A 288,358-nucleotide genomic window follows, 5' to 3' on the forward strand; every position below is an offset into this window, starting at 1 on the left:
ATACTCATATTATTTGATCTCCAAAACCACAAGGACTTCATGGCTGTTTAGGGCTTACTTGAGGAAATTTACATTTCATGATTTAATGAAGCACTATTTTTGTAAGCATAATTTTTATTAAGTGAAGCAAACATACAGAAAAGTGCATAAATCATAAGTGTACAGTTCAATGAATCTTCACAAACTGAATATATCTATGTAACCCCCATCCAGATAAAGAAGTAGAATATTTCCAGTACCCCAGAAAACATCATCCTCTAAAAACTTTGATGCTAGACTCTGCCTAAAGAGCCAGTGTCTAAAGAGATAATTCCAAAATCAGGTCTCAAGGTGAAAATGAAAAATTATAGTCAAATCTGTGGATAAGGCCAGGGTCATTAATCTTTGTTAGGCAAGTTAAGAATAAATGAAACAAGTACTAAATATTTCCTTGCCTTCATTGCTTTAAAACCTTCTCTAAACCTTAAATAATGTTTATATCCTTCGACCCAGTGATTTTGTTTTTTGGAGTCTAGCGGAGATTCAGAGATTTCGGTGGGAGACAGAAATTGGATTCAACCTAAGTACCCAGCAATGAGGGCTTGGTTAAATCTGTTTTTCACTGACTGATAGATAAATGGAATATTACACAATTGTTAAAAAATCAGAACCCATGCTTAAATGTTCATGACACAGTGAAAAGTGAAATGGAAAGATATGAGAATTGTACACATATTAGGCAATATGAATTTTATTTTTGTTAAAAATGTCTGGATCGGGCATGGTGGCGCATGCCTGTAATCCCAGCACTTTGGGAGGCCGAGGTGGGCAGAGCACAAGGTCAAGAGATGGAGACCATCCTGGCCAACATGGTGAAACCCCATCTCTACTGAAAGTACAGAAATTAGCCGGGTGTGATGGTGTGTGCCTGTAGTCCCAACTACTCAGGAGGCTGAGACAGGAGAATCACTTGAACCTGGGAGGTGGAGGTTGCAGTGAGCCGAGATGATGCCACTGCACTCCACCCTGGTGACAGAGCGAGACTCTGCCTCAAAAAAAAAAAAAGTCTGAAAATATTAGATAGCAATACATGAAACAAATAATGGTGGTCTCTAAGTGTGAAATTAAAGGCAATTATAATTTTATTTTCATGCTATTTGTTTTACTTACTGTTTATAACTTTAGAATTTTTAAATTAGTTAAATGAGTTTGTTACTTTAATAATAAAATATTCAGAACTTCTTTATAAAACCATATTTACCTTTGATGTATGTTCACTTATTAAAAAACTCTGTTTTGTCAAAAACAAATAAAAGGCAAACAATCATCCTTATTTTCTTATCAGGAAGAGGCACAGCAATAATCTATTTTCCCAAATTCCACACCCTTGGCTGATGCTTTCAGCCTCACTTAAATTATTGCCTAGTTCTTTTGATTGCTACACAAACCTTTGAAAATAAACCGGAACAGCAAATGACATGGAGATAAACCAATGCCAGGTATTCTTGTTATCTTTGCCATTCTAAAATGCCTTAGGCACCATGAAGAAAGTATTCACTTACCTGCAGGATGGGTTTCAAAGGATGTGGGCTTCTGTTTTCTAATTTCTAATTGTTTCCACTTCTTCAAAAATTGATCATCTATACATCATATGCTTGGTAATTTTCAATCAGAACATTCCATTTCTTAATTATTTTTGTTAAATAGGAGAAAGAGTTAAATTTTTTCTTTTTCCTTTGCACTTGAAATCCATACCCAGTATATAGCCAGTGCATGCTGAGGTGTATTTGTCCACCTGTTCAAGTGTGGTGGGTGGGAAGGTCATGGACTTGGAGCTGGGTTTTGCAACTTTGCAATCTTGAGAAAGAGAGCCAACTTCTTCATACCTTTGTCTCTAGGAAATGAAAGCCCAGAGACGAGATGATTTTTAAGAGTTGAACTGAGCTGCAAGCATGTGGATCATGTAAGTGTTAACAGAGGCAGACAGAGAAGAGAGACCTGCCATGAAGTGCTATGGTGGGAGGTGTGTCAGTTCGGGGGTGGAGGAGTCCCAGGTGGCCCCAGGAGAAGAGGCCTCTGAACAAAGAAGACAATGCTTGGGTTATGGTGGAGGGGACATGGAAGGTGAGTGTTTTCTTCTTATAATTCTAGAATGGTAGGCCTCCAAGAGTCCTCAGCGATCTTCCAACCCAACAAACTCATTTGAAATATGGGAAAATGGAGTATACAACAAGTTAGAGACTTGACCAGGAAAAAGGATCCAGTTAGCAACAGAGGTGGGATTTGAACAGGTTTTCCATTTCCAACCTTGCCATTCTTTCTCCTGTCTCTATTCCAAATTGAATGACTCTCCAAGGGTACCAGTGGGAAGTAAGCTTCTTTTCCCCAAACCAGACACTTTTTCAGGTGGTACAGCCTTTCCTTAAGAGCTGTAGCTCACGAGCCAGTTTCAGATGCCAGTGTTAACTGCTTACTCCTTGGGGTCTCCTAGGCCAGTCCCGTAGTTTATTACACAGCCAGGCCAAGAGTTGGAGAGACTAGTCGCTGAGAAATATAAGATTTGAGGGATATTTTGTGGTTTAGATTTCCCTCGAAGCAGAATCTGAAATGAGGAATTGAGGGAAAGTCGTTTATTTGGTAGGTGATCCTAGGAAACACCACCTGGGAAGTGAGACAGGGAAGAGGAGGGAGGAAACCAATAAATGATGTGTTATCAAACCAGTCACCACCATGGGCAACTGGACCTCGGTTCTGCTAGGGAATTTAAGGAGACCATGTAGAACAGATACCTTAGAGCAGGGTTTCACAAACTTGGCACTGTTGATATCTGGGGCTGGATAATTGGTTTAGGGGATTGTCCTTTGTGCTGTCAGATGGTTAGTAGCATCTGGAACTGTACTCATTAGATGCAAGTCGCATCTCCTCCCCACCCCTCCTCCCACCTGTTGTGACAACCTAAAAGGTCTCTGAACATTGTCAAATGTCCCCTGGGGGAATCATTTGTGAAGGACTGAGAAACCACTGCCTTAGAGTTATCCCATTTAAGGGACAAGGATGCTGGGGCATATTTATCCTCTGACTCCCTGTCTGCCACTGGTAGCACGCTATTTCTTGGGGGCACTGACCCTCTGGAATTCATTGACCAGGCATGCTATCTTCATCAGAAGAAAAGTATTCAGGTCAAGATTTTCAGGAAAACAGCTCTTGGCATTTAGAGGAGAGTTCTGAATGTATATGAGTGGGGCAGAGAAAACACCTAAGATTGTAGTCATTTGGGGATCTGCTTTATCATTCATTGATTTAGCCATCATTTCTTCACCATTCTACAAATGTTTATTAAGGACCTACTGTGTGCTAGGTGCCAGGCACAACATAGGAGATTCAATGTCCAATGATGAGCAAAAAGTGGATACAGCTCCTGCCTTTATGCCTTTTGAAGTAATAGTCTAGAGGAGCAATGAACATTAATCAAGTAACAGAAATGAATTTTTAAATCATATAGTGATAATGCTATGATAAGCTACAAAGTACTGAAATAAGTCACAATACATTGGCTATTCTTCCAACACCCTGTCTTCAGGGCATTGGGAATTGTCATTCCCTCTATCAGGAAAATTTTTCTTACAGGTAGCAGAGCTTGGTTTTTCTCTGTATTTAGGGTGTAGTTACATGGTCCCCTCTTCAGAGGAGCTTCAGAAACCACTTAACTTTGACCACTTTATCTAAAATAGTGCTTGGCCCTTTCACCCTTTACTTTGTTCATTTCTTGTTCATAGCACCTGTCATACCTGACAAAGGTATTTTTATTGTTTATTTTTTGTCCCTCCCTGGCATGTCAATTGTCTCATTGCCTTTATGTTCCTACCAACTAGGTCAATGCCTGGAACTTAGTAGGTATTCAATAAATACTTGATGTATGAGTAATCGAGAGAGATTGCGTTGGTGAGGTCAGGGAAAACTTTCTTAAGGCAATAGCAATAAGCCAAGATCTAAAGACAGAAGGAATTACCTGGATGAAGGGGTTAAGGAAAAGCATTCTAGATAGCAGGAATAGCATGTGGAATGGCTCTGTGGATAGGAAGAAGCATAGAGATCCTAAATAACTAAAAGCAGGTCTGTGTACATGGAACAGAGAGAGCCTGGAGCCATTAGTTAGGATTTTAAGCTTCAGAGTGAAAACAACAGAAAGCCATTGATATGTTTTAAGCAATGGAAAGTTGTACCTGGGAAGGTAGAAGAAGAGTGGAAAACACAACCAGATTTTTGTTTTAAAAAGATCATCTGGTTTCAGGGTCTGGAATGCTGGAAGGAGCCAAGAACAGACGCTATCTTGGTGATGTGTTTCATCTTCAGGACCTGAGACCCATCTGGTCAAATATTTGTGTATATATGGAAAATTTTAGGTCATTTGTTAAAAGGAGCTCATGAATATATGTCCTTGACTTCCCAGGGATGGAAAAAACTATTTTCTCCCCCAAAGAACTTCCAAATAGTGCTTCTAGCCTATGCTCCTCATCAGTGTCCATGTCTCTTGGATGTCTCTAGTTTTGGTTGAGGAATGAGGAACTGTGGTTGTCTCCTTTTATTGGCTGATTCGTCTGCTGAGCTCCTAACTTCTTAGCTAATATAGGGAAACCAACCCTTGTCCTAGACCCTGGGCTTTTGTGGAGGACTGTCTTACTGTTCACAAATACTTTGCCTCTTCTATGGGAAGATAATCTATCCCTGCCTGTTGAAATTGGGCATGGACAATGACTTGCTTGGTTGTCTAATAAAATGTGAGCAGAAAGGATATGTGTCACTTCTGAGCCAAAAGTTTTCAAAGCCTTGCATGGTTGGCCATGTTTTCTCTTGCCTTTGTAGGCATGCAATAAATGTTTGTTGAAAAAAGATGAATAAAAGGAAAGAGCCCCAGTTAGGAGCTGGGTTAGCTAAGGCCTATTCCCAGAGTTTCCACTAACTAGCTGTGGCATAATCATTTTGCTACTCTACTGGCCATAAATGGTTCTTTGTTATTTTGAAATGGAGTCTCCCTCTGTCACCCAGGCTGGAGTGCAGTGGCACAGTCTCTGCTCACTGCAACCTCCACCTCCCGGGTTCAAGCGATTCTCCTGCCTCAGCCTCCCAAGTAGCTGGGATAACGGGCACACACCACCATACCTGGCTAATTTTTATATTTTTAGTAGAGACCCTGTTTCACCAAATTGGCCAGGCTGGTCTGGAATTCCTGACCTCAAGTGATCTGCCAGCCTTGGGCTCCCAAAGTGCATAAATGGTTCTTAAGATTTCTTTGCTTTTTTGAAATGGGGGAGGGTCTTGCTATGTTGCCCAGGCTAGTCTTGAACTGTCGGGTTCAGGCGATACTCCTGCCTCAGCTTTGGAGTAGTTGGGATTACAGACGTGAGCCACCATGCCCAGCTCAGGATTCTTTCATTTCTAAAACCCTGTGCAGATATTGCAAAAGTAAAGTGATGATTTTTGGATGCTTATTGGAAGTCTTGTTCATGCTGGTGAATAGGGAAAAGACTTGGGTGGGAGTAGGGAGCACTGACTGGCAAGTTATTTTGTGTTTTTAAAACAAAAATCGCTCTTCTGGGTGGTGTACTATTCCCAGATTTTCTCTGGAACATGTGTTCCATCACCTTTCTCAGACTCCCCCCACACTCCCCCTCAGGACATCAGAGGAAGGGCCCCCGAATTCATTCTTGCAACAAAGAGCCTCAAGACTCTCCTCAGACCAGGAAATGAGGGACCTGTTCCTACAAATTGCTGTCAAAATGTATTCTTAATATGTGTTTTGGTGACCTCAGTCCCTGGAGGCTCCTCCTGGGGGCGATAGAATGCCTTCAGAGGGGGAACTGACAGCCCTGTGTTGTGTCTGGGCTCGTGGGAGGCCATCGCTGTCTCCATTGGAGCCAGATGTTTTCCCAGTCCTTAACCTGCTGTGGTTTCTTAGCTCAACGTCTCCAGTGCGACTCTTCCACACACCCAGCGCCATCTTGTAGACGCGCTGATGTTTCCGGACCGCGGGCGCCCAGCCTGGAAGAGCGCTCCACACTGAAGTGGAAGGAAACTTCACACTTAATTCATCAAGTTCAAACTGAGCTGTGGTGAAAGGAATGGGGCGGAGTGAAAGGAACACCCACATGCCCCAGAAGACCCCAGGGCATCGCTGCCTTTCAGCTTCTTTTGCGCTTTGTGCAGCTCGTGTCACATTCCGAGGACACTCAGCTCTGCGCACATGCACAGAGGGCCGCGTCTGTCCCGGGGCGTGTTACCTAAAACCACGCGCTGACCTCCAGGTCAGGAACTCTTGAGTATTTAATCTCTCTGCAGTTCATGGCTACCTGGGTGGCCTCTGAAATATTACTTAATGTCTCTGGGTTCTGATTTCCTCAGTTGTGTGGTACCCGGTGACCTCATGATGACATTACACTACCTACGAAAAATGGCGCCACCTGAATGTTTAGTCTTTACCTAGAAGTATGAGGGGGGGTTTCTTGCCTGGGAATGATCCTGTGAAGCTGGGGTCACATTTTATCTTCTCAATTAGGGCACGGATTAGTACCACAGAAGGTCATTCGTCAAGAAAAAGGAAAGCTTCTCCCTTTCCAAAAATGAAAGTAGTGAAACTTACATTTCTCACTTTTCCCTGATTGCTCAGAACTAAATATAAAATTTAATTGGCAAGTATGTTAACACTTCTTTTTAACATATTTTCTTTTGGTCACAATTTTTAATTTTATTAACCTTACTGATTTGACAGTCAGGGTCAAATCTGAATAAATAATAAATATTATTTATGATACAATAAATAAATTTCTGCATAGCTTGAAGGAACCTTGTGGATTGTGAAATCCAACTATGTAGTTTACAGATTAAGCAGTTAAGGTCTGCAGAGAAGGGACTGGACTGTCATCAGCTTGTTAGTTCCAAAGCTGGGTGGGAAAAGCAGTTCTTCCTTCTGATTCTTAGACAAATAATTCATTCCTCCATTCCGTAATGACCATTCTTAGAACGTGATCTTACCTGTAACAATGGGGACAAAGCAAAACAATTGTCTTTGAGTTTCAGGAACAGACTTTTTAGAATTAAATAGTTTCAGATACATGTCATAGGGAATTCAGTTGATTTGTCCTGGTTAGAAAACACTTAGGTCACACCTATGCTTGTGACTCTAGGTTATGGGTTCTTCTGGAGTCTTCTGAACCTGCCGGGCATTTCTGACTGGATGAAAATTAACAAAAGTCCATGTTCAACCTGATGAAAATTAGCAGCAGTTCATCTTAATTTAATTGCCACAGCATGCAGCTATGAGAGTACGTATATTTTCATTCATGTATTTGAAATATTTATGGATTGTCTATTATATGACTAGTACTAGGGGTTCAATAAATTTACCCATATAATGTGTTTGTGTTAAATATTTATTATTAATATGGGTAAATGTAATATGTTTATATAGGTAAATGTAATCTATTTGGTATGTAGATACACAAATTTAGAATATATAACAGATTTGTTTCTGTATAGACATATATTTTGGAGGCATTCTGTTGTCTGGTTTCTTTATATTCCCATATGTGCTCAATTTCCATATTCCCTTTCCTGATTCATTGTTTTCTTCTAGTATTAAAGTAGAATAAAGGCAACCATGTATTGTGGAGCAGGGTGTACACAGCGCAATTTTCAAGGACTCATTTCTACCTCTGCAGCCATGCACAGCAGCCTTGCAGTTCAAATCACGAAGCTACCACTCATCTGATGACATCTTGCTGTCCTAATCTGAAAGGGTAGCTTTAGGCAAAATGAACCATCTTTTGAGGGCTGAACTTGCAAATATGTGTGTGTGTGTGTGTGTGTGTGTGTGTGTGTGTGTATACACATATATGTGTGTGTATATATATACCAATTGGATCAAAAATATGAATCAAACTAATTGGTAATTTTTTCTTCTAGAATTAGGCAAAATGACAAGACTGAATCCTCAGGAAAGATACTTAATTCTCCTTATTGGTGTTGCCTCTGAGGACATGCTGTGATGTGATGGTGTAAGAATAGCGATGTTATGTTGAAATTCTTTCAGTTCTCACTGATATGAAAATAGTTCTAAATGTATAACAAGTTTTGAACTCTAGTAGATTGAAATATATCAAGACCACAGGGTAATTAACTTCTCTATAGTTTGGAAAATTAATTGGAGAAGACACTAAGAATTTTGCAGATAATCTCTCTTAAAGTAATATTGTAAATATTTAAGTATGGTTAGCATTCTTAAGTATGGTTAGCCATACTTAAGTGTGGTTAACATAACAGTAATACATATATTTATATATCATCCTATCTCCAAGGAGCTCTTAGTAATTTACAAATTGCTTTTAAATATGGTTATAGCTCGCAGATTCTCTAGAAAGCAAGCAGGAACAAGTTCTATGAATACTACTTAATTCAAGGAGTTTGAGATTCTTTGAGTGGCAAATCCAGACTCATCCAGTGTGTCAGCATCTGAGTTAGACACTCTTGGCACCCATGTCCTTCCTGTTTTGTGGTTTTCAGTGGGAGCCTAGACTCCTATTTGATCAATCTCTTCTTTCTAGCTTGCTTCCTAAACACCACCACACCACACTCCACTACACGAAGTTCCAGGCAATGTGGAATCTGTGCTGTTTTAGTGAGAGATTGAGACCTCTTTCTGTGCTCCCAGGAAATTTTGCCAAAATTGCAAATACACAGTTCCAGGTGAATCTTTTTACAATATTTGGTGGTTAGCAAAGAATAATGTTTCACTGGATTTTTGAATTTTACCAATGAAGGGAGGTGATGGGGTGCAGTGGATTAGACACTTGCCTGTAATTCAGGAACCTGGGTTCTAGTCTTCAGCCCTGAGGCACTTATGTAAGTTTTGCCTGGGAGCTGAGCTGGGAACATGAGGACCTTCCTCAGGAGATGGGGCCTCAGGAAATGACCCTGGCTTATAAGGGAAGGTGTAACTGAGTCCTTTATTGCCAGATCCTTTCTATAAAAACACAGTTTTTCTCTCTTCTCCTGTTACTATCACAGACTTTTAGAAATTTAAAATACAAGGACAGACCTAGTAATAATTGCTGCCATTCTTGAGGTCTTTACTTGTGTGCAGTCATTACTCCCTTTCATCTTACAATCTAGGTTTTAACCGTGTGACCTTGGGCAAGTTATATAACCACTCTGGTTCTCAGTTTTATCAAATATCAAAAAGGAGGGATTTGACTAGATATAGTGGTTTTCAAATTGGGCCCTGTGAATCTCTAAGGATCAGGGGAGAACCCTTAGGAATTACTGAGTGCGTCAAAGAAACAGCTACATAGGCAGGTCTCCTCAAGCTAGCAATCCCTTCCCTTACTCTCAATCACAGAAGCTTTGCTTTTTATCTGTGTCAAATAGTGGAGTTATTTGAAAAAAAAGCTTCTCATGCTAAAAAAGTTTAGCTTTACTTCTGTCAAGATAGTATAAAAAGAGACTAGATTTATCCTTCTACCTAAAACAAACACATAATATATAAAATACAGTCGTGAACCACATAATGACATTTCAGTCAATGATGGACCACATATATGATGGTGGTCTCATAGAATATAATAGAGCTGAAAAATTCCGATGACCTGGTGACATCATTCATAACGTCATAGTACAATGTATTACTCACAGGTTTGTGTTGATGCTGATGTAAACAAACTTACTGCACTACCAGTTGCATAAAAGTCTAGCACATAAAGTTATGTAGAATACATAATACTTGATAATAAACTATGTTACTGGTTTATTGTATTATACTCATTAACTGTAAAACAGCTGATCCTTTAGAAGGTGTTCCAGAAGAAGGCATTGTTATCATAGGAGATGACAGTTCCATGCATGTTAATTGTCCTTGAAGACTTTCTAGTGGGACAAGATGTGGAGTTTGAAGACTGTTATATTGATAATCCTGACCCTGTGTAGGCCTAGGCTAATGTGTGTTTGTGTCTTAGTTTTTAATAAAAAATTTAAAAAGTAAAAACAATACCAAAATTTTAAAGTAAATAAAGCTTATAAAATAAGAATATAAAGAAAGAAAATATTTTGGTATAGCCATACAACATTTGTGGTCTTTTTTTTTTTTTTGAGATGGAATTTCACTCTTATCACCCAGGCTGGAGTACAATGGCACGATCTCGGCTCACTGCAACCTCTGCCTCGCAGGTTTAAGTGATTCTCCTGCCTCAGCCTCCCGAGTAGCTGGGATTGCAGGCATGTGCCACCATGCCTGGCTAATTTTGTATTTTTAGTGGAGACAGGATTTCTCCATGTTGGTCAGGCTGGTCTTAAACTCCTGAACTCAGCTGATCCACCCACCTCAACCTCCCAAAGTGCTGGGATTACAGGCATGAGCCACCATGCCTGGCACAATGTTTGTGTTTTAAGCTACATGTTAATACAAAAGAAGTTAAAAAAATTTAAAAGTTTATGAAATAAAGTTACAACAAGCCAAGGTTTATTTATTATTAAAAATGAAAACTATTTAAAAAATAAACTTAGTGTAGCCTTGGTGCACAGTGTTTCTAAAGTCGATGGTAGTATACAGTAGTGTCTGAGGCCTTCACGTTTACTCACCACTCACTGACTAAACCAGAGAAACTTCTTGTCATGCAATTTCCATTCATGGTAAGTGTCCTAACAGGTTTGCCCTTTTTTATCTTTATAAAGTGTTTTTATAGTACCTTTTCTATGTTAGATATGTTTAGATACATAAATACTTACCATTGTGTTACAATTGCCTGGAGTCTTTAGTACGGTGACATACTGTACAGGTTTGTAGCCTAGAAGCAATAGGTTATACCACATAGACTAGGTATGTAGTAGGCTATATTGTCTAGGTTTGTGTAAGTACACTATGATGTTTACACAATGATGAAGTCACCTGATGGCTCATTTCTCAGAAGGTATTTCCATTATCATTAAGCACTCATGACTGTAACAGTTTTCAAGACAGTGGACATTAGCCCATGCATATGAGGAAATGAACAGAGGCTAGGGAAATAACCACCCAAAAGAGTTAGAAAGAATGACAGCTGGTACTCACACTGGGCCTGGAATAGTGCCTCTTCCCACCAGTCAGACTGGAAAACCTTACAATTCATGAAGCATTGGGTAGATTACTTAGAAAAGTCTTGTCTCAGTGGAGGGAAATAGCCCTAGGCTAAACACTGCTCTAGTCCTGCCTAACAAGACTTGAAAGCAAGAACAAAAAGGACCAAACTGTTTCTTTGTAGTTTAACTGTATCTCAGAATAAAGCTTAAAATATTTATAGGAATACAGAAATGTCCAGTAACAAACATGGTGCAGTTTATAATGACTACAATCCAATAAAAAATTACCAGGCTTGCAAAAATCAGGAAAATATAACCCACAATGAGGAAAAAAATTGAAGTCAACCTATAATTTATACAGATGTTAGAATTGGTAAACAAGGATATTAATTATAACTATATTCCACATGTTTAAAAAATAAAGTAGAGACATGGAAGATATTAAAAAGAGAAAAAAAAGTTCACATCAAACTGCTAGAGGTGAAAGCTATAATGTCAAAGGTGAAAAATATGTTACATGAGATTAATGGCAATTAGACATTGCAGAAGAAAAGATTAGTGAATTTGAAGACATAGCAATAGAAACTACCAAAAGTGAAACACACAGAGAAAAAAGAATTTTAAAAAATAAGCAGAGGATCAGTGAGCTATGGGACAACTTGGAGGCCTCATATGTATGAAATTGGAGTATTATTAGAAGAGAAAAGAGAGAAGAATAGAAAGTATTTGAAGAAATAATGGCTGAAAAATTTCCATATTTGATACAGACTATAAACCCACATGTATTAGTTTCCTGTTGTTGCTATACCAAAAATGTAGTGACTTAAAACAACACAAATTCATTATCGTATAGTTCTGAAGTTCAGAAGGCTGATATGGTTCTTACAAGCTAGTCAGCATGTAAGTTCAGCATAGCTACATTCCTTTTATAGGCTCTAGAGGAGAATCTGTCCTTTGCCTATCCTAGCCTTTCAAGGCTGCGTGCCATCCTTGGCTTGTGTCTGCATCACTCTAATTTCTTTTTCTACTGTCACATCTCCTTTTCAGACTCTGACCTCTTGCCTCCCTCTTAGAAGGACCCTTGTGATTACACTGGTTTCACTAGATAAGGCTGGATACTCTTCCCATCTCAAGATCCTTAACCTAATCACACCCACAAAACTCCCTTTTGTGATGTATGGTAATGTATTCTTAGATATTATGGGTTGAAATGTGCCTCACAAAAGGATATGTTGAAGCCCTAACCTGTGGCCCTTGTGAATGTGACCTTATTTAGAAATAGGGTCTTTGCCGATATAACTAACGTAAATTAAGATGAGGCCAACCTGGAGTAAAATGAATCCTTAATACAATATGACTGGTGTCCTTATGAGAGAGAAGGGAAACACAAAGAGAATACCATGTGAAAACACAGATACAGACGGGAAGATGGCAGTGTGGCAGAGGTTGGAGTTATGCTGCCAAAGTCAAGGAATACCAAGTGCCACCAGAAGCTGGACGAGGCAAGGAAGGATCATACCCTAGAGGTTTCAGCGGGAGCCTAGCCCCACCAGCACCCTTGATGTTGGTAGTTCTAGCCTCCAGAACTACGAGACTATAAATTTGAAAAAAAATTACACAAAGGCACATCAGAATTACATTGTCAAAAATCATCAATAAAGAGAAAAATCATAAGAGCAGCCAGAGAAAAGAGGCTTAAATACAGAGGAACAAAGAAGAATAACAGCTGATTTCTCATCAGTAACAATGCAAATGATAAGACAGTGGAACATCTTTAAAGTACTGAAAAAAAAGCTGTCAACCTTGAATTCTATACCTAGTAAAAATGCCCTTTGAAAATTGTTGGGAATTGTCCTCCAAAATCTGGCCATAAACTGTTCCCAAAACTGGCCATAAACAAAATCTCTGCAACACTGTGACATGTTCATGATGGCCATGACGCCCATGCTGGAAGGTTGTGGGTTTACCAGAATGAGGGCAAGGAACACCTGGCCCACCTAGGGCAGAAAATCGCTTAAAGGTGTTCTTAAACCACAAACAATGGCATGAGCGATCTGTGCCTTAAGGACATGCTCCTGCTGCAGATAACTAGCCAAACCCATCCCTTTATTTTGGCCCATCCCTTTGTTTCCTATAAGGAATACTTTTAGTTAATCTATAATCTATAGAAACAATGCTTATCACTGGCTTGCTGTCAGTAAATATGTGGGTAAATCTCTGTTCGAGGCTCTCAACTCTGAAGGCTGTGAGACCCCTGATTTTCCACTCCACACCTCTATATTTCTGTGTGTGTGTCTTTAATTCCTCTAGCACTGCTGGGTTAGGGTCTCCCCGACTGAGTTGGTCTCAGCAGAAAATAAAAACAAATAGACATCTTCAGATGGAAGCTGAAAGCATTCATTACCAGCAGAACTTCACAACAAGAACTGTTAAAGTCCTTCAGATGGAAAGTGATACCAGATGGATCTACACCTGGGAGTGAAGAGCACCAGTGGTAATTACATGAATAAATATGGAAGAATTTCTCCTTTATTGTTAATCTTTTCTAAAGAAAATTGTGAAAAATAATAATGCCATTACACATAAAATATGTAAAGGTAATGTGACAGCAGTAGCTCAAAGGCCAAAAGTGAAACATGGAAGTATGTCATTGTTAAGGTTCTTATGCAGTACTTGAGATGGTATAATATCACTTGAAGGTAGATTATGATAAAGAAGTACACTATATCCTAAAGCAACCACTAAAATAATAAACCAAAGATTTATAGCTAAAAATCCAATGAAGAAGGTCAAATGGAATCATAAAAAATAATTAATCCAAGATGATGGCTGTATAATAGTTGTATAGGAGAATGATCTTATACTCACAAGATATTGCTGGAGTGTTTGAGAGTGAAACTTAAGGGTACATGAAACTTACTCTCAAAGAGTTAAGGAAAATACATATGTAAAGAGAGCACACAAATTACAAAACAAATCAAGCAAAATGTGGATAGTAGGTCAATCTGGGTAAAGGTTATATGGGTGTTTTTTGTTCATTCTGGCAAATTTTCTGTAAGTTTGAAATTCTTAAAAAGAAATTACCCATTCTGGGCAAAGAACTTGGAGAGAGATTTCTCGGAAGATGATACTTGTAAGTAGCCAATGAGCATATGAAAAGATGCTCAACATCACTAATCATCAGAGAAATAAGCCATAGTGAGATATTGTCTCACACTCAATATGACTACTATCAAAAAAAAAAAATAGAAACTAACAAGTGTTGGTGAGGATATGGAGAAACTGGAACACTTGTGCCTTGTTTGTGTGATTGTAACATGGTGCAACTACTATGGAAAACAGTATAGAGGTTCCTCAAAAAATTAAAAATATAATTACCATATGATCCATCAATTCCACTTCTGGGAATATATTCAAAGGAAATGACAGTAGAGTCTTGAAGAGATATTTGCACAGCCATGTTTATAGCTACATTATTCACAATAGCCAAGAGATGAAGAAACCTAAATAGCCATTGATAAATGAATGGATAAACAGAATGTGGCACACACATACATTAGAATATTATTCAGTCTTAAAAAGGAAGGAAATCCTGTCACATGCTGTAACATGGATGAACCTTGAGGACACTGTGCTAAGTGAAATAAACCAGTCATAAAAGGGCAAATATTGTATGATTCTACTTATATGAGGCACTAGAATAGTCAGATTATAAAAACAGAAGGTAAAATGATGGTCACCAGGATCTGGGAACAAAAGAGAGATTGTTTTTTAATGGGTTTAGAATTTCACATTTGCAAGATGAAGTTCTGGAGATCTATTTCACAACAATGTAAATATACTTAACAATACTGAGCTATACACTTAAAAATGTTTAAGATGGTAAATTTTATATTATGTGTTTTTTACCACAATACAAATTTTTAAATAAAAAAGAAATGAACCCAAGTCAGAGAAAGAAGAGTTAGTAGATAAATTGTGGTATATCCTTACAGTAAAATACTACTCATCAATAAGCAGGAATAACAATTGATACATGGAACAACATGGATAAATTTCAAAACAATTGTGCTGAGTGAAAGACCAGAAAAATAGTGTATATACTATAGTATTTAATTTATACAAAATTCTAGAAAGTACAAATTATTCAACAGTGACATAAATTAAATCAATGGTCACCTAGAAATTGACAGAGTGAGGCAGGCAGGAGTGGGAAGGAGGAACTGTAAAAGGATATAAGGAAACTTGTAGGATTATTGAATATGTTAACTCTCTTGGTTGTGCTGAGGATTTCACAGGTGTAAACATATGTCAAAACTTATCAAGTCATATACTTTAAATAGGTACAGTTTGTTGTACATCAATTATACCTTTATAAAACTGTTCAAAAAAACCTTTTACCATTAGACTACTTGAAATATAACTTCTCTTTCTGTTCTAAACAATGAGCAAAATTTCTAATGAGAGAACTGCTGATAGTGGTGTAAATTATTATAATCCTGTAGAAAGGAATATGGCAATATGTCAAGGTCTCTAAAAATGTTTATATGCTTTGCCCCAGAATCTCATTTTTGGCAATCTGGCCTAAAGAAATAATAGAAAAGACAAAACAAGTATTATAGGTAGCCTTACAACCTCTCCCTCTCACCCCAAATCCCTAGAAATTAGAAAAATACTGCCTTTAAAATCATGTTGGAAAACAATAAAGGAGTCTCAGTTGGCCAAAAATTTGATGAATTTCAGAAAGCTGGAAAATAGTTGGGATCAGATTGAAGAAGGAAATCACAACCCAATACTCACACAGGAGAGAACATCTACAAGTGTGCAGGGCTCCAGGGATGCTTCTAGTTCAGAAATTTGTGGCTCCCAGAGGTCTGGCAAGAAGTCCCCTGGAGCAACTGACTGGGTGATTACTTGGTGTTCTGCAGTAGAAGAATCTAGGTTCACTGACCATCTGCACCCTCCCTCTCCTCTATTTCTTTCAGGCCCAGCAATCTGCAACCAATGTGTCTGCTTTTAGGTAGGAACAGTCAGTGAGCAGAGGCTAGATGGGGCCTTTGGTGACAGTGACACCAGGTGAACCAATGAGCCCAACATCAGGAGACTGACTGAATGCCTGCTCTGAGGAATAGCACATTCTGTTCCTTACCCAAATCACAGTAGACAGGCTAGGGGTCACACTGCCCTGAACAGCATGTCCTGCTGTCTCCAAGTAGGCTGAAGCCATACAGAGGTTGAAATGAAAGGAATGGAAAAACATATAAAAAGGAAAATGCTAACCAAAATAGAACAAATTTGGCAATACTATTATCAGACAAAAGGAAATTCAAGGCAGATATTATTAAGAAGGCCAAAGAAAAATGTTTCAGAGTGATAGAAGGTTATGCCAATCAAATGAGCCTTCATTACTCTGACAACATAGCTTCTAAATATAGAGAGCAAAACCACAAAGAAAATATGAGGATAAATGGATAGCTCCACTATCACAATGAACTTTAGCATACATGTTTTAAAAATTAATAAATCAAGTACACAAAAGATAAATACAGATGTGTGAGATTTGAATACACAATGGATAAATTTGGCATACGTATGTAGTCAACAAACAGCATCCATTTTTTTTCAAAAGCACATTAAACATTCAGAAAATGATCATATATTATAATATGTTAACAAATTTTAAAAAAGAAATCACATGGGCAACATGTCAACAAAAGTCAACTATACTCTTAGAAATTAAAAAAAAATCACTTCTTTGTAACACTTGGGTTAAAGAGGAAATAAGAAACAATTTAGCAGGTACACCATGTTAGAACCAATGATATGGCCAGGACAGTACTTGGAGAAATATTTATTATCATAATTATATTTCTCAGGAAAAACAAGGAAGACAAAAAATAAATGAACTAATCTTTGAAATCAAGACACTGGAATACATCTGAGAAAAATAAACTAAAAGAATGTGGGGTGATGGAATTAATAAAGATAAAAGTAAGAATTAATAATGCAGAAATTTAAAAATAAGTAACAGTGGAATTACTCTGTAAAACCAAAAGCCTTTTTTTTTTTTTTTTTTTTTTTTGCGAAGGCCTTTGCATTCTGGTTTTGTCTTCCAGCCTTTCCCTCTGTGTCCATCCTTCCTCCTTCCAACCCCACCCCATCAACCTCGGTTACTAATGCTGAAGCGCAGTGGATATCCTTCACATCTCTGCTCAGAGGCCCTGCCTCCTGTACTTAACATATTTCATATGCTTGTAGCAGGTGGCATTTGTTGGTTTATTCTATTAAATGCTACACATGCCACGTTAGGAAATGTGAATACAGCCTGCGGAACTGTACACACTAGAGATTGTGTACAAATCTCAGCAATCTGGACCCTTTCTGAACCTATTATCAAAAATCCAGTACTTATAAACAGAAGAATTCCATGGACTTTCTCATTTCTTTCTTTTTTTTTTTTTTTTTTTTTTGAGATGGAGTCTCACTCTGTCGCCCAGGCTGGAGTGCAGTGGCACAGTCTCGGCTCACTAAAACCTCCACTTCTCAGGTTCAAGCGATTCTGCTGCCTCAGCCTCCCGAGTAGCTGGGACTACAGGTGCATGCCACCACACCTGGCTAATTTTTTGTATTTTTAGTAGAGTTGGGGGTTTCACTGTGTTAGCCAAGATGGTCTCGATCTCCTGACCTCATGATCTGCCAGCCTCAGCCTCCCAAAGCTCCCCATTTCTTTTGTGGGGGAGGCCCAAGGGAGGAATGTGCATTGCTTCAGTCTGTGAAGCCCTGCCAGTGTGGCCACACGCGCTGAGGTGAGGTGGGCACTCTTGCTTTATTTTTTTCCTAGGCATGTTGCGTCTCACCTCCACTTCTTGCTCTATAAAACAATAGGCCCTAGGAACATTCGTGAAGGTCACTGTTGCATGTGGTCACATTCCCAACCCTTTTAGTACGAGTGAAGTACCTAACACTTCCCACTTTGATCCCACTGATGTAGGATGGGAACTTAAATTCTTACCACTTCCGCCCCCATCTGAATTAATAGTCTCATGACCTTATATCTCCAAGGTGCTGATAACTAATTAGCTAAAATGATCTGAATGTAGAATTCCTGGGTTTTAAAGGAGCGTGAGAAATAATCAAATTCACTGTCTTCAACTACTTTAAATCTGTACACTAAATTTAAACAGAGACCTTTCTCACCTCCATCTTTGGAACAGTCCTACTAGTCAGGAGGCTTTTATAGAATTTTATTTTTTGTAGTGTTTGTGAATAAAACAATGAGGATGTAGGAGTGCCCCTACCCTGATTCCAACGTGCTTTTCTCAGCAGGTCTGTTCTCTTGGGGGGAAATCACTGATACATAGTGCGGTATGGGGGATTGTATTTTAGTATGTAATAGAAGCACAAATGCAGTGGCTTAACCAAATAAGGCTTCACTAAAAGGCTAGGTAATAAGTAGTCTGGAGGCAGAGAAGTTGGGGGAACAACTAACCTTCCCCTTCTAACTACGGCCTGCTACTGAGAACTACCAAAAAGGACATAATAGTTGTGCATGCAAAATTATTTAGGCCAACTTACAATGCCTTTGATAAATATTTGTTTAATGAATACATGTTTCCAATCTTTGGAAATCAGCCCTGTGGTTAGAGAGGATCTCTGAGACCTCAGTAGGCCACTAGACTGCTGATACTCCAGGAACATTTTACCATGTGGTTGGGCGTGATCTGGATACCGGATTCTCATCCTGAGTAACTTTATGTAACAGGGAATTGCTTAGAGCAGGTGTTTTACTTTAGATTCCCCTGTGAAGCAACTCTGAGATGAGGATTTCAGTGTCATTAGTTTATTTGGGAGGTCATCCCAAGAGGATAGGGAGTGGGAAGAGACAAAGAAGGGAGAAATACAAATAAAAGGAACATTAATGGTGCGTTGCCACTTACGCAGTTAGTCTTCTTGCAGGCCTTCTGAGGGTCTGGGTGGAACACACCAAGGATTGAGGTTTTCCATCAAGGAATAAGAACACCAAGGTATTCATTCACCAGCCTCCATGCCTCACTGGTTGTGAAAACCAAGTGTGCTCCTGAGTCCGGAGAAAAACCTTACACACAGAGAAATGCAGGGGCTTGAGGAAGGAAGCTTGGGCCTGTCTGGGAACTGTCCACTGAAGCTTCAAATGACCTTCAAATGGGCTGAAGGAACATGGGCAGGGCCTGACCCACAGTGAAAAAGGCTGGCTTGCTTGCAGTAGCAGAGCCTTTCCAAGATCACAGCAAGCCCATCGGCTCCCCTCCTGGCAGGGTTGTACTGGAGGGAATGAGGAGGAGGTTGGCACCCCACTCCACCCTGCTTCAGTCTTGTACTGAGACGGGTGGGAACTGGACCCCAAGGTGGGGGAGACTGAAGGGAAATAGTAGTGAAGCTCTTGGCTAGTTCGCTCTGTTTCCTTTCTGACTATGCTCCCAGTGGATTTGGGAGAGAATGTCTGCCTGTTGGGTCCTTACTACCACCACTTGTGCTTTGTGGGAAAGAGCAATTCAAGTGTGGTCTCAGAAATCTCCTGACTTTCACATGTTCTTTGAAACAGGGACGCCTGTGGCTTCACTAAATCCCAAGTGCTGCCACTGTAACTCCTTCCTCACACGTTGTGTCAGCCACAGTGAAGAGCGTCAAACTTTATGGACAGCAGTGATGCAGTCCATGTGTTCAGCCTTTCCTCTCTTCAAGGAATAGCTGCTAACTTTTTATCTTAGCCTGCTATGGCCCCAGGCTATGGAAGGGCAAGAAGCCATCTTTAAAAAATACAAAATAGAAGAAATACCTCGGCAAACCAAGAAAGCTGTAGCAGTTGGCAGAGGTCAAATTATTTAAACGAATATCAGCTTCTCCATCATGAGGAAGAACTGAAAATTAAATCAGCCTAATAATAACCATTTGTTTCTCCCTCTGCACATACTGGTTGGCAAAACTTCCGTCTGCTTCCAACCAGGACATTTTATTCATTTCTGGTTGCATTCTTGTCATCCCAGTTCAATATGGATTTATTTTTTTTTTTTGGCCTGGAGCTAATTAGTTGCAGCTGATATTTACTCAGCATCAAACTTTTTGGAGATAAATACAAGTTGACTAGCCAGTTGGTGTGATGGAGTCTTTTTTTTTTCTGTGTAAGTTTGTGCCATCTTTACTATCTTCTCTTACTACATTTTTCTGCAGAGGCTGATAAAGAAAAGAAAACTCAAATCTTATAAAAATCTATCAGCATAAAAGGACAAGAGCTTTACAAGATAGATAAGAGAAAAAAAATCATTTGCCAAACCTTGGAGCAGGTTCTGAGGGAGAATGTACAGCTTTATTTCTATGGCAGGAATATATTTGCTGGATGAAAAAAAAGTCCTGCCTTGGCATCCTGGGTACTGTTTGTAGCCTACAACTTGAGGTTTTTGCACTGGGGACCGAAAAAGTTGTCAGTGTTAATAAAAATAAGTTTTCCTGAGAATGGCTTTGGTGCACTGTGTGCAAGCATGTACTAGTCCTAGTGTTTGGTTAAAAAGAGAGTATAATATGGAATGCATTATACAGAAGAGCCAAAAATAACATCTGTCTCACAAAGAAGGGGAACGATCTCATTTCATATCTCTTATTTGACAGCCTCTTTTTTTTCTTCACTGGAAAATTATAGTTTTGTATCGTTTACAGAAATAACATTTAAACATTGCATGTGATTTTAGACTCAAATGGGATCTACTTAATACAACACACAAGCAATTAGAGAACTTCGTTGTAATCACTTCTGAAACCCCAGAAGGTTCACATCTACCGGCTGAGATGCTGCCTTCCCAGCCTCTCCCACTTCGGAAGCTTAGTGAAGGAAATCGTCGCTGCCCACATTATGTATACAGACCATCTTTACCTAGCAGTGCAGATGTTTTTGAACTTTATACTGCTACTGGTTGGGTGGATTTCTTGTTTCTCAAATAAAAATTATATTCACCAGGGATTCAAGTTTGGTGGACACAGAGGTTAAGCACATTTGGCAGCTTATCCCACAGATCTTTTTAGAGAAGAAAGAATGATTAGAAGGAAATTCCAGCTTTCTGTTTCTAATTTTAGGTAACAGAGGAGTTACCTGTTTCAGCTGTAAGCTAAGCCCACCTAGTTATATTTTTTTTTTTAACGCTTCCAAGCGTATGAAGTCATCTTCAGGTCCAAATGTGCATATGTAAAGGCAGCTATTTTGGCAAATGTCTCTTGGTAGCCTGGGTATTTTCATTAGGATTTGTCTTGCTCTTGGATCCTATTCTGTGCTTCAGCTGTTTTGATCAAATGGGCCTCCATATTTCAGAAGGAGCTGGTGCTCCCTAGTATTATGACTGCTTGATGAACTGCCAATCTTCAGTTATTATAATCGTTAGTGTTTGATTGGAGATCAAAGTCTTTGATTTCAGTGCTCACATCCGTTGGTTGAATCATCTCTTGAACGCCAAGAAAGTCTATTTGAAAAAGTAACAAATCTATTGCTTAAGTAATTCTGATGGTCTACAGTGAACAATTTTGAGTTTAGAGGTGGTAGTGGTCTGGTGGTGCTGATGATGGTGTTAAAGGTGGTGGTAGAGGTGTTGATGATGGTGTAGATATAGGTGGTGATGAGAGTGGTAGTCATGGGGATGGTAGTGATAGTTGAAAGGATGGTGGTAGAAAAGGTGGTGATGGGGTGGTGAGACTAGTTTTCCAGGCTCAGTCTTTAGAGGGAGTTACATGTAAGAGGCACTGAAGGCCTGTTGTTAGTGATGATGGTCAAAATCTTACTGTTTAAAGTGTGGCCCACAGACCAGTGGCATTGGCCACCACCCAAGATTTAGTTAGAAATATAAAAGCTCAGGCTGCATCTCTGACCAAGTGAAGAAGAATATGTATTTTAACAACATTCTCAGGTGATTCGTATGCACATTAAAGTTACCAAAGCACTGGTCTAAAGGAGAAATAGCCACAAACTTACCTGTCGCCTTTGCGGCCCCATATTCCTGCCCCTACTCCTCCCATGAGGGAATCTCAACCCTTAGCTGTATATAAGATAAGAAGGGTCAGTTTTTAGTTGACAAGTGATGGTTATGTGGCCTAAACTCCAGGGTCTCGAGTCAGCTTTAAGTATGGATTCAAAAGAAAACTGTTCATGTCCTGAAATTTAAGATTTCTCAACTAAAAGAAACATATCTTCTCTAAAGATTGCCATCATGCCTGAAGTTCTCATTGGCTTCACTTTTTAAAAGAAGCATAGGTTTTTAACAGGAGTAAGACATTTAGGTGTCACACTGAGGCACTGATTGTTATCTGATTAATAAATTAGCATAGAGTGAATCTTGGGACTGTGACATATGGGCTCCTTAGGGAAGTCTGCAAAAGGCTTGCCGATCTTACCTGATATACAGTGGCAACCTATGGCACCATGCTCACACAGACACACAGATGCACACACGCACGCACGCATGCATGCATGCACATTCATCCAGAATAAGCACATTGGCAGAAATTTCAGGGTAGTTAGTGGTTTGTGTATAAATTGTGTGAAGGTAGACAAAGTTGATTTTCACACATATATTATGGTTATGTGTTGCTATATATCAAACTACCACGAGACTTGGTGACTTAAAACAACAATCACTAATTTTTACTCATAAGTCTATTGCTTGGGCTGAGCTTGGTGAGGAAAGCTTGTCTCTGCTCATCACATAGTGTCAGCTATGTTGGCCCAAATGAGGCTGGAGAATATGCTTCCAAAATTGGTCTCACATGGCTGGCAGGTTTGTGCTCTGCTGGGGCTGTTCACTGTCCTTGGTTCCTCTCCAAATGGGCCCTTTGACTTAGGCTTCCTCAGAGCATGGTGGGTGAGTTCCCAGAGCAGATGTTCTAAGAGGCCTCGGTAGAATGGTAAAGTTTCTGAGGATCTACCTTCTGAAACCCCAGATGTCACTTCTTTGTGATTAACATTCTTATGATAGGTTAGCTGTCCTTTTATCCCAGTGGCTGGTGCAGTTTTTGGACAGCACTAGTATGTCAATAGCTAAGGAATCTTCTCATAGCTATATGAGAATTTTTAACCTGGACTTCATCTACTTGCCCAGGTACTGTAAAATGAGAAAAAAAAAAAAACCCGCACAAATAATGAATAAGTAGGCTAAGCTGTGGAGTGCTCTAAAAGTTACACTGGACTGTGTGGAACAGGTTAGTCTGGAGGTCAAGAGGAGAGAAAGGTCAATAAGGTCTCTGGCTCAGGTTGAGCTTACAAAGATCAGGACCCTGACAGATCAAACTATACTTGCTCTCACAAGAAAACTGCTTATGAAAATAGTGAGCAATATTAGAGGTGAAGTCACAGTTCCTTATGTCTGGGAATATTCCCCAAATAACACTTTCATTAGGACCTTCCAGAACATGAAAATCTATAATGGCTTCCTATTCCCATGCCTGTCTTTCAAAGCTCCCCGTAAATAGACCTCATGATAACTGTTCCACAATATTTCCCAAAATTTTTCAACATTTTTGGCCTAAGCCAACTCCATTCTCTTCAAGATCTCGATTTATCAAAACTCCAGCATTCTTCCTTGTCTTGCTTGGCTATGCTGTTCCAACAACAACAACAACAACAACAACAACAACAACAACAACAGCAAAGTGTCTTTGACTTTTCCACCTAATCAGATCACATTTCCTCGAGGTTTAGCTTCCCTTTTCCTCCTCCCACAAAGCCTTTTCTGGCCACTCTAGCCGTTAAGGACCAATTTGTTCTTTGAACTCTCATAGTCCTACAATCAGTGCAAAGAACACTCCCAACCTTCTTCAACTTTCCATTTCCCCCACTTGGGGAAGGGTTCCCTTTTTCTCCACCACCTCTTCTCAGTATTGAACTTACTTCTGGGTCTTCTCTCTGTTAGTCCTAATCCAAACATCCTAACAAGAAACACCATTCACATGCAGGTATTCAGTGATGCGAAAGGTATATAGTGTTTTCTTTCTTAGGAATGTTTGCCTTGTAACTAGTGACTATGTCCTTGTTTCACCTAAGTCAAACCAACATATATTTATTGAGTACCTATTATGTGCAAGGCAGTGAGGAGGGCTATAGAAATGTGAAATCAGCAGTAGACATGACTTGTCCCCAAGGAACTTACATTTTAGCTGAATAGAAGAACCTAATATTTGAATGCCCTGTGTTCAAAATCGACAGTTTAGTTTTAAACTGTATTGTTTTGCTCCATGGAGATTCACCAGATCTCATATCTTTTCTTCTTGAGGGCACACAGCTAGACTAACTTTCCCTACCTCTTTTGCTCCGTGGAGCAACAAAATACAAGTTTAAAACTAAACTGTTGATTTTGAACACAAGGCGTCTCATGAAGCAAGGTAGATTCACCACCAGGAAAAAACATAAGGGAAAGCTGGAAGGTTATTCTTCTGCCACCAGCCTTGTCCCTTCAAGATGCTTAGTTCTGCTTGTATAGTAGGAATGGTTGCAAGATCTCAGGGAAGCTGTGACTGAGAGATGTTTAGGGTGAAAGTGGCAGTGGTGGTGAATGGGGAAAACTGGTAAAACTTCTAACTCATTATGCTTTTGCAGATGCCATCAGATGACTGAGGAAATTATAAAGGAGATGTAAGGACATGGCAGATGTCATTGAACTTCATTTTATTTAAATAGCCAGGTTTCTTTACCATGATCATATACTTTCTCTTGATATGGTACTGCTGGTGTTTGGAGGAAACAACAATTCTGATTCTCAGAGAATGGCAATCTGGATTGAGCCATGCTCGGAAACTGCTAGCAGGCATTTCTTCCCTTCTGTTCAGCAGAGGGCAACAGAATATATGGTGGTAGGTCAGGAACTGAGGCAAGAAAAATAGTAGCACAGAGAATGGAAATAAGGGAAAACAGATTTACAGAAAATAGAAGAGGATTAATAAGCAGGGAGGCATGTGGCATACATTTAAATGAGACAGTTTTCTAGCTTTTAAGACAAATTCTACCAACTTTTTATATATACAAGGAGACCACACAGTGTTTGTTATAAAATTCAACTAGAATGTATTTCTGGAGATCCCCACTTCCTCCTGTTCCCACCCTCTCAAAGAAACAAAAAGGAAGCCAAATTTGGGGGCTGGTAGGCAACATGACTACAGAAGAATACCACTAACTGAACGGGGAACTGGAACTGTGACATTTAATTCTAGGCCAGGCTGGCTGCCAAGTCCCACAGAAAGCAAATGCACACCCAATGTTTTAGCCACAAGTTAACACTGAAACAGCCCATTAGTGATTTGTAAATCAGTATTTCTACTGGTACGGTTAGTATCTCATCTGGAGCTAGGTAGAGGCAATTTTAAGGGGGCTTGAATCAGTAGTTAACTGCTGATTCATTAATTCATTCATTCCTCCAGTCACAGTCTTTTCTTTGTGCTAGAGCTGCATTCTGTATATATTTTTCTTACAGTGTTTATCACATTATATTGTTAGCTTCACCAGATCTCATTGCTTTTCTTCTTGAGGGCACACAACTAGACTAACTACCTCTTTTGCTAGAGTTCTGTCAAAAGGAATACGAGTGGATGTAGTGTATTCCACATACAGCCTGACCCATAAGAAAACCTCTCATGTAAAATTATATGTGCACTTTTCTTCCAGCTGGCTGGAATGAATATAATGCCTGATGAAATTTTTTAATTTTCTTTTTTTATAATGTCTTTATTTAGTTTTGATACTAAGGTTAGGCTGGTCTCATAAAATGAGTTGAGAAGTATTCCCTTTCCCTCTATTTTCTAAAAGAGTTTGTCTAAGACTGGAATTATTTATTCCATAAATATTTGATAGAATTCACCAGTGAAACCCTCTGGGCCTGGAGTTTTGTTTGTGAGAAGGGTTTAAATAATATATTTAATTTACTTAATAGCTACAAGGCTATTCAAAATTTTTACTTCATTTTGTGTTTTTTGATGTTTGTAGAATCTGTGGTAATAACCCTTCTTCCATTCCTGAGATTGGTTGTGTTCTTAATATAACTTTGGAAACCAAGTGCGGAAGATGTTGAAGCCACAAGATGCAATGAACCTAGGTCCTTGGATTACCTTTTGGCAAAAACCTACCAACTGATCAGAAACGCCTGCATCATTTTGTTACGTACACTAGAAATCAACATTAACTACATTAAGTCACTGAGATCTGGTGGGGGGTGGTTTGTTACAGCAGCCAGCGTGACCTGACGTATTGCGGATTGTCATTACTGCTTTATGTGTTTATATTCCCCACTAGCGAGGGCTCTTGGAGGACAAGGGGCCTGATAATCCTGCTCTTGGTTTTGTTTCAGTGCTTAGCACAATACTTGGTGAATATTAGGTTCTCAATAAATGTTACTTAAATGTAAATTATTGACTAAAATGTTTCCTATATATTTGGAATTAGAAGTTTTATTTTCCTGGAATGGATGACTCAACTCCATCCATTGGATGGAAAGCTCTGAACACTCAGTATTGGATTACTTAATCTTTTTCTTTCTCCATTCCCTTTCCCTGCTTTTCTCCTCCCTTCTCACTACTTTCTTTGTTTTTCCTTTATTCAGAACTACATCTGTGTATTATCATCAGGTACCTTTTACTAAGCTAAAATCTCTTCAATTCAGATCCCACTGAAAAGGAATTCAGGATAATAGACATGAGCTGGGCTTATGTTTACTTTTGCTTTCTTATCAGACCATACAGACACAAATGTCAAACAACCAAACTATAACCATGACACTCAGAACTCTATGCAAATGCTATATAAAAATGGAACTCAGGGAGAGACATTGAGATTATTTGAAAGAACAAACTTTTAAAGGATTCTTCCAGTGACATCAGTTTAATCCTGTTGCATATAAACAATAGACTAATTACAAATTATATTTAAAGTAGTTATCAGGACCATATTTTGCTACACCTTAGTATATATTCCTATAAAATTATTCCTTCAATAATATTTTCTAATTCAGACATTCACTGAATTGGATCAGTCCTCTTAAACAAGATAGCATTGGTGAGGGGCCCCCTGCACTAAGTGGGATGTTAACAAAAGTGGTGCAAATCACGCACTCTGGACTCAGCCTCTTGCCACCATTGCTTCTTTGCCATAACCTAAAAAACATGACCAGCCTAGCTGCTAAAAGACTGTGAAAGACCCATGGAAAAGATTCAGGTTCTTTGAGGCCATCCAAGAAGAGTCAGCCTCCAGCCACCCTGCCAGGTGACCCCAGACACAAAAGTGAGCAAAGACATGATGGAGCTGAGCAAGGCCCACATCAGAAGAACTACCCAGCTGACTCATAGACTAATGAGAAATAGTAAATTGTTGTTGTTTTAAGCCACTATGCTTTGGGATGTTTTGTTACATAGCAATAGCTAACTGATACAACTTCAATTGCAATAATAACTTTCACTACTTGTGATTCCCCATTTGAGTGCACATTCAGGCTTTTCAGCATAGTGGTTTAGGTTCTAGGCTCTGGAGCCAAACTACCTGAGATTCAAACCCCAATTTTGAGCTCTCTTAACTTAATAATAGTGCCTGGCAACTAGGAAGCACTGTAAGCACGTTAAATAAAACGCTCTGTTGCCAGTTCTGTGGCAAGTGTATACACAAGTGATCTCTCTCTAGCCCTTCAGTAACTCAGTGAAGGGTTACTGAAGCCCTTCAGTAACTCAGTCATAGATCATATGACCCCTATTTAGTAGATATGAATACCAAGGCTCAGAGAAGCTAAGTAACTTGCATAATATCACAGTTAATAAGTGACAGAGCCAAGTTTATGAACCCAGAGCTGACCATGTTTATAATCACTCTATTAAACGGCCATAGCATCTTTGCCATTTTTTCCTTCTTTTGGAGATTTTGTCCCAAGTTGAAATTTTGCCTCAAGTAAATTTAAAAAAATAAATTCAGAAATATAAATAATATTAGCAGGGCAGGAAAGGATGTAGTGGAGAAAAAAATGTGGCCTGCGTCAAGTCCTGGGTATCTCCTGTTACCTGCTAAAGGTACTTTCACATTAAAATCCTGTGTATATGCATCAGTTTGGTCATGAGAAATGAAGATAAAGGGAAACTGTAATGGCTAAATCTCATTTATTTAATATAGTAAACATGTTATTAAACCAGACTTATTATTGGGTATGAGGATAAAGTTGGGGAAAAAAACCTAACTGAACTTACAGCATTTGCTATGGATTTATTTTTCAAAGAAATGTAGTTTTATTAGGTAAAGAATATTTCCATGGCAAAAATTGTTGTTTATAAATCCTACTGAGCAAATATAAGATAATAAGTTATATTTAGCCTTTACCTCTTCCCTATTCCCTGCTAAAGTATATGGAATTATAATGTAATAAATTGCTTAAACCCAGCCTCTAGTTTTTTTCATTATTAAGTTCCTTGGAAAGACAACAATGATAGAATGAATCCTAAATTCTGAATTCTAGGATCCGTTTTACTGAGATTTTACAATTCCTTCATTCATCCGGATTTTCCCATCCAACTGGTTGATAATTGTCACCAACAAGCAACAAAACGAACATGTTAAGCTTGCCCCTTTCTGATACACATGGTAACAAGTCATTAAAAAGCCCAAAAACCCACTGGAGTCAATTCTTTGGGAGCAGACTTTGAAAAAAGTGGCCTGCATAACACGTAGCCTGGGTAATATGCCTCTACACTTCGGATTCTGTTCTGAATGTACTTTTCAAAGTGTTCAGTTTCTGTTTTCTTTTACTCTATCCAGTAAAGGAGAACCAAACTGCCATTTAACAGTTCATGCCTGGAACCAATCTTAAATGACCCAGGTTTTTCTGTCTTTTATCATGTACATCAGAATCATACCATGCCTCCACCAAACGTCTGAGAGCTATAATCCACCGCAGGAGCACAAGACCAGTAACTTCACGTGTGCAGTGACAAACGTCTCTGCTAAGATTGACGGACAGCCTTCTATGTTGGGAGCTTCCTTGCTGAGAATCAGCTGTTGTTGCATGTACCCAAAGCCCCATGCCTGGGGATAGGCTAGTGGCCAAGTCCAGACTCATGGACAGACAATTATTATCCCAGTAAAGTAACTTCAAAGATAGAGTGGAATTCTGTGGCTGTGAGATCACCGTAGATCTGAGTGCAACTTTTGCAGCATTTCATTAGTTTTCCCCTGGAATAGTCCAGGAAGTGGCATGCATGAGGCTTTCTGGCTCACAGATTTGCTATGCTTCTGGCTGAAAAAAAATATGAAATCTTAAGAAATATGTTTATTGTGCCCATATCTTAAGAAGTTTTTACTTGATCTTGGCAGGGCGAACACTGTTTGAACAATTGAAAACATCTTTTTTAACTGTTTCCAGAAAGCATTTGCAAACACCCTGAAGTAAGGTTACATACTTACAATTCAGCTCTAAGCCTCAATTAAGGCAGTTGTTGTATAGCGTTTGTTGCCTCTAACAGCCTGACCCCATAATAATATTATACAGTATCCTGAGATAATGAGAAGAATGCCTAACATCTGCTTATACTCAGAGAACAAAGCAGAAATGGAAGGATGCATCCGGCAACACTTACAAAACATTGCCTTTACTTGCTGGAGACATAGGGTGGATTTTCCCAAGGATTATTTTTCTGCCATCCAGGGACAATGGCATAATGTTCAGAAAAAGCTTAACATAGGCCACTTGGGCCGGGGGCTCAGCAAGATTGACGTCATGAAGGGAACCATTTCTGAACTCCTCCAGAATAGTTAAAGATTATATTTTTAAGTTAGTTTATTAAAATAAGAGGAGCTGGTTTCAAGAGAGTGGAGAATACTCACTTGGATCTTTGTTCCAGTCTTCCCTAACCTCTAATGCTGTCCTCTGCAACCAAGTGATGGGGAATGATGGTGTTATGCCCTTCTGATACTTTTAGCAACAGACTCACTTGGAAAGAAGTTTAAGGTGGACTTGCTTTATGCTGTGCTCTGCTCTCCTGGGGTCATACATTTTAGGAACAAGAGTCATCATTCTCATTATTCCTTAAGTAGGAACCTGAGATATATTGAAGAGAAATAACCTGCAAATGGAAACACAGCAGGTAGGAGAAGGAACAGCAGAAATGAAACTCAATGTGTATGTTTCCTGGCTTGTTAGGCAATTCTGTAGGAAAAAAACATGGTTGGCTTATCCAACTGAGAAAGAGGGAACAGTAATTGACTATAGTGGACACTCATTGGTTGATTTTACAGTACTTTCTAGTTTTACCCTTTCTCTTTCCTAACAGAACTCTGAGTTTCCTTCCTTGCAACTTACTTGGTCTTGTCCTGATCTGGATGCTTCTGGAAGCAAATCTGACACATGGATTCAAGTAAAAGTAGTTTATTTGGCAGAAATACTGGTGGGGATTAGGAAAGTGAGACAGGGAGAGGAGAAAGTCAATAAAGAGTGTGTGCTATGGTCTGAATATTTGTGTACTTCCAAAATTCATATGTGAAAATCCTAACTCCCAAGGGGTTGGTGTTAGGAGGTAGGCCTTTGGGAGGTGATTAGGTCATGATGGTGGAGTCCTCATAAATGGGGTTAGTGCCCTTATAAAAGAGGCCCCAGAATGTGAGGACACAGCAAGAGGACGGCTGTCTATGAGGAAGCAGGTCCTCGCGAGACACTGGATCCACCCATGCCTTGGTCTTCTCAAACTCTAGAACTTTGAAAAATAAAATTCTATTGTTTAGAATCCACCCAGTCTTTGATATTTTGATCTAGCAGTCTGAACGGACTTAGTGTGTTAACCAACCTCTATGAGCAACTGGAACTCAGAGCCCCTGGGGAAACTCTGGAATACTCTGTAGAACATACCTCAGAGTTATCCCAGCTGAAGAGTGAGATTGCTGAAATATTTATGTCTGTTTAGCATTAGCTGAGGACTGCCTCAGAGGGCATTGGTTCTGAAACTTCTAGCTTGTCCTGTTCATGGGCCAAACATGTTGCTTGGGTGAGCAAATTGAGTGCAGCGAGGATGTGTGTGGGCACCAGCAGCTACTGCTGCAGTGCTCGACTCCTCCCCCATCCCAAGGGGCTGACTTTGATTGGCTTAAAGCAATCAGCTCAGTCCATCCCCTTGAACACTGCCACTGATTTGTTATTTGGGCATGTGACTCAAATCAGTCTCTATCAGGAAGGACACTCAAATCCCAGACTTTAAGTGGTCTTCCAAAAGTCATCTCTGTCTTCCCCATTAGATATGAAGATGCATGGAGGCTTGGAAATCGCTAGTGGCCATCTTGGAAACACATTAGAAGCACCACATGAGCCTGCTGACTCGTAGCCAAAACTGGAGATACAGAAATGGTCCCAATCATAGAATTTGAGCTTTGTTTCCCAGGGCTGTTGTAACACAGTACCCAAAACTAGGTGGCTTAAAACAATAGGCATTTATTGTCTCACAGTTGTGGAGGCAGGGGGTTGTCAGAACCATGCTCTCTCTGACGGCCTAGGAGAGACCTTCTTGCCTCTTCCAACTTCTGGTGCTTGCTGGTGATCCTTGGAGTTTCTTGGCTTGTAGATGTATCGTTCTAATCATATGGCTGTCTTCTGCTGGTGCATCTTCAAGTTGTCTTCCTTCTGTGTCTGTCTGTCTCTGTGTCCATGTTTCCACTTTTTTTTTTTTTTTTTTTTTTAGAGACAGAGTCTTGCTCTGTCACCCAGGCTGGAGTGCTGTGGCGCGATCTTGGCTCACTGCAACCTCTGACTCCTGGGTTCAAGCAATTCTCATGCCTCAGCCTCCTGAGTTGCTGGGATTACAGGCGCGTGCCACCACACCCAGCTGATTTATTTTGTATTTTACTAGAGACGGGGTTTCACTGTGTTGCCCAGGCTGGTCTCAAACTCCTCAGCTCAGGCAATCCACCTGCCTCGGCCTCTCAAAGTGCTAGGATTATAGGCGTGAGCCACCGCACCTGGCCTCATGTTTCCACTTTTTATAAGGACACCAATCAGATTGAATTAGGGTCCACCCTAATGACTTCATTTTACCTTGATCACCTCCATCAAGACCTCACTTCCAGAAAAGGTCACCTTATGAAGTATTAAAAGGTAGGACTTCAACAAATGTGTTTTGGGGACAAAATTCAACCCATCACAGAAGCCAAAACTATTTAACCATGGTAGGAGAGCAAATCTATTTTTGGTTTAAAGGCATTTTGGTGGAGACTTCCCATTGCCTGCAGTGACATCTTGCATACCAATTCCTTGACCTTTGCTTATGAATGAAGCAAAACAAAAAAACCCGAAGCAAGTGAGGCACTTTTTTGCTGAGAGTTCCCGTGGCTGGCATCATCAGAATGTGGGAGCAAGCACTAGAGTCAGCATATGTATTGCTAAGGTACTCAGTAAAGGTTTTAAAAAGAGCCTCCTTTCATTCATTGACTCAACAGGTATTTCCTGAAATCCTCTCCTCCCCATGTGTCAGGAACTGTTCTAGGCACTGGGAATACAACACTAATCAAAAAAGACACACTGCCCTTCCCTCAGGAAACTTAAATTCTGGTAGGGGAGACAGATAATAGACAAGAGAAATCAGTGAAATGTAGAGTATATTAGATAATGCTACAGGAATAGGAAATATCAGGGAGACCTGGAATTTTAAATAGTGTGGGTAAAGTAGGCCTCACTGGGAAGATGAAATTGCTTTCAAATGTCATCCCAAAGGAAGTGATGTAGTTATTCATGTAGGTGAGTCTTAATGGGAACATGGTATCCATTCTGGGTCTAACTGGATGCATAAAATGGGTGAAAAGCGAGAAAAGCTTATTCATAGAGGAGAGGCTCTCTGTCTCCTCTACGGGCTTATAAGTAGCAGCTTTTATGTTTGGAAGGGAATTTGGTTTATTTTCACTTGGTCCATCTGGGCCAGCTAGAAAACTCTACAAATCACTGCATCTATAGAAAACTAGTCATGGTAAAGGTTGAATCCAATTCATAGCCAATGACAGGCTAAATGTGGCTTTAAAAGCTGAGACAATCCTTGCCAGCTCTTACGAGTATTCTGTCTGACTTCGGGGTTTCAGTACTGTGAAAATGGATGAGAGGGACCAAGTCTGTAATGTCCCCTGAGGTTAATTATTTTTAACAGCAAAATATTGACTTTCTAAAACACCCAAATATACAAGATGTGACTTGTATGAAGTGTGTGAAGGCCCAAGACTGATCCCGTAAGTACCCCATGAAAATAAATTGTACAGCTTCTAGTTGTAGTCTCGCAAGTTCTTAGGGGTGGACAACTGATATTGTACAATGTTTAGACCTAGTTGAAGATGCTATTTACAATAAGGACTCTTCATGCTCCAAAATGATGTCAAGAATGACAATTTGTCACTTTGCCAGTTTGTACTATGTAGTACAAATTTTTTATGCAATTCCAAATTAAAACAGCAGCCATTAGTTAAGTAAAACAAACCATTTACTGCAGTGCAGTTGGTAAACATGGTTATATTCTACTACATTATTGCTGCTGGATAGTAGCTACATGAATTGTAAGTGTAAGTTTCACATTGTGGTTGTAATGATAAATGCTTGGACACTTGAATAGGAAACTTAAAAATGTCCCCTCTGTAGGCAAAGTTAAGTTAGAGGAATTTGCAATTGATGTAAGTTGTTAGGTAGGGTTTAAGTTCATACCTTAAAAAAAAAGATGAGAGAGGACCCCAAACTCAGAAGCATAAACAAAAGACAAATGTATGTTTTTTCTTTTTTCTTTTCTTTTTTTTTTTTTTTTTTGAGGCAGGGTCTCATTCTGTCACCAATGCTGGAGTGCAGTGTTGCCATCTTGGCTCACTGCAACCTCCACTTCCTGGGCTAAAGCCATCCTCCCACCTCAGTCTCCTGAGTAGCTGGGACTACAGACACATACAATAAACCCAGCAAATTTTTGTATTTTTTTGTAGAGACAGAGTTTTGTCATGTTTGTCAGGCTCTTCTCCAACTCTTGGGCTCAAGTGTTCTGCCAGCCTTGGCTTCCCAAAGTGCTGGGATTATAGGTGTGAGCCACTGTGGCTGGTGACAAAGGTTTTTCTGATGTAACAGTCTATAGACAGATGAGCAGTCCAGAGTGGAGAGGTGGCCCTGCTCCCTAAGTTTACCCAGGAACTAGATTTCTTTTGTTTTGTGGTTCTGCCATGCCTTAGGTTGCTGTCCTCATCTCCCTTGTTGAAGCTGGCTCACCACCGTTTTGTTTACTTTGCAGCCTTTAGGAAGGGGGAAATAGCAAATGGAAAAGAAGCTTCCTTTTTAATGACACGACCTGGAAGCTGCAAATATGTCTTCAACTCACATCCAATTGGCCAGAGCCTAGCCACAAGAGAAGCTGGAAACATCTCTAGCTGTGTGGCCATGTTCTGGGGCTTCTGCACTCTCTCTCGTGAGAAGGAATGAGATTGGAACTACAAGGCCTGATAAAATTTGGAAGTCATCATTTACTCAACAATCACCAGGTACCCAGGGCCTGCTGTTTCCTCATAGTCTTATAGTCCAGTTGGAAAGATAGACAATTGAATAGAAATTAAAAATAAAGTGTGAAGATGTTGTATTGGGGAAACAAAGTACTGTAAGAACACAGGGCAGGAGAACCTAACCTTATCTAGTGATGAAAGGACCTGCAAGGCCTTCCTGGGGGCATTGACGCTGTGCTGAGACTTCTGTGAAAGGTATTGTTTGGGTAAAAAGTGGAAATTTTCAAAGGGTGAGGATCAGAGACGCTGTGTTTTCTAAGAAATCTTCCAAAGACAGAAGTCATTTTACATGGCTGCTGCAAGAAATGTTACCCCAAGGCAGGAGCAAAGGGAAAGCTATGTAGAATTTATCCAGAAAGGAAGAACGATTACTGAGCTGGAAAGAAATTTTCTTGGCACCAGTCTTATAGCAAAGTATAGAGTCATGATGAGCCCCAGATTCTGGTCATCTACAGTGATTTGAAACATGGACTTGGTTATTGTTTGGCTGCAAGCACCAATACATCAATCAAGCTTTTCAACAAGAATGAGAATATTCCTATAATTCTCCATGAATCGCGTCTTTTGGAGAGGTAGGAAGTGGTAGGGACCACATCTGTTTGGTCGTTTGGCAACAGAGTATTAGCTCTCCTAGTGTTTATCTGGTGTCTTTTTACTAAACTATGTTGTAAGTTTGAGTCATGATGAAATCTATTTTATTTGGAGAGTGGCTTTTGAGAATGAATAGCAAATTGTCTCAGGCAAAATACATGATGAGGAAAAAAATATTGTAAGATAATGATTGGGTAGGAGTAGAGGAACTTACTTGAATGTTTCTTGCTAGTTTGGAACAAAACATCTAATCTTTTCCTACTTTGAAACAGGGTATCTCCCTTTTGGTGTAAATATTTTATTAGGCTTTGGTTAAAGGATGGATTCTGAGCTACTGCATAATTTTAATTTGAGCTTTCTTAAGATTATTCATGTACAAGCACTTATTGAGTGCCTGCCTTGGTTAAGTGCTGCTAGGTATTGCTGGGAGTGGCAGGCCCTGGGTGTTGTTAGACACTAGGTGTTAAGGCTCTGAAGTTGAAAAAGGCAAGCCCGGTTCAGACAAAATAGAGACAGTGCTGGAAATTGAAGCACATTACACTTCAGCTTTACTTCTGAAATGCTGTATGTCTTTGGCTAGTTATTCATCCTTTCTCCTGTAAAATTCTTTCTGTGTAATAAGAATGATCATAGTATTATCCTTTCCCTTTTCCCGCTTCATTTCTACTCTGTGGCCAAATTCCACCATTTCCACTTCTATCACTGTGGCTAGGGTATCATTCATATTTGACAAAACCAAGTATAAAACACCAAGAGTTTCCATTCTAAGACCGTTTTGAGAAGAATGACTCAAATTATTTAATGGAAGGAGAGGTAACTTCTCCATCACAGACGTTTTATAGTTTTTTTGTTCATTTGTTTTGTTTTGTTGTGTTTTTGAGATGGAGCCTTACTCTGTCATCCAGGCTGGAGTGCAGTGGTGTGATCTTTGTTCACTGCAAACTTCACCTCCTGGGTTCAAGCAATTCTCCTGGCTCAGCCTCCCGAGTAGCTGGGACTACAGGTGCCTGCATCACACCTGGCTAATTTTTGTATTTTTAGTAAAGACAAGGTTTCACTATGTTGGCCAGGCTGGTCTTGAACTCCTGACCTCAAATGATCCACCTGCCTTGGTCTCCCAAAGTGCTGGGTTTACAGGCATGAGCCACCACACCCTGCTAGTTACTGTGTTTTTGTTGTTGTTGTTGTTTGTTTGTTTGTTCTTTTGAGATGGAGTTTCACTCTTGTTGCCCAAGCTGGAGTGCAGTGGCATGATCTCGGCTCACTGCAGCCTCTGCCCCCTGGGTTCAAGCAATTCTCTGCCTCAGTCTCCCAAGTAGGTGGACTTACAGGTGCCCGCCACCACACCCAGCTAGACCCTTCACGTTTTTACTCAAAAGATACCAACTTAGGTATTTCTTGGAGTTCAGTGTCAAACTGAGGCCATTTCCATTGTCACACATATCAGACACATGCTAAGTAGAAGAATGGAATGTAGGAAGGTAATTTCTTCCAGCATCTGACAGGAGTAGTGACAAGGAGTGGGTCTCAATGTTCATGATGATTATATGCTAGGCACTGTGTTGCATCTATTACCCCATTTTGTATAATGAACCACCCAACAGTCAAGCATTATTATTCCCATTATATGGATGAGGAGGTTGAGGGCCAGAGAGTCTATGTACCAGCTGATCAAGTGCAGAGCAGGATCCAAACCCACATTTCCACATCTCCGAACTCCAATGTCCATGCTGCCTCTCCTCAAAGTGTTTTTCCTTGAACCACTGAAATCCAGACACCTCATTAGCTTGGTCCGGTTAGCCCTGTTCCTTTTAGGAATTCAGAGTGGGTAAATTTAGGAATTTGGATGAGTAAACTTCTCCAAGGCTGGGGCAAAAAGAGACAGGTTGAGCTGAGAAAGGAAGTTGGCTGGAATACTATTGCTTAAGCTGCTGTCTTACTGGCAAGAACAGACCACTTTTGTTTAGCAAAATGATTGGAGTTCATCACCCTGTCTTTTCTTTAGGTGGGACTTAAAGACACTAATAAAACATTTTCTTTTTAAAAAATTTCTGGGGTTTTCAAAACTTGTTCCAAATTTATGTCCTGACTAGGTGTCCAGAGAACGTGCGTGATCACCTTACACAGAACAGAAGTTGTTCTTGCCCTGTACACTGTGTTATAGGAGTCTTTCTCATTAACTGTGGGCTTCCAGAAGGCAGGGAGTGGAACTTATTCCCTGAGAAATTCCCAGAATTCAGTGCAGTACTTGGCACATGGCTCAGTGAATGTCCACGGAAATTAACTAGTATCCTAATGTTTTTTGTTCATAATGAAAGGAATCCATTTTAAATTCAAACAGAGAAATGCCAATCAAGTCATTTCCAACTGTTTCTGTTCCTGGGGTAGTGTGAGTTTAGTTAAGTTTTAGTTTCACCCGTAGGGCTGTTACTGTCTTTGTGCCATATCCCACCTTCTTTAGGGGAAAGCCCTTCAGCTGTGAACACTGATTCCACAGGTACAACCCCTGGTGGTCCACCAAAGAATCTGACAAATGGGTAGTAACATTTGTAACATGTCCATTTTATCTGTGAATATAACTGTCAACCTTTTCAAGTGAGAAAGGAAATTTGGAGAGAAATTAGGGGAAGCCTGTAATAATCTTGAAATAGATTAAGTTTGGAGAACTGTTTGGAAAATGGTTAAGTTTTCACTAGCACAGGAAGAGCAGAAAGCAGCACATGAATGAGGACAGCTGTTCTGTGGGTCTGAGAGGGGCTATTTGCATTTTTGCTGTTAGGGTAGCCATGGCCTTTTTACTAATGTTGGTAATGCTCTGGTGGTTAGCTTCAATGATTTTCTTTATTGTGACTTGCAGATCAATCTCCTGCATGGTTGTTCCATTTAACCTGTATTCCCTAGGTTATTTCTTAAAGCAATTTATTGAACATTATCCTAAATTGAACTGCATTTACTATCCCTTGGCCCAATTACCTAAATGGTCCACATCCATTTGATTTTGATTGTCTGCTCTCTTGCCATTTGCTTTCCCTCTAATTTTACTATCAGTTGCAAAAGAGACTGTTTAGTTCCGCAGTCCCTTCTTTCCCAAACCACTCTCTGTTTGAGCAGTGTAATTCATAAAGAAAGCTCTTCTAATTTGCAAAGTCCTAGTTCTTCCATATGAATATGGTTTATTTCAACAATTCAATTCTACAAAGATTTATGGAGTGCCTACTTTGTGATAGAACTTAGTTAAGAGCTATCCGCTTGCTCCGTGTCCTCTTTGGAGTGAGTTTGTGAGGCAAAGGTCTCTGATCTCTGATCAGGGTGTCTCAGCTCTGGATCCTGTCAGATGGTTTTTCAGCAGCAGTTTTGACTCCTCTGGGTACCTTTCAACACTCCTCTCACAGTGCACAGCAAATGTCCCCCAGGTTAGTTGACTGTAATCTTTGTGTGTTCATATATGTGTTAACTTCCAATTCATGAGCAAGCCTACTCCTCCAGGTGTTTCCCCTGTCCTTAGAATGGTTTCTACTCTTTGTCTAATGATATTTGTATAATATGCATGGTCCTGGTTCATGTCCTGAATTATTTTTAAAAATTAGTATCAGTACGATTTGTCATTTCCCATTCTTAGGATTTTCTCTTTAAACTTTTGAACTCAAGCAAGATCCACCATCTTCCTACATTTCTCCTAACCTTTGTAAACCAGCACTGTGTTTTTATTGGCCTTCAAACTTGTTTAAGTAGAACTAGTGGTGAGAATGGAAATGATTTTCTCTGGGAAACCTGATTATTTATACTGCATGAGTAAAGACATCTTTGAACAGGGTTCCCTTTTGGTCTTTTACGATTTCCACCCTGGTGTGAAAGTGACACTGTGTTAAGCTTTCCCATTATTTGCTAATTCCCTTCTCCATCTTCTGAGGTCTGTGCTGCTGTCCCCATTTTCCAAGGAGCCCATGGAGAGCCCAGTTGCAGGTAGAGTTCTCTCTTGAGGTGTTCGGCTCTACCGAGTCCCAGTCAGCACAGACAGGATTTGACCTGTTCTCATGAGGTGGAGGAAAGATGTAGTCTGAAGCCACTTAGTCGCTCAGTGGCTGAAAACCCAGAAATTCCAGATTTGGGGATATTTTCCCTGATTACTCAACCATACCCTAGTTCAAGCCAAGGGTTATATTTTGAGTGACAGCGATTTGATTCAACCATGACATCGAACAGGAGATTGAATTACCAGGGTGTTGAGTTTACTGAAGGGAGAGACAAAACAAGGTAGAAAAATAGTGGCAATGGAAAGAGGTAGAATTTGGTGGCAAATGGAAGGAAATGGAATTAGTCTGCTATCTGAAAGAGCTGAGAGGGTGAGGATTATTCTCATGAGCCCATGAAGTGTTTTTGTAAAAACCATGCGCAATTTGGGTTCTCTGTGAAATGCTTTCTGTGTCATGGCAAAAATAAGGCCCTGTTTCTTAGTCAAAAAGAAAGACAATGACACGTTAAAAAAGAAACAAACCTGTATGTTTGAAAATATGACCTTTGGTCTTAGAAATGCTTTTCCTTTTCTTTCTTTTTGGATTTGTTCTATAGTAAATGAAAGAGCAGGGTTTGATTACCTTCCTTCTATCCCTGCTCCCTTTTCTGGTAGTGTCTGGATTCCGCTAGACTCTCTTACTGGAGTGAGGACACAGCCATTTGGCACATAACTGGAGGAAATATGACTTTTTTTTTTTGTTTGCAACTGTATTGTATTCCAAAAGGAAATGTGGTTCTATTAAAAGTTTGCTATAATCTTAAGTGTCTGGGCTCTGATACAACTGTGCACTCATAAAGAATGGGTCAAACAGTCTTTTGAACATTAGGTGCTAAATGTTCTCTTTATAGAATATGCTGATTTTCTCCATTTGAGATTCAAAACTTTGTGTAAAAATGTGCTTCTCCACCGAAGGATGGCTTTTTTCTCTCTTGAGAATTAAAGAGGAATATCTAATGTAAACACTTAGTCCAGTGTGAATAATTTTATCCTTGGCTGTAACACACTTTTGAAATAGGTTCATGTGAAGGTTTAAAGTTAATTTCGTGTGTAAAATACGTTTCAGAACTTCCTAACCCTCATGTCAGGTACAGTATATTTGACAATAAGAGATCAATTTTCTATATTCACTCTGTCAACTAAATACATTTCCCCTTCAATCTATTTGTTTCAATGGAATGAGACTGGCTACTTTTGGCACTTGGCATTCGTTATAGTAGCTTGTATTTTTTCCAGATGACTTTAGTGTATATGTCAGCAGAACGTTCATAGAGCTATTTTTTTTTAAAGCAGAATTTAGTTTAACTCTTTTATACAGAAGAAAATAAAGCCATATGGAAAGATTTCATTTTTCAAATATACTTTTAGAGGACAGAAATTTTAAATTCTGCTTTTGTAGAAAGCAGGTTGAGTTTGTTTCATGTCATTTTCACTGTTGATTCTGAGTTTGCATTCAGAGCATTGCACTGACTCTTGGCTTCACATCTTGCTCAACATGTCTCTTGCCCTTATGTTTAGGCAGACGTGAAGAGGAAGGGGGACTTGGGCAGATATTTCAGACAGCCAGGCAAAGTCAGACATTCTTGGAAACTGATGCAATCTAGGTTTCAGAAGCGATCGTAAAGCCCCAAAGACCTTTATCTGTTCCACAGTGGTGCACCGGGGAGGACTCCAGCCAAACAATGGCATCTGTGGTGGATTGACACTTAAAGGCCAGCTAAAGTGGGAAACACTTTCCCAAGATAGCTGGACTGCCTTCCCTTGGAGATCTGACCACTTTGTAGAATTTGAAGAAAACTCTCATGGAATCACGGAATAAAGATGTCAGCCAAAAGCCCTATATATGTGTGCAACAATCTGCTGTTTGAAAAACAAAAATCCTATGCAATGTGGCTTGCAAACTACACTTTGCTTGAGAAAGATAATGATTATAACTAGAAATACATTTGGGTCCCTTTAAAATACCAAGCACAGTACTCATTTATCAATGTGTGAATGTTGATTGCAATTAACCATGATTAGGTCATATGTCTTCTCACCTCCAGCATGGGCTGGAGCAGGTTGGAGATTTTGAGAACACCTGTGATAGATGGAAGCCCCAAGGGGAAAAACAGATTCTAAAGGGAAAGGCCAGTTTTAAAAACACAGCTTAAAAAGGGGAACTTTAGGTGGTATTTTCTTTACCAGTAAGCTGCTCCTGGCTATTCCAATGAGAAGAGAGCAGTGGCTTGGATACTATGGAAAAAGCTGGGTAAGCATATTCAAAATTGTGCATTTCTTAACAAAGTGATTGGCAACAAGTGTAGATTAAAATGAAAGATTCAATAAAAATTGAATTGAAAGCAGCTGTAAAGTTACTAAAAATCAAACAAGAAGGGACAGTATATACTTGTTTTTAGCTGTTTCATTTTTTTTGTTCTGGATTCTTTTAATGTTGGTAATATCTAGTGGCTCCTAAATTACGACCTTGAGCTTTCCATCTTATTGTTGTAAATAAAATTAAAATATTTTGATATGTCAGAGTGTGTTTTCCTTTGGTATTTTTAGTACCTAATGTAGTATATTTTAAATTGCAGGTTGTAAGTGATTAGTAAGTAGGAGAATCTAACTTAGTGGCTTGTGACCAATATTTTTTCTTAACATTTTATTGAAGTATAACATACATACAGAAAAGTGCACATGCAATTTGATGCATTTTCATGAACTGAACACATCCCTGTAACCAGCATCCACATCAAGAAACACCACTTCCCTAGAAGCCCCCTCATGGCTCCTTTAAATCACTATCCCTCCAAAAATAACTCACTGGCCTGACTTCTAACAGGATAGATTAGTTTTGGCTACTTTTGAACTTTATATAAATAGAATCATACGCTATGAACTCCTTTGTGTCTGACATGATGCATGGGATTCATCCATATTATTGCAAACAATTGTAGCACTCCACTGTGTGAACATACCAACATTTATTTATCTGTTCTCCTGTTGATGAGCCTTTGGATAGTTTCCAGTATTTGGCCTCATGAACATTGCTTCTGTTCATATTGCTTCTGTAAACATTCTAAAGCCCAGTGGTGGACACATGCACTTATTTCTCTTGAGTATGTACCTAAGAGTGAAATTGCTGGGTCATAGGATGTAGTGTATTCAGCTTTAGTAGATGCTGGAAAATAATTTCCCAAAGTGCTTGTATCAATTCAGAGTAAAATATGATAGAATAAATAGAAATAGAATAGAACTGAATGAAATGGAAAATAAAATGGAATGTCACATGCTATAGTGGTAACTGTTGTTTCTTCAAATCCTTTTTTCATTTATAGATATTTATGTTTGTTGATCGTAGTATGAAATATACTCCTTTTAGAAGTTTTCTTTGTGTCCAATGTATTACACTTTTCTTCCTCTTACTACTTCATTTCAGTTTCCCCTGGAAAATGTCCTGGAAATGCATGGAATGAAAAATGGATGACTGGGTAATGGTTACCCAACAATGTTAAAAAAAAAAAAAAGAAATATACCCCTTTTTCTGAGTTGCCATAAAAAAAGCTTAAAAAATACTTGTCTAATTTTAAGACTCAAGTCCAGACAATTATATTGACTATATTGCTTTAATGAGCAAATTGTCCTGGTGTCAGTGAGTAATAGAAAAGGCATAGTTAAGAGTTGGGAAATTATAAGCTCTTTTAGGATCTGGACCAACTTTCAACATTAATAATGTTTTAAAACATACTGTGATAAGAGCTACACAAAGAAATGAAAGCATAAGGTCAAATAGTCATTTGATATTTTGAGACAGTCAAAACAGCAACCTGGATAATCTCATGCTGATATTTCCCATCCTGGGTATGGAGAATGCTTGTGGAGGGTCCCTTAAAAACCTTTCCTCACACTTAGCACACTTAGCTCTCCTAGTTCCCCAACCAGGGAAATCAACCCCTCTTCAAGTCCAAGGCAAAGGGATGATTCCATCATAATAAGGAAAATGGATACGTCACATACAAAACATATATGTCCGAGTTTCCTGATTGACCATCTAAAATGGTTGGGACTCAATAAAGAATGTAACAGACATCATAAGAGAGGCTATAGTAGAGCTGACTGTCTGAGGTCATATCCTGGCCCCACTACTTACTACCAGTGTTTCCTGATTTCCCCTCCCTTCCCTTCTCCTTCCCTCCTTCTGCTGTCTTCCTTCCTTCCTTCCTTCCTTCCTTCCTTCCTTCCTTCCTTCCTTCCTTCCTTCTTCCCTCCCCTTTCTTTTCTTTTCTTTTCTTTATTTTTCTTTCTGTTCTGAGTATAAGGGTGGCACCTATTGCATAGTATAGTTCTATCTTTTAGGCTTGTAGTTCTATTAAAAGTGTAAATCGGATCATGTCATTCCCTTCCTTAATAACCTTCAATGTTCCCATTGCCTTTATGAAGACATCTTCCTGTGGCTTAGAAGGCCATGTGCCTTCTGGCCTCTCCTAACCTCTCCAGGCCTGTTTACTGCCATTGCCCTTACTTTGAGCCATATTGAACTCTCTTTGGTTCTCTGAATGTGCCAGTATCACTTTACTTTTATGGACTTACCATGGGCTGTTTCCTTTCTGTATTTCGTGCCTGGCCAATTTCTGCTCATTTTTCAGGATGACATGTTCTCCAGAAAGCTTTTGCAAAGTGTGACTCATTTGCCCTCGCTCCCATGGATTCCTGTTCTTTTCTAAATATGCTGTCTTGTATTTGCTTGTTTAATTTTCTTCCCCACTGGATGTAGGCCCTGAAGGAGCAAGGACAATGTCTTTTTCATTCATCTTTGAATCTTTAAAACAGTGTTCATCAAGACAATCATGAAACACAGGAGTAGTCTCTGAAGGGCAAAATTGTAGAAGGCTTTTTATTTTTGTCTTTCTACCTATCTATTGATATCAATTTTTCTGCAGTGAGCATGCATTACCACTATTATAAAATTATGAAAGTTTAAAATGAGTTAAATATCAAAATGTAAAATAAAAAAACTCAGATAACTGTAGGAAATTCACATTAGTGAATCTGTTATCTGTGACTGGTGTTTAAAGAGTGGTAGAATTCAGGGCCCCTGACTGCCCCCAGGTCCAATCCTATATTTGTTAATAGGACTTAGGGTGTGGTATTATAGGGTTCAGCCTTCTAAGGGCAGGTGGAATCAGAGAGGAAATAAATGTAGTTCAAGAGGAACAGGATCATTTAGGAGAGACAGATGGGACCAGCTGTGAAAGTTCTTTGGAAAACTGGGAGAAAAATAAAAGGGTTCCAAGTAGAATAAATGTAAGAGCTGCAGAACCAGGAAATATGAGAAAAGGCAGGAGGAATAAGAAGCACAAAGCATATTAGAGAAAAAAGGGCTAAAGGAAAGAGAAAGAAAGTAAGAAAGGAATTGGGCTTAGTAAGGGAAAATATATATCAGAAAGATATTTTAGGGGGCAAGTCAGGAAGGAACAGAAAGCAGGAATGTCCACATGCCCTACTCAGAGAAGCCTATCTGGCCTCCTGCTGGTAGATCTGCCTCATCCAGCCCTCCAGGTGCAGCCATCATAGCCACAGGGTCCTGCAGGGATCTCTGAAAAGTCCCCTTGGGTCCCTCTTTTCTTCGGGAGGTTTTGTCTTCCTAACTTAAGTGCACTGGGCCTCTGGTGTGAGCCATTTATTTACGTTTGAAATGTGAGTGTTCAATGTGAACTTTCCCTCCCCTGCTGTATCTGTGTGCCTGGGACAAAAGACATGACTGAGCTGTCAGTGCTCTGAAGTATGCAGCCTGCCTGGAGGTCAGGTCACAAAGCAAAGCTGCTTAAAACGTACGGGGTTCCTCTCCGGAGACAGCTCAGAGTCCATGCAGCATTTGTCAGCTGGGCTCAAGATGGAATTGAGGACGGAAAGAAACATCCAGACGAACACTCTGTGAATGGAAGGGCTCCATAAAGTGTTTTAAACTGGTGTGAAGTCAGATTTGAAGTGTGGAGGTCGCAGGGTAAGCTCTCTTTTCCCTGGAGCCTAAGTCATTCTCTGGCAGATTTTCAGAAAACAAGTTGTGGTAGGTACAAAATGGCTGCAATGAGACTCACTGGCCGTGAATCAGCCTGCTAGTTTACCCAGGTGAAGACTATAGATCAGGGTTTGAAGGTTGGTTTTTAACTCAAGCACTGACTCCGACTGATTGACAGAGGCTCTCTGGGCCTCTGTTTTGAGAATGATTCTAGGCCAAAGTCCAGTAGTGATCATGTTTCCTTGGGCTTAAGAGGGGCTAGTGGGCATACTGTATCACTTATTTTCTAATCCTGCCATAGATTATACTTTTAACCATGAATAATTGGTCTTAGAAATGTATAATCTTGGCCATTGTCTAGTGAGTCCATCTAATAAAACTGATCTTGAAGTCGAAAGGGCTAAGGCAGGAGGTGGTTAAATAGCCTCAGTGATGCCTGGGGAAGAACTTAGTCTTCATGAGATCATGAAATTCAATATATGGAACAACATGGGCTGAAGGATGGGAACTTGCTTTACGTTGTGGACTTGAATTTATTTATGAGGCCATAGAGATTGTTATTGAATTTGGTTGTTAAATTTGTAAACAGTTACAGAAAGTAAGGTTAGGCAGAGCTTGGTTGGCCCCTTAGCTTCAAGAACTCATCCTTTTTTGCCTCTGGCATAGATTTCAGAGAACTTTTCACTTTTTGGTGGTGTTCTGTCATTGGACTAATTCATATATAGTGTTACATTCTCCAGTTCAGAGTTCGAGTGTAATGTTTGATGACCCGTTGTGGAAACTATTCATTTTGCAGATCCACATGCTCAGATGATAAATATGGAGGGTCATTCACTCTGTCTTTGGGAAACTGTTACAGTCTTGTAGAAATTGCATTGGTTTGGGAGTGAGATAGTTCTAGCCTCAAGTCTGGACTCTGCCACACTAGAACATCTTTGACAAGTTATTTAACCTCATAGTTAAATATATAGATTTATTTTAAACCTATAAAATGAAGATAATAATGCCTTCTCATGCAATTGTGAATGTTATCTGTTAGGGTTCTTAACTGCAGATAACAGACTTTGCTTTAGCTAATTTAAGCAGAGAGAGATACATGCTCATAGATCATTGGAAATGCAGAAGGAATGGTCTCTAGGCTTGGCTTCCAAAATTTACACTGCAGAACTGGCCTGCTAGGCAAGTTGCTGCCACAGCGAGCCCCATAGCAGGTTGCCTCTGCCCTGATCAGAAACTGAGAAATCAAAAGCTGTCCTTGCTGTTGCCAGTCCTGGAAGAGCCAAATGCCTCCACCTTCATGCTTACCAAAACATTTGGACCCACCTGAGTGGCCTCCACTCAGGAGTGGCCTCCACTTCTCATTGTGCACTTCCTTTCTTCTCCCACCCTCAGTCCTGTTATGCTTTTCTTCAAAAAGTTATGGTCATTTCTACGAAGATGACCTCTAGATGCCTTGCACTTGGTCCTTGTTTCTTTTGCTGCTACTTTGCTTTTCTCCTGCTCCTACTCATTACAATTGTTTAACCTTAAAGACACAACTCAAGTTTTACTGTTCCAAGCTTTATGGAATTAAGTTATCTCTCTCTCCTTTACATTTTAAAATGATAAATTGTCTGATTACCTTTATTTCTTCTGGTATTGTCTTTGCCTGTTATCTTAAAATTTTATTCTGTAGTTTTAAAATGCATTTTGAGCTGCTCTCCTCAACTAAACCGTAAATTTCTTGATAGTAAGGCTATATATAAAATTTGGTGGTCTCTATGGTACTTAGCACACGGTATGTACTTAACAAATATTGGTTGCTAACAAGCCAACTGGAAGGTTAGCTGTTAGCATACTTGGAGCTGGCTCCATTTGGAACTGTGGTGGATGCTGTGATGAGCCATCCAGGTTTCCCTTTGGGATTTATTCCTCCAGCTATTTTACCTCAAGTTGGGACAACTCTGAAACGATCAACCCAGATTCAGAGGCCCCTCTGGGGTTGGCTAAGGTGTTTGCTGAGACTGCATCAGCTCAACTTCTTCTTCTCAATCCTGCTTCTGTTTCTTTCCTTCATCAGGTGCTAATCTCAACAGCACTTGCTAGTAAACTTTCTTCATGCTAATCTCAGGGTGCTTTCTTGGGAATTCAACCTGCAACAGGAACTTTGTGATAAGATAAAAATAATGAATAGTTTTAAGGTTATGAGGTTGGTTAGATGTGTTTGGGAAAATAAAAAGAAGTAGTTCAAGTTCTAGCAAGGTTTTTTACACCTCATATTTGAAATCGGAGCCATGTAATTATTATTATCGTTTGCAAATGAAGATCCTAAACCAAATTAATGACTAAAGTGTGTCTTTGCATGCAGGTAGGATTTATCACCTTATTCAAAGTGATGTGTGAATCCACAAATAGATCTGTGTTCATATGTATATCTTATTTATTATATGTTTGTCTTGCATGATGAAAAACTGAATAAATCATAATGTTAATAAAAGACTGTTACTTGAGTTTTCCAAATGAGCATAGAAACAAATGAGGTGAACTAAAAATAAAAATAGAACAAATTTGTTTAAAAGTTGAATTTTTGAAGACTTAGTACCAATTTAATATATAAATTGTTTTATTAATTTATTGTTTTACTGTGAGGATTATGCATTTTGGAAGATATTAACTGTTATTTTGTAACAATTCTATTTACAAAATGAGACCATATTTATTATGGAATTTGTAATTATGCTACATGTATAACATGGCTGTCTTTCTGCCTCCCCTCCCCTAAATCAGTCATATAGTTAAAAGCAATTCTAGATTTCATCCAGTGAGTCTATGTCTCTTAGTTTACATATAAGGATAAAAGAGATGAAAAATCATGTCTAGAGTCAAGATCCATCTATCAGCCAAGGCAGGCACCTAATGCAGGATCCTCTAATTCCTCTCATTGTGTGTGGTAGTCCCTTCCCTACAGGGGATTATCTATGTAAATCATCTCTCACTCAGTGTTGAAGGATGGTTTCTCTTACTCACATTTTTTCTTATACCATGCTAAACGATTTGGCGCATTCACAGATCAGAGCATCTGAATTCCAGAAAAATTACAAAAACCCAAGCAAGTTTAATTCGGTCAAGAGATTGATTTTTTTTGGTTTCCCTGGTGCCCAGCAGGTGAGTAGACAGAAAGATTTACTTCTCAAATTAGATTCTACCTAGTATGATGGCACATGGCTGCTTGATAGGAACACATATGTAGAAGATGAGGGCGGGGTCATATCCTTCTCTACCTTAGGGATAATTAAGTCCAACTCAAAGGCTCAAGAATGAAAGGAAGTCTACTCCCCATAAATCAGCTTTATACATCATCCTTGCTTGCCTACAGAAATCCCTGAACCTTAGGCTTATTCTTCTCACCTGAGGTTGGGAAAATGTTGATTGGCCTTGGGCTTGTGGGGCTGTGTTTCTATATTTATTTACAAACTTGGAATCATTCTTAGACTTCCAGCAGGACAGAAGTAAAGTATGTCTATCAAATTAGCCTGGAACCAAGGACTGAGCCAGTGTTAAGTACTGTAAGTGTTGATTTAGCTTTTATTTGGCTAATTTGCTTCTCTTAGATAAAAAAAAGATCATACAAAGCAGAGTAAATGTTTTGGCTATATTTGGTTGCCTTTATGAATCAAATCTACCAGGACAGAAGGAACTTGTTCTGCTACTTCTAGAAAGGTGAGGGCTTGCCAGAGCTGTTTTCCTACAATCTGTGTACCAAAAAGAAAAAAAAAAAAAAGGATAAACCTGATCTATAACCACGAAAAGAAAAGGAAAAGATGGAAGTAATGTATGTGAAATCCATTGTAAGAATAAACCTGATATTCGACTTCAATGGAGTTTCAGGTATCAGTACCTAAATTTCTTTGTCGGGGTTATAACACAATTTGGAAAAGTAGTTTTGGGGCTCTCTGTGACTTCCTCAACCCCAAACAGATCTTGCTTAAAATTGTTATGCATTAGATGATAGAAGTTTGGTTTCCAGATCTTGATCGTCTAGCAATAACTACCTTATTAAGTACAATTATTTCTTTTAGGTGAAATAAAATGTCAGCTTGAAATTGTGCAGTTGCAACCTGTCTTGGGAAGAGCTCATTCCCTAGTTCTCACGCAATGATGTTTATAGTTCTTCTCATTTCCCAACAGTTATTGATTACTGGCAGATAGATTCTTCTTGACATGCCAGCCAGAGTATATACATGTCTACATATTCTTTCTGCCAGATGCAGTCTTCAAAGTTCTAATTTTTACCAGTAATACTCCATTATATTCAAAAATTATCATTATACATGGTGGGGTTTTGTGCTTATACTTGTAAACCTCGATGTTGTACAAATTCCTTTTTTCTGAGGCCGCTTCTATATTAGTACCACTACTATTACTACAATGGCCATTCATTGAATGTTAGCCATTGGCTAGACTCTGTGATAGAGGCTTTGCATATACTACATTTAATCCTTTCTGTACCATTGCAAGTTAGGTATATTATACCCATTTTATATATGAACAAATTGAGGCTAGGAGGAGTGAAATAACTTACCTGGGGTCCTGCAGCTGGTTTCTAACAGACTTGGTATGCAAAGTCAGTTCTTTCTGGGTTCAAAGCTCTTGATCTTTCATTTTTTTTTTCACTAGGAAAATATACTCATGTGATGCAAATAATTTGGAGATGAATTAACCTGCCCATTTTCCATATAATAGCTTCATACAGAAACATCCTACTCTTTTTTCTTTATTATAAATGCTGAGTCACCCCCTTTGCCCATAGAACCTAACATGGTAGTTGTAATGCTTAAATTGCAAGCTGTCTATGGTAGCGATAAACAGCGCCTGGGTTTGAATCCTCTCTCAGCCACTTAGGGGCCATGTGACCCAGGTAAGTCATTCATCTTGGTCCCACAGGAAGCTCTGCAGCAGAAATTCCACGTTAGATTTGTCCTGCTGAGAAGCAAGGGGGTTGGGCGTTCATGCTGTCTCCTGACTCAGTCACTGGTTAACAGTCAGGAGATGGGGTGAAGAAGAGAAGATGCAAATGCCTGGCACTTTAAGCTCTCTGCACATGTGGCAGAGTGATGTGCTTGTGTTAGCCACAAAAGCACCAAGACACTGAGGAAGGCGGGTCACACTGAACTGGCAAATCGGGTCTGAGGGTTCTGGCCAGAGTGTAGGCAGAGTTCTTGCAGTGCGGGAACCGTTTCGCTCTTCATCTACTGCACTGCACACATGTCCTGTGCTGTTGGGATGGCTGCTCTGTGCCCAGAGCCGTGATTCCTGCCATGTTTGAGGGCACGTGGGATCCCTTTCTCCCTGCCTCCTTTTTCTCCTCTTGAAGCCTGGTGCTGGGACACTGAGTATTGAAAGGGGTATGGTAAAATCCCTGCCATTTGTAGCACTCACCATCTCATGAAGATACAATTGTACACAATTGGCTAAAATAATTCCTAAAGACAAGGAAACTGGGGCCATAAAGAAGTAAAAACACTGTGCTATGGGAGCACGAGAGAAGTAGAGGATTCAGCTGAGGGCTATGAGGGAAGGCTTCCTGGAAGTGGTGGCATGTCTGCTAAGCCTTGAAGGATAAATATCACCGAGATTTTGCGATGAGGAAGAAAAGGGGAGGGCACTGCAGATTGAAGGAACAGCATGAGCAAATACTGTAAGGAGTAAAGCGTGCAGTTTGCTCAGGGGCTAATGGATGTTCCACTGGTTAGCTGGGATACCTTGGAGGGACACAGGAGAAGCAGGGCCTTGGCACTATGGTGGCTTTTCCATCGGGACAGTTGTGTCCATAGTGGCCAGGTTCAGCAGCATGGTGCTGTTAATGCTGTGTCTTTGTCTTCTCACCCCAAATGTGTCCTTTGGTAAAGTGTCCTCCTGAATGACTGTATGTAACAAGAGGTTCAAATGGAAGTTTTTATTGAGGCCCAACGACAATAGAAATAACATTCTAAACTGAAGCATAACACCATGATTTACAAAACAGGTAGTAAAAAAACTTAGACCCTTAAGTCCTTCACCTATATTGAGTGTATAAAAGGGTTGAGGAGAGGAAAACCTAAGAGGATTTGTGGGGAACGTTTTGGGGAGAGTGGATTCCAACCCAAATGTGCTCCCCCTAGAGGAGTTCTTCCTCATTGACTTCAAGCGAAGAGAGAGGGGCTTCCAGGATACTACTCTGGAGCTGTGTGTCTCTTTGAGCTTAGGGGATGCTGTCAATACTCATGTCTGACTTCACTTGGAAAGCCCAAAAGGTGAAAGATGGACTGGCTAGTTGCTCTGAGCCGAGGCGTGAAGGGGAGATGGCCGTGGTGGCGGGCTTGTCGGGCACTTTCAGGGCTGTCAGGCAGATGACTGGTGTTGCACCAAGAGATAGCTGGCACTGGGTCTCCTTATCTGGCAGGGCCTCATAGAAAGACCCCTGCAGAGGGAAGCTGGAGGTACAGTGGGAGTTCTCAGGGCTGAGGAGGGAATAGGCTGCCAACTGGAAGAGAAATGCATTCTTCTGGTAGCAGATATGTAGCTACAGAGCATCTCCAAAGAACCCAGAAGAATGTCCATGAGAGAGGCGTCCTTCTTAGACATCTACTCGGCCCATAGAGTGACAACGCTGAAGTATCACAATAATATCCATCAAGTAAGAATGTACCTGCTCTACTTCCTTTACTTCTGCAGGAGTTCTAATTCGGAGGGCTCGGGATGCACATTTAGCCAGCTAAGAAAGGAAGAAGAAAAGTACTGAGCTATGGAAGAGGGAAGAAATTCTTTAGTCCATGTACTATCCTTAGGTTTCTTGCCTATAGCAGGTCCTAGCTTGGTAAGGTAGGGGTAAACGGTGGAGGGAAGAAGTCTTAACTTTGTAGCAAGACAGAAGTTCACATGGGTTTGGACATTGAAAATAATGGAGCGAAGTCAGGCATGGTGGCTCACACCTGTAATCCCAACACTTTGGGAGGCTGAGATGGGAGGATTACTTGAGGTCAGGAGTTCGAGACCAGCCTGGCCAATATGGTGAAATCCCATCTTTAATAAAAATACAAAAATTAGCCAGGCATGGTGGTACACGCCTGTAATTCCAGCTACTTGGGAGGCTGAAGCATGAGAATTGCTTGAACGTGGAAGAGAAGGTTGCAGTGAGCCAAGATTGAGCCACTGCACTCCAGCCTGGGTGACAGAATGAGGCTCTGTCTCACACACAAAAAAAGAAAGAAAAAAAAAAGGAAAAAAAAAGAAGATAATGAATTGAGTGCATTCATATTTTCTAAAGGTTATTATAAGGTCACGAGACTGCCCAAATTTTCGTCCAGTAGTGTCTACCAATTAAATCTCACTGAGCAAGTTGTTTTATGGCTAAATACCATGAGTTATGCTTGTTTAATGTAATGGTCACATTGCTAATTAGTGTTAAAATTGTTTCCGTGGGAAAAACTCATCCAGCTTCCCAAAGATGGAATACAGCACATGGACACTCCCTCATGTTAGGTAATACCATGATGGTTACATGTATGCCAGACAATGAGTTAATAATTTTGATTTAAGAACCAAATAAGTGACTTCCAGACTCCTAGGATCTCCCCTAATGTAGAGCAAAATGAGATACTGTCTTCAGTGGTCTGCTTAAAGTGACACCAGCATCAGATCTGTGGAATCTTGCCCCCAAGGCCCAGACCCTCACCTTTTTGTCTTCATGGCAAGCCACAGACCCTCAGTTGGGTTCCTTAACAGAGACATGATTTTTTCCCCCCAGTGGGGTTTTTCTGGGCCTCTAAGACTTGAATAAAAGGCAACCCAGATGCTAATGCTCAGAGAGTGACTGCATTGGCTGAGATCTTCAAAGAACTACGTGCTAAGCATTTCTCAAAGAACCTGCATATTCTATTCAATTCCGCATAAGTTTTGTGGAACAAGCTTTCTTTTAAACTGGGATTGACAAACTTCGGTCCATGGGCCAAATCCAACCATCTGTGTTTTTCTGTGGCCTGTGAGCTAGTAATGGTTTATTAAAATTTTAAATGTTTAGGGGAAAAACCAAAAAAAGAATAATACTTTGTGACATGTGAAAACTATGAAATTCACATTTCGGAGTACATGAATAAAGTTTTATTGGAACACAGCCACACTCATTCGTTTATATCTTGTCTGTGGATACAATGAGAGTTAAATACTGGCAACCGAGACCAAATGGCCTGCAAAGCATAAACTGTTTACTCTCTGGCCGTTTATGGAAAAAAGTTTGCCAATTCCTGATCTAAACTATTATACTACCTTCTATTTATGACTTTATTTTGATCCAAGAAGGTTCTCTTTTCCATATATTAACCATTTTACTATGAACTCATACATTGTATAGTGATGGGGTTGCTGGTTTAGACAATGAATCTTCCCCTTCTAGTTGATTTCAGTGTAATGTAATGGGCAAAGCATTCGACAGCGTTAGGACACCTGGGGTTTAGGCTTGGTTCGTTCTGTCATTAGCTAAGAGATGCTAGGCAAGTCATTTCACCTTTTTGGGCTTTGAGAAATGAACTATTTCACAGGTTTTCAACCTGTGCTTGGAGGAGTCCTAGTTTACCTTTGAGTCTTTTCAGGATCAAATGGACAGAGGGCTCCCACTACCCCACTACTGATCTTCAACCAGAGTCCCCACAGTTGTGTGGATTTTACATATTGGACATTTGCATAAGATTTTAATGGTTACAAAGATTTGACAGCTAAGAATTTTTTGAAAAGCCACAAAAACAGATCATCCCCAAGGTCCCTCATAGTCCCATGAGACGAAGAGGAAGGAAGAGCTTTTGGGATATGATACTACTCAGAGGTTTAAGCCATGGGCAGGAGATGCTGACCTTCAAATTCTAAATTCAGCTTGTTGGCATATTATGTAATAGTCCACCTGTTTTGCTTTTCCCATCTGGATAGCAGAAGTGGTACATAACTGGGTTCTCTAAGACATATGGTAGTTATGGCAGTATACACTATTTGAAAAAGAAATGGTGGTCTAGCCAGCTTATTTCAGTTTTCTCCTTACTAAAAACTCACAGACGTAGATTCCACCAAGAAAGCTGAAAGGTAAGGAGCATCTTATTTATTTTATGTTAACCCTGGGGATTGACAGGGCTAAAAACAATTTGAACTCTGTATTGATTTTATATGCTCGAGGGTTGACCATTATGGTTTTGACTGGTGAAGTTCATTAGAAAGCCTAAAAAGGGTAAATATAATAAGCCATCATTTTCCTTACTCCCTAATGTTGACATGACTGGATATTTTTAGATGCATTATCTTTGGGTTGATAAACATTTTCAGTTATTATCTTAAGAAGGCAAGCTTAACAGAATTTTCAGCCCACATTCCCTGTGTTTTATGCCCATTTGCAAATGACCGTTCATCCGCCCACTTGAAATGATTAATGATAGAAGGCAAGCAAATTGCTTAAGATACAGATTTGATTTATTTTTTACTAAATATTGCCTAATGGCTGGTACATTGGGGAGATAATGTTGAAAGTTTTTCTTCAGTCAAATTTTGGAAGTACGAGTGAGCGAAAAGAGGTAGAAGAGATGTTGAAAAGAACAATAGAAGAGTCCATTAAATTTTATTTAGATAGCCACGCTCAATTTATTCAATAAAAGTTTATTGACCACCACCATCTCTCACGCAAAGTGGAGGGTATGACAATGAATTAGGCAAAGATCTGCTTTCGGGGGACCTACTATCTGGAGAGGAGGTCAGAGGCAAAGAGGAGATCCTCTCTACTTAACTCAGACGATCCACCAACTATTAGTGATTTGAAGCCCAGTTGGTAGAACTGGACTTAACTAAATGGAACTTAACTTAATGGAAGCATTGCATGAAATGGTAATTCTCTCCCATCTTTTCTAATTTTCTTCCCCAGATTCTATTTTGGACAGTTTGATTTATGTTTCAAATCTTCAGATAGTAGATTTGAAGAGGCTCTATGGGCTTACAATCCCATCCGTTCAGCATGAGGTTTGGAACAGTGTCTGCAATGTAACATTTGGGAATAGAACTGTGGAAGCTCTGAATCCAAATCTTCTAACTCTGAGATTTTGCTGTGAGAGTTCCCAGGGAAAGCCTGGAGTCCTACCCTTCGTCTGCAGTTGAGGCTGAACTGCTGGCTCTGCCCCCAATCACTCTGTCACTCTTGGCCAATCACTTAAGTTCCTTCTCAGGTTTGTGGAGGGGGTTGGGAGTAGTGCTTTTTCTATACACTCTTCCTCACAGCCTTGTTTTGGTAATTCCCTGGCAGATAGCTCTTAACCACTTGACTTTCACTGGACACTTCCATGAAGCAGGTGATCAAGATCGAAAAGGCATGGTGGAACGAAGTATCCCAAGATTTACAGTCACAGTGGGGTGGCTGGAGGGATGTAGGGTGTATTTCAAAGCCTGTTCAATCTCCTGAGTTGGGAACTTTGAAAGGAACTTGGACTTTGGAGGGTTCAAATTTGTTAGTTCTTGGCCAAGCACAACTTTCCATTCCTAAGAAAGATGTCTATAAAAAGGCCATTTGGACTTCAAAGAGATGATATTTTGATGCATTAAGTGTACATATGAATCAGAAACATGTGGATTAAATTTCCCACTCAAACACGTGGCCTTGAAAATTTCAGGGGAAAAAGTTTGGCAAAGTGTGCCTGGGATTTGGCTAAAGATGGAGCTTTTTATGTTTGGGAAGTTTTATCTTCTTCCACATGCCCCCCTGTGATGTGACTGACATAGTCCTAATGTAAACCCAGAGGGTGGCAGGGAAAAAATTGCCTCTGACAAATACATATTGAGTTTACCAAAGGGGAGGAGGATATAGACCTTCATTAAAAGGGTCACTGAAGTTTACAAAAACCCCAAACCCAATCAAATAATGTTTTCCTGGAATAAGGGCATGGGAAAACAAGACACCAATTACACTGGCGGCAAGTGCTGTGGGACAGCTGACTCTGTTTTAATGACTAGTGTCCTGCCCTTTCAGTCTAAGGCCACCATCAATATTAGTGGGTCCTTTGCTAGACATCCCTTAAAGAGCTCAAGAGGAAAACCAGCCTTTCTGAGCTTGGCTACCTTCTCAGCTTGGCACTGGTCTCTGCACAAACTTTGGTTGTAGTGTTTATCTACAGTTCACTATAGGATTCACTATCTAAAGTTCACTATCTAGAGGATGCCTCCTTGGGTTCCTCTAGAAGAGACTGTCTGCGTGCAAGAGAGGCTAGAACACTGCACCAATCAGTGTCAGGGGAGCTCTCCAAAGTGAATGAATGATCACCTTCCATTCAAATACAAAAGGGTACCCCATCTGTCCTTGAGATGAGTATGGAGCCCAAATCATTGTTTGGTTCAAGGTTAGGCACAGCATTTTTTCTTTTTTTTGTTCTACAATAATGTATTTTTTTCTCTGAGTATAAATAATTCTTGCTAATTGTAGCAAACTTGAAAAAACACAGGACTGTATAAAAATCATGATACTCCAATAACTCAGGCACTATTAACATGGACATTTTTTCATGCCATTAAGTATTTTTCGAAACATGACTTTTAACAGCCCTTTCCAATTCCACCATACAGCTGTCTCAGAATCTATTCAACCAATCTCCTATTGTCAATGTTTAGTTTGTTTCCTTTATTTTTTTATTATGATAATGTGGCGATAAACATTCCTGAATATAAATCAGTGTTCCCATCTCTGATTATTTCCTTAAGGTAGATTCCTAGCAGGAAGATTTCTGATTTAGCATGTGTGAACATTTTTATACATTATGCCAAATAGGGTTCCAGGAAGGTTGCATTAATTTATGCTCCCACCTGCAGAGTACTTCAGGGTCTCATCCATTCTTTGAAGCCATTACAGTGTTAGGGGACACCCTCTTTATTCATGAACAGCCTCACAGATGGGGATATTTGTGAATCTTTGCCCTGCTGAGCCCTCCAGTAAGCATGGCAGTGACCATGGATGCTAACCACTGAGTCATGGAGGAGGTGAGAGCCTTGAAGAGCATTTAGAAGGACCTTGGTGGCTTTAGGACATATTGGCTAAATTTTTCTTCTCCCCTAGCCCAGCAGGGCTCAAATTATCCCCTCTCTGAGTTGTCTAAGAACCTGCGTGGCTGCTTCCCTGGGGGCTTGGTTGGAGGCTCTTTTCTAAGCGTATCTCTTATCCCAAAGATAAGAGAATCACGCCTTTAACTTCCCAATCCAAAGGGGCCAAATGGGAGCTAAGATCTGGGACAGTTAGGCAGGATATAGCCCAAAGCCAAGAAGTTGTTCTCTGCATTGGCCAGGGAGGATTACCCACTCACTGATTACCAGTTTAGACCTGACCAAACTGTGTTATCTCACCAATTTTTCCTGGCTTCAAAAACCAGTGGGTCTTAGCATCAGGGGATTGGCACTCCATAGGTGTTATCCTGTCTCCCCAATTAAGTGGGGGCTGCCTTCGGGGATCTGTGATCCCAGCCCAACGGCTCTCTCCCTATACCATTTAGGCTCCTGTGTCATCTTCTCTCTTCTCTCATGGCTACTTTATGTTAGGAATGCAAATTAGCACTAATATTAGGTTAAGTAACCCGTACTTTGGGAGAGCAAATTTTCTGTTAAGCAAACCAACAATTAACAAGTTTCAAAGTCAAACACACAGATTTCACAGTCATTTTGTTGAATTATCCATGACCAAAATAATAATAATAATAATAAATCCACTCTCTTTGTTAATTTAGTACTTATAGTGTAATAGTAGAGTCTGTGGAAACATAAAAACAATACTTTTAAAACATTTTAAAACCTAAAAACAAAACAAAAGAAAAAAGAAACCCTAAGTAAGACATTTTCATTTACTTTAGGCCACATAGCATCCTGACAGGCATAATTAATGATATAATTTCCTGAGTGTCCATAGGACCTGTTTTTTTAAAAAAGCATATAACACATATAACAAAAAACCAAACAGGTAATTAAAGTGCTTCCCATTTTTAACGAGTAGACCCTTCAGAAACCTGGCAGGCAGCATCCGGGCCCCACCTCCCACTCTTTATTAACTGACATGTCAAAGAAAAAAGCCATATCATTTTTATGTTCCCATGGCGCAGAAACTAATTTGGGGTATTTTAGGCCAGGGAGATTTATAGATCAGCATCAGAAACTTCTCTCGGGTTCCTGGGAGAGTAGTAACATTCCAGAGTTGGATGGATTTAGTAGCCGCCCCGTTTAAAATACGGGGTCCTGTCAAGCCTATGGGTATCCCTGAGTAACCTTCTATTATGGCCCAGCTGTTCCTTAAAAGAAGTCATGGAAAATGTCAGGGCACTGTGGCGGGTCTGCCCTCCTTTGCGGGGTCACCTTGGGGAGTGAAGGTTGAGCAGCATTTCTACAGGAGGGTTTCTGAGGCTCACAGGAACATTGCCTGCCAAATGCTATTGATGATAGCCCTCAAGGTTGAACATTTAGTAGAAAGGAAGAGAAAGAGGACCTGGAAATCAGCATTGTGGGGTAAACAGCAGTGCTTTAGAGCAGTCTTTTCAGGGAGACTTGGGAAGGAGGAAATTGATGTTTCAGAGCACAAGTGAAAAAATGATATAAGGTTAAATCAAGAATTTATTTGTTTAAATTTTTGGTGTTAAGAACAAATATTTGTTGTTCATTTATTGGCCAAGGAGAAATAAAGGTATAATTGTCATTTGACTGGGTTAACTACTTTTTGAGAGCCACAAAAGGAAGCTTCTTTATTTTATTTTTCCATTAGTTATTGGGGTACAGGTGGCATTTGGTTACATGAGTAAGTTCTTTAGTGGTGATTTGTGAGACCATGGTGTACCCATCACCTGAGCAGTATACACTGCACCGTATGTGTAGCTTTTTATCCCTTACCCCATTGTATCATTCTTATGCCTTTGTATCCTTATAGCTTAGCTCCCATGTATCAGTGAGAACATATGGTGTTTAGTTTTCCATTCCTGAGTTACTTCACTTAGAATAATAGTCTCTAATCTCATCCAGGTCACTGGAAGTGCTGTTAATTCATTCCTTTTTATGGCTGAGTAGTATTCCATTTTATATATACATATCTATCGATCGATCGATCGATCTATGTGTATATATATGTCACAGTTTCTTTATCCTCTTATTGATTGATGGGCATTTGGGTTGGTTCCATGATTGTGCAATTGCGAATTGTTCTGCTATAAACAGCATGTGCAAGTATCTTTTTCGAATAATGACCTCTTTTCCTCTGGGTAGACACCCAGTAGTGGGATTGCTGGATTAAATGGTAGTTCTATTTTTAGTTCTTTAAGGAATCTCCACACTGTTTTCGATAGTGGCTGTACTAGTTTACATTCCCACCAGCAGTGTAGAAGTGTGCCCTGATCGCTGCATCCACGGCAACATCTACGGTCATTTGATTCTTTGATTGTGGCCATTCTTGCAGGAGTAAGGTGGTATTGCATTGTGGTTAAAAGGAAGCTTTTAAAACCTTATATCCACCTGCACCATTTCCTCTTTATTCTGAGGAAGGTGATAACAACATATGTGTTCCACAAAGTCTTTAAGCTGTACAACTAGATCTTTAAGGAATACCTCATAGAGTAGGTTGCTTTAGAATCTGAGAGGCTTGCATCTGAATTCTTCTAAGCTGTGTGACTTGGGCCAAATGTAAACCTCTCTGGGTCTGAACCCTAAGCTGAAAGTGAGGATAAGCACATTGACTATATAACATTGGTTCAGACCAGGCATAGTGGCTCATGCCTGTAATCCCAGCACTTTGGGAGACCGAGGTGGGCAGATCATGAGGTCAAGAGATGGAGAGCATCCTGACCAATATGGTGAAACCTCATCTCTACTAAAAATACAAAAATTAGCTGGGCATGATGGCACGTGCCCGTAGTCCCATCTACTTGGGAGGCTGAGGCAAGAGAATCACTTGAACCTGGGAGGCGGAGGTTGCAGTGAGCCGAGATTGCGCCACTGCACTCCAACCTGGTGACAGAGCGAGACTCTGTCTCAAAAAAACAAAAAACGACAACAACAACAACAACAAAATTGGTTCAAAGCCATCAATAAATGGGAGCCCTTAGGAAGATTCTTGGAGAAGCACCGGAAACAATGGAAATAGATGACTAACTGGATGGACTACATGAAGGGTGAAAGCAAGGATGTGGAAACTGTCACCATTGGCTCTACAAAGAAATGTGATGAAAGTCTGGTCGTCTTTTAGAAAGCACCATGAGAACAGGTTCTGCACCTTGTTTTGCTTACCACATTTCCAGTGCCTGGAACATTGGGGTGCGTAGGGTGTGACTATTTGGTGAATGAGTGAATGAATGAATGAACACTAAGTCCAAGTTCACGTCCCCATTTGTATTAGTTCGTTCTCACACTGCTAATAAGGACATACCCAAGACTGAGTAGTTTATAAAAGAAAGAGGTTTGACTGACTCACAGTTTAGCATGGCTGGGGAGGCCTCAGGAAACTTACAATCATGGTGAAAGGGCGAAGCCATCACGTCCTTCTTCTCATGGCTGCAGCAAGAAGTGCAGAGCGAAGTTGGGGAAAAGCCCTTTATAAAACCATCAGATCTTTTGAGAACTCACGATCACAAGAAAAGCATGGAGGTAACTGCCCTCATGATTCAGTTACCTCCCACTAGGTCTCTCCCATGACACGTGGGGATTATGGGAACTACAATTCACATGAGATTTGGGTGGGGACACAGCCAAACCATATCACCATTCTCCATGGAGATTTCTCTAATCCATTCTGATTCCTCTCTTTGTGTGTGTATGTGAAGTGTGTGTGTGTTGGGGGTGTGTGGGTGTGGGTGTGTGCAGTTTCCTATCTGTAGATAGTGAACTCTGGGAGGCAGGAGTTATGGCTTACACCTCTCTGGAGTCTTTCCCTGGCCTCCCCTCACCACTTCTGACACTTCAAACAAACACCATCCGTAGACACACATTAGTGACTAAACACATACACATTGAATTGGAATTGAAAACACTGCAGTGCCTTCATGGAGCGGAGTAAGCAAATGGAGTTATAGATTTGTGGAAATTCACCCTGTCCACAGTTCGGCTGAATTTTCTATGCTCCCCTAATCATTTCAGGAGTCTCAGGGCTTGGCAGAGCCTGGCTTGTCCTGTTCTGTAGAATGTCTGCACCAACCTAAGCAGGGTTGTCACGTGGTTAAATTTCCCTTATTGCCTTCCATGAGACATATATTCTCAGAAAGTCCCCAGTTTAACTTTGGTTGAACGAGTTTACAAATCTGTGCCAAGAGAGAAAATCCTTGGGCTTTCTCCATTTTTTGAACGGGCAACCTGAGGATAAATTCAGTTGTTTCTCCAGACTTTGTTTTCAAAGTTGAACAGGTATCAGAAATATGACTCCAGCCTGATCATATTTCATGGCCACCACAAGTGGCTGCTAAGAGATTTTGCTTAAGGCTGCAGCTGGGGCTAGTTGGGTGCTTGCCAAGAGCAAGGGCATGATATATATGTGTGGCGTATATGAAAGTCTGTTTTTATAGGTATAATATTCATATATATTGCTTTGGGATTAAGGGAAGGGTGTAAATACCTTGTGGATTTATTCTCCTTTCTGTCTGCTTGGCCTCCAGCTGGGTCCTAGAGATGACATATCCTCAGAAAAAGCCAGAACTTGATAGCGATGCCTTCAAGGAGGGAAATTCTGATGCCATTCATAAGGCTAGATTAGGTATTAGGCATAGTGATATTAAGATTTGTCGATGCACAGTTAAGTCACTAATAACCATCAATGTTCCTACATCTTTGTTGGGAGCTTCAGGTACTATTTTCACTCCTGTCCTCACTCATCATATGGCCTAATGTCTTAGTCTGGGTATCTCCCCTAAGGGAATGGCTCATGGAAGATTTCCAGCAGCACTCCCTCCCCTTCTTATTTAGCAAAATTTCTCTAAAGAAGATAGAATTTCAGGAACTGTTTGAAAAAGAAAAAGAGAGGCCTTTGTGACTTAAGTTTTCTATCTACCTCCATTTCCCAATTCTTTGACACAATTTTGCAGCCACCTTTAAAGCGCCTGACATGGTGTCTAGCTCAGCACGTTGCATATAGAGAGCACTCATTAAATATTTTTGAGCCTTCCTAGGTTTTAGGAATAAAAAATATCTTATATTGCTAGAATTTGTACTTTGTGTGTGTGTGTGTGTGTGTGTGTGTGCACGCGCGCACGCGATGGAGTCTCACTCTGTTGCCCAGGCTGGAGTGCAGTGGCGTGAACTTAGCTCACTGCAACCTCCGCCTCCTGGGTTTAAGCAATTCTTCTGGCTCAGCATTTGGAGTAGCTGGGACTACAGACAGCTGCCACCATTCCTGGCTAACTTTTGTATTTTTGTAGAGACTGATTTTTCCCTGTTGGTCAGGTTGGTCTCAAACTCCTGACCTTAGGTGATCCACCTGCTTCGGCCTCCCAAAGTGCTGGGACTACCCATGTAAGCCACCATGCTTGGCCAGAATTTCTACTTTTCAGAGAACTAGAGGTTAGAGGACAGTGGAAGGAGACTGAGTATGTGTATGTGTGTGTGTTTCTGTGTGCGACTTAGATGCTGAGAAAACTGTGTGGCTGAAGGGGACAATAATAACCATGGTGCCCTGAGCTCTTACTCTGTGACAGGCACTGTCCCATGCATGGGCTTTGCCAGCATTATCTAATCTATTGCTCAAAAGTTTACAATGACCACAAGGTAGGCACTATTTTGCAGATGAGGAATTGATGTTTTAAAAGGTGAGGTAACTTGTTCAAGGTCAAACAGCTAGTAAGTTGGGATCAGAACTCAGGTTTTTCCTGCCTCTGGAGCTGGAGTTCTTTGTAACATTACTCTTCTTGGAGTCTCTGAGAGGTTAAACACACAAACAACAACACCTCTGAGGACTCGGGACTTTTCTCAGCTGTGGAAATGTTCAGTGAACACCAGCTCCTTGAAAGCCTGAGTGAAACATGACTGTGGGCTGGACTCAGAGGTTCAGGCTTTGTCAGTGGAGTGAACTTGTGAACCTCATCAGAGCTGGCCAGCGTGCTGCTCCTCAGGAGGCTGGGAATGACTTACGAAGAGGTCTGTGAGCCCAAAAGATGTGGTTTTTCTGGTGCTGCTCTCCTGACCCATCTGCAGGAACCAGTCCCATATCAGATTCTTGGACCCGGCCTGGGGGGCTCCCCGCTGTGAGCTTGGGCTTTCAGGACATCCCCTTGTCTATGGATCTGCCTCCTCCTGAAGCTGCTCTAATTCCTTGTTGATGGAGTGGCTGTTAGATATTGAACACCCTGTTGGCAGGATGTCGCCTGAGTGTTTTGGAAAGAGGTATCTCATCTATTGTGGATGAAGGGCTATTTGTCATTTGCCCAACAATGTCTGTTCTCTTTCTCATCCTCTTTCACTTTCCCCTCCCAGTGTCTACAGAGCATCTTGATCTGTTTTTGAGGATTAGGTCTGTAGCCCTTGGACTACTAACTCAACTACCCCTGGCCCTAATCATCTTAGAAACGAACCTGGGATCTGGATATTCAGCCCAGGGGCAGGAAGCCAGTTTAAATACCTCAAAGAACAGCCAATCAAGTGATTAAAGAAACATTTTGCAAACTGGGATCGATATCCTAAGCTCAGCCCTCACTTAAAGTCGCAACACCAATATAATCAATTTCAGGAGGCATTCGCTTGCTCCATCAAGGAGAATCAAGCCATGTTATCTTCATGTGGGCTGCATACATGATGCGTAATAGGAATTTAAGTGAGTGAAATCTCAAAGAGGAGAGGAATTCCATGAATAGCTCATCAGTCAAAGATGACAATAAAATATCTACCGGCTTAATGGAAAGGGTCACCTGCTGCTTCCAGGAAGCCGGTTAATTCAATTTGTCAGGCCAGGCAGACGCTAGGGACCCAGGCTCCTTTCTAGAACTCATAAGGAACTATATTGAATTCTGATGCCTTTAGATTCTCACTTCCTTTCAGCAGCATATACAACAGGATCCATTGGCCCCAAAAGCGGTATTAAGAGGAGGCTGCTCTGAACTGGCAAAGAATAAACGTAGTGCTGAAGAAATTTGGCTAAACTATGACCTCACATGTAATCACCCTCCTACCATCCTGGAACACCTTGCTTGCTTCTAGGAGACCTTTGAGATATCCCCGTATGATGAAGCCACCAAGGAGCGATATCTGACTCTGACTCTGATGGTTACTTTCTTTTTTTTCTTCTTTTTGTCTTTTTTTTTCTTTTTTCTTTTTCTTTTTGAAATGGAGTCTCGCTCTGTCACCAGGCTGGAGTGCAGTGGCGTGATCTCGGCTCACTGCAAGATGATTACTTTCTTATATAGAATTAAGATTCATTTTGCCTCAAATTGAAACACATTTTCTTCTGTGTGCACATAAATTCCTTACTAAGTCTTCCTTGATTGTGGAAGAAAAGGTAGTAAATTTCCCGTAAACCTACCCATTCTCAACAAAAAAAGACTCCGCTCGCTCTTCATGAATACATTATCCCACGATAATATTTACTTAGATATTTGCCTCTGCAGGATGTTGAGGTTGAGTGGATATTGCTCAGAGACATTTAGAAGATGCAGAAATAAAAAATCAGGCAATATCACTTGGTTTGGCATGTAGACATAAGAAATGTAGTATAATCATGGTGCTTTTTAGGGGGCAGACATATGCAGGCATAGCCTGAGTTTCTGACCAAAAAAAGTAAAAGTTCAGGACAGCAGGATGACTTTTGGGAATGCTCAGATCATTTGAGAGCATCTGTGTTTTGTGAATGACCTAGTTAGTATTCTTGGGGCTGCACAGCTACAGGCAATGGTCTCCAAAAGGTAGCTTTGAGTGCTTACAACAAGCAGGGTTATTTAAGAACTTTCCTGGGGCCCTGGGGCACTATTGAATATCAATAGCCGGTTCCAGGTTGGGAGTGAGAGCAGTGTACAGTTACCGGAGTGAGTGCCGACATTTTTCATGCCTGGCCTGCCATCCTAGCAAGCTGCTTGGGTAAACAACATCTAAATTTTACAGGCTTTGAACATATGGCACTCCACTTATATGGCAGGACATTTGAATTGACTGGTAATTTTGAATAAGCAAGATTTCTTGTTGAGTTCACTAGAATTTCTTTGTCATATGTTTTAGATTTTCAAAGCACTGAACCAGGAGGTTTAGAGCTTCCAGTATTAGGGGAACCAAATCTGAACAATGCCAAAGACCAATATATTAGAAAATTAAATAATCTTTGTAACATGGGTAATGCTTATCACTTCAGAAGACGGAAGTCTTGCTGGGGGACTTTTGTGCAAAGTTAATTGAATCCAGCTGCTGACCTCCTCTGTCTGGATTGGACATGATCTTGCTAGTGGTTTCATTTCTTACCATTTTGCTGCAAGTTTTTTTTTTTTTTTGTAATTTTTAAAATTTTTTTATTATTTTAGAAAATCCTGTGTTGCTGTTGTCTTGTTCCTATCCTCATGCTCTTCATTTGCAAGTGGAAGGAAGGAAGGAAGGAAGGAAGGAAGGAAGGAAGGAAGGAAGGAAGATAGGAAAGAAAGAATCTCCAGTCCCTTCTAGATTAGCGATAATGGGACCCCTGTAGGTTTGACTTTATTTAGAGTTGGCGTTACTCCAAACTAGAAGGCAAATCCCAAGGTCTGGAGATGAGGTCAATGGAAATGTGGAGAATTTAGAATTTTCCCATAGTAAATGAAATGAACAATCAGCTTAGACAACTCCCAAAGGCACTATAGAATATGTGCTGTACCAGTGAATCTACACATCTTTGTACACAAAACACATCCTAGGATGCCCTGTTGAGTGCTGTTCACAACCTCCCCTTTCCTTACACAAACTTAATTTACCCAGCGATTCCAGTCCCCTCCTCTGGATTCAAGTCATGCTTCTGTAATCCATGCAGTTTAGAACTCATGCCATCCCTGCATTGTCTTACGCATGTCTCTCTTCTTCATCACCATCAGAAGCTCATCTCTGGGGCTAATTGTCTAGAATGAGACAGGCACCATATTTTAGCCTACTTTTCTAAACCCCATGAATCAAACACTGCTGGGCACATAATCGTGTACGATAAATACTTATGATTAATTTAATTTCTATAGTACATAGTGGAAAGGGACTAGAACCAAAAGAGCCAAGAGTTCTGGTCCTCATGCTTCAGTTTTCTCACCAATAGGCTGAGGGAGATGGATAAGATTCAGTGGTTTTCAAACTTTTTTTTTAACCATGGAATTTTTTTTCAAGTGAAGTCTTATTTTATCTAAAGCACCAGTAGGCAAGAATTTATTTTAAATGTTCTCTTTTGAAAGTTTACATTTATCCTGGTTACCGATTAGTCAATCAGTGTGTGTAAAGAGGTTTTCTTTATAAACAAAACATTGGAAATCAGGGGTTATGGTGGCAGCTGGTGTCTTACATCAGCCTCAGCACCTGATGTGTTTGGTTTAGGTTATACAATCCTAAGAAAACCCTGATTCACACAGAGGCTATTTGCAAATAAAGCTTTTCTTTTTTAAACAGGTCATCCTGTTATTTCAAGAAACCCACCAGTTAATCCTTTCAAGACATTACAAGAAGGAGGGGAGGACATTTTCAATTAATGTTTTAATTGCTATTGACTTCTAACACCAGACAATATTTATTATCTCATGAACATTAGATGAAAAAGTACCTGTTTTATTATGTGAAAATGATAAGATGTTTTTAACACATTGCGCTGTGCTATCTGCTTATTTCTTGTTACACAGCTGACAAAAACACTGCGGCAAGACACACACTTAGGACATGCCAAATCATTAATGTGAGTTTTATTAAAATATAAATATAAGCCTAAGGTGATTGGAAACTCATAGAATGGTACATTTAAGATTTGCACATTTTATTCAGTGTAAATTTAACCTAAAAAAGGAACAATATTGAACTCTAGTTTAAAATGTTCATTTCAATGTGTTTAGGGGTGAAGTATACTGATGTTTGCAACTTTGAATATATCAAAGAAATTAAATGGACTGAAGGGTGGATAGAGCTGGGTAGTTGGACAGATATATGGTAAAGCAATATAGCAAAATGTTCTTGTTCACTGTACAATTCTTTCAACTTTTCTGTATTTGACAATTTTTATAATAAACTATTGAGGAAAATGTAACTCAAAAGGCAAATCTTTATCTGAAGTGTATTTCAAACATATGTCATCTTGCATGATTTTAATTTTGCATCCAACATGGAAGTCTTCCTAGTAAATGGAATTTCTCAAAACCGGGATGATTTTAAGCCATTCTTTGAGAGTGACAACCAACCAGCTGGTTCTAATGATGGCAGTGGGAGAGATTTCATATCACTGATGTGATATCAGCCAAGAGAAAAAGCTGTAAGTTATGTTTTGTGATGCCTGGCACTTCAGGCTGTGTGACCGCCAGCACAAAAACCACAACCTGTGAGCAGGCAGAGAATTCTGCACTATTGCAGTTATTTCTGGTCCAGCTTGGGAAACAGCACTCACAGCAGGCAGGATCTCCCCGACCATGAACCTGATTCCTCCTCTCTTTATTTCCTAGAGAATGACTTACCTCATCCTCATCACCATAAGGGAATCGGTGGGGCTTTGCATTGCTGGAAACTAACACTCCAGTGAAGAGACACTGGGTGGAAGCTCAGGCACCTGGGAGAGTGGAGGTTGAAGCAGCTTTTCTGAGTCCCACTTCTAAGCAGGATTAGGCCCAGTGTCTACTTGATGAAGCTTCCTATTCCTCAGCATCACAGAGAATATTTCAGATGCTGAGGAAGGACACCAGAATGTATGTGCAGTCTCCAAATTGGTCTCCCTGCACCTTCCTTCTCCTTTCCCCTCAATCTACCCAATTTACACATCCAGTTTAATCATCTAAAATATCATCTAAAATATCACTTTTGCTCTTTTCCCCCTTAAAACTGTTCTCTTTCAAATGCTTTAGTGGCTTGCCATTACTTACAGGATAATGCATTATTAATATATTTAACCTCTCACTTAAGGTCCTAATGAATATAGCTCTAATTTGTGTTTTTAGATGTGGTTTTCTGAACTATTTAGAAACTTCTTCTGCTGCCACTAGATTGGCATCCCACTGCCCCCCTCCATCCCTCCCACTTCCTACATATACTGTAAAAATTCTATTCTATATGAGAGGTTTGCATGCTTTGCTCCCTTCCACCTCATCCATCCAAATCCTGTCAGCTGAGGTCATTCTTTTTCCCTCCGGGTTTCTGCATCAGTTAGGATGCTTTGGACTGCAAGGAACAGAAAACAAGGAGCCAAGTATTTTCAATCAGTGGTTTTTAAGCTGTAGCATGCATTAAAATACCAGGAGGACTTGTGAAACCACAAATTGCTGCTCCCAACCCCCAAATTTTCTGATTAGGCAGGGCAGGGGAAAAGCCCAAAAATTTGCATTTCAAACGAGTTCCCAGGTAAGGCTAATGCTGTTGGTCAGGGGGAACACACTTTGTGAACCACTGGCTTACAAATGGGAAATTGTCTCACTCAACAAGACATCTAGAGCGGTGGTTCTCAAACTTGGCTGCACAACATAACCACCTGGGGGTATTTTTAAAATCCTGATGATAACACTTCACCACTTACCAATGAAATGAGATCCTCTAGGGGTGAGGCCCATGCATCCATATTTTAAAAAACACATCAGGTGTTTACAGAATGCAACCAAGTTTTAGGTCCACTGGTCTAGAGGCAGGGAGGTTGCAGTTCTAGTTACTTCATTGGTCCAGCAGTGTCATCATGGACCCATTTCCTTCCATCTTTCTCTTCTGCCTTCCTCTGGATATTAGCCCTTGTTGACTTTTCCTTTCACCATCACAATTGCTTGCACCTGTTCAAACCTTCCTTCTTTAGAAACGCTGTCCAAAGCTTGGAAAACGGGAAAGCACGTACAGCTTCCTTTTGTCTTTTTAAACCATAGAAAATATTCCTGGAATCCTCCCGACACGTCCACATATCTTTGACCTGAACTGAATCACATGACTGACCCTAAGCCAATCACTGAGAAGGGAATGAAATGTTGATTTAGACCATTGATCCCCAGCATTGGCAGTACATTACAATCACCCAGAGAAGTTTGAAAACGATTGGATTTTGGATTTTATGTCCAACCCATTAAATCAGAGTCTAGAGGTGGGGCCCAGTTATGGAAGTTTTAAACTACTCTCCTGGTGACTATAATGTGCAGGCAGAATTTAGAACCGGAGGCAGAGCTTGCAGTGAGCCGAGATCGCTCCACTGCACTCCAGCCTGGGCGACAAAGAGAGACTCCATCTCAAATAAAAAAAGAACCATTGGTTTTGACCAATCAAGATTCATCCCTGACTGGGCGTGGTGGCTCATGCCTGGTAATCCCAGCACTTTGGGAGGCCCAGGCAGGCAGATCACTTGAGGTCACAGTTTGAGACCAGCCTGGCCAACATGGCAAAACCCCCTCTTTACTAAAAATACAAAAATTAGCTAGATGTGGTGGCTCATGCCTATAATCGCAGCTACTTAGGAGGCTGAGGCACAATAATTGCTTGAACCCGGGAGATGAAGATTGCAGTGAGCTGAGAGGGCACCACTGCACTCCAGTCTAAGTGACAGAGCGAGACTCTGTCTTAAAAAAATAATAATTTAAAAAAATAAATTCATCCCCTAGACCCGTGAAGCAGCTCAGCCCCTTAGGAAAACACATAGCCACTTGGTGCTTGAACAAAATCAAAGTTCTCTTAGCCAGGGAGAAGGGGTAATGACTATTGGAGAGACACCTGTCACTCATGGGACATCCATATGCTGTCATGTATGGCTAATCAGCAGTGTCTGGGCTTTCACCCCCATTGAGAGCAGAACTCTGCTCCATTTCTCTATGCTCCTAACAAGTTCTTATCTTAGTACCTTGCACAGAATATGTATTCAGTGCATATTTGTTTATTATTTATCACTTTGTGGATCTGCTGGCAGATTCACTGGCGGACTGAAGTTACTTTGCTTGGACATTTCATTCCATCGAAACCTGCCAGAAGGACTGCTTCGTCTCCCCCATCTTTGAAGCTAGAGAGGAGACACTGAAAGTTCCTGCTCTGCTCCTTGATTCGTGTATCTGCCTCTTGACCCTGCTGTGGTTTTATGTGACAGGGAAATTCCACACTCTCGGCATGAATATGTGGCCTGACCGGGGCCATGCCAGGAGCTGTCGCGGCATTTATGTGTGCCTGCTTTTGTCCTCAGGGTGGCGAGGGCCAAAGTTTGTCCCTCAAAGCAGTTTGGCAAATCAGCACTGGGGCTCTTTTGTGCAACAAGTACATTTAGATGCATAATTGAAGCACTTCTTCCTCTGCAGCGAACTTGATATTTCCCTATCATGGTTAGAGGAAAAGGAAAAGTATTTGAAACTTGACAAGGTGAAGAGACAAGCCGCCAACTTTAAATTAAAGGGGTTGATGGGGAGAGGGGAAGGCTGGTTGTGACTTTAGAAGCACAAACTCTCTTTTATTCAGCAAAATCCCATGCACAGCTCCTTATTTACAACCCCTACAGCAGGGACTGCTAAGGAGGGCCGGGCCGGTGGAGGTTTAACGGGCGCATTAACCTGCAAAACTGTTTTATGTTGGGCTGAACAGAAAGGAGGCTCTAGGAGCAAGACCTGTGAGATAGACATTTGGAAATTTTTATTTCAAGATCGGGGAGATGTTGTTTGATTATTAGTCATTCCCTTCCCTGTCATAAAGTCTGCAATAAAGACTTTATATTCTGTTACACAAAACCCTACTCGCAAGGAATGTTGCTCCTACTCATTTCTTTCCTTTCCAATCTCATAATTAGTCTGGCCACCCCCTATTAATGACTTGGTTCTAGGTAACCCAAGCCATACGTGAAGAGCTTCCTTGTGTATGCTTACTTGTGTGGCTGTCTTTGCCCAATAGGCATTGGTATCACATTCACCTTCTGACACACAGAAAATGACCATTTCTTTCCTATCATTTTGCCCTGATTTGAAAATCCTCATGTCACTACCATCTTGTAGGTAAGAGATTTTACAAGCCTTTTATTTCAGGGGCAAAACTCTTTTCTTTTGGGAAGCAAGTGAACCCCGGTTGATAAAACTTTAGAGGTCCCTGGCTAGCAGTGGACTGAATGGTGTTGATTTCTCTTTTGTTTTGAATCTCATTTTTTAGAGAGCTTTACAAAGCCAATAGCATAGCTTTATGGGGCCGGAGCAGGAGCTAACGTTTTCTCTGCCAATGCCGTCTCCTATAAATCTTGCAAAGCCCCTTGCCACACTGTTTACAAAGATGCAGCATCAGAGCGCCAGAGCAAGGCTCAGATTTCTTTCCTGAAACTTCATTAAGTTGTAAGAAAAGCTCAGTGCAATTTTCGTCCTTCTCCCATGAAGAGTTGTTGTAAAAAGTGAAAACTACCACATGTGGCTAAGGAAAGGAGTGGTGGAGAGTGTGTGTGTTCCTGAGCCCGACACAAATGCCTTTAGTTTGCCAAGTGACAGTCATCCAAGCTCCCAAATAATATTTCAGCCCCCAATTATCATCATTTATTCCCTAAAAAATTCTATTCAAGTGTAAAATGAGTATAAATCTGTCTCGACTATTAAAAAACAACAACAAACAGCTTCAGTTGCTCTTCCCCCAGCAAATGTTCCACTGGCACCTGGGGAGAGGTGGGGACAGTCTCCAGAATGGAGAATTTTCTGGTTCTTGGCCATACCTGCCTGCTGGCTGGGGTGGCAAAGAGGAGAGAGTTGTGTTACTACTCCGTTACTTCTTGGGAGGCAAGAGGAAGAGGAAGCGACCAAGTGACTCTTCCATCCCTGCGCCAAACAGCTTCCCTGCCTACCTGTCCAATTCTTCAGGCTTTAAGGGATGGAGGAGGTGGTTAAAATAGTACCTTGAAAATTTAAGGAACTCTTGGAGGATTTGCAAGCGCTTCAATCCTTGCCATTCTCTTAGAGATGGGAGTAGAAGAGACCTTCCTGGTGAGTCTCCTAGTGTGGGGCAGGAGGAAGCAGGGACAGATGGTGGAGGTGAGTCTACGTCGAGTGAAGCCGGAGTAGTTTCTGGAATCTTGAGCGAGTGTCTAGGAGCCTTGACAGGGAGCAGGCTGGTGGGAGTGGTTGTGGGAGACAACGCTGAGGCCCGATTCCGGCACTCCCTGATACTGCAGGTGATGGTTGGATACCTTCCTTAGTCAACTTCTATCCTCACCTCTTGTTCTGGAAAATAGGGATGACACCATCAAACTACTCAGGATTTCCACCACTAACGACTACCTAGGAACTTGCAATAGGAAACTTTGACTGTTTTGACCATTCATAAGCCTGACTTCCCAGATCTGGGGGCTCGCCCAAATGTCTCCATTTACTAAGCTTTCTGCAGGCCCTTTCAGGGCCTGACAATGTTCTGACAAGACTTTCTGCAGGCTCGGCTAGTTCTTGTGGGACTATGAACATGCAAAGTGAAGGCCAATTGTACATTTGCAGTTTTGCTCCTTATAGAGAAGCCTGAGGTATTAACTAGGAGAGAAATGGAAGAAATGTCTTAATTTTTAGAAACTTGGCTTTCTCCCTGGTTGTTTCTTCCCTTTGGGTGTCAGTTGCCTTTTGGCTTTGTCAGCCAAAAGAAAAGATTCAATGTGTCAATTTGAAAAAAATCTTTGATAAGAAAAAAAGACAATTTTTATACGTCGTTATTTGCCTGTGAGTCAGATATCGTCTCTTGGCTGACTGCAATATTTACTGTTTCTACAGCAAATGTTCTGCCGCCTTGTGTGATTTAGCTAGCAACCGCCTTCCAATCTATTTGAGCATATTCTTTGCTGTTCTTTAACCATTGTCCTAAGAACCAAGCCCTTTGTTTGTCATTTGCGTTTTTTTTTCTTTTTTGGAGATGGAGTTTCGCTCTTGTTGCCCAGGCTGGAGTGCAATGGGGCTATTTCGGCTCACTGCAACCTCCAGTTCCTGAGTTCAAGTGATTCTCCTGCCTCAGCCTCCCTAGTAGCTGGGATTACAGGCACCCACCACTACGTCTGGCTAATTTTTGTATTTTCAGTAGAGACAGGGTTTCACCATGTTAGCCTGGCTGGTCACGAACTCCTGACCTCAAGTGATCTGCCCGCCTTGGTCTCCCGAAGTGCTTGGATTACAGGCGTGAGCCATGGTGCCTGGCCAGTCATTTGCATTTTGGAGTACATTCTCTGTGAATATGGGCTCCACTCCTCTTTTGCTCTCATAATTTCTGCTGGTCCTGCCTTACTTGACCTGTTGGGCAGAAACCAACCTCATAAAGGAAATCAACAGCAGACATTTAATGCAACCTTTTTATGATGCTTAGAGCAGGATTCACATCTCGCATAGATGGCTGAAGAGTGATTTTGCAAAACTGTGCTTTGTGTAGCTGCTGTTTGAATGTGCATGCCTTCCCATGCAGTGAGGGACACATGCACCAAGATGGGCTCCTGCTGCATTTGTGGATGTGTCCTCTCTTTCTAATGCTCAGTCCACTCCTAGCAGTGTGACCTTTGCTGCCTCTGCCATTCCACCCCCAACTCTGTTGGGGGAGCTAGATGAGGGTTCAGAATAAGAAAATGTCTTATTGTGGCACCTTCCTATCTTGTGTCCCTCCAAATAACAGGGTGCTAAAAATGTGGCAGTTCCCAGAAGTCAGAGTGTGGGAATGATGCTAACGGTGGAAATGCTCGAGACTCCTTTATTTCTCTCATTCTATCCAACCCTGCCTCCCTACTCCCATCCATCCCCGCATCCTGGTATAGCAAGGCTGAATTACAACATGGCAAGACAGGTCCTTCTGGGACTGTTTATAAGGCTGCACTACCAGGAGGATACTCAACATAGATCTAACCCAAGTGAGTACTCATTTTAATGAGTAATTTTACAGAGGAGGGAATGGGCTCTGAAGGGGTTAAATGGCTTGTCCAGGGTAGACACTGTCAGTTGTAGGCAGAACTGGGCCCATTTGACTCCCGGGCTTGTGTTCCTTTTTCACAAAAAGTGTTCTTTTATTCTACCTCCTAACAAGTTAGGCTCTGTGCAACAGTTACCATGAGGCAAATTCAATTCCACTTGAGGGAAGTTCATTTTGTTTGGGTATCAGCAAAACTTGCAATATTAAGAGAAGCCTAGAAATGTAAGTCTGCATTAATTTAAAATGTTAAGCACTTTGGAAGGCCGAGGCGGGCAGATCACTTGAGGTCAGGAGTTGGAGACCAGCCTGGCCAACATGGCGATACCCTGTCTCTACTAAAAATTCAAAAATTAGCTGGGCATGGTGGTGCACACCTGTAATCCCAGCTCTCAGGAGGCTGAGGCAGGAGAATCGCTTGAGCCTGGGAGGCAGAGGTTGCAGTGAGCCTAGATGGTGCTACTGCACTCCAGCCTGGGTGGCAGAGTGAGACTGTCTCGAAAATAAATAAATAAATAATAAATAAAATGTTAAGCAACACTAACACTTCTAAGGAGCTCTGTGGTGCTCTTTGTGTTCATTACCATTTCTGCAAGCCTTGTATTTGAGTGGGATGGTTGTTTCATGCCTGAAGGCTGGTGTAACTTTGTGCATCTATACCTCTAAAAAGAATGTACTGAGAGTTTGAAGCCTTTCTGGAATAAAAATTGAAGCCTTTCTACCCCATACATTATTTTCCTTCAGATACTATGGCCAATGATGCCCATTCACCCTTTGTTTCTCCCTCCCTCCCTCCCTCCTCCCTTCCCTTCCTTCTCTCCTCCCTTCCTTCCATCTTCCTTCCTTCTTTCCTACCTTTTTCCTTTCCCTTCTTCCTTTCTATTCTCCTTCCCCCTCCTTCTCCTCTATCTCTTCTACTTCTTATCTTTCCTTTCTTTGATAAAGGAATGGTTGAGAGTGAATTGTCAAGACAAAGCCATAGAGTATGGTTCAATCAATGCTAACCACCCTCAAATAAAACACTATCTACTAATCTCCTAGATTAAACGAATGAACAAACAAACAAACAAACAAAAAAACCCAACCTTGGAAAAGGAAGGTATGTAGCAAAGATATAAATAGGCATCTACCTAAGATTATAATGTTCTGAGTTCTTAAAGGCATTCTTGTGAAGAAAACATGAGCTTGGATGACATGATGATGAAGTAGACAAGATTTATATCTACCGTATTCCCATATCCCCTCAATTTTGAGTCCAGATCTGAGACTCCCACAGGTATAAAAATGTGCAGGGGAGTGATCTAGCTTCCCAAAATTCAAAAAACACAATAGCCAATCTAGGATGACATCTTTCCTAACTTTCCCTAAAAGTCTAGACATGGTCTCATAGGAGTGACACCAGTTGTTGTAGGCCCGAGGGCAAAACCACATTTGGATTTTATTGCTAAGATGCTTCAGGACAGAATTTGTTCTGGTCAGGCTGAAATAAGAAAAGGAATTAATACTAAGGAGTTGGAAGAGTGTAACTGAGCTTGCGTCTAAGGAAAACAAATACATTCCGGAGAGACTAAAAGATGCTAATTTTCTTGATGAAATGAGGCATGGGACCTAATCCCCTTTTCAGCCAGGTTTATCACATAGAGGTAGGTGTGTGTGTGTTGGGGGGGTGGTGTATGTATTGTCTTTTCTAGAAACCTCTTTCTTTTATTTTTTGAGGTTAATTAAAACCACATTTGATAATATGAAAATAGCTCTAACTATGATGGTTTTCATCAATGTAGGGCCTTTCAAGTATTCTCCTGGCACTCTGAGACTAAAGGTGTCATGATCGCCCTAAGCCATTTGGAAATTGTCGTGGCAAATTGTGCGGTAAGTAATACCTTGTGAATTTATGAATCTCATCAGATTTTGGAACACGCTGATCTGAGAGGTGAGGGCAGGGCTCCGAGCCTGACTGCTTCACTGCTCATCCGTGGCTTCCTTTTATCTTCCTTACCAGTGCAGAGCTCTAAATAGTTTTTCAAACCCCATTAGACTTCCCAATGGCATTCTTAAGAGAAGAAGGAAGAGTATTTGTTTAGTTGAATTAGGGGAAGTCTCCTGTGGCCAGTGAAGTTTTATTGGGCCATTTCTAGAAGAACTAAAAAAATCAAGTGGACTTCTTTGTTTTGTGCTTTATTGTTTATTTACATTTGCTTGAAAAGGTAATCTGCACAGGTTTGATGTCAGCTGGGAAGTGGGACACCATTCATAAGACAGAGAGAAGGACTCTGGGGGAGAAAATATTTGGATAGACAGACCACTTGGTTGAAATGAAAAGAGGGAGTCAGAGAATTTCATTATGTGAGTTATGGGCTTTGGTGGCATTTTCTGAGTGTATAACGTGTCAGGTAGTGAAGGCTTGCTGGGGGGTCGAAGAAGGGATTGCCGGCAAAAGGAAGATGTGCCAGATGGAAAAAAAACACTGGGAGAAGATTAGTTAGCTTTATCAATAAGAAAAAGTTGGGATAGAACAAAAGCATAATAGTACTGTATCACATAGCCAAAATTATCATAGAGGTATAGATGTGTGTGTGCACGTGAGTGTGCGTGCATGAGTGCATGTATGCATGTGTGCAAATGCGTATTCACTATATATATGTGTGTGTGTGTGTGTGTGTGTGTGTGTGTTGAACCTAATTTCCTGAATACTTGCCATGCACTGGGCACTGTTCTGGAGTGGTTCAAATCTCATGACTCTTTGTCCTCCGAGTGGCACTTTGCTTTAGGTAAGCACGTTTGAGCCTCAGGTGCAGGATTTCCCTTGCTTGCCTACAAGGGAATTCAAAGAAACAATAAAGCAGAAAGTCTACAACTCCACCTGGTATGGGATTTAAGGAAACTACTCTTATCAATCTCATTTTATAGAAACACAAATAAGTTAAGTTTGTCCAAAGTCACACGGTTAGTAAGTGGAATCGGCAGGATCTGCCCCAGAAAGTGCAGCGCCAGACAGAACAGGGCTGTTTCGCCGCCGTAGTAGCACTTGCCCTCTCAACAGGCACTCCTTAGTTTTCTCTGTTTGTCAATATGCCAAAAGTGCACATAAAATGATGGTTGTGGGAGTATAATTTATATAGCACATTATTGGAAAATACCTGAATGTTCCACTACAGGGAATTGGTTAAATAAACTTTGGTATGTTCGTGTAAGAGGGCACTATACAGATGTTAAAAATAATATTCTCCAAGAATATATGTGACTACTAGGCTTAGGTTTTGTTACATGAAAAAAGCAGGCAGCAAATCTGTATGTATAATTTGAGGCTAATTTTGTTTTTTAAAACTACCGTGAAGGGAAAAATGGAGACAAGCTAACTATATATGAGAAGAATGAGTAATAAACCATGGCTTAGTCATTCAATGGAATACTACATCTAGTTCAACTGAATGAAAATAATCTCCATGGATCAACATGGGTAAGTCTTAAAACATAATGCTGACTAAAAAAAGCAAGGTACAAAAGGATATACATGGCATTGTATCACTTATGCAAAAATCTAAAATGTACAAAAGTAATATACATTTTATGAATCTAATTGTATAGTAAAGGCCAGGTGCAGTGGCTCATGCCTGTAATCCCAGCACTTTGGGAGGCCGAGGTGGGCAGATCACTTGAGGCCAGGAGTTTGAGACCAGCCTGGCCAACATGGCAAAACCCCGTCTCTACTAAAAATACAAAAAAAGTAGCCAGGCAGGGTGGCCCACGCCTGTAAGCCCAGCTACTCAGGTGACTGAGACAGGAGAATCTCTGCAACCCAGGAGGTGGGGGTTGCAGTGAGCCAAGATTACGCCACTGCACTCCAGCCTGAGCAACAGAGTGAGACTGTCTCTCTCTGTCTCTCTCTCTCTCTGTCTCTCTCTCTCCTTCTCTCTCTCTCTCTCTCTCCTCTCTCTCTCTCTATATATATAGTAAAAGTACAAAAACATTTCTTTCTCTCTCTATATATCATATTATATAAATAATATGATAAACCCATCTAATTCTTCTCATTCCTAAAGGAAATGAAGAAGTGCTATCCTAAAGCTGGTGTGTATAGATCCTGTGAATGTTTCTGTACTTTTACTATATGTATATATATTTCTTCATTTCCTTTAGGAATGAGAAAGAACTAGATGGGTTTCAGCTGGATCCATTTTATTTCTATAGGAGAGAACTAAGCAAATGTGGTAAAATGTTAAGATTTGTTAAATCTGAGTGGTGCATCCCTAGGTTTCTTTTATACTGCTTTCTGTATGTTTGCAACATTTTATAATTAAAATTTGTCTGTGTGATATATAATAAGGATACACACGTGGAAGAGGCTAGCGGGCACCAAAATATAAACAGCAACTATATTGGAAAAGTATAGCACAAACTTATTTTCTTTAAGCTTTTCTGTATTTTTAAAATTTATATAGTAAGTATCATATAAGAAATAAAAACAGGACATGCCTTTTTAGGAAGCAACAATGTTGTAGGCAAAGAGTGCTGCAGTGGAGTATGGAATCTGCTCCTATGTGACACTGGTTGATTCACGTAGGCACTTTGTGGCAGTTTCCTCACCTGCACGGTGGTTTTATGGGCCACAGGCTCACTAAACCGACTTATTCTTCCTGGTAACCTGCATACAGACCTCCCAGGCCCTGGTGTGAAGGTGGCTCTGTGACTAACTCTTGCTGATGGAATGGGAGGAGACAGTTAGAAGTAAGTGAGCCTGCTCTGAAGTTTCTCTCTGCCTTCTGTCTGCTGTATGGATGCAGTCTGGGGCATCCTGAAACCCTTTGTTGAGATGGTGGAGCCACAGCAGGGGAGGAGCCTGGATCCCCATGTGTCACCACTGGCGTGAGAGAGGCCCAGCCAGAAACATACCCCTTGAATTTTGTGAGAGCAAGAAGTAAACTTTTGGGCTTGTTTGTTACAGCAGTTAGACTACTCTGACTGATACAGGCTCCATCTGTCAGATCCCTTCAAGTTCTGATATTCTATGAATGCCAGAGGCCCTTGGTTTAAAGCTGTCGCTCCATTCATTTATCTCTTGATGAAGTTCACTAGTCTCAGGGACAAACTTATCTAAACCAGCAATTTGGACATGTCCGAAAGAAAGAAACTGGTGTAATAACAAGTGAGTTGAAAAGATAAAGGACAGTGGCCAGAAGACCAGGGGAAAATCCAGAACTTAGTAAGTCTGGGCTGTGCATGGCTTGAGGCTAAGGACAAGAACTTGAACATTTTTGATCTCTTTATAACCCTTCAGTTTTACAGATTGTAATCTCTTAATCAATACCTGTTGGATAAATGAAAACATGTGTAGGAAGCTGCGATCAGTGATAGCCACATACCTTGAAAAGCCACTGCTGCTTAATTTCTAGAGTTATTGACCTTTTAGTTTCATGAAGTGAGTAAGAGCACATGATCTGGAGTCGGAGGGGTCAGGCAGGCTCGGTGAGAATCCCGGCTCTGCCTCTTCCTTAGCCTTTCCAAGCCTGTTTTCTTAGACATAAAATAGGGATAAAAATGCTATAAAACCCATAGTCATTTTGAGGATTAAAGGAGTTAGGTAATGCAGGTGAAGCACAGGCCTGCTCCACAGTTGAGTAACTTGGATTTATGACATGGATTCAAGGTGACCCTAAGTTAAATCAAGATAAGACTCCCGCTGGGCTCAGTGGCTCATACCTGTAAACCCAGCACTTTGGGAGACTGAGACAGGAGAATTGCCTGAAGCCAGGAGTTTGAGACCATTCTGGGCAACATAGCAAGACCCTGTCTGTACAAAAAAAAATGTAAAAATTAATCAGGCATTGTGGTGTGCACTGTAGTCCCAGCTACTTGGGAGGCTGAGGTGGGAGGATCACTTGAGCTCAGGAGTTTGAGGCTGCAGTGAGCTATGATCGTGCCACTGCACTCCAGCCTGGGTAACAAAGCAAGACCTCTGTCTCTAAAACAAAACAAAACAAAAACAAAAACAAAAAATATGACAACTGTCTACCTCTCCTTACCTAGTTCTCCCACAGGCACTAGCTAAGTCAGCACAGGTGTTGGCCTTGACAAGACTAGCATTGCATTGGTAGAATGCTCCAAAATGGCCTTCTTAAAGTACCATTACATCATCCTTGCTGAAGTAATCAATGATTCTCATGGAACAAGAGCACAGGAGGTGAGACAGCACTGTTTCCTAATGCAGATGCCCTTCAGGGTCACTCCCTGGCTGAATGACCTAGAGAAGGGGACTCAAATGCATTTTCTCATCTCTGAAGTCGGGGGAGAACACCTGCCTGCCATGCCGTTTACTGTGAGGGTGAAACCAGTGTTCCTGAAGCTCATGGCCTGGCACAGAAGGGAGCTCCTGGGTGTCAGTTCTCCCTCTTCGTGTCACCTCTTTGAAACCCAGCCCTAGTTGAAGTTCAGATGATATTTCTCTAGTTTTTATGCAGAACACCGTCATTTTTGGTAAAATTCACCTACATTTTGGGAAGCATTCCCACCACCTCCCCATCCCCAACCTCCATTTACTTGAAGGGAAATGGAATCTATCTGGTTTTGATTCCACTCGTTAGCATTAGTTTGTAAGCATCAACTAACATCCAAGTAACCCTTGGAACCTTGTTCTAAAGGCTGCATTTTCAAGTTTAGAAAGTTTATTTTTCTTTCTTTCTTTCTTCTTTTTAAAAAAAATGCTAAAAGGAAGCTGGACTTCAGTACTAGTTTGAGTTTGGGTTTATTTTCTGTGTATGACTGGCTTCCAACAAATTTGGCTAAAAAAAAATACACTTTGCCATTCCAGGTTTTACAATTTCAGCTCAATTGAATTTACTCTCGAAAAAAGTTTTCATATTCTAACCCAAGGGAAAATTTTTGTGTTCTGTTGCTATTTTGCTGGATCATGGAATTGTTACCTTTTCAAGATCTTTGGTTTGCCACTCAAATGAAAAAAAAAATGAAGACCTTTACTGCATATTTGCATGATATTGGCTTTCTGTTGACCTTATCTTTATTTGATTTGGTAGAGGGTTTTGGTAGAAATTGGTAAGAAGTTTCATTCATGAAGACAGACTTGGGAAATTACATACAATTATCCAAGCCTATACTCAACAAGAGGAAAAACAGAAAGAAGCTGGATGCTTCCCTTGGAGTGGAGGGTTTCTCAGAGGTTTCTATTGAGCAGGACACTCACTCTCTACCGTATCATTTTACCCACCAGGCCTGTATAATAAACACAACCTTAAGACAGTGCAGTCTACTTTCCGTTGTGTAGTAATAGGCTTCATCTGCTATTTCTAGCTAACAATTGTTCATTGTTCATGCTGCCTCAAGGTTTAGAAACCAGAATTTCTCCCCGGTTCCCAGGAAACTGAAAACAAAGAAGGAGTTAATTTCCACGTGTGTAGCAGGCACTCCATTTGTTAAAGGTCTCAAGTCGTGTATCCGTGTTTTTTAGATGAGTCTGTAACAGATTTGATTTTTTGTGTAAATCTCAGACAGGAGATAAAGTCTTCTCCTGGATTTCCATTTAGGTTGTTTGAGGCTCAAACGAGCTTTCTGGACAGACTTGGTAAGTATTGTTAAGTTTGACTAAAGTACTCATTTCTGGATGAAGAAGATGCATTTGTGATTTCGTAAGGGGATCAGTACATCTTAATCTTCTAGTCCTCTACCTTGCTACTGTCCAGAGCCAGTGCATAAAATGTCACAGTGATAATTTTTATCTCCATCTTAATTATGAACATTTTAAGCTAAGGGAGACGACTCATAAGTATCAAATTGGTTTTCTTTGTTCATATACCTAGATTTTCATATGGTCAAAATACCCACGGAATATATGAGTGGCAGCAGTAAACAGTCCTTGAAGTTCTTGGTTGTTTAACTTGACTGTTGGTGACGCCCAGTGAGGCCCTGTCTGCTCCAAGCAAATTACATAAAAAAGATGTGAATAAAAACTCATCAAATACTAACAGAGGTGAGATCTGGGAGGAGTGGAATTACATTTATGATCTGTTTGTTTTCTTTTTCTTACTTTTCTGAATTTTTATGCAGTGAGTGTATGTGTGTATATGTGTGTGTATTTTAAGTTTTTGTTTACAAAAAAGATGAGTACATATTTGTTTTTTTTAAAAATCAAACTATATAGAAGTATATAGAGTAAAATGCATAAGTTCTTTTTATTCATCCTCTAACCACATTCTGCTTTCTAGAGACCATAATTGGTTTGCGTGTAAATTTCCAGACCTTTTCTCTGTTTTATCTGTATAATTGTTAACATTATATTGAAAGAGTGAGACTCCATACGGTACAGGTAGAAAACAGTTTCCCTTGCTGTCTCTATAAATATAATATGCAGATTCGTTCTCACTCTCTTGGACAATCATGTAGAATAACAACTCCTCCAGTCCCTTCAAGTCCCACCCATCACCCCAGGCACTCTTACTCTTGGTGCACCTAGTGGGTTCCGGCAGTTCGTGGGCAGCGGCTGACAGATGCAGGTGCTGGCTGGGGAGAGGAAAAGCTGGCCCTCCACCCAGTAGGTGTGTGTGTGTGAATGTGATCAAGAGATAGGAAGGTTGTGGGTGGAGTGTTGTCAACCTCTCTACAGGGGGGGCCCTTTTAAATTAGACCATCCTGGCTGGCTCCCTTGCATATGGCCTAAGGGCAAGACTGATGCACTCTGGCTACTGCTGCTGGGAGGTGTGCAGTCTCCTGCACTGCAGCTCTCTCAGTGCCTGGGCCTCCACACGCAATTTGCAGCCTTTTGCTAGTAGACGATCTTTGGTATTGAATTAAGTGCCAGTCTATACTCGGCAGACTCCAGCATTCAGGGAGATCTCCTTGAAACTTCTTTTACTTAGAAAGAGGTAAATGTGGAAACACCACCACACCCCGAAAAATCATTCCAAAGAAATTCTCTCAGCATTTCCAGTTTCAGTCCTTTTACAGCCTTGAGGCGAGTGATAGGCTAATGGTTGCAGCTGTCTCCTTTTCAAGTCCTGTCTAGGTGGTCTAGAAACTCATTTTAGAATGCGAGACCACTAATTGCCTCTTGCTTTGTTCTGGGTCTTCTGGGGTCTTAGACAAAGCTGAAAAAGAGTCTCCTTTTCACATTTTGTTATAGATCTAGGTAAGTCATTGTTTTTCCATAAGTTGGAACATATTAATATTCTGTAAGTTGTTATCTTAATTGTCAATATATCAGTCTTTTCATATCGGAAGATGTTGAATTGTCTCATTCTTTTTAATGGCAGTGTAATAGTCCATTGGGTAGATAAACCAGAGTTTATGTAACCATTTCTCTTTTGATAGGCTAATTCTAATTTTTTGCTTTTACAAGTAATGCTGCTATAAATAATTTTTAAATTCACGTGCGTGTGTGTGTGTGTGTGTGTGTACATGAAGTGTAGCCAAAGGTAGGTACTAGAAAAATTTTGCAAGATACTACCAAAGTGACTCCAGGAGAGTTGTATGAATTTCTGCTTTCTCCAGCAGTGCTTAAGAGTGAACATTTCCCCACACCTTCACTACATATTTTCATTGTTTTTAGTCTTTGCCATTTTAGAGGCTAACAGTGATCTCATTATTTTATTCCATTATTTTCTTGATTATTAATGAGGCGAGACTTTTTTCTCTCCTTTGTCCATTTGTATCTGTGCTCTGTGAATTGCCTATCACATATCCTTAATCCAGTTTGGGGTTCTGGGTCTTTCTCAGCCCCTTGTAGTTTAAATAAGGAGAAGATGGCAAAATAATGAAACAGAGACAAATTGTAGTGACTTGCTGAGAACCCTGGTCCCACTCCACGGGGACAAGAAATGGTGGAAGTTCTACAGCTCAGACTATATCACTTGTTCCCCTCAAAACTATTTGCAAGTCTGAATCTGAAACATAGGCTAAATCTTCTCTTCCTTCAAACTGACACATATACTTTTATTAATAACATTTTAGCCAATTCCTTGTATTTGACTGAGAGTGTGTGTGCAAACTTATTTTGAATCTGAAGCCTAATAGGTTGCATTTATGCCTCTTTGTCTCTTCTTAATTCTACACATATTAAAAATTACTAAAGGCATATCGTATTTCAAGAAAAAAAACAAAGGAGATTTTTCAGAGCACCTAGCAGCCATGGCAACATGCCTTTACAAGGGGCATGTACTCTGCTAAAAAATATTCCATTTACAGGTAATGACAGACATTTGCCAAACAGCCCCAAGCTAACCCAAGAAAGAATGGGCAGATGGTTTGAGGTGTGTCAGGAATAGGATTTACAAAATAAGATTATGGTTATGCTGGAAAGTAACAGCAATGGTTATAAACAAATGGAACAGACTTACTTTTTGCCACGGGGCAGAGGAAGAAAGGGGTTCTGCATTGCTGCTTGTGAACTAGAGTTGGCTTGCTTAGATACACAGCTCTCTGGGATTTTATGTATGTTGTTAGGCACTTGTATAAGCCACATGACTGGGCCTCCAATTGAGTTTCTTCTAATCTGAAGCAGGGAAACTTCATTCTCGTTCTAGAAGCCCCTGCTGGTGTTGGCCCTGTCTTGGTTGTGTCTGGCAAATGAATCTGCATCCTTCTCCACGTGGATTTAACTATCATACCAGTTACAGACTATCAGTTGAGAAGACACTGGAGAGAACCAGCCTGTTTATTCCTGAATGTATATTTTTGGCTGCGGGAATTAGTCATAACAGAGGAAGGTACAGAACACCTCCCAATATGATAGATCTATTTGCTCATCAGCCCAAATCCTGGACCTTGAAGTGGTAATGAATGAGTCTGCCTCTGCCCTGAATTTAAAAATCTCAGCTCTCTCTTTTCCAATTAAATTAAGATTTAGAAAGATAATGCTTCCTCTCTTGGGAGCATTTGGGCATTTTCCAAGGAAATAGAGAGAGGGTTGTCAAAGGGGATTTGCTGACAATGACATGAGAAGAAGGCGATGACAAAGAAAGACTGAAGGTCTCAGACTTCGGGATGGGGTCGAAGCTGTCTCACCTGGTTAGGAACTGTCACCATGCAAGTGAAGGTTGGAATTTGGCTTTTAGAATACATTTCCATTAGCCCTGGAGTTTGACAGCTAGCTCCTGATGGCAGCAAAGCATGTGAGGCCTCCCAGTCGGCAAGGCTGATCTCTGACTAATGGGGAAAAATTACCCAATAAGAATTAGCAATCTTACATCACTGATCAGAATCCTTACATTGCCCTTCATGTGGGGAAAAGAATGAGACTTTCAAAAGGAGTTGGACTGGTTTTAACATGGCCTGTTGGTCACTGAGACAGGAAACATTTAACATGAATTAGATGCATTTGGAATTTGTTTGACTTATCTTGAGCCTAAGGTTTCCAGGTATTAGTGGTATTGAGCACTCATTTAGTACTTTTACGTATTTTTTAGAAAGTGCCCTCTCATTATTTCTAGGTAGATACAATTGGCCGTTTGATCTTGTTCTTTATTTGTACCAGATTTTTTCAACTTAACACTTTTGGAGAAGTGGAAGCTCTTGAGTGTTAAACTAAGAAAACCAGTGTTGGATGAGTGTCCCAAAAGAGAACAGTGTTGTTATCATAGGCTGAATTGATCCCAGATGGATTCTGGAATGAAAGGATTAACAATGATGTAAAAATGGCCTGAGCACGTGATAGTATACAATACTGAGTCTTTGAAAGTAAGCTTGGCCACAGCCACATGTGTCTTCAGAGTTGGAGGTTAGATACCATTTACTTTGGACTTTGGATAGCATATAGTGGTCAGAATGATTTAAAAATGTTAAGTTAGGCTCGTGTTGAAAGATGGCATAATTTGAGAACAGATACAGCAAAACAAGGCAATGAACTTGCCTTCCTCATAAATGATGTCAGCAGTGAGAAGCTGAGGGCCATGGGCCAGGACAGAGGAGACTTAGCTTCTTTTTCTTGTCTTCTTAGATTGTGTTGAGAAATCCTGCTCTTGAGCATGTGCTACTGTGTCTTTTGGAAGACAATAATAGCTGGGCAGAGGAAAATGTTGTTGTGGCTTTTTGACCCCTCTCTGACCAGGACAACAAATATAATGACGATAATAAAAATACCCAGAGCACATCCTTATTTATCTCTTCATGGGAAGTCATAAGACTGAAAGGGGCTTTTATTTAGTGGGTTCTACCAGTGGGAAGATATTCAGACAACACTGAACCCACACGTTTGACTCTGGACCAGAGGCTGCATGTCTGACCCCAGGTAGGTATCCTGAGCAGACTGCATGGTTAGATGGAATGATCTCTTCTCTATTGTCTTTTAAGGGGTATGTGATCTGTATACTTACAATGAACTTTTCAAGACACAGGCTACAAAATGCACTGGCTAAGAAATGACTAGGAACCAAGGGCAGAATGGGGATAAAGTGAATTCCAGCAAAATGCTGTCCCTTCAATAAGTCTTACTGGAAGGCCCAAGTGGCCAACTGGAACACCTCCATGGGATACAGCAAGTATGGGGCTTTGGGAAAACACACACACACGCACACACACACACACACACACACGGCCTACTTTAGCACAGACCCAGCCATTTGTGAATCAAGATTTCTTGGGGGAGATTTCTGAGTCTGAGACTAGTGGTTCATTATGCTAACCAGGTTGCACACTAGAATAATCTGGGAATATTTTGGCAAAAAAAAAAAAAAAAAAAACCCAAAAAACAAAAAACCATTTTCCCAGACCCTATCCCAGACCAATTCAATCATAATCTCAGGATTTCAGGGCACTGATAATTTTTTTTTTTTTTTTTTTTAATACAGAGTCTCACTCTGTCACCCAGGCTGGAGAGCAGTGGCATGATCTCAACTCACTGCAACCTCCACCACCTGGGCTCAAGTGATTCTCTTGCCTCAGTGTCCCGAGTAGCTGGGATTACAGGTGCATGACACCATGTGTGGCTGATTTTTTTGTATTTTCAGTAGAGATGGGGTTTCACCATGTTAGCCAGCCTCAAGTGATCCCCCTGCCCAGGCCTCCCAAAGTGATGAGATTACAGGCGTGAGCCACTGTTCCAGGCACTGATAATTATTTTTAAAGCTCCCAAAGTGATTTTAATGTGTGACCAGGAGAGAGAACCATTTTCTTGGTTAGCAGTTTGCTAAGATGGTTACAGACAGTCTCTCTTCTCTTCCAGATTCACTAGAAATTGCCATTAGACTCTAGGCTTCCTGAGGGAAGGGTTCACCTTATATAGCATTTGGTTTTCCACAGCATCTACTTTTCAAGGGATAATTGTGAATGCATTTGCATCAGAAAGGGGAATCTATTCATTGCTAGTAGTTTTCCAGGCTGTTGGTCAGGGCATCGGGTTCTGTCATCAGCTTTCCCATTCATTAGGTGGAGGACCTAGGGGTAGGTCCAGATAAAATACAGAATGCCTAGCTAAATTTGAATTTTAGATAAACAATCAATAATTGTTTTGTATGCATATGTCTCATACATGATTTGAATATGTATTTTTATTTGCTCAATCTGGCAACCCTATCCCGGGATATCTTCTTAGTCTCAGATTATTCACTTGTAAACTAAGGAATGAAGTTGTCAGAGATTAAACAATTTCATTTGAAAAGAAAAAAAATTAAAGAAATTAGAATCACTTTTATAAACTTAAATTGAAGTTTGACAAATTCCTTGTTTGCACGCCATTTAGGATTTCCAAAAGCAGGTTTTTCAATGGAGTGTCTAGGTATTCATAATGGTGACCAGACAGGCATACACTAGAGTTATTATAAAAACAGTTATTATTTTTCTCCATTGAATGCTGTTTGTTTAGATTTCAAGGGAGTCTTTCAGGTTATTTGTTTAACACTGAAATGTGGTCTTTTCAGTTTCTTTAGCAGTTGGAGACATTTGATTTTGAAAAACCCCTCTCTCATCAATTAGTATCTTCATTTCTAAGCATACAAGAGGGTCTCTAGTTAGCTAAAGGTATCTTTTTTTCAGAAGCAAATGGAAATTTTTTGTCTTTCAGACCAAACTTAATGTGTATGTGTGTCTGCACTTGTGTGTGCGAAATTTGTCCCACTTTATTGAATGCCCCCATATGCAGCAGTTCTAGAGTTCTAATATCTTATCACAAAGTATATGTGTGTCCAGAATTCGTGGGTTCTTGGTCTTGCTGACTCCAAAAATGAAGCCACAGACTGTGGAGGTGAGTGTTACAGCTCTTAAAGGTGGCGCATCTGGAGTTGTTCCTTCTGATGTTTGGATGTGTTCAGAGTTTATTCCTTCTGGTGGGTTCGTGGTCTTGCTGGCTTCAGGAGTGAAGCTGCAGACCTTTGCGGTGAGTGTTACAGCTCATGAAGATGACGTGGACCCAAAGAGTAAGCAGCAGAAAGATTTATTGTAAGGAGCAAAAGAACAAAGCTTCCACAGTGTGGAAGGGGACTTGAGCAAGTTGCCACTGCGGGGTTGGGCAGCCTGCTTTTGTTCCCTTATCTGACCCCACCCACATCCTGCTGATTGGTCCATTTTACAGAGAGCTGATTGGTCCGTTTTGACAGAGTGCTGATTGGTGCGTTTATAATCCCTGAGCTAGACACTGAATTATGATTGGTGTGTTTACAATCCTTTAGCTAGACACAGAGTGCTAGACAGAAAAGTTCTCCAAGTCCCCACTAGATTAGCTAGATACAGAGTACTGATTGGTGTATTTACAAACCTTGAGCTAGACACAGGGTGCTGTTTGGTGTATTTACAATCCCTAGGCTAGACATAAAGGTCTCCAAGTCCCCACTAGACTCAGAAGCCGGGCTGGCTTCACCTAATGGATCCCGCACCAGGGCCGTGGGCAGAGTTGCCTGCCAGTCCGGACACCTGCACTCCTCAGCCCTTGGGCGGTCAATGGGACCGGGCACCACGGAGCAGAGGGCGGCGCCTGTCGGGGAGGCTCGGGTGGGCACGGGAGCTCACAGCCGGGATAAGGGGGCTCGGGCATGGCGGGCTGCAGGTCCTGCCCCGCCAGGAGGTGGCTGAGGCCCAGCGAGAATTCGAGGGCGGTGCGGGCGGGCCAGCAGTCCTGGGGAACCCGGCGCACCCTCCGCAGCTGCTGGTCCGGGTGCTAAGCCCCTCACTGCCCGGGGCCGGCAGCGCCCGCCGGCCCCTCAGAGTGCGGGGCCCGCCGAGCCAGGGCCTACCCGGAACTCGCGCTAGCGCGCGAGCGTCATGCGCAGCCCTGGTTGCTGCCTGCGCCTCTCCCTACACACCTCCCCGCAAGCAGAGGGAGCCGGCTCAGGCCACAGCCAGCCGGGAGAGGTGCTCCCACAGTGCAGCGGCGGGCTGAAGGGGTCCTCAAGCGTGGCCAGAGCGGACGCGGAGGTGGAGGAGGCGCTGAGAGCGAGCGACGGCTGCCAGTACGTTGTCACCTCTCATATGCATATATACAATTGTCCAGTGCTAAGATGAAGGGAATAAGGTCTCTGCAAATTAGAGAATCATTAAAATTGGAATTTCCAAGTGAGCTTTACCGTGTCTTAAATTTTGGGGAACGGAATGAGACAGATGTCCAAGGAAGGTAATTAGCAGTTTACCTATTCTTTTAAAAACAATCTCACAACTTTTGTAAGACAAAGACATTCCTAGTTTCACTAAACATTTAATAACCTGGAGTTGGGAAAGCTTTCAAGGACTGATGAGGATATGTTTTATATGGCGACCAGAGGGAAATCTGGGGAGTTTTTAGATCAAAAAACGCAGTTGCTATGGTTTGAATATGATTTGCTTCTACCAAAAACTGTATTGAGGCTTGGTTCCCAATGTGGCAGTGTTGGGAGGTGGTGCCTTAAAGAGGTGATTAGGTCTTTAAGATACATTAATGTCTTTCTCTGGAGATGGGGGGTTAGTTGTCCTGGGAATGGATTACTTCCCTCAAGAGCACGTTGTTATAAATTGAGGTTGCCACATGTGTCTTGCTCTTTTTTCCATGCACCTGGTTCCCCTTCCATTTCTCTGCCATGTTTGAGGCAGCATGAGGCCCTCATCAGAAGCCACCAGATGTGGCTGCTAAATCTTGAACTTCTCAGCTTCTAGAACTGTGGGCTAAATAAACCTATTTTTTTAAAAAAATTACCCTATCTCAGATCTTCTTTTAGAACAACACAAAATGAACTAAAACAATGTCAACGTTACAAATGAGAGAAATGTTAAAATATGTTTTAAAAATGACTTCTATAATACCTATGAGAATCTGCCATTTTCTGTTATTTTAAGAGCCAGGCCAAAGGAAGAATAAAGGTCACTGAATCCACTGGATTGGAATGCCTTTACTGTCCTCCAGTCTCTCTTCCCTCCCATATGGAGAAACATTTAGGGATTGTGCACTTTCTGATTACTCTCTTCTTCCCAATTAGGGCGCTCAATGGACAATGTTATCTATCCCAACCTCTTCCTTGCCGTTTCCCCTCCCTGATGTTTCTTGGGACCAGATACCACAATCTGGCATAGCCTACTTTTGTGGCTGGTTAACAAGTCTCTCAAAATATTCTACTCCTTGCTGTTTGTTTCTACTTTAATACCTCCACTTCTAGCAAATTCTACTTCAAAAACGTTATACAATACTATGTGCTAAACCTTATGCCAAACATTTTATATGCATGATCTCATTTAATCTGCACAATAATCCTATGAAGTAGATATAACTCTCTTCAATTAATGGATGGGAATTATGTGGCCTATAGAAGTTAAATACTTTTCTCAAGACCACAGAGGTCCTAAAAGGCACCAGTAGAATTTGAACCCAGGGCTCTGAAGCTTTTGATCACTATGTTATACTAAGATAAGCTAGGGGCAGTGGCTCGTGCCTGTAGTATCAGTAATTTGGGAGACTGAGGCAGGGGGATTACTTGAGGCCAGGAGTTCGAGACCAGCCTGGACAACATAGTAAGACCTTGGTCTCTACAACAGTAACAACAAAATGAGCCAGATATGGTGATGTGTGCCTGTAATACCAGCTACTTGGTAGGCTGAGGTAGGAGGATCGCTCGAGCCCAGGAGTTTGAGGCTGCAGTGAGCTGTAATTGTGCCACTGCACTCCAGCCTGGGCAACAGGTGAAACCCTGTCTACAAAAAATCCAAAACAAAACAAAACAAAACCCAAACTAAGATACTAGTTCTTTAATGAAAGTAACATCAATTTTTAATGACTCGTGATTATTATTTTTATGCAACATTTTTTGAGTACTTACTATGTGTCAGTCATTGTGATGGGTGCTTTATTGATTATCTCATTTGTACCAGGGTTAAGCAGAATTATAATATACTCTAAAGATAAGGGATGAGACTCAACATGTAACTTTTTCAAAGTCATACAGTTGAAAAAAAGCAGACCTAGGAGCCCAGACCGTAAGTATTTATCTCAGACTCTCGTGCTGTTCTCTTTCTAACCCTCTTCTTTGAGAGTCTTCCAGTTACTTCCAGTTACAGTGCAGAAGAATTTGAATCCAAGAGGCTGTTCTTCCACCAATGGCTTTCTGTCTGCCTTTCTTCTCTTTCAGGGCTGGAGTAGAATCATTGCAGAGGTATCTGCTCATGCTGTTGAGTGTGGCACTAATGCTGCCTGTCCTGAAATAAACTTGGATTAGCTATCCAAGATGGCATTAACTACCCTTGAAATGAAATGACCTTTCCCTTGGGCTCATTGAGTGAGGCCGTTGTTATCAATGAAGACATGCTTGAGGCTGTGCTAAGGGAAGAATGCTCCACCTTCTTGGAGCCTGATGTGACCAACATGGTTCTACAAAAATATCAAGTCAAATATTTGATCTTGAAGAGAAGGAATCTGATCTTAGCAAAACGAAAATGGTTCAGTAGGTGACATCTAAAGATACTGTGAAACTTGTGAACTTGGTTGTTAAACGGGACATTTAGAAGGTGATATGGTGTATGGTGATCATATGTCCTGTTTGATGCCTGTTTTATTTCAATATAATTAACAGTGGTTATTCACTTTCATCCTCAATAGTGTCCTGGTTTGGATGATAAGCTATATGTTTCCCTGTCTAACAGAAGCAAAAAACTAAATGCTATAGTTTTTTCATCCATTCATTTATTCATTCAACAAATATTTATTGCGTTTCTACCTACTCTGTACTAGACACTGCTATGAAAGTTAAACAGATGAGGTGCCTGTCTTCACTGGAGATTAAAATTCAGTAGTGGAGATTGAAAAGTAACATGTAAACGAAGGAATAAATCGATTATTAGAAGCCGTGATAGGAATTATGATGGAAATATCTGTGAAGGAGAAAAGAGTGGCAGAGGTGGCCCCTCTCGACCTGGGGAACTTGGAGGATGAGGAGGAGCCAGCCATGGGATATGTGGGTGGGGTTAGACTGAACAGCCTGCTTGACAGTCTGGAGTGAGATAGAGCTAGGCATATTCCCAGGATGGAAAGGATTGAGAATCTAGATCCATTTCAGGGAGTAAGGGAAGGCTTCAAGGAGAAGGCAGAAGGAAGCTTATCCACACACTCTTGAAAGATGACCTCAGGGCAGGCATTTCACTGAGCAGGGGCAGCATGAGAGAGGTGCAGGGTGGGTGGTTGAGCAGCAGATGTTCTAGCCAGACTGCTCTGTGTGATCCCGTGGAAAGCAGTGGGAGAACATGCTAGAAGCTAAATTGAGCTGGCTTGGGTAGTTGCAATGTATAGTTTCCAGTTAGATGCTTCTAAGAAGATGGCCTGGATTCAAAGTTATACCTATGCTAAATCTTAAATTCTGCTGCTTGGTTTCTATGTCAATGTTCTAGTTGGTTAGTTAACAAAGTAAACAATCTGCTAGTTTTGTGATAGATGAGTCTTCCAGATGGAAGAAATGTCTTTGTTTCATTTTAGACTTAAGGTCAGACTTGGGCATTATGGAGGGACTTAAAAGGCACAGTCTATTTTAATGACCATAATTCTAGTTTGGGCATACTTTAAGATATGCGAAAAATATTACTTGAATTGCAGGTGCTCAATTCTGACACTCCTTCTCCCTCCATCTCCTCCCTTATCCCCCAGCTCTCATACTCAAATTTCATAGGGAATCTCTGAACCAATTCAATAGGCTCTAACAGGGCTTTAGAACTGCATTTCAGATATATCATGACTTCATGTAAAGTTAGGTTAAGGCTCAGAGATCTGCATTAAAATACCAATTTATTCCATGGTTGATATTTAGGAATAATTCACAGTGATTTGCAATTTATCTGAACCGTTATAGAGCTATTGACTATTTCATTCCCTCTCTTGCCATTCAAAGTGGCCCTTGTTCACTAACCCATATGATGCCTTGGTTCAATCTTCAAAAGGCATCTCTGCTTCCAACCCCACATACACTGCACATTGGGCAAGAGGAATGTGGACTGGATCTCAGCCTCCAGTCATCTTCCTGGCTGGGTGCCCTTGTGCAGTGAATAACCTGTACAGCAATATATAGCAGCCCTGACCATCTACTGTTGTAATTCCAAACATTTGGAAGATCTCAGCTTCTAGCAGAGGGTGGCAGTGGGCCTGAATATATTTCCCCAAGGCAATATTTTAAAAAACACACGCTAACTTGAAAAAATATCGAGTAAACTTTGTTCTGCTTATAACAACTCGATTTGTGTTTTATTAGTGTGTATAGAGCCACTGGAGAAAGTTCACTTCTAAGAAACTCTTTAGAAAACCCCAAGTTTTCCATTACTATGTGTAGGGTCCAGCCCTGCGGGTCTTAGTGGGTGTTCTCCCTGTGTGCGGAGTTGAGAGATTGTAATAAATAAAGACACGAGATAAAGAGAAAACAGCTGGGCCTGGCGGACCACTACCATCAAGACGTGGAGACTGAGAGTGGCCCCGAAAGGCTGGGTGCACTGATGTTTATTGTATACAAGACAAGGGGGCACAGTAAAGAGGATGAATCTTCTAAGTGATTGACAAGGTGAAGCAAGTCACGTGATCACAGGACAGGGGGCCCTTCCCTCTTAGGTAGCCGAAGCAGAGAGAGAGAAGGCAGCGTACGTCAGCGTTTTCTTCTATGCACTTACAAGAAAGATCAAAGACTTCAAGATTTTCACTATTCCTTCTACCGCTATCTACTACGAACTTCAAAGAGGAACCAGGAGTACAGGAGGAACATGAAAGTGGACAAGGAGCATGACCACTGAAGCACAGCACCACAGGGAGGGGTTTAGGCCTCTGGATGACTGTGGGCAGGCCTGGATAATATCCAGCCTTCCACAAGAAGCTGGTGGAGCAAAGTGTTCCCTGACTCCTCCAAGGAAAGGAGACTCCCTTTCATGGTCTGCTGAGTAACGGGTGTCTTCCTAGACACTGGCATTACCACTTTACCAAGGAGCCCTCAAGTGGCCCTTATGCGGGCGTGACAGAAGGCTCATCTCTTGCCTTCTAGGTCACTTCTCCCAAAGTCCCTTCAGCACCTGACTCTATACCCACCGGTTATTCCTAGGTTGTGTTAGTAATGCAACAAAGAGTAATATTAAAAGCTAATGATTAATAATGTTTTCGCTAATGATTGATAATGTCCATGATCATCTCTATATCTAATTTGTATTATAACTATGCTTATTCTAACTATTTTCTTTATTATACTGAAACAGTTTGTGCCTTCAGTCTCTTGCCTCGACACCTAGGTAATCCTCTGCCCACAACAATGTTTTGGTGGGTAATTCTTGACCAGTCCTCATTCTACGGAACTCACAAAATCAAAGAGCTCTTCAATATGTTCAGTGACAAAATGTTTAACTTGTTCGTAATTCCAGTAGAAACTTTTTCAGTGATCTGTATGATTCAATTCATATCTCCCTTGAAAGCCACTTCGTGCATAGCAAAGTACTCAAGCAATGTGCAACTAAAGAGCCACACATCTTATTCCTCCCTGGGCTCTCAGGTGAATGACAGATTCAACTCTAAAAGATGAGGAAAACTGTCCCACCAACGTAGCATTCTGATTGGCTATGCTGTTTGGATCTGTAGAGACTTGCAAAACAAAAGTCAGGGTATTTTCCCTCTTAAACCAGGTTTATAAATAGTTGCCTAACGCCCTGGGCAGGGTTATTGCAGGGAAGGATTATTGCACTTTTTGTAGAGGCTTTTGGTCACTCTAATTTTGGATACATACCTTACTACATACAGGAGGCATGCAGGAATCAGCTCTCAGAAATGCCCCGGTAGACATGTCTCATAGCTTAATTATAGCAAAGTGCATCTACAGCACTAATGGCTTAAATATCAGCAATATCTATAATACATGCTGATGAGCCTTAGGTTTCTAGGCAATTCAGCCCAGAGATATGTACTGATATACTGCACAGTAATTACCACTTGGGTTCAGTTGTCCTACTAGTAGAGTTAGTCAAACTCTTTGGGTTCTCAGTAAAATTATCTAGAAGTCTTATACCTTATCTGTTAACCCAGTGTTTTTCAGAGTATGGGTTGCAACCCACTAGTAGATTATGCAGTCAATTTAACAGGTCATGGCCAGTGTTTGGGGGAGCTATGACATTAAATAGAAGAGAGGCAATAGAATAATGTAGAGTACCAAATATCAAAATGGATTATTCATAATAAAGGTTAGTATTGATGCTTGAAATTTTATTCCATATTTTATCCACTCTAAGGTGTACATTTTTTTAACTACAAATCTCTTATAATTGTATAAGATGTCTTATAATTGTAATAGGTAGTTTTTTTTCTTTCTCAGTCAGTGATAAAATAATGGTATCTCTTGCGATCAATGTCTACTTAGATTTGGTATATGAACGCATTGGGTTTTGATGTAAAATATATCTCTTTTTGTGGTCACGGCCAAAAGAGCTTGAAGAAGACAGATTTGATTCAGTCTTTCCAGGCTTCCCTCTCCACTGGAAGTTGGATGGTTGGTCTCTTGCTGCCTGGAATCTTTGTGCAGAGTTTCTGATCCTCAATGTCACCCCATCTCCCGATGAGGAATGGCTGGGCTCCCTCAACAGGGAATTACACATTCAAAAACTGTCATCTCTCTGCGGTCTCTCTTGGATGTTGAAGATGATTCAACCAGGATGGCAATAATGTTAGGGGTCTCAGGTAATGGGTTTTTCTTGTGTGACCCTCCAGTTTGTTGTTCATACCAGTGCCTCCTGGAAGAGATTTCTTGGTGATACAGAGCTTGGGAGGTGGCAGAGAGGGCTGCTTTTAGATTTTGGTTTTATGGGCACTATCTCATAAGCCTTCTTGTGGTTTTTCCCATTAGCCAGGGCTTCCTGTGGCTACTATCAACAGTGAGGTTCACCAAAACAGTGGTCTTTTAAGGATCTTGATATTTGTAATGTCTCAGTTGGCTCCTGCTTCTTTTTTAAGGCTGACCACTCAGTGGGACTCCCAGCACCCTCCACCCGCAGAAGGTAAGTCATGGTTCTCTGCTGAACCCTTGCACTTGTATGCCTTTATATAAATATATAAGGGAAACAGGTCTGTATTACGCCAGGGTGTCATACTCCTGCTTTTCTTCTGCTCTGTTCAGAAAAGGAAAGTTATTAACCCAAAGGAATGAGCCACTTATTGGAAATTTTAGATTCTGTGGCAATTGAGAAGAGGAGATATATTTCCCTGCCATTCATTGGGCCCTGTTCCTACCTTAAATCTTCTTTAAACACTCATCTTATTAATTCCCCAAATACTACAAGCTAGCAACTTAAATGCTGCATAAAACCTTAAAAACATCTTGTATCAGACTCAGAATTTAAATGTATTTTGTCTGTAAATCCTGCCTGCTTTCCTTGAGTTAAATGGTTACCCTTCCTAAGAGTAAATTCTATCCTGACTTCCAAGAACATAGATTAATTTTGCATGGTTTTGTACTTTATATAAGTGGAATTGTACAAAATGTACTCTTTTGTGTCTGGCTTCTTCTACACATCATCACGTTTATGAGATTCAGCTACATTTTTCTTGCTTTTATAAATTATTTATTCTCTTTGCTTATGAGTATATCACAATTTATTCCTCATCCCAACTATTGAGAGTACTTGGGTAGTTTCTAGTGTTTGGCTATTACAAATAGTGTTATTATGAACATTGTAGTACCTCCTGGGATGTATACCTAGGAGCAGAATTCGTGAGTCAGAGGGAATGTATATTCAGTTTTAGTACACTGTGCAAATGAACTTTTTTATTTCAGCCATTCTGGTAGGTGTGTAGTAGTATTTCACATGGTGTTATCTTGTGTTTCCCTGATGAGTAATAAAGTTGAGAGCCTTTTCATATGCTCATTGGTTATTTGGAAAGCTTATTTTGTGAATTGTCTGTACATCTTTTTGTTGGGTTGTCTGTAATTTTCTTATTGATTTATGAGTTTTTCTGGATATGAGTCCTTTATTAGATGCATGCATTGCAAGTATCATCGTTGTATAGAATGCCTTAATGACGTCTGTTGATGAAAAGTTGTTTTTAATTTTAGTATTGTTTAATTTATCAACATTATATAATTAATGTTTTTGTATACTCTTGATAAAATCTTTGTCTGTTCCAAAATCATGAAAATATTCTCCTATATTTTAGCAGTTTTTTAAAAGGATCCATCCTTCTCTTCCTTCTCTTCTTTCTTTACTTGTCTTGCTTTTCATTGACTCCCCTTTTTCTGTTTCTCCCTTCCTTACTTTGTTTTTCCTTTTGGTTCTGTTGAAATAAGCAGCATAAGAAAATCTTTCATTTTTTCATTATGAAAATCACATTACTCCTCTGTTTGAAATACGTCTGTGGACTTCCAAAGTTTTCTGAATAAAACTCGAATTTCTTGACTTGGGAAGCAAGGTCTCTAATGATCCCTCCCCGCCCACCTATCTCTCTAGGCTTCCCTATTTTCAGTTTCCCTTACAAACATGCTATTTATTCCAATCATACGGCAGTACTGAACTTTCTAAAGGTGTCTGCTTTTATATGAATCCATGCCTCCGCACATGCTGTTCTGTCTGCCTGGAATTCCCTTCCTCCTTTTCCATTTAACTAATTCCCATTCATCTTTCAAAACTCAGCTCAATCAACTTTTCTCTGGCAATCTTTCAGCTCCACATATCTGAGTGAGCTGTGTTTTCATTGCTCCCAGGGCACTTTGGGTACATCTAGATTATGGCACTCCTCACACTCAACTGTAATTGTTGATTTACTTGTTTTTCTTCCCCACTAGAGTTGCAAGATGCTTGAGAGCTAGGCATGTGTCTTATTTGACTTTATGTGTCCAGTGTCTACCAGGCGTATAGAAGGTGTTCAACACATTGAATAAGTACATTAAGGAGCAATGCTTCCCCCTTTTTATGGATGAGGAAAAAGAGGCTATGAAGTAATAAGCTCACCAAAATATACGAAGACATGCCACTTACTGAGGATACAATGCACTAGCATTTTCTGTTATTAGGACCCCTTAATTGTGAGTTCTGTGTAAAGCTTTCCCATAGCATATTTTTTTTTGCTAGTAAGCTTTGCACTAGTCCTTTTTTTAATCTCTTCTTCCTGGAAGTTTGTGGCTTCTTTTAAAGACAGCTGACAAATGTTTGAATGCCTTGGAAACATTGTTGTGTTGGTTCGCTTTCTGTACTCAATATTTGGAGAGTCTCCTAGCCATTCATCTATATTCAGGAAAGATAAATGAAATAACTCATGCCAGCTTGTGATTTTCATTCTGGTTACACTTTCATATAATATTTTTATGTATTTGATTATGAATATGCAATATATATATATACAATTTAAAATCAAAAGATACAGCAGGATACATAGTGAAAAGATTCTTGCTAAAAGTCTTCCTTTGACAATACCAAATGTTTGCAAAGATGTTGGGCAACTAACTGGAGCTCTCATACACACATGAGGGGAGTGTAAATTGGTACAAACACTTGGAAAAACTGCTCGGAAATATCTACTAAAACTAAACATACCTTTACCTTATGATCTAGTAATTTCTCAGAAGTGACTACTTGTAGTTCTATCAAGACTTCTTCTGGGAAACCACCAGAGTACTCCTTGCGCTTTTATTCATGACATCCCCAACCCGAAAACAACTCAATGTCCTTCAACAGTAGGTATGTACACAAACTGTGGTACATTCATACAATGTAATAACACATGGTAATAGAAAAGAACTGCCATTGCAATAACATGGATGAATCTCATAGGGAAAGAAGCCAGATGTGCAAAATTAAACACTGTATGAATCCGTTTATATAAAGTACAGAACAGAAAAAAAAAATCGATTGCAATCTAGGTTAAAAGGAAGGTTATCTTTGGGATTTGGGTACTTGACTGAGTGAGAGTAGTGGGGAATCTTCCGGGGTTCTGGCAATGTTCTGCATTTTGATCAGAGTGGTGGTTACGTGGGTGAATGTGTACGTAAAAATTCATTGAGCTGCTCACTTAAGACTTGAGTACTTTACCTCAATAGTATACTAAATAATAAGAAAAAAAAACCTACACAAAATAATTTCTTTTTTTTTTTTGAGACGGAGTCTCGCTCTGTCCCCCAGGCTGGAGTGCAGTGGCACAATTTCGGCTCACGGCAAGATCGGCCTCCTGGGTTTACGCCATTCTCCTGCCTCAGCCTCCCGAGTAGCTGGGACTACAGGTGCCTGCCACCGTGCCCGGCTAATTTTTTGTATTTTTAGTGCAGACGGGGTTTCACCATGTTAGCCCGGGTGGTCTCGATCTCCTGACCTCGTGATCCGCCTGCCTCGGCCTCCCAACGTGCTGGGATTACAGGCGTGAGCCACCACGCCCGGCCAGAACATTTTTTAAAGTTTCTCTCCTCTTCTTCTCCTCAGTCTGTAAGTTATTCTTCCTAGAGAAAATCAATGTTACCAGGTTTTTTGGTGAATCCTTCAAGGATATTTTATGCTTATACAGGCAAATACATACATTTATACCTGTGTAAATACAAACACATATGTGTAGCTTTTTCCATTTATTAATACATTACATGGTAACTTTTCATACACATTATTTTGTACCTTTCCTTCCCGCTCCGCCGCACCCCGCCCCCCCACCGCCAATCTTGGAGATTGTTGTCTTAGGTACATAAACATTGTGTATTATCACATAAATCACAGCCCGACTTATTATTTACCCTGACCAAAGGAGAATGTGATAAAAATAAATTGAATGATTATAGAAGTTATAAACCAGTGAAGTCTGCTTTTTGTTCATTTTCTCAGTGTTAATGGCAGTATCACCCTGGAACTAAAATTAGAGAAAGTTTAGACTTAAAATCAATTGACAATTTAAAAAATAACCGTTTCAGAAAGTTGTAATTTTTCAGTGCTAGTTAAATGATTTATACTGTCATTCTTCAAATTGAAGTATGGAGTGATGTCTTTCTTAAGTAACAGGAGTAACAGGAGATTAAAAACAATTTCCACACTTCCTAAGCCCAGAGACCAGAGGTTCGAGTTCACTCTGTAGGTCCAAATGAAAGTCATGAACCCATCAGACAAACAAATTTCTTGAGCACGTGCTATGCTAGGTGCTGCCTCATTATGAAGAGCTTGTTTCAAGTTTCCCTATTGGAACTGCTGGAGTTTTAGTGTGGGGAGGCTGTGTGGCTCTACACAGTGGTCTCCCGACCTTTGAAAAATATGCAAATTTCCAGACCCCGTCCACAGAGATTTTGATTTTGAGAGCGTCTGAGGTGTGGTCTGGGAGTCTGTATTTTTAAGGAGCACTTCCAGGTAATTATGATAGAAGCGATTTGATACAAGGACCGGCTTAGGAAGCAGGAATAACAGAAATAACAGAACCAGTAGAGGTTCCAGTTGGATCTACCTCTATCTGCCCTACAGTGTGATTTGGAGTTCATTTCTGTCTTTGTCATCTAGGGCTGCCATAACAAAGTATCGTAGACTGGGTGGCTTAAACAACAGACATTTATTTCTCACAGTTCTGGAGAAGTCCCAGACCAAGGTGCCAGCCAGTTTGGTTTCTGGTGAGGCCTCTTTTCTTGGTTTGTAGATGGTCGCCTTCTCACTATATCCTCACATGGCCTTCCTTCTGTGCACATGTGGGGAAAGAGAGAGAGAGAGAGCACGAGCTCACTTCCTCTTCTTGTAAGGTTACTATTCCTACTGGATTAGGGCCTCACCCTTATAGCCTTATTTAACCTTAATTACCTCCTAAAGATCTTATGTCTAAAAAGTCACATTAGGGCTTAGGGAGTCAATATATGCATTACAGGGGAAGACGGTTCAGTTCATAGCAGTTACTAAACCTCTCTGAAACCTTGTTTCCTCACCTGTAAAATGAGGATAATAACACTTGGGTTAGTGGGAGAAGGACTGAATGATTATACTGGCATCTGAAAGGTATCTGATGTTTGTTTTGTCTTTTAAACTTCTTTTGGAGAGAAATAATGAAAGTGAGGGATGTCATGACCCCGTGGCAATGTGTTGGTCCTATTGATAGAATCCTAAAGCCAGAAGGTGTCACAGAATTAAAATGACTTGTCCAAGATTGCCTAGTAAGTGAGAAAGTTAATAGGTTTACCCGTTAAGTAAGAAACTGGACTGAACACTCAGCCTCAGGGCTGTGAGGCCTGTGTTATTCTACACTGTACGACTTATTTTACTTGGAGTTGACAAGAGTGGGTGTACTGCTCAGCAGGCTTAGATTTGTCTTGGGTATTTAAGAGCAATGCCGCCCCCAGACACATGCAGGCATTATGGGCTGAGTGGAACACTATGTGCCCTGTGTAAAGCTATCCTTTCTTTGGATTAGTGAGCTGGGGCGACCTCCTTTGCTATGCACTAGTCTGGCCTCACAGTATCTAGTTTCAGAAGAGCATGATTGGCCAGCACGCAGGTCAGGGAGAAAAGGTTCTGTGGGGGTCACTGATGTCCTTGGGGAGAGGGGATCGTGCCTCTCACTGGGCAGGAGGCTCTGCACCAACTGCACTGTAAAGTGCACCAGCTCAAGCAGCTGAAATAATTTGCCCTCTCAGGGATTTGAGTTTTGAGGGGCAATATCTTCAATTGAATGACTGTCTCCAGCTGAACTCTGAGAGGATCCAGTTACCCCAATCATTCCAGCCTGCATAAACATTCTCTCTCTAGCTGTGGGTGACTGGGTTCATAATGCCAGGCTGGCTGGTGAGAGGGTGGAGAATGTGCTGTTTCCCAATTGATAGGATTTCAGGGGCAATGGCTGGGGCCCATCTTCCTTAAAGATCTCTCCGGCGGAATAGCTCTATACCTGAACTCCCATTAGCAATGAATTCCTTTGTTTGCTGAACGCTTTGGAGTCATTATAGTTCCTCTTTAAGACTTCAGAACCCATACTTGGGATGAAAGAAAGCCCCTCTGTAGTCTTGGTTGTTAGGAAGCTGACAAGGAGGCCGGTGGAGGAGTGACATAGAATAGCTAACAAATGTTATAATTGAAAGTCAACCCACCAGGAGCTCATCGGACCCCTTGATTTACAGTCAAGGATATCAAAGGAACAAAGCTTGTCTGAGGTCACACAGCTGGTTATGGCAGAACCAAGTCAGACGCCAGACTATTGGCTTCTACTTCTTTCCTATTTGTTTAGTATAAGCAATGAAGAAAGCAGATCGGCTACAGAAGGGCGAGCCTTGGAGCACAGGGAACAGGAAGGAGACCAAAGACAAACTCTGCCTCCCAGCTGTGCCTAAGACAGGCGCTGGTGTCAGCACTTGTGCAGGAAATCCCCTCTTATAAACAGAGGCATATTCCAAAGTTCTTTCATATGTTTATTTCTTGAATCATGGAACTTGTTTTCTCATAGAAATAATATTTTAAATCTCTTAAATGGTGAGTTAAGTTTCCTGAGATCCATCCACAAAAAACCTATGTAACTGATGGAAGCCAGAAGGAGTAGTACCCATAGGTGTATTTCAATGAATCTTACCCAATGCTCATCACATTTATGATTTCTATGGGAGTGTAATATACAGTGAGTTTTAAATCAGGTTGGAAGAAAGACTTCTCCTGCACAGGGCAGAGCAACTCTGCTAGTTCGGAGTCCAGAGGATGGGACAGGGTAGGGATTGGAGGGCTGGGGGGGAGGGCAGGCACCCTCTCTGAACCTCAGCTCTAAAATGAGAATGGGGGGAATAATTCTGCCCTGCCCACTTCATAGAGTTGTGAGGACTGAGTGAGGTACTAGGTGGGAAAATGCTTTGAAAAGAAATAAAAGTAAGAAAGCCCTTTATACATTAATCACTCCCTAGATGCTTTGATGGGGTGGCTACGACAGACGCATGTATTGTGGCAGTGCTATGGTACTGTGTCAAGGCCTCAGTTAGTACTAGTGGTGATGATAACAATAGTGACAATAAACCAATATTTACGGAGAGCTTTGTAGGTGTCAGGCATGGACCTCGATGCTTTATAATACCAATTTATCATACCCATTGTGACGATTATTGTGTCAGCTTGGCTAGGCCACAGTTCTCAGATAATTGGTAAAAACACTAGTCTAGATGTTCTGTGAAGGTATTTTTTAGATGAGGTTAGCATTAAAATCAGTAGACTTCGAGTAAAGCAGATTACCCTCCATGGTGTGCATGGGCCTCATTCAATCAGCTGAAAGTCTTAAGAGAAAAAACTGAAGTCCCTTGAGGAGGAAGAAAGTCTGCCTTTAAAGCCAAGCTGCAACATCACCTCTTCCCTGAGTCTCCAGTTTTCTGGTCTGCAGTGCAGGTTTCAAACTTGCCAACCTCAATAATTATGTGAACCAATTCCTTAAGAGCTCTTCTCTCTCTCTCTCTCTCTCTCTCTCTCTCTCTCTCTCTCCCCCCACACACACACAGACACACACACACAGAGAAAGAGAGAGAGAGAGAGAGAGAGAGAGATACTATTTGTTCTGTTTCTTTGGAGAACTCTGAAAAGTATACAGGGGAAGAAGCTAAAATACAGGTTGGGTAAGTAACTTTTTCAAGTAAGCAGCTATGGCAGAAAGAGACTGGTTAGTTTTTCACCAAACTGTTTGCCTTTACCCTGTGTGCTTTGGGCATACAGCTGGACTACATTTCCCAGTCTCCCTTGCAGATAGGTGTGACTGTGTAACTGAGGGCTCGTCCCTAGGATAGTGGGTAAAAGTGATACACGTACCTCCAAATCATGCTTACTCTCCCCTGTCCTGCTGACTCCAGGTCTTTGGGGATTGACAGGACCATGAGATGGGAGGAGCTTGAGCTCCTGAATGACCTTGTGGAGCAGAGCCTCTCAGCCTCAAGCACACTGTATAATGACATGAGTGAGCAGAAAACCTGTATTATATTCAGTCTCTGAGATTTGGAGGTTTGTGCTTTTAATTATAGCACTTTCCCTGACAAATACAGTGACGCAGCTAGATTCAAATCCAGGCCACCAGCCTCCAGAGTCTGAATGCTTCATCTCTATACTGCTCGTATGTCCCTTGCATTCACTAGTTAAGAGCTCAAACTAGGAAATATCTCCTTCACCTTTCCCTGCCTGCTCCTGAAAACCAAGGATACAAAGCACCCCATCTTAGAGCAGCATCGTAAACATCATATTCTAGGATGCCCAAAGCTATGCAGAGGGGCATGAGCCTTGGGTATGCAGGGGAGTGGGAGAGGAGTGAGTAGAAGAGGATGAAGATAGGTCCAAGTAGGTACTCAGTCTGTTTCCCCATTTCCCTGGATGTGGCCTTTGTCTTCCCCAAGCAGAGGAGTTCCTGGCTCTTTACTAAATAGCAAGTGTGGTCTGTTTATGCTGGAGCAGACTGTGGAAATACACAGCCCGTTCTGCCCAGTGCCAACCATTCCTCACTCAGCAGTGCTTTCCCCAAGCTAAGTTCAACAAAGGAGGAAAGTGTGGCTGCAGCTCTGCTGGAGGAGGCTGGCGCAAAGGCAGCTTGCCACATAAAGGTTGCTATCTATAAACAAAATCAAGGTTCAGGGGAGAGGGGGCTGCTTCGTTTTCTTTTTCTGTGCATTTTGGATTGCTCAGCCACCTTAACCTATGCCAAATACTCTGTCCAGTCCAGGGCAGTGATACGCCCGGATTTGCCTATGGTCGGAAAAGCCTAGTTGGAAGGTGACAGATGGGCTGTTGTGACCAGATTCAAAGGAGATGACCAAGTCTCTCTACCCTGCAGAACAAAGGAATTCGTAGGAGGAAGTTTTGGATGAGAAAGGGATATGTTGATGTGTGTATGTGTCTATCACGGCCAGTGCAGAAACTCTGCCCATGTTAGCTTTTGTATTGAAAGGTGACCGTGTATGCAAAGTCAGATACAAAATTTGAAACTTGAGGCATGTGTAGTCTAGCTGAGTGTGCAGGAAAAATTGGTTTGGTTTAGGAAAACATGAAGTTAAATACAGTATTACAACTATATGAAGTCAAAAGACTGTTTTGATAGTTTTTTTTTTTTTTCTTTTAAACTAGTGTTTAACTTGAGCTTCTGTCTAGTCCATTAGTTTGAAATAAAAAAATTAACATGCATTTTTATTTAGATTGGTTAATTTTTATCATATAGAACACTGACTACCTTTGTTAAAATAAAGCAATGGTTGATTTTTCATGAGAAAAAACAAAGGTAAAGATCAGAAGCGCTTGGGAAGCTCTGTCAAGCCATATACCCCCATCCCAAAAATTCTAACATGCTGGCTCGAAACACTTCAGTTCATGTCATATCCTCAGTTTTGCCTTTGGGCCCACAATGCCTCACATATTTGCTCTCCGACTCTTTAATAAAACGTTGGTCAACCCTCATCTACATCAGTGGCTCTGAAACTTTAGGGCGCATCTGTCACTTAGAGAGCCTGCCTTCCAGGATTGGAAGAATTTGCGTCACGCTAAAGCTGTGATCTAGATAGTGGTTCCCAAATTCCGGTCCTTGGGTGTAGGACATGCCCAAGGGAGCTTGTTAATGGTACCGATGTCTGGTTCCCTGGACTTGCTCAGAATCTCCAGGGATAAGGCCACTATTTCCGACATGCAGTCAGATGTAGGAAATATTGGTCTAGTTTAATTATTTCAGTCAGGAATATCAAATGATTAGATGACTCCTCAGGACTGGATTGATTTCTTGGGCCTCACCTGTCTGTGGGCGAAATCAAGGTAATTGGGGAATCCTGTTTTTCTTGTCACGACTTGCACTGGAGGAAAACACCCTCAAAAAATGTATGGTCTGAATTCATCCAAGGCCAGAGATCTTTGTTTAGGCTGTTCCATAATATTATGATCATTAAGTGGCTTGTCAGCAGCTCACAGGAAGAAAAGACATATTGACTACAAACTCAATTGAAGCCAACAACGAGAAACATCTGCCGAGAGACCTCAGGCCCTGTGGGCTGCCTGGAGAGCCGTTTAATATCCAGACCCCAGAAGGTCACAGTCCCTGGTAGTCTGGGCCCCATGTTCTGTGACTGCTGGCCAATTAAGCAGACTTTAAGAGAGACATTGAGAAACTGGAATGTTTCCAGGGTAGAGGGATGAGGACCTGGAAATGATGTTCAAGGAAGAAGGATTGAGGGAGGGCTTATAAAATGGTGGACTGCAGGCCCTACCCAGCCACACGTGTTATGTTCAACAATTCTAATGGTCAAAACCATGCTGAATTTAAGTGCCGTTGGGCAAAGCTTTTACTCTCTCCAGTACTACAACCTTTCCACTTCCTATCTATTGCTTCTTGGTATCCATAAGGGATTAGTTCCAGGACCCCTGAGGACACCAAAATCCAAGGACACTCAACTCCCTTATATAAAATGTGTAGCATTTGTATATAACCTATGCACATCCTCCTTTATGCTTTACAACATCTCTAGGTTACTTATAATACCTAATACAATGTAAATGCTATTAGATAGTTATTATACTGTGTTCTTTTAATTTGCATTTTTAAACTGTTGCATTGTTACTTTCCATTTTTATTTTTTGAATATTTTCGATCATGGTTGGTTGAATCTGAGGTTGCAGAACCTGCGGATACAGAGGGCTGACTGTCTTTGTACCAGCCCAGTTCAAAGAGATTTGTTATCTGCTTGTTCTCTGGGACTTTACAATCTGAAACTCTCAGAAGGAATAAAGTTATATAATCAGGTCACAGAAGGCTAAGAAGAGAATACTGGTTATTTTTAAATATCTAAAGGCATGCATTCCTGTATTAACTGGTTACATTTTTAACCACTAGGGTTGTTGAGTGTGAAATAATTAGAAATATATCGATTGGTCTCTGCATTCAATTCCGGACACAGAGCTCCTAAAACCCTTGTAGACAGGCATGCCAGAAGAATCTTTTGTTCTAATATTTGGTTTTTGATGCTGGTTCTTGACACAGAGCTCCTAAGACCTTTGTAACTTCCCATGTGGTGGGAGCACCTGACACAGAGTGGCTATATTCCTTGGGATTTTCTGGGTGATGGAGGCATCTTTTTTTCTAATGAGGTGACTCTTGGTGGGCTCCTGGATGGCTTCAGGATGGGCAGTGGATACCACCAGATAGACCAAGCCATGATTTGAAGCTTGGAACCCTCAACTCCACCCCCCATCCTCTGGGGAGGGGAGAAATGGAATTAGTAAATTGTACCTATGGGATGAAGCCTCCATAAAAATCCCAGTACTATGGAGTTCGGAGAACTTCCATTTGGTGAACACATTCATGGGCCCAGAGGGTGGTGCACCCCAGCTCCATGGGGCAGAAGCTCCTGCACTTGGGATCCTTCCAGACCTCACTCTAGGTGTCCTTTCATCCGGCTGTTGATTTATACCCTTTAAAACATCCTTTGGAAGAAATCAGCAATAGTAAGTAAACTGTTTTCCTAGGTTCTATGAGCTACTCTAGCAAATTATCAAACCTGAAAAAGGGCTCATGGGAACTTTTGATTTGTAGCCAAACAGGAAAAAAGTTGTGGATCACCTAGAGACTTCCTGCTTGTGATTGGTGTCTGAAGTAGAGGGCAGTCTTATAGGACTGAGCCTTTAACCTATAGGATCTGTGGTAACTCCAGATGGTATCAGAATTGAATTGAATTGAAGCTGGTGTCTGTCAGAGAATTGGTCAGTGTGGGAAAAAATCCCATGCATCTGGTGTCAGAAGTGAAGTATTGAGAGTGGTGGGAATATAGAGGACAATGTTTGCTTTTGCTTTTCCTACCTCACACTTGTAGAACACTTCTGTGGCTGGATTGGGCCTGCAGTGGCTACTGCGTACCCAGAATGTGCCAGGGGCTGAGGCCACAGGCATAAATAAGACCACTCGACGTGACCCTTCTTACAACTAACATTCTTTTATGAAAAAGACATACATAAAACAATTCCAAATTGTGGTAAGCACTTTGAAGGAAACAGCAATGGCTTCAGCAGAGGACAATGAGGAGCATCTCTGTTTGGATGGTGTCGTCAGGGAAGTTGCTGGCAATGCTCAAGGTTGGGGAAGACCTGTCACATGAGGGGGAGATGTGTTAATTCTGGCTTTCTTCAAAAGGTAGATAAGGAATCTTTAATGGATATTTGAAAAGAAGATTTTAGTTCAGTATAAGAAAGAGCTTTTCAGTTTATATTCACCAGCTATGTGTTAAGGGGGCTTGGTGAGATTCAAGACAGTGAAAGTGACAGAGCTAAGCAGAGATTTTCAGTCGATAGAGTTGTGAAGGTGGCGTGAGAGAATTCTGTCATCTCCAGAGAGATCACTTGCAATTCTGAGATTCTCTGAAGTGATATGTTGATAGCAGTGTAAAACCAGAAAAATCTTATTTGGGGCCCAGATTAAAGGTAATCTCTAATGGGATTATCTTCAAACTTCACAAGCAAACCAAATGCAAACAAAAGGAAAGAAATACATCTGTTGGACACAGAACAGAGTATGCAGAGGATACAAATAGGACCTTGATGTGGAAAACCCCTGAGGTACTAAACCAGTCTTTAGAAAAGTGATCAGCAGTTCCATATATCCATTGTTACAGTCATTGTGGTTCTTCTGAAGGAATGGAAAAGGAAGGGATCGGGTGGTACAGTTTCTCTCACCCTTAAAAAAAGCCACATAGGCTTTTTTAAACCATGTCCAGATTATGGAAAATCCAGGTAGTCATTCCTAGTTGTTGTTTGCTTGTTTGTTTGTGTTGTGGATGTGAAGGGGCATCTTAGAATGAGACCTCTGAGGCCATCCCGTAAAAAAGGATATGGTGGTTTCGTTAATAGAAAAAAATCCCCTGAGGCTAAAACTTTTAGCAAAGGTGACCCTGGGACTGGTTGTCGGCCTCCTAATCACCTCAGCTCATGCCTCCTTCCACTGCTTCCCCTCAGGTGGTCGCCTCTCCATTAAGAAAAACTACAACAACTAATTTTTGAGAGTTGCTTATGTGCCAGACACTGCTTCCCACATGTTATCTTCTTTGATGTTTTATAACAAACCTTTCTCAGTTTTACTGATAAGAAAATTGAGGCCAATAGAGGTAGGGATTACAGCCCAAGTTAAGGAGCAACTCACAGGCACAGATAGGCCTTTTTAAAACTGCTTTTTTTTTTGGAATAGAGACAGGGTCTCACAACATTGCTCAGCTGGGTCTCACTACATTGCCCAGGCTGGTCTCAAATTCCTGGGCTCAAGCCATCCTCCTGCCTTGGTCTCCCAAAGTGCTAGGATTACAGATAGCTTAGAATGTAAGCTTGTTCGACTCTTTCCATCAAGCTGCCCCTAATTATCTTTGGGGAAGATCACTGAAAACAGTTTTCACTAGGATGAAAATGTTAAGAAATTTCACTTAGGTTGGTTCTACCAGTCAACAAACATACTCCATTGCTAGAGAGGGAATCTCTTAGGTCGTGTAAAGATTTATGTCTGGAGGAATCCTGTTCTGTGTCTGTTTTTAAAGTAAAACTTTGATAGTTTGCTTAATTTCAGGTTACTTTTTGTACTCTTCCCTTGTATTGTGAAGTCGTGTTTTTATAATAAATTCCATATTCTGCACAGAAAATAGAATCTACAGTTGACTGTGTATGTTTATTCATGTGGTTAAGTATATTTGCTTTTTTGATTTTTTTCCTGTTTCCTTTATTGAGGTATAATTTACATACAGCAAAATACATAGATCTAAGTATACAGTTGAATGGGTTTTGACAAATGTGTAGGTACTTCTGTGTTGCCATTAATTTCCATTAACCAGAAAGATCCTTGGTGCCACTTTCTAGTACATTCTCTTGTTCCCCCAGGAGCAACCCCATTCTCATTTCTATCACCATGTATTAGTTTTGCTTATCCTTGACCTTAATGTAAATGGAATCATATAGTATGTACTCTTTCGTGTCTAGGTTTTGTCTCTCAGCATTGTTGTACATATCTCTGATTCTTTTTTATTGCTGACTAGAATTCCATTATATGAATATATCACAATTGATGTATTCATTCTCCTTTTGGTGGACATGTGGTTTTATAATTTTTGGCTGTTATGAATAAAACTGCTATGAACATTTGTACACAAGCCTTTTTGTAGGCATATGCTTTCGTTCCTCTTAAGTATATTCCCAGGAGGGAATCGCTGTGTTGTAAGGGAAGGTATTCTAACTTTATAAAAATCTGTTAGACTGTTTTCCGAAGTGATATACCTTTCTACATTCTCATGAGTGATGTCTGGCAGTTCCAGTTGCTCCATATCCTCCTTAACACTTGATATGGTCAGTCTTTAATTTCAACCAGATCTCATTATGGTTTTAATTTATATCTATCTTCCTGATAACCTATAATGTTAACCACCTTTTCATGGGCTTATTGGATAATCCTTTAGTCTTGAGAAAAATCTGTTCAAATCTTTTCTCCCTTTTTAATTGAGATATTTTCTAAATGTATTTATTAATTATAAAACTTTATATATTCTGGAAATGAAGCTATCTATCTATCTATCTGGTCAATATTTTCTCATGGTCTGTAGCTTGTTTTTTTCACCTTCTTAGTGGTATGTTTAATGAGTAGAAGCTTTTAATTTTGATGAAAGTAAACATTATTTTTCTCTCAGTTAGTGCTTTTGGTATTCTGACTAAAAAATATCTGACTATCCCAGTCATGATGATATTCTTTTGTTTTTTTTCTAGAAGTTTTAGACTTATTTTTGGCATTTAGATCTATAATCATCCCAAAATAATTTCTTGCATGCTATAATGTAGGATAGTAACATCAGTTTTTTCTATACAGATGTACATTTGTTCCAGCACCATTTGCTGTTATAGCACTATTGCTATTTTTGCAATGAATTACATTGAATTTTGTTGAAAATCAATTGATTATATGCAGATGAGTCTATTCACGGATGCTATTTTTTTTTTCATTGATCTATTCGCTTTTCCTTGTGCCAACACATTATCTTAATTGATGCAACTTTACAAGTTTTAAAATCTGCAAAGAAACCTGCTAGGAGTTTGATTGATATTACATATAATCTATAGAGTAATTCAGAAATACAAATATCTTACCAATAATGAATTCTCCAATCTTTGCATGTGGTATAGTTCTCCACTTATTTAGGTCTTTTAAAATTTCTCTCAGCAATGATTTTGTAGTTTACAAGCATAGAGGACTTGCATATATTTTTAAAATTTTATTCTTAGATGTCTGAAGCATTTTGAGCTATTATAAATGACTTAAAAACTTTTTCATTTTCCAATTTATTTTTGTTGCTAGGGTACAGAAGAAGCACAATGGGGCAGGTTCATACCTGTGATTCCCATGCTTTGGGAGACTGAGGAGGGAGGATCATTTGAGGCAGGAGTTTGAGATCAGACTGGGCAACACGGCTAGACCCCATCTCTACAGAAAAATGTCCAGTTGATTTTCATATATTCCCATCGTATCCCATGACCTGGCTAAATTCACTCAGTAATCCTGGTAGTCCTAGTAGTTTGTCGTTTCCTTTAGATTTTTGCCATATATAGTTATACTGTTTGCAAAAAGCTACTTTTATTTCTCCCTTATCAATCTTGATACCTTTTATTCTTGGTTTTACATAATTCTTCTTTCCTGGTATATGCATTTAAAGCTATCACTTTTCCTCTAAGTACTGCTTCAGCTATATCCCACAAATTCTGATATGCTCTGGTTTCATTATTACTCAGTACAAATTATTTTATAAATTCTATTGTCATTGCTTCTTTGACCCAAGGCTTATTTAGAAGTATATGGCTTAATTTCTAAATAATTGAGGATTTTCTACTCATCATTTTATTATTAATTTCTAATTGAATTCCGTGTTGAAAAGAAAATATATGCTGAGAGTTTCAGTTACATATTTATGTTAGTTCTTTTGCTATTAACTCATGTGTCGTTGACACTATGTTCAATATTTTAATTCTTTTTTCCTTTTGTACTTAACTTTGAGTATTTTTTATTGAGTTCCTGATCCTTCATATTTCTAATCCTTCTTTTGCTTCCAGTCTGTTCTCAAGTTTATTCATTGCATTCTTTGTTCCAGAAAAATTTTTCTATTCTCTAATTTCTCTTTGGGTCTTCTTTAGAGCTTCAGTTTCTCTAATAAAATTCTTCTCTGTTCACCTGTTATGTCCAACTTTACTTCTAAATTCTTTAACATATTTAAGATATTTATTTTAGAGACCTACTGACTGCAATATCCAGTCATCAGTGGGTCTGCCTCTATTGACTGTTTTCTTTTTTTGATTATGGGTCATATTTTCATTCTTCTTTACATGTCTCATCGTGTGTGTGTGTGTGTGTGTGTCAGACATTTTAAATGAGAGACCAATAGGGACTAGATTCTATATTTTTGTTTTATTTTTCCTAGAGAGAACCTTCCCTTTCCTCAGTCCAAAAGCTTGGGAAAGAGATTTTTATCCATATCATATCATGGAGTTTAGCATAGCTGAGACTGGGACAAAATATTAATTAATTTCAGTTTACTTCTTGCCAGTGAGATTAGGAAGATTTCTCTTGGCCTTTCAGCCTAACCCCCAACTTCTTGTTTCCCATCTGTCTAGAGGGCTAATCTATTTGGTCCTTTCAAGATTAGAACTAGAAGGGTATTTGGTATAGCGCTAGTGAGTTTAATTTCACCTCTGGATTCAACTTCAGAAACACTCTGGAATGTAAACAGCACAAGGGTTGGGGCAGCTCTTTCAACTTTCCAGCTCTGCCTCAACTGCCACTGATTCCGCAAAATTCCCATGGGGGAGAATTGTTATTCTAAGAGATTTATTTTTGTGTTTGGGAGTCTTTCAGATTCCAGTATTTCACATTAGCCCACACTATTGTTGAAAGTTTAGCTGATTTCTCCTCATTCTAGCAAACTTTATCCCATGTCAGGGCTGCTCTTCCTCCTGTCCATACTCAAGCAAGGCAACTTGCCCCGAGTATGAAAAGAGTGACCACTTTTTGCTCTTCTTTGAAGGGTTTTACTCATTGCTGGAATTCGTTTATTTAAACTTTGTGTGTGTGTGTGTCTATTGCTGTTTGATTACTTTAAAGACATACATAAATTTTAGCTTATTGTTTTCTTTTTTTTATGATGAAAGTGACAATGTTTATGTCTTTCTCTATCTTAACCAGAAAGAGGACTTCCATAGTTTCTTAGAATTTTGTCTTAGATTAGCTCTGGGAGGCAAGTGTGAGGCCTCAGAGCAACATAAAATATTCACAATTCTGTCTTTAGACTTATTTACACTTAGAATGCCAGTTGCCTGAGTCATGAGCAGTATTTGGCCTTGTGGAGTATTGCGGTTGTTTTAACCCCCCAACCCCAACAAGCAGTTACTTTTATTGCATAAGCCTATTCCATATACCCTTTTCTTTCTTCAAATCCAGTTCAAGTCATCATCATTTTTCCTTTGATCCATCTCCACTGGCACCATCCTGATCTAAACTCCCATCATTGCCAAGTAAAAGCAGTAGCTTATTCCTGACATACTGTGAGTTTCTCCATAACCCCTCTTGGCTCTATCTAATCCAGTCCCCACACTACATCCAGAATGATGGTTACAAAACTATAATTCTGATCATTTCACCCTCCTGCTTACAAACTCAGTGACTTCCCATTGCTTGTAAGGTGCAGACAAAACTCAACAAGCGTATGCTCTCCAGCCCTGTCTTGCATCTAACTCCTGTTAACAATGGGCTGTTAGTTTTCTTTTAATCTCTACGCTCTTTGCTTTCTCTTGCCATATAGTCTTTGTACATGCAGTTCCCTCTACCTGGAATATCATTTCTCCTCTTTACCTAGTTAATGCCTGTCCTATTCCCCTTTCAAACCTAACCTATGCATCACTTCTTAGAGAAGACTTTCCTGATCTCCGTAGCTATTTCAGATACTCCTATCTGGTTTTATATCATTTGTAGCCACTGGACCCAGTGATGAATTTTGTATTGTTTATAAGATTATCTAATTATTGGCAATCTCTTCCGTGAGACTAGAAGCTCCAATGACAGCACAGAAAAAGCTACGTTTTCTGGATCATCACTTCATTCCAAATGCCTACAACAGTGACTGGCATTTAATAAAATGTATGGGATGACTTAATAAACAAATTAATCAATTTGGAAAAAGACAAATGTATTTCATTTCTTTGACCTGGGATCTAGTCTTTAGATAGTTGCTTCATGCATGCATTTATTCTAACTATCTGTGTATCTATCTTTATCATCATTTATTTATTTGGTTTTCTAAAATCTTTAGAAGAAGGCTCTTCAACCTTAAATCTTATCTAAGGAGTTTGTCTTAAATCAGATTTAACACATAAGGCTACATACTAAGTAGGAAATTTGACTGCTTTTAAACTCTGGGAGTTGACTGTGATAAGTATGCTATTTAGTTCACCATAGCACAGGAATATGTTTCATAGAGCAATAAAAGACTTCTCTAATTCTTTCTCTGATGGTTGCATTGACATGTTTATTTCTCGTGACCTAGATAACTGGATTGGATGGGAACTGAACATTTGCCAATTAATTAGCAACTTAAATCACTTGTGAAAATGGCTGTAAAAAAATCAATTCAAGCTGACATAGTTGACTTTTCAGATGTCATGTAAACATAAGTGGTGTTTTCCTTTTTAGTGGTGGTGTCCAAGGACTTAAGATTATTAAAGACCTTTCCCACAGAGTTCTTCTTCAAAGACTGGGTCTAGTTACCTAAGCTATTCTTAAATTATCTCCAGGTTTCCAATTCCATTTCTTATCGGTCTTTTGATCTAGTGTGCAATTACTGGCATTGAAAATGGTGGAATTGTAAAAGAAGCATCTCTCCTTCAAAAGTCAAGAAGATTGAATTTCACACTCACATGGAATTGATTTTAATATTTTGGTTCCTAATAATTCTTTGGCACAACATCTCAAATGCTACTGGCATCCCCTAGATGATTCAGGGTTGAGAGACTCACAAGTGTCTCGATCAGTGGCCTTGTCCTAGCACTTTAAATCTCAGGGATAGCACACATGGCCACACCTTCTCACCACAGGTTTGAGATCCTATGCTGACCCTTATTCTTACTCATGGTAAAGGTATTGCTTGAGCAAAAGCAAGAAGACATAATTACACTGTCTGCTGACAGGAAGGAAGAGTCAGCTACACCCTGCCATATCTTCCTCTTCTTTTTTTTTTTTTTTTTTTAAGAACAAGTAAGTAAGTTCAAGAAAGACCGGATTGTATCTTTAATACTTAATTTTCTTGGCATCTTAATATGATTAACTGGAATTGAGCCAATCTGGAATGGTTTAAAATGTCAAGAAATGTCATTTGTGGTTTGTATAAGTGTGTGTGTGCACACGTGAATCCATGTTACATATGTTGTAAAAGAGAATAATTACTCTGTGCTAGAACATGTTTCCAGAGAACACAGGTCTTAAGAAAATGGAATTATTTTTCTGATGGTCTACTAATTCCTAAGCATTTCCCCGCTTTTTAACATCTCTCTCTTCTACATTTGTGTAAACATGTGTGTTCTAGAATATGTTTCTTGCTCAAGAAACCACGAACAAAAATTTTAACACTATTTTGTTAATTATATTCTTAAGGAATATGGTTAGTGAGGTTTTTATTCACTGCCTATGAAATCCTCAGCCCTGTATGGACAGAAAGACAATATAATTTCTCAATATTCACTAGTTCAACAATTTCTTGAGCACCTAATATGTTCAAGGTATTATATTAGGTGCTATTAATTTTTCATTAACATGGAGAAAAAATTATAATTTTCGTTGAAAAATACCACTGGCCTCCTTTTCTCTGGGTCCCTCATATCTTGATTTCTTACGTTAGGCCCCTCAATGAAGGAGAGATTTTTGTGCCTTACGATATTACAAAGGTAATAATAAAAATAAAGTGTTAACAGTTATTTGGGATTATGTTCACTGTACTAAGTGCTATATATATATATAAAATTTAATCCTCACAGCAGCTTTATGAGGATATAGCTATTATTATTCCCACTTTACAAATGAAGCAACTGAGGCAGAGAGATCAGGTAACTTGCCCAAGGTTCTATACCTAGTAAATGGCTGAGCTGAGACTGGACAGGCTGAAGAACCACCAGGTGATATCTCTAGAGCTTGGTGATAAGACCTAATGTGTGCAACATTGACATGAGATACATAGGAAAGAAATGACTCCTAGTACCTTTAAGGGCAAGGAACCAAGGGATTTTATGAAGTCACAATTTCATTCTGCTTATTCCAGAAATATTTATATGAACCCTTAAAAAGCAGAGAAGTTAAAGCAAACAGACTGATCAACAGAAGAAATAAAAAGTTCTGGGAACAGACCCACATATAGATCTTTATTTAGTACTTCACAAAGGTAATATCTGAAGAAGAGAAATGATAGGTCAATCAGTAAATAGTAGTAACACCATGCCTAACATCTACTATACTCTGGACAATATTTTATTAAAAAATTTTTTTTTAACTTTTAAGTTCAGGGGTACATGTGCAGGTTTGTTATATAAGTAAACTTGTGTCACAGGGGTTTGTTGTACAGATTATTTTGTCACCCAGGTATTAAGCATAGTACCCATTTGTTATTTTTCCTGATTCTCTCCCTCCTCCTACCCTCCACCCTCAAGTAGGCCCCAGTGTGTGTTGTTCCCTTCTATGTGTCCGTATGTTCTCATCATTTAGTTCCCACTTGTATGTGACAACATGCAGTATTTGAGTTTCTGTTACTGTGTTAGTTTGCCAAGGATAATGGCTTCTGGGTTTCTGTTACTGTGTTAGTTTGCCAAGGATAATGGCTTCTAGCTCTATCAGTGTTCCTGCAAGGGATATGATCGCATTCTTTTTTGTGGCTGCATAGTATTTCATGGTGTATATGTACCACAGTCCAGTCTATCATTGATGGGTATTTAGATTGATTTCATGTCTTTGCTATTGTGAATAATACTGCAATGGACATATGTGTGGATGTGTCTTTATAATAGAACCGTTTATATTCCTTTGGGTATATACCCAGTAATGAGATTGCTGGGTCAAATGGTATTTCTGTTTTTAGGTCTTTGAGAAATCACCACACTGCCTCCCACAATGGTTGAACTAATTTACTCTCCCACCAACAGTGTAAAAGCATTCCTTTTTCTCCATAAACTCACCAGCATCTGTTATTTTTGACTTTTAGTAATAGCCATTCTGACTGGTGTGAGGTGGTATCTCATTGTGGTTTGATTTGTATTTCTCTAATGATCAGTGATGTTGAGCTTTTTTTCATATGATTGTTGGCCACATATATGTTTTCTTTTGAAAAGTGTCTGTCCATGTCCTTTGCCCACTTTTTGATGTTTTTCTTTTCCTGTAAATTTGTTTCATTCCTTATAGTGCTGAATATTAGACCTTTGTCAGATGTATAGTTTGCAAAAATTTTATCTCATTCTGTAGGTTGTCTATTCACTCTGTTGATAGTTTCTTTTGCTGTACAGAACTGCTTTAGTTTATTTATGTCTCATTTGTCAATTTTCACTTTTGTTGTGATTGCTTTTGGCATCTTTGTCATGAAATCTTTGCCTGTTTCTATGTCCAGGATGGTATTGCCTAGGTTGTCTTCCAGGGTTTTTAGTTTTAGTTTTTACATTCAAGTCTTTAATTCATCTTGAGTTAATTTTTGTATATGGTATAAGGAAGGGGTCCAATTTCAGTCTTCTACATATGACTAGCCAGTTATCCCAGCACCATTTATTGGATAGGAAATACTTGCCTCATTCCTTGTTTTTGTCAGGTTTGTTGAAGATCAGATAGTTGTAGCTGTGTGGCCTTATTTCTGGGTTCTCTATTCTATTCCATTGTTCTATGTGTCTGTTCTTATACCAGTACCATGCTGTTTTGGTTACAGTAGCCAGGTAGTATACTTTGAAGTCAGGTAATTTTTTTTTTTTTTTTTTTTTTTTTGTGAGAAGGAGTCTCGCTCTGTCACCCAGGCTGGAGTGCAGTGGCACAATCTTGGCTAACTGCAATGTCTGCCCCCTGGTTTCAAGCGATTCTCCTGCCTCAGCCCCCTGAGTAGCTGGGATTACAGGCACCTGCCACCCTGCCCAGCTAATTTTTGTATTTTTAGTAGAGATGGGGTTTCACCATTTTGGCCAGGCTGGTCTTGAACTCCTGACCTCGTGATCCACCTGCCTTGGCCTCCCAAAGTACTGGGATTACAGGCGTGAGCCACTGTGCCCAGCCGAAGTCAGGTAACTTTTGTATGTGTATATTAACAAAGCTGTGATGCCTCCAGCTTTGTTCTTTTTGCCTAGGATTGTCTTGCCTATTTGGGCTTTTTGTTGTTGTTGTTCCAGATGAACTTTAAAATAGTTTTTTCTAGTTCTGTGAAGAATGTTAGTGGTAGTTTAATAGGAATAGCACTGAATCTCTAAATTGCTTTAGGCTGTATGGCCATTTTAATGATAATGATTCTTCCTATCCACGAGCATGGAATGTTTTTCCATTTGCTTGTGTCATCTCCGATTTCTTTGAGCAGTGTTTTGTAATTCACCTTGTAGAGATCTTTCACCTTCCTGGTTAGCTGTATTCCTAGATATTTTATTCTTTTTGTGGCAATTGTGAATGGGATTGCATTCCTGATTTGACTCTTGGCTTGACTGCTGTTGGTATATAGGAATGTTAGTGATTTTTGCACATGGACTTTGTATCCTGAGACTTTGCTGAAGTTGTTTATCAGCTTAAGAAGCTTTTGGTTTGAGAGTATGGGGTGTTCTAGATACAGGACAATGTCATCTGCAAACAGGGATAGTTTGACCTCTTCTCTTCCTATGTGGATGTCCTTTATTTCTTTCTCCTGCATCCTTATCTTGTGCCAGTTTTCAAGGAGAATGCTTTATTCTTTATGTGTTTTAACACATTTCACCTTCAAAGTCACCCTACAGGGTAAGTACCCCTTATTTTCATCCCTAGTTTTTCAGATGAGACTTGAAAAAGAGGCCTAACTTTCAAAGGTACAAACCAACGAGTTCTGGCTCCAGAGCAAGGGATCTTAACCACCAGGATATATGAAATCTATATTAGACATCTTACTTAGCCATTTAGTAAAAGTTATAGCCTAACCTCATATCTTATTTTAAAATTCTAGATAACTCGAGGGTTTAAAACTAAAATATGAAACAATAAATATACTAAAAGAAAACTATTGAAATTGAAATAATTGAGATGGGAAGGTTATTACTAAAAAGAACATTTAAGATAGCAATCCAAAAGAAATACTTTATAATTTTGATAAAATTTAGAATGTCTGTATAGAAAAACAACAACTAAAGGACAAATGAAATCAAAGGGAAAATGACAAATGAGAAAAAAATGATGACACATGACAAACAAAATTTTACTATCTTTAATATGTAAAAATGTACAATTAAGAAATGAGCCAGGGATAGAAACAGATGACTAAATAGTAAAAGATTTAAAAGTTAAATATCAGCTGGGTGTGGTGGCTTAGACTTGTAATTCCAGCAGTTTGGGAGACTGAGGTGCATGGATTGTTTGAGCTCAAGAGTTCAAGACCAGCCTGGGCATATGGCTAAACTCTGTCTCTACTAAAAAATACAAAAATTAGCTGAATATGGTGATGTGTATGTGTAGTTGCAGCTACTCCAGAGGCTGAGGTGGGAGGATTGCATGAGCCCAGGAGGTGGAGGTTGCAGTGAGTCGAGATCATGCCATTGCACTCCAGCCTGGGTGATAGACTGAGACCCTGTCTCAAAAAAGTAAAAAAATTTAAATATCAGTGGATAACTGATGTGAAAATAATTTTACCTTTACTAGTGCTCAAAAAGATATATATTTAAACAATGAGAAATTATTTTTGCCTGTTGAACTGGTGAATTATGTTATTTGTTGGTGAGATAGGTTATGAGACACTGACATTACTATATACTGCTGCTGAAAGTATAACTTCTTACGAGGGCAATTTGGCAAGATGTGTAAAAACCTTAAATTGTGTATATTTTTCAGCTCAACAATTCAATTTTTAGGAATTTATTCTGAGATCATCTTACATACAAGAATCTATGTACAATTGTGCCAGTTGAAGTATTGTTTCTAATAGTGGAATTGTGCAAACAACCAAAAAAAAAAAAAAAAAAACCAGTAAAAAGGAGATAGTTAAATAAATGAAGTCAAAAGATATTTGCACTGAAATCTATGCATCAAAATTTGGATATGCTCATTTCATAGTCATATTTTCTTTAACAATGATAAACATGGTTCCATGTTATGGTGAACATCTATTTTTGGGCAACCACATCTTAGCAATGACATCTTACAGCTCCTTTGGGAAATCACCACTTCTTTGTATGGTTTAGGTGGAATTGACATTTACCCACCTCCAGTGACAGAAGCTGTTTGATTTAGGCAAATATCCTATAATATCCTCCCAGCCACAGTGATAGGTGCAGAGGCGGACACATCATGTGAGAATCCTCCTATCAGGGTGTCCTTCATGGCTTGCTGGGAACTGCTGGGACAAAGACTATCTTGCTTGTTTTATGAATGTTAATGTAGGAGCAATTGGTTTCAAAACCATTGGCAGACATATTCATAAGAAGAGAGCCTGAGAATGGAGCTAATGGTGCTAAGCGGTAGAGCTGGAAAACAGAGAAATCTCTTTACACCATTGAGCCCTCATAAAGCCTTGTCTGAAGCAAATATTATGCACCATCTCAGACTCTTCAGTATATGAACCAATAAATGCTCTTCTCATTCCCACTTTTCAAAGGCCAGTTTCGATAGGATGTCTGTTTCATGCAATTGAAAGCATCCTCACATATACACATTTCTCTGTCTTGACATATAATACGTATACATTGGGAACACACCGATTCAATTCTGACTAAAAAGCAAATGGCTTAGGATTAAAATATGCATTCTGCTGAAGCAGAGGCTATAGCCAGAGATCACAATCATTTAAAGAACTGCTGGAGTATATGAATAAATCTGAAATTCTATGCAAGTGTTTATTATTATGGTTTCATTGTTAATATTTAATAGTCAAATTTTAAAATGTTGTCATTACAACATAGGAACAAAACAGTAGTTTCTCAGAGCTGTCAACTGCTAGACAGCTTTTGCAGCCACTCTTCCGCACATCTCAGTACTAAAGAGAGGGTCATTTTCAACTGGCACATTTAATAATGTCACCAACCATTTGTGTACAAGAAACTATAATTCAGAAAAAGGTTTCAACAGTGTGTTTTCTAAAAGGAACTTCATACTTAAGATTCATAGTTCTACCAAATCTCAAAATTCCTTCATCTTTGACTGCCAAAAATGAGTGGTAGCTATAGCAATAATTTCAATGAGCTTTTCATTTAAAATGATAGCTTCTATAAAGAATTGTCTTTGTAGAGAGTTCTTACAAAGTCTGTAATTTTGAAATTATATTAGTAAAAACAAATTGTGTCACATGTGCCCATTTTTATCTAACAATTCAATCTATGATTTATACTCTTTATATTTCTTATTACTTCTGGATAAAAGATGGTTTATTGTGAATGTAATGGTCCATAATTTGGTAAATTTTTTCTCTTGTGAGATTTTAAGGTAGCAAAGTTTACATGATAATTTAAATTTACCCTCAAAAAGTGTAAAAAATTCCCAAAAAAGCATTTTTTCTTAAAAACCTCATGGCTAAAGAAAATTAAATAACTAAATATGAGTTTTATATTATTATTTAACTTTTTTATAAGTCCATTTTGGTTCAAAAAGACATGATCTTCTAAAGTTATCTAGCTAATTCATTCTCTATTAATATTTGCATTAGTTCATTATTAATATAGTATTAATAATTTAATTTTGGTAAATGATTCCCTTTTTATTTAACCTTTTGAAAACTTAAAGCATTATAGTACATGAAATGAATAACTTTGGTAATCGTTTAAAATTATTGTAGCATTTTACTCTCAAATATATATACTTGGAATATTTCTACTAAAACTGTTAGAATTTAAATATAAAAAGCACATAAAGAGATTTTCACTTCAGGTTACATCTAAATGCTTATGTATATTTTTAGATGAGTATTCAGATTATGTCTTGTTCATATTACTGACATTATTGCTGGTTGGATGTGATGGGGATCTGTTCCACCAGCACAATCACTGGACAAGTTCAAGGTTGCCAGATGGTGAGGAAGTTGGCATTCAGCTATTCAGCTCTTATGCTTGCCAAGACCAAGGCCAGAGATGAAACCTAAGAGCAGATTTTGGACAAACACAGAGGCCAAGGCCCAAAGTCTGTGTGTCACATATGTATCATTCTTAGCAGCTAAATCTTATGACTGGAGCAGCAGTTACTTAACCGATCTCCCAGAGAAAAATGTCTGAAAACACATGCCTGGCATGACTCACCTCCAGGTGGTGAAATTACAGATAATTTTCCTCATTGCTTATCAGTATTTTCCATGTTTTTCTATAATAAACATGCACTACTTGGGCAATGAAGAAAAAACAGGAAAGTTTAAATCATCTATAATTTACGATAAATAACAGCAACAACAAAAAGCAAATTTACAAAAACATCACATTAAAAAATAAAAATCCTCAGAGAGGTACACTGGGCAATCCCCTTTGGTGAGACGTTGCCAGGCCTTATGCGAGTCAGGAAGTTTTCCCCAAGATGTATCCTCAATTCCTCTTGCTGTTAGTTAAGCCCTTTCATCAAAGGAGATGGGACAGCTGCTAATCCTCATCTAAATGTAACTTCAGGTCAGTATTGACTTCCTTCCCTCCGTCTTCTCATTTTTAGGCCAAACTTTTCTTGTAGTGTCCGTTCACCACACCCTCATTCTGAACAATTATAGAATTAAGAGGAAAGGAGCAAATTTCTCCTTCAAGAATGTGCCCCTATGCTGTTTGATTGCTTCAAGTCTCATTGGCAGAATAATTTTTTTAAAAAAAGCTTATTAGTTGGAGATAGGCCCTGAAACCCCAATTTATAGGGAAATCCTAGAACCTAGCAAATAAAGAGCACCGGAATGGTTAGTACTACTCAATCCTACTCTATACTGGAAAGCTCAGAGGTAGAAAAATTACAGGAGGAAAAAAGACTACTACATGCACACACACATCCACACACACATGCACGCGTGCGCACACACACACACACACACATGCACACACACCCACACACATGCACACACACACACATACACACACATACATGCACACACACCCACACACGCACACACACACACATGCACACATACATGCACACACACAACCACACACATGCACACACACACACATGCACACATACATGCACACACACCCACACACACATGCACACACACACACACGCACACACACCCACACACATGCACACATACACACACACATACACACACATACATGCACACACACACCCACACACATGCACACAAACCGCACACATGCACACATACATGCACACAAACCGCACACATGCACACACACACACATGCACACATACATGCACACACACACCCACACACACATGCACACACGCATACACACACGCACACACACACACATGCACACACACCCACACACATGCACACATACACACATACACACACATACATGCACACACACCCACACACATGCGCACACACACATGCACACATACATGCACACACAACCACACACATGCACACACACACACACATGCACACATACATGCACACACACCCACACACACATGCACACACACACGCACACACACACCCACACATGCACACATAGACACACACACACACATGCACACACACACATGCACACACACACACATGCACACAAACCACACACATGCACACACACACACATGCACACACACATGCACACACACACATGCACACACACCCACACACATGCACACATACACACATACACACACATACATGCACACACCCACACACATGCACACACACACGCACACATACATGCAGACACACACCCACACACATGCACACACACACACACATGCACACACACACCCACACACATGCACACACATACACACATGCGCGCACACACACACGCACATATACACACACACGCACACACCCGCACACACACACACACATACACACACGCACACCCACCCACACACATGTACACACACACCCACACACACGCACACATACACACACACATACACATGCACACACACCCACACACACATGCACACATACACACACACACACATGCACACACACACACGCACACATACACACACACGCACACACCCGCACACACACACACGCACACATACACACACACATGCACACCCACCCACACACATGTACACACAAGCCACACACATGCACACATACACACACACATACACATGCACACACACCCACACACACATATGCACACATACACACACACACATACACATGCACACATACATTATTTTCCATATATGTTCTTTTCCATATACTCTGCCAAAAAATGCAGGAAAAGTCATTGCCAAATTGTGTCAGACTGTTCATTGGAAGGAAGCACAGCCTTTCTTGGTGTGGAAGCAGACAGAGGATGAGGCTCTTGGGGTCTGGCGAATCTTTCCAGTTAAGGCAGTTAGTTATTCATGGTCTAATCCAGGCAGTGCAAGTTCAAATTCTGGCCATGTCTGTAGAGTTTAAAAAACAAAGCAAAGCAAAAATGGTGATCAACTCCTTGTTTTCCAAAATTGTTCCCAGTGAGTGTGGACCTGAGCTTTGAGTATGCAGTTGGGCTTCAGGAAATCATTGTTGAGATGTTGCTGGATCAGTTCTGCAAGCCAGTTGCCAGCAGAGGAGTCTTTGTGATGACCTCTCAGTACATACAGCTTGGAAGAAACTTAATAAATATCGTCTGTGTTTACTTGAAATTTACCCCTTAGTTTAGTCCCTAACAGTATGGAGACAGGTGAAAGTTTGGGCAGGACATAGAGGGCTGAACACAGACATGGTGTTGCTATGTTCCTGGCTTAACTCATAAATGGATATTTATGTAATATAAATTACATGTATAATCATGTAATTAATGAAGTGAACAACTAGTTGAATCAGTTACTCCGTAACTGTGAAAGTGCATTGAATTATGACAATATACAATATTATGCTTCTGCTGATGGGGTTATGGAATGTTTGTGGATTGAAATCAAAGTTATAACTTTATTTGAAGCATTAAGGGTAAATAATTTTAATTGGAAAAATTCAGAGCACAAATACTATTCAGTGAATTTGTTTGGCATACACACTCCGTAACTTTAGACTGAGATCCTTTCCTTCTTTGAAATCAGAATTAGAAACCTTTCGGCACAATTTAAAAGAACTCAGAAACCTTCTTTCCAGTTCTTTGGTACATTGTTAGTTTTCTTAATTTATGTGGGGAGTATAGAGTATATTAATTTAAAGCTGTAATTGACTAGATCTAAGCCAGCTGTCAGATCTTGGGAAAAGATCACATCCAAAGCATTCTCCTTTGCTTTAAGCTTTAGACTCAATGCAGAAGCATGCAGGAGTGGGAAGGAAGATGAATCCATTCAAATCATCGAAGTTTGAGTAGCATTTTGATCAGAATGTTTTAGCCAAATGAATGCATCAGGTTGTCAATGGCCAGTGGGTTTGGTCCCAAGATAGGCTATACCCAAAGATGAGGCTGTGCCACCGATGGCTGTTATACCAAAACACGGTGGGATTGTGTCCAGGAACTGAGCTCCTGGTGCCCCTCAAGCCAGCTTTGAAATGGCTGTGTGGTAACTGCTGTTGTCTACGGCCCTTAGCTTATTAATGTTACCAGGGTGGAGCACAACAAAGTCTCTATGCCTTTGCCAAGAGCAGGACGGTTGCTATGGGAGAGGCAGTCTGAGGAGAGCTCCCAGCTCCTGCAGAATCTTCCAAGGGAAGGCTGATTAGAGTTGACATACCATTGTCCTCTAGAAACCTAACAAGATGCACATTTTTTTCCAGTAAGTGAGACAACTGTAGAATCCACATTTCATAGTTGTTCAAAAGGAGATCTCACACACACAAGAGAGTAAATTCATAACTAATAGCCCTTTGGGAGGAAAACTGTATTTTCAATTACCATACTCACATAATCTTTCATTTAATCTTGGACACTGTTGTTGGAACTGGGCTAGATGCCAGTTCTCAAAATAGCATAAATGGGAAATATTTAGGCAAGCCTTGTGATACACACTAGGTGTGTTTGGTTATTGTAACACATTTTCCTTTAGTGCTTTCAAAGTATGGATGATGGATTACAGGGGTTTGAGATTATTATAGTAGGTGTCACTTCCCTTATATGACATAGCTGGACTAGAGGTCACAGGAATCACAACTCACTACTAGCAAAATCAGGTTATATATGACTAATTTGGGGATTGTGCTCAAAAATAACAAAACCTTTAAGTGGCCTAGAATGCATAAACATTTACTTCATCTGTAAAATAGGGAGGGTTGATCTTTAAAGTTATTTGCAGCTCTAATATTGTATGACAGATAATTTTCAGCCTGTTAATTTCAGATTGTCCGTGAAACAGGGAAACTAATGATCACTACCTTGGGTATCAACCTCAGCATTGACATGAGGATTAAATGAATTAACATATAAAAATTACCTACACTGGTGCCTGGCTCAGGAAGTATTAGAGGCTGTGATTACTGTTTTTATTGGTATGTATTTTGAGACCTCCTTGAAACCGACACTACAGATCCTGCACTATGTATTCTATCTACAGTGCTTTACATACAGCCTGATAGAAAGCATGCATTTCTTCCAACAATGTTGCCATTGCTCAGTTATCTCTGATTTGTCTCTAAAATGAAGACAATTGCAGATAGAACTAAATCAATTGAGAAGGGGTGTATGAGATTCTTTGTAAATAAAACAGGACAATTCAAATACAACAAAAAGTTTTGGGTTGGCTTTTGCTAGCACAGGTGCCCCCACATTGAAATCTCCCCAATATTCACTTGTTTTAAAATGTAGGTTTTATTATTATTCAGGTATGGTGAGGCCAACAGATCAGGAGACAAATTGCCATTGAAAATATAGTTTGTGGCCAGGTGCGGTGGCTCACGCCTGTAATCCCAGCACTTTGGGAGGCCGAGGTGGGCAGATCACCTGAGATCAGGAGTTCGAGACCAGCCTGGCCAACATAGTGAAACCCCATCTCGACTAAAAATACAAAAATCAGCTGGGTGTGGTGGTGGACACCTGTAATTCCAGCTACTCAGGAGGCTGAGGCAAGAGAATTGCTTGAACCCAGGAGGCAGAGGTTTCAGTGAGCCGAGATCACGCTATCGCCCTCCAGCCTAGGCAACATGGGTCAGAGCCTCTTCTGTGATTTTTCTGGAAGGAATGGGCAAGGCAGGTTAAGCAGGCTAGGTGGGTTTAGGATTTGCTAGTTTGAATGATTTCTGTATGCTCTGAGGTATAGGGCCTGCCCCTGGCTGCCCAGTATCTGGCCTGGGGTGATTAGGGCAGAGGATAGGCTTAACATGCCAGAGCTCAGTAAACGAGGCAGTTGGTGGGTGTGGGCTCTGGATTGGTTGGTTTGTGTGTGAGAGATGCACTCACAGTGGAGTCATCTGCTTTCTCCAGGAATTAGGTACACCTGGGAGGAGCAGTCTCTCCAGGATTAGCAAGGCCCCAGATGCCGGGCACCAAGAATGCAAATAATAAGAAAAGAATACAGAAAATTAGAAAACACAGTTAATACGCTATTTCATATTCACAGCTTGTATAAATATAGAAATTTAATATATAATTTTTAATATAGAAATAGAATTTTGCCATGTTGCCCAGGCTCGACTCGAACTCTGAGGCTCAAGTGATCCTCTCACCTTGGCCTCCCAAAGTGCTGAGATTACGGGCATGAGCCACCATGCCCAGCCAGCTTCTTTGAATTTTTTTTTTTTTTTGGTTTGTTACCTAGAGAAGGCCAAAGGAGTTTGAGTAAGGTTGGAAACTGAGACATTTAGCTGGAGTAAAAGGCACCTGTCCTTACCAGTCCCCTGGGCTGATTTTAAGGTCCTTGTGCATAAAAGGGATAAGTAGCAGAATCAGACAAAACCTTCTTATCTAGTCACAAGAGATGCTTCCAGTTAGGTCGCAGTGAAAACTGTGGCATGGAGTTGGAGAGGAAACCACCCTCCTCCATCATGTCCCCTGGCCATGTGGCTTGGCCCCATTCAGCTTCAAGAAGAATTAGAAAATCCGGAGCATCTTCAAGTGGCCCCTGTGGCGCACTTGGGTTTTGGTGTTCCCAGGACGGGCAGTGGGAGCCATAAGACTTCTTCAGTGGCCTTCCAGGCAGGTGTGAAGAAGTGGGAGCCAGGGTGAAGTGCAAACAAGACAGCCACATGTGAGGAATCTCTTTGCAGACTCCCAGGGACACTTAGAGGTGTACCTGAAGCCTCTGACCATGCCTCTGAACCAGTAGACGCTTAGGCCACACTGTAGGAGATGGCATTGTTTTATTTCAGGACCATTTTCACTCATTTGATAGTTACCTGATATTTGTCTATGGCCATACCACTTTGAAGGTGCCTGATTTCATCTGATAGTTAACCAATATTCACTGAGCTCTTTTTATCAGTTACACAAGAAAATTCATCGTACTCATTTTACAGCCAATTGTAGCTTTTTCCTTGAACATGTATTAGATTGACCAGTCCCCTCTTTCACCAGATCTGGTGCTGTTGTCTAGATCCGCTGAGACAGACACCAAGATGGGATTAGATGTGCCAGGAAAAGCAGGAAGGAAGAAAGGCGAGAAAAGACTGTATCACAGGTCTGGCATCTGTGGAAGGAGAGAGGGAAGGAAGGAAGGGTGAGTGGGATGACTCTCAGACTGCAACGCAGTTCCAAGAAATGTTCAGCCAAGGAGCCCTTGCATCCTATGTCTTGCTGGAAGGGGGCTGTCTTCAGACCCCTCCGTGCTCAGTCATTGCTTGGAAGTCACACTGTGGAAGTGTGGTGGATCCCAGTGGGCAGCAGCTGTGGCCATCAGTTAATTATGCTCTAGCAGCAGGACATCTGTGTGGTACATTTTCATTTGGTAACATCTGGGATCAAAATAATTTTGGCTGTTTTGGACATCAAATTTAGGTTGAATATTTGAACGTTTGCTACAATTGAGAATAGTGAATAAATGCCTGGAAGAGGTCTTATGAAGGGAGTTAACTTTGAATTAAAATAAATCCAGTGGGGCCACTGAGGATGGTTGAGCAGGTTGTGCATTACACAAGGGCATCTGCTAGATGGGGCTAAGGTCTATCCCCAGTTTGCTCATTAGTCTGTGTGACCTGGGCAGGGCTGCCTGTGCCCAAAGAGGTTGTTTTTTCTTATTTGCACAAGTGTCAGCCCCAGGACCTGGTTGCATTGTGTTTATTCAATCACATGTACTATAGAGCGACTTGTAGAAAAAAGGGCATCTATGTCCACTTCATGGAAATCTATTAAAAAAAAACCAACAAAATAAATTCTTCATTTACCCATAAGACCAAAGACCTAGGCACATCTATGAAATAACCACCAGCCTCCACCCACTTCTTACTTCAGAGCTTTCTCCAGCCTGATGGAACTTCTCCCCCACCCCACAACCCCCACTCCTACCTTAGAGTCCCTCTTCTATTGGTTCCACTTAGGGCTGCCCTGGTGTGCTACCCCTTCTGCACCAAGATTTACTTATGTGTGTCTCATCCTGCACCATCCTGCCAGCTAGCTCTCCAGTAGAAAAATTGTACCAAATAGCTCCACTTGGGGTGAAAGATTGACATCTCCCAAAGGAAGAGTAATAGATGATATTTATCCAACTTACTTTGTGCTACTGACTTCATCTGCAGAACAGTGGGGAAGGGGTATTTTCATCCTCATTTTTCAGGAGGAAACCAAGGCTCTAGGGGTTAAACAACTCTGCTGGGGTCACACAGTTACTGAGTGGCTTGAGCCAGATTTCGAATCCAGGCCTTTTTACTACAGACTCCTTGCGCTTTACCACTGTCCAAGATTACCTCAGCTACAGTCTTCTCACACGGCCCCCTCTGTAAATCTGGAAGTAGGGAAAGCTTCTGGAAAAGGGAAGGGATTTTGCTTGATGCTTCTTACATTATGCCACGTAAGTCAGTGTTTTTCAAGACAGTTGTTCAAACAATATTTTTAAACCAACTTTATTGGTCATGAGCAGCATTTCAAACAATGAAAATATAATACAATGAAAAATGAAGGTTCTAAAATAAGAGGTAAAAAATACAATGCAATTGAAGAAGAAATACCAGAGGGCATTGAACATAGAAAATGTATTGTTTCATGAAATTTTTGCTTCAGTTTAACATATGTACATATTTATGCATATACTTATTAATGTACACACATATGTGTATTCATTTGTATGTGAGTACTGAGTTCTCTAAAACTGCACAAGCAATGTACTTTCTTTTAAGATTCTGCTACTTGCTTTTTATTAAATCAGGACTTATTTTCACATGTTTTGTGTTTTATCATCTCATGCTTCTTTTAAAAATCCTTTTTTTTCTCCTTCCTGGCCTTCTTTTGGATTAATAGAGCATTAACTATTCTGCCTACACCACTACCTTTTCTCCAATTGGCTTCTGGTTTAGAAACTATATTGTGTTTCTTATATTGTAATGGTTACTGAAAATTTTTTAGATATACATACATATACCATCATGTATCACTTAACAACAGGGAAATGTTTTGAGAAATGTTTCATTAGGTAATTTTGTCATTGCACAAACATCATAGAGTGTATTCACATAGCCCTAGATGGTATAGCCTACAACATACCCAGGCTATAGCCTGCTGTGCTCCTATGCTACAAACCTAGCAATGTACTTTTAACTATGGGTCAAAGTCCAGTGAGTTTGTCTCACATTCACATGGGTGCTGGATTAATTTGCTTCCTCACTTATCTGGCCCTAGTGAAACAGAGAGCTAAGTAGAGAGCTACATTGGCCTGAGCTCACCCCAGCTGTCTGCTCCTGGCTCTTGCCCTGACTTTTAGGGAAGGAGAGACCCTGCAGTCAAAGCTGGACTCCCAGCGAATGTTCTCTTCCTTCTCTTTCATATCTGTCCTTTAAGCACACCCTGAAGGCAGTGTAGCCGCTAGGCCAGCCTAACCAGGTCTTACCCCTGGGGAGTGGGTAGCCCATAAATTTACAGGGTATAAAAAATGTGAAATAATTTCTTTTAGAAAGACTGTGTAATTTAAATATTAGTAGCCTTAACATGAGCAGCAGATAGGAGCAGCTGAAATGCCAGTTAACAAGAAGAATTTGTTAAATTAGAACACAAGATAACATTGTCATTTAGACCAATCTGTGAGCAGTATTGTGAATTGCAAAGTGAATTTAAGAAAATAAGAGGGTAAGAGCACACTCTTTGTCCTAACCATCAACATTCCTTAGTTATGACTCAGTCCATAAGATTTTTTTTTTTTTTTTTTTTTGGAGACAGAGTCTCACTCTGTTGCCCAGACTGGAGTGCAGTGGCATGATCTCAGCTTACTGCAACCTCTGCCTCCCAAGATCAAGGGATTCTCCTGCCTCAGCCTCCCCAGTAGCTGAGATTACAGGCACACACCACCACGTCCAGCTAATTTTTTAATGTTTTTAGTAGAGATGGGGCTTTGCCATGTTGGCCAGGCTGGTCTCGATCTCCTGACCTCAGGCGATCTGCCCACCTCGGCCTCCCAAAGTGCTGAGATTACAGGTGTGAGCCACTGCGCCTGGCCCATAAGATATTCAGGACTATTGCTGCTGTGTTTGGTCCTTGGTCAATAATCATGAAAGGTAACGTTGGTTAGTACATAGTAACTTACCAAATGAAGACATTCTGGTAAACTCTTTGACATAGGTCAATACATAGATAATCCTAACAACCTTATAAGTTAGATTTTACTATTATCTCCATTTTTTTCAGATGGGGAAATTGAGGCTCAGAGGTTAAGTAACTTGTTCATGGTCATACACTTAAGAACCTAGAGCAATTCTATTGGTTGGTGTGATAGATTGACTGTGAAAATGGCCTCAGTTCTTTCTCAGCTGGATCCACACCCCCTGACTTTGTCACTCCTTCTGTAGAGGAGTGGAGTCTATTTCCCCTCCCCTTGTGTCAGGGCTGGCCTTGTGACTTCCTATGGCTAATAGATGTGGTGGGAAGTGACTGTGTGTGGTGCCTAGGCTTCAGGAGACCGTGCTGTCTTCGGCTTTCCAGCCCCTGCCTCCTTCATAGAAACAAACCTGGGCTGCTCTGCTGGAGGATGAGAAGTCACAAGGAACCACGCAAGATAAGCCATCCCAGCTGAGGTCATCCGAGACCAGCCAGCCCCCAGCCAACCCACCAACCAACTGACTGCAGATGCGTGACCAAGCCCAGCCACGACTGGCTGAGCCTGGCCCAGATCAGCAGAACTGTCCAGCCAATTCACAGATTAATGAAAAAATAATCAATTGGTTTTTTGGCCACTGAGTTTTGGGGTGATATTCTGCTCTGTTACAGTGGCAATAGATAACAGAGAAAGTTGCCTACCCACAGTCATTTCTTCTCTTTGAGGCCAAGTAGTCTTCCCATAATGGAGGTTTAACTGGCATACATTCACTTTTCCATCTTTCTTTGCAGTTAGGGTGATGTAGTTCTGGCAGATGTACAGGGGAGTCAGCTTTATGTGGTGGAGGGTGGTGGGTGATGGGCCAGAGGGTCATGGTTCTGAGAAACATTTTCCTTTCTGAAAGGAAAGAGTCTAGCCATGAGACAGAGGCCTTCCCCTTTCCTCCCTATCTGCTTTGGATGCTATCATTAAAAATGGACCCTTGAGCAACAGCAGCTATCTTGTGACCATGAGGCAACAAGCCTATAAACAGCAATTTAACACATCAGGCATGGCAGAATGAAAAGCTAAAAAGAGCCTAGCTTCCTGACCACATCATTCAGCTGTGGGAACAATTCTAGAACTGCTTTACCTTCTGACTTCTTCACTATTTAAGCTACTGTGTGTTGATTATTCTGAGTGACACAGTGCAGGAACCTAGTCCAACCCTAAGCAACCTCGTTTGTAATCATGATGCTGTACTCAGAAGCATTGAGCACCATTAAGATTAAGAGAACTCTGGGCTTTAGAGGCCCAAGTGAGTATGAATGTGGGCATTGACAAGGCTTAGCATTGGTAAATACTGGAGTAGAGTCTGGCTCCAAACCAGGGGTGGGCTGGCACAGTCCCTGGCAAGGTTCCTCAGCCTCTTGGATGACAGCACCACTGAGGCCAGAGCACAAGCTTTCATGGGAGAAGTCAAGAGGATCCCAAAGTCTTTCTAAAGAATCAGAAGCAGCCAAGTGACAGGAGAAACCACAAACTCAGCTTTAACACTCTGCTCTGCCTTTGTCCCTGAGTCTGATCTCCAGTGTCAATGACAACCTTTCTAAATTTAAAATTTCCTTCATATTGTTTTGATTCATTAAATTGCCATATTTTGTAATGTTTGTTTTATCTCAAAATTGTTTTGTTATGAATCAAATATCTTGAATCGTATAGATCCAATGAATTAAGACAGACTTTCTACACACAGAGGAGCCCGTATCAGACTTGGCCCTGGGTCCCACGTTTACTGGTTCTACCATCTCTCCAAAGCTAAGCCCAGGGACATTTCTGCCCCTGGCATTCTGTCTGACTTTCTCACGATTTTATACAGGCATACCTTGTTTATTGCACTTCATTTTATTGCACATTGCAGATACTATGTTTCAGACAAATTGAAGGCTTGTGGCAACCTTGCATTAAGCAACTCTATTGACACCATTTTTCCAACAGCATGTGCTCACTTTTTGTGTGTCATATTTTGGTCATTCTCACAACATTTCAAACTTTTTCTTTATTATCATATTTGTTATAGCGATATATGATCAGTGATCTTCAATGTTACTATTGTAATCGTCTTGGAGTGCCATGAACCATGCCTGTATAAGATGGTGCACTTAATTGAAACATGTTATGTGTGTTTTGACTGCTCCACCCATCAGCTGTTTTCCCATCTTTCTCCCTCTCCTTGGGCCTCCCTATTCCCTGAGACACAAAAATATTGAAATTTGGTCATTTAATAACCCTGGAATGGCCTCTAAGTATTCAAGTTAAAGGCAAAGTCGCATGCCTCTCTCTTTCAATCAAAAGCTAGAAATGATTAAGCTTATGAGAAAGGCACATCAAAAACTGAACTGGACTGAAAGGAGGGCCTCTTGCACCAAAGAGTTAGCCAAGTGGTGAATGCAAAGGAAAATTTATTGATGGAAGTTAAAAGTGCTATTCTAGAACACATAAGTAAGAAACTGAAACAGTTTTATTGCTGTTACGGAGAAAGTTTTAGTAATCTGAGTAAAGAATCAAACCAGCCACAATATTCCTTTAAGCCAAAGCCAAATCCAAAGCAAGCCCTCAACTCTCTTCAATTATCTGAAGGCTGAGAGACGTGAGGAAGCTGCAGAAGAAAAGTTGGAAGCTAGCAAAGGTAGTTCATGACATTTAAAGAAAGAAGTCATCTCCATAAGATAAAAGCACATGATAAAACAGCAGGTTCTGATGTAGAAGCTGCAGCAAGTTATCCAGAAGACCTAGCTAGGATAATTGATGAATTATCAATTCATCAATCACTCAACAACAGATTTTCAACATAGATGGGAAGAGCCTTACATTGGAAGGAGTTGCCATCTAGGACTTTCATAGCTAGAGAGGAGAAGTCAATGCCTGGCTTCAAAGCTTCAAAGGACAGGCTCTTGTTAGAGGCTAATGAAGCTGATGAGTTAAAGCTGAAGCCAGTACTCAGTGATCATTCAAATATGCTAGGGCCCTTAAGAAGTATGTGACATCTACACTGCCTGTGCTTTATAAATTGGAACAACAAAGCCTGAATGATGGCACATCTGTTAATAACATGGTTTTATTGAATATTTAAAGCCCACCGTTAAGACTCACTGCTCAGAAAAAAAAAAGATTATTTTAAAAATTTTACTGCTCATTGACAATGCACCCAGTAATCCATGAGCTCTAATGGAGATGTACAAGGAGATTCATGTTTCCATGCCCGCTAACACAGCATCCATTATGTAGCCCATGGATCCAGGAGTCATTTTGACTCTCAAGTCTTATTGTTTAAGAAATACATTTCATAAGGCTATAGTGGTCATAGATAGTGATTCCTCTGATGAATCTGGGTAAAGTAAATTGAGAATCCTCTGGAAAAGATTCACCATTTATGATTAAATTCACCATTAAAACATTTATGATTTAGGTGAGGAGGTCAAAATATTAACATTATTAATAATTTGAAGAAGTTGATTCCAACCCTCATGGATGACTTTGAGGAGTTCAAGACCAGTGGCAAAAGTCACTGCAGATGTGGTGGAAATAACATAAGAACCAAACTTGGAAGTGGAGCCCGAAGATGTCACTGAATTGCTGCAATCTCATGATGAAAATTTAATGGATAAGGAGTTGCTACTTATGGATGAGTAAAGAAACAGGTTTGTGAAATGGAAACTACTCCTGGTAAAGATGCTGTGAACATGGTTGAAATAACAACAAAGGATTTAGAATATTACATAAACTCAGTTGATAAAACAGAGGCAGGGTTTAAGAGGACTGACTCTAATTTTGAAAGAAGTTCTACTGTGGGTAAAATGCTGTCAAACAACATTGCATTCTACAGAGAAATCTTTTGTGAAAAGGAGAGTCCATTGATGTGGCAAACTTCATTTTTGTCTTACTTTTAGAAATTGCCAAAGCCACCCAGCCGTCAGCAACCACCACCCTGATCAGTCAGCAGCCATGAACACTGAGGCAAGACCCTCTACCAGCAAAAACCCTCCACCTCAGTGGCAAAAAAACCCTGCCACTGAGGCAAGACCCTCTACTACTTGCCAAAGGCTCAGATGATTATTAGAGTGTTTACAAAATAAAGTATTATAAGTCAAAGTATACTTTTTTATCATGATAGCCTACTATTATGTACATTAGTTTTGTTAGACATAATGCTATTGCATACTTAATAGATTAAAGTGTAGTGTAAACATAACTTTTATATGCACTAGGAAATCAAAAATTTTGTGTGACTTGCTTTATCTCAATATTTGCTCAATATTTGCAATGGTCTGGAATGGGATCTGCAATATCTCGGAGGTCTACCTGTCTCTTCCCAGGTGTGGTCAGGTCTTTTGATCCAGCCTCCGTTCTTATTTCCTTGGAATGTAATTTTTATTGACTTTCTCCTGGGAGCAATGAGTCTCTCAGCCTCCAGCTTTTCCTGTGTTATAGACCCTGATCTGCCTCACACACACCTGTGTAATCCCGACTCCTGGTATGGCTCCCTCTGGCCAACCCTGTCTTTTTCCACCCAAAACTGAAGTATTTCCATTGATGTACTCATTTATCCCTTTTCTTCTTATATAGCTGGAGAAAATCTTGGGTAGATCAAGCATTGTTTTTGTGTTTTAAAAAATATAGTCCTTCCATCCCCCTTCCTTCTCACATCTGACTCCACAACTTACATAAGAACTCCAGCATGAAAGTTGGAGATGGAAAAAATTGAGAGGATGTCCAGATGGATGTAAATTTTTGGAAAACACTGAACACTGTGTTTATCTTCTTGCAGGACGAAGGACTCAGAGAGAGCTGTCATGCATATTGTTATCAGCACTCAGGATTAAAATCTGAACCCCTTCCTCCAAGACGTTCCACCTGCCTGACAAACTGTTGTTATTTTTAAGTAGGAAAGTCTTCCTTGATCCTGAAGATAAATTCATAGCTTGTGGTTGGAAGTACTTGTAGGAACACAGTTTGTTTGGACATTTTGAGGAAATGGCTTCCCTTTTATGTATTACCTGTGAAATGCTAACTGGGCTCTTTCAGAGATAAAAATGCTCAGTTATCAGCTGGAGTTTTACCAAAAAAGAGAAACAAAAAGGTGAGAGGAACATTAAACTGCAGACTACTGGCTTCTCAAAGGCTGGACACAATGATATTGTCCTGATTTGGGCATCGTAATTGCCCTGCCAAAGTGTATTTTCCTTTGCAATAAGAGACTCTACCTTCCTGGGCCATCTGGAGGGCATGCAAAGGACATCCATATGGCAAGTGAGGTGAAACACACCAGACTCTTCCAATCTGCTACATACCATTTTTTTGTTGTTGTTGTTTCAGAATGGAAAAAGCCATGTAGATGTAGATGCTCACTAGGAGAAGGCCAGCTTGATGTCTCCCGTGGGCCTGCATTGGTGAATTTCATGTATGGTGTTCTCGGCCTTGCAGGTTCAGATACCCAAGGTCAGTTCCCCCGAGAGATGTGGCTTTCAGACGTGGGCTCAGATCAGCCAAGTTCATATGACTGACATGTGAAACCGGTCACTAGTTAACACATTTACAATGAAAAATAATTGTCATGGTGACCAGAATACTCGTATCAGCAGGTCTTCCACACTATCTCCCAATAGGAAGACCTACTATACAAGGAAGCCAAGTTATGATTAGCATATCTCTATGTCAGCCCAAACCAACTGATTGAATGCTTGAATAGCAGGAGGCAAAGGTGGCCCGTCACACCTAACTCCATTTCAGGGATAATCTTGCCAATGGGACCAGAAATCTTAAAATCCATAGACAAAGGTGCCTTTCTCCTTGGATAGTGCTCTCTTTTGTTCTGTTTCTTAGGCTGGTTGACACTTTCCTTAGTTATGTTCATATCCATAGTCAGGTCACACTATTTTGTCAGGTAGACCTGAGAGCTACTCTGATCATGCAGGTGGCAATGCAGGTTTCTGTTCTGATCTATTGAATAATGATTTCAAAATGTAAAATGTTAGAGACACTTTGATTTCTCTCCTTTTCAAGTTCTTAGGAGATACCTTGTCATACCATCAAGTACTTTCAACAGTTCATCCCCCTGCCTGGAGTTAGATGTATGGTCCTCACTGTCCCCTGGTTCTATGGTTTTGATTATCTGTGTTTTTGTTGTATTCTTGGGCCTTTTCACAATTCTGTAGCTTCACAGAAAGACCAGTGTCCCTAATATTTCGATGGCTGTTAGAGATTCTGAACACCCAGATGTAGCTAGAGAAGTTCTAAGAATTCTGCTCATTGGATCCACTGGCATTTCAATTGTATCCTTACTACTGCTCAATAATTATTTTATTCAACTCTTGATGCTTCTGCATAGCTTTCTCCTCTGAAGAGTTTCCAAGCATGTTTCATTTTCCTCTAGTCCTCAAACTAGCATCTCTGCCTTTGTGTCTCAATAGAATATTAAAGGTACCTGAACATGAGTTTTCATACCCTAAAATTTTCATCATCTGCTCCCTCTTGTTTTTCTTAGATGAAGAAGTGTCCCTCCTCCTTTCAAACACCAGTCCCACACTATGTGCCTTTGATCCCACATTTTCTTAGTTTTTCCAAGGTTTTTCCCCTTTTCTTATTCCCTGTTTCTTACAAACAAAGGAAGTCCTCTCCATTAAAATTTTTTTTTCTAACCCATTGTCCTCTTGAGTTAGCATCCATTCTCCAGGTCCTGTCGTTGAATCCTAGCATTTTGAAGTGGAGTCGACATCACCTGATTCCATGTCGTCATTGCTATTTTCTTCCTAATCCTTTCTGGTCTGTCATCCCCATTGCTCTACTAAAACTGCCCTCTTGAGGGGAGCAAGATCAAGAAAACAAATAAATGAGCTGCGTAATGTGTTGAGAAGTAAATCTGTTAGATCACAAATTTATTTTTAAAAATAGGTTTTTGAAGAGAAAAGTAAGACAAAAGTTCTGCCCCATAGATAGTAGTGAGTTAGAATACATAATTCATATGTTCACAGTCACCTTCAACAAAGAACTGGTGTATACATTGTAATGTAGAAGAGTAAATTCCTCATTTACTACAACAAACATATTCTAGCAAAAATTATTTTTATAATAAACATAAAGTGTCCAAATACAATTTTTACAACAATCATGTAAAGGAAGATATGCAGTGATCATAGCTTTGTAGTCGAGGTTTACATTCCATGGGAGATAACTATAAAACATTTGTGGTTAAGAGCACAAAAATAATCACAGGAGAGCTTCTTGCCTTTTTCAATAAACAATTCAATTTTATGAAGACAAGAGACAGAGTATGTACAGATTTAACTTAAACAGGAACTTTCCCGCACCTGCCTAACACTTATTTGTTAAGCCTGATGGTTACTGGTATGTTAAATTCTCTGACTGGCTTTCTTATTTTTACAACCAAAGGTAGTTCTAATCCAGAACGTTGATATCTTTAAAGTGCTTTTGTCAACATTCTTTTTCTGTTCAAATTGGTCTGTCTTTATTAGTTCCTACCTGTTATCTTACACACAAACTCAGGTCTCTAACTCCTAAAAAGACAGAAAATCTTATCTCAACGGTCTTGGATTAACATCTTACGCCTGCCTTTCCTGCTAGAAATCTTGAAGGTCAAGCTACACTGTTTACCTCTACCCAGAGGTTTCTTAGTAATCATTGTGATCCATGACATATGGATTCCACAATGGTTTTAAATGAGTTTGAATTAAATTTTTAGGGGCTTATAATATTTTTATTTTCCTAGAACTAACTTTCTTCAGCACCAGCCGCACATCAATCAGGTACTTTGCATATGCTGTCATACTTAATAATCACAACTGTACTGAGGTGGGTACTATTGCTTTCATTTAAGTCAAGGAAAAAAATGTTGAAGAACATTGTACAACCTGGTCACAGTCACCCACTGAGTGTGGAGCTTGCATTCAACAGTCAGGGCTCCTGTTGCAAACAGCAGAGATTTAGGCTGGCTGATTTCAGCAGAGAATGAATTGATTGTATTGTTAGTTCACAGAACCCCAGGCCAGTCTAGAGAAATAGATTAAGGCTGTATTGCTAGGTGTGATCTTCAACCAAGTGAATGGGTGAGGACACTTCTGGAAGCTCTGGACATTGTAGCTTTTATTGCTGACACACCAGATGGACACTGGATACCCTCACCAGCACTATTCTCATCACTGCCCCCAAAGACTTAACATTTCAGCAACTCTTCCTACCATCAGAGAGTTCTTGTGGTCCCGTGATATGAGGTCGGTGTGTCTGACTGGCAGAATGAGGGTCATGAACCTGTACCCAAGCTGCAAGGTTTCTTGGGAGAATGAGTTTCTGGAAGTTTCCATGTCTCTAGTCAGAGACAGGTTTTGTCTCCCTTCAAGAATCATAATGTGTGTGTTTGTGTATGTGTTAGGAATTGGGGGCAGTGAGAATTCTCAAATAAGGGAAATTGGTTTCATATATTGGATGGTCAAAAAGAATAGCAGATTCCATTACCATAACTCAATGTGTCTGACCTCAAATCTTTATACCAGGAAGCCTCTTGAAAGTCACCAGTGACCTCTGATTTGCAAATTTTAATGACTTTACCTTCATCCTTTTTGTTAATAGGTATGAAGATTTGACACGATTAAACATCTCTCTTGCCTTCCTTTCCTCATGCGTTTGTTCATTCTTTCCTAAAAAGAAATGAACGTACAGTTTTTGCAAAATCAAAAAAGTAGAAGGAAGGAAAAAACAAAGAGAAGAGCAAAATTCAATGGAATAAAAATAAGCAAACAAATAGAGAATGTCAACTGGTTCTTTAGAAAGTATTAATAAAATTAATAAACCTGCAGGAAGACTGATGAAAAAAACAGAAACACAAATGAGGTGACATCTATATACATCCTGTGACATTAAGAGGATGATAAGAGGGATATTATAATCAATTTTATGTTAATACATTTGACAACTTAGAACAATGGACAATTTTCTTGAAAAAGACAACTTTCTGAAGTCATCACAAGAAAAACATAGAAAATGTAAATGTTCCTGTATTTGTTAAATAAGTCAATTCCATAATTAGAAATCTTCCCACAAAGGAAAGCCCAGACCCAAGTGATTTCATTTGTTAATATTACCAAACACTGAAGTAAGAAATAATACAAATATTAAAATATTTTCAGAGAATAAAAGAAGAGGAAATGCTTTCTTATGCATTTTATGAGGTCAGTAAAACCCTGCTACCAAAACTCAACAAGGAAAATACACAAAAGAGAAAAATAGACCCATATCCCTCATGAACATTGATTTAAAAAATTTAACAACTATGAGCAAAAGTAGTATCTAAATAAGATAAAACATCGTGACCAAGTAGGGTCATGCAAGTTTGGTACAGCCTCCAAAAATCAATCAATATAATTTAACACATTAAAAATAAAGGGTAGAAATTATGTTATATTGATAGATGCAGAAAAAGAATTTGATAAAACTCAACACCTGTTCATGGTAAAAACTCTCAGCAAAGCAGGAATAGAAGAGGACTTCCCCAACTTGATGAAAGTGTTTACAAAAAAAAGCTAGAGCTAACCTAGGATCTGGTGGAGAACTACTAAGTATTTCCATTTAAAGCAAAAATGTGTCATCTCGTCACTTCAATTTAACATTGTACTGGAGGTTATAGCCAGCACAATGAGGCAAGAATAAGAAATATAAGGTATAATCACAAGAAGGAAGGAGTAGAACAATCTTAATTCACAGATGACACACTGGTGTACACAGAAAATCCAATGTGGGCTGGGCACAGTGGTTCACGCCTGTAATCCCAGCACTTTGGGAGGCCGAGGCGGGCAGATCAAGAGGTCAGGGGTTCGAGACCATCCTGGTCAACATGGTGAAACCCCGTCTCTACTAAAAATACCCCCCAAAAATTAGCTGGGCATGGTGGTGGGCGCCTGTAGTCCCAGCTGCTCTGGGAGGCTGAAGCAGGAGAATCATTTGAACCCGGGAGGTGGAGTTCACAGTGAGCCGAGATTGCGCCACTGCACTCCAGCCTGGGTGACAGAGTGAGACTCTGTCTCCAAAAGAAAAAAAAAAAAAAAGAAAATCCAATGTAATCTACAAAAAATTTAAAACCACTGCAACTAAAAAGCAAATTTATGAAGTTCAAGAAATACAAAGTCTATATATGAAAACCACTTACACCTCTGCATACTTGTAACAAATAATTAGAAAATTTTTTAAATACCATTTATAAATACCTAGGAATACATTTAGTGAAATTTGTGCATGTCCTGTATATTGGAAATGACAATACATTGCTGGTAGAAATTTTAAAATATAATTGGAAAGATAAATGATTGGAGTCCTAATATCAGATTGAAAAACTCAATATTGTTAAGTTGTTAATTCTCCTTAAACTGATCTATTGACTGAATACAATTTCAATCAGAATCCCAGCAGGCATTCTGGAGAAATTGACAAGCTGATTCTAAAGTTTATGTGAAAATGCAAGGACTTATAATAGTCCTTGTAAAGGAAGAACAAAATGGAAGGATTCACACTATCAATGTTCAAGACTTACTGAAAGCTATAGTAATTAAGACAGTATAGTTGGTGTAAGGGTAGACAAATTAATGAAATAGAAAAGAGAATCTGAAATAGCTCTACACATATAAAGTTTATTAGTTTTTTAAATAGGGCAAATTAAATCCAGTGGAGGAAACAAAAGTAGTTTCAATAAATGATAATGGAACAACTGGATATCTATAAGTAAAAAATGAACTTTGACTCTTACCTTATGTAATGCATGACAATTCAACTGTGAAAGCTAAATTTATAAAGCTTGATAAAGAAAATGTAGGAAAAGAATATTTTTACAATCTTGTGGCAGAGAAAGATTTCACAAGACACATAAAGCACCAATCACAGAAAAATAATAATAAATAAAACTTCATCAACATTAAAACTTAGTTCATCAAAAGTTACTGTTAAGAAAATGAAAAGTCAAGCCATAGTCTGGAAGAAATATTCATAAACATATAGCTGATAAAGGACTGATATCCTAGATGTAGATGAATTCCTATGAATCACATTCTAAAGACAACTGACATAAAAAACAAGCAGATACTTGAACAGGTGCCTCACAAAAGAAGATATATGAATGCCTGATAACATAGGAAAAGGTGCTCAACATCATTAGTCATCAGGGAAATGCAAACTACAACTATAATGAGATACTAGAATGATTAAAACTAAACAGACTGCTGTTGTGCGTGTGGAGAAATTGAAATTCTCATACATTGCTTGTGGGAGTATAAAATAATAAAACCACTTTGGAAAACTGTTTCTCACTCTTCAGTAAAGTTAAACATAGATCTATCCTGTGACCAAATATTTCCATTCCTAACTGTATTGCCAAAGGAAAGGAATGTATCTATCTTACAAAAAAACTCATATGAATGTTCATAACAGTTTTATTTGTAAGAGTCCTAAACTAGAAACAACCCAAATGTCCATCAACATGAAAATGGACAAGGTGTAGTATACTACTGAGCAATAAAAAAGAACTACTGACACATATCACAACATGGATAAAACACAAAAACATTATTTTGAACTAATGAAGCTAGATAAAATAGTAATATCATATGATTTCATTTACATGAATTTTTAGAACAGGTGAAATTAATCTATGGCGATAGAGGTCAGAAAAGGGTATGGGAATATTTACTGGAAAGGGATGCCAGGACACTTTTTTAAGTGATTGAAATATTCTTAATCTTGATCAGGGTGATGGTTAACACAGGTCACAATTCATTAAGCCATACACTAAAATTTATGAATACTCGTATATCTTATTAATACCTCAAATTGAGAGAGAACCTTACTGAGACGTTAACTCTACAAATAGGAAGTCATAGAAACTGTTGGAACAGAGTTGAAATGATCAATGGGTTATATATTTTCTAGTGGCATTGAAGGCTCGAAGACTAAATGTGAAATTGAGGAATAAATTAAAAGTTTGAAGGTATTCTCCTATAGGACTAGAATGCAAATCTATTCTGTATAGATTATATCAGAATCATGTATTCTGAGCATGTATTCTTCACATTCAAAAATCAAAATAGGAAAAACGCATAAGAGTCCCATTGTAATGTTTTTTTAAACATCTGTATTAAGATATAATTCACAAGTAAAAATGTACATATTTACAGTATACAACTTAATATTTGTAAATTTGTTTTACATTTGAAAATGTCTGGCTATTACTCAAGGTTTTGCCTAGTTCTGATCTTACTGAGACACACTATTGTTTTTCTCAGAATCTTGCAGACATTTTTAAATTATCTTCTGGCATCAATGTTGCTGTGGAGAAGACTGCAGTGAATTTCATATTTCCTGTCTCCACCCTTGAGGTGATTGGTTTTCATCCTGTCTAGATATCTGAGAATTACATTCTTTATCCTTGAAATTCATTATCTTCACAGTATAAGTGGTTTCCATTAATTTTTTAAACATAGAGTAGTATGACTTGTAGACTGAATTATTTTTTCATTCCAGTAAAATTTGCTCATATTATAGCATTTGTTGCTTTTTGTTATTCCATTTGTTGACTACTTTTGGGAACAGTAATTAGTGATTTTGACTTTCAGGAACACTAATTATTTATTTTGTTCTATAGATTAATTAGCTCTCTTTAACTGCATTTTTCTCTTTGTGTTTTTTTATTATTTTTTGAATTTGTACTCCCTTTCCTATATATTGGTAAGTTTAAAGGTGAGTCTAATCTATTTCTTAAAGTCTCAAATTTAATCATAGTCATATATGGATGTTTTCTCCCTCCATCTGTTTTCCAAGTTTGTAATTTTCCTATTTATTTTCTGTTGTTTAATCATCTTGACTATGGGTCCTTATGTTATTAAATTTATCTTATTAATTTATTTTTTTTACCATAGCTCAAGGCACTTGTGAAGAACTTCCTTCTGATTTTCAGTTGTTTTGCACCTCAGTTGGTTTATCTTTTGCATTCTAGGGCATGTGTGTGTGTGTGTGTGTGTGTTGCCAGGGTGGTCATTTTTATCTTTCTCAACTGTCCTCTTGATACAGACCTATTATTTGCCCTAATGTTATATAGGTATCTTCTCATCTCTCTTCCAATTTAAGACCCATTTGTTTTCCTGACAAACCACGATTTTAGAGTTTGTTTTTTTGTGTTCTTTCCACTTACCCTATAGTCTGAAAGAATAGCAGGGAAGGACAAAAGTTGAGGTATTGTGCAGACTTTGGTAGAGTATCAGGTCTTGGCAGTCATTTCTGAAGTGTTTGTTAATTGCTTATTCAATGCATGAGGGCTTTCTTTGCTGAGTTGAAGGATTGTATTCTAGTCCTATGGGAGAATACTCTCAAACTTTGAATCTGTTCTTCAGTTATCAATGCCATGAGAGATGATATAACTCACTGTTCGTTTCCACTGTCTTCCGACAGTTTCTCTGACTTCCTGTTTGTAGGGTTAGCATCTCAGTAAAGTTCTCTCTCAATTTAGAGATATGAAAAATATATTCCTGGATTTGGTTGATGCCACCTGTGCGGCTTCTGGGGATGGGGGTAGAGCTAGGAGCCTTGCCATGGTGACCTATGCTACTCCACTGTGGAATTCGCTTTTTCATCAGCCAACACTTTTTTGGAAGTTTATGGCATGGGGCAGTGCCCTTCTCTGGTTTGGTGGCTGCTGTGGGATTTGGGGGTCATGCTTTTTCAACGTCTCACTGTTGTGATTTCATGATGTATTGGGAGAAGGAAATTGTTCCCAGGTGGCTGCCTTCTGCTTGGGCGACCTTGTTCCTCTCAGCTTCCTTTAAAAGCTGTTGTCCTGCTCCTCACTTCCCTTTCTCACTGCCCTCGAGTCTCCTTTCTGGCTTCTTTGTCGTTATCCACTTAATAAGGTATTTTCAAAGATGATTTCACACCCTTCTTCTCTTTCTCATTCTTTTAATTTAATTTAAGTTAACTTAAATTAAATTAAAAGAATTTAAACTTCCATCCCATCTACTCTTTCAATATACTCTTTTACAACCTCCTAATTCACACCCATGCTCATTAGTAACTGCTAGGCAGATATCTTCCAAATTGCTATTTTATGCCCTGACCCATCTTCCATGAGCTGGTCTCATTTTTGCTGAATGTTTTACTGTATGACACTTTGCTGGATGTTATGGTGTATGACAATCCTATGACAACCTTAAACTTAAAATATCCAAAAACAAGCTTATGGTGTTCTGTTTCAACCCAAAACTTCTCCCTGTCTTCTGTATCCTCTCAGTCTTTGAGACACAGAAGACTGGAGTCTTTTTAATTCTTTCCTTTTTTGGCCCCCTCTATCCAATGAATTAATAAATTATTTCAAGTAGACTTTTCCTTCTCTTTGTTTCCACTGCCATTACCCTAAAATAAATTTGTATTTTTCTCATTTGAGCTTTGTAAGAGTCCCTTACCTGGTCTCTCTCCTCTAATATCTTCTTCCTCTAATCAGGGCTCCACATAGCTCCTGCGACATCTTGCTCTAAAATCTGCCGTGGGGTCCTAATACCTTTTCCTGGTATTCAAGGACCTCCACAACCTGAGCTCAATTTACAACTTGAGGCTTATATTCCACTGTGCTCCACTGCATGCCCTAAATTTCAACTGCAGCCACTTGTTAAGCATGCCCTGTTCATTCCTATGTAGAAAACCTGTTGTTGAATTCCCCTTATCCCATCTTTATCTCTCCAAGTTTTATCGGTTTTTCAAAATCCTGACCAAATTTTACCTCCTCCACGAACTCTTCCTAACCAACTGCTTTAGAAGTGACTGGTCCCACCCGACTCGGAACTCCTGGTTTTCCTTATTACTCATCACATCACCTTTCAATCATTGCACACACGTGTTAGCTTGCCCCAAGGTTGTCAATTCCTTGTGGAGACGGGGGAGCAGGTTATGGGAAGCTGTGATGCTTAAGGAAAGTTGTAATATAGTAAACTTGGACTTAGTACCACAGAGCTGAATTCAAGCTCGGTTTTAACCACTGTGGGTGGTTGGGCAAGTCACTTACCCTCTCCGAGATTTATTTTTGTCATGTTTAAAGAGGTTGTTGTAAATGTTAAATGGAATAACATGTGTGAAAGTGCTTTATAAGTGTAGATTTATGTATACACATACGCAGGCATATATATCTATGCATGCATACATAGATAGGTAAATGAAATGTAGATTAAGATATTGCTGGTTTCTTCAAAATCTCCATGGTACCATGCCTAATGTAATAGTTTACACATAAAATGTTCATAAATGTGTATTTCTAGCTGCAATTATACCTACCTGCAGAACACCAAGGAGAGGCTAATGGGTAAGGGCAAATGTACAGAAAGTGGGTAGTTTGTGTGGCTATGCCAGCAATTTGCCAAACTGGAGAACTACTTAACTGCATCATCTAAGATTTCATGCGTAGTGCAGAGGACCTGCCTAAATGGAGGCAAATGATTAGGTGGTTTGTTTCAGTCCTTCTAGCCCTTGATGAATAGTTTTTCACAGAACAACGCATAATAGATATCATGTAAAAGAGAAATGTTTGCTTATCGGTAGCTATTCCATATACACATTTCAGATGTGAGTTTATGTTAAATGCATTTCATGTAAACATAGATATTTATCTCCATAAATGTTTCCTTATATAGTTTTTGTTGCCATTCATTTAATCACCACTGTTACTCTTTTCCAAACTCCCAATTTTCCAGTGGTGTTGCATCTATAATCACAGGCACCAAACTGGTATATCTACATCAAAGTCGGATAGAGGGTGACAACAAGGACATGAGAATGACCATTAAGTAATTCTCTTAATAGTTGAAATCATCTGGATCGGATCTTGTGCATGTTCAGATTTTCCATGACAGCTTTTTCTGTTTTTCGTCCAGAGTCACATATCCCATGTTTAAAACATACTGTAATTTTATGGGGTTTTAAAAAATCATTTTGCTGAAAACTATCCTTTTAGAAGGGGTCATAATAGAAGCCAAATATGTATTCTGAGACTCTGCTTGTGACATGATAGATTTAAGACTGTGTTTGCAATACGTGACTGAATGTTCACATTCATTTTGCACCTGAATTGGGCAAAAATGTGAGTAAAGTTTCTTGTCCCAGGCTGAGCCTAAGGTAGATTCCTGAATTAAATACTTTGAACAGTGCCGCTAGCAGCACATTTTCAGGAGCCCACATGCAAGGGATGGGGATACTTTCTAAGAAATAATTTAGTCTAAGGGGAGAGTAGCACAACAGTGGCCATGGAGAAGCCTGGTTCTTTAACCAGCGGCAGCTGTCTGCCAGTCGCTCCATGAAATCATGTGTGAGTCCTGGGAGAAGATACTGGGTGTCAAAACTCCGGGAGACACACGGGCAAAGCCATGTTGTGTGGGAAGGCAATGTTTCCACCTCACCACAGCAGAAACCCTGCCACCTCCTAAACCTCTGCACACGAGCATCAGTTGAAATGGGAGCACCCGGAGAGAGTGGTAGCAGTACCTGTGTTGGGAGCAGCTCCAGCAGAGGCCATGGTGCATAGGGAGGTGGTAGAGGTAGCCTAACTCAGCAGACACCAGTGTGCACGATGGTGGGGATTTGTCTTTGGGCCCCGGAGACAGGGACAAGTTACCTTCATACAGCTTAGCAGCCTTGGCAGGGATGTCAATCACAGAGCCAGAGTGGTAGAAGAGAAAACGTTGTTTAAATATATATTCATTTGAAAAGTGTCCATGATGTATAACGTGTTCATGAAAGTTTACTCAGGGACAGAGAGAGAAAAGACCATGACAAATCTTTGAAGACGTTTATCAAGTGTTTAACAATTTCTGCTTTATTCATTCCTTTTCAAAAAGTACTTATTGAAAGTATTGTCTCAAATGAGATACAACCTGAATCTATTTAGGTAGTTTAGGTAATTAAATGCATCATAAATACTTTATTGACGGTTTTCTTTTTTATTTTATTTTATTTTATTTTTTATTTTTTTTTTATTTTTTTAAATTTTTTATTATTATTATACTTTAAGTTCTAGGGTACATGTGCATAACGTGCAGGTTTGTTACATATGTATACTTGTGCCATGTTGCTGTGCTGCACCCATCAACTCGTCAGCACCCATCAGCTCGTCATTTACATCAGGTATAACTCCCAATGCAATCCCTCCCCCTCCCCCCTCCCCATGATAGGCCCCGGTGTGTGATGTTCCCCTTCCCGAATCCAAGTGATCTCCTTGTTCAGTTCCCACCTATGAATGAGAACATGCGGTGTTTGGTTTTCTGTTCTTGTGATAGTTTGCTAAGAATGATGGTTTCCAGCTGCATCCATGTCCCTACAAAGGACACAAACTCATCCTTTTTGATGGCTGCATAGTATTCCATGGTGTATATGTGCCACATTTTCTTAATCCAGTCTGTCACTGATGGACATTTGGGTTGATTCCAAGTCTTTGCTATTGTGAATAGTGCCGCAATAAACATACGTGTGCATGTGTCTTTATAGCAGCATGATTTATAATCCTTTGGGTATATACCCAGTAATGGGATGGCTGGGTCATATGGTACTTCTAGTTCTAGATCCTTGAGGAATCGCCATACTGTTTTCCATAATGGTTGAACTAGTTTACAATCCCACCAACAGTGTAAAAGTGTTCCTATTTCTCCACATCCTCTCCAGCACCTGTTGTTTCCTGACTTTTTAATGATCGCCATTCTAACTGGTGTGAGATGGTATCTCATTGTGGTTTTGATTTGCATTTCTCTGATGGCCAGTGATGATGAGCATTTTTTCATGTGTCTGTTGGCTGTATGAATGTCTTCTTTTGAGAAATGTCTGTTCATATACTTTGCCCACTTTTTGATGGGGCTGTTTGTTTTTTTCTTGTAAATTTGTTTGAGTTCTTTGTAGGTTCTGGATATTAGCCCTTTGTCAGATGAGTAGATTGCAAAAATGTTCTCCCATTCTGTAGGTTGCCTGTTCACTCTGATGGTAGTTTCTTTTGCTGTGCAGAAGCTCTTTAGTTTAATGAGATCCCATTTGTCAATTTTGGCTTTTGCTGCTGTTGCTTTTGGTGTTTTAGACATGAAGTCTTTGCCCATGCCTATGTCCTGAATGGTACTACCTAGGTTTTCCTCTAGGGTTTTTATGGTATTAGGTCTAACATTTAAGTCTCTAATCCATCTTGAATTAATTTTCATATAAGGAGTAAGGGAAGGATCCAGTTTCAGCTTTCTACTTATGGCTAGCCAATTTTCCCAGCACAATTTATTAAATAGGGAATCCTTTCCCCATTTCTTGTTTCTCTCAGGTTTGTCAAAGATCAGATGGCTGTAGATGTGTGGTATTATTTCTGAGGACTCTGTTCTGTTCCATTGGTCTATATCTCTGTTTTTGTACCAGTACCATGCTGTTTTGGTTACTGTAGCCTTGTAGTATAGTTTGAAGTCAGGTAGCGTGATGCCTCCAGCTTTGTTCTTTTGACTTAGGATTGTCTTGGAGATGCAGGCTCTTTTTTGGTTCCTTATGAACTTTAAAGCAGTTTTTTCCAATTCTGTGAAGAAACTCATTGGTAGCTTGATGGGAATGGCATTGAATCTATAAATAACCTTGGGCAGTGTGGCCATTTTCACGATATTGATTCTTCCTATCCATGAGCATGGTATGTTCTTCCATTAGTTTGTGTCCTCTTTTATTTCACTGAGCAGTGGTTTGTAGTTCTCCTTGAAGAGGTCCTTTACATCCCTTGTAAGTTGCATTCCTAGGTATTTTATTCTCTTTGAAGCAATTGTGAATGGAAGTTCATTCCTGATTTGGCTCTCTGTTTGTCTGTTACTGGTGTATAAGAATGCTTGTGATTTTTGCACATTAATTTTGTATCCTGAGATTTTGCTGAAGTTGCTTATCAGCTTAAGGAGATTTTGGGCTGAGACAATGGGGTTTTCTAAATATACAATCATGTCATCTGCAAAGAGGGACAATTTGACTTCTTCTTTTCCTAACTGAATACCCTTGATTTCTTTCTCTTGCCTGATTGCCCTAGCCAGAACTTCCAACACTATGTTGAATAGGAGTGGTGAGAGAGGGCATCCCTGTCTTGTGCCAGTTTTCAAAGGGAATTTTTCCAGTTTTTGCCCATTCAGTATGATATTGGCTGTGAGTTTGTCATAAATAGCTCTTATTATTTTGAGGTACATTCCATCAATACCGAATTTATTGAGCGTTTTTAGCATGAAGGGCTGTTGAATTTTGTCAAAACCTTTTCTGCATCTATTGAGATAATCATGTGGTTCTTGTCTTTGGTTCTGTTTATATGCTGGATTATGTTTATTGATTTGCGAATGTTGAACCAGCCTTGCATCCCAGGGATGAAGCCCACTTGATCATGGTGGATAAGCTTTTTGATGTGCTGCTGAATCCGGTTTGCCAGTATTTTATTGAGGATTTTTGCATCGATGTTCATCAGGGATATTGGTCTAAAATTCTCTTTTTTTGTTGTGTCTCTGCCAGGCTTTGGTATCAGGATGATGTTGGCCTCATAAAATGAGTTAGGGAGGATTCCCTCTTTTTCTATTGATTGGAATAGTTTCAGAAGGAATGGTACCAGCTCCTCCTTGTACCTCTGGTAGAATTCAGCTGTGAATCCATCTGGTCCTGGACTTTTTTTGATTGGTAGGCTATTAATTATTGCCTCAATTTCAGAGCCTGCTATTGGTCTATTCAGGGATTCAACTTCTTCCTCGTTTAGTCTTGGAAGAGTGTAAGTGTCCAGGAAATTATCCATTTCTTCTAGATTTTCTAGTTTATTTGCGTAGAGGTGTTTATAGTATTCTCTGATGGTAGTTTGTATTTCTGTGGGGTCAGTGGTGATATCCCCTTTATCATTTTTTATTGCGTCAATTTGATTCTTCTCTCTTTTCTTCTTTATTAGTCTTGCTAGCGGTCTGTCAATTTTGTTGATCTTTTCAAAAAACCAACTCCTGGATTCATTGATTTTTTGGAGGGTTTTTTGTGTCTCTATCTCCTTCAGTTCTGCTCTGATCTTAGTTATTTCTTGCCTTCTGCTAGCTTTTGAATGCATTTGCTCTTGCTTCTCTAGTTCTTTTAATTGTGATGTGAGAGTGTCAATTTTAGATCTTTCCTGCTTTCTCTTGTGGGCATTTAGTGCTATAAATTTCCCTCTACACACTGCTTTAAATGTGTCCCAGAGATTCTGGTATGTTGTATCTTTGTTCTCATTGGTTTCAAAGAACATCTTTATTTCTGCCTTCATTTCGTTATGTACCCAGTAGGAGCAGGTTGTTCAGTTTCCATGTAGTTGAGCGGTTTTGATTGAGTTTCTTAGTCCTGAGTTCTAGTTTGATTGCACTGTGGTCTGAGAGACAGTTTGTTATAATTTCTGTACTTGTACATTTGCTGAGGAGTGCTTTACTTCCAATTATGTGGTCAATTTTGGAATAAGTGCGATGTGGTGCTGAGAAGAATGTATATTCTGTTGATTTGGGGTGGAGAGTTCTATAGATGTCTATTAGGTCTGCTTGCTGCAGAGATGAGTTCAATTCCTGGATATCCTTGTTAACTTTCTGTCTCATTGATCTGTCTAATGTTGACAGTGGAGTGTTGAAGTCTCCCATTATTATTGTATGGGAGTCTAAGTCTCTTTGTAAGTCTCTAAGGACTTGCTTTATGAATCTGGGTGCTCCTGTATTGGGTGCATATATATTTAGGATAGTTAGCTCTTCCTGTTGAATTGATCCTTTTACCATTATGTAATGGCCTTCTTTGTCTCTTTTGATCTTTGATGGTTTAAAGTCTGTTTTATCAGAGACTAGTATTGCAACCCCTGCTTTTTTTTGTTCTCCATTTGCTTGGTAAATCTTCCTCCATCCCTTTATTTTGAGCCTATGTATGTCTCTGTGTGTGAGATGGGTCTCCTGAATACAGCAGACTGATGGGTCTTGACTCTTTATCCAGTTTGCCAGTCTGTGTCTTTTAATTGGAGCATTTAGTCCATTTACATTTAAGGTTAATATTGTTATGTGTGAACTTGATCCTGCCATTATGATATTAACTGGTTATTTTGCTCGTTAGTTGATGCAGTTTCTTCCTAGCCTAAATGGACTTTACATTTTGGCATGTTTTTGCAATGGCTGGTACCGGTTGTTCCTTTCCATGTTTAGTGCTTCCTTCAGGGTCTCTTGTAAGGCAGGCCTAGTGGTGACAAAATCTCTAAGCATTTGCTTATCTGTAAAGGATTTTATTTCTCCTTCACTTATGAAACTTAGTTTGGCTGGATATGAAATTCTGGGTTGAAAATTCTTTTCTTTAAGAATGTTGAATATTGGTCCCCACTCTCTTCTGGCTTGTAGAGTTTCTGCCGAGAGATCTGCTGTTAGTCTGATGGGCTTCCCTTTGTGGGTAACCCAACCTTTCTCTCTGGCTGCCCTTAAGATTTTTTCCTTCATTTCAACTTTGGTGAATCTGGCAATTATGTGTCTTGGAGTTGCTCTTCTCGAGGAGTATCTTTGTGGCGTTCTCTGTATTTCCTGGATTTGAATGTTGGCCTGCCCTACTAGGTTGGGGAAGTTCTCCTGGATGATATCCTGAAGAGTGTTTTCTAACTTGGTTCCATTTTCCCCCTCACTTTCAGGCACCCCAATCAGACGTAGATTTGGTCTTTTTACATAATCCCATACTTCTTGCAGGCTTTGTTCATTTCTTTTTCTTCTTTTTTCTTTTGGTTTCTCTTCTCGCTTCATTTCGTTCATTTGATCCTCAATCACTGATACTCTTTCTTCCAGTTGATCAAGTCGGTTACTGAAGCTTGTGCATTTGTCACGTATTTCTTGTGTCATGGTTTTCATCTCTTTCATTTCGTTTATGACCTTCTCTGCATTAATTACTCTAGCCATCAATTCTTCCACTTTTTTTTCAAGATTTTTAGTTTCTTTGCGCTGAGTACGTAATTCCTCCTTTAGCTCTGAGAAGTTTGATGGACTGAAGCCTTCTTCTCTCATCTCGTCAAAGTCATTCTCTGTCAAGCTTTGATCCATTGCTGGTGATGAGCTGCGCTCCTTTGCCGGGGGAGATGTGCTCTTATTTTTTGAATTTCCAGCTTTTCTGCCCTTCTTTTTCCCCATCTTTGTGGTTTTATCTGCCTCTGGTCTTTAATGATGATGGTGACATACTGATGGGGTTTTGGTGTAGGTGTCCTTCCTGTTTGATAGTTTTCCTTCTAACAGTCAGGACCCTCAGCTGTAGGTCTGTTGGAGATTGCTTGAGGTCCACTCTAGACCCTGTTTGCCTGGGTGTCAGCAGCAGAGGCTGCAGAAGATAGAATATTGCTGAACAGTGAGTGTACCTGTCTGATTCTTGCTTTGGAGGCTTCCTCTCAGGGGTGTACTCCAGCCTGTGAGGTGTGGGGTGTCAGACTGCCCCTAGTGGGGGATGTCTTCCAGTTAGGCTACTCAGGGGTCAGGGACCCACTTGAGCAGGCAGTCTGTCCCTTCTCAGATCTCAACCTCCGTGTTGGGAGATCCACTGCTGTCTTCAAAGCTGTCAGACAGAGTCGTTTGCGTCTGTAGAGGTTTCTGCTGCGTTTGTTATTGTTTACTGTGCCCTGTCCCCAGAGGTGGAGTCTACAGAGACAGGCAGGTTTCCTTGAGCTGCTGTGAGCTCCACCCAGTTCGAGCTTCCCAGCGGCTTTGTTTACCAACTTAAGCCTCAGCAATGGCGGGCGGCCCTTCCCCAGCCTCGCTGCTGCCTTGCCGTGAGATCGCAGACTGCTGTGCTAGTGGGCGTGGGACCCTCCCAGCCAGGTGTGGGATATAATCTCCTGGTGTGCCTGTTTGCTTAAAGCGCAGTATTGGGGCGGGAGTTACCTGATTTTCCAGGTGTTGTGTGTCTCAGTTCCCCTGGCTAGGAAAAGGGATTCCCTTTCCCTGCGCTTCCCAGGAGAGGTGATGCCTCGCCCTGCTTCAGCTCTCGCTGGTCAGGCTGCAGCAGCTGACCAGCACCGATTGTCGATTTTCGGGCACTCCCTAGTGAGATGAACCCAGTACCTCAGTTGAAAATGCAGAAATCACCTGTCTTCTGTGTCGCTCGCGCTGGGAGTTGGAGACTGGAGCTGTTCCTATTTGGCCATCTTGCTCCGCCCCTATTGACGGTTTTCAAAGAAAATCAAGGACATGACTTTCAATTTCATCATAAAACAGATTTTATTCACCGAATGGCTATTAAAGACGTCTTACCTAATTGCAAATTTTAAAGAGAAAATTCTTACCATTGTTACAGATTATCAGATTATGGGGCTGAGTATCCTACCAAGGGCAAGGAGGGGTGGCATCATTTATGATGAAAATGGAAGAAAAAGTGAAAACAAGGAGTAGAAATTTTACAAAGATGGAGACATGACAAAGAAGAGCATTGCTGCATACAGTTCTTAAGGACATCAATCAATTAGCCAAGCTTAGTCCTCTAAAGAGATGCTGCTTATCTGAGTTACCACGACTAATGACAGCCTATATTCTCATGATCTGACCACCGTTTGTCACTAAGGACCAGTGAAAATCCTTAACCAACTGCATTCTGCTTCACTGGACAGAGGATGTAAACTGGTAATGTGAATGAAACGTGCTGAAGGTTAGGATAGAGGGGTGCACAGGACTTGGAAAGATACAGAGGAAGGGCACTATTCAAACTGGGAGTTCAGGGAAAGCCCTCAGAGATAAAGCTTGCATCTTACAGGAGAAGTCATTCAGGCAAACAGAGGTAGGAAGGGTATTCTGGCAAGAGCAAAGGCACAGCAGCATGGAATCATATGGCAAGTGTGTGCATGTATGCATGCGTGTGTGTTGGGGTGAGGCAGAAGGTAGTACAATAGTGCAGCCATAGCAATCAAGGGGCAATTGATGTGAGAGCTCAAGATAAAGGGAGCAGAATACTGGGGTAAACTGATGCCACTCATGCCGAAAACAGATGCTAGAAGACTAACAAAGAAGAGAAAAACTACATATTTGGTTTGACTGTATAGCATCAATTAAAGTCATGCAAGTGACCCACTATTTAATTGTATTATTTTATTTAATTTTATTTATTTAATTATTGAGACAGGGTCTCACTCTGTTGCCCAGGTTGGAGTGCAGTAGCGTAATCATAACTCACTGCAGCCTTGAACTCCTGGGCTCCAGTGATCCTCCTGCTTCAGCCTCCCAAGTGGCTACGTCTACAGGCATGTACCACCATGCCAGGCTAATTTTTAAAATTGTTTGCAGAAATGGAGTCTCACTATGTTGCCCAGGCTGGTCTCCTAGGCTCAAGTCATACTCCTGCCTTAGCCTCCCAAAAATGCTGGAATTATACTACTAACTTTTTTTGTCTAATTTTTGTGCTGCTCAGTAAGATGTGTGTATATAAAATATACACAGACATAAGTTTCATATCATATAATCACTAGATTTGTTTATTCTATATACAACTATATATTTGTATGTAATTACTTAATTTGATGCTATGTAGTATATCACACATATTACATATACAAACACATATAATCACTAAATTTGTCAAGTTAAATTTATTGTAAATTTGATTGAAATGCCACAGTGCACACTATACTTGCAGGCCAGTGTTCGTTATTTTAGGTTAGTTAAGTGGCATTGTTGCCTACTCAGGCATCATAATTATTTTCTCAGTTTAAACACTTACATGGACTATTACAAGCTATAATGCCTTTTGTCTTGTGTGATTAATGTTTTCGTATTGTTTCTTTTTCGTGAGCAGAGGCAGTCTGCTAGTTGAGAAGTCAGAAGGCCTGTGCTCTGTCCCAAGTAGCTGTGAGGCCTCAGAATCTTCTATGCCTTTGTTTTCTCATTTCTCATAGGTGGGCTTTGGGATGAATGCTCCCTGGCTGCCCTTCAGGTGTGGCACAGTTTGTTGACAGAAGGATGGAACCAGGACCCAGGACCCAGGACCTGTGGCTGGCGACTCTGACTCTCCACTGTGTGCCACTTGACAAGTAGATTGGGATTCAGTCCTGTCACCTGTTGAATGGGGAAAGTAATACCCAACAGGAGGGGGAGACTTGCTCTGCTGGTTTCATCAGGGTGTCACGAGGATTGAATGAGATCGTGTGGGGACGTGTTTGTTAAAAGTAAAGTACTTTGCAATATCAGGCTGGGCGTGGTGGCTCCTGCCTGTAATCCCAGCACTTTGGGAGGCTGAGGCAGGCTGTTCACCTGAGGTCAGGAGTTCAAGACCAGCCTGGTCAACATAGTGAAACCATTTGCGTCTACTAAAAATACAAAAAAACTACCTATACATGGTGGTACGCCCCTGTGACCCCAGCTACTCAGGAGGCTGAGGCACAAGAATTGCTTGAATCCAAGAGGCGGAGGTTCCAGTGAGATAAGATCGCACTGCTATACTCCAGCCTAGGCCACAAAGTGAGACTCCATCTAAAAAAAAAAAAAAATTGTAAAATACTTTGCAATATCAGTGATAGTACTGCCAGGCAATAAAGGCCTGTTACCAAAGGCCGTGGGAGTCAAGTGATTTTGCCAGAGAGTCTTATTTTTTCTAGTTTCTTCCTGTTCTTTTAGATGAATGTTTTAGCGTTAATGTATTAATATGTCTGTAATACATACAACAGTAATGTTTAATATAGTATTAGTCATTCTACAAACTTATCAGCATACCATAATTTTCAATACTATTTCCAGGAGGCAAAAAAAGTCCTTTACTATATCAGTTGAAGTGTGGTTTACCAAAAGGACAAAGCAAAACCATATTTGCTTTACGTAGCAAAATGGCAGGCCTTTAGTAGGGTCTTTTGTGGTACTGGAATAAATAAATGAATGAATAAAGAAAACACCACTTTCAGAATAGTGGTCACATACTTACCCTTGAACCATTTGAGTGGGGAGAGGTGAGACTGAATCAGGAAATTAAATTAAAAAGTAAATGATGGCAGACCCTGATCCCGTCATCATTTCTCACCAGAACCAATAAGACTTTGAAAGGAGGACTCTGTGGAATTCATTTTAAGTCTTGAGGAAACAATATGCAATTTAAATATCTGCACATAAAAATGTTGGGGGTGATTGGGGGGGTCAGGAGGTATCAGACGGCACTGGGATCACAACCTCACTCCCCAGACCTTTCCCTATTAAATACAATTATATGTGGTTGGCCCCGATGGTGACAATGCTATGATTGGCAGTTCCTGAAACTACCTATTTGAGGGAGAGTTTTCTTTTGGATGTGGCAAACCAAGGTTGTCAGTATTTTTCAAAATTTATTTAGCTAGCAGGAAAAAAAATATTGTATTTGAGTTAAGCTATTAGTTTAGAGACTTTCACATTTAAAGCTCTCCTTTTTCAAGTAAAGGACAAGACCTAGAGAGGTGAAGTGACCTACTGGACCATCCCACCAGTTAGGAGTGGAGTGGAAAATTGAAATGCTAAGTCCAGCTGGTTGTTTTACTCTTTTCTTGCCTTTCCTCCCTCCTCCCTTTCCTTCTTTCTTTCTCATTCCACAAATATTTATTAAGCTTCTCTGTTATGGAAGGCACTTTACTAACACTGTAGGAATACAAAGTTAAAAATAAGGCCCCCAGGAAGCCTCCAGTAGAGACAGTATGTAAGTACCCAAGGCAGGGTGAGATGAGCTCACTCCCCATGACCTGAACAACCTATTGGGGAGCCTAAAAGAAAGATCTCTGGACAATGAGACTTCATGGGAGAGAAAGCTTTTGAGAAGAGCCTGAAAATGTGGCAGAATTTTGAAAAATAAATAGGGCTGGGCATGTCAGAAGCATTTGAACCAGAGCGACTCCATCTTAAATAGAGACTGGGTAAAATGAGGCTGAGACCTCCTAGGGTGCATTCCCAGCAGGTTAGGCGTTCTAAGTCACAGGGTGAGATAGAAGGTCAGCACAAGATACAGGTTACAAAGACTTTGCTTATAAAACAGCATGCAGTAAAGAAGCCAGCCAAAACCCACTAAAACCAAGATGCTGACAAGAGTGACCCCTGGTTGTCCTCACTGCTCATTATATGCTAATTACAATGCATTAACATGCTAAGAGATATTCCCACCAGCACCCTGACAGTTTACAAATGCCATGGAAGTGTCAGGAAGTTACCCTATATGGTTAAAAAAGGGGAAGAACCCTCAGTTCTGGGAATTGCCCACTGCTTTCCCAGAAAACTCATGAATAATCTACCCCTTACTTAACATATCATCAAGAAGTAACAATAAGTATAAGCAGCTGAGAAGCTCATGTTGCTGCTCTGCCTATGGAGTGGCCATTCTTTATTCCTTTACTTTCTTAATAAATTTGCTTTCACTTTACTCTGTAGACTTGCCCCAAGTTCTTTCTTACCCGAGATCCAAGAACCCTCTCTTGGGGTCTGGAACGGGACCCCTTTCTGGCAACAGATGAGAAATTATCAAAAGTGTCCAAGTGTGAAAACAATGTGTCTTTGCAGTTCGGCAGGAGAATGGTGGCATGGTGAGAGACAGCAGGCTGTGTCCTTGTTGACAAAGGGTTTGTGCTGGGCTCTGGAGTGTGTGTTTCAGTTGGTAGCCCCCAACAAGCCACTGAAGACTTCATCCAAGGACTGAAATGACTGCAGAGTTTGCTGATGGGAAAGGGGAGGCTGGGTGTTGGGTAAGCAGGATGGAGTGTAAGCAGAGATAATGTGGGAGTGAACTGGGGCACTGGTAATGGAACCTGAAAGGAAGAGAACAATTTTTAAATTATTATGGAGATAAAATCAACAGGACAGGCACCTTAGTTAGATGAATGGGTAGAGAAAGAAGATGTAGGCCGGGCGCGGTGGCTCAAGCCTGTAATCCCAGCACTTTGGGAGGCCGAGACGGGCGGATCACGAGGTCAGGAGATCGAGACCATCCTGGCTAACACAGTGAAACCCCGTCTCTACAAAAAAATACAAAAAACTAGCCGGGCGAGGTGGCGGGCGCCTGTAGTCCCAGCTACTCAGGAAGGCTGAGGCAGGAGAATGGCGTAGACCCGGGAGGCGGAGCTTGCAGTGAGCTGAGATCCGGCCACTGCACTCCAGCAGAGCGAGACTCCGTCTCCAAAAAAAAAAAAAAAAAAAAAAAAGAAGATGTAGGTTCTGGCATCAAGGATTGCAAGAGAACAGTCCCACATAGATGGATTGAAATGACGAGTGATGAATGCCCTTGGAAAACGCTGCAAGAAGAGAGTTTCTGCAGCACAAAGCAGATGCCAGGGGAGTGAATAGCAGGCCGCTGTATTGATTTGGTTTTTCTCCAGTGAAATTCAGTGACTCTTGATGGGAAATGCAGCATAGAGAGCCGAGGGGTCCCTCAGGGTCAGGAATTAGGACAAGACTAGGGAAGGGCCTAGAGAGGTAGGCAGGGCATTATTGAAAGAATTGACTTGGACTTCAGGCTGGATAGGGATAGGAATGAAATCTGAGAGGCTAAAAGGATAAGAATAGAAGAGTAGGGAGGGACCCGGGTGAGAGAAGGGTAGGCTCAGTAGGAATCAAGGAGTGAGAAAGAGGTGGCATCTGTGAGGAGGACTCCAGAGGTGGGGATTTCGATAGTGGAGACGTTTAGAGTGATGATAAGAGCTAACGTGGGATTGGGTTGTTGGCCTGGGCAAAGACCAAAATTATGGATTCAAGGAACCATGAGGCTGAGTTGATAAAGTCCTCCCCCTAAAAATATTAGAACGTGTGTGGAATGCATGTATGGAGTGTGTGTGTGTGTGTGCACGTCTCTGTGTGTGCGTGTGTTTTTTGGGAGGAGAATTGCTGTATTTATATCTCACATTTTTATTGCTGTCTTCTTAATTCTTTACGAATTGGGCCAACTTGGAACTTACTCTTATTTTATATAACTCATGTGTTTTCTCATGACTTTCTTTTATATTTATTTGTTAATCCTGTTTCTGGGGAAACATCTACTGCAATGTGTTCTGCCAACTTATATTTTATATTTTTCTGAAATTAATCTTTGCTAGCTCTCCAAGGTTAACTTAAATACCTCACAACTGGCCTGAAATCTCCAATTTCATTTCTCTGGCTGAAATAGCAAAGAAGGAAGACAAGTAAGAGAGGCTTCACCTGGGAGGGGGTGACGAAGAAGGCAGCAAACAGATTTTAAACAATGGTGGAGGCCACTATTTCTGTCTTCAGCATTTGTAACCTATAGCAAACCCAGGGTTGATTGTTTTTTGTTTGATTGGTTGTGTTAAAAGACAAAATTACAAATAAATCCAAACTTACAAAAAATAAATTCAGTTTTGCAGATCTTAATTGACTTTGTGATTCTAGAATCAGGCAGCAGTAAAAACCAAAAATGGTTCCAAATGTCCTGTCCCACTACATGTGTGGTGTTAAAAACCTTAGACAAATTACATTTAACGGACTTTTATTGAGCAAAGAATGATTTGTGAATCGGACAGCCCGCGAACCAGAATAGGTTCCAAGAAACCCTGGTACTGCCTCTCCGTCAGAGAAGATTTATGGGCTGAAAAAGAAAAGTGATGTACAGAACACAGAAGTGAGGTACAGAAACCTCCGGATTGGTTACCCCTTGGCGTTTGCCTTATCTGAACAGGGTTTAAAGAGTTGGCTGCCTCTGATTGGCTGAACCTTGATGAATGACACAGGAATAGGTTATAGGCTGATTACACATCCAGTTAGGTTACAGTTCACTGTGTACGAAGAAACCTTTAGCCTAAAATATGTAAGGAAGCAGCTTTAGGTTAAATTTACTGTAACTGTGGATTATATTTATAGTCAGAGAAAAGGAAATGATTTACAGAAAACTGAAGTGAAGGCCAGAGATAGTTTGATTAGTTACCATTGGTTACAGCTCAGGCATCTGTCTTATTTTAACACAGTTTGAGCGGTTGGGCCCCTGTGATTGGCTGAACCCCGGCTGCTATGATTGGCCTAGACTCAGCTTTCTGTTACAAAAGCATACTCATAAAATTGGTTTTCAGTCAGTTTACCTATAAATTAGGTTGCAGTTTACTATGTGTGGAGAAACCTTTAGGCGAAAACTAAATGATGTATGGAGTCATCTTTAGGCCAAACTGAATTCAGTTTAACCTTTGGTTGGGTTTTTTCCTCGCTCAAATGGTCCTGGGAGATAAGTCAGGAGGTAAACACAAAATTTTGTCTGGACAGGAATGTGAATTAAGGGGAACAAGAAAAACCAAGACAGACTTTATGTTTTCCTTTGGGCCTACAATGCTGAAGTTCTGTACTAAACTGCAGTTAGAACCTTTTCTAAAGTCCATGTGTGTAGAAAAAATAAGGACCTCTGTATGTCTCAAAGCCCCTTTTGAGATGGTATCAGGCCCTCTGCAGTCATGATCCCCTCTTGGGTCACCTTTCCAGTTTCCCAGTGAGCAAGAGTGGTGGAAACTCCAGGAATGTAAATTAAACGAATAAACCCACTCATAAAAGAAAGTTTGCACCATTTTGTCTATCTTCGAAGCTCTATCCCATTCTAAATCCTCTGGGAAGATGTAATTGTAGAAGGGGAGTTGGAATGACATGACAGTTTGGTTCTACTCTCTTTTCTCTAAGCATCATCCCTGGTAGAAGTAGAAGGATAAAGCTGATTTTTTGCTGCTGACGCAAAAGCAGTCCCCCTTCGGGGTGGCGAAAGCATTGTTGCAGGAGTGCTGGCCAAGTGCAGCGCTCGTCGCCACCAGTGAGGCACTGCCTGAAAGCCAAGAGGCAAATTGACGACAGATAGAAGTGGTTTCCGGTGAAGAGACCTCGGCAGTGGGAAAAAGTCAAAATCTGAGCCCTGGAACTTCCTGTTTGAAGGTTGTACTCTGGCTTTAACAACTAAAATCTTAACTGAATGCAAATAAAGAACATTAATTTTATTCGTTCTTTCTTTATTTTCTTTCTTTCTTTTTTTTTTAAAACGGAGTTTCACTCTTGTTACCCAGGCTAGAGGGCAATGGCATGATCTCAGCTCACCGCAACTTCTGTCTCCCGGGCTCAAGCGATTCTCCTGCCTCAGCTCCAGAGTAGCTGGGATTACGGGCATGCGCCACCATCCTTGACTCATTTTGTATTTTTAGCAGAGACGGGGTTTCTCCATGTTGGTCAGGATGGTCTCGATCTCCTGACCTCAGGTGATCCGCCCACCTCGGCCTCCCAAAGTGCTGGGATTACAGGCGTAAGCCACCGCGCCTGGCCAAATTGCATTCTTTCTTTGTAACATTCTGCAGTTTGTAAGGGAAGAGGAACACTGGAGAAACTAAGTAATTGCTGCTAAAACATGCAATAGAGCCATGACTTAAACCTCATTGTTTAAATTCTTTAAGACGATTTTTCCCTTACTGACTGCAATGTTAGGTGTTTTTGTTTTGTTTTGTTTAGTTTGGTTTGGTGTTTCATAGTAATTAAATATCTTTCTATTTATCTTTCATAAGACCATGTTTCATCACTTATAAATGGGATTTGCTCTGGTCAGATGAATATGAATAACTTAACCTTTGAAAGGTGGAGAAATGGACATTTAAAAAAAAAACAGAAAACCTGTACTGGCTGTACTTACACACACACACACACACACACACACACACACACAACTTTTCTTTCACCTGGAGACCACCAAGATCGAACGGGTGGTGAAGAGCTGCTCTGGTTTTTGTTTAGATTGGGTATTTTTTATTTTTAATATTTGTCTTCTGAGTCAGAAGTGGTTATCTCTTAAAAGAAAAATTTGATGGCTTGAAAGCTGGGTGTTTGTGCTTTCCTCTCTGAAATGTTAACATTTAGGTAGCCTTCGGCATGCTTCAAAGTTAGCACCCTACTAAGATAAATTAGTGACCTGTCCCCCACCCCACCCAACCCCCATGCACTCCTGCTATATTACCTCCCTGAGGAAGGCTGGGAGCCCCCTCTGGCCTGAAATGGGCGATTCTATAGGAGACTAGGTCAATCTGGGTGGCATGAATGCTTTGCCAGGACAATGGTGGCTTTTCATGAAGATTTAGTCATCTGAAGAATGCAGCAGCCTGTCCTTGAGAGGAACCTGCTTCTGTTGATATGTTTATGTGGTTTCCGGAGGTGGGGGATCAGGGGTGGGGGCAGGGTGGGGAGTGATATGTGGATTGCCTGGAAATTTACAAGTCAGTTTGAACCTGATTTATTGAGACTTTATGAAAAGTAAAAAAAAAAAAAAAGTCACCTATCCAGTTTCCTGACAATCCTAGGTTAAAGATTGATGAAAACAGGCTTTTCTGTTTCAAACACTGACCCTGACAACTGACTCTACTGCTTTCACAACATGTTTCATGGGAGTTTTGAACATCTTTTTCTAAAATCCGAACCTCTGTCTCCCTTTGTCTTGTCTGTCTGCTGATTTAGACAAGCTGTGTCATATATTTTTTGTCATTGTGGATATTTGTTGCTTGTGTCATCTATTCCAGCAGTGGTGGCAATGGGGCCAAGTTTGGTCTCTATTAACTTGTTTTATCAGCCACCATGGGAAATGGGGGACGTGCCTGCATTCCACCTTGCCAGTGTGTGCTGTAGAGGAGAAAATGTGAGTGGTTCTATGCACATCTATCCACATTGCCTGAAATGCAATTCAACTTAGATGATCTCCCAGAAGGATCTGCAGGGCATTATCTTTTCACATGGTGGCAACCCTTGCTTTTGCAATTCAAGAACAGAACAAATCAACCTGTCCTCTGACCCAAACCTCCAGTGGACAACTCTCTCTACAGGAATCTGCAGGCACTACCATCCCAGCGCCTGGTATAAAGACAAAGGTTATTGGTAGTGGAGTTGAACAGAACTGGATTCAACAGATTTCAGTTCAACTAGTCTCTTACCGTCTCTGAGTCTCAGTTTTCTTATCTGTAAAAATAAGATTTATCCCTATTAAATGACTGTTTTAACTTTAAATAAGATAGCAAAGTGACTCTCCTAGCATACTGCCTGGCAAAAAGTAGGTGCCAGATACATGTTAGTGAGATCAACATGTTGAACAAGCACAACTTGTGATGTATTTAAGACAACTTTATTTTTACTTCGCATGGTGCCTTTGAACTCTGTTCTGGGGTTGTTCTGGGAATATTCCCTTGACCCAGATGAAAAGTCAGGCAAGCCCATGACTTTTATGCTTTTTCCCAGGAAAGTGACATCGTTGACCCCCTTGAAGTCAAATAATCGTGAATCAGAAGACAGAATGCTTACACTGGTAATAAATATTCTACACTTGATCTAACAGCAAATCTCCCCTCCATCTTCAATGCCTCCCTGTGGTCCTGTGGCCACTGTGGCCTCTGCTGTCTACTTACCCCACTCACCAATGACTTGTTCTTTTCCCCTGCCAGGGTGATGGAGATAGGATGGGGTGGGGGAAAGAGATAAGGGGCACAGGAGATCCTAATCAAAGTATTGGGGCCTGGCAGATGGCTAAGGCTTTCCCTCATGGGTGCGTCTATGGGACCCTTGGTGGCTTCCAGTAGGGCTTCTTATTCCCTCAGCAACCTGGACCCAAGTGATGCCATCTCTATTCCAAATCACTTTGTGCTGTCTTCATCGGTCCAGGGCAGCTGTTGGTCCACGGCAGCTGGCAGTACACTTCTGGGCTTCTTCGCGTGAAGCCACCTGGCTTCCTCATGTCTCTCCACAGGCTCCCTCTTTGCCAAGGCCCACAGCCCCTCCAACAGCAGGGATGCATTGAGCTCTAGGAAGGGGGTCCAGGAAAGACCCTTAATGAGGTATTTCCCCTATCCCTTTGGAAAACCGAGAGAATTCAGAGCACAGTTTTTTGTTTTTTGTTTTTTTTGCAAAGATTTCCTCACAAAATTTTATTCTCTCCATTCTCTGTTCCCTGTTTTATACTCTAAGTTCTCAGAGCCGTGTGTGTGTGTGTGTGTGTGTGTGTGTGATGGTGGGGGACTCTGTCTCATATCTGCCTTGTTATCCTGATATTTATCATATTGACACCTCAGTCTAAATTGAGGCAGGAAATTTCCCCCCTCCCACATAAACACATTGGCCATAATTTACCATAAAAGAAACTTTAATTGATGACAAAGCTGTAGCTGTGTGAGACACTAGCAACAATTAAAAGCTAGTGCCCCTAGTGTAGCCAAAGCATGTGTTTGGGGCAGCTGAAAAGATACTGGTATTTGATGTTTTAAAAGAACATCAAAGTCATAATGTTGAGAAAAAATTAGCACTTTGTTGGGTTTCTTTTGATGTATAGTCTAGTGTTATTTTTTATGTTGAATTTTATTAGTGTTGGGGGGAGTAACACTGCATTAGCATCTACTATTCTTATCAGGTCCCGAGCATCTGAGAAGGTTCTAGATTTCAGGGACATAATGGGGGAGGATCTACTCTGAGAGGGGCTTGGTTCTGGCCAGCCACACCCTCCTGTACACAGCAGCCCTCTTGTGAGGTTTGTGTAGCTCATGGGCATTGGGCTCTGGACTCTGACTTAACTTGTGTGCTCTGCCCTCTACTCTAGTACCCACTCACCAGCTACCAACCTGGAGAAGCCTAGGTGGATACTATGTACCCAAAAGGAGGCCTGGGAAAGATCTTCGCGTAGCCAGCAAGCAGCATTTTCTGCCTCAGGCCCTACCCTTACACATTACTCCCTAATTGTTTGATCACGCCAGCCATAAGAGGTCAAGGCTTGGAGGCACAATGACCTGGGTTCAAGTCCTAATCCGACTGCATACTGGTTGTGTGGCCTGGGGCATGCTACCCAACTTCCCTCAGCCTCCATTTTCTCATCTCTGCAATGAGAAGAGTGTAAAGAGCATCAGCCATGTGGAGTTGGTGTGAGACTTCAATGAGGCAAGACCTGAGAGCCGTTAGCTAATGAGCTCAGTGCTTGCCACACAGTAAATGCTGACAAAAAATGAGGTTTCATTAAGCTCATTATTTTGTGAAAAAGGCAGTTCCCTGGCCCCGGCTCGGGAGATTCTGATTCTGGAATCTGGTGGGCCAGTTTGGAAGAGTTGTCAAAGCCCTGATGTGCTGGGTACTAATAGTGAGTACCTAGGAAGGTTACCTCCCTGAGCCTGTTTCCTCCTGTGTAAAATGGGTATAATAATGGTGCTGCCTCACGAGATGCTCTGCAAATTCCATGAGTTACCACATGCAAAGAGCTTAAAGAAACCCCTGACATGCAGTAAACACTCAAGAAATGTTAGCTACCTCTAGGTCTGCTCATTTGGGGCACTTACACTCTTAGGATGTCTTATAAACTCTTAACAAAAATTTGAATTCTTTAAAAAATTATTTCATTAGCTAGTTAATTATTAAGTAATATATAAACCACAATTCTAAATATGAGCAATCCAAAATTTCAGAATTTTAATAATAATGAAATATTAAATAACTAGATGTTAAATGAAAATAACTGTAAAACAATTTAAAAATCTGAAACAGAAAGTCCTGCTACATATATTAATAGTTCTCTGACTCTAATGTTGCTTTTCTTCTCATTTAAACTCATTCATGGCTTTAATTTAATAAAGTCTTTTCTTTGTTCCTCTCACTTTCCTTAAATTTGTAGCACCTGTAAGTTCATCGCTAAATATTTTTTGATGTCATCTTTTAAGATTAGCTTTCACTAGATGTTCTAATTTTAAAAATCATCATTTAAAATAAAAATTGAAGGTAATGGAAATTTTTCGTAACATTTTTGGTTGCACTTGTCCACGAAAGAATCGTAGAGGTTATCAAAGAGACTTTCACTTTAAAGGAAAACTAAACAGGGCCTAAACAATTCAAATGCCTTGCTTCTCTTGCTCTTTATTTTGCATAATCCATAAACTCCCTATAAATCCCAGAATTAAGTAAAATTCAATTGACAATTGTTTGATGTTTGTACTTAGAATCAGTCCATAGCCTGAGTTTAAAATGCCACGATCAGTAACAACAGTGAGTTTATGGATTCAAAACATCTTTGCATATACCTTTGATTATTTCTTAGGATAAATGATTAGAAGTAGAATTGCTGGATCAAAAGGTATGTCCCTTATGAAGGTTTTATTGCATATCATCAAACCGTATTCCCCCAAATCTGAACCAGTTCAGACTCCCACTAGCAATATGCAAGAATGGTCATTTCCCAAGCACTCTTATCAATGCTCATTAATATCATTTGCCAGTTAAATAAGTTACAATGGTATCATATTGTTTAAATATACAATTCTATGCACTTTGCTAGTGAAGTTGAACATTTTAAATCTATTTATTGACCATTTATATTTCTTTTTTTTTTTTTTGAGACGGAGTCTCACGCTGTTGCCCAGGCTGGAGTGCAGTGGCGCGATCTCGGCTCACTGCAAGCTCCGCCTCCCGGGTTCCCGCCATTCTCCTGCCTCAGCCTCCTGAGTAGCTGGGACTACAGGCGCCCGCCACTGCGCCCGGCTAATTTTTTGTATTTTTAGTAGAGACGGGGTTTCACTGTGGTCTCGATCTCCTGACCTTGTGATCCGCCCGCCTCGGCCTCCCAAAGTGCTGGGATTACAGGCTTGAGCCACCGCGCCCGGCCGACCATTTATATTTCTTACCTTATGACTTATATGCTCATTTTCCTTGACTATTTTTTAAGTTTTCCTCTTTTCTTAATTTATAAAGCTCTTTATATATTAAAGAATCACGTCATCTCAAACATCTTGCAAAATATTTGCTAGTTTGTTCTTTATTTTTTATATCTCTTTTAATATGTTCAACATCATTCGATACACTGTTTTTTGAATGTGTAGAAATTTAAAAACATTTTTGGAATTTAAAATTTTCCTTTATGATTTTTCCTTTTGTTTTATGATAGGACTTACTAACCTTAGGTTTACATCAATATTGTTTTAAAAATATCTCTTTTAGGGGCCAGGTGCAGTGGCTCACACCTGTAACCCCAGCACTTTGGGAGGCCGAGGTGGGCGGATCACTTGTCAGAAGTTTGAGACCAGCCTGGCCAACATGGTGAAACTCCGTCTCTACTAAAAAAATACAAAAATTAGCCAGGTGTGGTGGTGTGTGCCTGTAATCCCAGCTACTTGGGAGGCTGAGGCAGGAGAATCACTTGAACCCGAGAGGTGGAGGTTACAGTGAGCCGAGATCGTGCCACTACACTCCAGCCTGGGTGACAGAGCGAGACTCCATCTCAAAACAAAACAAAACAAAACAAAACAAAATAAAACTCTTATAGATTAGGCATTTATTTACTTTGCTTTTCTAAATAGTTGAACATTTATCCCAGTACCATGTATGAATCACACCAAGAATAGTTCTTAGTATATAACAGGAACTCAAAACATGTTTAAAATGAACGAATAAATAATTCAGCTAACTTTCTTATGTAGGAATTTATTCCTTTCATCTAGCATTTCCTTATATTTGGGGAATCAAGAACAAACTGAAATATTCATGTATATTGCAAAAGATCACGAACTTTGAATAAGAAACTGTGGGTAAATAGATATCATGGAGTCATTTCTTCATGTGGTAAGAGCCACCAGTTGTCCAATGCACCATCACCTATCACAAGTGAGACTGTTTTGAGAAGTATGGAAGGCTCTGTTGGCTGCCCACTGCATGGCCACTCCCACATTTTCCTTAGGAATAGAAACTCTGATTTTTATTTAGGCATGGGATAGCAACATGCTCCGTGAAGGAAGTCCCAGAACAAAAAATATAAATAATCTTCTGTCTTTTTAAATCAGTAATTGGCTTAGAGGTGAGCAAGTAACTCAGTTCTGGCTAAGGAAACCTGAGAGAAAGTCCACTGGAGGCCCCTGGGAAATATCTACTCTCCTAGAAAAAGAAAGATGTGCAAAGGGAATTTCCCCTCCTGACAGTCCTCAATACACACACGCACACACGCACATGCACACATACATGCACGTACATGCACACACACGCACACATGCACATGCACATGCATGCACATGCACACACATGTTCTTCCTCCCTTTGGATAGTGACAGATGAGAATGTGATAGTTGGGGCTGTGAGCAACCATCATGCCAACACGAGGGAGGGGTCTGTGTCCTGACAGTGTCGAGTTTCAGAATAGTCTTGCTCTCTAGACTCCTTGCCATGTGGGATGATTAAACCCTATTTTAAAAAACATTTTTAGTGTCTTTTTTATTTTTATTTATTTTTATTATTTTTTTAAAGACGTTCTGATCTTTTTCATTTAATTTATCCCCAAATTCACAGAATTCTCTGCCTTCAGAATCGTGGAGAACATTCTCTCTGAGACTGCTAGACTCTTCTGTCAATGGTTCAATTTTTGCTGTAATTCCCTCCTCTGAAGCTGGCTTTCCAGTCTTGGTCTTGTTCTCACCATCTGACAGAAGGTGGTGTTCCTGAGATTCATAATTGAACTGGATCTCCATGGGCTGCAACTGGACACCTCAGGGTGCAAGTGGAGAATTACCATTTCCTCCGTAAGCTTTTCTTGTCCACATAAAGGTCTGGGACCTGGAGGCAACTGGGCACCACTGGGCTTGGAAGGGAATCATTGTGCTGACTACAGATGTAATCTCTGAGACTAGACCACCAGAAAAATCCTCGACTTGGTCACCGGACCGCTGTGAAGCCTCACAGCCGGCGAACCTGCCATCGCCCTGTCAGCTCTAGGAAATCTCTTTTTGATTTTTAAAATATGGCATCTAATACTGCTCTCTTGGGTGAGTTACTCAACCTTTCTGGGCTTTGTTTCTTTGACATAGTGAGCTGGCTGATTGTCACGGTCCTATTCAGGTTTAAAGCTCTATGATTCTAATGGATGCCTAATTGCCCTCCATAGGGTCTTTCTCATCTTTTCTAAGAAAAAAATCCTTTAAAATCCTGAAATACAGAGAATGATAACATCCACAGTATACCTTTCACATACATTATCTCTGGTAATCTTTATAACAACTCTGAGAACTAGGTAGACCCATTTTTCAGATAAGAAAATTGAGGCCCAAAGAGGTAAATGATATATCCAAGGTCCCTCTGGTAAGTTGGCTGAGTTGAGATTTAAACAAACTCAGCATCTCCAGCTCCAGTGCCTTTCCTCCTTTTCCTGTGCCTCACAGCCACAGGCACCATTGTCTCTGGTTGGTTTATATAGCAGCAGAGAAACCTCCAGCGTGATTAATTTCCCCCTGCCGTCCACATGATCACCGATCACTCTGAGAACAACTCTATGGACAGCCGGAGAGTCCAAAAGGAATTTTTACCACCCACCATTGGATTCTTTTTTAAAAAAATGAACTTCCAGGGTCAGACTCTGATGTTTATATGAAAGGAGATAAAGCACACCTGTCCTTCTGGGAATCTACTTTAAGGAAAGGAGAATATATGACTTATTTTGGATAGGATATTTATAACCTACTAATCTATAAACTAAATGATGAATTACTGAAAGCTGGAGGTCTGCAGGCCCTGGCAGAATGTAGTTTGCACCCTGATCCTGCATTCTCAAGGCTGTGGAAGAGGAGAGAGATGCTTATGACACATGGGGATGGGCTGTGTGCTCATCATGACCTGTTTCTGATGAGTAACTGCTGCAGAGACTGGAGGACATGGACCTGCTGGTTCCATCTCCGAAGAATATAGCCTGTACAGCTAGAAGGGAGGTTGGCATTATCTAGGCACCCCCAACTCATTTTGCAGGTCAGGAAATCGCTCTTATACTCTTATCCTGAGCATCTAGAACAGAATCGGGCCCGTAACAGGCACCCAGTAAGTATTTTCTGCATCCTGTTGTTGAGTAATAAAGTTGGGCTCTAAAGAGGTGAAGTGACTTCAGAGTAAAATAACTAATAAATGACAAGCCCAGACTTTTGGTCTCCTCTGTCTCATCTGAAAGATTTAACTCCAGTAAAACTGGAAATATGGACTTTGTTGGGAGGTCAAAAATATACACATGGGAAACTCATTTTTTTTTTTTCATTCTGTCTCAAAATGTCTGGGATCCAATATAAATACGTCATTTATTTAAAGAGAGGCCAACTATGACTTCCTGATGAGTAGTGATGTGGGTAGGATGACTGGAATAGCTCTGGGAGTATTTAGTTGTGGACATAGGCCTGTCCCTTAGGGCCACTTGGAGGGCCCAAGGGAGTGCCTGGTCAACTTGTGCAATCCCTTTTCTGTGGCTGGCATAACAACAGCCACCCTCAGAAAGACACCCATAGAGCCGCAAGGGTAGATTTCTTACCAGCACCTCAATCTATAGATACATGCTGATGACTTAAATGCGATCCAGTGAGCCACCTTGAAGGGTAAGAAAGGTGCATACTGGAAACAGATTCTGAAGAGGTCCTGTCAAAGGAGAAGAGTAAGGTTCAGCTGCTTTGACTTGGTAATGGAGAGGAGGAAAAGAGAAAAGACTCTCCTTGAAGGTAGAGACTGAATAATGTTCATTGTATGGGGCGCACAGCAGGCAAATATTTACTGAATAACTGAAAATTGCAGTTTGATATGAGTATGCATATATCACATGCATGCATGCATGCACACACATGTGTGTGTATCATCAATTGATGGAGCAAGTCCTACCTTCCTGGTCTCTGCTACCTGATCATTCTGCCCATCTTTCTGGTTCTGACAGTAACTCAGGGTCTGCCAAACACAGAGCCTGACATAATCAGTCCAGTTGGTCCCACCCTATGGCTCTGACTGGTAGATAAGGTGACATACACATATGTCACAAGATGTTTTCTGAGGGCTACTGGTGAAGAAGTTTCCTATCTCTTTTATGGATGCCACTTGAAGAGATTCTCTTTCTGGTGGACAAAACCATTGCCTTGCACAAATCCAGGTGGTGCCATTTGCTTTATGTTTAATTCAATTCAATGAATTGCATACCCTAGAGTTATGCAATATGGTGGCCCTACCAGTGGACATGGGTGAGGAAGCATGTATTTTTCAGAAGCTTCTGGCAGCTATCGTCTGGCCATAAGGGAAGCCAGCCTAGGATTCAACACAACATGTGGATAATAGGAAATACAGGATGGAGCTGGGTATTTGGTGACATTGTTGAATCACGGGAACCAACCTTGCTGAACCTTTCTACTTCATTGCTTAAATCTGTTTGAATCAGGTTTTATATCACTTGCAACCAAAAAGTTATGAACAGATACACACAGAGCAATGGATATCTTAGATTTGTAGCACTAGTCTCATCAGTGTAGATACCCAGGTCAGACCACTTGGATGTCAGAGAGGCTATTTTGTTCCGAGTGTCCAATTTCACACCCTATTTATAGTCACCAGATAATTACCAAGTGTCTGTTTCAGCTTGGAATAGACATGAGAGCGTTCATAGACATTCAATAATTCTCTTCAACAAACTTTTGCAAAACTTCCTTTACATCAGGCATTTTGCTAAACACAAGGTCATAAACTATGAATGAAAAAATTAAACATACTTAAAACGTGGACAAGACAAGAACCCGTTCTTTAGGAACTCACAGTTTCCTGGACCATCTGGGGTTGTTGGGGAGGTAGGAGAAACAGGAGGCCACAAATGCCTCCTGTAATACAAAGCACAATTGTTAAATGTAAAAAGTGAAGGGCAAATACGTCACCTAGGAGGGAGAAACTAGTTCCAAGTTGGGGCATCAGTAAAGGGGTCAAGAATAAGTGTGCCTCTGAGTTGGACTTGAAGAATTCACAGAATTTCCATGGCTAGAAATGAGGATAAGGGCATCCTAGGCAACAAAGGGTAAGCAAAGGCCAGGAGGCAGGAAATTACAGCTGAATAATCTAGCCGGGCAAATGCTGGTGTGTGGGAGTAGGGTAGTAAAGGATTAGGCTGGAAGGCAGGAAGGAGTCAGAGTGTGGCAGGCCCGGATGACCTTTTTAAGGAGTTGGACTCTATTTAATGACCGAATATTATTGATACAAATAATAATAGCAAATAGACATGGTGCTTAGTTTGTGCCAGGAATTGGTCTAAGGAGTTTCTTAACTAATTCAGTGATTCTAACAACTTAATGGAGTAAGCACCATAATTTTTCTTCTTATGCTACAGATAAGGAAATCGAAGCACAGAGAGGCAAGGTTACTTGTCCAAGATCATTTTGCTAGACAATGCTGGAGGTGGGAATCAAACCCAGGCAGCTGACTCTAAGGTCTGAGTACTCCAAGGTGCCCAAACTAGGAGTGGTGTGAATACTGATGACGTAGGTTGACTGTGGAGAACAAATGGCAGACAGGCTGTCCCAGTAGCTCAGGTGAGAAACAAGGGTTGCTGAGGTCAGCCGCAGAGATTGAAGGAGAGGAGATGGAGTTGAGAGAGAAATACAAAGGCAGGAGATCCCATACAAAGGTTAGAAATGAGTGCATTGACCCCGGCAGTTTGCCCTGCAGTGTTTGAAAAATGGAGCTTCCAAACGTGTTTTGATGGAGGATGTATTCTGTGTTTCTCCAAGATCACACCCAGACTCTTCCCACATTTCCCTCTGAAGCCTGACTTTTGAAAGCTAATACATTGATGAGTCCTCTTTCGTGGAATTTGATGGTAGGGATAAAGGAAATGAATTAGAAATGTCTAACTTGGATGTAGTGTGATTATAGTGACATCAATGACATGACATTGCATAGGAAGAGGCCAGGAAGAGAGGACCAGTGGGACAGTCTAGGGTATGTGGAGCTGAGAGATCTAGAGAACACACTTGTAGATGGCCAATGGGCTTCTGGAAACACAGCCTGGAGTTGGGGAGCTAGAAATGATTTTAGTTTTGGAGGAAGAGAAACTAGTTAAAGTCACATGAGGGCTGGATTCACATGTCTGAAATGACTGAGTCTTTTGCACAGACAGGGAAGTCATTTTCATCAGTTTAAATCATTGAGTTAGAGCCTACCATACTCAGTAGGCTGTAATCACAGAGATTTAATCTACAGGAACCCTAGACCAGTGGTTTGGACTCTGGCTATACATTAAAATCCCCAGGGGAGCTGTAAAAATGCTGATTCCAGGCTTCTCCTCTCTCCACCCATGAATTAAATTAGAATCACCTGGGCATAGGTACAATTTTAAAGCTCCTCGTGTCCTAACAGGCAATCTGACAGGCAAGCAGCACCTGGAAAGTGTATCACTAGGTCATAACCTTTGTGTTAGAGAAAGAGAAAAGGAAATGGAAGAGGCATGCCAAAACCCCAGTTCTAGAGATGCTGTGGTCTTGTGCCCATTACCTTGCCCAGGGCAAAAGAAAGAGCCAGATGTTTGGCTAAGCAGGGCAAAGCAGATTACTGGAGCTGTGTGATGTCTGAGATGGACAATAGCAAGGCTTAATGCTCAGACCCTAAACGTTGAATGGAGCCTAGTTCAACCCTTTCTTCTAAAGCCAGGAGTGGCCCCAGGACAGAGGTGGGACTGAGCTGCTGGCAAGTGAGGCAACTGTGAGAGTAGATGAGATCAAGGTGCCAGGAAACTGCTGGAACATTAGTGCTTTTTAATGAGCACATGCTGAACTTAGCTCTTCTTTGACTCTAGGAAAGTAAAGTCAGCATCAAGGCAAAAACAATAAATAGACAGATAAGTAGATAAAAGTGACTTTAATGTGAAGCCAGGTGGAGGCCACTACCCCAAACTATCTGATTGAACTGCATTTCATTAACTAAGGGTGAACACAAGTAAAACAAGAGTCTACCTTATTCTAATTACTTAAAATAATATATGGGTTTTTGCTATAAAAGTAATGCAATGAAAATTTTGAAATTGAAAAGAGAATTTAAAGAAAATAAAAATACTCAAAATCTTACTACTGCACATAACCGTTTTATGTCTCTCTATTCATTTTTAAGTGCACACATATATAATGTGTAGTTGACATTAGGCTATATTTATAATTTTATAGAGTTTTATTTTTCATTTGACATTATAGCATAAGCATTTCTCCATGTCATTAAAATGTCTTCGGAAACACAATTTTAAATGGCTTCATAATTTTTAATTTGTTTGACTGAAACATAAGATACTCAATTATTTCCCAATCTTTGAGCACTTAGACTTTTTGCCTTTTTATATTAGAAGTGATCCTGATATTCTTTGTGTCCAAATTTCAGACTAATTCCATAGACCAGATTCCTAAGGTGGAAACACTGAGTCAAGGAATACAAACATTTTAAAGGTTCACAACTCTGGCTGGTTATGCAAAAATGGAGATGATTGGAAGGAACTAGGAGTAGCCCTTTGAGTAGTAAGCATGGTAGATAATCACACATCAGGAAGGGGTGACCCAGGAGGTTCTCCAGGCATTTAGTTTCCCTGCCTCCCCACTGCTGAGAGTCTGCTTGGCTGAAGTCAGATCTTGGCTCAATCAACACTTAACAGTCTCTCATACACACAAGGCCATCGGGAGGCATTGTGAGCACAGCATCTACCTCTAATTGGGTCTACCATACAAAAGTTCCTTAAGATGGAATTCCTGGGTTAAAAAAGTATGTATCTTTTAACTGTTCGTTATAGAAATGTCATATTTCTTTGCCAGAAATGTACCAATTTAGACTCCCACAAAGTCTGTGTATCACAATCCTATATCTGGCATGGTTTTATACACACACACACACACACACACACAGTCACATATACAGTCATTCATTGCTTAATATGGGGGTATGTGCTGAGAAATGCATCATTAGGTGGTTTCATTATGCCAAAATGGTAGAATCTACTTACATAAAGCTAGAGAGTATAGCCTACAATATACTATAATATATATGGTATGGCCTGTTGCTCCTGGGCTACAAATCTGTACAGCATGTTACTGTATTGAATACTGTAGGCAGTTGTAACACAATGGTAAGTATTTGGGTATCTAAACATATAAAATTTACGGTAAAAATACAGTATACTCTTATGGGACCACCGTCATATATGCAGTCTGTTTTTGACCAAAATGTTAAGTGGTGCATTGCTGTATGTGTGAATATATGTATATGTATATTTAATTCCTTCAAAATTTGATAGGTGAAAATCCTTATCATATTTTTTCATTTTAATTTACTTTTTTAAATTACAAGGATATCTGAACGTAATAGTGAACAAATATTTGTATTTGCCCTTCTGTAAATGGATTCTTGGTTTCTATCACTCACGTATGGATAAGGTTATCGGCTATGAGAATTATTCAAAAGTATCTTCCCTACTCTCTCACATTAAAACTCCTCACTAGGTTCTGCAATAGCCTTGTAGTAAAGTGAAAGCATTTGTTTCCTCAAATAATGCAAATGGTTTCAGTTTATACTTCATGTGCCTCATCTGTGTGCCAAAGATTTGAATCTTATTCCAAAAGAATGTTTTAAAAAACGCAAAAGCTTCATATAAAAGCCTTAAAATTTCCCTTTATTAAACACAATTTAAAGGCTTTTGATTTGTAAAGTATTAAAACAATCCCTTTGCCTTGTGTGGGAGTTGGGGACACTGTCTTTCACTAGCTGCTGGTTGATTGGGACTTGGAGAAGTAAAATACTTTCCTCATGTAGGCAGAGAAATAAACCTATCCAAGACTAGCTATCAGAGTGCATGGCCTAAACTGTTAATGGGCAAGTCAAGAAAGATATCAAAATTATGGGGTTTTTCATTATCATTAAATAACTCTTGATGTGCCAAGTCAGGAGGTCCTTGGTTTTATGTTTCTAATGAAAAATCATTTAAGGCTAAGCTTTCTTGGCTCCTTAGAACTTGAGAGATCATCACCTTAATCAGGAGAAAAAAAATCTGTTAAAAAAAAAAAACAAACAAAAAAACATCACCATGAATCATGAATGATTATTTCATTGTGACTGTATAAGCAAAAGAAGGCATTAAGGATCCAATGAAAACAAGATTAAGATATCCTCCTTTCAGACGCTCATTCCACTTTCTCCTCTACCCTTACCATTCTGTGAGTTTACATGACCAGATGTTTCTCATTCATAGTGCTTATCGCAAATGTCCTTTTTGCACAGGTTTGATAAGTCCAGAAAAGGACTTGTTTGTTGAGTCTGAGGCCTGGAAACATTTTCAGTGATTTAGTCAGTTCTTAGAATCGTGATGAGCTTGTAAAATAGCTGACCCTCTCAGGGGCATCATAGAGATAGGCACTGTTTGAATTCATGTCTGTCCCATCCCAAGGTTGGCTCTTCCAGCTTTATAGACTGGAGGAGGAAAGGGGGCACAGGGAGAGAAGAGAGCTGCATATGGGGTTTACCTTCACTAACCTGGCCCACCTGGGCTGCCCAACACGGTGGACATTTGCAATTAATTCAAATACATATTTTTCTCACATCACAAAAAGCTTAAAAAGAAAAGTCTCCAAGGTAAGTTTAATGGCTCAAGGATGTTGTCAAGGATGCATATTCCTTCTGTCTTTGTTCTCTGCCATCCTCTGTTTGTGAGCTACTTTTCCCTCACGGCCACGAGATGGCTGCATGGCTCCAAAATCATGTTCTTCACTTGACAGCTCCCCAAACAGGAAGGCAGAGAAGTGGGCAAAATACGTTCCTTCTGTGATTGGCTCCTTTCTGACAAGAAAAGAAAATTATTCCCAGAAATCCCCAGGCGATTTTTGTATCTCACAGGGTCGCCTGACCTACAACTGGGTGACTTGACTGCCACTGGTCTCACAGGTGGCCTGCCACAATGGCATTCATCCCCCAGGGTTGAGCATATTGCTATCTGGACAAAACTGGGACTCAACTAGCAAGGACAGTGAGGAGGGCGGTCCTCGAGCAGTTATAATAACACCTTCCATTAGTAAATCACTTTGCAAAGTCAACTCAGTATGTGGCATGCCATCATGTTGCACAATTAAAAATGAGAGAAAAAAACATGTATCTGGTGGGTGGTGCTGAGACTAAGAAAAGAGAAGATCTTGTGCATCAACTCAAAGCAAATACACAGATTTTTACTAACTACCTGTTATGTGTCTGGCATAGTGCTAGGCTAGTGTCACATTGAAAAGCCCTAGGAGTGTGTGATGTGACCCTTATTGCAAGGAAATCGCAGTCTGTAGGCAGCGGTTAGACAATCCAGGTATCAATGAAAGAACAAAAGGAATCAGAGCATTACTAAGGCCCAAAATGTGAGGTGGAAAAAATGACTAGAGGAGATCAGGGTGGGGAGACATTATTGCACATTGGAGACTGGAATGGGCTCTGAAGAAGCTGTGGGTTTCTGGTCGAGTGGAATTTAGATGAGCAGAGAGGAATAGAGAGGACATTCCAGGTGGGAGAACATTCCAGATCTGGGGGCAGGCCATGTGCAGAGGCTGAAACAAGAACAAACTTTGTCTGGGGGTGGGAGATGCTGTCAGTGAGGAAACCTGAGTGTGGTATGGATTTGGATAGCTGCTGCTAGAGTTTGTGGAATGTTAATAGTCAAAAGTGTACCTCTGAGAGCAAAATGGTGTCTAAGTGAGTTTTACCATATGAATTTTCCTGGAAGAACATTTTTGCTGTTTTTGGTTGCATGGTCTTGCCTGTAATGCCTACAGATAGGCGTCCTTCAGGTCATTAGTGGAAAGCAGTACTAATGGGGGATAGGGCTGGACTGCCTCCTTTGGGGAACAAATGACCATTGGTCCATTGAATATGTAACTTGCACAAAATCAGACATTCCCTGTAGCTCTCCCTTTACACAGTGTTGCATTCAGAGAAATAGCAGTCCTGCTGCAGCCTTCCTTGGAGAGTTACATCGATCTTTATAATAGATTTTCTTAATGCATGTCTGATAACCTTTTAGACATCTTGCCCTTATCCCAAAGCTCCCCCTCACAGTAACTGCTGAAACTTCTCCCTATCTACCCTCAAAACAATATGTTTCTATGCTGTTGACCCCCAGCCCTTGCTCATACACATCACAACTCCCAGAAGCCTGTATCCTCTGTGTACAAAGATCCTCAAGAAGAAACTGGACTCAAAAAATCTACCCAGGAAAGAAGAGTTGGGGAGCCAAGATAATGGGGCTGGCTGCAGTGGGTGAGGGTGGGATAGTCGCTGTGAAACTCTTATAGAAATCATTTTGATCCCTGTTCACGTCTGGTCCAGCAACCTACAGGCTTAAAAATTATATATATATATAATTTATATATATATATGTAAAATATACGTAACATACAATTTTCCATTTTGACCATTTTATATGTCCAATTCAATGGCATGAATCACACCACTGTGCAACCATCACCACTATTTCCAAAACATTACCCCAAACAGAAACTCTGTACCCATTAAGCAACAACTCCCAACTTCTCTCTCTCCAGCCCTTGGTCACCTCTAATCTACTTTCTGTCTCTCTGAATTTGCTTATTCTAGTCATTTTGTATAAGCAGAAATGTACATTATTTGCTTTTTTCTTAGCCTAATGTTATCAAGGTTCTTCCATGTTGCAGCATGTATCAGGGTTTTGTTTCTTTTTAAGGCTGAATAATATTCCATTGCATGTATATACCATACTTCGTTTACCCATTCATCTGTTGATGGACAATTAGTTGGCTTCTACTTTTTAGCTATTGTAAATAATGCTCCTGTGAACATTGGCCTATATCCATCTGAACTCTTCAATTATTTTAGGTATTTAACTTTTTGAGGAACTACCAGACTGTTTTCCACGTGACTGCACCATTTTACTTTCCTACTAGCAATGTACAAGGGTTTCCATTTCTCCACCTCCTCACCAACACTTGTTATTTTCTGTTTTTGTCTTTTTCTGTTATAGCCATCTTAGTGGGTGGGAAGTGGCATCTCACTGTGGTTTTGACTTGCATTTCCCTAATGATTAATGATGTTACACCTTTTTCATGTGCTTATTGCCATTTGCATATCTTCCTTAGAAAATGTTCAAGTCCTTTGTCCATGTTTTAATTGGGCTGTTAATCTTTTTGTTGTTGAACTGTAGTTTTAATGTATTCTGGATATTAATCCCTTATCAAAGACATGATTTGCAAGTGTTTTTTTCTTTTCTATGTTTTTTTTTTCACTTTCAGTAGTGTCCTTTGATATACAAAAGTTTCAAATTTTAATGAAGTTTAATTTACCTATTTTTGTGGTTGTTGTCTACTCTTTGGGTGTTACATTTAAGAAGCCATCACCAATTCCAAAGTCATGAAGATATTCCCCTATGTTTCCTCTAAGAATCTTACAGTTTCAGCTCTTAAATTCAAGTCTTTGATCTATTTTGAGTTAACTTTTGCCTACAGTATGATGTAAGGTTTCAACTTCATTCTATTGCACATATATAATTTGCCCAGCACCATTTGATAAAAAGACTATCCCTTCCCCTTAAATGGTATTGGCACCCTAGTTGAAAATTAATTGACCATAGATGTGAGGGCTTCTTTCTGGGCTGCCAGTTCTATTCCATTGGTCTGTATGTCTCTTCTTACACTGGTGCCATACTGTTTTGATTACTGTAGCTGTGTAGTTTTAAAATTGAGAATCTACAGATTTTTAGGTGCAAAGGAGACCTTCTCCATTTTGAAAAGTCATACCTTCTCTCTCGTTAGAAATTGTTCCTGCATCAAGTATAGACAGCTTGTGGATTTCTCTCCCTTTCCCAATATTGACTCTAGTTTAGGTCATAGTTTAGCAGAGACAGCCCTTCATTTTTAAGTTGGCAGGGGCAGAACCAATGAAAGCCTGAAATAAATACTCTGAATTCCTTCCATAGGAGCTAGGTTTTTTGTTTGTTCGTTTGTTTGTTTGTTTGTTTTCCCAGGCAGGGTCAAGGAACGGGAGATTCATACCAATCCTTATTAGGGAGCCAATATTCATTGCAAAACATGGGTATCTATCATGTTCTAATCAGAAACATAAAAACTACATCTAATATTGTCACAGAGAGAACTGAATTTGGGAAAAAATTACAAAGGGAAGGATAAATGAAGAAGAATAGAGAAACAAAAAATAGTAACCCAAAGATGAGAAAGAGCTGGAAATCCACTGCCACCCCCTAAGCCATATGGGAAAAAGAAAGAAGCAATGTTCCCAAGTATATTAGTCTATTCTCACACTGCTATGAAGAAATATCCAAGACTGAATAATTTATAAAGGAAAGAGGTTTAATTGACTCACAGTTCTGCATGGCTGGGGAGGCCTCAGGAAACTTGCAATCATTGCAGAAGGCAAAGGAAAAGCAGGCACCTCTTCACAGGGCAGCAGGATAGAGTGAATGCAAGCAGGGGAAATGCCAGACACTTATAAAACCATCAGAGTTTGTGAGACTCACTCATTATCACAAAAACAGCATGGAGGAAACTGCCCCTATGATCCAATTATCTCCACTTGGTCCTGCCCTTGACACATGGGGATTATGGGGATTACAATTTAAGATGAGATGGGTGGGGATACAGCCAAACCATATAATTCTACCCCTGACCCATCCCAAATCTCATGTCCTCACATTTCAAAGCACAATCATGCCTTTCCAACAGTCCCCCAAAGTCTTAACTCATTCCAGCATTAATCCAAAAGTCCAAGTCCAAAGTTTCATCTGAGACAAGGCAAGTCTCTTCCACCTAGGAGCCTGTAAAATCAAAACCAAGTTGAGAGGCCAAGGTGGTTGGATCACCTGAGGTCAGAAGTTTGAGACCATCCTGGCCAACATGGTGAAACACCATCTCTACCAAAAATACAGAAAAATTTGCTGGGCGTGGTGGCACACACCTATAATCCCAGCTACTCAGGAGGCTGAGGCCAGAGAATCACTTGAACCAGGGAGGCGGAGGTTGTAGTGAGCTGAGATTGTGCCATTGCACTCCAGCCTGGGTGACAAGAATGAAACTCCATCTCAAAAAAAAAAAAAAAAAAAAAAAGTTAGACACTTCCTAGATACAATGGGAGTACAGGCATTGGGTAAATATACTCATTCTAAATAAGAAAAATTGGCCAAAACAAAGGGGCTACAGGCCCCATGCAAGTCCAAAATCCAATAGGGCAGTTATTAAACCTTAAAGTTCCAAGGTTATCTCCTTCAATTTCATGTCTCACATTCAAGTTATCCTGATCCAAGAAATGGGCTCCCATAGCCTTCACAGCTCTGCCCTTTGGCTTTGCAGGGTACAGCCCCCCTCCTGGCTGGTTTCACAGGCTGGTGTTGAGTGTCTGTGGCTTTTCCAGGTGCATGGTGCAAGCTGTCAGTAGATCTACCATTCTGGGGTCTGGAGGATGGTGGCCCTCTTCTCACAGCTCCACTAGGCAGTGTTCCCATGGGGACTTTGTGTGGGGGCTCCAACTCCACATTTTCCTTCTGCATTGCCCTAGCAGAGGTTCTCCTTGAGGGCTCCACTCCTTCAGCAAACTTCTACCTGGTTATCCAGGTGTTTCCATACATTCTCTGAAATCTAAGCAGAGGTTCCCAAACCTCAATTCTTGACTTCTGTGCACCTGCAGGCTCAACACCACATGGAAGCCACCAAGACTTGGGGCTTGCACCCTCTAAAAAAAATGGCTTGAGCTGTACCTTTGCCCCTTTTAGCCACTGCTGGAGCTGAAGCAGCTGAATGCAGGGCACCATGTTCTGAGGCTGCATAGAGCAGGGCACAGACCATTTTTCCCTTCTAGGCCTCTGGGCCTGTGATGAGAGAGGCTGCTATGAAGGTCTGTGATATGCCCTGGAGACGTTTTCCCCATTTCTCAGTGGTTAACATTCAACTCCTCTTTACTTAAGTAAATTTCTGCAGCTGGCTTGAATTTCTCTGCAGAAAATAGGTTTTTCTTTTCTGTTGCACCATAAGGCTGCAAGTTTTCCAAACTTTTGTAGTCTGCTTCCTCTTGGATGATTTGCTGCTTGGAAATTTCTTCCACCAGATACCCTAAATCATCTCTCTCAAGTTAAAAGTTCCATAGATCTCTAGGACAGGGGCAAAATGCTGTCAGTCTCTTTGGTAAAGCATAGCAAGAGTCACCTTTGCTCCAGTCCCCAAGAAGTTCCTTATCTCCATCTGAAACCACCTCAGCCTGGACTTCATTGTCCAATCACTATCAGCATTTTGGTCCAAACCATTCATCAAGTCTCTAGAAGTTCCAAACTTTTCCACATCTTCCTGTCTTCTGAGCCCTCCAAACTGTTCCAACCTCTGCCTGTTACCCAGTTCCTAAGTCGCTTCCACATTTTCGAGTATGTTTACAGCAGTGGCCCCACTACCTCAGTACCAATTTACTGTATTAGTCTGTTCTCACACTGCTATGAAAAATACCCCAGACTGGGTAATTTATGAAGGAAAGAGGTTTAATTGACTCACAGTTCTGCATTGCTGGGAAGGCCTTAGGAAACTTACACTCATGGCAGAAGGCAAAGGAGAAGCAGGCACCTTCTTTACAGGGTAGCAGGATGGAGTGAGTGCAAGCAGAGGAAATGCCAGATGCTTATAAAATTATCAGATCTTGTGAGACACACTCATTATCATGAGAACAGCATGGGGGAAACCACCCTCATGATCCAATTACCTCCACCTGGTCCCACCCTTGACACAAGATTATGGGGATTACAATTCAAGATGAGATTTTGAGTGGGGACACAGCCAAACCATCTCACCAAGTCCTAAGGATGAGGATCATTCAATGAAAGTGGGGGAACATAAGGCAGGAGCTAGAGCCCCAGGGAAGATGCAGCCTCTGCAAGAATGCCACCCAAATAGAGCAGGAAGGGAAGAAATGCCCTGGTTTCTCCCCTACCTTCCCTCTGGGTGAAGCCATTCAAAGTCACTTGTCCTGGGAGCCCCAGGAGATGCAGTCTCCTCATTTATGATGGGGAGCAGAACAGAGAAGGATACAGAATGGATCTAAGGCAATATAGGCCCAGGAATTACATACAATGAAAACAGGACCCACTAACACTGGCATGTGGGAATCTGATTTGGGGTGGGCTGTTAAAAATAATAAAATCAGTAATGACAACAGAAGTGCAATTACTGAGTATGAGATAAGTGAGAGGCAAATATGCAGGCTCTTTACAGGTTACCTAGCTGAAATTCATGACAAGGCTCAGTGAAGTCAATACAATTGAATAGTTTTAAAGACAGGGAGAATGAGGCTTAGTGAAGTGGCTTGTTCACGCTTGTAACTGACAAAGTCAGATCTGGCTTCAAGGCACCTCTCTCTCTCTCTCTCAGTCTGTGCCCCTAACCATGAGGTCTGCTGCTTTTTAGCAAAGAAAAGCAAGACTACAAGTTCTGTGAGACAACAGAAAGGAAGGCTGACCCTGATGTGCTGTTTTTCACCTGGCTGACTGTGGCCCTGGAGTGCCACAGAAATGTGAGTCCCTTCCAGCCAAAGTGCCATGGAGAAGATGGGAGGAAAGGGGTAAGGAAAGGGAAGAGGGGAAAAGGGAAATATGAAGAACATTCTGCCCTCTGGGTCAGCTTGTCATTCCTTGTAGAATTTTGCCTGCTCTCCAAAATGAAGAAAGATGAGTAACCATGTTGAGAACTCCTGCCATTCCCTTAAGACAAGGGCCACATGACTCAGCTAGATGGCAGGAGCAAACAAGAGCCGCCCCAGGAGACCCCCAGGCAGCCTGCAGAGCCTGCTACCAGGCTGCAGGGGTGGAAGATCTGGGGGGTTCTGAGGCGCCTCATATGTGGTTCAACCTGTATATTTGGCTTCTCCAAATGCCTCCATCCCTTTGTAATCAGTTTCCCTATGTAAAATTCTCCCTGTGATAGGTGACTTGGGGAGTTCTTAAGGAATGAGATCAGCTGATCCACCAAAGTGTACCCAGGGTAAAGGGAAATACTCTTATCTTGTGAGCAACTCAGGGACAGGTCCAGTGGAATCTGCTCCCATAACCCTTCCCCCAACTTCACCTTTCTGACTGCATTTAATAGTCTCTTCCTGGTTCACTTTCCTCAGCTATAGTGACCTGTTTGTGTTCCTTGTGTTGCCAAATGCCAGGGCTCAGCCTAGGTCCGGTTGCCCATCACTCATATGATGAGTAATGCCAGGGAAGAAAGGCTTCATTTCAGGCGACATCAGCTGGAGAGAAGGGAGACAAACCTCCAACTCACCTTTCCCAGCCCTGACTAAAGTTAGGAGCTTATATAGTGGGGAAGAAACACAGACGCTGCGAGGAAGGGTTGCTCAACAGGCGGCAGGTGGTCAGATGAAAGGTCTGGTGTCTGATGTCTCACTGTAATCATGTGCAGGAAAATAGGAATTCAGGAGGGGGTGAGAAAGAGGAGTTGGTCAACAGGCAGGTGCGTCTTATTGCCCAGGTGTGGTGATCTGAAAAGCCTCAGTTCCTGAATAGTATCTGGGAGGTCTGATGGTAGGTTTCCTGAGAACGGAACTTAGATACGACAGGTGTAAATTTATCAAGCTTCACTTCTATGGAAGAATTGGGCTGGTTTCACTTGGACATTAAGCACGATCCAGCCTCAGGGACTTTGCACTTGCCACTCTATCTGCCTGGAACACTCTTCACTCATATATCTGCATCATTCTCTTCCTTATCTCTTTTAGGTGCTCTGCTCAAAAGTCACCCATAGCAATGCAATCTTTTCCTAATTATTCTATTTGAAATAAGAAACATTCTTCTCCATGATGATGTACCCCTTGCCTGCTTTTTCTCCATAGCATTTATCACCTATACCAAAGGTCCTCACACTTTTATCAGGTATCAGAATCACCCGGGGTGGGAGGAGGCAGGTTAAAACCCAGATTCCTGGCCCTAGTCCCAGTTTCTGATTGAGTAGGTCTGGGAAGGAGCCTGAGAATTTGCATTTTCCAGAAGTTCCCAGGTGATGCTTGTCCCAGGATCACATTTGTATGTATGTGTATGTATGTGTCTACATAAGTGATTTGTATATAGATAGATGTCGTCTATTTGTATATAGACGACATCTATCTATATACAAATTACTTATATAAGCAAATAATACCTTATCTCTATATACAGGACATCTATATACTATATATACTGTATTACACTGTAATACTTTTAAAAACTCTAGTATTGCTATAATTTTATTCTATTTCTGCTATATATTTCATTTATTTGTAATCCTTGCTGCTCATTCTTTAACGAGTCATATGGGCTTTCCAAAAGACTGGCTTTCATTTTTTCATATTCATTATTCTCTTTCTCTTTGTCTATCCCAGTGTTTACATCCCTTATCTCTTTTCTTCTCATTTAATTATGTAGGTTTCATTACTCTTTACCTTCTCGGGTTAAATAGCTCATTTTCCACCATTCCTGGTTTCTGTTCCCGTATTTAAAGCTCTCCATAATCCTGTAAGCACTGCTCTAGCTGCATCCCACTAACTTTGAAATGCAATGCTTTTCTTGCCACAAAGCTCTATGTATTTTATCACTTTTCTATCTGATCTTCTCTTGAAATCAAATATTGTTCAGTGGTATCTTTATTGGTGCCTAGACATATGGAATTTTACAAAAACTACCATTTTATAGGTTTCTAATTTTATTGCACTATGGTCAGAGAATTTAGTCTGAATGACATTGATGCCTTGAAATGTTTTGAATCATTTTGCAGCCAAGAACATGTCCAATTTTTGTGGAGTCCCTGTGAGCTTGAAAAGAAAATGAATCTTTTTGGGAATAAAGAGATATATATGCATGATTTATTGTATATAATAGCACTTATATTAATATATATTAGCACTTGCTAATCATGCTGTTCCAATCTTTCACACTTGTGGTTGGTTAGTGTCTGCTTGGCCCACTATTTCCTTCCTTCCATTTATTCTCATTTTTCCTTCTGGGATCCTATTAGAAAATGTTGACTCTTCTATGTCTGTCTTCCATATCTCTTAACTCTTCTGTCATTCTCTTCCTTTCTTCCTTTCTTGATGCCTACTGGAATAATTCTTCAACCTGAACATTCAGCTTGCAAATTAAGACTTGGTATTCATTAAGCCTTCATTCACACACAGATAATTTGCTGCTCCCTGGCCCACAGTAAAGATGGAATAGGAATCAGACCAGGGAATGTAAGGGAGAGAAAATGACAAAAATACAGTTCTCTCTCAGAGGAGGCTGGCCTGAGCTTCAGTTGTCCCCTCGGGCTCTCTCTAGCATAAGGTCATCATCGCCTCACTCCCCTTTCCAACCTCACCTCCCCTCAGCCAACGGGGTCCCAACCAAGACGCTCACAGAGAGTTCCTTAAAATGTTTGTGTTATTTGAGCACACTTGAGAGCCATCAACCTCCGCGTCTTTTCTGTAGAATCTGCAGCTCTGGGTTCCATCTGGGAGTCAGCAGTCTGTGAATAGTCATTTCATGTGCATGCTGACTTATCTGTGAGTCCCCGTTCCCTGTTTTTATAGCCACTGCTTGCCTTAATTTTACTCTTTTCAAAATAATACAAGAAAGTACTAAGAAGTTTGGGATCATTTTATTAGCAACAAATGTCTGTCAATATTAATTTATCCCATGTGTGAAATATGAGTGAGATAAATGCCAAACTATTAAATTCAACAGGAACAGCAAAGAATGAACTGAAATTCTTGGCTAGTAGAGTAGCCACATTTTTCTAACAGACTTGACCTGCTGAAGTTCAGAGATCGGGAGTGAAAAACTTTAACAGAGGTCGAGACAGGTACTGAATCTGGGAGGACACATTTCTCAGGATAAATTCCCCAGGATTTTAACAGAGTGGTTTCTCCATTTAGTTGCCAGACTTAGCAAATAAAAATATAGGACACCTAATTAAACTTGAAAAATAACTTTAACTGCTGCATTTTGGTAATTTATTTTAAAAATAGTGGAGTACAGGACATTCAGGGAGTCCCAGCAAAGTGAATACATGACACAGGACAAAATTATTAAATACAGGACGTATATGTATGAGTCACCTGGCAACTCAATTTCTCCATCCACTGGCATTAGTAGACTTGCACAGGCCCTGTAGTTGTTCAAGACCATGATGAGAAAGGCCTTCCTTCCAAAAGTATGATCCATGACCATCTTGGGAGAGAATAGTCGATATCAGGATCATTCGGGAAATTTTAGGACAAGTATTTGCATAACAATAGGCTTGATTTAGAGGAGAGGTTCTTAAGCCTGGATGTACGTTAGCATCACCTGGGGACTGGGTTGACAAACTAAATACAGGATGCTCAGTTAAACTTACATTTCAGATAAACACGAATAATTTCTTAATGTCTGCCCCAAATATTGTATATAATATGCACAGTATTTATATGTACAGTAAAAAAAAAAATTCTATCTGAAATTCACATTTAACTGGGCATTCTGTATTTTCACTTGCTATGTTTGCCAACCCTAGCTGGGTGGGGGCGGTTAAAACATACCCCTGCCTGGGCCACACCCCAGAAAAATTCAATCACAGACTAATGGTGGGCCAGTTACGAATCTCTCCAGGTGATTCTATTAGACAACCAGGGTTGACAGTCCCTCCTCTGGAGTTTAGAGCTGAGCATCTGGGTTCACGTGGCCCACCTGGGATTTGTTCACGTGCAGATACAGCGATCTGGGGTGGGGTGTGTGGTCCTGCATTTCTAGAAAGTTCCCAGGTGACGCTGTCCCATAAGTCGGAGCACTTATTTGTTTAACAAGCATTTCTGAGCCCTGAGGGTCAGAGTCAGGTGGGATGAGTGTAGAGGCCCACAGTCATTGAAGGGGTATAAGCTCCCCTCACAGTTCATAGCTGTTCGTCCGTGACAGGCGTTTGGCGCATTTTCCAGGTCTTTTCCTCACTAGCACTGCAGTGGGACCACGTGACATGAGCATTTCCTTGGCCCAGCTTGTCTCATAAGTTCCTAATGGTTCCCTCTTTGAGTAAATGATGTACCTGGCTGCAAGGCGGAAACCCTATTGTGTATTTGGGTGTGTGTGTATTGCAGTGGAGGGAGGGTGATCAGAGAGCAACCCCTTCCCCAGAGGAGTTGTGCTCAGACACTACCTGACCTAGCAGCTTCTCCTGACCTGATTGAAGCAGGAGTTTGTTCTCTAGAAATAATCTGACCCAGAAAGCATTTTAGACCCCTTACAGTAGCCATGATAGTCCTGCAGAAAATCATGAGATTTTTGCATTGGTGCATATGTGTGGAATAAAAGGTGTGGGATGAATGTGGTTATGCACATGGCAACAGAGTCATGGAAGGAAGTCAGGCAGGGTCCACAGCACCGGGTGGGCACACTTCAGCTTTCTTTTGTTACTGAGTGAAGTTCCAGACGTCCTTGTTCCTTCTATATCCCAGCTCCTACCCCCCACTGCTTCATGTCTGTTGTACGCACACAAACACATGAGTGCACGCACACATGTACAAACACACTTTTTCTTTTTTCAACACTTAGAGAAGATCCAAAAGTTTAGGCCACTGTTAAGATCACTAGGAAAATGTTGGCTTGTTCCTCTGGGGTTGTCTAACTAAGGTTATGATCTTTAAAGGAATACACATGAGCCAGTCACTAGCTAATGCTGTCAAGTGTGGAGACTGAAAAGTCATTTTGAAAGCTACCAGATACTGCCATGTGCCAGAACCGCCCTGAGAATAGTCCATAGAAACAGGACAGGGCAGGTGCTGTCCCTCCAAAGAAGCGGGGCAGATTAGTTGGAAAAGCAATGTTGCCTGGAGAATGAGAAGATCTGATCCCATTTCAGTTTTGGGATCTAATGGTGATGTGACTTTAGACAAGACGCTTGAGTGGTCTGATTCTCCATTTCCTCCTAATAGCTGAGCTAGTCATACTTGAAAGAGCTGCTGGGGGTTAATGAGGGAAGTTGCATGACAGCACCACACACAGGCCCTGGCATGAGGGAAGTGTAGATCCCTGTCAGACAGTCCTGCTTACCCGGAGAGATGCCGATTCTTTCCACTATAACGTCATAACTTTTGCCTCTCCATTTCTTATTCCCAGACACTTGCTCTGTGGCAAGAAGGCCGTAGAAAGCAGCAAAACTGCAGTTCAAAAAGAACTGCAAAGCCATGCATCAGCAGCCCAGCTCATATTTATAAGGAATGGCATTTATAGCTGAGCATTTTCCAGGGTAGCATATTTCAATAACACAAAACAAATCACGCCAAAATACCAGCACACACACACACACACACACCCCTTTAAAAAGTATTTACTATCAATTTTATAAGAAGTTGACGGAACTGTTGAAAGAATGTTGAAATGAAAAGCCACTTCTGAAACACCCCTTCATGCGTTGAAACACCCCTTCATGTGTTGAAACATTCTGGTGTGTTATTAGTATTGTTCTTTTTAATCTGGAGGCTCTTGGCCACCCCCGCCTTTGTGACGGAATGAGGACATGCTCAGTTTGAAGAGCAGGAATATCGCTGGTTATCCGCTCCGTGAACATTTGTTAATTCCAAACGAATCATCACCTGAGAAAATCAAGACATGCCATTTACCTCTTAGACCCAACAGGATTGCACTCAGTGAACTAATTATTGGACAAAATGTGCCAATTGTTTCAGAGGACAGAGATGTCCTGACCTTTTTTTTTTTTTTTTTAGTTTGTGATTGAAAAAAAATCAGTTCAACTCCTCCTTTTTTTTAACTTTTATTTTAGGTTCAGGGGTACATGTGAAGTCAACTCCTCACTTTTAAATGCTGCCAAGTGAGCAAACACTGACCAGTGTGGCCAGACATAGACAATGGTGTTTTTGTGAGTAACGACCAAATTCAGACAATCTACTGTAAATATATTTTCATCTGTGTATATACATATATGTGTATATATTAGAATATTAATATAATTACATATGTATGTATGTTAAATACACTGCAAAAAATACATTCTCTCTCCGTATTTGTATGTATGTACATATGACCACTGTCTGACTCCTAAAAATGAGGCAATTAAAGAATATTTGATGACAAAGAGAAATATTAAAATATTAAGTTGAAAAGTTTTGGAAACAATATCATACAGCATAATCCCATTTTGGAAAATTTATATTTATACACATATATCTAAAACATGAGTAGAAAAAATGAAGATATGTAACAGTATGTGACCAGTAGCTATGTCCATGTGATGGAACTATTGGTGATTTGTTTTCTTTCTGCTTTTTTTTGTGTGTTTCTTCAATAAACATGTATTATTTTTATAGTCAGAAAAAAATCCCATGACAAATGTGAATTATTGGTGATTTGTTTTCTTTCTGATCTCTTTTTTTTTTTTTTTTTTGCATTTCTTCAGTAAACATGTATTATTTTTATAGTCAGAAAAATATCCCATGACAAATGTTATTCTTAGGAAATAAAAATCTAAAAAACCTGGTCTTTTCTGTGGCCTCTGCTCAGTAAGCTGCCCTAGCATTGCTGCTTTTGCAGCTGAGAACTCACAGTTTCCTTGACTGGTCTGGCAAAGGCTAAAGAGAGAAACCTCCTGCAAGATGGCAGAGCTCAACGAGTTACCTGCACAGCACTGCCTTGTCGGAGGAAGAAGTAGGGGCCTCGTAGCCTTCAGGCTTTGTATTTGAGGGTAGAGGCATCCCTGAAGCCAGGAGGTGAAGCTCCAAAGAGCCCTACTCTTGGCAGATGCCCTGTTGTTGCCATGTTAAAAGTCTTATTTATTTATTTTTTTTGAGACGGAGTTTCGCTTTTGTTGCCCAGGCTGGAGTACAATGGTGCAATCTCAGCTCACTGCAACCTCCGTCTCCTGGGTTCAAGTGATTCTCCTCCCTCAGCCTCCTGAGTAGCAGGGATTCCAGGCATGTGCCACCACACCTGGCTAGTTTTTTTGTGTAGTTTTAGTAGAGACAGGGTTTCGCAATGTTGTTCAGGCTGGTCTCAAACTCCTGACCTCAGGTGAGCCACCTGCCTTGGCCAAAGTACTGGGATTACAGGCGTGAGCCACTGTGCCTGGCCAAAAGTCTTAATAATTTTTGAACAAGGAGACTTACATTTTCATTTTTCACTGGGATCTGCAAATTATGTAGCTGGTGTTGTCTGACACTCTGACCTCTCAAAGCAGAGTCAAAGAAAAACGTAAAGAATAAAACAATAGTTTAGTTTTACACTGCTTTGAATGTCTGTTCTTCAGGAACACCACCCAAGTTGAGTTTACCTGGAACATTTTCTTTCCTCCATAGAATTTCACACCCTTTCTGTTTATAAAAAACACAACGCAAACAATCTCAACAGTGCTGGAGGCTGGCACTGACATTCACTCAGCTCAGTGATGTCGTTTCTCTAGAGTGTGGCTCTGCAAGGGGACTTCTTGGCCAAGTGCCCTTCTCATGGGGCCGCCTGTGGCATGCGTGCACCTCTTCTTTCAAAGAGGCAGACATTTCTGAGCTGCTCTGGTGTCGGTAGACCCTGGGAAAGGCTGTCCTATTTGCCAGGCTCTTGGTCCGAGAACGTGTGCCCTAAAATAATGTGTTTTGTTTTCCTAACTCAACTCCAAAAAGTACAATCAATAAAACTCACCTGCCTTGTTAGGTTGGTGCACTTCTTAAAAGAAGAAGAAGAAGAGGAAGAGGAAGAAAAGGAAAAGTTTGCATTTCACTCTGAATGCCTTTTAAGGAAACCAAAAATTTGAAACAGGAGACAAACAGGATCATTGCTGACTTTTCAAGCATTTGAAAGAAAGAGGCAGCAAATCATTAGTAAAGTCTCCTCCACGTCTGCTGATATTTTTGGTTTGCAAAATGTTGAAAACTGCGTTTTCAATGGAAAACATAAATATGTTAATAAATTAATCATATAGAAGTATTTGACTTATGGAATAAAATGAAAGCCTTCAGTGTGCTACACATTGCACGCATTGCCTCCTGATGCTGGGGTGCAGCTCTGTTTTAGCCACTCCCAAGGCCCTTGGGGTCCGCGTGGGCCTCCCATGGCTGCCCTCTGCCTGCATTCCCTGATGAGCTGCCAGCTTGTCATCTCCGCGTGGGTTAACCCAGCTCCGGCATGCTGGCCTCATCGCAGCCTGCCCTGATTAATCTTGGTCTCACTCGACCCTGTCCCAGAAATGGCTTCTCTTATTACAAAGTATCATCCTACCTCAGCTGTTGAAACCTGGTCATTTCGCACCTGCTTCGATGAATTCTGAGCGACTTGTGTTTTTGATGAGCTGCTCACTTCATAAATTCACCCCTCTCCAGTTATCAGCACTTGGTCACCGCCTGAGTGTGGACTCGCTCAGCCTTCTCAGCAGCACCAGAAGAGGCCTCTTTGAAAGCCTCTGCTCGCATGAAGATTCCCAACTAATGACTTTAAGTCTGTCTGAAAACTTGAAATACCTAATTGACAGAGGATAAAAGTTAGATCCACAGCTTGACTCGACGGACGCCAGTCTTCCCGTCATTGTCCTGCGTACCAGCAAGCAATCTGGAGCAGATAAAACGTAGAATTGAACATTTTCCCGAAAGAGAAGTAAAAATATGACTTACCTTCTCACCCTTGCGTAGGCATTTGTTTGTTATTTCTTTCATGAAATCACTGCCTAGGTTTGCTTTTCCCCCTACGGATTTTTCAACACCACTAATTGCTGGAAATACCAAAATGCCAGGAGCTCCAGGGCACTTCTGGCATTTTAGGGCCAGCTCAGACCAGGAAATACTTCGAGTTTGGTTAGGGAACCTGATCGCTTGAGGTTCCCAGCCCGGATAGTTTTGGTATCCGAACCCTCACCAGCGTTGCTGAGACAATGTGGCCTTCCTCCCTTTGTCTCTTGCTGAAAAATGATCCTCTCAGGTCTGATTCAAAGGGATCGGTATCAGCTCTCCTCTCTAGAGGAACGTTGGCAATCTATGTGGTTTGTGGTATCTGATTACTGGTGTGTGTGTTTATAGGTGAGCATCTGAGTGTGCATGTTCAGCATGTACTGAGTGTCCAACAATCTTGCAAATAATAAACTCACTAGGTTTACACCCACAACCCCAGTGGAGAGTTCAAAAGGCAGGCAGTCACCCAAGCCGGCTCTTCTATGATTCACAACCCCAGCGATTAATAGTTTGAGAACTCCTTTCCTGCCCCTCAGGTGTCTTTTTCAGCTCCTTCCAGAGAGAACTGGAAAGGCTCAGACTCACACCTTGGGTAGAATATGCCAAGCCTGGCAAAAACTCAGTCCCGAGTGTCTCTCTTCCCAGGCAAGCCCCTGACAGGGACCAGCCCCAGAAGCACCTCCAGGCTTAATCTCCCCACCCTGGCTGTACTCTTAGCCCTTACTCTGCGGCCTTGCCTGCCTGCCGATGGAAGGAGGTGCACACCATTTAGGGCTCATAGTCATCGCCGGGATTTGCTTCCTTTGTTTAAATCCAGGCTTCCAACTCTTGGCTCTGTCCATTTAGGATGCCTTTGAGGATTTGCCCTTCTGAGCTACAATGCCGTCCATCTATGGGATTTTAGCTCACAGTTGCCTCGCTGGCTCCTCTTCCCTCTGGGGACTCAGAACCCACCCTTGGCTGCAGCTGCTGGGATGGGATTTTGATCACTTACGTGGGATTCAGAGAAAGGAAGTTTGCTCCTTCTTCGACAGGAGAAATAACCATCCTCCTATTGCCACTGCCACCACTGTTGGCTCTGGCCTTTGGAGACTTTGCCCTCCTGGAAACAGCTGTCCAGTTGGCTTCTGCCCCCAACTGTGGCCCTTCCCAGAGTTCCCTCTCCAGGAGGAGCCACCTAATACTGTCCCTTGGGGTTCCACGTCAGAGACGGTCAGCACTGCGGTACCTGCCTTTGCCTCCGTGGCCCCAGAGGAGCCAAGCTGGGGGGACGACACTCATGGTTCTTCCCAACCCTGCCAGGTAGAATCAGCCAGCATCTCGGTCCTCCCCTTGGCTTCACCACCCAGGCCCCACTGTTACATGGTGGATCTTTCATTTTCATTCACCCAAAGAGCCACAGTTCAAGTCCTCTTGTAGGGGCTCAGCTCAGTGTAATGAGCACAACAGGTTTACACCTTAAACTAGGCCTGGTGTGTATACCCTGACCCATTTCAAAGAAGTTCAGGGTTCTTGCTTCTAGGAGAGTAAGACAACTGCTGCCTATTCTCTGCAAAATTACTGTTTCTTCCTTGCTAGGCTGTTTCCCTAATTGGCCTCCCTTACTGCCGTTGCTGGGATAGGCATGCAAGCAACCTCTGGGGCGTATATCGCTGAGCTCGCCCACTCTTTTCTCCAGAGGGTGGCCAGGCTCAGACACATACTCCAGGCTTGACAGCAGAGAGTCTTATGTGTCACAACACACCACACTCACCTTGTCCCTCATTATACATGCATACTCCTTTATTCCATTCCTAGACATTCCAATACGGTGGCTTTGAAGTGGGCAGGGTGTCTCGATAATTAGAAAGCCACTCCCTCACTCAGGTGATTCTGATGCAGGTGGCTCATAGACATCATTTTTATAGTCTTTGGATTACATCCTGGTTAAAAATAAATAATTACTAGGTAGCATTATTATCAAAATAAGTGGTGATGACATCCTGAGTTTCTGTGTTAATTGCCATTTTGGAGAAGTCTGAAATTCTTTTGGCTGAACTATCTGCTATTATCTCTGCACTTGGATCTGTGAATCCTGGGACTCTAGAGAGGAGACCAAGAAGGTAGTAAGTGGTTAAAACCTGGCTACATGGATGAAATGAAATATTATCACATCATGCAAAAATGACAGACTATTTTTTCAAGGTATGTTTGGCGTTATCTGCCTCGAGTGTACAAAACAGGCACTTTAAAATCTCCCAAAGAGAGGACGTCAAAGAGATGAATGGTCATCTTCCAGATCTACTGAAACTGTGATGAAGAAGCAACTGGTCAAGACCTGCCACTTGTATTAACATCTCATGGGTGATACAGACAGTGACAAGTGTTTTTGAGGATGTGGAGAAATTGGAGCCTTCATATATCACCAATGGGATTGTAAAACAGTGTGGATGCCATGGAAAACAGCCTGCAGGTCCTCAAAATGATAATCATAGATTTACCATATAACCCAGAAATTCTACTCCGAGATGTCTACCCAAGATAGATGAAAAGGTATGTCCACACAAAGCCTTGTATGTGAATATTCATAGCAGCATTATTCATACTAGCCCTAAAGTAGAAACAACCCAAATGATCACCAAGTGATGAATGGATAAACAAGATGTGATATACTGTACCATGGAATATTATTTGGCAGTAAAAAGGAATGAAGTACTGATATATGCTACAAGATGGATAAACCTTGAAAACATTATGCTAATTGTAAAAGCCAATCACAAAAAAACCTTATGTTGTATGGTTCTATTTCTATGAAATGTCCAGAATAAGCAATTCTATAGAGACAGAAAGTAGATTAGTAGTTGCTTAGGGCTGTGTTTGGTGGGGATGGAAAAGTGATTATTAATGGGTACATTTCTCTGGGAGGTGATGAAAATGTTCTAATAATAGATGATGGTGATGGTTGTGTAACTCTGACCATACCAAAAAACATTTAATTTTATATTATACTTTAAATGAGTAAATTTTATAATGTATAAAATTAAGTAAAATAAAGTAAAGCTACTTTTAAAAAAGACACCATAGGTAGAAAATAAATAGTCATCTCAATTGTAAGCCCAAAATAAAAAAATCACAAAGACAGATCCTTTGAATTGCAAGTGTTGATTTGAGGTAGAGCCGCTCCTGTGCGCAGCTGTAAAACCTTGGTGCAAGGTTTTTATTTAATGGTGGTTAAACATCCTGCCAAGCAATGCCAAGTTCACAGCTGGTCTAGGAGAGTGAGTTATCTGGTGACAAGTTTCCTGAACTGAGAGTCTCAATGTCCCTGAGTGCTTGGACCTCAGTGTCCCTGAGGGTAAGCACCCCCTGTAGCTTAAGCATACACTTTAGGGCAAAGTTTCAACAGTTCCATGCTGAGCTTAGAGACTTTTGCCTCTGACATGTTAGCTAAATCTGGCACAGGCAACAAGCCATGATCCAAAGAGGATCTTTGTTAAAACTACATTTCTTGTATAAAAACCTTTTCATTTTGAAAAATTGCTCCTTGTCCACCTGCATTTGTAACTTTATTTGGGGTCACTTGGCTGGAAAATGGATGGAATTTTTCAACATGACCATTTTACAGCTTGAAAGATAAACTTTTTTGTTTTGTTTTGTTCTGCTTCAAATATTCCACTTGTTGCTAAGACTCTGCCAATGCAAGTTGAGCTTCACCTTTAGAGTTATTTACACTGTCTTCTATAATTCACTCTGGGTATTGTCATAACCTTAGACATGGAACCTCTAATTCCGCAACTTCATACTCTTGAGTTGTGACAACCTATTTTTCTTCCATCTCGTGATGTTTCCCTACTCCTCATCGAAGAACCTGAAAGAAGAGTCTAACAACTTCTTAGCCTCAGCCTTATTGCTAGACTGTGACTTTTGTTGACAACATTTTATTTTAATTTGATTAATTAAAAATGGAATGTCATTGCTAAATGGAATGTTAGGGAGTTCATGGTTTGACGCCTTCATCCTACAGATCAGGGCAAGGCTTCTTCGGAAGGCTGTGACCAAGTTACAGAGTTATTTATTTCAGACCTTGGTTTGCTCATCTTTAAAATGGGATGGATAACATTTTCCCCTTAGTATTGCTTCATTCATAAAAGTGTTATAAGGATAAAATAAGATCATCTTTGTGGGTGTGTTTTGAAAAAACTGTCTAGGGAAATAGTATTTTTAATAAACACATGCAAACTCAATTTTATTCTGAGAAGGTTATTGTCTCCTCTCAGAAAAACTGAAATCCTAAGTGAAGTCACATCTTTAGAGTGGACACATATTGACCTAGTCTGAAAAATACTGTCTGATGAGAATAGAAGAGTTAAATCATTTTTTTCATGTCTTGGAGGGAAGCTATATTTAATAAACTGTGTCCACATGTCTTTTAAATATTCATCAGCTTAGTAATTTTTAAATTAGATTAGTTTGTAAGAATTGGAGCATTGAGGGTAAAAGTTTGATTTTACCTTCAAAGTAAAGGTGAAATGATTTCCTAAAGAGAAAGAAGAAGGCTTCAAGTGAAATCATGTTGCTACATTGCCAATATGAGAGTTTCTTAAATCAGCTACAGGAAAGGTGTTGAGAGAAGGAGTGAGTTGATTTCAAAAAATGGTACTGGAAAACTGGAAATAGATGTAGATTGCTGACCTGAATAGGGGAAGATAGGAAGATTTAGATGTGCTTGGTTTTGACTTGAATTGAGACACTGCTTCTAGGATTATAGGATATTATGGTAGCAATAACAGATTTCCAAGGCAAGGTAATCATCTAAATTGTGTCAAAGGCACCCGTAACTATGTGGGGTGGTGTGTCTTAGGCGAAATCAGGCTGAAGAACTTTAGAAATACACAAAGGGACTTCCAGATAGAAAGCACATGGAATTAAATTGAATGCAGCTAAGACTGATACATCCTTAAAAAGCAAAAGCCAGATACTCCTGTCATGCGCATTGATGCTAGTTTGCCTTAGAGGACCAAGCAGGACTCAGAATGAACTGCAACTTTGCTTCCAACTAGGAGAGATAAATGCATTTGCACTGATAGATTTTCTGCAAGGTTGAGTGAGGTTTAGGACTAGACTGTTCTCTTTATACTAAAGCTCACAACTAAAAATGTTTTCTGTTCAGTTTAAGTGAAGAAAAAACTTGGAGGTGCCTGCACACGCCATCCTCTCTCTGAGAATGTCTCCTCTCCCCATCCTTAGGGTGGGCTCCTGTGCCATCTTTATAGTGTAACTTCTCCCTCAGAGTCAGAGCTGGTAGGATCTCTGGTGGACATCCAGCCCGGGCTGAACCAATCAAATCTTTTTGACTCAGAATCCAGAATCAAGAATCTAAGATATTGGCCAGATCTTGCTGAAGTTTTGAGCCAGACTATAATGCAAAATTGGACCTTTGGTAGTCATAGGCTTGGAGGAGCAGAGAAGCGTAATCAGGAAAGAAAAAATAGGATACAGATGTGCAGGCGAAAGCAGAAGCAAGAAGCTGTGAGCTCCCAGAGAGATGGGGAAACTGATGGGTTCTGACAGCTTTACAGTTTCTGGTCTAATTCTTTGAGAGGCCCAGTTAAACTTCCTGGCCTGAGATGCACACATTTGCTTAAGCTAGTTGCGGTGGGTATTTGTTATCTTCAGCTTAACAAGCCTTAATGAAAATCTCACAGACATTCTAAAAGGGACAAGAATGGATTGTTCTTTTTTGTTATAAAATATCCTTCTTGGTAGCAGAAGATTTTTCTTAAGTATTTTGTTTTAGGGAACCTTAACTATGACACATTTTTTTAAATGCCATTTGGACATCACTCACATTATTACACACAAATGTCACTCTAGCCAGGGAAGACACAAATTCTAGCATTGTAGCTACTCACTAAACAGCTGTTAAATGAATAAATGTTTCTTAGATGGGTATTTACTAACTATTTCAGCACTGAGCTAAATCACATATGAATCCTATGTTTCCAGAATTAATGATTAGTGTCCTTGGAAGACTGTTGTGCCTTTCATCAAAACATAAATGAAACATTTTTTATGGATTTGCTAGAACACGTGGCCTACATATGCCATGCAGTTAATTTGTATTATTTCCATATAAGAGAGATTTATTGCCTCATAATAGCAATTAGGAGAGGAAAAGTGGTGTTGGGTCTTTGAAGACAGTTTAGAGAAAGAACCAGTGGTTGACTTTTCTACATGTGGTAAATTTAGTGGAAACTTTATTCATTTCCATTGCGGAGATGCCCTGTAGATGGCTAAATGTAAGGTTAAAATTCTTTTCCTTCATTTTAGAGTTAGACTTGGAATCAATTCTTGTTCTGTGTCTGGGGAGACGAATTTAATGCCTCTCTAAATTGCAAGACATCGTTTTCAGAAGTACCTTGAAACTGTTTGTGAACATGCCAGTAAGAATGATCTCAACTGCCCAGGAGGAGGGAAGAAGTTGATCTCCATTGGAGACCTTCTCATTAAGGAGTGACTCTACCTGAGGTTGATTGACAGGGGCCTTAAAGAACACAGGTGGGTTTCATTGCCCTCAGTTGACCATCCAGGCTGAGTAGTCCAGCCGGTTGATGGGATAAATGGTGGTCTTGGTTGTTCCCACATTAACTACACAGCCTTTTGGCTTAGAAACTTTCTGAAAGTTAATTTGGCAAGAGATATTTCCTGAAATAGCCCATTACAGTGGCCCATTTTGAACCCCAAATTGATGTTGAAATAGCTTATATGATTTTATAAGGATAGGTACTTTATATTTTCTAAAGCCATAGGACATCCGAAAGTTTTCCGTATGCCTGGATTTATGTAAGAAATTGTTGGCCAAGTGCGGTGGCTCATGCATGTAATCCCCATACTTTGGGAGCCGAGGCGGGCAGATTGGAGCTTGGGAATGCAAAACCAGTCTGGGCAGCATGACGAAACCCTGTCTCTACTAAAAATACAAAAAGTTAGCCAGGCGTGGTGGTGGGCACCTGTAGTCCCAGCTACTCGGGAGGTTGAGGCAGGAGAATCACTTGAACTCAGGAGGTGGAGGTTGCAGTAAGCCAAGGTCGCACCACTACACTCCAGCCTGGGCAACAGAGCGAGACTCTGTCTCAACAAAAAAAGAAAAGAAAAACAAACTGTGTGATTTTCATGAGCAATGTTATTCCTGTTAAATAAAATTCAATGTAAGTAACAATCAAAATAAGAAGAGTGTAATGGGTTACTTTAAAGACATGAAGGAAAATCACAAACAAAGGTAGTTTATGTTGCTTTTTTTCTAAGATGCAGAGTCAAATTTTCATTTGGTCCCGCAAATTGCTAGAGAAATAAGTCTGTATTTTGTCACTAGTCATGGCTGCAAAGATGTTTATGAAAAGCACGGACAATCTCCCTGATCTGTATCAGGAAATGTATTCAGCTACAAGTAACAAAAGCCCCAAACAGTGGATTACGCAAATTAGGGTTTTTATTTTTCTCACCTTTCAAAAAGTCCAGAGGTCAATGGCTAATGGTTTTGCCTCAGTGGCTTGCAGATACCAAGGCCACGGTACCTGGGAAAATCTGGGAAGAGCAAAGAGGGAAATGATGCAAGCCTGCTAGATCTGCCCTCCTGGAAGGCCCACCCACAAAACTTTTGCTCACACTTCGTGGCTCCAAACTCTATCTGCAGAAGGTGCTGGCTTTTAGCGAGACACATTAAACTTCCCAACAAAGTTAAGGTCTGTGAGAAAGAGGGGCAGGTGACCAGCTGGTTGGCCCCAGTATCATGGCAAACTGAAAACAAGGACAGTGTCTTCAACACCTCTGGAATGAACATCTTGCTATGGATGGATCCATCTGAATATATCTCAAACCTGCTGAAATCTATTTATATTTTCAGCTGGTCTACATTTTTGAGGGAACAGTCAACAATGTTAGAAACAAACAAACAAACTCAAAAGGTTTATTTTCAAGTTAGTCTTTCCCATAGCAGTAAAGAAGAGCCCAGTGGGCAGACAGCTGCTAAACATCACTGTTTGGGTGTTTCCCACTCTCTCCCAAAGAGCAACATGGGAATTGCTAATACTTGGAGACTCCCTCCTTTCCCTACTCATCATTCCTCCATACGCATACGTGCATTCAGGCCAGTCATGTAGACCAAGCTTCCGTCAAGCCCCGCTGTGCACCAGCGTACTGTGTGTGAGTGTGTATATATCTACATTTTATATATTATTTTCTATATATTATGATGTTTTTTACATCTTAAAAACACTTTCTGCCTGGGGAGAGACTGCATATCTCTGGGATAACCAATTCTTACAGATAGCAAAGGGCTCAAAGGGGAGTATGTCCTTGATATGCAAGCTAAGCAATCTAGAGACGTCCTCCTCTATTTGGCCCAGCCACCCCAGGAGGCAATATAGCCTGGCTAAAGTTAAGCTCAGATATGGAATTATCTGTGTTGCAGTGGAAATGGTTAAGTTGCAACATAAATCGTTGACTCATCTGAACTCTTGGGTGAGTTGGCTGTACTTTGGGATGAGATGAGGTGTTTTTTTTTTTTTTAAACCAAGCCTTCAGTGCTTCCACATGGGAGGCACCATATGGGTAGAAGGTGCCCAGTGCAAAGGATGGGCATTCTGGCTGATAAGTAGGTCTTCCAGACCAACATGGGGCTCCTGCCCCGTCCTGGGTGAGGAATATGATGTGCGCCACTTCTTCAGTAGCCGTGAAGAACTTCCATTCCAATATTCATATTCACATTCCAAATCTATTTGAGTTCTGCTGTGAGTCTGGGCACCCTAAAAACAGGGAAGATGAATCTGTGGTAGCTGCACCACGAGGGACAGCCTCCGTTTGTGGCATATAGGGACATTCGAGAGGGAGGACATACTCCATAAATCTTAGTAATGAGTTGAAAGTTGCCCACCTCCTTCCAAAAGTCTTTGAGTTGCATCTGCTCTACATTTCTCTTTCCTCTTTCTCTTTTTCCTTTCTGCCTAGAGCCTCCCATTATCCTGAGCTTTGCTGTGAAATCACCAAAGGTTCATAGTTACCTAAACCTACTCTAGGCTGGGCCCATGTTCCTCTGATGTACTGTACTGTGTTCTCTGAATTGTAAAATAAGTTCATGATTAACCGAAAACTAGCCTCAAAGTACCTATGATTGGGGGGAAAAAAACCCAAAAGGTCATTTCTTAAAAGGGTAGCTGGAGGCTGGAGAGGAGAATGCTGTGACAAGGGGCTGTGTGGAGGAAAACTCTCCCAAGGTGCCAAGAGCTCCTAGGGCAGGGGTGGAGAGATGGGAGGGACCATGCCCTCCATCAGAAATGCCCATGGCAGTGTCTGAGCACTGCCTTTCCTGACGTCCCTACATGTCCCCCTTGATCCCGAGGACTAGAAGCTGCTATATATGCTGCATGCCTCAGAAAACAGATGCCAGGCATTGCCATTGCTATTGAAGTGCTTATAATTATATTAGAACTTGACTTTTGGGCTGAGACCTCTGGGGTTGTGTGTGGTAGACATGATGGAAAGAAGGGGATGCAATCCTATCATTTCTCATCAAGATCAAGAAGAGTATCTGTGTAATAGAAAGATAATGTGAGCCACATGGCTCATCTTCATTTTTCTAGTAGCCCTATTAAGAACTTAAAAAGATACAGGTGAAATAAATTTTAAAAATGTAGTTATTTAATCCTATATAGCCAAAATATTATTTTAACATGTAATCCATATAAAATGTTGAGATCCTTTGTAAATTTTTGTAGTACAAAATCTTCAAAATCTGCTGTATATTTTGTACTCACAGCACACTGTAGTTTAGACCAGCTACATTTCAAGTGTTCACTAGCCACACGTGGCTGGTGGCTGCTGTATTGATCAGCACCACTCTAGGAAGATCCATTGCTTCAACATATCATGACTGCTTTCATCCATCTTCGCCCTGCCTCGCTCTCTGACCATTCTGTAACCTCTCCCTTCCTTCCTTCTTTCCACTTGCCCCCATTTTCCCTGACTCCTTTCCCAGCACTCCCCACTCTTCCTTTGCTCCTTTTCTTTCTTATGTCAGTGACTTTCTCACTAGATGGTAGGGCCAGAAAGAAAGGAACAAAAAGAGCTTACTTTTGCACTAGAATAGAAGAGATACAGGGGCAAACAGTATGTAGGTCTATCCCAAACCATACCAAATCAAGTTCTAGGAAAAAATAACATTTCTAAGTAAATTTTATTTGGAAAGGAGGTCATTAAATTAATTTAATTCATAATAAAATAAGAAACACTAACTATTCTCTATGATTTAATGACTCTATGCACACATGTATCAAATTTTCCAACAGTAGCCATACCAGATTTCTTTCTGTGGCATAGAATCTATTTAATTGCTCGATCTTTGTAAACTAGCATCCAAGCTCATGCAGAATATGTGGGAAGCATTCTCAGATGCTACACTTCTCTTTGCCACCAAAAGCCTCGCCGACTCATATCCCTGTTTCTCAGAAACAGGAATAAGGAGATACAGTCACACACTGCATAATGATGTTTTGGCCAATGATGGTCCGCATATAGGACGGTGGTCCCATATAAAAAAAACCAGTAGGGAGCAGTGGCATGTGCCTGTAATCCCAGCTACTCAGGGGACTGATGTGGGAGGAACACTTGAGCTCAGAAGTTTGAGGCTACGATGAGCCACAACTGTGCCACTGCACTCCAGCCTGGGTGACAGAGCAAAACTCTGTCTCAAAAAGGAAAAAAAAAAAAAATAGGAAAAGAAAGTCTAGCGCAACTATTATGCATTGTGCATGTACATAATACTTAAAAATGATAAAAAAAAAAAAAAACCAACGTTACTGACTTATACATACTTTTCATCACTATTTTAGAGTACTCCTTTTATTTATTAAAAAAAAAAACCAGCCTCAGGAAGGTCTTTTAGGAGGGATTCCAGAAGAAGGCATTGTTATCATAGGAGACGACAGCTTCATGCGTGTTATTACCTCTGAAGACCTTCCAGTGGGACAAGATGTGGAGGTGGAAGACAGTGATATTGATGATCCTGATACTGTGTAGGCCTAGGCTAATGTTTGCATTTATGTCTTAGTTTTTAACAAAAAAGTTTAAAAAGTGAAAAAAATTAATAGAAAAAAGCTTATAAAGATAGAAAGAAAATATTTTTTGTACAACTGTACAATGTATTAGTGTTTTAAGCTAAATGTTATTATGAAAGAGTCAAAAAGTTAAAAAAATTAAAAAGTTTATAAAGTAAAAAAGTTTCAGCAAGCTAAGGATAATTTATTATTGAAGAAAGAAAAAAATTTTAAATAAATGTAGTGTAGCCTAAGTGTCCAGTGTTTATAAAGTCTATAGTTGTATACAGTAGTGTCCTAGACCTTCACATTCACTCACCACTCACTCACTGACTCACCCAGAACATCCTCCAGGCCTGCAAGCTCCAATCATGGTAAGTGCCCTACACAAGGGTACCCTTTTTAATGTTTTATACTGTATTTTTACTGTACCTTTTCTATGTTTAGATTCAAAAATTTACCATTGTGCTATAATTGCCTACAATATTGAGTACAGTAACATGCTGTACAGGTTTGTAGTGTCGGAGCAATAGGCTATACCTTATATCCTAGGTGTATAGTAGGCTATACCATCTAGGTTTGTGTAAGTACACGATGATGTTCACACAAGTGCAAAGTCGCCAAATGATGCATTTCAGAAGGAATGTATCCCTACCATTAAGTGACATATGACAATAGTTTCTTTTCCCCTCTTCCCTCCTCTTTGATGTTGAAGAATGGCTTGGCAGAGCCTGGAGGTCAGTCACATAATGAAATGGTTGACTCCTAACTCTAAGATGTGGATTTCTTTGGTACAGAGAGCTGTTCTTCAAAGTCTTAAATATACAAGAATCCAAGCTTGGGCTCCCAGAGATACCAGGGTTTTTTTTTTTTTTTTTTTTTTTTGCTCATTTCCTTATTTCCCTCTTGTTCAATAGTATTCACTATTCCATTGTGAAGTCTCCCCCAGGTCATTTTTGGTTGATTCTGGGCATCTTTCTTGATCATCCCAGCTCTTCCCTCTGGTTGGGATATACTAGGTGCATTTCCAAAATTTGATCTTGGGCTCTGCTCTACTGGCATGCTGTCTCAAACTGACATTCCCTTGACTTACCATAAGTCAATTCCATTGTCCAGCTTCTTAAATAGAAATCATTTGGTTGTTTTAATATTTTGACTGCTCATTCCTGCATTTATATATAATTATGCTTAGACTACCTTTTTCTACCATGCGCAAATTCGACATGAAAACTGTTCTCTCTTGAGCGTTAGCCTCACTAGCTATGCTGAGCCAAAGCTTTTGTTGTTTTCTGTCTAGCTTATCCACCACCCACTTCATTTGACCTTATAAACATGTTTAAATAGATTTCTCGGATAATGACCATTCTAGCTGGCAACTTCCCGTTTAGATATTATAGCAGGCACAGTGCAAATTAGAGGGCAGAGCAAAAGCACTAAGAATCATGAGACCCTGGATAAATATAGTAGACCCGCTCAGGCTCATAGGACAAGGCTGGGTTCTTACCCCAGTTTACCCACTGACTCAGGGGGTGACTCTGGGGAAGGCCGAGTAAAACAATCATTGGTTTCATCTACTGGTGACTCAGGCATGTTGATCTCGATAAATGGGGGCAAAAGAAGGAGTCTGCTGTCACGGAGACACCTCATTTCCATCCTGGGTGTTTCACTGTTCCCTGGGTTGGTCTCTGAGTTCACTGGGAGGAAAACAAAGATGGCCTTTGTGCACTATTGAAGGCAGGCTGGGTGCTCATGGGGCAACTGGCCGTATCAGCAATGAGAGGAATCTTTTAAAGGTTAGCAGATGGGCAAATAGGAAGAGCTGTTCAACCTGATATTAAAAGGTTGCCTTTCAAATGTGGCTTTGTTCAATTCAGTGTTATCTTGCTTTAATATTTTCCGCTGCTCTGCGATTTTGCTAATAGACCAGTTCACCAGTGATGGGAGCATTCAGTGAGAGCCTGGTGTTCTGCTCAGTACCAAGTGCAGCACTTTCACATACTTGATGCTCAGTGAATGTTGAAAGAGACAGTGAAAGGGTACAGAGCTGAATGAGTAGGTATGGTTACACTGTAAATGGCCTTGCTCACATTCTTTGACAGCAGCTTTCTTTGCTGACTTGATTTTCCAAATGTCAGAATTGTCAAATCCTAGCATCTTCAAGTCTTCTTTCTTTTCTTGATTTTTAGAGTAAGGGTTGATTTAGTAGCATTTTCAGGGACCCTCTGGCCATCTGATGGGTCTTTTAGATTCAACTATTTGCAGGAGATCATACTTTTGTGACCTAGAAGGGAAATTTTTTTGGATAACTTTTCATGAGTCTTTATTAAATAAACTTAGCATATCCTCCCTCCTTATTCCACAGAAATAGATCTCCATAGTTTCTGAGTTGGAATAAGGAAATGAAATAATATAATATATAAAGTTGTACAGCAATTTGATGAGCAACTAGATTGTTCTTCAAAATGCAGAAAATAAACCTCTATACTAAAAGAAAAATGCAACTTGCAAAATAAATTACTATATAAAAAATTTTTTTAATTCATATTTTTTCCTTTGAGGGAGAAGCAGCAACTTCAAATGGGTGAATGGCATCACTGTTGACTAGTTAATAAAATCATCTTATATAATATAGTTCTTATACACTTTTTTTGTTGTGCTGAATACCTTTATGTCCTGATAAAAATTGCTTGAGGCATGAGGAACAAGTGTTCGGCACTCTTTGAAGAGAGGTGGTAACTAAGCTTTGGGGCTTGGCCTTGTTGCCTAAGATCACACAGTTTGAAGCTGAACTGAAACTAGAAACCAGGGATGCTGGATCAGAATTCAGTACTTTTTAGAATATTAGAAAGAAAGAAAGTCAGCCGGGTGTGGTGGCTCACACCTGTAATCCCAGCTCTTTGGGAAGCCAAGGCGGGCGGATCACTTGAGGTCAGGAGTTTGAGACCAGCCTGGCCAACATGGTGAAACCCCGTCTCTACTAAAAATACAAAAATTAGCCAGGAGTGCTAGCACATGCCTATAATCCCAGCTACTTGGGAGGCTGAGGCAGGAGAACTGCTTGAACCTAGGAGGCAGAGGTTGCAGTGAGCCGAGATCGGGCCATTGCATTCCAGCCTGAGCGAAGAAGCGAGACTCCATCTCAAAAAACTATTTTCTCCCGATTGACTGAAAGCCCTAAGTATCAATCTAGGAGTTCCATAAAAAGAAGGACTGTGCCTCTTTCAGATCTCCTGGACCTAACCCAATTTCTCATGTCGTAGGTCCTAAACACATGCTTGATGAATGAATAGATAACTTTCCACAATGTCTTCTGTTGTTAGCTCCTTCTCTTATACCTTAATAATCCATTCACATATTTCCTCCCTCTGGGTGGAGCATAAGTCAACTTCAAGATTGGACATGTGGCATAACATCATTGTGAATACATGTTGATTGAGCACAGTGAGGAAGCAAAAGTTGAAGCAAGGGTTATATTTGTCTTCTTGGATTGCACTCCTTCATTAATAAAGAAACACAACTAGTAGAACTTTTGGGGTTGAAGAGACTTTAGAGATCATGCAGTATATTTCCTTCAGCTGAAGCACAAAAGTATGAAATGGCTAAGGAAGGCCTCATGAGGAGATGGGAGCAGTGCTGACATGAGATTGGCATCTCCCAAATTCCAGTCCTGTGTTCTTTCTAATGCACCACCTCTTACCTGTCTGGTGCATATGTATATGTGTATATATCTATATCCATATCCGTATCTATAGCTATCTTCAAATGGGCTGGTCATTCTTGTCTAAATTTGAGTAACATCAAGGTCCCTGAAATTGAACAGAATGGGTAACATATATTGAAAATGGTCTCTTTTCAATGAAATATGTTTTTGATTAGTATCTTATCAACAGTTTTCATAAGCAGTATAAGAAAATGAAGATGATCACAAAGCACTAGTTGGACATTCACTTTGACTACTTGCCAATCATTAAGTGTTCATTCACATGCTATGACTGTAGGGCACCCTGGTGGATGATGGAGGAGGAGGGGTAAGAAGAAGGATGAGGCAAAATCCCTGTCTTCAAGGATCATGCAGTCTGTTTGGAAAATTAATATTTATATAAAAATGAATAACATGAGTGTTCATTAAATGGTAGAAGTTTGGGTAATAGTGCTACCATCTCACTGTATTAGGAAGGCCTTTCTGGAGGAGGATATATTTATGCATATAAAGGATTGGCCAAGCTAAAACAAGTGAAGGAGACTGCTTTGGTGGGTCAAGGATGCAGAGAAAATGACAAAATCAAATACCAATAATTCTAATGGTTTTCAAGATTCCTTAAAATATTTTGGCCATCAGTTTTCAAGTATAGACTATAATTTGCACTATGTATGTACTAATCCTATTGTATTTAGGTTTTAGCGTGACTCTCACAAAACCATAATCTGAAAGGTTCCTGAGACAGGCATTGACAGCTATATAGAACAACCTTTGGCTAAAGGATGGGCATCTCTGACCAGTAGCGTAGTGGCCACTTCTCTGCTCTTCTCACATCTCCTCAGATCCATTTTGCCATGTTGATGTGCCTTTCCTCTAGCTTCTGTGTGATTTTTTTTTTCTAGGTTCACCCTTGTGACTCTCTCAGATGACTGCCCCTTTGTCTGCAAGCCTGAAAACCAGAAGTGCCTAAGGGGTTACATCCTCCCTGCACAGCCCTTAGCCAATGACTGGCAAAGGAGAGGGAAAGCCTGGATTCATTGCCTCCTTTGGGAAAAACTCAGAGACATGATTCAGACTCCGGAGTTCTCCTGCAGGATCAGGCCTACATCCCCTTTCTGAAATTTCTCATAAACCACAGTCCCCTGCTTGACTTTTTCCCCTTCCCTGCTCATCATCCATCTTCCTCTACTTCCCTCCTTCATTTCAGAATCTGCATCTGAGAAAACTGCCCTAAGATAAGGAATATGCCTATCTTCCGATTTGAGTTCTGTAAACAAGAGCCAAGAGAGCAGGGGTGATGATACAGCTGAGCCACAATCAAGTTTCTTATTATTTTCCGGGCACAGAAGATTCCAGTCCACATCCTGTCTTCCCTTCATTCCCAAGATATAGCAATAGAAGTCTGAAGATGGTAAACTCTAATAACGGTTCCCTGAATAGAAAATAACAAGCCTTCCCCTCCATGCCTAACAGTCCCCAATACAATTGGTGTTCATAATATGCAGTTTGAAGACAATGATGACCAATGACCAAAGGCATAATCAGAATCACAGCCCTATATCAGCGCTCTGGACCCACACATCCTCTTGCTCACCCAGTGATGTTTACCAGGAGGCATCTTGCCAGAAAGGAAATCAGCTGTGGGGGTTGTACGTTCCAGGAGCCAGCCCATCAAGAAGGCATTTGTGAGTTTCAGGGCGTGGGGGTACAGTGGAACAAACGTGGTGTCTGTTTGCTTACATCATGGAAGCAGCATTGGAAGAAATCACTCCTGACCAACCGATGCCAGTTGGTGGAGCCCAGATTTTTAAAACTAGATAGTTGCCCATCAGTAAGGATGTCCAAGGGGCGAACCCACCAGCATGACTCTTTCCCTCCCTCCCTCTGTTTGATATTTTCAGGAGTGCTACTCTGTGATAGGCTGCACTCATGTGATGATTACTGTGTTGTGCATTCGCTGACTCTCACGACGTACAGACTTTCCAAAGCTCAGCTGCTTTATAACATCCAAATTAATACCAAGAGATTTCTGGGAAGAGGAAGGGAACTACTGTGACATATGGACCAAATCTAATGATTCATATAAAACTCATCAGTTACATTTTTACCTCCTTTGTCCCCTTCTAGTCCTTTAAGAAATAAGAATCAATCATTGTCACATTGTCTAGTTATTTATACTGTACTTACCCAAAAAGGTACGTTTACTTCTCATGAATTTTGACTTATTGAGAAGAAATCCAATCTCAGTCATGGATTGAGACTGTTCTTGTTGTTAATTAATGAAAACTGAATTATAAACTGTTTTGTACAAAAAGTATTATTGAAAGAAATGTCACACTAAAAGATGTATCAAAAACCTTGATAAAATTAAGGTTCATTGTGTTTAGCATTATTCAGTCATCCATCATTCTGGGAGAAGGCATATTAAAATCAACAAGTTATTTTGACATAATTTACTCTTTGTGATTCTTCACAATTCCTCCAGGATGACAGATAGGACTTTGTAATCATAGCTGAAAAAGGCTTATCAATTAATAGTTAAATTAATGAATGAACAAAATATAATGTCATTCATCTATCAATTTATTCATCATCCTACTTAGTACCTCTTTTTAACAATGCTTCCTAAAATGCGATTTACACTGTGAATTGGTTTTACAAGATTCTTTTAATCAAAGATGAAATTTATAACACAGAAACAGAAAACCAAATACTGCTTATTCTCACTTATAAGTGGGAGCTAAACACTGGGTACACATTGACCGAAAGACGGGAAAAACAGACACTGGGGACTACAGGAGGGGGCAGGAGGGGACAAGGTTTGAAAAACTTCCTATTGGGAAATTTACTCTCGGTAAGCTCATTACCTGGGTGATGGGTTCAATTGTACTCCAAAACTCAGCGTCACACAATATACCCTTGTAACAAATCTTCACATATACACCAAATCTAAAATAAAAGTTGGAAAAAAGATGAAATTCAGTTCAGCCACAGTCTTACAGAAAACATCAAATTAGTAAAATCTAAAGTTACAAGATTTGATAGTTTTACAGTAGTTGACATCTACAGAACAGACAATCTGGACTTTACATGATCTATAGGACATCTAGAGGATGTCCAGCAGAAGAGAGACTGCCTTTTCTGTATATCTTTTTTAATAAGTAAGGATATCTTCTTAGAACCCCCCAAACAGGCTTCTTTTTGAACCAATCACTGACATGAGAAATGAAACAGCTACTTAAGATTAATGAAGATTTGCTCTTTGAGTCATGTAAAGGAGGGGTGAAGACCCGAACAAAAAGTAAAGGAAGAGAGAAATGCCTGGTGGTCAATAAGCCGACAGTGTCTGCTTCAGCTACCTTTCCAGGAGCCAGCTTCTTCTACGATGGTGAGAAGTGTGTTGAGGGGTCATGAAGTGACTTTTTGCAAGGGTGGCTGTTGCTTGTAAGTGAAGACACGATGGCCATAAGGTATGATTGATGGAGGAACATTCTCACCTTCCCCAAAATACCTCACGAATGCATCTTCTGAAAAGTCCCACATTATGACTTTGGGTTATTTTATCTGGAATTAAAATACCTATTAAAATGCATGTTTATAATTTTAGAGTGGGATAGCATAGTAAATAAACACCTTAGGATATTTTCTTCAGCAACTCCTTTTTAAGCGCCTAAGAGCAAGGCACCCTGCTAGGTGGGAGATGCAGGAATACCTCACAGATAGCCCTCTATTCTGACAACCTATCAATTTGAGTGAACTACATGCACAAGGACTATAGTAGAAAGTGATATCATCGAGATGTGGCTGACCTTGGAGTTCAAAGGTAGGAACTATAACTTCTGAATGATGTAGAGGAAGAAGGGAGAATGGTGAAGAAGAGTGGGCTGTGAACAACTCTAAAATGCAGACGCAGAAAAAGACAATCAAGGCTAAAGGGTTCCATAGGGGTGTGGAGAAGCACAGGAAGCATGTAGGGGAAACAGAAAGATTGCCTTTACTTGGAGCAAAATGATGGCAATCCATGGTTGATAAGATGAGAAACAACTCTTAGAGGCGCTTGATGCCAGGTTAAGGAGTTCGGAATTTGTTACAGATACAGAGAGGATCCTTCGAAGGTATTAGAAAAAGAGTTGTTATTAGGGAAATTGTCTGGTTTTGATGGGCAAATAAATTGAATGGGAGGACGTAATAATAGACCTTGGCAGTGGTAAGGGCAGTTATATATCTACTAATTATTTGCAGTGACTTAGAGAAGAAGAGATAAAACATTTCAGGAAAAATAGCATGGTCAGAGAAGTTTAGGTTCACACAAGGCACCTCCCTGTCTTGGATATCCAAGAGACAATATAAGGCCACCAGGGCCCCCAAGGAGTTTCTGGAGGGGGCAGGGGTTATACTGAAGTCCAACAGCAATGTTTGCCATGCTCAGCATTTGGCCCAGTGCAGAGATTTCTCCCAAGTGCTGACAAGCTTTTTCTCATTCCTGGAGACTGGGTTCCCAACCACTGTGTCTGTAGCCCCTGGTATTCCCTGAATTGGCACCAACCGTTGTCTAAATGTTCCCCTTTGTTCTTAACTTTCTAAATGACTCATCAGATTCCTACTTATGTTGTCTGAGTTGATTTATGAAACCATAATGTGACAGATGAGACCTAATTCCCTTGGGGATTATTATTTCTCTAGGTAGTTTCCCATTATGGCAGTTTCAATGACATGTGTATTTCTGCCAACAATGCTTAGTTCTCCTTTTGTACTTTCAAGATTCTTGACATCAGGTCCAGACTTTTGGAATTCACTTCCCCAGCTATTTTGACTATGTTTGAGTAGAAGTTCTGGCAGGGATTTTTATGAAGCCATGCTTTATATGATAGATTCTAATTGAAGAGTGAGATGTGGAAGATATTGCAAAAGCTAAGGGTTGCTGCTGGCTGCAGTAATGATGGGAAACCAGATAATTCAGCCAACCTGCTAGGTAGACCCACCTCTATTAACCTGAATTTATCTATCTATCTATCTATCTATCTATCTATCTATCTATCTATCCATCAATGAGCATTTCACAATTACAGGGCAAAGTTGCATCAAGAAGCCATTAGCAAATGTATTTATTCAATAACAAAAAGAGTCCAAAGAAATAGAGTTACTAAAGTACAATGTAACATTTTTTATTTTTATCAGCATTCTCACCATTGTATAATCCAACTGAATTGTTTCAACCTAGTTGGCCTGTCAGGTTATCCTGATCAGCAAGGATTAATTCATTAGACCATATCCCTATCTGTATGCAAGAAGTATAATTGTCAGGACATTCACGATTAGGACTGACTTTCATCTAGTGCGCACTGGTAGAGCATATGGGACAGCACCCATTATCTTTATTTGTAGGGGTCCATGTGGTTAATAAATTGTTAGACTGTTACCCTTGCACAAATTGCTGAATTATAAATATAAAGAATTATAAAATAAGATAAAAATAGCTTGTTAAGGAAACCTAAACCTCTGACTTTAATGCTTCCATGCTGATACATCCTGTGTCAGATATGGCACCTATAGGTGATTTTACAACCACAGGTTATTAAGCACCAATGTACAGACCAAGGAGGAAAATAATGTAGTTCTGAAAACTAAGTAGTACATTCAGAGGGTCCTTTGGCTTATGAAACATTTGTCTCAACAAGAGTTTACAGTTCAGAAAAATCAAAAATGTTGCAGGAATGAAATAAACATCAGGATGGGTATATTAATTTCCTATTGCTGCTGTAACAAATTACTGTAGATTTCATAGCTTAAAACAACACAAATATATTTTCTCATAGTTCTGGACATCAGAAGTCTGAAATGGGCTTTCATGGGCTTAAATCAAGATGCTGGCAGGCTGCATTTATTCCAGAGGCTCCAGGGAAGAACCTGTTTCCTTCCATTCTCAGCTTCTAGAGTTTGCGGTATTTCTTGGCTCATGGCCCCCTTTCATATTTAAAGCTAACAGTGGCCAGTCGGCTTTTTCTCACAGTGTATCACTCTGACAGTAATTCTCCTCTCTTTTCCACATTTAAAGAACACTTGTGATTCCACTGAGCCTATCTGGACAATCCAGGATAATCTCTCCACTTCAAGATCGTTAACTTACATCCACAAAGTCCCTTTGGCCATGTAAGGTAACATATTCACAGGTTCCAGAAATTAGAACGTGAGTAACTTTGGAAAGTCACTGTTCTGCCCACCACAAAGTGTTTCCAAATGTCATAGTGGTCACAGTTAGTGTTTGATCTTGGACATCCCAGTCTCAGACTCAGAAAACCTTGTTTTCTCCCTGAAGTTTGCAACTGAAAGACTGGGTTGTTCTGCCTGTAGGAATAACCTAGATGGTGGAGTTGAGATGAAAGATGGGAGTAAATATAAAAAGAAAAATGGAATGATGAAAAGATGGAAAGTATGGAAGATGGAAATCAATCAAGAAATATTTATCAAACGTGCTTTATGTTGAGCTCTGTAGGCAGCAAAAAATAGAAGAAAATACACTTAGCCTCATTTGCTTGAAGGACTAGACTTTCTTGTGCTCTCAAGGTAAAGCGTTTTGCTCATGGGCTACAGCATGTTTTGGAATCCCTTCTGTGCTTTGCCCTAAACAGTGTGCCCTGAACACTCAGGCCTGTCCCAGAGACAATCAGCCAGTCAGTTTGACTGGAGCTGAAGGAGCATATCTTCCTTAAAACAAGACAAGGAGGGGCCCCAAATGTCTGTTAATGAGGAGCAGTTGGCACACGAATGACCTCACCAGGAATCTCTTGTCCCTCCTGCTGTACTGCCCTCTCCAGGTTTGGTGAGTTGGAGTGCTCAAGAGCTGGCCAGTACTCATGCTTGCAGCTAAGCTTCCCTTTTGAGATTTCATTGCTACCACTTTACAATATCCAGGTTTTGTAAGTGGTTACAAGCAACAGTATTGTATCAGCTTAGAGGAAAGCTCCATTCTAAGCAGAGACCTTTGCCACATGTGTAACTTCCATGTCCATTCCTTGAGCATGGTTCCACTTGGAAACACCTTAGTTCTAGTCCAGTTATGTCATCTTGGAGAAACAGTTTCATTCCTCTAGTCTCAATGATTTTGTCCTTGTTCCTCTTTGATGTCAAAGCTAGGCTGGATTATTCCAGTTTATTGTCATCAAGTCTTCAACCAACGCCGTTAAGCAGGCTTTTAGAGCAAGATGTGTACAAACTTCAGACCAACAGGGAAATTGTCCTGAGATGCAAATAAAATGGTCCATGGTAATAAGACATTGGAAGTGGGTAGGAGGGTTCTTCCTCCCCTGCTGCCTCTCTATACTCCTAAGCCCCCCTCTCTTTCCTTGGTATAGATGAATTAAGATGAAAAATGTATCTTCCAAATCTTGGTCCAGCTCAAATGTTAATGTACAATTATTTCTTATGTTTTCCTCCCAGAATTACAAAAACACAAGCTGTAATATAAGGAAAAAACTAGAAAGAAAAAAAAACCCATAAATTCCAAAAGCAGTTCTTTGAAAAGTTGTACAAAATAGAAAAAGAAAAAGAAAAAAAAGTTGTAAGCCTGATCAAAGGAAAAAAAGAGCCAAAAGGTTAAGAATGAGAATGGAGGCATAATATAGATACCAAAAAAAGTGAAAGTAATTATGAGAAAATGACCCTATAGTGACAAAGTTGAAAACCTAAAGCAAATATATGGTTTGGTTTTGCTCAGAGTAGGGACAAGTGAGCTCTTACCAGACCAACCTCAAACTATAAACAAAATAAAAATATAACTATTTGAGAGAACTGGAAAGGTAGATTCTGGGGGCAGATTCTGGATTGTCATTTAGAAGAAAGAAAGAGTGTGGGGAGACTTCCCTCCCTGTTTTGGGACACAGATTGCTTTCAAAAAGCAATCCAAAAGCAACAGCGTACAGGGTTTTAAAAACAGAAAGACACCCTCGATCTTTTTTTTATAGCACGATTTACTGGATATTTATTTATTTATTTATTGTACTTTAAGTTCTGGGATACATGTGCAGAATGTGCAGGTTTGTTACATAGGTATACATGTGCCATGGTTTGCTGTACTCATTAACCCGTCATCTAGGTTTTAAGCCCCACATGCCTTAGGTATTTGTCCTAGTGCTCTCCCTCTCCTTGTCCTCCCCCACCCCGATAGGCCCCAGTGTGTGATGTTCCCCTCCCTGTGTCCATGTGTTCTCATTGTTCCATTTCCACTTATGAGTGAGAACATGTGGTGTTTGGTTTTCTGTTCCTGTGTTAGTTTGCTGAGAATAACGGAGAAACGCTCAATCTTATTGGCTTATAGAGCCAGAAGACAGGGCAACCAGAGCCATGAGAAAGTAAGGATGTCCTTGGAGAAAGCCAGAAAGGGAAAGCTACAAATTCTGTATATAAACTCTGCTCAGATTTCTGGCTAACACCTGATTTATGAATGCACAGAACAGACTCTAAAAGTCCCTTCTAAAGCCAAAGGAATGGAGCTGAGATTTGAGGTGCCAGCCAAATGTTAGAGTTTAGAGCTGGAATCCAACCAAGTTAATTGCCTGCTAAAACAAAAAAGTTTACAGTTTGGGGGAAAATATAACAGAATGTAGAGTATCTGGAATTTAACACTACAGTGTTCCAGATACAAGCAAAATTACTTGACATATAAAGAAATGAGCACGTGACCCATTCTTAAGAGAAAGAAGGATTTTAAGACAGCTTGGATGTTGGACTTAGCAGACAAAGATTTAAAGCAGTGACTATAAATATGTTAAGTGATATGAAGAAAAGCACATTCAAAATTAGTGAAAAGATAGGATATCTCAGCAGAGAAACAGAAACCATAAAAAGGAATCAAAGCAACAGTATCTGAAATAAAACACTTATTGAAGGAAATTCAGAGCCAAATGGAGATGACAGAGGAAAGAACCCATGGATGGAAAGATAGATCAATAGAAACTATCCAATCTGAAGAAAAAAGAGAAAAAATAGAGAAGAAAATGAAGAGACTTGAGAACCTAAAGAACAATATCAAAAGATTTTACACATGTGTAACCAGAGTCTCACAGAGTAGAGAGATAATGGGCTGAAAAAAATATTTGAAGAAAAACTGGCTGAAGAGTTCCTAACTTTGACAGAAGTAGAAAGTGTCCAGATTTATCCAGCTAAGCTCAAGTGGCATAAACACAAAGCAAACTATGCCTAGGCACATCAGCCTTCTGGAAGTTAAAGATAAAGGGAAAATCTTGAAAACAGCTAGAGGAAAGTGGCACGTTATATACAAGAAAACAATGCTTTGAATGAATAATGAATGAATAAAGTTTCTGCCCTCTTCTCAGAAACTTGAAGGCAAGAGCACAGTGAGACAAAAATCTTTAAAGTGTTGAAAGAAAAACAACCACTGCAACCACCACCCATCAAGCCAGAAATCTATATCCAGTGAAATATTCTTGGAGAATGAAAGTGTAATAAAGATAATTTCAGATCAGAGAAAACAAAGGTGATTTGTCATCAGCAGATCTGCTCTACAGGAATGAAGGAAAGGAGCTCATTAGACTGGAGGGAAATGATACCAGAGGCAAACCTGGATCTTTAGGAATGAATGAAGAGCATCAGAAATCGTAAATATCTGGGTAAATATAAAAAGTTGTCTCCTCCTGATTTCTTTAAAAGACATATGACTGTTTAAAGCAAAAATTACAACATTTTAACATTGTCTTGTGAGATGTATGATACAGGTAGGTCAATAGATATGACAACTGTATCATAAAGTACAGAGTGGGAGAAAATTGACCTGTATACAGTTGCAACGTACAATAGTAACTCTAAGGAGTTACTCTGCAGTAGCTCTGCAGACCCACGTCTATGCTGTAACCCAACATAGATCAGCCGGTCTTGTATCCTGAATTAGGCTGAGCTAAATTATTATTTGGTTTTTTTCCGTCTTTTTTTTTGTTTTTGTTTTGTTTTTGTTTTTTGTTTTTTTGTTTTTTGAGACAGAGTCTCGCTCTGTCACCCAGGCTGGAGTGCAATGGCGTGATCTCAGCTCACTGCAAGCTCCGCCTCTTGGGTTCAGGCGATTTTTCTGCCTCAGCCTCCTGAGTAGCTGGGATTATAGGCACATACCACCATGCCCAGATAATTTTTGTATTTTTAGTAGAGACAAGGTTTCACCATTTTGGCCATGCTGGTCTCGAACTCCTGACCTCACGAAATATTAACATTATGCATCTTGGTCCATAGAGAAACCATTTAACCATTTAAAAATATAATAATGCAAACAGGTACAGCTAAAAAGTATGCAGATAAATTCTAGAAAAATATAAAGTTTCCACAATAACCCAAAATGAGATGAAAACTTGTATGTGTAGAAAATTTACCATGAGAATATTAGGGAATTAAAATTTTCCATTAAAATGTTACCATGACAAAACAGTTTCATATTTGATTTCTAGTGAGCTTATTTTAAAACAAGAGATAACTGTAATGATATTTACATTCTTTGTGACTTCAGAAAAAGAAGAAAACCTCCCTGTAAAGTCAGCATAGTTTCCACACAGTTCCGCATCTCTCCCTAAAATTCCCACAACAATTAGCATCTGGAAATACGGGGATCACTAGTCTGATATCTCATTTTTGAAAAGTTATTTATCCCTAGAATAACTGATAACTTTGTCAGGCAGAAAGGGAGGGAAGGAGGGAGGACAGAAGGAGGGAAGTAATAGACTCCAATAGCCTGACATGTGCCAGTCAATTCACCAAGTGTTCTTCAACACTCCTAGGAGATCATCAATATTACTCCCCCTTTTATAGACTCTGAGAATCAGAAATACTTTAAAAAATACAGGTGGCCAGGCGCGGTGGCTCACGCCTGTAATCCCAACACTTTGGGAGTCTGAGGCAGGCGGATCACGAGGTCAAGAGATCGAGACCATCTTGGCCAACATGGTGAAACCTCGTATCTACTAAAAATACAAAAATAAGCTGGGCGTGGTGGCATGTACCTGTAGTACCAGCTACTTGGGAGGCTGAGGCAGGAGAATGGCGTGAACCAGGGAGGCAGAGGTTGCAGTGAGCCGAGATTGCGCTGCTGCACTCCAGCCTGGGCAACACAGCGAGACTCTGTCTCAAAACAAAAACAAAAACAAACAGGAAAAAACTCCATCCTTCTGTGAGGTTGCATAGTTAATAATGGCAGTGTGAGATTTGAAGGTCGAGCTCTCTGATTTCAGGACATGTTTTCTGTTTCTTCCAACTGCCAGATGAACTTTTTGAAATACTTAATGGGAAATTTTCTGTTTGTATTCAGTTTCTTCTAGAAACTTGAAGAGGCATGTCTTTTTTCAGTCCTAATGTAGCATCTGCCCTTCCTCCAAGAGATCAGCCCTTTCCTGTTAGCAACATCATGAGAGTACCAAGCAGCCGAATTTTCTATGAAAGGAGACTTGCTCTTCTGTAATGACCTAGAGCTTACTTCCCCTCTCTGTGCTTTCCAGTCCCTTGTCTTTAATCTCATCTCTGGCTCTCACTAAGGTGGAATTTAGAGTCACTAACACTTTTATTTTCATTCAACAACACCAACGATGAATTTGTAAGTTAACTATTTTTTTGTGCCAAGCACAGTGGGAAGCTTGGGAATGCCATGCTGTATTTCTTGGCCTCCTGGGGCTTCCATTCTAGTAGAATCAAATACTGTAACGCAGGGGTTCTCAGCCCTGGCTATATGGTAGAAACACTTGGCAAAGGTTTTGCTTTTGTTTTTTTGTTAATGCCTGGGCTCCTCCCAGAGGTTCTAATTTTTTGGGTCTGGGGTGAGGGCTGGGTATCAGCATTCTTTAACCTTCCCTACCTCCCAACCCCTAAGACAATTCCAATGGGCAGCTTGGGTTAGTAGCTACTGACATAATGTGTTTCCCATCAAAGGAATTAATAAAAGGATGTTTGGGACAGCTGCCAAAGGAATGTATCCCGAATGTGGAATTCCAGATACTATGGCTTTTAGATAAAGGAGGTACTCTGGAGCTGAACGTCCTTCCCACCATCCCTCAAGTACACGCCATGTAGCAAGTGAAAGCTCTGTCAATTGCTAAAGTCAACTTGTCCCCAAAGCTTCCTGGATCAAAATTCCTCATGTATCCTGCCTGTAGATTATACGGTAGCATTAGTTACCATTCACTAAGTGCTACCTGCACGTTACACTACTGAATTCTCACAGTTATCTTGTGAAGCAGGCGTTCTGAGTTTCGTTTTACAAATGAAGTCTCCGGGAGGGTCAGCAGCAGCTGGAGGTCACAGAGCTAGAAAGTGAGACGGCCAGCGCCAGTCATCAGCTCTTCCCCATGACACCGCATCCCAGAGACCAAGCCTGTGATGTTGAGCAGATTAGTTTGAGAAAGGTGCCAGGAGAAATAATAATTCAGTCTCGGACCTGCTCAGCCCATAGGCTCTGCAGACCCTTGTCTATGCTGTAACCCAACTTAGATCAGCTGGTCTTTTATCCTGAATTAGGCTGAGCTAAATTATTATTTTTATTTATTTATTTATTTATTTATTTATTTATTTATTTATTGAGACAGAGTCTCACTCTGTCGCCCAGGCTGGAGTGCAAGGGCATGATCTCAGCTCACTGCAACCTCCTCTTCCCGGGTTCAAGCGATTCTTCTGCCTCAGCCTCCTGAGTAGCTGGTAGCTGGGATTACAGACACATACCACCACGCCCGGCTAATTTTTGTATTTTTAGTAGAGACAAGGTTTCACCATATTGGCCATGCTGGTCTCGAACTCCTGACCTCATGATCCACCCGCCTCGGCCTCCCAAAGTGCTTGGATTACAGGTGTGAGCCATCATGCCCGGCTGGCTGAGCCAAATTACATGTAATTCCCTTCCTCCCTTCTCAACATTGTCACTCTTGGAACACAGCACCATCTCTATTCTTAACTATCTTTTCAAAACCAAGAGTGAAAGAAAGACTTTGTTCTTCACATCTTCCTTTCCCCCTTTTGCCTGCTCTGTCAAGTTAGCCACAGGTATTTAGGGGCAGGCAAAACTGGAAAGTGACTGATACATGTTTTCATCATCATTGCCCTCTCCCTTCTGTATTTTCTTCCTCTTTGTGGAATCTAGACCTTTAGGCTTCTTAATCGAAACTTTCTCGGAAAGGGTAGAATAAATTCATTACACTACAGTGTGAATGACTGATAGGATTTCATGTGCCACCTTTCCCAGGGACAGGCACATTTTAACAGGGGACAAAGAGTTTAATTTGGGAGTCCGATACATGTGAATTTAAATCTCAGGCTGTCTTCTGGTTATGTAATGCTTGGCAAGTAACCTAACCTGTCTTAGCTTCAATTTCCTCATCTCTAAAAAGAGAATAATACTTCAGAGGGTTGTGATGAGGATTAAAAAGATTTGAGACTGCCTAACACAGTGCCTGGCACTTAGTAGGTGTCTGTTAAATGTTTACCCCCTTTTCCTTTCACCTTCATGGCAGAATTCATGCATCAGGCAGGAGTAAAAGTTATTTGGGATATGTTGTTTCAGAAATCTCTCAATAACACATGGCCTCCTACTTCCTCTACTCTGTAGACACAGGCATTGTTGAGGAACACATTGAACTTTTCCCTAGTGAGTCACATTAACTCACACATGCTCCAGGACCATGGTCGTTGGATATAGGCATTTCATGTAGGAAGGCTATGGCTATGTTTTACATCAAGGTTTCTTGTCTGCCCTTTCTTATAAGCCTGAAGCCCCCCTAAAACACAGGTATGAATTCACAGATTAGCATCTAAGCTCTAGTGCACTAAATGTTTGCATACTGCCAGCATTTTGGAAGAAACAGCTACTTCTTGGTCTTTCTTTCTACAGAAGTTGAAATGCAGTTCCTCTGAATAAAAATCTAGAGATTGTGTTCACTCAAGAGTGTGGCTGAAATGCAAATATATTTCAGAGCTTGTGCCTTTATCCCAATGCAGTAAAAAGGTGACTGTTATTAAAGAACAATGCAGAGCCTTTAATTACCAAGCTTTCAAGGAAGATTTATGCACTGGTTTGACTTTCATTATCTGTCTTTGTCATCCTTGTAAAATATCCCATTAGACTTTCCACTAAGGCAGAAAAACCAGACTGACAATGGAAACTAAGTTGTTTAATTGCTATTACCTTTCAAAGTTTGAAGTGCAGGTTTTTGTGGGGTTTTTTTTGTAATTTTTTCAGGAAAAGAAGCTTGGATTTGAGGACTAGGTTGGCTGAGTTAAGGATTGAAATAAAGCCTGCTGTTGGATCCAAATTCTTCTGATATTGTAGATCCTGCCCAGTTACAGTAGGATTCTGGCTTCACCTTGACTGGGTGCATAGACCAGGCTTGAAGCCCCAGTGGTCTTGGTTCAAAGCCTGACTAGGCCACTTACTGAATGGTAGACCTTGGCAAGTTCTGTAATCTCTCCACGTCCCAGTTGCCTCATCATTAAAATCAGCAGAATGACAGTATTGCAAAGTGTCTTTGTGAAGGTTAACAACAGACTTACGTAACACACTATCACATTGACCAGAGAAGAGTCAACAAATGTTACTTCCCTTTCTCCTCTGTATGCAATCAAAAGTAGTTAGTCCAGAACAGTGACATCTGATGAAATCAAAGTAGGCATCACGGGCAATGTTGGAAGAAAATCAAAGAGAAGTCATAGTGGGAAAATGGGAAGATACCCTCCAGTGTGTGTGTGCGCGTGTGTGTGTGTGTAAGCCCCAGTCTTTGAAACTCAAAGTGTTACCTATAAAAATTCCAATACATTTGGATGTGTACCTTATAATGAGAGGTGCAAACATGAGTCACAGCACCAGCACAGGCAAGGGGTGCCATTTACTTGGTGTGGCGATGTTAGCTGCCACCAAATGTCATGTTCATAGCAGAGGATTTGATGAGTTAATTCAATCCAAGTCCAGACACTAAATATCTTGCAGAATAAACAACAATGGGTCATGCATTTTTGAGACATGGTTTCTGTGCCCCCCCCCACCCCACCCAGCTTTTTAAAACTAAAGTAGTCTTTCCTGGCTCCTGAACACAAGCTGTCCTCATCTATTTCCTAAGATAATCCATTATAAATTATGACAGGCTCCCCAGATCCTGGCGGGCGGCGCAGCCCGATGTGCTGCCCAGGTCTCACTTTTCTGTCCTGGTCATCTCCGACAAGTTCCATGCGTGACCGGTCAGGAGACGGCTAATTCCAGTCCACGCATTTTTCAGATGAGCTTCATTTTATTTTTAATTTCCCCACAAATGCACGCCAGGCGCAGATTTCGTCAGTTACAGACATAGCTCTCTAATCTGTGCCGCCCTTCCGTAGCTCATACTACCAAATGAATTAAGGTCCAGTTACATATAAAAGTGATTATGATCAGCGAAATGTCTGCCCAGAGTGGCCTCCCAAAAAAGGACAAAGATTCGAGGCTCTGACACTCCCCTTTGGCCATCTTAGGGCCATGCACTGTACAATAAAAATGATCCCACCGACAACTTTCTAAAACATGCACTGCCTTCAGATTTTACAGCTCCAGACCCTCTGGCCCCCATGGAACAGATAAACAAATAGCTTTCCTCTGCTGGGGGAAATTATTTGTTTTCTGTCTTCATCCAACGAGATTTCTTTTAGAGAGATCTGATCTCATCCTTGTGAGAGCTTCCTATTTCACCTCTGTAGGCATCTGGCTTTCGCTTGGAGGCAGGTGACTTCTTCCAAATCCTGACATTTGAGGGGCAGGACTCTACGTCATCTTTGGGATTTGGGAAAGGCTCATGGGGCGATTCTCAGGATAGTGCCTGTGTGGACTGTATTTTCCCCTCAAATCGGGAAAGCAGCTCATGGAGTAGGCACTGCACGGAGACTTGTAAAGTTAAATCAGACCAGGGAGCAAAGAAATAAAGGCCATCTTCCTCTGTTCTCAGAGTTTCCAATATAACTCAGGGGCAAGGAAATATTCCTAAGGACACATTTAATTATTGAAAGTTATCTTCTTCATAAGTTAATAGATACAAAGAAGACCAAGAGAACAAGGAGGAATTTAACGGAAAGAGTATTAGGGACCAAGAGGCTGGGTTTTGCCACCAAAGAAGTACGTGATCCTGTACACTTCTCTGCCTCTTTCTGGTGCTGGTCCCCACAAATATAAAATCTAGAATATTCTGGACTTCTATGACAAATGGCAAAAGAGTTAGGGGAGATTGGGAAAGCTTTCCTCGTTTCCACCAATGTTTCTAGAATAATTATTACAAAGCATAACCAGTCTGGGTCTGAGGGGGATGGTGATGTAGTCCTCCCATGAGGCCTCTTACTGGGGATTTTTCCAACTTGCTGTGCAGACCCCAAAGCTGATGAGGTCAAATGTGCTCAGCCTTTTGATATGGTTCTCGTTGGGGTGGAACCAACTCGACAAACGGTCCAAGAATCTCCCCTAGATCTGACCTCTGAACAGAGCCCGAGGTGGGGTGGTGAAGGCAGAGAAATGCTGCCCCACACGGCAGAAGCCAGCCAAGGCCTGCTGCCCCACCACCCGCCAGGCCGTGGCCCTGCTGCCCTCTGAGACAAGCCGACCTTGGTAGTCACCCAACTTGAGAATCTTTTGAGCTCTTCCTGTCGCCATGCCCTGCCCCATCCCATTCCACCCTGGCCTCTTTTTTCTCCTCCCTGGCAGCCACTGTGTTTTCAGATGTTTATCCAGGTCCTCAGTGGCTGCGGTGAGGCCTGGGGGAGGGGAGTGCCCTGAAAGAGGGGTTCTTCTGGGCTTCTAGAGCCCATCACATGGATGCCCGTGTGTGTGTGTATGTGTGTGTGTGCGCGCATGTGCACATGTGTATGGGTGCATTTCGCTGGTTGACAGTGGTCTGTATCTCTGGATTGCAATGTCATTAGTCCTAGATGAGCCCACGTTGGATGCCTTTTTTGGGAACACTGGGATCATCTGTGCTCTGAATGCTCCATCTCAGTGGTCTCAATTTGATCAGGACATCCGGATTTTGTAACATCATTTTCTAACTGTTCCCCCGACCCTGATTCCATCCTTCAGAGCTCTGAGGACATGTAACTAGAAGCCACTCCAATTACGCTCCCCCTCTGTGGTGGACCCGTGTCACCTGCCGCCCTGGCATCATCACCCAGGCATGCACTGTCACACTCCCAACCGGAATGTCAGCTTGCTGTTTGAGATTCACACCGACACTCGGTCCCCAGAGGGCTCCTCCTGGAGCCAGGGTGGCCTGCGCTTGGGAACACATAAAAGCACAGGAGTCCCCTCGCTTTTTGGCAGCACTTCAAGCACTAGCCCAGTGAAGAGATCTTGACAGCATACTTGTAAACTCCACAGGCCCCAAGGGCTCAAACACCACGATATTTATGCTCACGGGTGGGGAGCCAAAACAGTTGGGTTGTTATGCAGACATGGATCTCTTACTCAGACCAGCATTTCTGACACCTGTTAATTGGCATTTGAAAGAACTGAGTCGAGGGGGGTGGGGGCCTCGGGAGCTGCTGCCAACCTGTACCTGAACTGCGGGGAGTCCTGCAAGGTTTTGGCCCCTCCAGCTGGTCAGAGATTCCCTGGAGAGATGAGCAAGTGAGTCCCAGGGTTGCCAGAAAGGATCATCAGAGAAGGAAGAAAATAGGAAGGAGGGTGAGAAGAAAAGAGACCAAGAGGGAAAGAAAAAACTAGAGAGGGCGGGTATTTTTAGATTTGCTAGCGCAGAACTTTGTGCCTGCAGCACCCAGGTCCCTGCCTCTGCAGCACCAGCTCTGCTGGCCCAGGGTAGGATATGCCCTTCTTCTCCCCTTCCCCGCTGGGGTGAGAAGTCTCACCGGTCTTTGAAGGCTAGAGACTACCTCCTCCAAAGAGCCTTCTCTGAAAACCCCAGAGAGCCAATCTCCTCTTCCTTCAGGAGTTCTTATTGTAACATACAGTTTAGAGCTCCAAACATTCTTGGGGGTGTCTTGTGTGTCTCCCCGACAATTGCCTCCACACCGCCAATTTTTAACTCCTTGGGATCGTATTAGAGACTTTTTCTGGCCCGCCATGCCCAGCACAGTCCTAGTTTCAAAGTAGATTCTCAGTATCCATGGCTGATGGATTGATTTTCCCCCCCTGGATGTCTTTTTCTCTTTTTGGGTTGCAGATCTCCTCGCCTCAACTTCCACTCAATCTGTTCCCACATAGCTTCAAGCCGACTAGCTGGGCTGTGTGCGTCTCCTTCTCTGCACCTGTCTCAAGGTGTGGACGGCCCATAGTTCGACCTTACGTGAGACTAGGTTTAAATGATGTAGTAAAAAGAGTTTCTATATTTCATTATTTGTGCTCAAAAAATATTCATCAAGTCTCTATTTATGAACTGACTTGTGTTCCAAAAGTCAGCTTGTGTTTTAGTTTGAATCCAGAAGTCTGTAGAAACAACAGTATAAATGAATTCCTTCATTCATTTCTTCAACAAATACATCTTGAGCACTACTACAAGTCCTGCATTATTCTATGTGCTGGGAAATCTGCAGGGAACAAAGCACATACAAACCCTTGTCCTCAGGGAGCTTATATGCTGGTCAGGGGAGACAGACAACCCCCAAAGAAGCAAGTAAAATACATGACATGTCAGATGATCCTAAATGCTAAACGCCATAGAAGGGAATAAAATAGGAAAGGAGAATAGAGTGTCAGACAGGGCTGGGATTGTACAAGAGGGAACTTGGTGTTCCCTCTTATATAATCAAGAAGCCAGAGTAGCTCAAGCAGAATGAGTACTGGGGTGAGGAAAGTACTGGGTGGTTTCCCTGGCCAGCCCACTGATAGTCTACCTAGCCCATAAGAAGTCTGAACTGCAATTCGAATTCAACCGTAAACATTTACTGCATGCCTATACTACCACAGGGATTAGTGCTAGGTGTTGGTACTAATTATTCAACTACTCTTAACCATGTTTCTATGGGAACATCCCTTCTTTGTGTCAGCTAGAGAGGCAATTTAGGACATTAGAAGCATTTCTTGATTTAGAGCCTCAGGCATTGGATTTGCTGCTGAGTGTTGCTTTTTGTCCTTGGGCAAGTTGCATATCCTTCCCAGTTCTGGATTTCCTGCAGATGATAATGACTGTTTTGCCTTTTGTGTGTGTGGTGTGTGTGTGTGTGTGTGTGTGTGTGTGTGAAAATTAAATGAGGTTAGTGCACATGAGAGAGCCTTGTAAAACATCAAACAGTCTACCGATGTGAGTTGTCATGATTTTAGGTGAATTATTCTGTCTTCTACATCGGGGAATTAAGGGACAAAGACTCAGAAACAGACATGTCTAGTGACTCCTCCATACACAGAAGTTTTGGGTAAGTTTTTTGTTGGCCATCTGATCTCTTCTGAAAAGGGTAATGAGGCCAGCCAGTTTCAAGATGGTGAATAACTCAGCTAAAAGTGTCAAGTGGGAGAAGAAACAGGTCAACGAAGACTGCCTGACTCTAGGGAAGGTTGTAGAGTAGAATTTGAGGAAAGGTTTATAATTCATTTCAAAAATGACAAGCAAGAAGACAGACCCAAACAAATCATTACACAGGTAAAATCACATTTCCCCTCTGGACACTGTTCGTTTCTCTCCATTTTCCTGTATCCTTCATGGCCCATTTTCTATAGTGTTTAAGCTGCCCCAAGTAACCCAGGTCCCACCACTCTGATTCCAGCCATCCAGTTGCTCCCAAGCCTGCCTACTTTCCCTCCCGTGCTCTTTAGAAGGGGGGACTCTGTAGAGGCAGATCTTTTATTGAGAGAGAACTCACTTCCTTATTAGAAGGCAGGCTGTTCATTCCGGAGAGCCCTTGTTATTAGAATGTTCTTTCTGAAAGCCGCTTAAAATCTGCTTCCCTGTGCCTTCTCCTAAGTCCTGGGTCACCCTCTGAGGTCTTCAGAAGCACCCTAACTCCTCTTCCAAGACACAGCTTTTCAGGTATCTGAGGATCAGTCCCTATCGCACTGCGCAAACCCCAACACACTCAGTTTAAGATTTTCTCCTTGGCCGAGCGAGGTGGTGCATGCCTGTAATCCTAGCACTTTAGGAGGCTAAGGCAGGTGGATCACCTGAGATCAGGAATTCGAGACCAGCCTGACCAATATGGTGAAACCCCATCTCTAATACAAAAAGTAGCTGGCTGTGGGGGCAGGCGCCTTAGTCCCAGCTACTCAGGAGGCTGAGACAGAAGAATTGCTTGAACCCGAAGGCGGAGGTTACAGTGAACTGAGATCAAGCCACTGCACTCCAGCCTGGGCAACAGAGTGAGACTCTGTCTAACAACAAAAAACAAAAAATTAAAAATTTAAAAAAATAAAATAAAAAACGATTTTCTCCTTATCCTTGGTGTTCTTCAATGTTGCTGTGAAATATTGAGGGGTTTTGTTGTCATTCTGTTTTTTTGTTGCTTTTTAATCCTGCTTCACGGTAAACACAGAAAACACAGTATGTGCTTTCTTTCCACTCTAAGAATTCATGACCTTCTTCAGTCATGAAGTCTTAAAAATTCTTTTTTAATTTTAATTTAATTTTTTTTTTTTTTTGAGACAGTCTTGCTCTGTTGCCCAGGCTGGAGCGCAGTGGCACCTTCTTGGCTCATTGCAACCTCTGCTTTCCAGGTTCAAGTGATTCTCATCTCAACCTCCTGAGTAGCTGGGATTACAGGCACACACCACCATATTTTTAGCAGAGATGTGGTTTCACCATGTGGGCCAGGCTGGTCTTGAACTGCTGAACTCAGGTGATCTGCCCGCCTCAGTCTCCCAAAATTCTGGGATTACAGGCACGAGCCACCATGCCCAGTCTTTTTTATTTTTAATTAAATTTTATTTTTATGTTTTAGAGATGGAGTCCTGCTCTGTCACCCAGGCTGGAGTGCACGGTACAACCATAGGTTACTGCATCTTTGAACTCCTGGGCCCAAGCGATCCTCCAGCCTCTGCTTCTTAAGTAGCTGGTACTATAGGCATGTGCCACCACAACTGTCTCAGTTCTTAAAAATGTTCAGCCATTTCTTCTTCAAGTATCATCAGTCTATCTTCCAGTTTTCTTAACAACACTTTTCTCTCTCTTTTTTTTTTTTTTTGAGATGGAGTCTTGCTCTGTCACCCAGGCTGGAGTGCAGTGGCCGGATCTCAGCTCACTGCAAGCTCCTCCTCTCGGGTTCACGCCATTCTCCTGCCTCAGCCTCCCGAGTAGCTGGGACTACAGGCACCCGCCACTTCGCCCGGCTAGTTTTTTGTATTTTTTAGTAGAGACGGGGTTTCACCGTGTTAGCCAGGATGGTCTTGATCTCCTGACCTCATGATCCGCCCGTCTCGGCCTCCCAAAGTGCTGGGATTACAGGCTTGAGCCACCGCGCCCGGCCTCTCTCTTTATTTCTCTGAGCTGTGAAATTCGTTAGAACCGTCTTTCAATTCACAATTTCTCTCTTTGATGATGACTAATGTAGTGTTTACCTAATATTGTTTTCTTTAATTCTATGTATGTATTTCAATTCCATACTACTCCTTAGAAGCTGAACTCCAGTCTGCCTCTCTTGCTCCAGGATTTCACTTCTTGTTCTGGATTACTTTCCCTTTCTTTCTTTTCTTTCTTTCTTCTTCTTTTTTTTTTTTTTTTAATTTACCCAAGATAGTACTTCAGAACATTTCTATTAAATTTCTATTGCACAGAAATGCCTATCTTAATGTACTGTTCTTCCTTTTTTCCCTTTCTTATATTTTAATTAGCGTGATTACGTTTTCGGAACATGGTTATGTTTTCTCAAAATGGAAGCTTAACTCTGTCTTGACTCTGTCCCTACTGTCCTTGAACTGCCCTCATGTGCCTGATCTCCTGAGCTTTCCTTAGCAGTATTGCTGTCTGTGATACCCAGAACTGAACGCAGAGGACTCCAGCAGGTGTCCTGAAGGTCAGTCTTAGGGACAGAGAACACTGAGCAAACAGGACTTCTAACAACACATGTTCTTTTACAGAAATATCTATAAGAGGATAAAAGGCAGACACCAAAGGAGTTTCCTCGAAGTAATTAATGGGTGGGCCTAACCTGTGTAGGGGTTGGGGTCATCTGTAAGGGCTACAGTAAACAGCCTCTGATAAAAATACCTCTTGATCCAGATGAGATCAGGCCAAATTCCAGGTAAAAAGAAGCCTCCAAGGGGAAAAGAAGTCATCGAAGGCCAGGCTGGGGGCCTTTGTAGAACTAGGAGACCCATCCATGCTTTGGCATTAGAGATAAGAGTGGTTCAGAAAAATCAAATCAAACACATCCATATGGACCTCAGGTGCTTCTTGACACCACATTAATCACCTGCCTCGTGTTTACTGTTACTCTATCATTGTCTGACTATAGGTGAGGTTGGCTGGAGAGCAACTGGAGAGAGGAAGTAAACCTCTATTCACAGGTTGCAAGAGTTCTCCTTGTTTACGGCAGAGAATGCACTTGATAGGAAAAAACAATCACAGGTCATTATGATTATTCTTCAGTTTGTCAAAACATCCCATCTGGTAGAAGAGCATGAAGTGCCCACAATTATTAGCCCTTTTCAAAATTGTGTGTGGAGTTGTCTGCTAAAAACGGTATGTGAGTTCTGAATTCCAAGCTTTTGAATCTCAGCTTTATCACCTACTAGCTGTGTGATGTTAGGGTGGTTTCTTAACTTCTCTGAGATTCAACTTTTACTAAATCACACCTTTTTTATTTTAAATGGGGATGAAATTAAATATTGCATATAAAGGGCATAGATTAGCTCAATAAACATTTGTATGCCCTATCCTTTGATCGGGTGTCATTTGACAGAGCTAGGGGTGAGGAAGAAAGGAAGAAAGCGGAAAAAAATAGAAGAATTTGTTTAAGAATGGGAGGAATTGTTAAGGGCTGTTGCAAAAGGACCTAAAGCCACTTTGGCCATTAGCAGTTGATGGAATCTAGTGATAAATGTCAGTTGCACCCAACAATTAGAGGTGGGTGGAACGGCATATCTTCTTCCCCAACAACCTGGCTACTTGGTAGTAACAAGGAAAGCAAGTCTCAGACCCAAATTCTACCTTATTCTACCCCATTCTGACATTGACCAGCAGTCAGGTCCCCAAACAATTCAAGCTGATCCTGTAATCTTAGAGTGTCCCACTCTCAGTCATTTAAGGCAATCTCCGGTGCATGAGAAATTTACGCTAAGGCATATGCATCAAACATTCTGACAGCAGAGTCAGTGCCCACATTCTTCACCATGCATGAGGTACAGAGAATAAATGAACTCCCAGGCCTGGAGCACCACTCTGAAGGTAGCAGGCTGTTGGGTTCACCAGATTCTTATACTCCTATCATGCCAGGACAGAGGTGTCTTTACAAACTTTCTAGCCAGTCATTTAGAGTGAACACCACTTATTTCACCAACAAAAAAGTGTTTTACCATTCTTTATGCTAATTAACCAACTCTCAGATATGGGCTTAGAATTGAGAGAGCTGTAGTATTTTCTATTTCTTCCTCTATGGCACACATTCCTGAATGAAGGTCTTTCAGTGCTCACGAATGTAGATTACAGTTAACTTGCATTCACATATATACATCACACAATCAACACTGAAGTATTTGAAGGGAAATTACAGGCCCTATAACAAGACAGTCAGAAGACTGGAAAGGACTATATTACCTTTAAATGAAAGCTGGAGAAAAATGGGAAATTGCAGTCACTTGTTTAGACAGGAACAGACAGTACTCCCTCAGATCTGAATGATTTCCATTTCATGGCTTGTTTATTATAATCCTGTTTTTTGGCCAGAAAATGACTTAGTTCCCACTCAAATTTGCTCATTCCACCACCATGCCCCTCAGTCCTCAAGAGACATTTCTGATACAAAAAAGTCCCCACTAGACTTGAAGCTTCAGAGCTAGGATAGCAAGAATCCATAAAGACCATGAAATTATATACCTACATCTGCACGTCTTTCAAATTCTAGTTTGCTAGGTACACTTGGATAGCTAACACATCACCTTAGGTAATACTTTTCTCAGCCTCTACTCTCCCTCTAACTTTCCCCATTAGCTTAGCAGAAAGACCTTGGGCTTCATCTATAGGCAGATTTTGAACAAAGCATGGGGGTGTTGGGATTGGAAGCCAGCACACACACTGAACCTCTCAGTATAGCCAAAGGTGATGGAGATACTAGTAGATGTAGACATCACTCTTCCTCCATTGCATAGTCAAACACCTGCATTTAATTATTTTCATTTAGCTGCCTATTATGAAAAACCACACTAGGTTAGGAGCCAAACGCCTGGATTCAAGCTCCAGTTCTGTCATTCACAGCTGGGTGTGTTTGGCGAAATCACCCAAGGCTTCTCAAGCCCAATTTACTAATCTGTCAAATGGGGCTAGTGAGTCCACCCTGACTCACAGGGTAGTCATTGGATCGAATGGCAGATCAGGCAGATTTTGCTTTGTAAATTATAAAGGGATTTATGGGTACAAAAAAGCATTTGTATCAATTATGTACACATGCTCAATTATTTCTTGTGAATATACCTTTTCAAGTAGATTTTAAGATTCTAGAAAGAGTCTAGATTTTAAGAGTCTAGAAGACTACAAGCTATATACTTTGCAGTAACTAACAGTGTCATGCACCTACTGGTACTTAATGTATAAATGAAATAATGAGATTCTCTATTCTGAAAATAACGCAGGGACTTGGCTTAATATCTTATAGTATGCCTAGGAAGAACATTCAACATAATAATTCATCAAAAAGTTATTGAAGACCTATTGCATTTAAAGTTCTGTGTAAGGCCTTGAACATAGGATAAGTAAGATGTGCCTCTGCCTTCAGAAAATTAAGTGGAATAAAGGGCTAAAAAAGGAAAGTCCATACTAAACACAAAGAAAAGGTTGCCAATTCACCCCACAAAGTGTTGGGGGTGGACATGAGGAGAGGAAGGAAGAGCTTCATACAGAAGGTGACACATGAACTGAGTCTTGAAAGATGAAAGAGTACTAGGTCTAAATGTCTAGCTTTCAACCAAAGCTTATAGGTTGAAACTGAATCCCTACGTGATGGTATTAAGGAGTAGGCTTTTGGGGTATGACTAGGTCGTGGGGGTAAAGACCCCATGAATGGAATTAATGCAGTTATAAAAGAGGCCCACAGGGCCTGTTCACCCTTCCCCCATGTAAGGATGCAGTGGGAAAGTGCCACATAGTCTATGAGAAAGAAGGTTCCTACCAAACCCTGAAGGCACCTTGATCTGGGACTTCCCAGCCTTCAGAACCTTGAGGAATAAGTTTCTGTTGTAACAGCAGTCCAAACAGACTTAGACAGAGGGCATTTAACAGCAAGGCATCATGTTCTCACTCATAAGTGGGAGTTGAACAGTGCGAGCACAAGGACACAGGGAGGGGAACCTCACACACTGGGGCCTGTTGGGGGGTGGGGGAGCTGAGGGAGGGATAGCATTAGGAGAAATACCTAATGTAGATGACGGGTTGATGGGTGCAGCAAACCACCATGGCACGTGTATACCTATGTAACAAACCTCCACGTTCTGCACATGTACCCCAGAACTTAAAGTATAAAAAAAAAAAAAAAAATCACTAAGGCATCCAGAGGGCAAAGGCGCTCTGTTCAAGAGGAATAATTGGAGCACAAAAGAAATAGAGTGAGACCAAAGGGTTACCAGTTATTTGTACAGCCAATGAGTAGGGAGTAAGGCGGGGTGTGGTCTGAAAGAGGTGAAACTAGAAAAGAAAATCTTTTCCCACTCTTAGTTTCTAAGAAAGAAGAGTTTTCCTAGTCACACTCCTGACTTTCCTCCCCTTTATTTTCTCCATCCTTGAGGAGGTGCAGTGACTTCTGCCTGGCAAACTGGGAAAGAGTAGATGGGCATGTTCTGCTCAGCCCCATCCTCCTTCTTTCTCTTGGGCTTGGGAACGTCTGCCACATGGAAGCCTCTTCTCAGTGCCCCAGTCCATATGCCTAGGATAGCAGGTGACTCTGCCTAATTTACGGGGTCAGGTAACCGGCCCATTTGGCTCTCATTCTAAGTTGTGTTCTCCAGTGTAGCCTGGATCTGTAATAAAGTTGATGATGTGGCCCAGTTGTCACCTTTTGTTTTATTTTGCAGTTCGTTCAGAGCCCATGTGTGTTGGGTGCCCCCCAGGTAGATCAAGGCCGGAATATGGAGGGCTTGGAATGTTCTGCCCAGGAGAGTCCAGAATCACGTGGCACAAAAGGTCTCCAACCTTGATGAGCATAAGACGAGATGCCAGCAAAAGGAAATAATACTGGCAGCCTTAGTAGAAAGAGCATGGACTGGGGTTTCAGGAGAACCGGGAGCCAGTCCTAGCTCTGCCGCTAACCACCTGCATGACTTTGGGCAAGTCACTTACATTTTCCAGCCTTTTCTCCTCACCAGTATGGTGAGTTGGGTTATCAAAATCACTAAGGGTCCTCTCAAATTATATAAACTTTTAAAAAGGGAGGATTTCCCAACAGGAGGAAGTTTTGACACCATTGAACACTGGGACAGATTGTGGAATTTCTTTCCTTAAAGATGTGGAAGAAGCAAGCGGTTTAGGATCCCATGTAGATGAGCAATTTAACATGTATGTTTGTCAGGTCCTCTATTATGAACGTATTACACTATCTCATTTCATCCTCATGCAAACCCATGAAATAGACAACGTTATCATTCAAATTTTACCAAGAAAGAAACTGAGGCTCAGAGGAGTTAAATAACTTGTCCAGAGCCTACAAATAATAAGTGCCAGTAGTAGGTTTTAAACATGGGCAGTCTGGCACCACAGCAGCACTCGCTAGCACTACATTGCACCACCTTGTGCTTAGGGGCAGCTCTGGGTCCTCTCCCAAGAGCCCATCGTGATCCATGGTGTCTCTGGAGGGACCCGTTTGCAGCTTCTCAGACACGTGCAAAAGGCAGGTGCTTGGCTAGTGTGAGAAACCAAACTCTTTTGGCTCTCTCTTAGCTCTGTGCCCTACGTTTTGACATTCAGGGATAAGAAGCATTTGTTTGGCAATTAATAATGCACTGCCTTGTGACATCTCTTGTTTGGATGTCTTTATTGTTTTTCAGTTTCTATGTGCTTATGATTTTTCTCCTTCCTTAATATTGATTGTATATTGATCATATGTCAGGCACTGTTCTACATGCTTTAAATATGTTATTTCACTTAACACTCACAATAACACTTCAGGATGGATACTATTATTATTCCCAGTTTACAGTTGAGAAAACTAAGGTACAGAGGGAAAGATATTATTATACTGCCCATAGGACAATGACATTGACAGCATATACTAGGCCTTCAATATATATTTGCAAATGGATTGATTGAGTCAAGGGTCATGTACTTCAAGGATTCCCTTTGCCCAGATCCTTCCATAGTCTTCTATTTATTCTCTGCTTACTCCAGTTTTTACTATGTTTCCTTTACAGACTGTGTCTAAGATGCCAATTGAAGACTGGAACAGCCATTTGAATGTGGGGTATTCCTGGAAGCCTGTTCTAGTAGGCACTGGAGAAGCCACAGGAGCCTGTCAATATAGAATAGACACACTTTGTGCTCAATAATAATTCACTAATTGACGAATATATTGATGGAGTGTTGGTTTGCTTCACAATCTGCTGGTAAAAACATACTCATTTTGGATGAATTTCAGGTCTTATAGGTAAAATTTGTTTTTGCTTTTTCCATTTTGTTTCAATCCCCTAACTTTTGGCTTTCTTTGCCACTTAGAAGCAGAAATGGGAGAAGTAAAATCAGCAGAATGAGGGCTGCATGCAGGTAGACACACTTTCTGAACGTGTGTGTGTGTGTTTGCGTGTGTACATACATACATATTTCTTAGTTTGGAGAAAAATACCTTTCCCCTCTATCCCTTGGATATCCTATGAACTGTATCTCAATTCCAAAGCCACAATTCCCAGTTTTCCTTTGGGATCTGATGAGAGTTTCATCTTCTCCAGTGGGAATGCATCCACTGTGGACATACCAGTCTTCCCTAGCAATACACTTTGTAAACCAACACAATCTGACTGTAGCTGGGACAATAATCTACAGTGATAATAGCAGCAACTCACACAAATTAGGACTAGAGAGATTTTCAAACTTATGTCCATCCTACGCCCAGCACTTCTTGTATCCTGGCATACAAGCACCTCTTCTATTAGCAATTTAACATGTATGTATGAGCTTGTATCAAAGGACACAGGCACCTCTTGTCTCCCTTGTGGACAAACTCCTTAGTTTTTAATTTAAAACATTAAGCAAGAATTAACACAATAGGCTATTTGCCTCTTCATTGCTGATCTTCTTTGGTGAACACTCTGCTCCAAGTTGTAGTTAAAGAAATCTCAAATTCAATCTTGGGCATATTTCCTTTGGCTTCACTTGTGGCACGTCTCTAAATAAATATCAGCATTTTGCAACTTTGAAAAATATCAGGAATGTACATTTCTCCATAAAACCCAGGAAATTCTAAGTATTAGAGCATAATAACTCCATAACTCCATGACCCTTTATGTGGAGGATTAGTGGGCATGGCCTCCCTCCAGTGCATGCTTAGGCCTCACCATATCGGGTGGTACACATGGCCATCTGGATAGAAGCAACATCGGCTTAGCAGCAACTGCTGTGAGAACTCTGAATTTCAACTCTCTGATGGGAGACTCACATTTTTGAACAGTACATTGCCCTGGAATGCACACTCATGCCACCTGCACTGGCTGGTATGAAGGAAACATGGGTACATTGAATGCACTAAGGAAAGGTGATCCTCGCCCACACAGTCTTGTGGCACAAGTGGGAGCTATGTTAGAAATTTTTCAAGAATGCAGTTCACAGTGATGAGATCTGGTCAGGCAATCTACGTCTTTCCTGGGATAGAGCATAAATACAGTTCCCCCATGGTAAAAATCAGAGGCAGGCAAAAAATAATGAAGAAGTCATTCACAGAGGAGGAAGCACAAATAGCTGCTAAACATGTGACAAAATGAACAATCACAGTGGTTATCAGGCAAATTACAGGGAAAACTGCAATAGGTTACCATTTTATGCCAAAATGTGCGAATGGGCGTTGCATGTCTGATACTACCAAGTGATGGCACGGATGTTGAATAATGGGAAATCTTATACCCTGCTGGTGGGAGTACACATTGGTTCAATTACTTTAGAGAAAAAATTGGCATTATTTAGTCAAGGTGCAAATGCACATTCGCTATGCTCCAGGTAGTTTTTCTGTTAGAGCAAATCCCACACAAGCACGCAAGGAGATATATACATGGATATTTGGAGAAAGACTGTTAAAACAAAACAATGAAAACAACCTGGTGTTCATCAACAATGCATACCAAAACTGTAATTAAGTGTTACAACGGGGGTCGGGGGAAAGCGAGGGGAAATGAACAAGTGCTATGTGCATCAACGAGGATGAAGCTCACAAAATGTTAGAAAAAAATCTACTTGTAGACTAATAAATACAATATTTTATTTCTAATATGAAATTTAAAAGTAGACAAAATATATATTTCTCTCACACATGCACATATATATAATAAAAAGCATAAATATATATATGAGAATAAAAAACACAAAATTCAGAATGGTGAGTTCTTCTGGCATGCAGAGCACACCTGGGGAAGGATACATGGAAAGTTATCTGCTACACTGATGACTTCTATTTCTTAAGCTAGGTGGGTATTCACTGTATTCTTCTTTATATCATTTTGTATGTCTTAAATATTTTATAACGCACTTTAAAACGTTATTTTGAGGTGTCAAAGAATTTCAGAGCTAGAAAGGCCTTAGCAATCATCTAGTTCAACAAACTCATTTTAAACACAATGACAAAGAACTAAAATCAGCAAAGAGGAGGTACAACTGATGCCATAGAAACACAAAGGATTATAAAGGCTATTATTCATATTTACATACCAGCAAATTAGATAACCTAGAAACAACAGATACATTCTTAGAAACAGGTTATATAAGGTTAAATTCTTATAACCTACTCAGACTCGATCATGAGGAAGTAGAAAATCTGTACAGACCTATAATTAGTAAGGAGATTGAGTCAGTAATCAAAAATCTCCCAACAAAGAAAAGCCCAAAACAAGATGGCTTCATGGGAGAATTCTAGCAAACATTCAAAGAAGAATCAACACCAATCCTTGTCAAACTCATCCAAAATATTGAAGAAGAGGGAACACTTCCAAACTGATGTTATGAGGCCAGCATTATCCTGATACCAAAGCCAGACAAGGATACTACCAGAAAAAAAACTACAGGCCGGTATCTCTGATGGATATTGATGTAAAAACTCACAAGAAAATACTAGAGAATGGCATACAACAGCACATTTAAAGGAATACGTGGGATTTATCTGTGGGATGCAAAGATAGTTCAATATAAAAAATTGATAAATATAATACACCACATCAAAAGAACAGAGGACAAAAATGACATGATTATCTCAGTTAATCCAGAAAAAACATTTCACAAAATTTAACACCTTTCATGATAAAAAAACATTCAACACACTAGTAATAGAAGAAAACTACTTCAACGTAATACAGTCATATATAAAAAGCCCAGAGCTAACATCATACTCAATGGTGGATACATAGAGAACTCCTACAACTCAATAACAAAAACCAAATCACCTTAAAAAATGATCAAAGGACTTCAGCAGACATTTGTCTAAAGAAAATAAACAAATGACCAACAGCATATTCACAGATGCTGAACATCACTAATCATTAGGAAAATGCAAAGCAAAACCAGAGTGAGATATTACCTCACCCTCATTAGGATGGCCACCATCATAAAAACCCAGAAAAACAAATGTTGATGAGGATGTAGAGTAATTGGAACCCTTGCTCCAGTTGTAACAGGAGAAAAAACATGGCTTTACCAGTGCAGTCCTGAAGACAAAGCACTGTTGGTGGGATTGTAAAATGGTGCAGCATGATGGAAAACAGTATAGAGATTACTTGAAAAATTAAAAATAGAATTACCATACGATTCAGCCATCCCACTTCTGAGAATTTTTCCAAAAGAACTGAAAACAGGATCTCAAAGAGACATTGGCACACCCATATTCATTGTAGCATTCTTCATAATTACCAAGACGTGGAAGCAAGCTAAATGCCATTGAGAGAATGAATGGATAAAGAAAATGTGGCACACACACACAATGGAATATCATTCAGCTTTTCAAAAGAAGGAAATCCTAGCATATGCTACAACAAGGTTCATACCTTAAAGATATTATGTTCAATGAAATAAGCCAATCACAAAAAAAGACAAATATTGCCTGATTCCACTTCTGTGAAGTGTCTAAAGTAATCAAACTCATTGAAACAGAAGGTCAAACGGTGGTTGCCAGAGGTTGGGGACACAGGGAACAAGGAGCTATTCAATGGGTATAGGGTTTCAGTCGTGCTGGATGAACGTTCTAGAGCTTTGTTTGTTATACAACAATGTGCATAGCATATAGGTAACAATACCGTACACTAGAAAACGATTAAGAGGGTAAGCTGATGTGTTTCCTGGCTGCAATTTAGACAAACAAAAACACGATGAAAGGAAGGGCCAGAGTGACGCCAAATCCAGATCACTGGCCTTTTCCCTGCTTCTTGCCACCTCCTCTTGTCCTGATTTCTGTTTTATTTGTAACAGCATTTCAGAAATGTGAGATGGGCTTTAGAGACGATTGCTCTAGAAGAGAATCAATTCTTTGTTGAACCGTGATGTCTCCACTTTAAATGTTTACCTATATCTTTGTGGTTTGCTCCTTACACTTCAACTGGCTGTTTAATTGACTTTGTGGTTTTATTGTAAATAATTATACATTAATATTGCACTTGGCTTTGCTGCCTTTCAAGCACGGAGCTCAAGGTCCTTCTGAGGCAGTTAAAATTCAGGATTTGCTTACCAGATGAAATGGAAGCTACATTATGGGGAGAAAAATTTGAGACCTAGAAAGGGTAAAGAACTTATCTAACATTTCAATGCCATTTTTGTTTGGAGGGGAACAAGTTTCAAGTTTAAATTATTTAAAGCTTCTCCACCCACCCCTCAGGTCACAGAATGATGATTTGCTTCACACTTTAGCTGTAGAAAGTAATTAAAATGGAGGAAATAGAGAAGTTTTAATACCAGTGGGCCCACCTTTTGCCCTTAGAAATGACCTCCTCCCCACCAGACTATGTCCTACTCTGACCATATTTCCCTGGTTCTGACATCTTTCTGCATATTTTCATAACTTTGGAGCAACTGAGACTTTGAGATGAGCGGGAGCATGGGAAGCAGTCCCCGAGGAGGAATTTCTGCTTGTTGAAAATGAGAAGTGCCCACAAATGGAAGTTAACAGCAAAAGGTGTCCTGAGTCATCATTCAGTTCTTGCTGTGGCAGTCATAATTCATGATTTCCTGAGCCCTACATAGGTTCCCGAGAATAACGATGGCAGCCTCCTTAGGCACCCATTTGCCAAGCATGGGACACCGCTGGGCAGACAGCCCCCCTCTGGGAATTGGAGCTGGGCACCTGGTCAGCTGGCCTCCTGGTTCTGCTCAGGTTCTTGGCTGAGAAAACAGAGGCTGCCAGTTCTTTATACCATCTTCCCTGATGATTTGCTTTTTTCTCAGTGAACATGTCTAAGCAGGGTTCTGGAAAAAAATGTAACTCTGCAACACACAGGGAGGGCTGACAGCTAGCGCAGGGGGTCTGGGCTGGAGGCTTCTCCAAGGCCCTGCTGTCTAGCCACAGACAAGTGGCCCGAGCCCCCGGAGCCCTGGGCCTCTGATGGATGTCTGCTGGGTGTCTGTTGAGCCCCTGGATCTGCGTTTGGGGCTCCCTACTGGCCGGGGACTCTCGCCTTGCATTCCTTGCCCTCGGTTGTGTTGATCCCCCTCTGGGCCTCCTGTCTGACCTCTGGGGCCTGGGTGTTGGCCCGGATTTATGACCTGAGCTTCTTTTTATCTCTTGGGGAAGTAAACGTTTTGGTTGGGAAGTTTTTCAATTTCCTCCTGGCCTGGACCAAACCGCTCATATTTCCAAGGGCAAGATTCCCCTCTCCTCACAGGTCCTTGTGCCCTGAAGTGTAATTAGGAGCCTCACTCCACCTGCAGACAGGCTCCTGCAAATGCTTTGATGGTGGTGACCGCGACAAAGACAGCAGGCTGCTCTATGCTTACCCAAACCTCACATTCGCGGAGTAGAGTTATTGGTTTTGTTTTGTTTTGTTTTTGTTTTTTTAGCAGCTGTAGACACAAGCCACTCCCCTGCAGGCCTCCTCCTCTGATTCCCAAAGGAAAAGACCTTTCCAAAATGTATATGAGGTACAGGGGCACAAGTTCTTGAAGCTGGATGACCGTTGATTGCCTTCCCCTAAGTGTGCCCTACAAGACAACTACAAACTCTCCTGAGCCGCAGTCTCTTAGGAGAGGACCGGAAACCAACACTTTTACCGAGTACCCCAGGTCCTTCTGCTGCACCCGAAAGCTTTAGAACCACTGCTGTAGAAACTGTGCAGCAGATGCAATAGGGTGAAGCGAATCTTAGTCCTCTTGCTTTTAATCCCTTTGAAACCCTATAGCATTGTTCTCAAGAAAAGAACATGAACCCAGGACAGTCCAGCCATGTCGCATATTGGGCCTCTCACCAATAACAGTGCTCCATGTTTTTTTTTTTTTTTTTTGCCAAAAAGTTTTCATCCAATTACACACACACCTTTTTTTTTTTTCCTCCACAGTGTCCCGTCCTTCCAACTCCCATACTCACCCTCCCAAGCAGTTTCCCTCTTAGCCTGGTCCCCGACACGATGTCATTTGAAAGTCAGGGCATCCCTTTTATACCGTCGTGAATATCTTCCAGTCTGATGGGTCCTTTTATCCTGAAACTCTTCACCCGCTTTCCACCCCAGCATAACTTCACCCACCACTGAAGTACCGCCAGCCGGCTCAGGAGGGTGAGCGGCAGCTGTTGCCCTGTTTAGGGCAGGAAGTGAAGAAGAACATGATATTCAATTAAAACTGCAGGGGGAATTCAGCGAGACAGCAGGGTCTAATGGAGACTGATGGCCTGGGAGACCAGCCGGTCTGAGTTCCATTCCCATCTCTGCCACCGGCTCACAGGGGTGACCTTGGGTCTGTCACTAAAACTTTCTGGGCCTTCGTTTCATCTGAAAAATGGTAGTGATGATACCTGCATCCTCACAGGAATAGTTACGAGGATTAGGGAGATTAGAAAAATACACAGGGCTCTTTTGATCCCTTCAAAGTCAGCAGTGAAGGATGGATGGATGCAGAAAGCAGTCTTAGGCTAAGTAGAATTGGCTGCCAACAACAGGATGTGATTTGAGGTGTAATCAAAAGTCGGCCGGCGCTGAGATAGCTCCCCTAGCAGACTGTGAGCTGCTCTGAAATCCCACTGCTGGACTGGAGAGCCAGGTTAAAACACAAGCGTGACGAGTCGCAGCAATAACATACCGTCAGCCTTTGCATGAGTTAGCTGGAGTAGGTTGCTGGTTTCCCAGGGAAAAAAAAAAAAAAAAGGGCCCTGAGTGATTGAGGCCCTAGAACAGGTAACTATGACTGGCAGAGAGTTTAGATACAAAGAATGCAAGAACTCAGAGTCAGGGGAACTGTTGTTAGGGACTTTGTGGGTAGGGGAGTGGTATGAGGAGAGTGCCAGAGCCATGGAGAATGTTAATTACAGGAGCTGGTTTTCAAAGTACTACAATAGGCCCAGCACAGTGGCTCACACCTGTAATCCTAGCACTTTGGGAGGCCGAGGTAGGCAGATCTCTTGAGGCCAAGAGTTCAAGGCCAGCCTGGCCAACATGGCAAAATCCTGTCTCTACTAAAAATACAAAAATTAGCTGGGCGTGGTGGCACGTACCTGTGATCCCAACTACTCGGGAGGCTGAGGCAGCAGCATAGCTTGAACCTGGGAGGCACAGGTTGCAGTGAGCCAAGATTGTGCCATTGCATTCCAGCCTGGGTGAAAGAGCAAGACTCTGTCTAAAAAAAACAAAAGAAAATTCTACAATAAATGATAGATCATTCATCCCAGTAAGAGCCTTCCCTAGGTAATATCTGATGTCTGACTTTCGTGTAAGACACTGTAGGCATCACTTCTTGCTAACCTTTGCTCTTTATAAAACTGGCTATGTTATATTATATGCTCATGACACCAACAAAAAGCATTGCCCTCGTGAAAGTGCTGTGATGCTGGTGATTGCAGCTGTGCTGACCAGTATTATTTCAATTTCAGTCGGTACCCGTTTGTTGGGTGTCATCACACTAGGGAGCATGGTGGGGGAGGAACAGCATGGGATTTGGCATCCTGGGGCTTAGGTTGGATTCCCAGCTTTGTCACTTTGTTCTGGAACCTTGGATACTTAAGCTTTCAGAGACCCAGTTTCAGCTGGTAAATTGGGATAACAGACTTACCTCAGATGCTTTCCAGAGGATCAAATGAGGTGATGCAGTGTGAAAAAGCCATGCTGGATGTGACAGAGGGCTACACAAAGATGAGCTGCTGTCTCAATCAGGACAGGCTGGGGTGTGCTGCTGTAACAAATAAACAATAACCTGACATTTCAATGGCTGCATGTCAGTCACAAGTCAGCCTAAGGTGTGCTCTGCTCATCAGAGTCACGCAGGGACACAGGCTCCTGGAGGAACCCTTAGCAGCTAGGTCAGGGGAAAAAATCATGGTAGAGTCTGCATTGGCTCTGAAAGCTTCTGCTTATCTTTCATGAGCCACAGAACGTCACATGGCCACATCGACTTCCAGTGAGCAGGGAAGTGCCATCCTATTACCTGTCAGAAGGAGACAGAGTTGGACTATTTATTCACAGCCTATGACCCAAACAGTTGCTACTCTACAAGGCTGGATAAGAGGTCCTTGTCCTCCAGATGCTTACCAGAGCTCAACTCAAGATCCCTACCCAGGGGTTTTGGAAACATCTCCAGGAAAGTATACCCTCTTCTTTCTGCCATGGATCCCTGCCCCTGCCTCCCCACCACACAGCCAGGGTCTCATCACTTCTAGCTACCATATTAACGGCTTTGCTACTTAATATGGGAGCACCTGCTTCCCTGGCCTCTGCCACTCTGGCTGTAAAATCACCTCCAAGGCCTCTCTTTCGGAGTTGAGTTTTCCCTTTGTCCTTCACCCAGATGTCGAGGAGAGGTGCCCAGGTGGCCAGGTTCACGACGACTCCCTCAGGCTGCAGCTAATTGCACCGTGCTTCAATGCAGCTAGGAGGAACAGCTCCTCGCTTGCCCGAAGCCCTTCTTGTACCAGATGCCTGCTGCCCTTCCCATGGCCCAAGCTCAGGTGTTTCTGCCTTTAGGGAAAGAAAGAAACAGGAAAGCTTAGCTCATTTGGCCTCTCTCACCCCCGGCTAGAACCATCTTTCTGTTCTTCTGCTGGAGCAGGGACATCTCTGTAGCTCCCTTCTCCATCACCCAGAGAGTCCTAGTGTGGCCTGAGACTCACCAAAACCTTTTTCTTCCTTCCTCTTGAGTGGTGTCCCTTCTCCTTGGACACTTTAGTTGGAGTCCTGAGAGACAGAATGAAAGAGTTTTATGTAATACTACTAATAATAACAATAAATATAATAGGTCACCATGTGCTAAGCTCTGTTCTGAGTGCCTTGCATATATTAACTCATTAAATATTCACAAGAAGCCTATGAAATCGGTATTATTAATAGCCCGACTTTAGAAATGAGGAAGAAATGGGCTCAGAGAGGTTAAGTAGGTTGTTCAAGGTCACACAGCTAGTATGTGGCAGAGCTGAGATTTAACCGAGACCGTGTGACTACAAAGCTCACACAGATCTGTTTTTATCATGGCAATTAGGTCTACAGTGGTTGAGAGAGATGGTTGAAGTTACAGATTGCAACGGCGCCTTTGCTCCTGGTGCTGGCAAGATGGCATTCCCAGTGTATTAGGAGGTCGTGCCTGCCCTCTGCTGGTCGTCAATGAGCATTGCCACTCAGAGTATGTGGAGGAGAACCCGCCGGCGAAGCACTTCATAGATATTTCAAAGAGAGTAAACTGGCAAATAAACTTGCAGCTTACATGCAGCAGTGGCATATTGACTATTTCTTTCCCTCTGGTTTGGTGTGTTTTACATTTTTTTTTTTCTCCTGAAAAAAAAAGAGGGAAAAAAGCAAACAGGCAGCTTTCCACCTCTGAGAACAAGCAGAAGAAAACCACAATTATGCAACTATCAAATAACAAATCGATGTGTTTATTGTCATGGAGATTGCAATGTAGTACTAGATGCCCAAAATGTCATCCTAAACAGATGTAAAGGCACATTTTTCAGTCGTTCATAACTAAGTTAGGGTAAAATAGTTTCCTAAATTAATCAGGGTATTCTTCCACTATTGAACATTGCAGGCAAAAAGATTCTTCTTTTAAAAGTTCAGCCGTTTTGAATTATCTGTGCTCAAAGAGAAATTTTGTGTCACTTTCTGATGTGCTGTCGAAAGACAAAGGTGGCCGTCTCTGACTAGGCTTCAATGCAAGTCAGCTGGAGACAGAGCGCATAGCATTACAGGGACCCAACGTTTTGGGGCTCATAGTAGTGACTACTCTTAAGGGGACAATCTGGCTTCTTCGAAGCCCCCCGACCAAGAGGATCCCTTCAGACAAGGTCAGTCCTGCCCACTAAATCTTTATGGGGAGGGGAGTAGAAGGGAGAGGAAACACTGACGCAAAAATCTAATCCTGAAAGCTGTCCCTGGGGATTAATCAGCTGAAGCCTAGTATTAGTCAGTTCTCACAGTGCTATAAAGAACACCTGAGATTGGGTAATTTATACAGGAAAGAGGTTTAATTGACTCACAGTTCCACATGGCTAGGAAGGCCCCAGGAAACTTACAATCACGGCAGGAGGTGAAGGGGAAGCAAGGCACGTCTTACTTGGTGGCAGGAGAGAGAGAGAGAGAGAGAGGAAATTTACAATCACAGCAGGAAGTGAAGGGGAAGCAAGGCACTTCTTAACTTGGCGGCCAGAGAGAGAGAGAGCAAATGGGGAAGTGCTACTTTTAAACAGATCTCATGAGAACTCACTCATGATTACAAGAACACCATGGGGGAAACCTCCCCCATGACCCAATCACCTCCTACTGGGTCCCTCCTTGGATTACAATTTGAGATGAGATTTGGGTGGGGACACAGAGCCAAACCATATCAAGCCTCTTGTAACAGGTATGTGGCCTGAGGAGTCGTGGCCTGAGGACTGATGGCCTCTAAAGGTTGGATCTTCCGCTCCCAGACAGAGAATTGTCTGCATTCATAGTTCTTAACTTGGGTATTTAAAGTTTCCCTCCCTGAGAAGTTTGAGCAAGTTACAGGACATAGGTCACACCCACAGCAAAGCTTTCATTGATCAGGACTCGCGTGTATTTTTCACCCCCTGCCAACACACACTACTTAAGTAAATGCGAAAACCTCAAGAAAACTGCTGATCAAAAGATTTAGTAAAGCAGACCTACTTTCAGGACGTACCTTAGGATCTGTGCATATTCAGATATCCTGCATACCATGCTTGGACCAGGTACATCTATATCATGACCTTGGCTAACTTTTTCTCATCTATGCTCACTGCTTCAAATAATCGCCTCAACATGGGACACTTGCAAGTGTACTTCCTCACTGCTGCCTCTGTCCTGGGATCTGAATTGGCATTTCCAATTACCTGATGGGTAGCTCCATCTAGATATCCCCCAAGGACCCACACGCAGCATGTCCAGAGCTGACCCAAGCACTCCATCCCTGAAAGTCCCCTTGACTGCTTTATTTCTTTTAATGTCATCACAATTCTCTTTGGGATTCCAGCTCAAAGCCCCAAACTCCTCCACTTTGCCTCACACTCTGTCCCACCCAATGGACCTGGCCAGTTGCCAGTCTCTCTTACCTCTGTGCCTTCTTGACCTTCCCCCATCATGACTCCCTCCTGGCATGACATCCTGGACAAGGGGGAGTTTCAGAGCCAGACATGGGTTCAAATCCCAGCTCCATTATTTATTGCATACCTGAATGTGGACTTTTTCCCTTAATTTATTTGAACCTCATCTGTAAAATTGAAACAAATATGTACCTCGTAAGAGTAATTGTGAGATCAATCAGATAATAAAGATTAAATGCCTGGTATAGGGTGAATGTTAAATATATGTTATTTTTCTACCCTTTCATCCGGGCCTCATTATTTCTCACTGGAGCTAACTTTGAGTAGCCTCCTAATTCATCCTTGTCTCTTTGCTCTCCATCACAAGCATTGATTGCACACCTACTACTTACCAGGCACTGGGTTAGTCACCTGGAAGAGAAACATTAAACAAGTCCACAAGGCCCTGCCCCGTGAGGCTTACAATTCAATGGAGAAAGTAACATTCTCTCCTTCCTGTGATTTATTTTCATTCTGGTACCTGATGGATCTTGCTTAAACACAGGTTACATGTCATTTTTCTACTCAAGACTGTCAGTGGCAGCCCATTTCCCATCTCATGAGATATATCTTTCTTTGGCTGGCGTTTAAGCCCTTCTGAATTAATAAAGTTCTCATTTGCTTTTGTAGCCCAATTTCCTTCCACTGCCCCTATGTATATCCTCCTTTCTGTCCAAGTAGAATGACTTGTCAATCCCAGTATAATGGACATTTGTCTTTTTAAAAACTATTGATCCTTGTGACATCTTTTCTGTTTCAGAGAAATCTCCATGAGTGAGTCTTGGTGAAAGGCAGAAACTCACAGTCCTTCTCTTCACTCGGTGGATAATCAGCATGTAAGCAAATAAACCAGGCTCAGCCAGTCAAAAACTCTACTCGAGATTCTGAGTTTTGGGAAAGTTGCATAGTATCAGAAGACACACGCAGAGTATTTAACTCGAGAGATTATAGTGAAGAGAATGTTTACAGAGGTATAGTCAGGGTTAGAAAAACAAACAAAAGATGGTGAAGTTCCTTTGTCCCAGAACTAGCAATGCCCTTGGGGTTCGCTTATAAAGATGAATGTTGATAAAAGCTTATGTACCGAAACAAAACAGAAAATTGTGGTACTTTTCTCATTTTATCTGTAACAGTCTAGGGAGTCACATAAGAATGTATTCTCAGGCCAGGTGTGGTGGCTCAGGTCTATAATCCCAGCACTTTGGGAGGCCGAGGCAGGCGGATCACTTGAGGCCAGGAGTCAAGACCAGCCTGGCCAAAATGGTGAAACCTCATCTCTACTAAAAATATAAAAACTAGCCAGGTGTGGTGGCGCACCCCTGCAATCCCAGTTACTTGGGAAACTGAGGCACGAGAATTGCTTGAGCCTGGGACATGGAGGCTGCAGTGAACTGAGATCGCACCACTGCACTCCAGTTTGGGCACCAGAGAGAGACTCTGTCTCAAAAAAAAAAAAAAGAGAATGTTTTCCTAGGTTGTCTGGCCAAGGAGGGAAGTGAATGATTTTAGCCTGGACTGGACTTACCAGTGCAGGTGCAACTACCAGTTACTTTAGTTCTAGCATTTGAAAGTGATCTCAGTTTTTGGCTTGGTGAATAGATTGAAGCCACTAAGTGATATTACAAGATCAATTTCTTAGCATTAAGTAGAAAAAGAAGCCAAAAGATCTTGAGAGATGAGAATGCGGGAGTGAATTTAGCCTGTTTGACCAGGACCTATCCCTCTGAGTTTCTGGAGAGAAGCCAGAAAGGCCTTTGCTAAGGCCTTTGGGAATGACACTGGAGAGGAGACCCGCCATCTTTGAACAGTGCTTTCATGGCTGTTTGGGGTAGGCTGGGTGTGCTAGCAGAAGGTACTACTGTTGAAACAGGTTCCCTGTTTCCAGTGGGGTTGAGGGAACTGGTTGGGAAGTGATGGGGGCGGAGGAGAAGCACTTATCCAGCAGAGACAATGGGGGTGTATTTACTGTGGTAGGCAGCAGAGTTGACTTGGTAATGAGAATTATTTAGCTAGCAAGGATCTTTGGCAGAAGCTAAGTGATCCTGAAGGTCCATGGGTATATGAGTAATTCATCAAGTTCCTACTTGATTTGCATAGCTAAAAAGAACTCTCAGGGTGAGAGGCTGTGGATTTGCCAAAATTTGTGTAGTATAAACTCATGGCCAAGGAAGAAGAACACTAAAACGGCCACCACCCTCTGAATCCCTGACTTCCATGAGGAAATGAGAGTCTTGAGGACTGTGGATAGCAGTGCCACTTTCACACGGGTGATGATTAAACACTGAGAGGCATCGGGCTACCTACACTTCAGCAAAACCAAAATATTCAGATTACTGAGGAGGAGCAGCTGTGATCAATGGAGAACTTAAAGTGCTCAATTTAAATGGGTACTGTGGAAAATACCTATTTTTTTCCTTGACTTTACATTTGTGTGTCTAACTAAAATAATCAATTTTAGTGACAAAATTGAGAACTTAGACCAATAAACACTGAAGTGATACCATGCCCTGTCGATTCACAGTTTACCCATTTAATATGAAGTCCCACCCCTCTAACAAAGAGGACTGGAGCCCTGGGAAAATTTCATTTCTTTCGGATTTTACCCATCAGATCTCAAAGTCCTATGGTGATGTATCTGGAGAACTCAGGCCACAGTCTTAGAGGTTTCTTCACTATTGATGAAAAAGGAATCCAAAGGCAGCTTAGAATGGATGACCCTCCTGTTAGCAGAGTAGTGAATAAAATACTGTACTGGGGTCAAGTGTCCCCATACACTGACCAGTATGGAAAAGTCTGTCCTGCTGGAAACCTGGTGGTAAAACAAAAATCTCCTACTTCAAAGTATTTTGACAAATGAAACTGAAAAACTCAATAGAAAACTTCACTTTCAGGCCCTGATGCCTAATTTGAAAATTATCAGTAACTTCATCCCACATGATATTAAATAAACACATAATTTCCAGATTATGTGACTATGTGTCTGATGGAAGCTAAGCCACTATGACAGAAAGTGACAACAGATAGGGCCCCGGGCAGTACATAAAGAAGTTGGACCACCAGGGTAGGACTGCCATAATACCTCAAGGACAAGATACGATCCTTCCTCCTATTTTTCCAAAGATAACTGAAGAGCACTAACCATGGTAACTGAGTACCAGGGAAAGATTATTTTGACATTGACTCTAAGCTAACAAATTGTCAGAGACTGGAGAAGGGGCTTATGGAGACCGTGAGATTAGTGATGTTTTGCCCAAATCCACTTCAAATATGGCTTCATGAGATGCCCATCACACCTGGTTGTTTCACCAGTCCCTAGGCATATAGTTAAAATCAATATTTAACAATTAGAAGAATCCTCACTTGTGGAGAAAGATATTTCACGACAGGAAGGACCCAAAGAAAATGGCTGGAGGGCTCTACCAAAATAGTTTAAATAATAATAATAATAATAAAGCAAACATTTCTGGGAAGGGGAGGAAGGAGGAAGGTACCCATGCAGATTAGTGCTACTTGGCAGGTACAGGCCAGGTGCAGTGGCTCACGCCTGTAGTCCCAGGACTTTGGGAGGCTGAGGTGGGCGGATCACGAGGTCAGGAGATCAAGACCATCCTGGCTAACACAGTGAAACCCTGTCTCTACTAAAAATACAAAAAATTAGCCAGGCGTGGTGGTGAGGGCCTGTAGCCCCAGCTACTCGGGAGGCTGAGGCAGGAGAATGGCGAGAACCCGGGAGGTGGAGCTTGCAGTGAACCGAGATCGCACCACTGCACTCCAGCCTGGGCGACAGAGTGAGACTCCATCTCAAAAAAAAAAAAAGAAAGAAAGAAAGAAAAGAAAAAGAGAAGGAAGGTACAGGGGTGGTGACCCTTCAAAATAAGGATAGTAATATTGTTTATCTCATAGAGCTATGGTGATTATTAAATGAGTTAATACATGCACAATGCAAATAATAATCACAAAACAAATGCTAGCTACTCTTTTTACAATTATTATACTTGTAACTCCTATTTAACCCTGCATAGGGGTATGCAGAAGACAAATGATCTTCAAGAATTATTATAGGTTATTTTAAGCTTAATCAGGTGAGATAAGATTCAGGACCTAGAGAGTAGAGGAATAATCCTGCTCCCCAAATACAAGGTCTTTTTACCTCAATTTGCTTGGGAAATTCAGTGGTCTAGGGCATGTCAATATATCTCCTCCTGGGTGAAGGCACATCCCTGTACCCAACACCTCCTACCAAGAGGCAAAATGCTAGGTAAGCCTCTTTGGATTTTGAGTGGGATGTGAGTTATATTTGCATTGTGCTGCTCTGAATCACTTTTAGTTAATTTAACTTAGTGTAAGATACCCAAACAAGAGACAGTTCTCCATCTGGTCTAGCAGTACCACTCAACTTTCTGATTCAGGAGATCGGTGGATCTTGAAGTATTTGAAGCAGTTTGAGTTTCTGTGAGGAACCTATGGCAACCCTCAACAGGAGATCACAGCAAAGGTCCTGAGAGTTTTTGAGCAAAGCTATTCTATTTCAACAAAAAACTATTTCCTTTTGAGGACTTGTTATGGAGCCTTAGTGGAAAGTGAACCCCTGATGACAAAACATTGAGTGGCCATGTAACCTGGCTACTTATTGTGAACTAACTGTGTTACTTGATCCAACTAATCATAAAGTCAGTTGTGCCCAGCAGTGTGGGCACGAAATGTCAGGTGGCCATGTAACCTGGCTGCCTATCATGAACTGTTATTTCATCCAACAAACCATAAAGTCAGATGTACCCAGCAGTGTTTCACCACCAAATGCAAGTCATAGATATGGGACTAGGCCTCTGCAGCTTCTGAAGGCACAAGGAATTTGCAGAAGTGGGCAGTTCACACTGCCAGCTTGCTGGAATCTACATGACCCTCAGCTCACACCTCTGATGTCATGGGGAGTTTGCTAAGAACAGGCCACTACAGAAATATGAACCATTGGTTTATAGCTGGTGCATATGATGCGCAGGTCCTGGTTCTATAGAGATGGTTGTGACTTTAAAACCCCACTTGGTGTGGCCCTGAAGGACAATACGGAAGGAAAGTCTTTCTGGGAGCAAAACTTAAGGCTGCACATAACCATGTCATTCATTTTTCCTGGAAGAAGAGAGAGCTTGAATTATGATGACAAACCAACATGTGAACAGATGCTAAAGCAACTCACGAGCAGCAGTTAATAATTTGTCCAGATTTGAGACCTGATATGTGTAACATTGGAAGGTTGGTAACAATGAGGTTGGGTATGTGTCTCCTGAACTGCGCTTGGAATGTGAGAGTACTTGTCTCCAGTGATGATGGTCACAAAAGAACTTCCTGCCAAGGTGAGTCCTTCCCCAGCCACCTCAATGCTTGTTTAATCAGTTCCTGAACTTGTAACTATGGCAGCAGGCATGGAGGCTATGCAGGGACTCCCTGAAGGGATCAACCCTCTGTCTGTCCAGGTAGATTACACCAAGCCCTTTTCAAGATGGAAGAGCTAGTGATTGTCTTCACTGGAATATATGCTTTTCTGAATTTGCATTTGCTCCTCTTGATAGATTCTGAACAAACTTGCATCTACAAGTGTCATCATCAGTGGACATACTGAGTAACTCATAATCTTCCACATTGTAGTGCTTTTGACAAAAAGGAACTTACTTCTCAGTGGAGAAAGTAAAGTAATGACAGAGGTTCAAGGGACTCTCTAGTTGTGGTAGATTGGGTGGCTCTCCACCAATTTTAGTGTCCCTCTTTGCCTGATGATTACACATGCACACCCTGTTAAACCCATGGAAGGCCATGTGACTTGCTTTGGCCAATAAAATGTAAGTGTGAGTGGAAGTAATGTGTGTCACTTTCAAGCAGCAGCTCTTGAGCCAGCATATGGTTTCCTGTCATGAGACCAACAATGGTCCGGAAACAGGCTGCTCCATCCACCTGTGTCCCAGAGTAAAAATGTCATGAAGCAGAGGTGAACAGTCCCATGCACAGTGAATGAGAAAGAAACATCCATTGCTTATTACTGCAGCATGACTTGTCTATGCAGACTACTCATGCTCTCTTTTTCTTTCTTTATTTTTCTCATTTCTTTCTCTTTCTTCTTTTTTCTTTTCTTTCTCTTTCTTTCTTTCTTTCTTTCTTTCTTTCTTTCTTTCTTTCTTTCTTTCTTTCTTTCTTTCTTTCTTTCTTTCTCTCTTTCTTTCTTTCTCTTCCTCCTTTATTTCTTTCCCCTTAATTTCCCTTTCTTTCTCTTGTTTCTCATTTCTACTAGGAGTTACTAGTAGACTCTATGCTCTGGTCTTTGGCAGACAGAGCATGGAGCCTTCTTCCTGGTCCCAGCACTAGCCACACCATGCCCTGCCTGGGAAACTAGTGCTGTCATCTGATGCTGCTGATCAGGGGTGCTCCAGGACTGTGGTTCCAAGACAGTGCTCTATGGTTCCAGAAGTGTCCCCGGTGGCAGCCCCTCTTTGGCAGTCCCAGATAGCTGGGTGGCATTCCTGGAAGTGCCACAGAATGAGCTCCTGGCTGTGGATGGAACCACCTGATCTTTGTTTCCTCATTTGTAGGGATGGGAATATCTTCCTTCAGATACTTATCTCTGGGTTAGGCAACCCAGAGCCCTTCAGGTTTTGCTTACTTCGCCCAGTCATTGTTTTGGTAACTAATTCCTGGAATTAAATCCTTCATGTTAGAAGCATTTAGCTTGCTTTCTTGGTTGAACCTGAACAAGGCATGCCCCTTTCTTTAAAGCACATCCCTAATGCCTTTTCTTCCATGAAGTCTTATCTGAGCTCCTATCTAGAGGTCATCTTTTAACTACAATTATTTGACATTTTTAGACATTTTTTTGCCATTGGTAACTCCATTTTGTATGAAATTCACTTATTTTGTCCTGCCCAACTTCCATTGGATTATGAACACATTGAAAGCAGTCACTGCATCTTCATCATGGCTGTGTTTTCTATAGCAACTAGCTCAGTCCCAAAAACTCGGTTGATATTCTCAGCACATGCAGGTTTTTTCAAATGGAAACCCACAGTCTCAACAATATCTTCAGCTTTCAAAAATTCTATTTGTTTTCTATGCTGTAATAGATTAAACCAGAAGTAAAACAAAAATAACTGGGTGACTTGCAGAAAATGTTTTATTCAATGATTTCCCAAACAGCAATGAAAATATTTGCACATCCTGTTTCCCACACGCACTCATTCATCCACTTAAAATGATGCTTTCCAATTTATAAAGCATTTTCACAAACATTATCTCATTTAAACCTCACATTGAGAATGTAGAATAGAAATGAAAGCCCTCACTTCACACGGTCTTAAATGGCAGAGCTGGGTTCCTACCCCAGACCTTCTAACTCAAAAGTCCAGCACTCAGCTTACCTTTTGCTTGAAGCTGGGGTTCTGGTCAGCCAAGAATTACAGTTCTCTAATTCTTTTCTCACTGTTAATAAATGCCATTAGACGTGCAGACTTCCCTGTTTTGTACAAAAGTCCAAAATCAGAGATTATCTCTGATTCCTTTTTCATATGAAATAAAGGGGAAAATGACCATTTTATTCCCTTGGCTTAGAGAATATGGACAGTCATGTTTTCAATTTCACAGTTCATTGCACCTACATTTATTAGATTAGCGCCGGTTTAGAATTGCACCATGGAACCTACCAATAACTTGGCAGTCACTTTTTGATTGCTTCTCAGAATTGTACTGTCTTGTTCTCCCAAGACTCTGACCAAGGTTTAGTGACTCAAAACTGAAACGCTGCAGGCATAAATTGATTCCAGCCCTGGCAAGGCTCAAGTTATTACTTTTCTCCACCTGATTATTATTCTGGTTTTCACTGGTGTCGCTTCTTGTCTCAGGGGCTGAGTTATAGAAGCAGATGTCCCCTCCAGGCTAGGAGACTAACAGCAACATGTGCGCCCTGGTTTAGAGGGGAGCCTCATTCTATTACTCTTCTGCACTGGACCCCAAACACCTGAAAATATAGCCCCAGCAAGCTCATTTTACATTTGGGTAGAAAGAAGAATTGCTCCATGGCCAGCTATATGAGGTGTTATTTGAAGGGTACTGGAAAGGTCCAGGCATAGATGTCATTCCCTGCACCATACCACTTACCTTGCACTGCAGATGATGTCTAAATTCCACCAACAATAAGTCATTTTTTCATTTCCATCTGGTTTTTAAATCATATATTCCTGAGAAGTTTAACATGATTGATTGTTTATCTGACTGTATCTGATCTAATTTTCTGATCAGTTTTGGCTCCAGAACTTTAACCACTCTTAACCACTCCCCTATTTTGCTTCTTTAATGTTGGGCGAAATACTTACAATACTGGTTGGTGCATAAGTCCTTAGTCATTGGTAGTTTTACTGTTGTTATTATTATGTTATGTGTTTTACTAGCCTAATGAGTTAATAATAATAGCTAATATTTCTTGAACACATGCTATGCTAAAGATTGTTCTAGGCCCTTAGTTTGTTAGTTATTTAATTATTGCAACCATCCCAGGAAGTAGGTACTATTTTCTGCCTCATTTTAAGGATGAGGAAATGGAATCAGAGAGGTAAAGCAACTTTCCCAACATCAAAGGGATACACAGCGATAACACCAGTATTCAACAGTGATCACCAGTAGTGGAGAAATTGAAGGGAGAGGAAGAAGGAGGATTCCAACAAAACCAGCCACCTACCCCAGTGATGGCTGAAAGATAGGACTGATCTCAAAAACATTTAATTGAATTTGTCAGACAAAATGAAGAATTTAAAGACTTGTACCATTGAGGAATAGCATGGGCTCTCTTTCTTCTAGGAACTTTCAGAGTTGGGTACACGGGTATATAGTATCTGGAAGGTACTGAACTTAGTTTGCCTGGAGGCAGAAGATACATTACAAATAAGGTTCTCACCCTTTTTTTGTTCATATCAGATTTATATGGTCGGTGATCTCCGTGGGGTGTGCTCAGGTTTGTTTGTGCATGACTCCCAGCCTTGACCTGTTTGTCTCGCCTTTGCTCCTTCACTCAGGAAAGCATATTGAAAATTAAGAGAATGAAAGTGATATCTCTAGGCCACACAACTTTGATGAGCATTATTCTGGTGCCCTGAATGGGCTATCTCCAAGGGAAAACCCATGGAGAGGGCTTTGAGGCAATCTGTTACCCTGACTTTCCTATGCCCTTACAGGATGTCTGTGGGTACAGTCATGCCTAGGATTTGAGAGCTGGAGACTTCTTGACAGAAAAATAGGAGTGAGGAAAAGGACAGAGGTAGGACAGGCAAACCAAGATCTTGCAAACACAGTTCAGACATGGTAGAGAAAAAGGTGGTCGTGCCATCTAGTCAGCTCTCTGCAAACCCATAGAGTGTTCCCAGACTCAGCCAGCGGAAGGAAGTCCAGCCCAACCATGCGTCTGGGGCACTGGACTGGGGGTGCACTGAGCCTGGATTGGCAACTAGGAGTGCAAGGCAGCTGGTGGGACAGCATCATTCCCTAATTTCTTGTGCCTGTCCTGGCCCCTCTTTCTCCTGCTTTCCCCTTTCCCTATTCTCCCATCCTACCGTTCCTATTCTCAACACTTTTCATCTCAGTAGCCACTTTTCAGTATCACCAGTGTTGGCAGTGGGGAAGCAGTGAGTAGGAGCCCATACTCCCCATGTTATAACCTGCCACGTCCCAACATAACATCCCAAGGTGGGCAATTATAACTGTTTGAAATGTACTGCAACATGAAATACAAGAGGTCTTCAAAAAGTTCATGGAAAAAAAAATTTAAATTATGCACGGATTTCATTCTTTTTTTTTTTTTTTTGCGCCAAAATAAGCTTCTAGTAACTTGTCATAACATGTCTAAAGGGGATCTAGTTTGAGGCACTAAAAAGTATAAGACACCAATTTGAAAAGACCCCCTATCAGAGCAACATGATTCCTGCTAAAATAAAGCAAGAAGAAACATTACACTTGTGCTGGAACTTGGGTGAAAGAATAGTGAAATAACTGATGCTGTGTGAAAAGTTTGTGGGAACAATTCCCCAAAGAAACAGCAGTTCACAAGTGGATAACTTGCTGTGAGAAGGGACAAGATGATATTGAAGATGAAGCCCACAGCACCAGACCATTCACATCAATTCACAAGGAAATAATTCATCGTGTTTATGCTCTAATTGAAGAGGATGGACAGTGTTGACAACACAAACAATAGCCAACACCATGGACATCTCCGCTGGTTCAGCTTACACAAGTCTGTCTGAAAAATTAAAATTGAGGAAAGTTTCCACTTGATTGGCACCAAAACCACATACCCAGATCAGATCATCTGCAGACAAGAGCAGAGCTTTTAATGTAAAGTTTAAGTGAGTGGCTTCAAGGTCCTGAAGCATTTCTTTGAAGAACTGTAACAGGAGGTGAAACACAGTTTCAGCAGTATGGTCCTGAAGACAAAGCACAATCAAAGCAGTGGATTCCAAGAGGTGGAAGGGGTCCCGTTAAAGAAAAAGCATCAAAGAGCAAAGATCTTGCCAACAGATTTTGGGAATGCTCAAGGCAGTTTGCTTGTTGACTTTCTGGAGGGCCAAAGAAAAGTAACATCTGCCTATTACAAGAGCGTTTTGATTCCAGCACTTTGGGATGCCAAGGCGGGCAGATCACGAGGTCAGGAGATCAAGATCATGATCATCTGGCCAACATGATGAAACCCCGTCTCTACTAAAATACAAAAAATTAGCCTGGTGTGGTGGCACGCGCCTCTAGTCCCAGCTACTCGGGAGACTGAGGCAGGGGAATCACTTGAAACCCAGGAGGTGGAGGTTGCAGTGAGCCGAGATTGTGCCACTGCATTCCAGCCTGGCGACAGAGCAAGACTCTGTCTTTAAAAAAAAAAAAAAAAGTGTTTTGAGGAAGTAGTTAGCCAAAGGTTTAGCAGAAAAATACCTATGAAATCTTCACCAGAGAGTCCTTCTCCACGATGACAATGCTCCTCCTCTCCCCTCTTGTCAATAAGGGCAACTTTGCAAGAGTTTCAATGGGAAATCCTTAGGTATCCACCTTGCATTTCTGATTTACCTCCTTCTAACTTCGTTCTGTTCTCTAGTCCTGAAAACCTTTAAAGGCCACCTATTTTCCTTCAGTTTTTAATGTAAAAAAAGATTGCATTGACATGGTTAAGTCCCAAAGACTCTCAGTTCTTCGGGGATGGACTAAATGGCTGGTATCATTGCTTACTAAAGTGTCTTGAGCTTGACGGAGCTTATGTTGAGAAATAAAGCTTATCTTTTCAATTTTTATCCTTTCATCCCGTTTTCTACAAACTTTTTGAAGAATCCTTATATAGAAGTACATGAAATCAGCTACATAAACTGTGAAATACAGTTTAGAAATTTAGTTTTTATGTTACATATACATTTTGTTTGTCTAACAGATATGTGTATGGGTGGTGTACATGTGTGTGCTTGTGCGTGTCCATAGAGTGGAGAGAAGCCTCTACCCCCAATCATTCTCACCATTCCAACTCCCTGGATTTTCCATGAGAACTCTCAGCCTCTTTCCCTTTCTGCTGTGGCTTCCTTTATCCTTTTCTTATTTTCCCTCCCACTAGCATCCACCCTCTTCTCCATCTCCTCTCTCTTCTTTTTTCCCTAGATTTCTTCCTTTTCCTCATACTCGTACTTTTCTGCTCCTCTTTGTCTCATTCGTCTTTCACAGTTACTGTATGATGGAAAATAAAAATGACAAACCAAAACTCTGAGTAACAATTAATCTCTCCCTTCTAACATTTTTTTTTGTCAGAGAGTTAGAATATGCATGCAAAATTTTTCTCTTCTTACAAGGCTTGTGCATTTTTTGTTGGAAATGGTGACATGCCATCACAAAGCTTTGATAAGCAGAAGCTATTAACTGAGTCCTCAATTATCTACAAATTTTGTGGTGCTCTATTTTTAGGTGAAAGCTAAATGACAAGAGAGCAAGCATAATGAGTTTTGAAAGGATACCCCCGAATAGTAAGCTATTGCCATAAAAATTCTCTATGACAAATAACTTCAAAACTCAGTGGCATAAATAAGCTTTTTTTTTTTTTTTCTTCCACACAGTTGCAGGTCAGCTGAGGAGTGGCTGATCCAGGCTGGGCTGGGCTCTAAGCTGCTGGTTGATTCCAGGTCTGTCCCATGAGTCTATCTCCCCTCATCCTTGGATTAGTAGGATTCTAGGAACATCTTCTCATAGAGAGGATAAAAGTTGAACCTTGCAGGTGCAATTCAGGTCTTTGATTGCATCACACCTTCTAACATTTAACTGGGCAAAGCAAGTCACATGGCCAAGTCCAAAGTCAAGGGGTGGAGAAGTACACTTTGCTTCCAGTAGGAGGAACTGCAAAATTACCTAACAAAGGATGTGACTATGGGGCAGGATGAAGCACTGGGGCCATTACATTTAAATTGTCACATCCCCAGGTCCTGGGACAGGAACTGCTGCATTTAAAGCCACTAACAGCCAGCACCCTTGGATAAAACCTTCACTTTAGTAAACTGATGGCATAAGGGTTCCTTTCTTGAAGCTGAGACAGTGGGGTGGAAAGGAAAGCAGGCATGGGGATGGCTCATGGTAATGGGGCACCAAGAGAATACTCTTTACTTCTCACAAGCGAGCACATCCCAGGGTATGATCTGTCTCTTTCCATAACCTTGAGGCTGCCGTTTGTCTACTTTGAGCCTCTTTCCTACCTGTAGAAGGGACACATTGGAAATGGACTGTATGACCTCAGAAGATTTCTTTCAGACTTTGAAGGGGTTTAAGATTTTTACGTACACACCGTAGAACATTATTATTAATACCTTCCTTGCCCCTTTCTCCCAAAATTGTATTCGTCTAGCAAGACCTGACGGGCATTCATGGCTCAGACCACTTGCGAAGTTCACATAACAGGAGCAAGAAGTAAACCTTTGTGTGGTGTATGCCACAGAAGTATTGGAGTGACTTGTTACCGTGCATAGCCTAGTAAAAACTGACTAATATACCTTTTCTTTTGGCTTATCAGACTAATGCATACAATGAAGGCAACTTTGTAATTAAGGCTCCACTGTCTCAAGTAGAAAGACCTATATTTGACATCTAGATCTGACATTGGATTTATTACCTTGGATAAATCACTTGACTTCCAGATCTTATTTTCCTTGTTTTAAAATGAAAATAATAAAATATTATGTTTTTTCTTATAATTGTTACTTTTATACTACAACGATTAATAATCATTGCTACCACTTTTTCTCTCTTCCTTTTGAGCTCGTATCTGTCACTGGGGCTAAGCATCTTCCATGGGTGGGATACTCACCACAATTTCACGAGGTAGGTTAATTATTCCCATTTTACAGACTTAGTACTCAAGATCTTGCAACATCAAGCAATCTGCCCATGGTCACACAGCAGACAAGAGTAGACATACAATGTTTGCTAAAGCGAAGTGTGTTGAATTTAGCAAGGATCTCAATTATACAATTTAGGTATTTATTTTTTTTGTTCTTAATTACAGTACCTAACGTAACATCATGCATAGGTGAGAACTATACTACCTTTGATTGTTTCTAGATTTTAAAAATATTTTCTTGCTTTTTGCCACAAGATGGCACCCAAAGCCAACAAGCTCTAACAAGCTACCGGGTCCTGCCCCGAGTCAGTTCGCAGCATGGCTGGGAAGATAGGTTTGCAAACAGGCCTCACACCTTGCTCAGACCAGGGGGCCCAACCTGGCAGACCTGATCAGTGTCCGCTTGGGTTCCAGACATTTGGACACCTCGGCCAACACTGGAACCACATTTGGAATCTTTCCCCATAGATTTCACATTTTTCTAGATCAAATAACTTTACCTTGGAAACTTTGACCAAATCCTCTTATTTTTAGAAATTCCAGAGGTCCTCTTCCAGAAATGACCTATCTGCCCACCTCTGGCCTAGTTGTATTATTACAAATGTTGCCATTTAATGCAATAAAATAGATATTTAATGTAACTAAAGCTTTTGAGCTTACTGTTACATTAAACATCCCACTATACCACCCAACCATGGCCTGTGGGACTGTATTGCAGGCCAAACCTGAAAGCATTAGAAACACAGAAATTTAGGATCTGCTCCCTACCCACCGGATCAAAATCTGCACTTAAACAAGATTCCACTGGTGATTCATATGACATTAGAGTTTGGGAAGCTACACGAGAGCCACTGGCCCACAGGTTATTTTCCTATACATTAAAAAAGTGCTTCCTGGATTTACATCAATGAAGTATCTAAAATAGTCAAATCCATAGACTCAGAGAATTGAATGGTGGGGCTATGGGAGACGGGAGAGGCGGACTTACTAAACAACTGGTGTAGGTTTCAGTCAAGCAAGATGAACATGCTCTAGATATGCTGCACGATGTTGTACCTGTAATCAACACTCATGCATGATATGCTTACACACTTAGTAAGAGGGTGTATCTCACGTTAAGTGTTCCCACCACAATTTTTTTAAAGTGCTTTCCTATGGACAAATGCTGCCACAAACTGGTGAGCATAGCAGGATTTCAGGTCATATTGTGCATATTCTCTCTCTCTTTCTTCCTCTCTCTTTCCTTTCCCTCCTTCTCCCTTTCTCTTTCCCTCCCACCTTCCTTTTCCCCCTCTCTCTATGGTATATATACCCACAGATTCACCATCATATACACATATATTTGTTCAACTGAAACACAACAGCTTATCTTGCAAATATGTCTGCAGAAATCGCTTTTTAATATTCAGCTACTTGGGATATTGGTGTCACATCCATTAGTCCTGGTAATCAAAAATTTGTTATTCTCTGAATCCTGGGATAAACATACCCCCTCACAAACTCACACTGCAAACACCATAAAAAGAATTGATTATGCATCCATCTCTCTCCTACCACATTCACACCAACCCAATACAACTTGTGCAAGTTTTAAATGTTTTAGGATCTTTTTTTTAAAATATAATAACAAAATATTCTTGATGATTTTTGCTTTAATTCTCATCTTGTTCTCCTTAAGCCTTTTCTGTCTGATGCCCAGTGTCTGAGGAATTAACTTAAATCTCTCTGGAAAGTCCTGAGCTGGGCCAAGCTTCCCCTTCCATTATTACCAGAGACAGCGATGTCCTTGATTTCAGGTGCTGTCAACAGAGCTATGTGTCACCCAAAAGAAGGATTACAAAATGGCAAAAAGAGGATCTGTAGGAGCAGAGAGAAGGAGGCAGAGATGGAGAAAGAGAGGAGGCAAGGGGGAGGAGTGAGAAAGGAGTAAGCAGGTGGAAAAGTGAAGAATCAGTGAGCAAAAGAAAAAAGGGCACTGATGGCACAGAATAATAATAATTATTATAGTAAATGATACTAATAATGTTTCTCAACTCATGCAGAATTAGATCCAAAGTCCCTGCCAAGGCACATTCCTGTCCTCTTCAGATTCTTCTCAGCTCTCCACTTTACCTCCCTCAGAAATCACCTCCTCCACCTTGCACTGCTATGACCACACCCGCCTCACCACAGGATCTACCCGCAGGCTCTGGCCTCAGGGACTTTGCACGTGTGCTCTTCCTCCTTTCGTGAAGTCTTCAGCTCAAAATCTCTTCCCTGACCCACCCTACATAAAACTTCCTAAACTCACCTCTTCTAGCCACCTTTTAACCCTGCATCATTTTCCTTTTCAGCCCTAATCACCTCCTGATAGCTTACATGTGTTTGTTTCTTTGTTTGTCTGACTTGCTGGATCAGAATATCAGTTCCAGGCGAGCAGGAGTTCTGTTCTGTTTGCAACTGAACCTCCAGCACCTAGGACAGTGGCTGATGCTCAGTAAGGGGAAATCACCATTCATGGAGGTGAATGGGGGGCTTACCGGGTGCCAGACACTCTTCTAAGTGCATTGCATGTATCAGCTTGTTCAGTCCACCATCACCCTACAAGGTGGGCTTTTGACTGTAGAGGAAACTGGGGCACACTAATGTTTCTTTGTTTCCCTTCTTCTCAGACTTTCCCTTAAGCAGCATTTCCCCACTGAAGAATGCTCGAGAACAGGAGCTGGCAAACAGCTCGCTGGCCAAATCCATTCTGCTGTGTGTTTTTGCAAAGAACGTTGTAGTGGAACATAGTTGTGCCTATTTGTTTAGATATTATCTGTAGCTGTTTTTGTGCTGCAACGGCATAGTTGATTAGTTGTGACAGAAACCATATGGTCTGCAAGCCAAAAATGTTTACTGTCTGATCCTTTACAGAAAGAGATTGCTGAGCACTGCTCTAGAAGACAACCCAACATGAAAACAAAGCAAAACTCTTGTCCTATAGTGAAGGCGGTGGTTTGACTGTGTCTTTTCACAATCCAACCAGTATGATTATGTCTTTTCTATGCATTAGGACGAGTTGAGAGAAAAATACTCCCATCTTGGATTCAATAAATGTGTGTTCTCATCTTCATTGCGTTCCTAATTAGCTGTGTGATCTTAGGTAATCGTTTCATACCCCTCGATATGTTTTCCCTCTTGTCACAATAATAATTATATAGTAATGGCAATAATTATAATAGTAATAGTAATAATGGCTCTTGTTAAATGCCAGGCTCTGCTCTTGGCATTTTACTGTAAAATAATAGTGTATGATACTCTAAATTCCTATTGGATTGTGAAAAGACATAGTCAAACCACTGCCTTCACTACAGGACCACAAGAGTTTTGCTTTGTTTTCATGTTGGATTATCTTTTAGATACTTTAAATTAATTACTTGGGCTTTTCATAAATATTCTGATTCTGTTCTTATAGGCACATGGTAGAATTGTGTGTCCAGTCCCACTTGTAGGTAAATGTGGCCATAGGGTTTGCTTTGGGGAACAAAGTGTTAGAGGAAGTGATACATGTAATTTCTGACCAAACTTTAATGGCCAGGGTACACATATCCTCCATTCTCTTTACCCATCTTTCCTTCCATTGCGGCAACCAGAATTGCTCCAGAAAGTGGGAGCTTTGTCAGCTGGGTCTCAGACTATGAGCAATGCAGAGCAGAATTCCCAACTGAAACCTCATGGTGCCTAAACATTAAATATACCTTTTTAAAGAAGCCAGTAAGATTTGGGGCTATTTGTTACTGAAGCACCAGCTAGCCTATCCTGACTAATAAGATATCCACTGAGATTCTCCTCCTGTTCTAATTCTAGAGTTTTAAGAATACAAAGACCTCTTCTTCCTCAGGGGTGGGACCCTCTTTGTTTTCGCCATGGGAAGACGTTACCCCATGATGTGCAGATGAAGAAGTGATAGGTGACCCTGTTAGTCATATCTAGCATATTTAATTAGGGTACAGAGGATAGGTCAGGAGATGGACAGGCTTTTTTTTGAGTGAAGACAGTAACAATCCAGTTCACCCTGTTGTTATTTCAGTTACAGTTTTAGCAATCTTATTCCCAAATATCTGCACTTGTGGCTATTTTAAAAGTTCATCCCTGCTGATTCCTTTGGGTTAAGGTTCTAATGGATCTTATTTAAGTGTCTATGAATGCACTTGCATGCAGGTGTATGATTTCAGGAAGGGTAGTACATTAAGTTATTAGTAATCATAAATTAAAACCAATGCATCAGGTATTACTCATTGGAAGACAAATGAATGGGGCCTAAGAAAGACACATTTTGGAAAGGAAAAGTCTCATAGATGAAGATTCCCTGGAAATGAAGAACCCAAAACAGCTGAGGTTCAAGGTGCCTGGGGTTATTTAAAGACATGAACAAATACCTTTCAAAAGAAGACATACACGTGGCCAAAAGCATATGAAGAAAAGTTCAACATCACTGATCATTAGAGAAATGCAAATCAAAACCACCATGAGATACCAACTCACACCAGTCATCAGAATGGCTATTATTAAAAAGTCAAAAAATAACCTAGCAATCCCATTACTGGGTGTATACCCAAAGTAATATAAATCATTCTATTATAAAGACACATGCACACAAATGTTCACTGCAGCACTATTCACAAAAGCAAATACATGGAATCAACCCGAATGCCCATCAATGATAGACTGGATAAATAAAATGTGGTGCATATATACCATGGACTACTATGCAGCCATAAAAAAGAGTGAGATAATGTCCTTTCCAGGGACATGGATTGAGCTGAAGGCCATTATTCTTAGCAAATGAATGCAGGAACAGAAAACCAGATACTGCATTTTCTCACTTATAAGTGGGAGCTAAATAATAAGAACACATGGACACATAGAGGGAAACAGCACACACTGAGACCTATCTGAGGGTGTAGGGTGGGAAGTAGGGGAAGGATGAAGAGAAGTAGCTAATGGATACCAGGCTTAATACCTAGGTGATGAAATGATTGGTACAACAAAACTGTGTGACACACATTTACCTGTGTAACAAACCTGCACCTCCTGCACTGGAAAGGTTACCTCCTGCACGGTACCCCTGAACTGGAAATAAAAGCTAAAAAATAAATAAATAAAGACAAGGTGCCTAGGGTCAAGGGAGGACTGAAAGAGAAAAGAGAATGAGGAGGGAACAGAAAGAAATGTTAATCACTTTAACACAACTTTAAATGTCAGTCATACCTAGGATTGGCGTGAATGTTTAGTTTAAAAAACTAAAAGAAAGAGGTTGGGCATATCATCATTTTTTTGTTCAGTCAATGGTAAAAAAAAATCAACTTGGCACAAATAAAGGCGTAATAGGAATTATTTGAATAATAGGCATGATGAGTACATAAGCCATGTACTTTTTTCCCTATGCATTTTTCATCGGAATACTTTCAGACTGCATGCTTCAATTTCAGCACAGGACATTTGATGTGTAACATGGTCCTCTGGCTCAGATTGACACTTTCACTACATGTAGGCATTGGCTGGAATTATTTTGGAATTATTATTATTTGGAATTAATTATTTGGAGATTATTTCACATCATTCCAGAATGGGCAATTAGGGTCTGTTTTGAGATAAGCTGTGGGTCAATCTAAGGTATGAGTGGCCTTTTGTGTGACCAGCAAAGACAAAGCTGAGTGTCAACCACCACAGAAGAGGGCCTGCATCTGACCAGGAAATGTGCCACATGACTGTGTGAGGTGTGGCCCCTACTGCCAACAGCAACAGCAAGCCTGAGGGCCCACTCTGCCAGGCCCACACAATCCTCCTCTGAGAATGCTGGCCACCAGACTGCCATGTTGCACAGCTCCTGTGGTGCCATCCACTCCTGCTGTGACTGTGAGGGCTTTCCTCATATAAATACAGCATGAGTGTGCTCCAGGGAGTTGTACAAAGTGGTGGCCTTCTTGGCCCCTAAATTTTGTGAGCATGTCACCTCTGATGCCATGGAGATTGACAAACTTTTACAAGGCATGGGCCAAGTTTCCAAAGCTAAATCTTCTGAGGTCAAGGCAGCGGGAAGTGGGGACTCCCAAGAAGCTAGTGGGTGACAGGAGATGGAGTATGGCTTTGAGCTCATGTCGTGTATTGGAGCCAAAGAAGGCCCTGGTGCTAGAATAGGATTAGGAACTTTGAAAAGTGTCAGAACCCCTTCCTTTGCTGGGCAGAGCCAGACGAGGAGCGGTCCTCCTGGGACAAGTCTCAAGAGTCAGGATGGTGTATTTCAAGGTGCCCAAAGGAATGGGACCCATCATTTACACATCACAGGAGTTTAGAGGATGAGAGGGTTAGGTGGGCTAAGTGACGCCATTTCTCCCAGTGTGCTTTTCTTTATTTTCTTTGACTTTGAGCATATATTTATTTTACAATCACTGTCTTAGTCAGCTCAGAATGCTGTAACAAATTGTCATAGGCTCCTGGGTGAGTTAAACAATAGAAATTTATTTCTCACAGTTCTGGAGGTTGGAATTCCAAAAGCAGCACACCAGCCTGACTGGGTTCTTTGTGAAGGCCATGTTCTTGTTTCCTCCCCAGAGGCTGGAGAGCAGGGAGAGAGAAAAGAAGCCTCTCCTGACCCTTCTTATAAGGACACAAATCCCATTCATGGCGGCTCCACTCTCATGACCTAATTACCTCTGAAAGGACCCAACTCCTGAGACCATCACATTGGGGTGTTAGGATTTTTACATATCAATTTTGGGAGGACACAAATATTCAGTTCATAATAATAAAAGAAAATACTATCTATTTCTTTTTTGGCAAACTTAGCTCAAGCACATTGATAAAAGAGGTGGCAACTCTATAAATACGCACAAAATTTACTATTTATTATCTACATTAAGTCACAATAATGACAATAAATTACATACATACAGTTATGTTATAATTATAATTTAAAATAATTTATTTACACTAATTATTCATGGTCCTAAGGATTAATGAGCATCAACAACGGCATGGACGTGGTCATCTCTCTCCAGACAGATGTCTAAGGACAGAGGATGTTTCCAGCATCCAGACCATCAAGACATGTGAGCTTCTTGTGCCCAAAATTTGGGCATGTCATCTTAACACCTGTGCTTGGTATATCTAATCCCCTAGTAATTATTAACTGAATTTAAAATTTTCATACCCAGTACACCTCTGGTTTGAGGCAAGGTTTTTATTACAGAAATTCATTTCCCTGACCCACCAGTATTACTTTTATGTGTTCTGGTTTGAGAGTTAGAAACCTAAATGCTATCCATGTTTCGAAGCTTAACATTTTTGTAACAGCCACTATATCCATTTGAAAATGTGGACTTTCAAATTAATTGGTTTTTGCCTCAGTTGTTTGAACTCTAAATACATTCAATAGCAAAGAGAAGTCACATCACATCTGAAGGCCGAGGCAGGTGGGACTTTTAGCCCACATTATTCTCTAGTGGGAGGGGGATTTCTTTATGCCCGTATACGTATGAAAAATGTGAAAAAATTCACATTTTGTATCCTTTCTTCCTTGTATGTTCCTCAACATCCTTTCTCCCCTGTTTCTATGATTCCATAGTTGTATTACTTACAGAAGCTCTGTAAAATGCTTACAGATATGGTTTAAAGGAAAGATATCATATAAGATGAAGGTGTCATGTACACAGCTGTACCATGTCAATGTGAAGCATTTTGGGGCATGAGACACAGAATTCTCAGTAGCAAATGAAAATGAAATGAACAAAACATTTTTCAGTTCATTGGAAAGTGATTTCCTGTAGTACCCATGAGGTCAGAAAAGACATTTAGGTTCCTCTATGAGATGAATCAGAAATGCAAAAATAAATATTAGGTCTAAAATGGTGGTAACTTCTAAACTTGGACCTAAAAGAAAGCTTGAATTCATTAAACTTATTTATGGGTGAGAATATTGATACCTAGATAAATTAAAAGGCTTGCAGAAGGTCTCCCAGGCAGCAGAAGAACCAAGCTCAGAACCCTGGTACCTATCTCCCAGTCAAGTGTCTGTTTCTGTAGACCTTGGGTGTTCATTCTTTTAACTTACCCGGGCCACACTGGAAGATGAAGAATTATCTTGGGCCACACATAAAATATGCTAGCATGAATGATAGCTGATGAGCTAAAAAAAAAAAAAATTGCAATCTCATAATGTTTTAAGAAAGTTTACCAGTTTGTGTTGGGCTGCATTTAAAGCCATCCTGGGCTGCATGCAGCCTGCGGGTTGGACAAGCTTGCTGCAGACTATATTGTCTTGCTCTTTCTGCACCAAAGGGTTGACTTTATATGACCTCTTGTCTTCCAGTCAGATGTGCTTCATTATAGAATCAGAATTTGGGTGCCATCTGGACACAAACCAGTCTTCCTCCCAATCACTATAAGTGGTATAAGGAGCACTGGAAAAAGAAGCACCATTCTACTGGCCAACTCCACTTGATTTAAAAAAAAAAAAAAAAAAAAAGCAACAATTATGAAAAAATTAAGACACCAGACTTTAAAAAGCACTGATATGAAAGCTTTGATTCATGCTCATGAGCAGTTCTAAGCAAATTTTTCATTCCCAATGCTACATCTTCAGAAACTGAAATGTTCACCAGTTGGAGTTCATTTCAAAGTGAAAATTCCAATTCAGTGAAGTTGAGATGAAGATCTGAGTTGACTTTTGTTTTATGATGACCTAAGTTTCCTATCCATGCCAACTTTTTCCTTTTTCTTTTTCATATATTAATGATGTCTCTTTTTCTTCCTCGAAGTTTTAGCTCCATAAAACACCATATTTAACTGTTCTACTTCTCACATTCTAAACAATTCTCCAATCAAATAGTTCTGCCTAGCACAATACCTCCTCTCAGAAAGCCAAAAACATAGATATGGAGAGAACAAAGTGCAACTGTGTTAAAGTTGTTTAATAGCCCGCCAATAAGTAGCCCACCAATAAGGGGGGCACAGGAGAGGCGGTGGGGATGGAGGGGAAAGCGTAGACATCCAAATCAAAAGCACAAATTTTGTCTTCAGAAACAAAGTTAAAGAATATCTTTTTGAAAAGGATCCTTGGGATAAGAATGCAAAGTGTGACCTAATAGCATAGGCTACAGCATCAGCGCGTCTCAGGGAGAGAAAGCTGTCTTATCAGAAGTTAGATAGATGGATAGCTGTTACCATGGAAGTTGTTAGCTGCCCACAGAGAAGCTCTCTGAGAGTTACCATGCATTTTGGGGTGCCCATTAGACAGATAAGGACATCTCACCAGTCCAGTGAGACCAAAGGAGTCCCATTGGTGTGGCCAGAGAGTCTTAACATCCTTGAAAATGGTTGCTCATCTTCAAGTTGCTCCTTATTCTTTAGTGGTCAGAAAAAACAAAGGAATTTTGGTTGGGGGCAGGGGAATATGGAGGCGTCTGGTAAAAAGGGCCTGAAGCTAAGGAAGAGAGTTTAACAATAAGCCATTGATGATGAAGAATTTCAGAGATGAGGCAGAGAAGATATTAATGGAAATCGTGGATGGATTTGAGGCAAAGCAGAATGGGATCAGATCAAGGGGCCCCAATAGAAACAGCATTCTGGCTTTTCATCTTTAGGCTTCTATGGAAATGTGTGCACCCCGACTGTCGCATGTGCAAATCAGCTGAATGTCACAGAAAGAGATATGTTCCCTTTTCTTTTTTTCTTTTTCTTTTTTTTTTTTTTTTTGAGACGGAGTCTCGCGCTGTGTCACCTAGGCTGGAGTGCAGTGGCGCGATCTCGGCTCACTGCAAGCTCCGCCTCCCAGGTTCACGCCATTCTCCTGCCTCAGCCTCCGAGTAGCTGGGACTACAGGCGCCCGCCACCACGCCCGGCTAGTTTTTTGTATTTTTAGTAGAGACGGGGTTTCACCATGTTAGCCAGGATGGTCTCGATCTCCTGACCTCGTGATCCACCCGCCTCGGCCTCCCAAAGTGCTGGGATTACAGGCTTGAGCCACCGCGCCCGGCCCATATGTTCCCTTTTCTGTTGAGTTCTATGAAGCACTAGATGGAGGGATGTTTTGAAGTAAAACTAAGACTTTTCATTTGGTAAGATTCGCTTGTCGAAAATGACAATGACATAACCTGTAATATATTGCTGAATAGTGTTTCAAGGGTAAAAATGGAAGCCTTGGAGATTTAATTCATTGTTTCTAAATTATGCTCTTATTTGGAGGGAAATTTAGATCTTCATTTTTCATTCATTTTTAGAGTATCTTTCCTCTGTATTTCATAAGCTCTGTCCAGGTGACACACAGATATTTGTGACCCTTCTGATGGTTTCATATTTCTAATCCAGACCTCACTTTACAAACCAGAGTTAGTTTCATTGTTCCTTTGGGTAATTTTCAAATATTGGAGTACATAGGTATGCAGTGAAAGCCTGTTAAATTATGTACTCTTAAACCCTGCTCCCAGAGATTCTGATTAAGAAGATGTGGGATCTAGGAACTTGCATTTGTGACCAACGCTTTAGGTAATTCTGATTCTGATGTAGTTGGCCCACCAGAGGCACTTTGAGAAAGTCTGCCTTATCTCATCCCCTTCCAGTCTCTGTTTACTACTGCTCATCCTGCACTCCCTTTAATTCCCACTGACACACAGGACTCTTCAGGGTCCAAAAAGGGAAAATCTAAAGCTTCAAACTTTTTCAGAGTCCATGCCATATGCCAACAGCACCCAATAATTCCAATAAATGCCCAACGATTCCATCTCCAATGCTTCTATTCTCTGGAATCAATTTCTAATTCCACCTGCTCTAGAATGTCTTCCTGATCAGGCAAAGTGAAAGAGAGCTCAGCAATAGCTATTCTTTAGGCAAATCACAATCACCTCTTTAGCCCTTTCCTCCATCAACTACAAAACTAGACAGATGGACAAGATCGATGGGTCTCAGATCTGTTGGGGAAGCAGAGTACCTAGAAGTCTTTGTGAAATGCTGTAGAATATAGAACCATTTACTGACTTCTAGGATATGAACCAGAATCAATTTCACTAAGAAAAAACTTTGGATCTGGCATGGTGGCTCACGCCTGTAATCCCAGCACTTTGGGAGGCCGAGGCTGGCAGATCACGAGGTCAGGAGTTCATATTGGTCTGGCCAATATGGTGAAACTCCATCTCTACTAAAAATACAAAAATTAGCTGGCATGGTGGCATATGCCTATAATCCCAGCTACTTGGGAGGCTGAGGCAGGAGAATCACTTGAACCTGGGAGGTGGAGGTTGCAGTGAGGCAAGATGGCACCACTGCACTCCAGGCTAGGTGACAGAGGGAGACTGCAACTCAAAAAGTTTAAAAAAAAGTAAAGAAAGAAAATTTGACCATGCAATATAAAATAACAGCTATGACTATCTGAATGGCAGATTTCTTTCCCAAAGATGGCATACCCACCTGTATATCCTATCTCACATCTCTATCTTATAATGTGACTGGCATTCCTTTCATTGAGAGGTTTCTTTATATTCCCACTCCTTTAATCTGAACAGGAACTTGTAACTGCCCTGATCCACAGAGTATAGTGAGAATGATAGTCTGTGACCTCCAAGGCTAGGTCATAAAAAGAATACAGTTTCCATCTGTCCCACCACCACTGCCTGCTTCTCCGATGGGAAATGGTTGGAGACATTTTAGAGAAAAGGCATGACATTATTTGTGTTTTTAAAAAATAACTTTGACAGGTTAGTGAAGTGGCTTGTATGGACAAACATGGGATCTGGGAGGCCTGCAGGAGTTATTTTAGGAAATAAGTTGTAAAGATTTGGAGAAAAGTATTATAGTAATATTAGATATAAAGATAAGTGGACAGACTTGGAATATGCCTTAGAGTGAGAGTTGACAGGATTTGTCGGTGGATTTGTTATGGGAGGAATTGGTGAGAAAGAGGATTCTCTTAGCTTTTTGACTTGATCACCTGGTCAGAAAACAGAATTATCTACTGAGGTCGTTATGGTAAAGGAAGGAGTAACTTTGGGTTGGGGAAATAGTTTGGTTTTGAGATCCTACTCGTCATCCAAGCAGATACATGAAATCCAAGGAAAGGTACACAAGTCTGGAGTAGAGGAGATAGGTCAAGTCTAGACATGTATATATAGCATCATCGGCATATTGTTGCTATTTAAAGCCAGGAACTGGATGAGATCAAGGAAAGAATTGGAGTTAGGAAAGAGAAGTGGGTAGAGGCAAAGCCCTGAACAATCCCTGCTTGGAGAATTGGTAGAGAAGGTGTAAAGGAGTAAAAGTAAAGGAGTGTAAAGGAGAAGGAATATATTTTCCTTACCAATTGCCAGGGTCTTGGCTGACACTCCTGTAACAAAAGATAAACAAGAGAAAAGCATAATAAATTTATTTAACCCAAGTTTTACATGACACAAGAGCCTGGAGTACTGAAGACCCCCAAACCCAGGGAAAACTCTATTTTTATGCTTAGGTTTAATGAAGAATGGACAGCCCTGTAGAAATATGATTGGACAAAAAGGGTCTGATTTAATGGGAACAAACTGAGGAAAAACCCAGCAAGGCTCACCTGTTTAGATGGATCTGTGGCTTCCAGGTATAGGGTAGGATGCCTGTCACATGATGGCCTTATGCCCTATTTTTAGGTAAGGTAGGTCATGGAATTCCTTCACAGCCAGCTCTTACACAGAAAAGCAGAGAAAGGTCAGAGAGTGACCTTTCTGCTCTTGCTGTTTTCTCAATTTCCAAGGTGTCATATTTTGAGGTTGAGTGTTCTGAGCTCCAACACCAGCAAAGGAGGCCGAGAAAGACATCATTGATGTCAGAGAACCAGGAGAGCCGGCATGTTTATATGCTGATTAGAATAAATGAATACAGAGAAGAAAGGCTGCAGAAGAAAGAAAGAACCATAGAAACATAGACCTCAAGAAGATGAGGGAGGAGAGAGTCAGAGTGGAAATGGAGGGCTGATCTTTCCGAGGAAGGAAGACCATCTGCGTAACCAGAGGAGAGAGAGACCATACGTGTGCAGAGGCTGCAGTTGGTAGACCTGACGAGGGAAGATGAGAGAGTTTGGGTGAGTCCTTTCTCTAAACCCACTTGTGTGTCCTTATGTTCTTATGGAAAACCTGTTTGTCAAACTCAGGTGGTCCTTGGAGAGTTCCATTTGGCAACAATTGAAGGTGTCTGGATTGCAGAGTTAATGAACCCAGAGCTAAAACTGTCACTGGGTAAATGGCAAGGTAGACAATGCTTATCTTTAGAAATGCCCCCTCCCCCACTCTCCCACCTCCTCATCTCTTTGTTCAGTGTTCTCAGTGTCCTTTGGTAATTCAAGTCAAAAAAGAAATCAGTAGAAAGACTTCTGCATACCAAGCTGTAAGGACAAAGTGTCACCCTTCCCGGCATTGTTTGCCTTTTTAAAGAGAGTTCTGGGAAAAGAGAAGACAGTTCCTAATGCAAGTCCCCAGTGGAAGAAATTCAGGCATGGGGAAGATTTGGAGGGAGTGGCTTTTCAACTTCCAATCCCGTAGGGACAAGGATCATCAAAGATTTGCAGGATTAAGAAACAAAACATCAACCAATCTACTGTATACAAATCTGATTACTATGCACAGATGCCTTCTGTTTTATCTTTCAAGTATTTAACTTTGACATTCTGTGAACCATCATGAAAGAGAGGAGAAGGAGAAAGAAGGAGGGAGAAGGAAGAAAGGGAGGAAAGGAAATATTAGCATAGTTGATTGACTCTAGCTAGCTATGTCATAATACCTCTCTCAATTTATATATTTGGTTGTAACTCTGGTTAGAGTATTCAAACATTGTAATTATAATGTATTCTAGATCAGAATGGACTTGGTATAAAGGTTGGTTTGGTTGTCATCACTAGTCATTGCACTTGTCTTGAATAATAAGGTATAAAATTCCAGATAAAGCATTTATGTGTGTTGTATCAGAGGCAAAGTGAAAAACTATAACTTGGCTATTTCATAATAGGGAGAAAGGCAGAATAATTCTAACAATAACAATAATAATGATGACAATACCAGTAGCTCTCATACTGAGGACCTACTACGTGCTTCGCACACTGTTAGATAATTAATATTATCCCATTTATTTATTTATTTTGAGACGGAGTTTCACTCTTGTCACCCAGGCTGGAGTGCAAGTGTGTGATCTTGGCTCACCGTAACCTTTGTCTCCCGGGTTCGAGCAATTCTCCTGACTCAGCCTTCTGAGTAGCTGAGACTACAGGTGTGCGCTGCTACACTCAGCTAATTTTATATTTTTAATAGAGACGAGGTTCTGCCCGCCATGTTGGCCAGGCTGGTTTCAAACTCCTGACCTCAGGTGATCCACCCACCTCGGCCTCCCAAAGTGCTGGGTTTATAGGCATGAGCCACCATGCGCAGGCTGTATTATCCCATTTAATTATTCTCATTTCACTTGTAGATATTTTTTTAAAAGTTCATGATTTCATAAAATAAGTACTTATAAAGACTGGTCAGAAATAATGTGGCCCTCCAAACTTGTGAAGGCCAAAGGACAGTGGTGTTTAACAGCAGGATTGGTCAAGTGCAAAGTATCTGTGTTCACTGTGTTGATTTCTGCAACAATGGTCCTTTCTCCACTCGGGCCCAATGAAACAGCATACTTACCCTCTGCATTTACACTTTTTTTTTTTTTTTTTTTTTGAGCCAGGGTCTTGATCTATTGTCCAGGCTAGAGTTCAGTGGGTGATCATGGCTCACTGCAGCCTCAAAATTCTGGGCTCAAGTGATTTTCCTGCTTCAGCCTCACAGGTAGCTGGGACTACAGACACATACCACCATGCCTGGTTAATTTGTTTTTTCATTATTTTTAGAGACGGGGTCTTGCTACGTTGCCCAAGCTGGCCTCAAGCTCCTGGCCTCAAGTGTACCTCTGGCTTTAGCCTTCCAAAGCTCTGGGATTATAGACGTGACCCAACGGCCCTGGCCTTGCCTTTTTGTCTCAGTTCTGAATCTTTGAATTTTTCCCAGATTCTTCACTGATGGTGAATGCTAGGGACTGGAAATAGTGTGTAGGTCAAACTACCTTTATGGCAGAGTGTGCTCACCCAACATAAACCTGCAGCTGGCCTCTTACTATTAACCAACAACCAACACTGAAGAATATTTTATTTTAGTATCTTTGATGCACAGAAGCCAATAGCATCTGAGTCACAAAACCTGAGTTTGGATCTCACTTCTGTTGTTTATTAGTTGTGTAGCCTTGTGCAAGTTCTTTAGCCTCTCTGATACTCAATTTCCCTATTAGTAAATTACGGGAATTCTGACGTTCTTGTGAGAATCAAATTAGAGAACGTATATGAGCACCATACTTTATAATTGAAAGAGACAATGAATTTGCTCGGTTTTAGGACCTTTCTGATTTGGAAGGAGGAGAGAGAGAAAGGGATGGGGGGAGAAGGAGGAAGAAGTGATGGAGGACTGGGAAATGTTTTGTACATATGAGAAATGTTTGATTACTGGTTATAATGATGAATCAGTTTCAATTAAAATAATCACAATAAATAGCTAACAGTTTTCTCTTCCCTCACTCCCAATAATTTCCAATGTCTGTCCCACCAACACTTGTGTAAGGAAGTAAGATTATAGATTACAGTATCACTTTCCCAGGGTAAATCTTAATAAGGAGGAAAAAGAAAACAACATGGAGTTTTGGGATGATTCAAAAACTGAACAGTCAGGCCCCGAATAACTGAGAACTGGCTCCTTCTGCAGTGTTGCCACATGCTAGTTAGCGAGCTGGCTGGTGGAGAGCACACACGGGCATGATGCACCCAACACCCTCACCCAGCGCCAAACACAGGCAGGGGTACTTGACCATGACTTCTTAAAATCTAAGAAGGTTTTAAGTTCCAGAACAGTCTGCTCTGCATTTGGTGCAGTGTACCCTGGGTATGCTCATTGTGTAGGCTTCATACATGTTTAAAATATAGGTCTGCCACGCTTTCTAATGACTGAAGGGAAAATGGGGCTACTTGTCTGCAAACATCACTTAGTTGAAGCAGAGTCAAGAAAATATTTCTACTAGAATTTCTGAAAAAGTGTCCGTGGGATGATGTTTAGGCTGTGAGTTTAGAAACAAGCAATAATACAATTAATAAGTGAAATATATTTACGTTTTGCTGGGGTTCATTTTGCCACTTTGAATTCTGAACAAACTGGTGTTTGAACTCCCAGAAGAACCAGCAAAAATAAATAAATAAATAACAGCTTTCATTTGTGTATTGTTCTGGATGCTACTGCGATGGAATAAATAATGCTATCAATCAATGCTTGTGATATAAAGGCTGTAATTTCCTTTACTCTCCAGCAGAAACCACATGCCTGGGGGCCCATTAGTACAGGGCAGATGCCGATACAATTTAAGAAGAATGTGGCATGGAGAATTAAATGCTTTCCAAGAATGAATGAGATCAGCAGCCATCATATACATTTACAGATGCTTGGCCTTTCTCTTCAGTCTGCAAATGGAGTCAGGTGGTTTTCCCAGAGGTCACTCTGTCACCTTCCTCATCACACAGGAGGTGAGAACTTGGCCCTCAGCCAGGCATCAATGTAGGAGTGGGCACCTTGAACTGCTTCAAATATTGGTGTGAGGCTGCAGGCTGAAGATTCCTGTGAACTCAGCCTGTATCCCTTGCTGGGCTCTGTCACCCCATTGAACCTGGCTAATTCTTTTCTTTTATAATTTGTCAGGTTATGGGGGGTGCGTCACCTTTGGAAATAGCAAAATGAATGTTTGGATCAATTTGCTGAAGTCTGTCTTCAGGCATGCACGAGTGCAGGGGGTGCCATGGGGGGATAAGGATGGGGCAGGACACAGGGTCTGGCTGTTTGAAATGGAGCCAGTGTGCTTGTTGTAGAAGGACATCTCTGTTGTTTTGATTCCGAGTTAACAGGGGGCTGAAATCCTAATGCCCAGAGCAGACGCCTGTTCTTCGGGTCATGACCCGGCTTTATCCACATATATTCCTGAGATCAGAATCATGCTGTCTCCGTGAATTAGCCTAGAGGGAATTGCTAAACCTTCAGAATGTAAAAGACTCAATGACCAGAAGCGCACGTGTTCCCTCACTGTAAGAACGTGAAGGGAAAGCCTTCAGGCCAACACCCCGGCCCACTCTGCCCAGTGACCCATCGTGTGTTATTTCTTTTAGGTCATCAGGTTCTGCCAAAGTGCAGGGCAGGAAAGGAGAATCAAAGGAAGACTCAGCAGCAGTGGGGGTGAGGATGGGAGTGGGGAGGGCGAGTTAAGAGCAGCCCGGAATGAGCAGTGCGAGGCTGAACCTTCCTCCTGGAGATCAGGTTTTTAAAAATGGTCTCTTGGTATTGAAATGACGCTTTGAGAGTGAAATTTTCTTTTTCTTCCCCTAAAGTTCATTCATGTAAAATTATTTCCCTACAAAGTATCTAGAAAAGAGGCTTGTTGTTGTTAGAGGAATGTTTCCTTTCCGAATGTTCAGGAAGCACAATTTCACTGCTCTCTTCAGTCATGAAGTCTTCTAGGTTAGAGACTGTGCAATTGTTCACCAAACCATTTCCCATTTTCTCCTGGACACACACTAGACTGCACTTCCCATCTTTCTTTGCAGGGAGGTACAACCATAAAACTGAGTTCTGTTCAATGGAATGTGGGCAGGAACGATGTTCACCGCCGCAATCGCCACCAGACCTGGCCCATAAAACCTCCTTTGCAGTCCTCTGGATTCCCTTGTTGCTGTCTGGGAGCAGAAGAGCCAGGGGATAATGTGGGAGGGAGCCGGGGGAAGGTCGAACCTGAGTACTCAGACCTCAGAGATCTGTGGATAGAATTTAGGGATCTGAGACTTTGAATGGGGAAAAAACGAATCTTTCGGCCGGGCGCGGTGGCTCAAGCCTGTAATCCCAGCACTTTGTGAGGCCGAGGTGGGCAGATCACGAAGTCAGGAGATCGAGGCCATCCTGGCTAACACAGTGAAACCCCGTCTCTACTAAAAATACAAAAAGTTAGCCGGGCATCGTGGCGGGCGCCTGTAGTCCCAGCTACTCGGGAGGCTGAGGCAGGAGAATGGTGTGAACCCAGGAGGCGGAGCTTGCAGTGAGCTGAGATGGCGCCACCGCGCTCCAGCCTGGGTGAAAGAGCAAGAATCTGTCTAAAAAAAAAAAAGGCATCTTTCCCCGGTAAACTGAAATCTAGTATATTTTTTCTATTACATATGAAAGTCACAAACTACAGCAGAATTAATAGTACCTGTCACCTATAGACTTTGGCACCGATAGAAATAACAGGTACTTTCATAGCACATTACACTTGTTTGATAAGATCACAAAATGCTGTGTGATTATCCCTACTGGGAAATTGTGGTTATTACTTATACTTGCCGCTGGATCTTATTCTAATAAGGCAGCACCTATATCACAATTTCTTAAATATTTAGATAACAATATTTGAATATTATTGGTTTTGTAGTGCCAAGTAATTCATGTTATACATTTAAATATATTATTCTGAGTGTGGTCCTTAAGCTTCATCAGGCTGTTAAATGGGTCCCTAGCACAAAAAAGTTTGATTCCCTGTCCTGGAATTGGTGGGGCCACAAAACAGAGGAATCCTGGATGCTTGAATGACTGCTTAGAGCAGGGTCCTTTCCCTCCCTTTCCCACTCTCCCATCAATCTGCATTAAACTCAGACATGAGTGAGAAATAACCAGACATTTGCAATGGCTTATTCCAGCAGTTAGTCTACGACTGACACAATCCTAGAGGAAGATGAGTAGGGAAGAAGTTAATATTGTGAATGTTGATGTGAACATTTTGAAACTCAATTTTCTAACACTAACTTTCATGCATTTGCCTGCTGGGCCTTCACCTTTGTGTCCTCAGTGATGAGTCATTTATGGTTCAGCAGAATGAAAACAACTGATTCCCCAACAGCCTTATACCAAGCACTCTTACAGCTGCATCAAAGTTCAGCTTGAGAAGGGACACACAATCGAGCTGATGTGATTCAAGGACAGGATTTTCATTGTTCATGAACTGGCATGCAGTAGTATCTGTCTACGTACACCACAGTTGTGTAAAAAGACAGCTAACCAGCTCTGCCAGAGAGTACTAAAGAGCACTCTAGCGTTTTCCAATCAAAATTAATATTTCTTTCAATGCAGAAGCCATGACATCTAAAAAATGCAAATTTATTTTTAAAATGGTCTTTAACACTAAAAAGACATTTAGTAATTAAATGAGTTAGGAGAGTGTGATTAGCAGTGGCTGAGCATATGCCTCTTGTTATAAGTTTAGTGGGAAATTGCTTTTTCATTCCTTTTCTTTTCTTGATTTGTTTAACAGAACATTTTCCCGTAGTTCTATTTTAATGAGCTCCTAATGATGTTCTAAGTGTTCCCTTGTACATTATTATAAAGCAATGGGTTTATAAACCTAATCAGGTTTGATGATTTTAAAAATTCAAATCAATGTCACATTTGTAATATATACAATTTATTTCTAACCTCAGTTTTTCTCTTGATAACTAATGCATCAATGGTGTTTTAGCTTTTTACTTAGGTATATGGGCAAACAAAATACTGTAACTAGCACTTCTAGGTTCCTGACACTTAAATTTCAAGGAATCATCTAACACTTAAAATTGACTTTGTTCTTGAGCAGCCCAAATATCGTAAAAAATCTTATCTTTCAGTTTTCTAAATAAACTTTTGTATAAGTAGATAATATAATGCCTATAATATCCAAACAAAATAAAAGAACATCCAATGAAAAAGCAAGTCCTCTTTCTCTCTTGACTTCTAGAAACCTAGTTTTCTTCTCTGGAAGCTACCACTGTTAACAATTTATTTTATATCTTTTCGAAGTATTCCATGCATATATAAATAAACATGTACATATTTCATGTTTCCATACAAATATATTAGACTATAAATACTCTTTGGAACTCTTCTTTTTAAACCTAACAGTAACATCTATAAGACCTTTCCATATCCATATATAAAGAACTTCCTCCCTTTTCCATATAGTATTCCAGTTTATGGATGTGCCATGTGCTATTTAATGGGACCCTATTAATGGATATGTAGGTTGTTTCCAGCCTCTTGCCATCACAGTGTTTTAATGAGTGGCTTTGCCCAATAATGTCGTTTTGCACATGTGAGCATGCATATCTGTTAACCAAATACCAATGAACGCAAGATATGAGCATTTCTAATGTGATAGACATCATAAAGGATTATTATTGTATAATAAATTCTTTGCAACAACTAATGTCAGACTCCTCCACTAGGGAGGAATTCTCCCAAAGAATTCCAGTGATGCAAGGTCCCAGCAACTCGCTTGGCCTCCCTGGTCCTGCAGAAGGGCTAAGTAGATAGAATAGTCTGTACTTAAACATGCTGAACAGAAACAAATTTGTAAGATACCAAAGTGTTTGGGCTTGGAGTAGGGAGGTGAGAGAAGAGTGAGAGAGGCTGGGCGGGGTGAGACAATGATATTTAGAATTAAGACCAGCCTGGCTGAAGATGCCAGGACACACGTAAGAGAAGGGGGGCGGTACCTGGAAAAGTTCATTGTGCAACTGTGGCGAGAGAGAGAGAGAGAACATGGGACCTGGAATCAGAAAAACTACTTTCGAGTTCTGCCTCCATCACTTAACTACAGCTGCATGATCTTGGGTGAATTAGGATAGCAATACTTACTTTGCAAGGTTGTCATAAGGAATAAAGAGACAATGCATGTGAAAATGCCAGGTAAGCCGAGTGAACTTGAGAAATGCTAGTAGAATCTAAATAAATTTAAGTTTCAACATGTGTAGGTACAAAGGAATCCTAACTACTGAAAGTTCACCAGAACATCAACTCCATAAGAGCTGGGGCTGCGTCTGGCTTCTTTACTGCGATATCCCCTGTGCAAAGAGTTGACATTGAATAGATGTCCCATGAATATCTATGCAATGAGTGAAGTTTGGACCAACTCTACAAAACTGGAGAAGGAAATTAACATGCAAAGAAATAGGCTGGTTAAAGATGGAGATAGAGCTTTGGGAATTCTGTGCTTATAATTATCATCTTAATCATTATGAGGAAAACCTAATCATGTATTTTATTAAAATGTATGGATTGGATAAACAAGTGAATGAATAAACTCTTTAAGGTGCTTTCCAAAATTATTTCATGAAGTGAGTAGGCTCCTGAAACCCTAGAGGAGGAAAGGGAAAGGATATTTTTATTTGAAATATTTGTATTATAGTGATTTGAACTGTTGACAAAGTTCTTCTCTATTTTATTTTTCCGTGGTTTTAAGCTATTTTTTTGACCCATGTTTTGGTTGGAATAAAGCATTCTAGTTGCCTGTTATTGGCTACATGATTCTAAAATGTGCTATATTAATGTTGCTTCTGTCTCCATATGGAAATGTATAAATAAGAAGATAAATTCTCAAGCTTTCTCAGTGATCAGGCATGAGATGAGGGAATTAAATGAGAGAAGTTAGGTCAGATGATCTTGAAGGCCCTTTTCTGCCCTAATATTGTAGAATTTTGTGAATAAAAGCATAATGGGAAGAGCAGGGGATTAATTTAAAAAAAAACAAACAAACCTGGATCCTTATGAGACAGAAGCCACATAACATGTAGAAGATTATCATAAACACCTCACATTTATAGACTGTTTACAAAGGGGCAAGCTCTACATACCTGTTTCACTTAATCCTTACAATCCCTGTAAAAGAATTGTTGGAAATTTTGTCTGGTATCAAGCAGCTGGAAACGAGGCAATCTTTCTAAGCACATACCACAGTTTAAAGCAGTAAAATTGCCAACAATAACCGGCTTTGTAAAAATAATTGCTGCTCCAAATCAAAGAACTGTCTTCCACTGAGTTGAAAGGGCTATTAATCTGGGGGTGGTCTTCCAGCCATAGAGACATGCAGAGATAATGTCATCTTTGACTCAGAAGCACAGAGTTCTGTGTGACATGGAAGCCTGAGTGGTTATGATTTCATGGGACAGGGCTTCTTTGCTTGGCTTTTTCTCCTTTCTAGAATGAGTTATATCCTCAATTGGTGATACTCTTTCTCTTTTTTATTTTCTACTTCTATTGTGAACTGGTCTAAGCACTTTAGCAGCACAGAGTTCCTAGATTCCCTTTATTAATATTAGATATACACCAATAGTCAGTGGTAGGTGAGGAACACAGCTCTCCAAGCCCATGACCACACTACAGGCAATAAAAGCAAGATGCAGACAAACTCTACAACCACACATTTATTGACAGGAAAGCAAAAGTATGCAACTCAACGGCTCCAGGTATTTGCCCTTTTAGATGTTCTGATCACTCCCTGTTTGAATGACACATTTGGGGCACATGTAATAATATCCTAGAGGCAGGGTTCAGCTAGCCTTATGTTGCCAGCAGGTAAGCAGAATTCTCCAAACCAGTGGTAGACTTAGTACTATTTTGGAAACCATCTGATATGGTTTAGCTATGTCCCCACCCAAATCTCATATTGAATTATAATTCCTATAGTCCCCACATGTCATGGGAGGGATGTGGTTGGAGGTAATTTAATCATCGGGCAGTTACCCTTATGCTGCTCATGCTGTTCTTATGATAGTGAATGACTTCTCACAAGATCTGAGGGTTTTATAAGGGGCTTCCCCCTTCACCCTGTTCTCATTCTTCTCCCTCTTGCCACCATGTGAAGGTCATGTTTGCTTCCTCTTCCACCATGATTGTAAGTTTCCTGGGGCCTCCGCAGACATGCAGAACTATAAGTCAATTAAACCTCTTTCATTTAGAAGTTACCTAGCCTTGGGTATTTCTTCATAGCAAGATGAAAACAAATTAATACAGTAAATTGGTACTGGGTAGTGGGAAGCTGCTGTAAAAATATCCAAAAATGTGGAAGCAACTTAGGAACTGGGTAACAGACAGAAGTTGGAACAGTTTGGAGGACTCAGAAGAAGGCAGGAAGATGTGCAAAAGTTTGGAACTTCCTAGAGACTTGTGGAATGGCTTTGACCAAAATGCTGATAGTGATATGGACAATGAAGTTCAGGCTGAGGTGGTCTCAGATGGAGATGAGGAACTTGTTGGGAACTGGCATAAAGGTGACTTTTGCTATGCTTTAGCAAAGAGACTGGTGGCATTTTGCCCCTCCCCTAGATATCTGTGAAACTTTGAACTTGAAAGTGATGACTTAGGGTATCTGGTGGAAGAAATTTCTAAGCAGCAAAGCATTCAAGATATGACTTGGGTGCTGTTAAAGCAATCAGTTTTATGTATTCACAAAGATATGGTTTGAAATTGGAACTTATGTTTAAAAAGGAAGCAGAGCATGAAAGTTTGGAAAATTTGCAGCCTGATGATGCAATAGAAAAGAAAAATCCAATTTTCTGGGTAGAAATTCAAGCTTGCTGCAGAAATTTGCATAAGTAACAAGGAGCCCAATATTAATCACCAAGACAATGGGGAAAATGTCTCCACGACATGTCAGAAGTCTCCATGGTAGCCCCTCCCATCACAAGCCCAGAAGCTTAGGAGGAATAAATGGTTTCCTGGGCTGGGTCCAGTGCCTTGCTACTTTGTGCAGTCTCAGAACTTGGTGCCCTGTGTCCCAGTCATGGCTAAAAGGGGCCAAAATACAGCTCAGCTGTTACTTCAGAGGGTGCAAGCCCCAAACCTTGGAAGCTTACACCTGGTATTGGGCTTGCTCGTTCACAGAAATCAAGAACTGTGGTTTGGGAACCTCCACCTAGATTTTAGAGGATGTACGGAAATGCCTGGATGTCCAGGCAGAAGTTTGCTGCAGGGGTGGAGCCATCATGGAGAACTTCTGCTAGTGTACTGCAAAGGGAAATGTGGGGTTGAAGCCCCCAGAGTCCCCACTGGGGCACTGCCTAGTGCAGCTGTGAGAAGAGGCCCACCATCCTCCAGACTCCAGAATGGTAGATCCACCAACAGCTTCCACTGTGACCCTGGAAAAACCTTGGGCACTCAATGTCAGCCTGTGAAAGCAGCCAGGATGGGGGGCTATACCCTGCAAGGCCACAGGGGTGGAGCTGCCTAAGGCCGTGGGAGCCCACCTCTTGCATCAGTGTGACCTTGATCTGAGACATGGAATCAAAGGAGGTTATTTTGGAGCTTTAAGATTTAATTGCTGCCTTGTTGGATTTTGGACTTGCATGGGGTCTGTAGCCCCTTTGTTTTGGCCAATTTCTCTTATTTGGAATGGGTGTATTTACCCAATGCCTGTACTCCCATTCTATCTAGTAAGTAACTAACTTGCTTTTGATTTTACAGGCTTATAGGTGAAAGGAACTTGTCTTATTTCAGATGAGACTTTGGACTTAGACTTTTGAATTAACGCTGGAATGAGTTAAGACTTTGGGTGACTGTTAGAAAGGTATGATTAGGGCCGGGCGCGGTGGCTCAAGCCTGTAATCCCAGCACTTTGGGAGGCCGAGACGGGCAGATCACAAGGTCAGGAGATCGAGACCATCCTGGCTAACACGGTGAAACCCCGTCTCTACTAAAAAATACAAAAAACTAGCTGGGCGCGGTGGCAGGCGCCTGTAGTCCCAGCTACTCGGGAGGCTGAGGCAGGAGAATGGAACGAACCTGGGAGGCAGAGCTTGCAGTGAGCTGAGATCCGGCCACTGCACTCCAGCCTGGGCGGCAGAGCGAGTCTCCGTCTCAAAAAAAAAAAAAAGAAAGAAAAAGAAAGGTATGATTATGTTTTGAAATGTGAGGACATAAGATTTTGGAGAGGCCTGGTTGGGGGGAATGATATTGTTTGGCTGTGCCCACCCAAATCTCATCTTGAATTGTAGTTCCTACAGTCCTCACGTGTCATGGGAGAGACCTGGTTGGAGGTAATTTAATCATGGGGGCAGTTACCCTCATGCTGCTCATGCTGTTATTGTGACAGTGAATGAGTTCTCATGAGATCTGATGGTTTTATAAGGAGTTTCCCTCTTCACTCTGCTCTCCTTCTTCTCACTCCTGCCACCATGTGAAGAAGGACATGTGTGTTTCCCCGTCCACCGTGATTGTAAGTTTCCTGAGGCCTCCCCAGCCACGTGGAACTGTAAGTCAATTAACAATCTTTCCTTTACAAATTACCCAGCCTCAGATATTTCTTCATAGCAGTGTGAAAACAAACTAATACGCCAGATGGGAACTATCTTACTGTGTGAAGAGGTTTATATTGTTAAACCCTATTTATTCAAGGACAGACAGGGTTTCTAAGCTACTCTAGGCCAAGGGGTGGCAAACTATGGTGCATAGACCAAATATAGCCTGTGTCTGTTTTTGTAAATAAAGTTTCATTGGAACACAGCCATGCCATTTTGTTTACATATTGTCTATGACTGGTTTTATACTACAAAGGCAGAGTGAGTGGTTATCATAGAAGCCTTATGGCTCACAAAGCCAAAAATACTATCTGGTCCTTTATGGAAAGAGTTTGCTAACTCCTGCACTAGCCAATCCACATATATTAAACACTATTATTTTCGCCAATGAAAACCCATTTCTAGCATTCATTATGCTAATTAGAAAAACCTGTAGTGTGGATCACAAAGATAGCCAAAGTGCTTACAGTAATTACCTCTGCAGTGTGGTCTTCTGATTAAATGTCAGATGACATCCCTGGAATGGGCATGTCCTACTAGGACAGTAATAGCCTTAGAGTATTATTAAAACTAACACACATTTATGGAATATCGTTTATTTTAATTGTTTATTTGAGACACGGTCTCTCTCTGTCACCCAGGCTGGCGTGTAATGGCACAATCACATCTCACTAACCTAGAACTCCTGGGCTCAAGTGATCCTCTAATCTCAGCCTCCCAAGTAGCTAGCACTACAGGCATGCACCACCAGGCCAAGCTAATTTTTTTTTTTAAAGAGACAGAGTCTCACTCTGTTGCTCAGGCCAGTCTTGAACCCCTGACTTCAAGCAATCCTCCCACCTTGGCATCCCAAAATGTTGGGATTACAGGTGTGAGCCACTGCACCTGGACAATTTTGAATATTTTTGAGAGTCAATTGTAGGCATCATAATATTTCCCTTTATTGCTTCTCACAACCCATTTTCCTTCATGATTAGTGTTAAACTTTTGGACACTCTCATATCAATAACAATATCAAGCCCAGAGTCTGAAGAGTATAATATCCAATTAGATCTCAATGCAATAGCTAAGTTAGAGCAAGTTTATTAGTATCCTCATTTTCCAAGATAGAAAAAGCTAATGCTTGAAAGTATCCCTAATCTTCACACTTGCAGAACTGGTGAGTGATAGAGTGAGACTTG

General features: G+C 40.9%; 1 long non-coding RNA gene across 1 annotated transcript; it reads left to right on the forward strand.

Annotated features, from left to right (window-relative positions):
- Positions 1–78,861: 78,861 nt before the first annotated feature.
- Positions 78,862–237,262, forward strand: LOC106998722 (uncharacterized). Its single transcript, XR_001445260.3, has 3 exons — positions 78,862–78,924; positions 82,008–82,177; positions 237,107–237,262. It is a non-coding gene; the product is annotated as an uncharacterized LOC106998722 (long non-coding RNA).
- The last annotated feature ends 51,096 nt before the right edge of the window (positions 237,263–288,358 follow it).

Source organism: Macaca mulatta, chromosome 6 (assembly GCF_049350105.2).
Source record: "Macaca mulatta isolate MMU2019108-1 chromosome 6, T2T-MMU8v2.0, whole genome shotgun sequence".
Classification (NCBI taxonomy): domain Eukaryota; kingdom Metazoa; phylum Chordata; class Mammalia; order Primates; family Cercopithecidae; genus Macaca; species Macaca mulatta.